Here is a 288,358-nt window from a genome sequence, read left to right as displayed (position 1 = left end):
ACTGCTCCACCAGCAGTGGCGTCTGCACTACTCTCTACTCCCCCAGCAGTGATGTCTGCACTCCTCTCTACTCCCCCAGCAGTGATGTCTGCACTCCTCTCTACTCCCCCAGCAGTGATGTCTGCACTACTCTCTGCTCCACCAGCAGCCATGTCTGCACTACTCTCTGCTCCACCAGCAGTGATGTCTGCACTACTCTCTGCTCCACCAGCAGTAGCGTCTGCACTACTCTCTGCTCCACCAGCAGGGGCGTCTGCACTACTCTATGCTCCACCAGCAGGGGCGTCTGCACTACTCTATGCTCCACCAGCAGGGGCGTCTGCACTACTCTCTGCTCCACCAGCAGTGGCGTCTGCACTACTCTCTGCTCCACCAGCAGTGGCGTCTGCACTACTCTCTGCTCTAATGGCAATGATGTATGCATTACTCTCTACTCCCCCAGCAGCGATATCTGCAATACTCTCTACTCCACTAACAGTACTGTCTGCACTACTCTCTAATCCAGCAGCAGCCATGTCTGCACTACTGTCTGATTCAGCGGCAGTGAGGTCTGCACTACTCTCAACTTCCCCAGCAGTGATGTCTGCACTACTCTCTACTCCACCAGCAGTGATTTCTGCTCTCCTCTCTACTCCCCCAGCAGTGATGTCTGCACTCCTCTCTACTCCCCCAGCAGTGATGTCTGCACTCCTCTCTACTCCCCCAGCAGTGATGTCTGCACTCCTCTCTACTCCCCCAGCAGTGATGTCTGCACTCCTCTCTACTCCCCCAGCAGTGATGTCTGCACTCCTCTCTACTCCCCCAGCAGTGATGTCTGCACTCCTCTCTACTCCCCCAGCAGTGATGTCTGCACTCCTCTCTACTCCCCCAGCAGTGATGTCTGCACTCCACTCTGCTCCACCAGCAGTGATGTCTGCACTCTTCTCTACTCCACCAGCAGTGATGTCTACACTACTCTCTGCTCCAGCAGCAGCAGCAGCCATGTCTGCACTACTGTCTGATTTAGCAGCAGTGATGTATGCACTACTCTCTACTTCCCCAGCAGTTATGTCTGCACTACTCTCTGCTCCCCCAGCAGTGATGTCTGCACTCCTCTCTACTCCCCCAGCAGTGATGTCTGCACTCCTCTCTACTCCCCCAGCAGTGGTGTCTGCACTACTCTCCTCTCCCCCAGCATTGATGTCTGCACTACTCTTTACTCTACCAGCAGTGATGTCTACACTACTCTCTACTCCAACAGAAGCAGCAATGTCTGCACTACTCTCTGCTCCACCAGCAGTGATGTCTGCACTCCTCTCTACTCCCCCAGCAGTGATGTCTGCACTCCTCTCTACTCCCCCAGCAGTGATGTCTGCACGACTCTCCTCTCCCCCAGCATTGATGTCTGCACTACTCTCTACTCTACCAGCAGTGATGCCTACACTACTCTCTACTCCAACAGAAGCAGCAATGTCTGCACTACGAACTGCTGCACCAGCATTGATGTCTGCACTACCCTCTACTCCACCAGCAGCAATGTATGCACTACTTTCTGCCCCACCAGCAGTAGTGTTTGCACTACTCTCTAGTCCCACACTAGTGATGTCTGCACAACTCTCTATTCCACCAGCAGTGTTTCTGCATTACTCTCTACTCCCCCAGCATCGATATCTGCACTGCTCCCTAATCCAACAGCAGCAATGTCTGCACTACTCTTTGCTCCAGCAGCAGCTATGTCTGCACTACTCTCTGCTCCACCAAAACAGATCTCTGCACTACTCTCTATTCCAGTAGAAGTGATTTCTGCACTTTGCCCTTCTTCACCAGTAGCGATGTCTGCACTATTCTCTGCTCCCCAATCAGTGATATCTGCAATACTCTCTACTCCGCCAGCATTTATGTCTGCACTCATCTCTGCCCAACCAGCAGTGATATCTGCACTACTCTCTAGTCCACCAGCAGTGGCGTCTGCACTGCTCTCTACTCCACCAGCAGTGATGTCTGCACTACTCTCTAATCCAACAGCAGCGATGTCTGCACTACTCTGTGCTCCAGCCGCAGCCATGTCTGCACTACTCTCTGCTCCACCTGCACTGATGTCTGCGCTAATAACTGCTCCACCGGCATTGATGTCTGTACTACTCTCTATTCCAGCAGCAGTAATGTCTGCACTCCTCTCTTCTCCACAGGCAGTGATGTCTGCACTCCTCTCTGCTCCACCAGCGGTGTTGTTTGCACTACTCTCTACTTGACCAGCAGTGATATCTGCCCTACTCTCTACCCCAACCAGCAGTGGTGTTTGCACGACTCTCTGCTCCACCAGCAGTGATGTCTGCACTACTCTCTACTCCCCCAGCAGGGATGTCTGCACTCCTCTCTACTTCACCAGCTGTGATATCTGCAGTACTCTCTATTCCATCAGCAGTGATGTCTGCACTACTCTCTTCTCCACCAGCAGTGATGTCTGCACTACTCGCTGCTCCACCAGCAGTGGTGTCTGCACTTCTTTCTACTCCCCGAGAAGCGATATCTGCACTTCTCTCTGCTCCACCAATAGTGATGTCTGCACTACTCTATGCTCCAGCTGCAGCCATATCTGCCCTACTTTCTACTCCACTAGTAGTGATGTCTACACTACTCTCTACTCCACTAGCAGTGATGTCTCCACTACTCTCTACTCCACCAGCAGTGATGTTTGCACTACTCGCTCTTCTCCCCGAGCAGTGATATCTGCACTCCCCTCTGCTCCACCAGCAGTGATGTTCGCACTCCTCTCTGCCTCCACCAGCAGTGGTATCTGCACCCCTCTCTGCCTCCACCGGCATTGGTGTCTGCACTCCTCTCTGTCTCCCCCGGCAGTGGTGTCTGCACTCCTCTCTGCCTCCGCGCGGCAGTGGTGTCTGCACTCCTCTCTGCCTCCGCGCGGCAGTGGTGTCTGCACTCCTCTCTGTCTCCCCCGGCAGTGGTGTCTGCACTCCTCTCTGCCTCCCCCGGCAGTGGTGTCTGCACTCCTCTCTGTCTCCCCCGGTAGTGGTGTCTGCACTCCTCTCTGTCTCCCCCGGCAGTGGTGTCTGCACTCCTCTCTGTCTCCCCCGGTAGTGGTGTCTGCACTCCTCTCTGCCTCAGAAATGATGATTAGTTAGCATAAAATGTCTATTGATTTGTATAAAGTAGATGGATTACGCAGCTGTAGTGTTTTAACTCTGTGGAGGCTTATAGCACATAATTTCATTATGGTAATTGCTGGACAATGGCATGGTGAAAGATGTGTGCTATAACATTATCCCAATGTAAAGTTCTAGTTCAGCCTCTTAAAGGTTAAATCACACTGCTATACTGTAGGTATATCCATCTTGGGCATCTCCTCATTCGCCCTTTCCCCCTCAACTTCTGAGACAAAGAAGCTGGTCTTTGTCTGACCACATGTTGAAGAGACAAAGACTGGCTTGTACACTGGACCTGAGAGGGGTGTGGGGGAAGGGAGGGGATTCTTTATGGCTCAACGAATGAAAATATATATGTACTACTGATATCATATGTTATGCACCCATAAAGGGCAGGTATTATGTGTGTTAATAAATTGGGGGTCTAGGCATTTTACCATCCAGACCCAGTTGAGATTCGAGACTAGCAGCTTGTGTCTGACTGGTTATTACAACGCGTGCGCATGCCATACTATATAATTAGGAAGCTACATAATATCCCATAACCTGCTGGAGAAATTGGTGTCCAGATCAGTGGCGTCCCTGGGTGGGCGAGTAGACTGATCAGTCGCAGTCTGGAAAATACAGAGATTGGCAGATAACACGCAGAACTCAGGGTCCCGAAAATCTACAGAACACGGTAAAATTGCTTTACGTTAATCTACCTGTGTGAACTGACTTCTAATTGTTCATCTGCCTATCCCTAACCCAGAGTGCAGACAATCACTGAAAGACAGGTAATAGTTTTAGTTCTGTCTACTTGAAATTTCCACTGTGTGACCTGTCTAGGGGTATTCTGTATGCTATGAATGTTGTGTTTGAGATGGTTAAAGACTGTGTACACAAGACGAAGAGACAGATTTTGTGAGGGTTAATTTGTAGTATTGCGGACTTGGGGTGTATAGCAGGACACAGTGTGTTCCTTTACGCTTTGAGGGAGCACGCCCGGGGCATTCTCTCATACATAATAGTGCATGGTTTGCCCTAATACACTTGGAGAGCAGGGCCAGGAAAATTTAAAATACGCATATTCACTTGTATGATCGAGCACGGTATATGCTCTTATACATAAGGAAGGATACACAGGGATTATAGCCATGGTGTGTGACAGCTGGATACTCCAAATACTGTTGAGGTCTTGGTCACTGAATATAATTGTCAGTCTTTGTGTATAGCCAAATGTCATGCCCAAACTGTGTGCAGGGTGTTCTACTGGGGATTAGAAATAGAGGGTGGGCTGTTGCAAAGGTGACATATACCTTAAGCTGCTCTGGGTATTCTCCAGTAATCCCGTCTGTCCCTTTTGTTCGGTGGTATAGAGTTAATGTGCATTGTGATTTGTGGGGAAAGGAGGGGTTATACTGGAAGGATTTGAAGAAGGCAGCTTTTGTAAGTGGAGCACTACTGTGTCCAGAAATTTTGGACAGGATAGAATTGGTAGGCAGAATATAGTTGGGCAGATTGAGAACATTGGGCATAGATCTAGGTTGTTCAGGAATTCCAGAGAATGGGGAACACAGTGAGCCAAGTTAAGGGGCATAGAGCATGTGATTTAGTTGCTGAGAGAGAGGGAGCAGAGTTTGCTGAACAATGGGAAAGCTGCAGGATGGGGGAAGGTTAGGGGCAGGAGACTACAGCCAGAACAATGGAGGAAAGTTTTGAGTGATAAGAAGGGGGCCCTGGCTCACAGGGGGTACTGTAGGCTGCTGAGGGGTGCTATAGAGTAGCAAAAGGGATTCACGAGCAGAATTGGGTGGACGAGGAAGTGAAAGAGGGGGGGATGTGTATTACTTGTATCATGGACAATGTAATGCCTTTGTATTAACTACACCCCCTCCCTATGATGTTCAAAATCCCACATGGTGTGACGCCAGCAGTAATTGTAGGGTGCCCGCCCCTACACTGATGTCAATTCCTCCCTTGTGCCCACTTCCGGTGTATGTGACATCACTTCCGGTCCATCCCCATCCGAGACAGGACCAAGCCCCACCCCTTCCTCCTCCGACGGCCACCTTGCCTCACCTGGAAGCCCTGCCGGACGCATATTTAGGATTTCAGCCGCAGTTCAGCAGTGCTGCTGATTTGAGCCACCTGATTGGCTCTTCAGCACCACGTGACTACACAGCGTGCACGCGGATTGCCTTCAGCAGCCATGCACTACACACTAAAGTTAAGCAGCCGTGCACTACACACTACACTTAAGCAGCACGGGGTTAGGGTTTAGGGTTAGGGTTTAGTGTTAGGTTTAGGGTTAGGGTTTAGGGTTAGGTTTAGGTAACCCTAACCCTAAACCTAAACCTAGCCCTAAACCCAAACCCCGTGCTGCTTAAGTGTAGTGTGTAGTGCATGGCTGCTTAACTGTAGTGTGTAGTGCACGGCTGCTGAAGGCAATCCACGTGCACGCTGTGTAGTCACGTGGTGCCGAAGAGCCAATCAGGTGGCTCAAATCAACAGCGCTGCTGAACTGCAGCTGAAGTCCTAAATATGCCTGCCGGACCAAGCTCTGCGCCTTCTCCCAGCAGCCATCTTGCCTCACCTGGAAGCCCTGCTGCCCTAGGCCCCGCCCCTTCCTCCTCCAGTGGCCATCGTGCCTCACCTGGAAGCCCTGCCGCCCCAAGCCCTGCCCCTTTTCTGGTGGTCATCTTGCCCCACCTGGAAGCTTTGCCGCCCCAAGCCCTGCCCCTTCCTCCTTCGGCAGCCGTCTTGCTACACCCAGTAAGCCTAATTCTCCGACACCCCCGTATCCAGTACTGCGTGCGGATGGCTTTTTCCATGTGCCATCCAACACTGTGCCTCTGTCCCTAGAAGGCACTGTAGAGACAGATAACCAGTCCAATGTCGGCAGCTTTACCCTGATGATTTTAGGGAAAGATGGTTCCCCCAGCCTGGCCCCTGGCCACAGATTCCACCCATGGGCAGACCCACCCCCCTCTAGTGCTAATCTGACCCATAGCCTCATGGGGCAATTCCAAGGAGTACAGAGAGACATCCGAAGTGTCCAGAATCGCTATGGAACATTTTATTAACACAACTGGTGACCAGCGGGCCCGGATGCCAGGGCCCTCATGCTTAGCCGATAGACAACAGCCCCTCATATCCGCAGGAGTCCAACCTCCAGATGATGCTCCTGTGTTGTATGTTTCCTTCACCCCTACTCAAGCGCCCTGCCTCCATACCAGTCTCCCTGACCCGGAGAAGTAGCCGATGCCCTTTTATCAGAGACTGGTGCAAATTCAGAAGAATTTCAGTGCCACCTGGACGGACCTCCAGGCCCTTACTGAAGTTAAAGCAGGAGACACCTACTGGCCAGTTATTGAGAAGCAGCTGGACCCACATAAGATGGAGAGCAACATCACTTATGAATCTGGTGTCCAGTTCTGCGAACAGATCAAGGTATGGGCCCAGGATCGTCTTGCAGATCAACCTACCACCATCGAAGACGTCACCTAGGATAAAGGTGAATCCGTGTAGAAGTACCACACTCGTCTGATCCAGTTGTTTAATGACCTAGGCTTCTCCACGCAAACCAAAGCACATTCCCAGATGCTTTCATCTGCCTTTGTATCGGGACTTCATGGACCTATACAGAAAGGTCTCATCACGTCTCGTCCGGAGTACAAGACTTTGTCCATGGACACACTGCTACTGGTAGCGAAAGGACTAGAAGGAAAAGGACACTCACTGGTTATGCTGGCAGAGGACCCATCCCTGCAGAGGTTCGGGATACCACAGCCTGGACAATCAGACATGTGCACGTGTTTAAACTGTGGTCGCCCTGGACATTTCTGCAGTGACTGCCGCGCCCCAAGGAAGCGACGCTCCGGCCCAGGCATTAGAGAGCAACTTCCTCCCCCACCTCCTCCAGCCACGGACCTTCTCCAATAGGACATTGGCAAGCCTGCGTCCACCATGGTCATGTCTCAGCGGGGTACCAACATCGATCTGCCGGGTCCAGAAGCCCAGGTTACCCTCTCTGTTGCAGGCCGTCCCACTACCTTCCTCCTGGACACAGGTGCAGCCAGGTGTGATTTAACCCTTTGCAATCCAATTTTGGATTCAGGGTTTTCTAGGGGTTTTTCTCTTTCTGCCATTATACAATGGTGCCGTCTGCAAGCTAGAGCCAGTACTGTGGTATGGAACATGCTGGGGAGGCCCCCAACAACAGTAATAGAGTAACTTACAGTAAAACCCTGCTGGACGTCTTCCGACATCAGAGCTGTATAGCCTTCAATCTGAATGTCTTCAGACGTCAGACAGTGGATTGGAAAGGGTTAAGGAAGCGGATTTCCCTTTCAAGACCCTGCTGGACATTGTCGAAATCTTGACCATGGGCATAGAACGACATCCCACCTCTCACCGTCTTTCAAAACCCCTGCAGATCGGTTCTCTCCCTAATGTGTTAGCATGGTTTGTGATTCACAAGACATCCCCGCTGAACCTGCTGGGAGCAGACCAATCTGCAAGCCACCATCACCTACACCAAGGATGGAGGAATAAAGGTGTCATCGCCTTTGTCAGAGGAAGATGATGATTCTGGCATCAGAACCTTTTCTCCTTGCAGTCAGCACAGAAAACCCTGTAGCAAAAAAGGTGGCAGCATATAATGATGCAAGATGAACTCCTTGTCTAAAGGAACATGCTTTATTGTTTCATAGTTTAAAATTTAGGCGACGTTTTGACCTACAAAAGGTCTTTTTCAAGCCAAAAAACTGATAAAACACGGTGTGGAATTTCATACGGAACATGGATTCCACACTGTGTTTCATCTTGCATCATTATATGCTGCCACCTTTTTTGCTACATGTGTTTCCCTAAGGGGCTTATGTCCATAGCCCTGTTGGTGGCTTTGCATCAATCCAAAAAAAAATTGTTTCGCTACTGATAACAAGAAAATCCTTTATTAATAAACTTTTTATTTTTTTTCTAAATTTGCCCCCCCCCCAGAATATCTTTTTCCAGTGGGTTTTGAGTGAGTGCCGTGGTTTTCTGTTTACTATTTTGAAGCACAGAAAACCCTAATACAATGCCGGCCCATGTCCTCCAACGAATTCCAGATAAACTATGGTCCAAGGGCCTGGAAGACATCGGTAAACTCTGAGTTCCACCCGTGGCAGTTAAATTGAAACCTGTGTCCAACCTTCGACGTCGGGCGCAGTACCCACTCAAGCTTGCCATTTCACAGGCCATTCCAGGCACTCCTGGAAAATGGGGCACTCATACCCTTCAAATCTCCCTGCAATACCCTGTTGTTTCCGGTAAAGAAGAAGACACCCAAGAGGATGCCAGTGAAATACCGTATGGTGCAGGAACTCAGAGCAGTGAACGAGGCCACCATTTTGGACACACCCCTTGTGCCTAATCCACACACCCAGTTGGCGGGGGTTCCGCCCACCGCCACATACTTCACAGTCGTGGATCTTGCAAATGCCTTCTTCAGCATTCCGTTGGACCCTTCCTGTCAATTTCTCTTCGCCTTCACCCATGATGGCCAACAATATACGTGGACCGTGATGCCTTAGGGGGCTCAGAATTCTCCCAACCAGTTCGCCAAAGCCATAGCGTCCATCCTCGCACCATGGCAATCCGAACACACTATGGTGGTTCTCCTACAATATGTTGATGACCTCTTACTGTGCGCTGACGACCTCCCAACAGCTGAGGCGGCGTCTGAAAGCTTACTTCACTTCCTGGCTGACCAAGGTTGCAAAGCATCTCTATCCAAGCTCCAGTGGTGCTCCATTTCGGTGGTTTTCATTGGTCACTGCATCACGCAAGGGGCTAGGCACCTCACCCATGATTGGATACTGGCAGTCCAGAGGATACAAGTGCCAAACTCCATGCGGGCGTTACAGGCTTTCCTTGGCCTGATTTCCCACTGCAGATTATGGATCCTAGAAGCCTCTCTACTGATGCAACCTCTGTATGATGCTTTAACCCCTTAACGACGGCCCCATCGGGAAACTACGTCCTCAGAAAGTGGGCCTTAATCCTAGAGGACGTAGTTTTATGCATCCTCTTTGGATTGATGCCCACTGGCCTGAGGACGTGACAGCTCCATGCTGTCGGTGCCCGCAGGTAGCCGACAGCATGGAGCTGTCATCCCAGGATGCGGGCAGCCCCCCCCGGCATTGCGATCGGCGCTATAAAATGAATAGCGCCGATCGCAAAAAAGTAGTAATTCAGCTGCTATGATGGATCGGATCCATCACGGCAGCTGAAAATACTCACACGGCTTGTCGGCGGTGTCCCCCGGAGATCTGGTCCTCCCGGACCCGCCGGCGGCCTTCTGCGCATGCGCGCCTGACGATGACGTCACGCGCAGAAGCCCGGGTGTCCCCGGCAAATTTAAAATCTCCTGGCTCCCGGCTCCTGAAGGTAGCCGGGAACCAGGAGGTGTTACCGGGGACCACTGTGAGCGGTCCCCGGGCCCGCGATCACCGCTATCCATTGCGATAGCGGTGATCGCTAAAAAGTTTAAAAAGTAAAACAAAAGTAAAGTTTCACCTCCCCTCATGGATCGGATCCATGAGGGGAGGTGAAGATACTCACCCCCGGTCCTCTGCGATGTCCCGATGTCCCGGGACCCGAAATCCCCGTCTGCGCATGCGCGCCCGATGATTGACATCGGGCGCGTGCACAGAGGGGCTCGAGCCCCGGGAAATTCAAAATTGCTCTGCTCCTGGCTGCCATGTGTAGCCAAGAGCAGAGGGATGTCACCAGGGACATGATCACTGTCATCCAATGGATGACAGTGATCATGTAAAGTAAAAAAAAAAGTGCAAAAAGTAAAAAAATAAAAATAAAAAAAGGGGTAAAAGGTAAAAAAAAAAAAGTGCAAAAAGTAAAAAAACAAAGTTTTAAAAAGTTAAAAAAAAGCTTGCGTTTCATCTCCCCCCACGGATCATATCCGTGAGGGAGGATGAAATGACGTACCTAAGGCCTGCGGATTTATCCGCGGACCTCACTCCAGCTTCTGCGCACGCGCCCATCGCCAATGTGGCAGGCGCATGCGCAAAAGCCGTGGTTTTTTAAAATCTCCCTGCTCCTGGCTACAAAACTTAGCCGAGAGCCTGGAGATTTCACGGAGGGCCGCGGTGAGCAGTTCCTGGTCATGTGTTTGCCGTTATCCAAAGAATAATGGCGATCACGTAAAAGTAAAAAAAAGGTGAAGCTTCATCTCCCCTCACTGATGCGATCGGTGAGAGGAGATAAAATTTTTTACCGGAGGCCTCCATATTTGCACCCCGACACAATCTTCTTCCGTGAACTTTCCCGTATTCTGCGCATGCGACCGCTGGCAAAACACCGGACACATGCGCAGGAGTCGTGGAGCACAGGAAACTTAATATCTCCTTGCTCTCGGCGACCAACGGTCGCCGAGAGCCTGGAGCAGTGACGGGTGGCCTCGTTGAGCGGTCCCCGGTCACGTGAAAAAATGGTAGCGATCTACCTTTGGCCGGTCTCACATGACCGGATAGGAATTACGGATTCCGCATGCGTTTGATTAGCGGTAATACGCAGATCAATCGCATTGGATTACACAATTCCGCTCACATTAGCGGGTTGGAATTGCGTAATCCGCTCGCAGAAAAGAGAACGCAGCAGGTTCTATTTTACCGCGGATATCCGCAACATTGAGCCCATTGTGCTCCATGGTCGTGGATATACCCGCTGCCCATACGCAACTATGTTGTATACGGGCTGCTGGTACCTGCATCATCGCTAAGCGACTGTGCGGGAAATACAAACAACAAAAAAAAAAAGTGTACTGCGCATGACCGCCCGTGTAAGTACGCAGTTATGCGCAGTACATTACGCGGCCGTACGCAGGATCACAGCCGGGCTCACAGCCGGGATCCACCTACGGCTGTGTGAGCCCGGCGTTATTCAGACCGCTACCTGTAATACGCAATTTACAAGAAGCCCCGGGAACGCTCGCCTTCCTGCAGTTCCAGGAGCAGCTTGTTGAGCGCCTTCTGTGTGAGACCGCCGCACCTCATCAAGCTTACGGAGTCTCACAGAGCGCCACTTTTTACACCCCATCCCCGCCACTGAGGTCAAAAAATGACTCCCAAAAAGCATGAGAGGAGGGGGGATACCCGGTTTTATTGCCCCATGTGCCCATCCCAACCAGCCTCCATAATTACCCGTCTTTGGAAATACTACACAGTTCACATTATTACTTTTATCTAAGATTTGGGGAACGCCAAAAAGGGCGTGGAGGGGGGGGGGGGGGATTTTAGGGAGTCAATTTTTATTCCGTACAAATGAGCAATGGGGCCTGGAATTTATTCAGTTATGCCCTGCAATCCAACTGGTGTTCCCTCCATTACAGGCCTTGCCATATTTCCTGTAAGTAGATTAGGGCCACAATGGGTATGTTTCTGAACTCGGGACAAACGGGGGTATCCATTTGGGGTGAACGTCTTCATTCCGATGTACACTGTACAAAAAAAAAAGTTTTTAAATTGACAAAATTGCCAAAAAAATGAAAATTGTAATTTTTTTCTTCTGCTTTGCTGAAATTTATTCAAATACTTTGTGGTCAAAATACGCAGTACACCCCTAGATGAATTCGTTAAGGGGTCTAGTTTTTAAAATGGGGATATTTGTGGGGGTCTTTATAGTTTTGGACGCTCAGTGACTCTATAAGTGGGCAATGGGGCCTGGAATTTATTCCGTTGTACCCTAAAATCCAACGGGTGCTCCTTCCATTATAGGCCTAGCCATGCGTCCTTTAAGTAGATTAGGGCCACAAGGGGTATGGTTCTGAACACGGGACAAACAGGGGTATCCATTTTGGGGTGAAAGTCTTCATTCCTATGTGTGCTGTACAAAAAAAACAGTTTTTAAATTGATACAACTGCCAAAAAAATGAAAATTGTAATTTTTTCCCACTGCTTTGCTTAGATTTATTCAAAAATTGTAGGGTAAAAATACACAGTACACCCCTAGATAAATTCGTTAGGGGGTCTAGTTTTCCAAATCGGATAATTTGTGGGGGTTCTCTGTCGTTTTGGCCGCTCAAGGGCTCTACAAGTGGGCAATGGGGCCTAAATCACCTTCATGCTAAATTTCTGTTCTGAAAGCCACCGACTACTCCTTTCATTTTGGGCCCCGTTGTGCATCCAGACAAAAGATTAGGGCCACAATGGGTATGTCTCTGAACACAGGACAAACAGGGGTATCCACTTTGGGGTGCAAGTCTTCATTCATGTGTGTGCTGTACCAAAAAAGCAGTTTTTAAAACGACAGAATTGCCAAAAAAACGAAAATCACAATTTTTTCCTTTTGCTTTGCTTCAATTCATTCAAAAACTGTGGGCTCAAAATGGGCAGTACACCCCTAGATAAATTCATTAAGGGGTCTAGTTTTCAAAATGGGGTCACTTGTGGGGGTTCTCTTTGATTTGGGCCGCTCAAGAGCTCTACAAAAGTGCTATGGGCCTAAAACTCCTTCAAGGAAAATCTATGTTCTTAAAGCCACCGACTACTCCTTTCGTTTTGGGCCCCATTGTGCATCCAGACATAAGATTAGGGCCACAATGGGTATGTCTCTGAACACGGGAGAAACAGGGGTATCCATTTTGGGATGAAAGGCTTCATTCATGCGTGTGCTGTACAAAAAAGCTGTTTTTAAAATGACAGAATTGACAAAAAAATGAAAATCACAATTTTTTCCTTTTGCTTGGCTTGAATTCATTCAAAAGCTGTGGGGTCAAAATGGTCAGTACACCCCTAGATAAATTCGTTAAGGGGTCTAGTTTTCAAAATGGGGTCACTTGTGGGGGTTCTCTTTGGTTTTGGCCACTCAAGAGCTCTACAAAAGTGCTATGGGGCCTAAAACGCCTTCAGGCAAAATTTATGTTCTGAAAGACACCGACTACTCCTTTCATTTTGGCTCCCGTTATGCATCCAGACATAAGATTAGGGCCACAATGGGTATGTTTATGAACACGGGAGAAACGGGGGTATCCATTTTGGTGTGTAAATCCTCATTTTCATGGGCTCTATAGGAAAAAAATATGTCTTTAAAATGACATATTTGCAAAAATATGAAATTTTATTTTTTGTCCCCTAAATTGAACTAATTCCTGAAAAGAACTGGTGGGGTCAAAATACTCATGACACCCCTCAGTGAATACACTAAGGGGTGTAGTTTTTAAAATGGGGTCATTTGTGGGTGTATCTATTATTCTGACACTTATGAGCCTCTGCAAACTTGGCTTGGTGCAGGAAAACAAAGTGCTCCTCAAAATGCTGAAAAGTAATGTTAAATTTGTACGTCCTCTAAATGGTTAAAAAAAAAACACAAAAGTTTTTCAAGTGTGCATTCAGAATAAAGTAAACAGATGGAAATACATATCTTATCAAAAATTTGTACAGTATGTTTGGACATATTTGAGATATTACGGTTGAAAATGTGAAAAAATGACAATTTTTTCAAAATTTTTCCAATATTGGTACTTTTAATAAATATACACAAATTATATCGGTCTCTTTTTACAATCTAAATGAAGTACAACATGTGTCGAAAAAACAATGTCAGAATCACTGGGATATGTAAAGCCTTTACGGAGTTATGCCACGTTGAACGACGCATGTCAGATTTCCAAAATTTGGCTCCGTCACTAAGGCGCAAACAGGCTTTGTCACTAAGGGGTTAAAGATGAATCCATTTCTTCTAGGACCCACGGCGCTGGAAAATTTCTATCTAAAAACAGCCATCTTCCCGCCTCCTGCATTGGGCCTGCTGGACTACAACAAGGACTTCCACCTTTTTGTCAGCGAACGGCAGGGAAATGAGACTGGTGTCCTTGCCCAATCTCACGGCCCCAGAATGAGGCCAGTTGGCTACTACTCCTCTCAGCTAGACACAGTAGCCCGCGGAGGGCCCTCCTGCCTATGGGCTGTTTTTGCTGCTCAGGTCCTGTTGGACAAAACTTCGGACCTCGCTTTGGGACACCCACTGATTGTCCAAGCTCCCCATGACATTACGGCCATTCTCAATCAAACGCAACCAAAACATCTTTCTGCAGCAAGACACCTCAGACTGCATTGTTCACTCCTCCTGCCGGATAATGTAACTCTACACCGATGCCATAATCTCAACCCCTCCACTCTTTTTCCACTTCCTGAGGGGGTGTAGAGTCAGAAGAAGTAACAAATAATTCAGGGGTGCCCGAGCCTCATTGCTTTGAACTCATGAAACAACAAACCTCACAGCTACCTACTGTCCTGGATACCCCTCTGCAGAATCCTGAACTTACATTTTTTGTTGTTACAGGTGCGTGGACAGCAAAGGGAGGTTTCACATGGTGTATGCAATCACTACGGAAGACACCATCCTCCAAGCTCAGAGACTGCCTCCGACGATGTCTGCACAAGAAGCAGAACTACAAGTCCTGATATCAGCCTGTAAATTGGCTGAAAGGAAGACTGCAAATATCCACACGGACTCCAGGTATGCTCTTGGAGTGGCCCATGACTAATATGAAAAACCAGGGTATTCCTGATGACAGCTGGTACTCCAGTGAAACATCATAAGGCAATTAGAGATCTGATGGATGATCTACTCCTACCTACCCAAATGGCTGTGCTTAAGGTCAAGTCTCACGGAAAGTTAAACACAGCAGAGCTAGAGGGAACCACCTAGCTGACATGGCAGCTAAAGAAGCAGCAGCAGGTCCAGAGAGAGGAAGTGGGACTCAAATGGAGGACCAGCGAATGTAAATGGTTGCCCAGATGGGACCAGAGGTACCTACCGCCCCAGATGTAAGAAGCCTCTCAGAAGCACAGGCAGGAGTTACACCAGAAGTGCTGAAAACCTGGGAAGATAAGGGGGCTACAAAAGACAGAAGAAGACTGTATCAAATCTCAAGGAAACCCTGTCTTCCAAGATCTTTGTACCCAGCTGTGGTACAATGGGCTCATGGACCCACACACCTATCCAAAATGCTAATGAATGCCCTCATTCCGAAGTACTACGTGGCCCCTGGTATCTCAGTTCCTGACTGACCGATACTGTAAGTCGTGCACAACTTGTGTGGAATGTAACCCAGGGCATATGGAGAAGGTTCCCGCAAAACACCTCGCCGGACCCGTGCACCCCTTTCAACGGATCCAGATTGACCACATCCAGATGCCAAAGAGCAGGAGATACAAATACGCCCTAGTAGTGGTAGATGTCTTCTCTGGCTGGCCAGAAGCATACGCAGTGAGCAACATGACTGCAAGAACTACTGCCAAGAAGCTACTCTCAGAACTCATCTGCTGGTTCGGGGTCCCAAAGGTCATCGAAAGTGACCAAGGCCCATCATTCACTGCCAACGTCCCCAAAGAAATTTGGCAGGCCCTCGGTAGCAGTCTGTTTTTTACACCCCTTACCACCCCCAGAGTAGTGGAAAGGTAGAGAGACTTAATGGCACGCTAAAGAGCAAGATGCTTAAAATGATGCAGGAAGCAGGGCTACCCTGGACAGACTGTCTCCTGTTGGGGATAGTAGCAACCTAGCCTTGGGGCTGACCCAAACAGTTACAATTGCAATCTGATGTGTTGACCAAGTATGTGACTTCCTTTGCCAAAGAACTAACCAAAGTCCATGCACAGGTGTTCTCTTCCATTCCAGATCCAGAGACAGACACCGGAACACATACACCCAATCCCCAGGCTGCAAGGTATGTCAAGAAGTTCCTCAGGAAGCACCCTCTTGAGCCTCGATTAGATGGTCCCTACCAGGTGCTTTTCCCTACTGCCACAGCTGTGAAACTAGCCAGAAGACCCACTTAGATCCACGCTTCGTACTGTAAGAAAGCCTCAGATCCGGGAGACCAGGCCTAGTCATGCTGTGGACATTACTCTTGTTGGCGCTAGTTAGAGGGGGAGGCGGATCCTGAGCAGTAATCATGAGAGAGGAGGGTGGCAACTGGAATCCTTGTGAGAAGTGGAAAAAGGAATACCCCATAATCACCCAAGTGCCTCACCCCGGGGAAAGCATTACAATCTACCCCGGAAACTACACCTGGTATGCAAACAGACAGAGTCAAGGGAGATTTTTGGGGAACTTCACCAATGGGTATTGCTCCTCCTACAGTACGCTAGGAGGGGAATGGACGCAGAACCAGGTCCAGTCCTTAGGAGCCGTTTACTCGCATTGTGGGGACATGAGGTTGAGGACCCATCTGGGAGGTAATTGGACAGGGGAGTGTGCTTCAGCAAAAGTCCTTATGCTCCTCCACATCCTGTCAGACAACGTTGAGGATAATGAGTTTACTCCTAATAGTTACCATAGAGTGAGAAGAGAGGTTCCTGGCGGTAGTTTGATTTACACGTGTACAATGATGCCATAGGACAGCCAAGGGGGGTACCTGACGAGTTTAAAGCAGGAGACCAAGTTAAAGCTGGATTCAAATCCATTTTCCAATCATTACGGTAAATAAAAAAGTTGACTGGATTAATTATATTTATTACTAGCTTACCCGTCGTGCGTTGCTGCGAAGACAGACAGACATACATACATTCGTTTTTATATATCTAGATAACAACCAATCACAGCGCAGCTTTTAAGTTACCTCAGCGGTATAATATATAACAACCAATCACAGCGCAGCTTTCATGTTACCTCAGTGGTATAATATATAACAACCAATCGCAGCGCAGCTTTCATGTAGCCTCAGTAGTATAATATATAGCAACCAATCACAGCACAGCTTTCATGTTACCTCAGCAGTATAATATATAGCAACCAATCACAGCACAGCTTTCATGTAACCTGAGTAGTATAAGTAGCAACCAATCACAGCACAGCTTTCATGTTGCATCAGCAGTATAATATATAGAAACCATTCACAGCACAGCTTTCATGTTACCTCAGCAGTATAAGAAATAGCAACCAATCACAGCACAGCTTTCATGTTACCTCAGCAGTATAAGAAATAGCAACCAATCACAGCACAGCTTTCTTTTTACCTCAGCATTATCAATATCCAGCAATTGTCTTGTGATACGTTCGGCGAATGCATCATTTTGTAGTTGAACACGCCTCCCGTTGCTCATAATGCCTTTTGCTTTCGTGCTTGAGATGGAAATCAAACGATCTTTGTCTGGGGGGTATAACTGTTGATTAAGGCTTGCACGCACCCCACCTATCGTAGGATAGTTGTACTATGCTAGTAATCTTCCCAGGAGTGTACTCAACAACTTCCCAAAGTTTCATGGTGATTGGATGAATGGTGTAGTAATGCATAAAGGACAGACAGAAAGACAGATATACATTCATTATATATATATATATATATATATATATATATATATATATATATATATATATATATAGATGACATCTGGAAGTAAGAGAATTAGATTCCGTACGTAAAATTTGGACGCTAATTTTTTTGCGCTTAGAATTGAATAATCGAGTTGGGACCCATTAACTTTTCCTATTTATGACCTAATCAATGCTCGTGCCAAATTTCAAGTTTCTATGACAACGGGAAGTGAGAAAATTAGATTCCGTACGTAAAATTTGGACGCTAATTCTTTGGTGCTTAGAATTGAATAATTGAGTTGGGACCCATTCGCTTTTCCAATTTATGACATAATCAATGCTCGTGCCTAATTTCAAGTTTCTATTACATTGGGAAGTGAGAGAGTTAGATTCCGTACGCAAAATTTGGATGCAAATTCTTTGGCGCTTAGAATTAAAGAATCGAGTTGGGACCTATTAGCTTTTCCTATTTGTGACATAATCAATGCTCGTGCCAAATTTCAAGTTTCTATGACATTGGGAAGTGAGAAAATAAGATTCCGTACGTAAAATTTGGACGCTAATTAGAGATGAGCGAACGTGTTCTTAACGAACACTTACGCACCCGAACACCGGCTTTTCCGAGGACTTCCGTGTTCGCGCGTAAGTATTCGGGGGGCGCCGGGGGGCGGGGAGAGGCGCGGCGGCGCGGGCGGCAGCAGCGGGGAACAGGGGGGAGCCCTCTCTCTCTCCCTCTCCCCCCCACTCCCCGCCGCAACCCCCCGCGCTGCCACGGCGACCCCCGAACTTTTTTCGCCCGAACACGGAATTCCTCGCGAAGTTCGGTGTCCGGGCGAAAAGGGGCGGAGCCGAACACGTTCGCTCATCTCTAACGCTAATTCTTTTGCGTTTAGAATTAAATAATCGAGTTGGGACCTTTTAACTTTTCCTACTTATGACATAATCAATGCTCATGTTAAATTTCATGTTTCTATGACATCGCGAAGTGAGAAAATTAGATTCCGTACGTAAAATTTGGACGCTAATTTTTCGGCGCTTAGAATTGAATAATTGTTATGGGACCCATTAACTTTTCCTATTTATGACATAATCAATGCTCATGTTAAATTTCATGTTTCTATGACATCGGGAAGTGAGAAAATTAGATTCCGTACGTAAAATTTGGACGCTAATTCTTTGGTGCTTAGAATTGAATAATTGAGTTGGGACCCATTAGCTTTTCCTATTTGTGACATAATCAATGCTCGTGCCAAATTTTAAGTTTCTGTTACATTGGGAAGTGAATTACATTCCGTACGTAAAATTTGGACGCTAATTCTTATGCGCTTAGAATTGAATAATTGAGTTGGGACCCATTAACTTTTCCTATTTATGACATAATCAATGCTCGTGCCAAATTTCATGTTTCTACGACATTGGGAAGTGAGAGAATTGGTGGCAATGATGGAAATCAAACGATCTTTGTCTGGGGGGGCATAACTGTCGATGATGCTCGCACGCGCGCCATTTATCGTAGGATAGGCGATCGGATGAATGGTGTAGTAATGCATAAAGGACAAACAGACAGACACACAGACAGACAGACACGCATACATTCAATTTTATATATATAGACTAGCTTACCCGTCGCGCGTTGCTGCGAAGACAGACAGACATACATTCATTCGTTTTTATATATCTAGATAACAACCAATCACAGCGCAGCTTTCATGTTACCTTAGCAGTAAGAGAAATAACAACCAATCACAGCACAGCTTTCATGTTACCTCAGCAGTATAATATATAACAACCAATCACAGCGCAGCTTTCATGTTACCTCAGTATAATATATAACAACTAGAGATGAGCGAACACCAAAATGTTCGGGTGTTCGTTATTCGGAACGAACTTCCCGTGATGCTCGAGGGTTCGTTTCGAACAACGAACCCCGTTGAAGTCAATGGGCGACCCGAGCATTTTTGTATTTCGCCGATGCTCACTAAGGTTTTCATGTGTGAAAATCTGGGCAATTCAGGAAAGTGATGGGAATGACACAGTGACGGATAGGGCAGGCGAGGGGCTACATGTTGGGCTGCATCTCAAGTTCACAGGTCCCACTATTAAGCCACAATAGCGGCAAGAGTGGGCCCCCCCCCCCCCCCAACAACTTTTACTTCTGAAAAGCCCTCATTAGCATGGCATACCTTAGCTAAGCACCACACTACCTCCAACAAAGCACAATCACCGCCTGCATGACACTCCACTGCCACTTCTCCTGTGTTACATGCTGCCCAACCGCACCCCCTCCCCCCCACAGCGCACACCAAACTGTCCCTGCGCAGCCTTCAGCTGCCCTCATGCCACACCACCCTCATGTCTATTTAGAAGTGCGTCTGCCACGACGAGGGACCGCAGGCACACACTGCACAGGGTTGGCACGGCTAGGCAGCGACCCTCTTTAAAAGGGGCGGGGCGATAGCCCACAATGCTGTACAGAAGCAATGAGAAATATAATCCTGTGCCACCGCCATCAGGAGCTGCACACGTGGGCATAGCAATGGGGAACCTATGTGCCACACACTATTCATTCTGTCAAGGTGTCTGCATGCCCCAGTCAGACTGGTTATATGCACCTTAACAGTAACCGCGTTGGTGGTAATGTGGTGGTGACTGCGGACCTAGTAGCACGGTTTTATTTTGTTGGTTTTCGGAATGTGGCCAGGATTAAGTGGGCCGTGGCGGGGGGATGGTGTGGGGGCTCTCTTGTTGTGTTGGTAAAGGTGAAATTCTTGGACTGCCACCAGACGAACCAATGCAAAGGCATTTGCCAACAATGTTTTCCCTGTTGGAGGAGGAGGGGGATGTTTTTGAGGCACTACGTGTCCTCTCCACGTGTCCGTGGTTATATGCACCTTAACAGTAACCGCGTTGGTGGTAATGTGGTGGTGACTGCGGACCTAGTACCACGGTTGTATTTTGTTGGTTTTCGGAATGTGGCCAGGATTAAGTGGGCCGTGGCGGGGGGATGGTGGGGGGGCTCTCTTGTAGTGTCGGTAAAGGTGAAATTCTTGGACTGCCACCAGACGAACCAATGCAAAGGCATTTGCCAACAATGTTTTCCCTGTTGGAGGAGGAGGGGGATGTTTTTGAGGCACTACGTGTCCTCTCCACGTGTCCGTTCCATGTAAGCAATAGTAGCACTCAAGACAGGCCCCAGTAACAATTCTGAAGCAGCAGTATAGCGGGAGCGCAGTCTTCGTTCCATGTAAGCAATAGTAGCACTCAAGACAGGCCCCAGTAACAATTCTGAAGCAGCAGTATAGCGGGAGCGCAGTCTTCGTTCCATGTAAGCAATAGTAGCACTCAAGACAGGCCCCAGTAACAATTCTGAAGCAGCAGTATAGCGGGAGCGCAGTCTTCGTTCCATGTAAGCAATAGTAGCACTCAAGACAGGCCCCAGTAACAATTCTGAAGCAGCAGTATAGCGGGAGCGCAGTCTTAGTTCCATTTCAGTAGCCTTAGTATAGCCAAGGCACAAGTGACATTTATGTAGCTAAAGTGTAGGCCAACCCCACACACCTTTCTGTACCATGAGTGCAGGCGAAGAACATAGAAATTACTATGATTACACTGTAGGTGAGGGCCCCAAAAAATTGGTGTACCAACAGTACTAATGTACCTCAGTAAAAATTGGCCATGCCCAACCAAGATGGCAGGTGAATCGCTTTGGTTAATGTGGCTTAAGTGGTAACTAGGCCTGGAGGCAGCCCAGTGTAACGAAAAATTGGTTCAAGTTAAAGTTCCAACGCTTTTAAGCTAATTGAAACTTATAAAAATTGTTCTGAAAAATTATTTGAGTGAGCCTTGTGGCCCTAAGAAAAATTGCCCGTTCAGCGTGATTACGTGAGGTTTCAGGAGGAGGAGCAGGAGGAGGAGGAGGAGGAATATTAGACACAGATTGATGAAGCAGAAATGTCCCCGTTTTGGATGGTGAGAGAGAACGTAGCTTCCATCCGCGGGTGCAGCCTACGTATTGCTTAGGTATCGCTGCTGTCCGCTGGTGGAGAACAGAAGTCTGGGGAAATCCAGCCTTTGTTCATCTTGATGAGTGTTAGCCTGTCGGCACTGTCGGTTGACAAGCGGCTACGCTTATCTGTGATGATTCCCCCAGCCGCACTAAACACCCTTTCCGACAAGACGCTAGCCGCAGGACAAGCAAGCACCTCAAGGGCATACAGGGCTAGTTCAGGCCACGTGTCCAGCTTCGACACCCAGTAGTTGTAGGGGGCAGAGGCGTCACCAAGGATGGTCGTGCGATCCGCTACGTACTCCCTCACCATCCTTTTGCAGTGCTCCCGCCGACTCAGCCGTGACTGGGGAGCGGTGACACAGTCTTGGTGGGGAGCCATAAAGCTGGCCAGGCCCTTAAAGACTGTTGCACTGCCTGGGCTGTACATGCTGCTCGATCTACGCACATCCCCTGCAACATGGCCCTCGGAACTGCGCCTTCTGCCACTAGCGCTGTCGGCTGGGAATTTTACCATCAGCTTGTCCGCAAGGGTCCTGTGGTATAGCAACACTCTCGAACCCCTTTCCTCTTCGGGAATCAGAGTGGGCAGGTTCTCCTTATACCGTGGATCGAGCAGTGTGTACACCCAGTAATCCGTCGTGGCCAGAATGCGTGCAACGCGAGGGTCACGAGAAAGGCATCCTAACATGAAGTCAGCCATGTGTGCCAGGGTACCTGTACGCAACACATGGCTGTCCTCACTCGGAAGATCACTTTCAGGATCCTCCTCCTCCTCCTCCTCCTCCTCAGGCCATACACGCTGAAAGGATGACAGGCAATCAGCCGGTGTACCGTCAGCAGCGGCCCAAGCTGTCTCTTCCCCCTCCTCCTCATCCTCCTCATGCTCCTCCTCCTCCTCCTGTACGCGCTGAGAAATAGACAGGAGGGTGCCCTGACTATCCAGCGGCATACTGTCTTCCCCCGCCCCCGTTTCCGAGCGCAAAGCAGCTGCCTTTATGGTTTGCAGGGAATTTCTCAAGATGCATAGCAGAGGAATGGTGACGCTAATGATTGTAGCATCGCCGCTCACCACCTGGGTAGACTCCTCAAAATTACCAAGGACATGGCAGATGTCTGCCAACCAGGCCCACTCTTCTGAAAGGAATTGAGGAGGCTGACTCCCACTGCGCCGCCCATGTTGGAGTTGGTATTCGACTATAGCTCTACGTTGTTCATAGAGCCTGGCCAACATGTGGAGCGTAGAGTTCCACCGTGTGGGCACGTCGCACAGCAGTCGGTGCACTGGCAGCTTAAAGTGATGTTGCAGGGTGCGCAGGGTGGCAGCGTCCGTGTGGGACTTGCGGAAATGTGCGCAGAGCCGGCGCGCCTTTACGAGCAGGTCTGACAAGCGTGGGTAGCTTTTCAGAAACCGCTGAACCACCAAATTAAAGACGTGGGCCAGGCATGGCACGTGCGTGAGGCTGCCAAGCTGCAGAGCCGCCACCAGGTTACGCCCGTTGTCACACACGACCATGCCCGGTTGGAGGCTCAGCGGCGCAAGCCAGCGGTCGGTCTGCTGTGTCAGACCCTGCAGCAGTTCGTGGGCCGTGTGCCTCTTATCGCCTAAGCTGAGTAGTTTCAGCACGGCCTGCTGACGCTTGCCCACCGCTGTGCTGCCACACCGCGCGACACCGACTGCTGGCGACATGCTGCTGCTAACACATCTTGATTGCGAGACAGAGGAGGAGGAGGAGGAGGAGGAGGGTGCTTTAGTGGAGGAAGCATACACCTCCGCAGATACCACCACCGAGCTGGGGCCCGCAATTCTGGGGGTGGGTAGGACGTGAGCGGTCCCAGGCTCTGACTCTGTCCCAGCCTCCACTAAATTCACCCAATGTGCCGTCAGGGAGATGTAGTGGCCCTGCCCGCCTGTGCTTGTCCACGTGTCCGTAGTTAAGTGGACCGTGGCAGTAACCGCGTTGGTGAGGGCGCGCACAATGTTGCGGGAGACGTGGTCGTGCAGGGCTGGGACGGCACATCGGGAAAAGTAGTGGCGACTGGGAACTGAGTAGCGCAGGGCCGCCGCCTCCATGATACTTTTGAAGGACTCAGTTTCCACAACCCTATACGGCAGCATCTCAAGGCTGATGAATTTTGCTATGCGGAAGGTTAACGTTTGAGCGTGCAGGTGCGTGGCGGCGTACTTGCGCTTGCGCTCGAACACTTGCGCAAGCGACGGCTGAACGGTGCGCTGAACTACACTGCTGGATGGGGCCGAGGACAGCGGAGATGAGGGTGTGGGTGCAGGCCATGAGGCGGTAGTGCCTGTGTCCTGAGAGGGGGGTTGCATCTCAGTGGCAGGTTGGGGCACAGGGGGAGAGGCAGGGGTGCAAACCGGAGGCGGTGAACGGCCTTCGTCCCACCTTGTGGGGTGCTTGGCCATCATATGTCTGCGCATGGTGGTGGTGGTGAGGCTGTTGGTGTTGGCTCCCCGGCTGAGCTTTGCGCAACAAAGGTTGCACACCACTGTTCGTCGGTCGTCAGGCGTCTCTGTGAAAAACTGCCAGACCTTAGAGCACCTCGGCCTCTGCAGGGTGGCATGGCGCGAGGGGGCGCTTTGGGAAACACTTGGTGGATTATTCGGTCTGGCCCTGCCTCTACCCCTGGACACCGCACTGCCTCTTGCAACCTGCCCTGCTGATGCCCTTGACTCCCCCTCTGAAGACCTGTCCTGAGTAAGCGTTGCACACCAGGTGGGGTCAGTCACCTCATCGTCCTGCTGCTCTTCCTCCGAATCCTCTGTGCGCTGCTCCCTTGGACTTACTGCCCTTACTACTACCTCACTGCAAGACAACTGTGTCTGATCGTCATCATCCTCCTCACCCACAGAAAGTTGTTGAGACAGTTGGCGGAAGTCCCCAGCCTCTTCCCTCGGACCCCGGGAACTTTCGAATGGTTGGGCATCAGTGACGATAAACTCCTCTGGTGGGAGAGGAACCGCTGCTGCCCAATCTAAGCAGGGGCCCGAGAACAGTTCCTGGGAGTGTTCCCGCTCCTGAGCAGGTGTCATTGTAGTGGAGTGAGGAGGCTGGGAGGAAGGAGGAGCAGCAGACAGAGGATTCGGATTTGCAGCAGTGGACGGCGCAGAACTGCGTGTTGACGATAGGTTGCTCGAAGCACTTTCTGCCATCCAGGACAGGACCTGCTCACACTGCTCATTTTCTAATAACCGTCTCCCGCGTGGACCCATTAATTGGGCGATGAATGTGGGGACGCCAGAAACGTGCCTCTCTCCTAATCGCGCAACACTCGGCTGCGACACACCGGGATCAGGAGCTCGGGCTGTGCCCACACCCTGACTTGGCCCTCCGCGTCCTCGGCCGCGTCCACGTCCTCTAGGCCTACCCCTACCCCTCAGCATGCTGTATTACCAGTGATTTGATTTAACAGGCAGGAAATAAATTGGCGCAAGACTGCAGGCCAAATATAATTTTTGCCCTTTTGGGAAAACGAAAGGCCCCACTGCCTCTAGTGAATGAATAATCTAAGTTTAATAACTGTGCTGTGTCCCTGCTAATGTGTCACAGAACGTGAGGGTAGCAGAGTTATTATAACTCTGGCAGAGCAGGTATTTTTTTTCCCAATTAAGGAAAGCAAATGGCGAAGCCAGCAGTAAAGCGTAGCTGGGTGCGTATGATTTAGCAATGTTTTTCACGCAGCTCACACGTGTCCACCGCCCGTAAGGACGGACAGAGGCTGGACAAATAGATTTGTTTTCAGTTTTTTCCCACCAAAAGGCAGCACTGCGTATATTCTATGAACATGAGAAGTGTAATAACTGTGCTGTGTCCCTGCTTATGTGTCACAGAACGTGAGGGTAGCAGAGTTATTATAACTCTGGCAGAGCAGGTATTTTTTTTCCCAATTAAGGAAAGCAAATGGCGAAGCCAGCAGTAAACCGTAGCTGGGTGCATATGATTTAGCAATGTTTTTCACGCAGCTCACACGTGTCCACCGCCCGTAAGGACGGACACAGGCTGGACAAATAGATTTGTTTCCACTTGTTTTTCCACCAAAAGGCAGCACTGCGTATATTCTATGAACATGAGAAGTTTAATAACTGTGCTGTGTCCCTGCTTATGTGTCACAGAACGTGAGGGTAGCAGAGTTATTATAGCTCTGGCAGAGCAGGTATTTTTTTTCCCAATTAAGGAAAGCAAATGGCGAAGCCAGCAGTAAAGCGTAGCTGGGTGCGTATGATTTAGCAATGTTTTTCACGCAGCTCACACGTGTCCACCGCCCGTAAGGACGGACACAGGCTGGACAAATAGATTTGTTTCCACTTGTTTTTCCACCAAAAGGCAGCACTGCGTATATTCTATGAACATGAGAAGTTTAATAACTGTGCTGTGTCCCTGCTTATGTGTCACAGAACGTGAGGGTAGCAGAGTTATTATAGCTCTGGCAGAGCAGGTATTTTTTTTCCCAATTAAGGAAAGCAAATGGCGAAGCCAGCAGTAAAGCGTAGCTGGGTGCGTATGATTTAGCAATGTTTTTCACGCAGCTCACACGTCTCCACAGGCGTAAGGACGGACAGAGGCTGGACAAATAGATTTGTTTCCACTTGTTTTTCCACCAAAAGGCAGCACTGCGTATATTCTATGAATAATAACTGTGTTGTGGCCCTGCCTATACAATTCTTTCCCTGCAGTATCAATGGAGGGTGGAATGCTCTGCAGAGGCGATTTTGAGAAGCCCAAAAAAAATGCAGCACAGCTAACAGCAGCCTGGACAGTACTGCACACGGATAAATATGGCCCTAGAAAGGACCGTTGAGGTTCTTGAAGGCTACACTCACTCCTAACACTCTCCCTGCCTATGCAGCACTTCTGTCCCTAATGCCAGGTGCAACGCTCTGCAGAGCCGATTTTGAGAAAAGAAAAAATCCCACTGCTAACAGCAGCCAACACACAGCTATCAGTGGCCCTAATAAGGACCTTTGGGGGGTCTTGAAGCCTACACTAACTACCAATTCTTTCCCTACAGCAGCTCCGGTACAAACAGCACTGTCCCTCATCTAACTCACACCGCATCTGAGGCGAGCCGCGGGAGGGGCCGACTTTTATATTAGGCGAACACCTGATCTCGCCAGCCACTCACAGCAGGGGGGTGGTATAGGGCTTAAACGTTGCAGGGGGAAGTTGTAATGCCTTCCCTGTCTTTCAATTGGCCAGAAAAGCGCGCTAACGTCTCAGGGAAGGAAGTGAAAGTAACCGGAACACCGCATGGTGTTCGTCACGAATAACGAACATCCCGAACACCCTAATATTCGCACGAATATCAAGCTCGGACGAACGCGTTCGCTCATCTCTAATAACAACCAATCACAGCACAGCTTTCATGTTACCTCAGTATAATATATAACAACCAATCACAGCACAGCTTTCATGTTACCTCAGTATAATATGTAACAACCAATCACAGCGCAGCTTTCATGTTACCTCTGCGGTATTATATATAGCAACCAATCACAGCGCAGCTTTCATGTTACCTCAGCAGTATAATTTATAACAACCAATCACAGCACAGCTTTCATTTTACCTCAGCATTCTCAATATCCAGCAATTGTCTTGTGATATGTTCGGCTGATGCATCATCTTGTAGTTGAACACGCCTCCCGTTGCTCGTAATGCCTTTTGCTTTCGTGCTTGAGATGGAAATCAAACGATCTTTGTCTGGGGGGCATAACTGTCGACGACGCTCGCACGGGCGCGGCACCTATCGTAGGATAGTTGTACTATGTCTATAATCTTCCCAGGAGTGTACTCAACAACTTCCCAAAGTCTCATGGCAATTGGATGAATGGTGTAGTAATGCATAAAGGACAGACAGACAGACATACATTCATTTATATATATCAGGAAGTGAGAAAATTACATTCCGTTCGTAAAATTTGGACGCTAATTCTTTTGCGCATAGAATTGAACAATCGAGTTGGGACCCATTAACTTTTCCTATTTATGGCATAATCAATGCCCGTGCCAAATTTCAAGTTTCTATGTGAGAAAATTACATTCTGTACGTAAAATTTGGATGCTAATTCTTTTGCGCATAGAATTGAATAATCGAGTTGGGACCCATTAGCTTTTCCTATTTATAACATATTGAATGCCCGTGCCAAATTTCAAGTTTCTATGACATTGCGAAGTGAGAGAATTAGATTCCGTATGCAAAATTTGGACGCTAATTCTTTGGCGCTTAGAATTGAATAATCGAGTTTGGACCCATTAGCTTTTCCTATTTATGACATAATCAATGCTCCTGCCAAATTTCAAGTTTCTATGTGAGAAAATTAGATTCCGTACGTAAAATTTGGACACTAATTCTTTTGCGCTTAGAATTGAATAATCAAGTCGGGACCCATTAGCTTTTCCTATTTATAACATAATCAATGCCTGTGCCAAATTTCAAGTTTCTATGACATTGGGAAGTGAGAGAATTAGATTCCGTATGTAAAATTTGGACGCTAATTCTTTGGCGCTTAGAATTGAATAATCGAGTTGGGACCCATTAGCTTTTCCTATTTATGACATAATCAATGCTCGTGCCAAATTTCAAGTTTCCATGACATCGCGAAGTGAGAGAATTAGTGGCAGTGATGGAAAGCAAACGATCTACTTGGGGGGGGGGGGGGCGCAACTGTCGACGACGCTCGCATGCACGCCATTTATCATAGGATAGTTGTACTATGCCTTCCCAAAGTTTCATGGCGATCGGATGAATGGTGTAGTAGCGCATAAAGGACAGACAGACAGACACACAGACAGACAGACAGACACAGACAGACAGACACACAGACAGACAGACAGACACAGACAGACAGACACACAGACAGACAGACAGACACACAGACAGACACGCATACATTCATTTTTATATATATAGATAATCAGCAGCGATTTATAAACTATATCAGACATGCCTTACAGGGATTAGCCGACCAATTAGGACCTGCCTCGACTAGGACTTTTCAAAATAGAATGGCCTTAGATATGATTTTAGCTGAAAAGGGAGGCGTCTATAAAATGATAGGGGAAACTTGTTGTACCTACATCCCAGACAACACGGGACCCACAGGTAAAGTCACAGTTGCCATCAAGAAGCTGACTGCACTATTGGAAGAACTAAAAAGAAACTCAGGGATAACTGACCCTTGGGACCAATACTTTTTATGGATGAGTGGGTGGCAAAGGATCCTGGTCCAGATAGGCCTTGCTGTTCTATGTGTACTGATTATCTTTTCTGTTCTAGTCTGCTGTGTTATCCCCTGTGTCAGGAAGACCAGTGAAACTGCCGCTGAAAAAGCAGCTCCCACAATGAGTTTGCTGGATGCATCCCCAGAAGGAGTGGACAAGTCCTACACCCACTTGAAGACCCTAAATCCAACCTACAACGCGCTCCAGTTATAGGGCCATACCACCCTCATTGGGATTACGAGTCGGTGACTACGGGGGACCCAGGCTAGCTGTGGTCCAGTCGCAAGGGCTGTGAAAACCTGTGGCTGCCTTAGAGAGCTTACCTTGGTTTGCTCGAAGGGCCTGTCTAGATTTGGGTTACTGAGGAGGGTCACCCAGAGAGGACTGTAAAAATTACCAGGGAAAGTTAGAGAATAGACATTTCAAGGGGGAATTGTAGTAGAAATGATGATTAGTTAGCGTAAAATGTCTATTGATTTGTATAAACTAGATGTATTATACTAATGGCCACATAATTTTATTATGGTAATTGCTGCATAATGGCATGGTGAAAGATGTGTGCTATAACATTATCCCTAAGTTCTAGAGCAGCCTCTTAAGGGTTAAATCACATTGCTATACTGTAAGACTGAAGGTATATCTATCTTGGGCGTCTCTCCTCCTCTCCCCCCCCCCGCTCTCAACTTCTGAGACAAACAAGCCGGTCTTTGTCTGAACACATGTTGAGGAGACAAAGGCTGGCTTGTACACTGGACCTGAGAGGGGCATGGGGAAGGGAGGGGATTCGATATGGCTCAACGAATGAAAATATATACATACTCCGCGGTTCTTTGAATCCACACTCTGAATCCTCAAACTCCCCGCCAGTCTCTGCATCCACATAACAACGCTGTTCTCTGAATCTGCACGACGCTGCCATTCTGTGAAGCCTCACAACACTGTTGTTCTCTGAATCCGCACACCGCAGCCATTTTCTGCATCCACATAACAATGCCGCTCTCTGAATCCTTACAATGCTGCTGTTCTCTAAATATGCACAGCAACGCCATTCTCTGAATTCACATGACGACTACGTACTCTGAATCCACACAACGCCGCCGTTCTCTGAATCCGCACGACAAAGCAGTATACACATGCCTTGCTGTTCTCTGAATCCACATGTCACTGCCGTTCTCTAAAATCCTCCCAACGCTGCCATTCTCTGAATCCCCATGCCGCTGCCGTTCTCTGAATCCACACACCTCGCCGTGCTCTGAATCAATGTCACCGCTGTTCTCTGAATCCTCACAATCGCAACTGTTCTCTGTATCCACCTGACGATACCATTTTCTGAAGCTGCACGATGCTGCTGTTCTCTGAATCATCACACTTCTCGACGTTTACGGGATCCTCACAATGCTGCCATTCTCTTAATCCACACAACGACGCTGTTCTCTGAATCCTCACACTCCCTGCCGTTCTCTGCATCCACATGACAACTCTGAATTAGCACACTGCAGCCGTTTGCTGAATCCACACGACATTGCCGTTTTCTGAATCCATACAACGACACAATTTTCTGAATCCTCACACTCACTGTCGTTCTCTGAATCCGCACGATGACGCGGTTCTTTGAATCCACATGCCACCGCCATTCTCTGAATCCGCACAGCGACTCCATTTTCTGCACCCACAGGCCTTGCCGTTCTCTGAATCCACATGCCACCGCTGTTGTCTGAATCCTCACAATGACACCATTCTCTGAATCCATACACCCCGCCATTCTCTGAATCTGCACAATGATGTAGTTTTCAGAATCCTCTCACTTGCCGACGTTCTCTGCATAAAGATGACAACGCTGTATTCTAAATCCACATGACGACAACATTCTCTGAATACCAACACTCCTCGTCATTCTCTGGATCCTCACGGCACTACCTTTCTCAGAATCCTCACAATGCTGACGTTTTCTGAATCCTCATGACGCTGTTCTCTGAATCCTCACACTCCCCTCCGTTCTCTGAATCTGCATGATAATGCCGTTCTCTGAATCCGCACAATGACGCCATTCTCTAAAACCACATGCCACCGCTGTTGTCTGAATCCACACGAAGCTGCCGTTCTTTGAATGCACACAATGATGACATTCTCTGAATCCACATGCCCTGCTGTTCTCGGAATACACATGCCACTAACGTTCTCTGAATCCTCATGACCCCGCCGTTTTCTGAATCCACATGTCGCCGTCCTCTGAATCCGCACGACACTGTTCTCTGAATCCTCACACTCACCGTCGTTCTCTGCATTCAACTGATGACACACTTCCCTGGTCCGTACGCAACATTCTCTGAACCCTCATGACACTGCTGTTCTCTGATTCCACATGACGATGACGTTCTCTGAATCCGCACACCGCTGCCATTCTCTGCATCAACATGATGACACCATTCTCTTAATCGACATGCCACAGCCGTTCTGATGATGCTGCCATTCTCTGAATCCACTTGACAACACTGGTCTCTAAATATGCACGACGACAGCATTCTCTAAATCCACACGACGATGTCATTCTCTGTATCCTCACAACACTGACTTTCTCTGAATCCTTACAATGCTACCGCTCTCTAAATCCACGTGACACCGCCATTCTCTGAATCTGCACACCCTTGCCGTTCTCTGAATTCTCATGACGCTGCCGTTCTCTAAATCCACTTGACACTGCCCTTTTTTAATCCTCATGATGCTGCCGTTTTCTGAATCCTCACAATGCTGCCATTCTCTGAATCCGCACGATGACGCCATTCTCTGAATCCACACACCCCGCCGTTCTCTGAATCCGCACAACGACGCAGTTCTCTGAATCCTCACACTCGCTGCCGTTTTCAGATGATAATGCTGCTCTCTGAATCTGCATACAGCTCTCATTCTCTGAATCCCTATCCTGCCGTTCTCTGAATCTGCACAATGTCGCCCTCCTCTGAATCCACATGCACTGCCGTTCTCTGAATCCACACGATGCTCCCGTTCTCTGAATCCGCATGACAACACTGTTCTCTCAATCCACATGGCACTGTCATTCTCTAAAATCTGCACACCCCTGCCGTTCTTTAAATCCTCATGACACTGCCTTTTTTGAATCCTCACTATGCTGCTGTTCTCTGAATTGTCACGACGCTGCCATTCTCTGAATCCATGTGACACCGCCGTTCTTTGAATCCTCATGACACTGCCTTTTTTGAATCCTCACGACGCTGCCTTTTCTGATTCCTCACACCCCGCTGTTCTCTGAATCCACACACCGCTGATGTTCTCTGAATCCACATGACTACGCCTTTCTCTGGATCCACACACTCCCCACTGTTCTCTGCATCCACGCGACAATGACGTTCTATGAATCCTCACACTCCTCGCTTTTCTTTGGATCCTCACAACACTGCCTTTCTCTGAATTCTCATGACTTGCCGTTCTCCGAATCCTCACAACGCTGCCGTTCTCCGAATCCTCACAACGCTGCCGTTCTCCGAATCCTCACAACGCTGCCGTTCTCCGAATCCTCACAACGCTGCCGTTCTCCGAATCCTCACAACGCTGCCGTTCTCCGAATCCTCACAACGCTGCCGTTCTCCGAATCCTCACAACGCTGCCGTTCTCCGAATCCTCACAACGCTGCCGTTCTCCGAATCCTCACAACGCTGCCGTTCTCCGAATCCTCACAACGCTGCCGTTCTCCGAATCCTCAAAACGCTGCTGTTCTCCGAATCCTCACGATGCTGCCGTACTCTAAATCCTCATGACACTGCCTTTTTTGAATCCTAACGACGCTGCTGTTCTCTGAATGCTCACACTCCCCACCATTCTCTGCATCCCCGCGACAACGACGATCTCTGACTCCATATGACACCACCGTTCTCTAAATCCACACACCACTGCTATTCTCTGAATTTCCATGATGATGACATTCTCTGAATTCACAAGGCTCAGAAACGCTATCTTTTCTGCTTAGGGAGAGCAACTATACTATAAACTAAGTGAGGAGACTCAAATGGCCATGCACACTCCGCTGGGTAATATGCAAATAAGGGAGGTGGCACTGTGGAGGATTTATTCCATCTCCCTTATTTGCATATTACCCAGAGGAGCGTGCATGGCCATTTGAGTCTCCTCACTTAGTTTATAGTATAGTTGCTCTCCCTAAGGAGAAAAGATAGCGTTTCTGACCCCCATCCCAGGCCTCTCACTAGCAAAGCCAGACTCCTATTGTACCATGATGAAGGGCAAAAACCCTGAAACAGCTGTATGCATATGGAGTCTGGCTCTGCTTTTGATTCCTGGTCATTGTAACAAGGCTTATATAAAAAGTCTGACTTTGGCTTGAAGGAATGCTGCCTTTAATAGGTGGCGCTGTGGAGGATTTATTCCATCTCCCTTATTTGCTGAATTCACAAGCCACTGCTGTTCTCTGAATCCGCACACTCGCTGCCGTTTTCTGCATCCAGATGATGATGCTGTTCTTTGAATCCTAACACTCCCCACCGTTCTCTGAATCTGCACAATGTCGCCTTCCTCTGAATCCACACGACAACACTGTTCTCCAAATCCACATGCCAGTGTCGTTATCTCAATCCACATGGCACTGTCATTCTCTGAATCCTCACGATGCTGCCGTTCTCTAAATCCACGTGACGCTGCCGTTCTTTGAATCCTCACGATGCTGCCATTCTCTGAATTCTCACGACGCTGCCATTCTCTGAATCCACGTGACACTGCCGTTCTTTAAATCCTCATGACACTGACTTTTTTGAATCCTCATGATGCTGCCGTTTTCTGAATCCTCACAAGGCTGCCATTCTCTGAATCCATACACCCCGCTGTTCTCTGAATCCACAGTGTTGCCGTTCTCTGATTCCTCATACACTGGAGTTCTCTAAATCCACACACCGTTGACGTTCTCTGAATCCACGTGACTACACGTTCTCTGGATCAACACACTCCCCACTATTCTCTACATCCACACAACAACGTTCTATGAATCCTTAACTTGCCACCGTTTTCTGAATCCGCACAACGATGACATTCTCTGAATCCTCACACTCCTCGCTGTTCTTTGAATCCTCACAATGCTGCCTTTCCCTGAATTCTCACGACGCTCCCGTTCTCTAAATGCTCATGACGCTGCCGTTCTCTGAATCCTCACAATCCTTGCTGTTCTCTAAATCCTCACACTCCTTGCTGTTCTCTAAATCCTCACAATGCTGCCGTTATCTAAATCCTGACGCCGCTGCCGTTATCCAAATCCTCATGACACTGCCTTTTTTGAATTCTCACGACACTGCCGTTTTCTGAATCCGCACGATGACGCCATTCTCTGAATTTACAAACCACTGCTATTCTCTGAATCCACACAAAGACGCAGTTCTCTGAATCCTCAAACTTGCCACCGTTTTCTGCATCCAGATGATGTTGCCGTTCTCTGAATCCACACAGCCTGCCGCTCTCTGAACCCGCATACAGCTCTCATTCTCTGAATCTTGACACTCCCCGCCGTTCTCTGAATCTGCACGATGTTGCCCTCCTCTAAATCCACATGACGCTGCCGTTCTTTAAATCCTCACAACGCTGCCGTTCTCTGAATCCTTAACTCGACACCGTTCTCTGGATCCTCACAATGCTGCCGTTCTCTAAATCCACATGCCACTGTCGTTCTCTAAATCTGCACACCCCTGCCATTTTTTGAATTCTCATGACGCCGCCGTTCTCTAAATCCACTTGACACTGCCCTTTTTTAATCCTCATGATGCTGCCGTTTTCTGAATCCTCACAATGCTGCCATTCTCTGAATCCGCACGATGATGCCATTCTCTGAATCCACATGCCACTGCCGATCTCTGAATCCACACACCCCGCCGTTCTCTGAATCCGCACAATGACGCAGTTCTCTGAATCCGCACACTCGCTGCCGTTTTCAGATGATGATGCTGCTCTCTGAATCTGCATACAGCTCTCATTCTCTGAATCCCCATCCTGCCGTTCTCTGAATCTGCACAATGTCGCCCTCCTCTGAATCCGCATGCACCGCCGTTCTCTGAATCCACACGATAACACTGTTCTCTAAATCCACATGCCACTGTCATTATCTCAATCCACATGGCACTGTCATTCTCTAAATCTGCACACCCCTGCCGTTCTTTAAATCCTCATGACACTGCCTTTTTTGAATCCTCACTATGCTGCTGTTCTCTGAATTCTCACGACACTGCCATTCTCTAAATCCATATGACACCGCCGTTCTTTGAATCCTCAAGAAGCTGCCGTTTTCTGATTCCTCACACCCCGCTGTTCTCTGAATCCACACAGCGTTGCCGTTCTCTGAATCCTCATATACTGGCGTTCTCTAAATCCACACACCGCTGATGTTCTCTGAATCCACATGACTACGCCTTTCTCTGGATCCTCACAACACTGCCTTTCTCTGAATTCTCACAACGCTGCCGTTCTCTGAATCCTCACAACGCTGCCGTTCTCTGAATCCTCACGACGCTGCCGTTCTCTGAATCCTCACGATGCTGCCGTTCTCTGAATCCTCACGATGCTGCCGTTCTCTGAATCCTCACGATGCTGCCGTTCTCTGAATCCTCACGATGCTGCCGTTCTCTAAATCCATGTGACACTGCCTTTTTTTTTAATCCTAACGACGCTGCCATTTTCTGAATCCTCACAATGCTGCCGTTCTCTGAATCCACACAGCCTGCCGCTCTCTAAATCCACATGTCACTGTCGTTATCTCAATCCACATGGCACGGTCATTCTCTGAATACTCACAATACCGCCGTTCTCTGAATCCTCACGACGCTGCCGTTCTCTGAATCCTCACGATGCTGCCGTTCTCCGAATCCTCACGATGCTGCCGTTCTCTGAATCCTCACGATGCTGCCGTTCTCTAAATCCATGTGACACTGCCTTTTTTTTAAATCCTAACGACGCTGCCATTTTCTGAATCCTCACAATGCTGCCGTTTTCTGAATCCACACACTCACTGCCGTTCTCTGCATCCAGATGATGCTGATCTCTGAATCCACACAGCCTGCCGCTCTCTAAATCCACATGTCACTGTCGTTATCTCAATCCACATGGCACGGTCATTCTCTGAATACTCACAATACCGCCGTTCTCTAAATCCACACACCACCGCTATTCTCTGAATTTGCATGATGATGACATTCTCTGAATTCACAAGGCTCAGAAACGCTATCTTTTCTCCTTAGGGAGAGCAACTATACTATAAACTAAGTGAGGAGACTCAAACGGCCATGCACGCTCCGCTGGGTAATATGCAAATAAGGGAGGTGGCACTGTGGAGGATTTATTCCATCTCCCTTATTTGCATATTACCCAGAGGAGCGTGCATGGCCATTTGAGTCTCCTCACTTAGTTTATAGTATAGTTGCTCTCCCTAAGGAGAAAAGATAGCGTTTCTGACCCCCATCCCAGGCCTCTCACTAGCAAATCCAGACTCCTATTGTACCATGATGAAGGGCAAAAACCCTGAAACAGCTGTATGTATATGGAGTCTGGCTTTGCTTTTAATTCCTGGTCATTGTAACAAGGCTTATATAAAATGTCTGACTTTGGCTTGAAGGAATGCTGCCTTTAATAGGTGGCGCTGTGGAGGATTTATTCCATCTCCCTTATTTGCTGAATTCACAAGCCACTGCTGTTCTCTGAATCCGCACACTCGCTGCCGTTTTCTGCATCCAGATGATGATGCTGTTCTTTGAGTCCTAACACTCCCCACCGTTTTCTGAATCTGCACAATGTCGCCTTCCTCTGAATCCACATGCCACTGCCGTTCTCTAAATCCACACGACAACACTGTTCTCCAAATCCACATGCCAGTGTCGTTATCTCAATCCACATGGCACTGTCATTCTCTGAATCCTCACGATGCTGCCGTTCTCTAAATCCACGTGACGCTGCCGTTCTTTGAATCCTCACAATGCTGCCGTTCTCTGAATTCTCACAATCCTTGCTGTTCTCTAAATCCTCCCACTCCTTGCTGTTCTCTGAATCCTCACAATGCTGCCGTTATCTGAATGCTGACGCTGCTGCCGTTATCTGAATCCTCACGACGCTGCCATTCTCTAAATCCATGTGACACTGCCATTCTCCAAATCCTCATGACACTGCCTTTTTTGAATTCTCACGACACTGCCGTTTTCTGAATCCGCACGATGACGCCATTCTCTGAATTCACAAACCACTGCTATTCTCTGAATCCACACAACGACGCAGTTCTCTGAATCCTCACACTCGCCACCGTTTTCTGCATCCAGATGATGATGCCGTTCTCTGAATCCACACAGCCTGCCGCTCTCTGAACCTGCATACAACTCTCATTCTCTGAATCTTGACACTCCCCGCCGTTCTCTGAATCTGCACGATGTTGCCCTCCTCTGAATCCACATGCCACTGCCGTTCTCTGAATCCACACGATGCTCCCCTTCTTTGAATCGGCATGACAACCCCATTCTCTAAATCCACATGCCACTGTCGTTCTCTAAATCCTTACGACGCTGCCATTTTTTGAATTTGCGTCAGCACCGTTCTCTGAATCCACACGCCCCACTGTTTTCTGAATCCACACACCGCTGACGTTCTCTGAATCCACATGACTACGCCGTTCTCTGAATCCACACACTCTACACCGTTCTCTGTATCCTTAACTCACCACCGTTCTCTGAATCCGCACAAAGATGGCATTCTTTGGATCCTCACAACACTGCCTTTCTCTGAGTTCTCACAACTTGCCGTTCTGAGTCCTCACAACGCTGCCGTTCTCTGAATCCGCACAACGCTGCCATTCTCTACATCCATGTGAAACCGCCGTTCTCCTAATCCTCGTGACACTGCCTTTTTTGACTCCTCACGAAGCTGCCATTCTCTGAATCCGCATGATGACGTAATTCTCTGAATTCACAAGCCACTGCCGTTCTCTGAATCCACATGACTACGCCATTCTCCGAATCTGCACAATGCTGCTGTTCTCTGAAACCTCACAACACTGTCATTTCTTAATCTGCACACTGCAGCAGTTCGCTGAATCCACATGACACCGCCGTTCTCTGAATCCTCACAATCCCCACCGTTCTCTGCATCTGCACAACAATGCTGTTCACCACATCCACACGACAACGATGCCGTTCTCTGAATCAGCACAATGATGCCGTTTTCGAATCCGCACAATGATGCCGTTTTCGAATCCACACAATGATGCCGTTTTCGAATCCACACAATGATGCCGTTTTCTGAATCCACACAATGATGCCGTTTTCTGAATCCACACAATGATGCCGTTTTCTGAATCCACACAATGATGCCGTTTTCTGAATCCACACAATGATGCCGTTTTCTGAATCCACACAATGATGCCGTTTTCTGAATCCACACAATGATGCCGTTCTCTGAATCCACATTCCACTGCCGTTCTCTGAATCCACATTCCACTGCCGTTCTCTGAATCCACATTCCACTGCCGTTCTCTGAATCCACATTCCACTGCCGTTCTCTGAATCCACATTCCACTGCAGTCCTCAGGGACCGCCAACAGGTCATGTTTTCAGGATTTCCCCAGAATTTCACAGTTGAGATATATATATATATATACACACACACACACACACACACACACACACACACACACACACACACATACATATCTACACATACACATCCCCTGATACATTACATTCACACATCACTGCACTAGTGCTATATGTACATATATATATACACACATCACTGCTCAAGTACTCATGTGAAGTCAGCCAGACACCGGAAGGCCCCGTGTGAAGTCAGGCGGACACCGGAAGGCCCCGTGTGAAGTCAGGCGGACACCGGAAGGCCCCGTGTGAAGTCAGGCGGACACCGGAAGGCCCCGTGTGAAGTCAGGCGGACACCGGAAGGCCCCGTGTGAAGTCAGGCGGACACCGGAAGGCCCCGTGTGAAGTCAGGCGGACACCGGAAGGCCCCGTGTGAAGTCAGGCGGACACCGGAAGGCCCCGTGTGAAGTCAGGCGGACACCGGAAGGCCCCGTGTGAAGTCAGGCGGACACCGGAAGGCCCCGTGTGAAGTCAGGCGGACACCGGAAGGCCCCGTGTGAAGTCAGGCGGACACCGGAAGGCCCCGTGTGAAGTCAGGCGGACACCGGAAGGCCCCGTGTGAAGTCAGGCGGACACCGGAAGGCCCCGTGTGAAGTCAGGCGGACACCGGAAGGCCCCGTGTGAAGTCAGGCGGACACCGGAAGGCCCCGTGTAAAGTCAGGCGGACACCGGAAGGCCCCGTGTGAAGTCAGGCGGACACCGGAAGGCCCCGTGTGAAGTCAGGCGGACACGGAAAGGTCCCGTGTGAAGTCAGGCGGACACGGAAAGGCCCCGTGTGAAGTCAGGCGGACACGGAAAGGGCCCGTGTGAAGTCAGGCAGACACGGAAAGGGCCCGTGTGAAGTCAGGCAGACACAGAAAGGGCCCGTGTGAAGTCAGGCAGACACAGAAAGGGCCCGTGTGAAGTCAGCCAGACACGGGAAGGTCCTGTGTGAAGTCAGGCAGACACGGGAAGGTCCCGTGTGAAGTCAGCCAGACACGGGAAGGGCCCGTGTGAAGTCAGGCAGACACGGAAAGGTCCCGTGTGAAGTCAGGCAGACACAGAATAGCCCATGTGAAGTCAGGCAGACACAGAATAGCCCATGTGAAGTCAGGCAGACACTGGAAGACCCAGGGTGAAGTCAGGAATAATAATAATAATAATCTTTATTTGTATAGCGCCAACTTATTCTGTAGCGCTTTCAGGCATGGATAAATGCAAAACAATACAACAATTACAATGTGAGGTACATTGGGTTAGACACAAATGGGTTGGGGGTGGTACAGGAGGTGCAGGGGGTGGGGAACACAGGCAATAGGAAATTAGATGTACAGATCATTTATTAGAAGGCAAACAGGGTGGGGCACCATAGGGAGGGGCAAGGGACTAGGTCAGGCGATTTGGTATGCTTCCCTGAAGAGGTGCGTTTTTAAGGCACATCTGAAATTTCGTGCATCGGGAATTGTCCGGATGCCTTGGGGTAGAGCATTCCAGAGGATGGGTGCTGCTCTGGTGAAGTCCTGTAGGCGAGCATGTGAGGTTTGTATTACAGGGGTGTTTAGTCTGAGGGTGTTAGCGGATCGGAGTGAGCGGGCTGGGTGGTGTACTGACAGTAGGGAGGCGATGTATGCTGGTGCAGCGCCATGCAGGGCTTTGTGAGTGAGGTAGAGGAGTTTAAATTTAGTTCTGCAGTGGATGGGCAGCCAATGCAGCGACTGGCATAATGCAGAGGCGTCTGAATAACGACTGGATAGAAAAATGAGTCTAGCTGCTGCATTTAGTATGGATTGGAGTGGAGCGAGTCTAGTGCGGGGGAGGCCATTTAGTAGCGAGTTGCAGTAGTCAAGCCGGGAGTGGATGAGGGCAACCACGAGCTTCTTTAGCGTATCCGTGGTTAGGAACGGACGTATTTTAGCAATATTTCTGAGGTGCAGGTGGCATGTTTGGGCCAGAGATTGGACATGGGGGGCAAAGGAGAGGTCAGAGTCCAGTGTGACCCCAAGGCATCGGGCATGCCGTCTGAGGGTTATGATGGTGCCAGACACTGGAATGGAGATGTTGAGGGGAGGTCGGTTAGAAGGTGGAAAGACAAGGAGGTCAGTTTTAGAGAGGTTTAGTTTGAGAAAGAGGGAGGACATAGTGTTAGAGACAGTGGACAGACAGTCGGTGATATTTTGGAGGAATGGTCCAGAGATCTCACGAGAGGAGGTTTATAGTTGGGTGTCGTCAGCGTAGAGATGGTATTGGAGGCCAAATTTGTGGATGGTTTGTCCAATTGGGGCAGTATAGATAGAGAAAAGAAGGGGACCAAGGACCGAGCCCTGGGGTACCCCAACAGCGAGAGGAAGTGGAGCAGAGATAGAACCAGCAAAGGAAACACTGAAAGAGCGGTCAGAGAGGTAGGAAGAGAACCAGGAGAGAGCAGTGTCCTTTAGACCAATAGAGTGCAGCATAGTGAGAAGGAGATTATGGTCGACAGTGTCAAATGCAGCAGACAGGTCAAGGAGGATTAGTAGGGAGTAATCACCTCTAGACTTTGCAGTCATCAGGTCATTTGTTACTTTTGTAAGGGCAGTTTCGGTTGAGTGTAGAGAGCAGAAACCAGACTGGAGGGGGTCGAGGAGCGAGTTGTCAGAGAAAGCGAGTAAGGCGGGAGTAGACCAGGCATTCCAGTAATTTGGAGATAAAGGGGAGGTTTGAGACGGGTCTGTAGTTGGCAGCATCAGTCGGGTCCAGGGTTGGTTTTTTAAGCAGAGGGGATATAATGGAGTGTTTGAATGAGGAGGGAAAAGTGCCAGAGGTTAGGTAGAGGTTGCAGATTGTAGTGAGGTGAGTAATGAGAGCTGGGGAAAGGGACCGGAGGAGGTGAGAGGGAGAGGGTCGCTAGCGCAGGTGGTGGGGCGGGCAACGAAAAGCAGCCTGGAGACTTCTTCCTCTGTCATTGGTTCTAGCATAGATAGTGAGTAGGTGCTGGGTGCAGTGCTGATGAAACTGGGATCAGGGCTAACCATGCAGCTTTTAGAGATTTCTTTTCGAATGTGGTCGATTTTTTCTTTGAAATAGTCAGCTAGTTCTCCAGCAGTCAGGTCTGGCGCAGGGGCCTGTTCTTTGGGGCTGAGGAAGGAGTGAAAGGTCTCAAAGAGTTGTTTAGGGTTGTGGGATAGTGAGGAGACAAGGGAGGTGAAATAAACTTGTTTGGCATGGTGAACATAGTAACATAGTATGTAAGGCCGAATGAAGACATTGTCCATCTAGTCCAGCCTGTCTAGTGAAGGGCTAGGTTATAGGTTTTAAGCATGAATTTGAAGTGGAGGAAGTCTGCCCGCAGCTTTGACTTTCTGCACAGCTGCTCGGCGCACCTAAAGCACCGCCGGATGAAGCGCGTTTGGGACGTGAGCCAGGGTTGCCGTGGTCTGCGTTTGACGGCTCGCGTCACGGGCGGTGCCACTTCATCCAGGGCACGGCTGAGGGTGGTGTGGTAGTATTCGGCTGCCAGGTTAGGGCAGGGGAGGCGAGAGATAGGCGATAGAGAGGACTCAACAGTTTCGGCAAACTGTTTAGTGCGGACAGACTGGAGGTTCCTAGAGGTGCGATAGATAGGAGGGTCAGGAGAGATGCTAGGGTGCCTGATGGAGAAAGAGAGAAGGTTGTGATCTGAGAGTGGAAGTGGGGAGTTAGTAAAGTGAGAAGCAGAGCAGAGACGGAGGAAAACTAAATCGAGAGTGTTACCATCTCTATGAGTGGGGGAGTCAGAGATTAGCGATAAGCCAAGGGAGGAGGTAAGTGTTAAAAGCCGGGAGGCAGATGAGGAGCTAGAGTCGTTAATAGGGATGTTGAAATCACCAAGGATGAGGGTTGGGATTTCACAGGATAGGAAGTGGGGGAGCCAGGCAGCAAAGTGGTCTAGGAACAGGCGGGTGGGACCTGGGGGGCGGTAAATAACTGCGACACGCAGAGGCAGTGGGCGGAAGAGTCGCAGGGTGTGGACTTCGAAGGAGTGGAAGGTAAGCGAAGGAGCTGAGGGAATGACCTGGAAGGTACAGTTTGGGGAGAGGATGATGCCTACTCCTCCGCCGCGTCTGTCATCCGATCTGGGGGTGTGGGAGAACTGCAGGCCATCATAGGACAATGCAGGGGGGGGGATGTAGAATCGGACTGCTGTATCCAGGTTTCCGTGAGGGCGAGCAAGTTCAAGTGTTTACTGGTGAAAAGGTCATGGATAGTTGGGAGTTTGTTACACGCAGATTGGGAGTTCCATAGGGCGCATTTGAATGGGGCAGGGGGGGCATTTTGGTAGAGAACAGTACGGGGTGGGCCTGGGTTGGGGGAGATGTCCCCTGCAGCTAGGAGTAGCAGGGTAGCAAGGGTGAGCGCATGGTTAGGGGATTTGTGTGGGTGGCTAAGGTGTTTCTTTGCAGTATTGGGGGGTTGAAGGCGTCTTAGGAAGTTGAGCAGTGCATGGGAGCCATACATAGGTGAGGAGAGGAGCGAGGGGCTGATGTGGATGGAGTGTGTTGGGGCCGGGTGTGGGAAGAAAGTGTGAAGGCTTGAAAAGAGGATAGCGAAGGAGATTAATGCAAAGAGCAGAATATTTCCCTCCAGGCTTTGGACAGTTGTGGATGTAACCTGTCTCCTGCTCTGTCGAACTGCGCTGTATTACTGCATCATTCAACAGCATCAAACACTTAGTGCTGGAGACATCAGGTGAGGCATGGAGGGTAGAACTGACTTTAAAGTTCTGGCTCCAGGACTTCAGCTGGGAGTGGCTTGTTACATTTCACTAGTCAACCAGCTGACCCACCTTTAGATGGCTAATGAACAAGATGGGGGGGGGGGGGGCGCTTTATTGCCCTCTTACAAAAACAAACTGTGTCCAGCAACACTAAGATGAGACGGGGAGAAAACTATTTGGGGGAGGTGATGAGGAAAATACATATAGTACAAATAGAGTCAATTCAATTTATATGAAGCAATGGGGCATACCACTGCGCACAGATTATGACAAATGTAAAGGTATCACAGCAGATTCAGTGGAAGGAAGGCGGAGGAAACGCAATTGTGTGAAGTCAGGCAGACACTGGAAGGCCCCGTGTGAAGTCAGCCAGACACTGGAAGGCCCCGTGTGAAGTCAGCCAGACACTGGAAGGCCCCGTGTGAAGTCAGCCAGACACTGGAAGGCCCCGTGTGAAGTCAGCCAGACACTGGAAGGCCCCGTGTGAAGTCAGCCAGACACTGGAAGGCCCCGTGTGAAGTCAGCCAGACACTGGAAGGCCCCGTGTGAAGTCAGCCAGACACTGGAAGGCCCCGTGTGAAGTCAGCCAGACACTGGAAGGCCCCGTGTGAAGTCAGGCAGACACTGGAAGGCCCCGTGTGAAGTCAGGCAGACACTGGAAGGCCCCGTGTGAAGTCAGGCAGACACTGGAAGGCCCCGTGTGAAGTCAGGCAGACACTGGAAGGCCCCGTGTGAAGTCAGGCAGACACTGGAAGGCCCCGTGTGAAGTCAGGCAGACACTGGAAGGCCCCGTGTGAAGTCAGGCAGACACTGGAAGGCCCCGTGTGAAGTCAGCCAGACACTGGAAGGCCCCGTGTGAAGTCAGCCAGACACTGGAAGGCCCCGTGTGAAGTCAGCCAGACACTGGAAGGCCCCGTGTGAAGTCAGGCAGACACTGGAAGGCCCCGTGTGAAGTCAGCCAGACACTGGAAGGCCCCGTGTGAAGTCAGCCAGACACTGGAAGGCCCCGTGTGAAGTCAGCCAGACACTGGAAGGCCCCGTGTGAAGTCAGCCAGACACTGGAAGGCCCCGTGTGAAGTCAGCCAGACACTGGAAGGCCCCGTGTGAAGTCAGCCAGACACTGGAAGGCCCCGTGTGAAGTCAGCCAGACACTGGAAGGCCCCGTGTGAAGTCAGCCAGACACTGGAAGGCCCCGTGTGAAGTCAGCCAGACACTGGAAGGCCCCGTGTGAAGTCAGCCAGACACTGGAAGGCCCCGTGTGAAGTCAGCCAGACACTGGAAGGCCCCGTGTGAAGTCAGCCAGACACTGGAAGGCCCCTTGTGAAGTCAGGCAGACACTGGAAGGCCCCTTGTGAAGTCAGGCAGACACTGGAAGGCCCCATGTGAAGTCAGGCAGACACTGGAAGGCCCCATGTGAAGTCAGGCAGACACTGGAAGGCCCCATGTGAAGTCAGGCAGACACTGGAAGGCCCCATGTGAAGTCAGGCAGACACTGGAAGGCCCCATGTGAAGTCAGCCAGACACTGGAAGGCCCCATGTGAAGTCAGCCAGACACTGGAAGGCCCCATGTGAAGTCAGCCAGACACTGGAAGGCCCCATGTGAAGTCAGCCAGACACTGGAAGGCCCCATGTGAAGTCAGCCAGACACTGGAAGGCCCCATGTGAAGTCAGCCAGACACTGGAAGGCCCCATGTGAAGTCAGCCAGACACTGGAAGGCCCCATGTGAAGTCAGCCAGACACTGGAAGGCCCCATGTGAAGTCAGCCAGACACTGGAAGGCCCCATGTGAAGTCAGCCAGACACTGGAAGGCCCCATGTGAAGTCAGCCAGACACTGGAAGGCCCCATGTGAAGTCAGCCAGACACTGGAAGGCCCCATGTGAAGTCAGCCAGACACTGGAAGGCCCCATGTGAAGTCAGCCAGACACTGGAAGGCCCCATGTGAAGTCAGCCAGACACTGGAAGGCCCCATGTGAAGTCAGCCAGACACTGGAAGGCCCCATGTGAAGTCAGCCAGACACTGGAAGGCCCCATGTGAAGTCAGCCAGACACTGAAAGGCCCCATGTGAAGTCAGCCAGACACTGAAAGGCCCCATGTGAAGTCAGACACTGGAAGGCCCCATGTGAAGTCAGACACTGGAAGACCCAGTGTGAAGTCAGACACTGGAAGACCCAGTGTGAAGTCAGCCAGACGCTGAAAGGCCCTGTGTGAAGTCAGGAAGACACTGGAAGGCCCTGTGTAAAGTTAGCCAATTAGCCCATTCGGTGGAAAATTCCTTCCAGACTCCAAAATGGCAGTCAGAATCAATTTTCCCTATTGAAATGCATTTAAAAGCCATTAATCCGTTCCAGATCGCAAAGCTCTCCCGCAAATTTCAATGGAGATGGCGTTGTCCCATTAAAAGCAATAGGACGCCAGCTTTCTGCAGTGTTTTTCGCTGAAGGGCCTTAAATATAAGCTCTTTCCTGAAAATTATGCCTAGCTGTAGTAAAAAAATAAAAAATATATATGCTCACCTGTCTATCGGGCTCAGGCGCGTCTAGCTGCTGCTTTTTTATTGCAGCAAGGGAAGATTTTCACAGCACAGCTTTCATTTTACCTCAGCGGTATAAGAAATAGCAGCCAATCACAGTGCAGATTTTATGTTACCTCAGCGGTATAAGAAATAGCAGCCAATCAAAGTGCAGCTATTATGTTACCTCAGCAGTAGAGATGAGCGAGCACACTCGTCCGAGCTTGATGCTCGTTCTAGTATTAGGGTACCCGAGATGCTCGTTACTCGAGTCGAACACCACGCAGTACTCGAGTCAATTCCATTTCCTTTCCTGCATGTTTAGCGCCATTTTCTAGCCAACAGACATGCAGGGAAGGCATTACCACAGCCTCCTGTGACGTGCCAGCCCTATCCCACCCCCCTGCAGTGAGTGGCTTGTGAGATCAAGTGACCGCCGAGTATTTAAAGCGGTCCCGCCCGCGGCTTGCCTCAGACACACGCTGGCAGAGGATAGGGAAAGTGCTGCTGCTTATTCAGGGATAGTGTTAGCGTAGGTCCTGTCTTCAAGAACCCCAACGGTCCTTTTTAGGGCTACATCTGACCGTGTGCATTACTGTTATGGCTGGCTGGGTGGAGTAGTGCACTATTTTTTTTATTTTTTCATCTCGGGCTGTGCAGGCTATTACAGCTATAGCTTTATCAGTCTGCAGTCTATTATACAGTGTATAGGGGAAGAGCTGCTGAGATAGGGAAAAACCCCAAAGCTCCTTTGTTGGGCTACATCTCACCGTGTGCATTTTACTTGAGGCCTGCTGTCAGTAGTAGTGCTTCCATTTTTCTATAACGCAGCTAGGCCTGTTTGCAGCCTTTCAGTTATACTTTTTTCTGGCTGCAGTACCGTATAATATCGCTCTCACCAGGAAACTGCACTTAAATTATTCCTAGCCTGCTGCAAACGACTTCAGTTATACCGCTCTTTGACTGCAGTGCATTAGACAGAGGTCTCACTGCTAAACAGCACTGTAATATTACCAGGGCCACTGCAAAGTATTTCAGCTCTGCTGCTGTGCAGAGCGTCTCACAATACCCTTTCCTTGGTGCGGTTGAGATAGTTGCAGTTACCAGCACTATCCACTGGCTTTAGAGTCTTCTCCCACTCCACACAGCCTCTCTTATCTACAAGTCTCTGCGAGTGGTAAATTACCCCTAGGTATCAGCGCAAGACAGCGGGTTACTATTTCCTAGTCACAGCATAGAGCCTCCGCTATCTACAAGTCTCTGTGTGCGGTGAATTAGCCACAGTTGTCAGCGCTGTACAGTGGGGTAATTTATTTGGGCCCTGCTCTATCCTTAGTCCTCCATGATGAGGAGTAGGGGTAAGGGTCGAGGATGCGGACGTCCAAGTGAGGGTGTGGGCACAGGCCGAGTTCCTGGTCCAGGCGAATCACAGCCGGCTGCTGCGGGATTAGGAGAGAGGCAAGTTTCTGGGGTCCCCAGCTTCATATCACAATTTATGGGTCCGCGTGGTAGACCTTTATTACATACAGAGCAGTTTGAGCAGGTCCTGTTGTGGATGGCAGAAAATGCGTCCAGCAATCTATCGACCACTCATTCTTCTACGCAGTCCACTACTCCCGGCCTAGGGACTGCAAATCTGAATCCTCTGGCTGCTCCTCCTTCCTCCCAGCCTCCTCACTCCATGAAAATGACATATTTTGAGCAGGCAGATTCCCAGAAACTGTTTTCGGGTCCCTGCCATGAGTGGGAAAAAAACGGGTTCCTCTCTCACCTGAGGAGTTTGTCGTGACCAATGCCCAACCTTTGGAAAGTTCCCGGGGTCCGGGGGATGAGGCTGGGGACTTCCGGCAACTGTCTCAAGAGCTTTCAGTGGGTGTGGAGGATGATGATGATGAGACACAGTTGTCTGTCAGTGAGGTAGTAGTAAGGGCAGTAAGTCCGGGGGAGGAGCGCACAGAAGATTCGGAGGAAGAGCAGCTGGACGATGAGGTGACTGACCCCACCTGGTTTACTAAGCCTACTGAGGACAGGTCTTCAGAGGGGGAGGCAAGTGCAGCAGCAGGACAGGTTGGAAGAGGCAGTGGAGTGGCCAGGGGTAGAGGCAGGGCCAGAGCGAATAATCCCCCGTTTCCCAAAGCACCCCCTCGCGGCAAGCCTCCGTGCAGAGGGCGAGGTGTTCAAAGGTGTGGATGTTTTTCAGTGAGCGCGGACGACCGAAGAACAGTGGTGAGCAACCTGTTTTGCACCAAGTTTAGCCGGGGAGCCACCACTACCAGCCTCACCACTACCAGCATGCGCAGGCATATAATGCTCAAGCACCCCACAAGGTGGGACGAAGGCCATTCACCGCCTCCAGGTCACACCACTGCCTCTTCCCCTGTGCCCCAACCTGCCACACAGATCCAATACCCCTCTCAGGATACAGGCACGAGCGCCTCCTGGCCTGCACCCACACTCTCACCTCCACCGTCCTCAACCCCATCCAGCAATGTCTCTCAGTGCAGCGTTTAGCTGTCGCTAACACAAGCGTTGGAGCGAAAGCGCAAATACGCCGCCATGCACCCACACGCACAAGCTTTAAACGTGCATATTGCCAAATTAATCAGCCTGGACATGCTGCCGTACAGGCTTGTGGAAACTCGGTCCCCAGTCGCCACTATTTTTCCCGGTGTGCCATTCCAGTCCTACACCAGCATGTCTCCCGAACATTATACGTGCCCTCACCAACGCGGTTACTGGGAAGGTCCACGTGCACAAGTACTGGCGGGCAGGGCCACTATATCTCCCTGACGGCACATCCTATGCAACCTCTACCTCTCAATTAAGAAGTGTGAGCAGCACGTCGCCAGCAGTCGGTATCACACGGCGCGGCAGCACAGTGGTGGGCAAGCGTCAGCAGGCCATGCTAAAACTAATCAGCTTAGGTGACAAGAGGCACACAGTCCCCGAACTGTTGCAGGGTCTGACAGAGCAGACCGACCTCTGGTTTTTGCCGCTGAGCCTCCAACCGGGCATGGTCGTGTGTGACAACGGCCATAACCTGGTGGCGGCTCTGCAGCTCGGCAGCCTCACACACGTGCCATGCCTGGCCCACGTCTTCAATCTGGTGGTTCAGCGGTTTCTGAAAAACTACCCGCACTTATCAGACCTCCTCGGCAAGGTGCGCTGCGTCTGCGCACATTTCCGCAAATACCCTGATGACCCTGCAACATCGGTTTAATCTGTCAGAGCACCGACTGCTGTGCGTCGTGCCTACACGGTGGAATTCTACTCTGCACATGTTGGCCAGGCTGTATGAGCAGCGTAGAGCAATAGTGGAATACCAACTCCAACATGAGCAGCGTGGTGGTAGTCAGCCTCCCCAATTCTTTACCGAGGAGTGGGCCTGGATGGTAGATATCTGCCAGGTCCTCTGAAACTTTGAGGAGTCTACCCAGATGGTGAGCGGCGATGCTGCAATCATTAGCGTAACCATCCCGCTGCTATGCCTGCTGAGAAGTTCGCTGCAAAGCATAAAGGCCGACGCTTTGCGGTTGGAACAGGAGACGGGGGAGGAGAGTATGTCGCTTGATAGCCAGACCACCCTCATGTCTATATCTCAGCGCGTTTCGGAGGAGGGGGAGGAGCAGGAGGAGGAGGGGGAAGAGACAGCTGGGCACACTGCAGAGGGTACCCATGCTGCTTGCCTCTCATTTGTTCAGCGTGTATGGCCTGTGGAGGAGGAGGAGGATCCTGAAAGTCATCTTCCTAGTGAGGACAGCCATGTCTTGCCTGCTGGTACCCTGGCACACATGGCTCACTTAATGTTGGGCTGCCTTTCTCGTGACCTTCGCGTTAGACCAACATGGATTACTGGGTGTACACCCTTCTTGACCCACGGTATAAGGAGAACCTTTCCACTCTCAATCCCGAAGAGGAAAGGGGTTCGAGAGTGATGCAATACCACAGGGCCCTAGTGGAAAAAGTGATGCTAAACTTCCCATCTGACAGCGCTAGTGGCAGAAGGCGCAGTTCCGGGGGCCAAGTAGCAGGGGAGGCGCGGAGATCAGGCAGCATGTCCAGCGCCGGCAGAGGAACACTCTCCAAGGCCTTTGCCATCTTTATGGCTCCCCAGCAAGACTGCGTCATCACTCCCCAGTCAAGGCTGAGTCGGAGGAAGCACTGTAAAAAGATGGTGAGGGAGTACGTAGCCGATCGTACCACCGTCCTCCGTGATGCCTCTACTGCATATAACTATTGGGTGTCAGAGCTGGACACGTGGCACAAACTTGCGCTGTACGCCCTGGAGGTGCTGGCTTGCCCTGCTGCTAGCGTCTTGTCAGAGAGGGTGTTTAGTGCAGCTGGGGGAATCATCACAGATAAGCGTACCCACCTGTCAATTGCCAGTGCCGACATGCTTACACTCATAAAGATGAACAAAGCCTGGATTTCCCCAAACTTCTCTTCTCCTCGGCGGAAAGCAGCGGAACCTAAAGATTTTTTTCACTGCAACCAGAGAAAAAAAGCATTCTCTATCACCGGAAAAAAAGGGGGAATTAGCTTTGTCAATCACTTCTACTTCTCCTTCTAAAACAGCATGTCATCACGCTGAACTGCCAATTTTTCTGCGTCCCAAAAGGCTCTGCTTACAATTTTTTTTACAACTTTTTAAAGTTTCAAAAGTATTGATACTTTAACAGAAACCAATTTTTTTCACAGGGCTGCCTCCAGGCTCTGTTACAAATTAAGCAACAGCGAGCTGTGTCTTTAAAAAATGTTTATGAGTTTCACCTGCCCTCTCGGTTGAGCAATTTTTCAGGGGTAGTCTTGTACTCTTGGTACACCAATTTTTCTGGCCCTCGCCTATACTGTTATCTAACTAATTTTTCCGGCCTTCGCCTACACTCTTGGTACACCAATGTTTCAAGGGTTCGCCTATAGTCTTGCTACCGAAATGTTACTGGGGTCCGCCTTTACTTTTGCTACAGAAATGTTACCGGGGTCTGCCCAAACCTTTACTACAGAAATGTTACAGGGGTCCGCCTATACTTCTGCTACAGAGATGTTACAGGAGTCTGCCTATACTTCTGCTACAGAGATGTTACAGGAGTCTGCCAATACTTCTGCTACAAAAATGTAACAGGGGTCTGCCTATACGTTTACTACAGAAATGTTACTGGGTCCGCCTCTACTTTCAGTACTGAAATGTTACTGGGGTCCGCCTCTACTTTCAGTACAGAAATGTTACTGGGGTCCGCCTCTACTTTTACTATAGAAATGTTACTGGGATCTGCCTATACCTTTGCTACAGAAATGTTACAGGGGTCTGCCTATACCTTTGCTACAGGAATGTTACTGTGGTCTGCCTATACTGTGGGTGCACAAAGACTTCCCCTTGCGGTGTTTTACCTGTCTGGCACAAATACACCGACTGACTTAGGTAGGGTGCAGAGTGCAATGGCTTTCCCCTTGCAGTGATGATTGAGCTATCTGACACCTACACACAATGAATTGTGTGAGGACACATGGATTTCCCATTGCTATGTAATTCAGGGCCCCTTGGGTCACACAAGGTGGAGGCTGGGACCGAGCCTGACCCAGGGCCCGCTCACATACTTCCCACACAGACTATAGCGGGTCCTGGTCATGGTTTCTTGGCTTTGTAATGCCACCTCCTCCTCCTGCTTGGGGTCAGGGGATCAGCACTGGGCAACATGTATTTTCTCTCGTGTTACCAGTTATCTGAGACACTAGTTTGGGCCAAACAAAAGGAGCGTTACTGCATTAATGAGACGTTCACTGCTGTACTAGCATCAGAGTCCGCTTTATGCCCACGATTGCTGAGGGTGTGGGCAGAGGCCTATGTCCTGGGGGAAATGCAACTGCACCAGATTGGGCCCGTGGAACTTGTTCCTGGTTAATCCTGGTAAAAGCAACTGCAACTAATTAAATGAGACGTTCACAGCTGTACTAGCATCAGAGTCAGCTTTATGCCCACCATTGCTGAGGGTGTGTGCAGAGGCCGAGGTCCTCGGCGGAGTGAAACTCTGCCATGTTTGGGCACTGTAATTGCTTCATGTTTCATGTTTCATACTTATCATGGGTGCCTTGGGCTCGCCTATGCTGTGGGTGCACACAGACTTCCCATAGCGGTGTTTTACCTGTCTGACACTAATACACTGACTGACTAGGGCAGAAAAGTAGGCCGAGGCCCTCCGCAGGGTAAAACTCTGCCATGTTTGGGCACTCTGTTTTCCTCATGTGTAATAGCATGTTTGAGTTCCTTGGGCTCGCCTATGCTGTGAGTGCACAAAGACTTCCCATTGCGTTGCTTTACCTGTCAGGCACAAATACACTGACTGACTAGGGTAGAATTGTGGGCCGAGGTCTTTGGCGGGGTGAAACTCTGCCCTGCTTTCATGCAACCTGAGCAATATAAGAAATAGCAACCAATCACAGCACAGCTTTCATTTTACCTCAGCTGTATAAGGTATAGCAACCAATCACAGCACAGCTTTCCTGTTACCTCAGCAGTATAATATATAACAGCCAATCACAGCGCAGCTTTCATGTTACCCCAGTATAATATATATAAACCAATCACAGCGCAGCTTTCATGTTACCTCAGTATAATATATAACAACCAATCATAGCGCAGCTTTCATTTTACCTCAGTATAATATATAACAACCAATCACAGCACAGTTTTCCTTTTACCTCAGTATAATATATAACAACCAATCACAGCACAGCTTTCATGTTACCTCAGTATAATATATAACAACCAATCACAGCGCAGCTTTCATGTTACCTCAGCAGTATAATATATAACAACCAATCACAACGCAGCTTTCCTTTTACCTCAGTATAATTTATAACAACCAATCACAGCGCAGCTTTCATGTTACCTCAGCAATATAAGAAATAGCAACCAATCACAGCACAGCTTTCATATTACCTCAGCAGTATAATATAAAACTACCAATCACAGCGCAGCTTTCATGTTACCTCAGCAGTATAATATATAACAACTAATCACAGCACAGCTTTCATCTTACCTAAGCAGTATAATATATAACAACCAATCACAGCACAACTTTTATGTTACCTCAGTATAATATATAACAACCAATCACAGCGCAGCTTTCATGTTACCTCAGCGGTATAATATATAACAACCAATCACAGCGCAGCTTTCCTTTTACCTCAGTATAATATATAACAACCAATCACAGAGCAGCTTTCATGTTACCTCAGCAGTATAATATATAACAACCAATCACAGCGCAGCTTTCATGTTACCTCAGTATAATATATAACAACCAATCACAGCACAGCTTTCATGTTACCTCAGTATATTATATAACAACCAATCACAGCGCAGCTTTCATGTTACCTCAGCAGTATTAGAAATAGCAACCAATCACAGCGCAGCTTTCATTTTACCTCAGTATAATATATAGCAACCAATCACAGCACAGCTTTCATGTTACCTCAGTATAATATATAACAACCAATCACAGCACAGCTTTCATGTTACCTCAGTATAATATATAACAACCAATCACAGCACAGCTTTCATGTTACCTCAGTATATTATATAACAACCAATCACAGCGCAGCTTTCATGTTACCTCAGCAGTATTAGAAATAGCAACCAATCACAGCGCAGCTTTCATTTTACCTCAGTATAATATATAGCAACCAATCACAGCACAGCTTTCATGTTACCTCAGTATAATATATAGCAACCAATCACAGCGCAGCTTTCATGTTACCTCAGCAGTATAATATATAACAACCAATCACAGCGCAGCTTTCATGTTACCTAAGCAGTATAATATATAACAACCAATCACAGAGCAGCTTTCATGTTACCTCAGCAGTATAATATATAGCAACCAATCACAGAGCAGCTTTCATGTTACCTCAGCAGTATAATATATAACAACCAATCACAGCGCAGCTTTCATGTTACCTAAGCAGTATAATATATAACAACCAATCACAGAGCAGCTTTCATGTTACCTCAGCAGTATAATATATAGCAACCAATCACAGCGCAGCTTTCATGTTACCTCAGCAGTATAATATATAACAACCAATCACAGCGCAGCTTTCATGTTACCTAAGCAGTATAATATATAACAACCAATCACAGCGCAGCTTTCATGTTACCTCAGTATAATATATAACAACCAATCACAGAGCAGCTTTCATGTTACCTCAGCAGTATAATATATAACAACCAATCACAGCACAGCTTTCATGTTACCTCAGTATAATATATAACAACCAATCACAGCGCAGCTTTCATGTTACCTCAGTATAATATATAGCAACCAATCACAGCGCAGCTTTCATGTTACCTCAGTATAATATATAACAACCAATCACAGAGCAGCTTTCATGTTACCTCAGCAGTATAATATATAGCAACCAATCACAGCGCAGCTTTCATGTTACCTCAGTATAATATATAACAACCAATCACAGAGCAGCTTTCATGTTACCTCAGCAGTATAATATATAGCAACCAATCACAGCGCAGCTTTCGTGTTACCTTAGCAGTATAATGTATAACAGCCAATCACAGCACAGCTTTCATGTTACCTCAGTATATTATATAACAACCAATCACAGCGCAGCTTTCATGTTACCTCAGCAGTATTAGAAATAGCAACCAATCATAGCGCAGCTTTCATTTTACCTCAGTATAATATATAACAACCAATCACAGCGCAGCTTTCATGTTACCTAAGCAGTATAATACATAACAACCAATCACAGCCCAGCTTTCATGTTACCTCAGTATAATATATAACAACCAATCACAGCGCAGCTTTCATGTTACCTCAGTATAATATATAACAACCAATCACAGCGCAGCTTTCATGTTACCTCAGTATAATATATAACAACCAATCACAGAGCAGCTTTCATGTTACCTCAGCAGTATAATATATAGCAACCAATCACAGCGCAGCTTTCATGTTACCTCAGCAGTATAATATATAACAACCAATCACAGCGCAGCTTTCATGTTACCTAAGCAGTATAATATATAACAACCAATCACAGCGCAGCTTTCATGTTACCTCAGTATAATATATAACAACCAATTACAGCGCAGCTTTCATGTTACCTCAGTATAATATATAACAACCAATCACAGAGCAGCTTTTATGTTACCTCAGCAGTATAATATAGAGCAACCAATCACAGTGCAGCTTTCATGTTACCTCAGCAGAATAAGAAATAGCAACTCACTCACTGACTCACTCACTGACTCGCCAAAAGTTCTCCAACTTCCCGATGTCGTAGAAACATGAAATTTGGCGCAAGCATAGATTATCTCCAAAATAGGAAAAGAAATTGGGTCCCAACTCCATTATTCAATTCTAGCGCAAAAGAATTGGCGTCGAAATTTTACGTGCGGAATGTAATTTTCTCACTTTCCGGTGTCATAGAAACAGGAAGTTTGGCACAAGCAGTGATTATGTCATAAATAGTAAAAGCTAATGGGTCCCAACTCCATTATTCAATTCTATGCGCAAAAGCATTAGCGTCCAAATTTTACGTGCGGAATGTAATTTTCTCACTTTCCGGTGTCATAGAAACGGGAAATTTGGCACGAGCATTGATTATGTCATAAATAGGAAAACTTAATAGGTCCCAACTCCATTATTCAATTCTAAGTGCAAAATAATTAGTGTCCAAATTTTATGTACGTAATCTAATTCTCTCACTTCCTGATGTCATTTTATATAAAGGAAACATCGCATGGTTACCTCCACGTGGTGTTTCCTGGGTAACGCAGAGAACTATGCAAAATGGTGAGCAGCTAGTTCCGCTATATATGTAAAGCTGAAAGCCCTCACTGACTGACTGGCCAAAAGTTCTCCAACTTCCCGATGTCGTAGAAACATGAATTTTGGCACGAGCATAGATTATCTCCAAAATAGGAAAAGAAATTATGTCCCAACTCGATTATTCAATTCTAGCGCAAAAGAATTGGCGTCGAAATTTTACATACATAATCTAAATCTGTCACTTCCCAATGTCATAGAAACTTAAAACTTGGCACGAGCATTGATTATGTCATAAATAGAAAAAGTTAGTGGGTCCCAACTCGATTATTCAATTCTAGTGCAAAGGAATTAGCGTCCAAATTTTACGTACGGAATCTAATTTTCTCACTTTCCGGTGTCATAGAAACAGGAAATTTGGCACGAACATTGATTATGTCATAAATAGGAAAAGCTTATGGGTCCCAACTTGATTGTTCAATTCTATGCGCAAAAGAATTGGCGTCCAAATTGTACGTACGGAATCTAATTTTCTGGTGTCATAGAAACGGGAAATTTGGCACGAGCATTGATTATGACATAAATAGGTAAAGCTAATGGGTCCCAACTCGATTGTTCAATTCTATGCGCAAAAGAATTAGCGTCCAAATTTTACGTGCGTAATGTAATTTTCTCACTTTCCGGTGTCATAGAAACGGGAAATTTGGCACGAGCATTGATTATGTCATAAATAGGAAAAGCTAATAGGTCCCAACTCCATTATTGAAGTCTATGCGCAAAAGAATTAGCGTCCAAGTTTTATGTACATAATCCAAATCTCTCACTTTCCAATGTCAAAGAAACATGAAATTTGGCACAAGCATTGATTGTGTCATAAATATGAAAAGTTAATGGGTCCCAACTCGATTATTCAATTGTAAGCGCAAAAGAATGTGTCCAAATTTTATGTACGTAATCTAATTCTCTCACTTCCTGATGTCATTTTATATGAAGGAAACGTCGCATGGTTACCTCCACGTGGTATTTCCTGGGTAACGCAGAGAACTATGCAAAATGGTGAACATATGTTTTTCCTCAGTATCTCTAAAGTAACCACGACTTCATAAGATTTTCCGTGTGAACACCAGATAAACACCAGTACCAAATTAACTCGGGCGAAGCCGGGTATATCAGCTAATATATAGACACATACTCAGATATATTACGAAAGCAGTGATATGTATATATATATATACTGTATCAGGTTGTATATATATATATATATATATATATATACACACACACACACACACACATATACAGTTTAGAGCAGTGATGTGTTCAATTCTAAGCGCAAAAGAATTAGCGTCCAAATTTTATGTACCGAGTGTAATTTTCTCACTTTCCGGTGTCATAGAAATGTGAAATTTGGTACGAGCATTGATTATGTCATAAATAGGAAAAGCTAATGCGTCCCAACTCGATTATTCAATTCTATTCAATTCAATTTTACGTACGGAATCTAATTCTCTCACTTCCCGATGTCATCTATATATATATATAAAAATGAATGTCTGTCTGTTTGTCCTTTATGCGCTGCTACACCATTCATCCAATCACCATGAAACTTTGGGAAGTTGCTGAGTACACTCCTGGGAAGATTATAGGCATAGTACATCTATCCTATGATAGGTGGCGCGCGTGCGAGCATCGTCGACAGTTATGCCCCCCCCCCAGACAAAGATTGTTTGATTTCCATCTCAAGCACAAAAGCAAAAGGCATTACGAGCAACGGGAGGCGTGTTCAACTACAAAATGATGCATCCGCCGAACGTTTCACAAGACAATTGCTGCATATTGAAATTGCTGAGGTAAAATGAAAGCTGCGCTGTGATTGGTTGCTATATATTATACCGCTGAGGCAACATGAAAGCTGTGCTGTGATTGGTTGCTATATATTATACCGCTGAGGTTAAATGAATGCTGCGCTGTGATTGGTTGCTATTTTTTATATTGCTGAGGTAGAATAAAGGTTGCACGGTGACTGGTTGTTATTTCTCTTTCTGCTGAGGTAACATGAAAGCTGCGCTGTGATTGGTTGTTATATATTATACTGCTGAGGTAACATGATTGGGTGTTATATATGATAAAGCTGAGGTAACATGTAAGCGCAAAAGAATTAGCGTCCAAATTTTACGTACGTAATCTAATTCTCTCACTTTCTCATGTAATTTTATATAAAGGAAACGTCGCATGGTTGCCTCCACGTGTTGTTTCCTGGGTAACGCAAAGAACCATGCAAAATGGTGAACATATGTTTTTCCGGTATCTCTAAAGTAGCCACGACTTCATAAGATTTTCCGTGTGAACACCAGATAAACACCAGTACCAAATTAACTCGGGCGAAGCCGGGTATATCAGCTAGTATCTATATAAAGACGAAAGCCCTCACTGACTCACTGTCTGACTGACTGGCCACTAATTCTCCAACTTTCCAATGTCATAGAAACATGAAATTTGGTAAGAGCATAGATTATGTCCAAAATAGGAAAAGTAAAGAGGTCCCAACTCTATTATTTTATTCTAGCGCAAAAGAATGTCATAAAAACTTGAAATTTGGCACGAGCATTGATTATATTATGAACTAGCTTACCCGTCGCGCGTTGCTGCGAAGACAGACATACATACATACTTCGTTTTTATATATCTAGATGACGGCAGCAGCGACCACTGAGGTTTTGTAGGCCGCTGCTTCCCCCTTCCAGGCTGAATAAAATAGCCGTTGTGTGAGAATCGCTGGGGGGGGAGACATTCTTACTGCTGGGAGAATTGCAGGGGGGGGGGGGGAGACATTCTTACTGCTGGGAGAATTGCTGGGGGGGGATGGGAGACATTCTGACTGCTGGGAGAATCGCTGGGGGGGGGGATGGGAGACATTCTGACTGCTGGGAGAATCGCTGGGGGGGGGGGATGGGAGACATTCTGACTGCTGGGAGAATCGCTGGGGGGGGGGGATGGGAGACATTCTGACTGCTGGGAGAATCGCTGGGGGGGGGGATGGGAGACATTCTGACTGCTGGGAGAATCGCTGGGGGGGGGGATGGGAGACATTCTGACTGCTGGGAGAATCGCTGGGGGGGGATGGGAGACATTCTGACTGCTGGGAGAATCGCTGGCGGGGGAGCGGAGGCATGACTGCTGGGAGAATCGTTGGGGGAAGGGGGGCATGATGACTGCCAGGAGAACCACTGGGGGGGAGCCATTATGACTGCTGGGGGAACCACTTGGGGGGAGGGGGGCATTATTATTGCTGGCGGACAGCTGGGGGTGGCATTGTGACTGCTGGTGGACCACTGGGGGGGGGTATTATGACTGCTGGGGGAACCGCTGGGGGGGGGGGGGGAGCGGGCATTATTACTGCTGGGGGACCGCTGGGGTATGTCACTCTTATTACTAATGGGGGGAGTGTCACTATTATTACTGCTGTGGGATGTCACTATTATCGCTGGGGTGAAGGTGTCACTATTACCGCTGGGGTATGTGTACATGTGGCAGAAATGGGCAGGGCTCTTTCAGAATAGACCGGGTGCAGATTTTGACTGCTTTTTAGATGCGGAAATGCTGCAGAATTTTCCACAGAAATCTCCGCTGAGGACATTCTGCAGTATTTCCGCGTCCAAAAAGCAGTCAGAATCTGCACCTGGTCTATTCTGAAACAGCCTTGTCCTTTTTAGAACGACGGGGGTAAAATCATACGTTGTGATAAGCCCCGCCCCCTGACGTGTTGGCACTTTGCGATACATAAGTGGGTTTTGGGTTGTAGTTTGGGCACTCGGTCCCTAAAAGGTTCGCCATCACTGGCCTAGTACATGTTTGCCCACTTCCAACTCCAATGGAGACTGACTGTAAATAGCTGGCGTGCGCTAGTATTTATGGTTCCAAGCTGTACGTGTCATTGCATACAGTCTATCTATCTATCTATCTATCTATCAGGGTTATTGCATACAGTCTATCTATCTATCTATCTATCTATCTATCAGGGTTATTGCATACAGTCTATCTATCTATCTATCTATCTATCTATCTATCTATCTATCTATCTATGACATCAGGAAATGAGAGAATTAGATTTTGTAGGCCGCTGCTTCCCCCTTGCGGGCTGAATAAAATAGCCGTTGGGTGAAACATACAATTTATCCGGCTGCTGTGGCTTCTTAGGAAGATATCCTAGTACTTGTTTACCCACTTCCAACTCCAATGGTAATTGGCTGGCGTGCTCTAGTGGTTCCAAGCTGTACGTGTCATAATAGAGCCTTAATGACATCACAATGCAGCTTTATAGAACATGTTGGGGCATGTTCAAGGGCGTCCGATGTTGATGACATCAGTAATGACATCACAATAGCAGGTGGCTTACTTATTCGATCTACGTGGGGGGGGGGGCGTAACTTTCGACGACGCTCGCGCGCCATTTATCATAGGATATTTGTACTATGCCTATAATCTTCCCAGGAGTGTACTTAACAACTTCCCAAAGTTTCATGGCGATCGGATGAATGGTGTAGTAGCGCATAAAGGACAAACAGACACACACGCAGACACGCACGCAGACAGACATACATTCAATTTTATATATATAGATAGGAAAAGTTAATGGGTCACAACTCGATTGTTCAATTCTAAGCGCAAAAGAATTAGCATCCACATTTTACGTACGGAATCTAATTCTCTCACTTCCTGATGTCATTTTATATAAAGCAAACGTCGCATGGTTGCCTCCACGTGGTGTTTCCTGGGTAATGCAGAGAACTATGCAAAATGGTGAACATGTTTTTCCCGGTATCTCTAAAGTAACCACGACTTCATAAGATTTTCCGTGTGAACACCAGATAAACACCAGTACCAAATTAACTCGGGCGAAGCCGGATATATAAGCTAGTATATTATATATATATACACTGCGAGAGCAGTGATATGTATATATACTGTATCAGGTTGTGTATGTATATACGTACATATACACTTAAGAGCAGTGATGTGTATACATACTGTATCAGGTTGTGTGTATATATACGTACTGTTAGACAGTGACCGGCAAAGTGCTGGAGGGCAGATGTATTTCGCCTAGGATGCTCTCCTATGCGGCTTTAGGGAGCACTTGGGCAGATATGTGCCACCAAGCAGCCTGGGCTCGGTGGAGGAAGCCGGCAGTCGGGTGTCAGTAACATTAAGTTACTGACACGTTGTAGTATGTAAGTGGCTCCAAGCCGCATAATCTGGGCCGGCTTTTCCTGGAGTGGTCAAAGCGAAGGGTGGGATGGCCACTCCCACGTACCAGGTGAGGCTGGTACCAGGCCTTATAAAGCCTGGGCCTACAGGTCCTGGAGGAGGAGAGCTGAGACCTCTACAGGTCTGAGAGCCAGGCTGGCTGTGCGCAGCAAGCGTTTGTTTTGCAAGTGAGTAGACAGGGTCGGTCTATGTCTAGTAAGTGCTCAGATGAGCAGGAGTTACTTTATGTTGGCCTGATGTTAAAGGGGTTCTGTCATTACAATCTGTATTTTTTTTTCTCCAGTAAATCCGCCCTGCCGGCACAGGCTGTGGTAAATAACACATACAAAACGTTTTTTTCAGAAGTAGCACTTACCTAGGCTCCATTTTTCACCTCCATGGTCTGTTTACATGTTCAGCCCCTCCTGCTAGGTCATTTCCCAGCACCCCTTGCTGTGCTGACCACTTCCGCCCTCACAAAGCTACTTCCGCCCATCCAGTGCAGTGATTGGAGCTGTGCAGCCCTGCCTGCAGTCCACCAAAATCTGATAGTGTTTCTCCCTTCCTCTGTCCCTGAACACCCAACACTTCCCAAGGGCCTCCAGATCTTCCTTACAATCTTTGGCTGATTTTATATAAGTGAGCACTATTTCAGTCCAAGTAACTCAGACCAACTTTTCACAAGGCAAATATGCAAGTGCATATATACAAACACACATACATACATACATATATACACTCACACACACATATATGTATGTATATGCTTGTATATACACAAGCAGAGAGATGGGTAGCCGCAGAGACGCATATAGAGATACACACACACACTAGATATTTATAAAACACACATATATATATATATATATATATATATATATACACACATACATACATATATGCTGTCCTTGTCTGCAGGGGGGGAGAATGGAAGAGCCAGGAGCAGGAACTGAGCTGCCGCCCCCTCACCACTATTTGCAATGGGAGGGGAGGAGCGGGGGCGGAACTAAGTGGCGAGACTTAGCTCCGCCCCCGTCTCACCCCCTCCTATTGCAAATAGTACAGAGGGGCGGAGAGGAGGCAGAGAGGGGGCGGGAGCTCAGTTCCTGCTCCTGGCTCTTCCACCCCCCCCCCCCTGCAGACAAGGATCTGCCCTGCTGATGCTCTGCTCTCCGTCCCCTGTTGTCACGCTCCCCTGCGGTGCTGTAGCCTCCGCTATTGGTCCACTGCTCCGGCTGTGTCGTTCCCCCGCTGTGAGCCTCCGCTGTTGTACCGCTGCTCTGCCTTCTCCCCTGATGCTCTGGCGCTGAAGGACCCCCACTCTGAAGCTCCTGTGTCGCAGGAGCCTTTGCTGCTGGCCCGCTGTTCTGCCTTGTCCCTTGATGCTCCTCTGCGCTTCTGCTGCTGTGCCTTCTCCCCTGTGCCTTCCGGTACCCCCCTATCAATGTGCCCAGCCAATGAGGAAGTGGGGGCGTCACCTGGCTGTCAAGCAGCCCAACAGTGGTGTACACCCACCACTTCCCTGCCTGGGCAATGAACGCTACGTCACTAGTGACGTATGCGTACATTGACCTGCAGGAAGCAGAATGTAGCGCAATGTACGTTACATCACCGGATCCAGCTAAATCCGGTAGCTGCAGGTCACGTGACACAGGCTGCTAGACGATTCAGGAGAAGATTTGGGAGGAGAAGAGGAGAGGTAAGGTTGCCTGGGGAGCAATAGGTAAGTATATAATTTTTTGTTTTTAATGACAGAACCCCTTTAAGGCCTGTGTTTTTGCTTTGCTTGTACTGAAATAAACCCAGGCGAAGCCTGGACTACAGACTGTATCCCGTGTGTCACTGTCTGACTGCTTATGTTCAGGTTGCTACCGATCCTAACGCTAATCCCTCACACATGGTGGAGGATGCGGGCAGCGGTCTTAAAGAGACACACACCTATTAATGGACGTACTGCTACGGCAGCTGGAGAACCATTGCTAAGGTCAACCGCCCAAGGGATTGACGGGAGAGTGCTGTAACCCAATGTCCTGGGTGAAGGCTGCAACGGTGCAGCAACCTGATACGGCCAAGATGGAGGACCTGATGAAACAGTTGACGCTGATGACGGCGACAGAGCAAAACGTCCATGAGGAGGCCATGAGAGCTCAGGACTAATGCTCTCCTGGCGGAAGCCAATCGTTTAGCCTTGCAAAAGCAACAGCGGGTTAACCAGCAGCTGCAAGAACAAGTCCTGGGGGTGGCGCAAAGTGTGCAGAGGTAGTCTGATTCCCTCCCCAACACCCGTACCGCGGTACAGGCGGCCCTACAAAAGATGACGGCCACCGATGACATTGAGGCCTATCTCGCGGTCTTTGAAAGAGTGGCACAAAGGGAGAAATTACCGGCGCCTCAGTGGGCTGAGGTAGTAGCGCATTTCCTGACGGGAGAACCCCAAAAGGCCTATTTTGACTTCGGTGAGCAGGATGCCAAGGACTATAATAAGCTCAAAGGTGAGATTCTGGCGCGCTTGAGCGTGGACGCCCATGTGCGGGCCCAACGTGTACATGCCTGGACTTTCGCGGACGACCTGCAAGCTCGATCCCAGATGTACGACCTGTTCCACCTGGTGAGAAAGTGTCTGCAGCCGGAGGAGTCGTCCCTGGCAGAGATTGTACAGAAAGTGGTTCTGGACAAGTTTATCCGCTTGTTGCCCCCCGCAATCCAGCGCTGGGTGGGACAAGAGGGTCCCCAGGACCTGGAACAACTTGTGAGCCTCGTCGAGAGGTATAAAGCCACGGAGGACTTATTGCAAGGCATGCCTCCGGGACGCCCCAACCCCGGGAACAGCAAGTCGACCGGAGCACGTGGTAAGACTATTCTGTATGTAAGGGGTGTCAAAAGTGTCCCAAAGGGAGGTGGCTCAGAGGGGGATTGTTTGGGACAGAGGAGGAGCCCCAAATGGTCAGTCCAGTCCCGGGTAGAACCCCAAGGAGACCGGGCCCCCATACGATGTTGGTGCTGTCATGAGCCCGGGCATCTTGTTGCCAACTGTCTCCTCACTGTGGAGCCCATGGACTGTGACTCTGCCCAGCGGAGGTCAATGTTCGCTCGGCCAGTATACTCTGCCAAACCGGTGTCAGAAACTGATCGCCCCTTATGCCACATAAAGGTGAACAATTTTGCGGTGACAGCTCTACTGGACCCGGGGAGTTTGGTTACGCTGGTGAACTCCAGCTTGGTCGACCCCACAACAGTCACCGGCTGTCGCATGGGCGTTGTGTGTGTGTGCATGGAGACACCAAGGAGTATCCTATTGCCCCGGTGAGAATTGAGACTCCGTGTGGACTTGCCACTCATGAGGTGGGTGTCGTAAAGTCCTTAATGCACACTGTGATCCTCGGGAGAGACTTTCCCCTATTTTGGGACTTGTGGCGAAACAGAGGGTCGTCTGCAAATAAGGTTGATGATGATGCCAATATGTATGATGTATGCCCTGAACTGTTTGACCCTGAGGGTACGGTTCCGGCCGTAGGGGTGACCCAAGAGAATGGGGATAACTTTCCCTTAACGGTACTGGCAGGTGAGACAGAGGTGCAGGACGAAGTGGTTGCTATGCCTGACTTAGAGGTCTCACGTGCCAATTTCGGAACTGAGCAGCTCCGAGACCCCACCTTAGTAAAAGCCAGGGAAAATGTTAAAGTGATAAATGGGGAGCCTCAATTCCCAGGGGCTGATACTGTTTCCACACCTGGCAGTCAACCAAGAATTGGTGTATCAGGTTGACAAGGTCCGTGGGGAGGTTGTGGAACAGCTGGTGGTACCTAAGCCTTATCGTGGGATGGTCTTAGATCTGGCACACAAGCATGTGCTAGGAGGTCATCTCGGGAGTGAAAAAACTAGGGAACGCGTTCTTCAGCAGTTTTTTTGGCCAGGGTACATGGTGATGTAAAATGTTACTGCGAGTCATGCCCAGAGTGCCAAATAACCGCTCCTATGCCCCATTACCGGAGTCCCTTAGTGCCCTTGCCCATTATAGAGGTGCCGTTTGAGCGGATCGCTATGGACCTAGTCGGACCCTTGGTAAAGTCTGCCCGGGGTCACCAACATATATTAGTGGTTGTAGACTACGCCACCCCGAAGCTGTTCCTTTGCGCAATACTTCATCAAAGGGTATTGCAAAGGAACTACTTCATATGTTCTCCAGCACGGGCATACCAAAAGAGATCCTGATGGACCAAGGAACCCCCTTTATGTCAAAGGTCATGAAGTAACTGTGTAAGCTGCTGAATATTAAGCACTTACGGACGTCTGTGTACCACCCACAGACGGATGGTCTTATTGAAAGATTCAACAACACCCTAAAAAGCATGGTAAAAAGATTAGCCAATAAGGATGGAAAGGATTGGGACTGTCTGCTGCCATATTTAATGTTCTCAATCCATGAAGTCCCACAATCCTCCACTGGGTTCACTCCATTTGAGTTAGTTTATGGTAGACGTCCACGGGGGGCTCCTTAATATAGCCAAGGAGACCTGGGAGCATGAGTCCACCCCCTACAGGAGTGTTATTGAACACATCTTCCTCATGCAAGACCGAGTTGCTGCAGTTATGCCCATTGTTAGGGAACATTTACAGCAGGCCCAAGAAGCCCAAAGCCAGGTATATAACAGGTCCGCCAAGGTGAGAAGCTTCAACCCTGGGGATCGGGTACTAGTGTTGGTGCCCACCCTAGAAAGTGAATTCCTAGCAAAATGGCAAGGGCCTTATGAAATATCGAGAAAGTTGGGTAGGCGGAAGCCAGAACAGTTGTACCATGTAAACCTAATTAAGCCATGGAAGGACAGAGAAGCCCTGACTGCAGTGAGCACCCCCCATGGTGGGGTCCCAGAGGTGTGTGTATCAGGGTCCCTGTCCAAATCCCAACAGCAAGAGTCTAGGGAATTTATACGACGTAATTCAGATGTGTTCTCCGATATACCAGGGCGTACTTGTGTCATAAAACACGACATCATAACTGAGCCAGGGGTAAAGGTGTAGTTAAAACCGTACAGGGTTCCAGAAGCCCGCAGACGAGCCATCTCGGAGGAGGTCAAGAAAATGCTAGACCTCGGAGTAATTGAGGAGTCGAAAAGCGAATGGTCCAGCCCTATCGAGCTGATACCAAAACCTGATGGCTCTCTGCACTTCTGTAACGACTTCCGGAAGCTAAATGACGTGTCAAAATTTGACGCATACCCAATGCCGAGAGTGGACGAGTTAATTGAGAGACTGGGTCATGCCAGGTACTTTTCCACTCTCGACCTTACTAAAGGCTACTGGCAGGTTCCCCTTACAGAGAGCGCGAAAGAAAAGACGGCGTTTGCCACACCAGAAGGGTTGTTTCAGTAGATCTGCCTACCCTACAGTTTGCATGGAGCTCCAGCCACCTTCCAAAGATTGATGGATATCATACTCAAACCCCATCGTCAATATGCGTCAGCATATTTAGATGATATCATCATCTTTAGCGAAGACTGGGACAGCCATCTACCCAAGGTACAGGCAGTACTGAACTCCCTTAGAAAAGCGGGGCTCACAGCAAACCCAAGGAAGTGCGCCATAGGCCTCGAAGAAGCTAGTATACATACATTTATATATATATATACTGCGAGAGCAGTGATATGTATATACTGTATCAGGTTGCTCATATATATACGTACATATACACTTTAGAGCAGTGATGTGTATACATACTGTATCAGGTTGTGTGTGTATATATATATATATATATACACACATATACACACACACACACATACACTTTAGTACAGTCATATGAATATATACTGTATCAGGGTGTGTGTGTGTGTGTGTGTATATATATATATATATATATATATATATATACACACACACACACACTATACTGTATCAGGTTGTATATACATACTGTATCAGGGTGTGTGCACACACACACATTTCAGAGCAGTGATGTGTATATATACTGTATCAGGTTGTGTATATATACGTACATATACACTTCAGAGCAGTGATGTGTGTACATACTGTATCAGGTGCTCTCCGGATACAATGTATCAGCCTTATGGTAGAACGTGCCCTGCCAGCCAATCATATTTGTCCCCGCCCCGGTGACATCATGCGGCTGCAGAGGAGGGCGGGGCCGCTGGGCTCCGGATAGAACAATGAGGCCGCCGGGAGGAGGATACGGGGGTCCCGGGGCTGCGGCTGTTCTCCTGCCGCTCATCACCGCCGCCTGCCTGGCTGCTGCAGCAGGTCACCCAGTCATTACTACTATACATGTATGCAGAGTCACTTCCATCATCATCCGTGTAGAGGGACTACTGGGAGTCACCCCTGTTATTATAGAGGGGGTCATCATTATTATAGGGGGGTGGTCTACAATAGCATTATACAAGAGGACTACTTCCATCATCATCATCATCTGTGTAGAGGGACTACTGGGAGTCACCCCTGTTATTATAGGGGGGTCATCATTATTATAGGGGGGTGGTCTACAATAGCATTATACAAGAGGACTACTTCCATCATCATCTGTGTAGAGGGACTTCTGGAAGTCACCCCTGTTATTATAGGGGGTCATCATTATTATAGGGGGGTGCTCTACAATAGCATTATACAGGAGGACTACTTCCATCATCATCATCATCTGTGTAGAGGGCCTACTGGGAGTCACCCCTGTTATTATAGGGGGTCATCATTATTATAGGGGGGTGGTCTACAATAGCATTATACAAGAGGACTACTTCCATCATCATCATCATCCGTGTAGAGGGACTACTGGGAGTTACCCCTGTTATTATAGGGGGGGGGGGGTCATAATTATTATAGGGGGGTGGTCTACAATAGCATTATATAAGAGGACTACTTCCATCATCATCATCATCATCATCTGTGTAGAGGGACTACTGGGAGTCACCCCTGTTATTATAGGGGGTCATCATTATTATAGGGGGGTGGTCTACAATAGCATTATACAGGCGGACTACTCCCATCATCATCATCTGTGTAGAGGGCCTAGTGGGAGTCACCCCTGTTATTATAGGGGGTCATTATTATAGGGGGTGGTCTACAGTAGCATTATACAGGAGGACTACTCCCATCATCATCTGTGTAGAGGGCCTACTGGGAGTCACCTCTGTTATTATAGGGGGTCATCATTATTATAGGGGGGTGGTCTACAATAGCATTATATAAGAGGACTACTTCCATCATCATCATCATCATCATCATCATCTGTGTAGAGGGACTACTGGGAGTCACCCCTGTTATTATAGGGGGTCATCATTATTATAGGGGGGTGGTCTACAATAGCATTATACAGGCGGACTACTCCCATCATCATCATCTGTGTAGAGGGCCTACTGGGAGTCACCCCTGTTATTATAGGGGGTCATAATTATTATAGGGGGGTGGTCTACAATAGCATTATACAGGAGGACTACTCCCATCATCATCTGTGTAGAGGGCCTACTGGGAGTCACCCCTGTTATTATAGGGGGTCATCATTATTATAGGGGGGTGGTCTACAATAGCATTATACAGGAGGACTACTCCCATCATCATCTGTGTAGAGGGCCTACTGGGAGTCACCCCTGTTATTATAGGGGGTCATCTACAATAGCATTATACAAGAGGACTACTCCCATCATCATCATCATCTGTGTAGAGGGCCTACTGGGAGACACCCCTGTTATTATAGGGGGGGTCATCATTATTTTAGGGGGTGGTCTACAATAACATTATTCGGGAGGACTACTATCATCATCATCCGTGTAGAGGGCCTACTGGGAGTCACCCCTGTTATTATTTGGGGGAGGGGGTCATCATTATTTTATGGTTGGTCTATAATATTACACGGGAGGACTGCTCCCATTATAATCATCATCATCATCATCATCTGTATAGTGGGGCTGCTTGGAGTCACCCCTGTTGTTTTAGGGAGTCATTATTATAGGGGGTGATCTAAAATAACATACGGGAGGACTACTCTCATCATCATCCGTGTAGAGGGCCTACTGGGAGTCACCCTTGTTATTATAGGTGGTCATTATTATTATAGGGAGTGGACTTTAATATATGGTAGGACTACTTTTTTATTCATCATCCATGTAGAGGGGCTGCTGGGAGTCACCCCTGTTATTATAGGTGGTCATCATTATTATAGGGGTGGACTATAATATACGGGAGGACTACTCCCATCATCATCATTTGTGTACTGGGGCGACTCAGCCCCTGTTATTATAGGCGGTCATCATTATTATAAGGGGTGATCTATTATAACATTATACAGGAGGACTTCCCCCCACCATCATCCTCCGTGTAGTGGGGCTGCTGAGAGTCACCCTCGGTATTATAGGTGGTCATTATTATAGGGGGAGGACTATAATATACGGGAGGACTACTCCTATCATCATCATCATCTGTGTAGCGGTGCTGCTGGGAGTCACTCCTGGTATTATTAGGGGTCATCATTCTTATAGGGGTGGTCTATAATAACATTATTCAGGAGGACTACTCCCATCATCATCATTATCCGTGTAGTGGGGCGGCTGAGAGTCACCCCTGTTATTATAAGGGTCATCATTATTATAGGGGGTTGTCTGTAATAACATTATGCAGGAGGACTACTCCGATCATCATCATCCGTGTAGTGGGGCTGCAGAGTCACCCTAGTTATTATAGGTGGTCATTATTATTATAGGGGGTGGACTATAATATACGGAGGACTACTCCCATAATCATCATCCATGTAGAGGGGCTGCTGGGAGTCACCCCTGTTATTATGGGGGGTCATCATTATTATAGGGGGTGGACTATAATATACGGGAGGACTACTCCGATCTTTATCATCTGTGTAGTGGGGCTGCTGAGAATCACTCCTGTTATTATGGGGGGGGGGGGGGGGGGGGGGGGGGGTCATCATTATTATAGGGGGTGGACTATAATATATGGGAGGACTACTCCCATCATTATCATCCGTGTAGTGGTGCTGCTGGGAGTTACCCCTGGTATTATAAGGGTCATCATTCTTATAGGGATAGTCTGCAATAACATTATACGGGAGGACTACTCCCATCATCATCATCATCTGTGTAGCAGGGCTGCTGAAAGTCACCCCTGTTATAGGTGGTCATCATTATAGGGGGTTGTTTGTAATAACATTATGCAGGAGGACTACTCATCATTTTCCGTGTAGCGGGGCTACTGGAAGTCACTCCTGGTATTATTAGGGGTCATCATTATTGTAGGGGGTGGTCTAATAATAACATTATACAGGAGGACTACTCCCATCATCATCCGTGTAGAGGGTCTGCTGGGTGTCACCCCGTTATTACATTATAGGGGGTCATCATTCTTATAGGGGTGGTCTAAATTAACATTATACTTGAGGACTGATCGCATCATCATCATCATCATCATCATCTGTGTAGAGGGTCTTCTTGGAGTCACCCCTGTTATTATAGGGGGTCACCATTATTATAAGGGTGGTCTGTAATAACATGAAGAAGGAATACTCCCATCATCAGTGTAAAGGGTTAGGAGGAGGGAGAAGCTGATCTGTGTTTGCCATCTATTGAATTCTTTGGAAGAGTGTACTGGGCTTGATCGGTGAATTATGCAGGGAGCGGCGCGGGGGGAGCTGTGACTTCTAAGTATTTGGCTTTATGTGAAAGTGTTTTGAACCTGATCTGTAACCTGTACAGATAACATTGTATAATTTTAGGGAGCAGGAAAGCTGTGACATCATGTATTATGTATGGCGGATCCAATGTTATCTATATATAGGTGTCCCCTATCAGTGTAAACCTGTCTGTGCAGGGAGGGAAGGAGGTGAGCTGTGACTATTGTGAATGGTGGATCCTGTGTTATCTATATATAGGTGTCACCTATCAGTGTAATCCTGTCTGTACAGGGAGGGGAGGAGGTGAGCTGTGACTATTGTGAATGGTGGATCCTGTGATATCTATATATAGGTGTCACCTATCAGTGTAAACCTGTCTGTACAGGGAGGGGGAGGAGGTGAGCCGTGACTATTGTGAATGGCGGATCCTGTATCTATCTATCTATCGTGTCGCCTCAGTGTAATCCTGCCTGTGATGATAATGTGAAGACAGCTGAGAAATTTTCTCTATAGAGCGTCAGTCTATTCGGCTTAAGGCCCATTTAGACACAATGATTATCCCTACAAATTCGTTAAAAAGACGTCTTTTGAGCGATAATCATTGTGTCTAACTGCACGGACATCCTGCCGTCGCTCATCATTGTCTTTCAGTGTGCTGATGATCAGCCTTATCAGGGATTCACAGCGGGATACAGCTGATACTATTGTTTCAGCTGTATCCAGCTCCCTGATGACAGGTGGGGTATGAAGAACACAGCGGTCCCACTCTGTTCTCTATACCCTGCTGGGAGCGCTCGGCTGTATAACAGCCGGGCGCTCCGAGCGGGGAACAGCTGGATGCAGAAGACAAGCGGGGACACCCTTGCGCTGTAAATGACACGATTATCTCTCAAAAGACATCTTTTGAGCGATAATCGTTGTGTCTAAATGGGCCTTTAGTGGTCAGTATACAGAGAGGGGAGGAGGTGACCTGTGACATCAGACTATTAGTCCTTGTGGTCAGAGTGAGAACTGCAGGATTTTAGAATCTTTTAGAAATATAATGTACATTGTGAATACAAACTAAAAATAAAATCAGCAAAAATGATTAAAAAATATGTTTAATGCAAAAACATGATTTATACTACAGGGTGCTTTCTGGAGCCACATTGCCTTTAACTAGAGCAATCCTCATTCCTGAGGGCTGTGCTATCAACTGTTGATATTAACCCCTTAACGTTAGAGGATGTACCTTTATGCCCTGGAGGTTCGGGGTATGTATGAAGAGGATTGGGGGTAAATCCCGCTACAAACAATGTGGGTGTTGGCCGTTTCTTACAGCCAACACCTGCCCGCAACAGCCCCGATAAGCAGCGCCGCTGATCACCACTGTTAACCCGGCATTTAAATGTCCCGATTGCAGTTTGGGAGTCCCAAACAGCCAACTATGAGATCTCAGGGTGCCATGTGGTTGACATGACAACAGGGGGCATCATACTGCAGGCGTGGTCAAACCATCACAACTTCGTGTCCCCTATGGGGGCTAACAAATGAAAAAAATAGTTTTAAAAAGTTCAATTAATGTAAAATATGTAAAAGGTAATAAAAGTTAAAAAAAAACAACACATTTTGCCATAAAAGTAAAACATATTTGGCATCGCCGCGTCCATAAAAGTCCAATTTTTTTTTAAAGCAACAAATTTACCGAAAACGATAAATGTCACAAAAAAAATAAACGCCAGAATTGCACGTTTTTTGTTCTCCCTGTCTCCAAGAAAAAATGTAATGAAAAGCGATCACTAAGCTGTATGTACTCCATAATCGTACCAATATAAACTACAGGATGGCACACAACTATGTGGACGGGAAAATAAAAAAGTTATGTCAGTCAGAAAAATTAAAGCAAAAAATTATCGTAGTATGAAAGGCCGAAAAAGGACATCCATCCATTCAGTTCAGCCTATCCCCCCATCCCGCAATGTTCATCCAGGGGGCGCTGTAATCACTATCGCTGGGGGTAACAGAAGTGTCGTCATTGTGTAGCGTAGGTATCTGACACTTACATGGTGATTGCATTATTTAGGCCCCCGTCCATCCAGTCTCGCCTATTACCCCTTAATGTTCATCCAGAGGAGGACTAAAACACCCAATGGGGTAGAAGACAAGGGAAAAAAATCCTTTCTGACTCCAATCTGGTAATCGAAATAATCTCAGGATCACCGACCCTTCTCTGTAATCAGTAATATAACATCCAGAACCTCTTATACTCTTATATCGTATCACCTCGTCTTCAGGAGAGAGTTCCATAGTCTCACTGCTCTTACAGTAAAGAACCCCTTCTATGTTGTAGAAACCTTCTTCCTTGTCAGGCATATCGGGGATACAAGATACAGTGGGTAGTAACTGCCACTAGGAGGCGACATAAAGATGTTGACTACCCCTATCTGCCATACCCCTTACTGCCTGCTGGGGAAGGTCAGTTTTAGCTTGATGTCAAAAGAAGGTCAGACATCCCATGTCTGGGAGAAGAATTTTTTTATTTCACCAAGAGAAACAGGATTTGTGGGTTTAGGTCTTCCTATCCTTCTCCCCTTCTCTTCCCATCATGTCCTCCTCTCCATTCCCTCCTCCTGTAACAAATATAAAGGTTTCCATCATGTCCTCCACTCCCTTCTCTCCTCCTGTAACATATATTAAGGTTTCCATCATGTCCCCCTCTCCCTTCTCTCCTCCTGTAACATATATAAAGGTTTCCATCATGTCCTCCTCTTCCTTCTCTCCTCCACTAACATATATATAAAGGTTTCCATCATGTCCTCCTCTTCCTTCTCTCCTCCTGTAACATATATAAAGGTTTCCATCATGTCCTCCTCTCCCTTCTCTCCTCCTGTAATATATAAAGGTTTCCATCATGTCCTCCTCTCCCTTCGCTCCTCCTGTAACATATATAAAGGTTTCCATCATGTCCTCCTCTCTCTTCTTTCCTCCTGTAACATATATAAAGGTTCCCTTCATGTCCCCCTCTCCCTTTTCTCCTCCACTAACATATATAAAGGTTTCCATCATGTCCTCCTCTCCCTTCTCTTCTCCTGTAATATACAAAGGTTTCCATCATGTCGCCCCTCTCCCTTCTCTCCTCCTGTAACATGTATAAAGGTTTCAATCATGTCCTCCCCTTCCTTCTAACCCTCCTGTAACATATATAAAGGTTTCCATCCTGTCCTCCTCTCCCTTGTCTCCTCCTGTAACATATATAAAGGTTTCCATCATATTCCTCCTCTCCCTTCTCTCCTCCTGTAACATATATAAAGGTTTCCATCATGTCCTCCTCTCCTCCTGTAACATATGTAAAGGTTTCCATCATGTCCTCCTATCCTTCCTCTCCTCCTGTAACATATATAAAGGTTTCCATCATGTCCTCCTCTCCCTTCTCTCATCCTGTAACATATATAATAGTTTCCATCATGTCCCCCTCTCCCTTCTCTCCTCCTGTAGTATATAAAAAAGGTTTCCATCATGTCCTTCTCTCCTCTTGTAACATATATAAAGGTTTCCATCATGTCCTCCTCTCTCTTCTCTCCTCCTGTAACATATATAAAGGTTTCCATCATGTCCTCCTCTCCTTTCTCTTCTCCTGTAATATACAAAGGTTTCCATCATGTCGCCCCTCTCCCTTCTCTCCTCCTGTAACATGTATAAAGGTTTCCATCATGTCGCCCCTCTCCCTTCTCTCCTCCTGTAACATATATAAAGGTTTCCATCATGTCCTTCTCTCCTCCTGTAACATATATAAAGGTTTCAATCATGTCCTCCCCTTCCTTCTAACCCTCCTGTAACATATATAAAGGTTTCCATCATGTCCTCCTCTCCCTTCTCTCCTCCTGTAACATATGTAAAGGTTTCCATCATGTCCTCCTATCCTTCCTCTCCTCCTGTAACATATATAAAGGTTTCCATCATGTCCCTCCTCTCCCTTCTCTCATCCTGTAACATATATAATAGTTTCCATCATGTCCCCCTCTCCCTTCTCTCCTCCTGTAGTATATAAAAAAGGTTTCCATCATGTCCTCCTCTCCCTTCTCTTCTCCTGTAACATATATAAAAGGTTTCCACCACGTCCTCCCCTCCCTTCTCTCCTCCTGTGATAGATATATATATATATATATATAGATAGAGATAGATATATATATATATATATATATATAAAGGTTTCCATTATGTCCTCTGCTCCATTCTCTCCTCCTGTAACATGTATAAAGGTTTCCATCATGTCCTCCTCTCCGTTCTCTCCTCCTGTAACATGTATAAAGGTTTCCATCAAGTCCTCTCTCTTCCTGTGATATATATATATATATATATATATATATATATGTTTTCATCATGTCCTCCTCTCCCTTCTTTTCTCCTGTAACATATATAAAGGTTTCCATCATGTCCTCCTCTCCGTTCTCTCCTCCTGTGATATATATATATATATATATATATATATAGGTTTCCATCATGTCCTCCATCTCCCTTTTCTCCTCCTGTAACATATATAAAGGTTTCCATCATGTCCTCCCTCTCCCTTTTCTCCTCCTGTAACATATATAAAGGTTTCCATCATGTCCTCCCATTCCCTTTTCTCCTCCTGTAACATATATAAAGGTTTCCATCATGTCCTCCTCTCCGTTCTCTCCTCCTGTGATATATATATATATATAGGTTTCCATCATGTCCTCCATCTCCCTTTTCTCCTCCTGTAACATATATAAAGGTTTCCATCATGTCCTCCTCGCCCTCCTCTCCTCCTTGTTGCGTTCAATAACGTGCAACCACAATAGCATAAATCACAGGCACAACTGTGCAAAAATGAAAACCAAAAACTAAAGGGGAATGCTCTCCCTATCGTCCCCTAACCCGGGAGGGGACCCTGCCTACTCGGCAGACTAACCGCGCTGAAAAGTGCGAGCCCACACTCGAACCTGGGCCACTGACCAGTCCCTAACTGGGAGGCCTTTTTTTTTACAAGGGCAGTAAAGTCCAAGTTCAGACTACAAGAGGTTTACTGCAAGGACCTTTTAAGCTAGTAGATTTAAAATATAATTTTTATTAAGTAACTAAATTTAAAAAGAAGAACAAAAACACACATATGTAGACGATTAGATGAGGAATTATGATGCAAAGGTCACCTCTATATGGTGACCAATGAAGTTTGAGTCAAACAATGAGGCTCAACTTATAATACAAGGAATACCTGCCACTTATGTGTTATGACCAATAAGGTTTGAGTCATGCGGAATGGCTCAATTGATGTTAATATTGGTCGACTAACACAAAAAAGGAAATTTATAATCCAATATGAGTCAGATCATGAGATTAGTCTGACAACTAAGCGTGTATTTTTGTGATGGAAAAAACTAACACGCCATGATTTTACTCAAAGAAAAAGCGCGTTACCCTACGCGTTTCCCCCACCTAGTGGGTTCTTCAGGGGTCTCAATACGCTAGTCCCAATTGATGTATTGGGTAGTGGCTAAGAGATTAATTATCAATAAGATCTATTGCATGTCCTGGATTGATAGACCTGGACTTAGCAGTCTCCAAAGTTAAATCTGTCAGAGAATAAGGCAGACAGAAAGTGCAGTCAATTAGCTGCACTATCTTCTCGGACAGATGACAAAAATGACCCAGGGCATAATAGCAACTATGGTCGTTTAGAGAACATCACTATCCTCCAAGTACAAGATTGGGGCTGAATAATAAGCCCCAAAACAGAAAAGCCGTGCGATGTAATCAAGATATGCAGTCCCTAGAGTCCTGAAGATTTTTTGGCCAGCTACCTAGCAAATAAATGCCATTACGGATAGGCAGGTTAGCAGATAAATGCTACCTAAGAAGATTGCTTTAAGGGAGCTGACCCCTATATAAGGACAAAGAACTGAAATCAAATAAAAGAAAAAAACGGCGGCATGTCAGTCCTAGTGGTGGACTGACAGCATGTCTTGATTACATCGCACGGCTTTTCTGTTTTGGGGCTTATTATTCAGCCCCAATCTTGTACTTGGAGGATAGTGATGTTTTCTAAACGACCATAGTTGCTATTATGCCCTGGGTCATTTTTGTCATCTGTCCGAGAAGATAGTGCAGCTAATTGACTGCACTTTCTGTCTGCCTTATTCTCTGACAGATTTAACTTTGGAGACTGCTAAGTCCAGGTCTATCAATCCAGGACATGCAATAGATCTTATTGATAATTAATCTCTTAGCCACTACCCAATACATCAATTGGGACTAGCGTATTGAGACCCCTGAAGAACCCACTAGGTGGGGGAAACGCGTAGGGTAACGCGCTTTTTCTTTATGAGTAAAATCATGGCGTGTTAGTTTTTTCCATCACAAAAATACAAGCTTAGTTGTCAGACTAATCTCATGATCTGACTCATATTGGATTATAAATTTCCTTTTTTGTGTTAGTCGACCAATATTAACATCAATTGAGCCATTTCGCATGACTCAAACCTTATTGGTCATAACACATAAGTGGCAGGTATTCCTTGTATTATAAGTTGAGCCTCATTGTTTGACTCAAACTTCATTGGTCAACATATAGAGGTGACCTTTGCATCATAATTCCTCATCTAATCGTCTATATGTGTGTTTTGTTCTTTTTAAATTTAGTTACTTAATAAAAATTATATTTTAAATCTACTAGCTTAAAAGGTCCTTGCAGTAAACCTAACTGGGAGGCCTAGCGGAAAACAAAAGGAGAACAAAACCAAACAAAACAGCAAAGAACTTAGCTTAGCCAGCAGAGCTTCCACCACAGTGTGTTGCTCCGTCGCTGTCCAACATGGAACTGCAGAGAATCATTGACCAGCACAGGAGTAACAGTTAGCCCTGCTTAAATAGCAGCAGAGCTACTTAACTCCAGGTGCTGACTGACATTAATCTTGTCACTACCACACCTCTCAGCTCCAGGAGAGGTAGGAATGCTACTAAACCCTGGTGGGCCTGACAGCAAGGTGGGAACCTCAGTACGGCTGCAACAGTACCTCCCCTTCTAGGAGGGGCCCCAGGACCCTCAAGATCAGGACGACCAGGGTTTGATCTGTGAAATTTTTTGACTCGGCGGGAGTCCAAAATGTGACTTATTACCAACTGCTCCTCCCCATACGTTAGCACAGGAGCCGGGGTTGGAGGGTCATTCCCAGGATCGATGAATCTTTTGAGCAGAGATTTGTGGAAAACATTGTTAATTTTCATCGCCCTGGGAACTTCTAACAGGAAGGCCACCGCGTTAGTCTTCTCAATTATTTTAAACGGACCGATAAATCGCGGGCCCAGTTTAGCGGATGGTTGTTTGGGTTTTATATTTCTGGTAGACAACCAAACCAAGTCTCCAACACGGAATTCCGGCCCCGTGACTGTTAGCAACTCGCTCTCTCCGCTGAACTGCTCGCCGTAACTCTCTCTGGACCTCGGCCATAATAGGCCCAGAAGAATCCGGCTGCCCCAGTGCCGGAACCGTAGCCACATGCTTCTTCCGTTTCTGAACCCTCTCAGGATCCATCTTAAAACCCTCTTGGGTATAAGCTTTGAGCGTCAGTCTCTCAGGAGGGGGTATGCGGCTCCTGGGGAACTCGTAGTCAGGGAGAAGTTTAATAGCACAATCTCCCTGACTGTGCAGTGGTAATTTGCCTGCCCCCACTGGGGAATACACATCAGAGAGGTCGGCGATGACTTCTGGCAGCTCTTCTGCCTGAATAGAAGCTCGATCGACCGAAATGCAACCAGACAAACACCTAGGGCTCCATTTAACAATGCCCCCCTTCTCCCAGTCTACTACCGGGTTGTGTAGACGTAGCCAAGGCAGCCCCAAGACTACTTGCGAAGGGAGGGATTCTATGACATATAATGTTATAATCTCCATGTGGAACAGCCCAATTTTTAAACGGACGTTAGGCACACAAAACCTCAGGCTTCTCTGCGATAGTGGAGCGGCATCAATGGCGGATACGGGAATGGGAGAATCCAGAGCCTTCATCTCTAAGCCTAAACGTCTGACCGTCTCCCGATGTATTAAATTAATACTAGCTCCACAATCCAGATGGACTCTTATGGGGTTGCCCACCCTATCAGACAGGATCTCAGCAGGAAGCACCAGTCTGGAGGGTGATATCCAGGCTATTTGATGGCCTAGAGGGGCCCCCCCTCAGTAATCTCCCGGTCATCAAGTCCTGGCTGGCAATTATGACGGGGACAACACTGAGCCATGCGACCAATGCGGTTACAGGAAAAGCATCAACCTTTACACTGTACTTTGTTCCCACTCCTAGCCCTGGCAGCCAGAGACCCCAACTGCATGGGCTCCTCCACATCTGCTGATAAGAAGCCAGAAACTGTGGAGAATTCCTGATGTCTCTCCCTGATCCGTCTCCCAGCTTTGATAGCCAGAGACATGGCCTCATCAAGGCTGCGGGGTACTGGATAACGCACCAGTACATTCTTGATTTTATTGGATAGACCCCGATGGAACTGGCTCTTTAAAGCAGGGTCATTCCACTGGGTTTCTGCTGCCCAGCGTCGAAACCCAGCACAATAATCTTCGACAGAGGAGGCTCCCTGTCGTAAACATCTGATATTCCCTTCAGCCACCGATATCTTGTCTGGGTCGTCATAGATTAGACCCAGTGCAGCAAAAAAGTCATCCACCAAGTCCAAGGCCTCAGACGTTGGGGGTAATGAAAAAGCCCATGCCTGCGGCGCCCCCTGCAGTCTGGACATGACAATGCCTACCTTCTGGGCGTTGTCCCCTGAAGACACCGGACGCAGTCTAAAGTAGAGCTTACAGGCATCCCTAAAGGATCCGAATTTCTGCCTGTCCCCAGAAAAACGGTCGGGTAGCTCAATTTTTGGTTCCTTGCTGGGAACCTGCAGCGCAGTTTGTCGCTGTTTTATCTCAGCGAGATCCGCAGCCAGCGTGCCAAGCTGGTGCGACAAAACCTCAAGGGGATTCATAGTAACAGCACAGAATCTCCCTGAGTAGGTAAGGGCTGGTCAATCTGTTGCGTTCAATAACGTGCAACCACAATAACATAAATCGCAGGCACAACTGTGCAAAAAGGAAAACAAAAACTAAAGGGGAATGCTCTCCCTATCGTTCCCTAACCCAGGAGGGGACCCTGCCTACTCAGCAGACTAACTGCGCTGAAAAGTGCGAGCCCACACTCGAACCTGGGCCACTGACCAGTTCCTAACTGGGAGCCCTAGCGCAAAACAAAAGGAGAACAAAACCAAACAAAACAGCAAAGAACTTAGCTTATCCAGCAGAGCTTCCACCACAGTGTGTTGCTCCGTCGCTGTCCAACATGGAACTGCAGAGAATCATTGACCAGCACAGGAGTAACAGTTAGCCCTGCTTAAATAGCAGCAGAGCTACTTAACTCCAGGTGCTGACTGACATTAATCTTGTCACTACCACACCTTTCAGCTCCAGGAGAGGTAGGAATGCTACTAAACCCTGGTGGGCCTGACAGCAAGGTGGGAACCTCAGGACGGCTGCAACACTCCTGTAACATATATAAAGGTTTCCATCATGTCCCTCCTCTCCCTTCTCTCCTCCTGTAACATATATAAAGGTTTCCATCATGCCCTCCTCTCCCTTCTCTCCTCCTGTAACATATATAAAGGTTTCCATCATGTCCCTCCTCTCCCTTCTCTCCTCCTGTAATATATATAATGGTTTCCATCATGTCCTCCTCTCCCTTCTCTCCTCCTGTAATATATATAAAGGTTTCCATCATGCCCTCTGCTCCCTTCTCTCCTCCTGTAACATATATAAAGGTTTCCATCAGGTTTCTTCTCTCCCTTCTCTCCTCCTGTAACACATTTAAGGGTGTCTATCATGTGTTGCCTTTTCATAAATGTGTGGCCTATACTTATTGACCTCTGTCACCCTTATTTTGAGTTTGATAGTCTCCTTGGCCTTCTGATTCTGATGTTTGTTTTTTCTTCCCCTTTGAGCCATGAGCCATTTTCTTCTACACAACCTCTCAAGTCTGCTGTACTCTCTTTACAGATAGTCTCTTTGTGACGGATTACTTTACTCGAACCCCCCGGAAATTGAACCCTTTCCGCTCTGTTGGTAGCGTTGAGCTTTTCCACTTCCACATCCCAGAAGACACAGTCATTGCTGTTTGGAATCTCATTACCTTCAAGGAGCAGGGGGGAACGTTTGGTGACAACTGTCCTGACCGCAGCATCACTGTGTAAGTGACGGTAGATGACATTCTGTAGTACTACTAGATCAGTGAGCAGTGCCCCAGACACGTTGACCATCAGTTGCATAGTCTTCCCAAAACAATGTGGACTATTTCCTGGATACAACTTGGAATGGTTCTTGCCCTGCTGAGTTTTGGAGTATTGTTTTTAGGAATACATTGTTCTCTATTGCATGTAACACCAAGAAAGGGGCAATTACAAGTAGAACTGCTATGAGAGCTCGACTCTGTGATTCTCGAAAACAACTGTCTCTAAAGCTCGGTGTTAACCTTGGCGGTGAGTTTGGTAACCGGGCTCCGATGGTTCTCGAGCTTCTATGAGATCCCCCACTTCACCGCTCGGCTGCTCCTTGGTGCACACTATTGGCTCATACGGGGGTGTGGGTAACTTCAGCAGGGGACATTGCCAGGGTAATGGAGGCAGATCCCCTGGCCATCGTCCTGCTGTCTGCCTGCAGAGGTGCTGTGTACGAGTTATGGATGGATTGGCTGACTGGTTACATTGACTGTTAGATGTTTTTTATGTGAACCCCTTAAGTCTTATATGTCCTTTTTTTATGTTTACAGTTACTTTCGACCTGGAGCTCCCCCTGTGATTAACCCCCTAAGTGCCCACTTTCCTGGAGAGACAGCCGTTCCGGGGTCATTTACTCTTACTCTTACCTGGACTCTTCCAAACCGAACCACAGGGGTATTCAACATCACCAGTCCTCTCCCAGGAGACTGGTTCCTGGCCGCGCACCTTCCAAAGGACGAAGGAAAGATAACAATCAAGGTGCCGTGTGTCTTCTTGGCTCCTCTAGAAATGACATACTGTAGTGTCCCGTCACACATTATATGGTTTCGGTCAGCACCACGAACGTTTCTTTCATCTTGTCTGGACGTCCTTGCCTATTTAGGGTTTTCTTTTCCATTAGAGGGTCGCCACTTTGTCCCGGGCGATCCTGTAGTTATGTGTCCAGGTGACCTGGGATAAGGAATGCTAAGAGCACTGCCATCTACTATCAGAGTCTTGTAGTCCCGAAGTGCACAGACGCTCTGCTATGGAAGCGGCTGCCGAGTCCTGTCTCACAATCTGGTTGCTAGTAACCAGATGGGGCATTGTTTGTCCATGTATGTGTCTGTATTCTTTCTGGTGGATGACGTCCATTTTTCTGTCTCTTTCAGGGGCTTCACGATGAGTGTCAGTATCTGTTCCAGCCACAGCTCATTGTGCAGAGGGCAGTCGCGGTGCCCGTCTTATACCCGGGATACATCACAGAGCAGATGCTGCCGGCTCACAATCGCTTGGCGCTCTACAAGTAAGTGCCACTGTCGTGTGTAGCGGGAGTGGTTGTGAGCTAGCGAAGCTGTCACCCAACAGAGCGTCATCTCCAAGAACCTGTCCGTGCGCTCGGTGCCGGTGTGCAACCAAATCCTCATGCACCGTAAGGTTACAGTCACACATAGAGGAATCCACACCTAAATCCGTGTCCATTCCGCATCAAAACCTGCCATAAAATCCGCATAAATGGACTCAGCTGTGGGTCTGCAGATGATTTCACCCTGCTCACCACCAGCATCAAGAGCGCAGCGCACACCGTCATCCGGCAACCGCTACTGAGCACCAGCATCTCTCCCCTGGTGACAGCAGCTCACCTGCACAAAACCTGACCAACGGCGCTCAGTAGTGAATGCTGGATAGCGGGGTGGGCTCTTGGTGCTGGCAGTGAGTGATCCGGATTTGGAGGTGAGAGCACCGCCATTGTGCATGGGCTAAAATAATCTGCGGATCTGCAGCTGGGTCCAAGCCATAATCCATGCCAACAATGCAGAATTGGTGCAGATTTTCTGCTTCAGAGAATTTGCACCAATTCTGCTACAAGTGAATCCACCCTAAAAGGAACACCGGTAGCAAGAACCATCTCGGCATGCCGGTAGCGGACAGGAGAGTCATGGGTGTATAATTGGAGGGTTAGTGATGAGCGTGCGGTGGCAGAGGGCAGCTGAGATCTGCCCACATCCTGTCCTCATGCAAGAATGGGGGATGGCAGATATTAAAGGTATGCCTCTTATTGCAGGGTCTTCGTTCCTCAGTTTACCTCGGGGCTGAGGGTCCGGCTCCTCGGCTGTCGCATCGGTCAGCGATCTGTTGAGAATTGTCCTCTTCTGCTGAGGCTCCGTGCCAAAGCTCCCCCCTTGCACAACTCTTCCAGCCAGGACTGCGCTACGCCGCCGATGTGCCAGCTGCTTCAGGCTCTGCCCTTGTGGCAGCACTGGTATTACGTGCTGGTAGAGAGGACCACTGTCTCTGGTGCCGCCGTTTACTTCCAGCTGACTACACAGCTACAAGGTGGGTGCCGGTGAGTGGTATGCAGGAGGGTTGTTTCATGTCAGTCTCGCTTTAACCCCTTAGGGACTAAGCACAGTAAATATATGGCGCTTGGTCCTGGGCTTTAATCCCGGCCGATCGTAAAAAAAATGGTGCAGGATTTTCACTCCTGCTCCTACAATGCAGCTGGAGTTGGTTGGGTGCTCAGCTGTTAGTCACTGCCAAGGACCCGGAGGAGAAGGTAGAAGCAGTTTATAAACACTTCTGCTTTCTCCTTTCCAGGCTACATAATGCTCAGTGAGTGGGGAAGTTACATTCCCTCTCGTCTCTACGACGGCACCAGCTGAGATGATCTTCACTGATAGGACAGGAACACACCAAGGGGTTTAACGCTCCCCCTTCCTCAGTATTTCCTGTCGTCCGTTAGGTTCTGGGTGCTCTCTGGGGTTCCCATCATTAAGTTGTGCTGGATCGGAGTGGCTGGGAAGAGATCAGCTCTCCCTTCCTGGATCGTCTCCTCCGGCCAGACACGGTAAGATGGTAGCCCTCACAGGCCGGTCTGCTTCCCACCACGGACCCTCGTGTAAGAGGGGCTAAGTGTGGCGCTGCGCCTGTGGTCTCCCCTCCCGCTCACTTTGTGTCCCGGGTCTCGGCGGTGTGTGGTGTCCGGCCCGACCTGTGTCCATCGTAGGGTTGCCACCCACCCGGTGCCGGTAATTTTTTTTCCGGACCCATTAAAGGCCAGTATTTTTCAATCCTTTCCGGAAGTGGGGCTTGAATTCCCTGCCTCCAGCAAAAATAAGGCTCTGATTGGCTAGCCTGTGCTGGCTTCAGCCAATTAGAAGCCAGCACTTGGTTAACCAATCGCAGCCATTTAATGATGTCATTGAATGGCTGTGATTGGTTAACCCAGCGCCAGCTTCATTGGCTGACGCCGGCGCTGGCTGGCCAATCATCCACAGCCTGGCCCTGCACTGTGCACTGGGAATCCTCCTCTTCATGGCTCCATGGCCGAGGACTCCCTGGTAAATTGCTGCCAGCCGCTGCTGCCATCATCCCTGCGTAACTGCTGCGTCTAGTGCCAGAGGCAGGCTGTATGCCCCCCTATAGCGATGATGTATAGGTGCTGTGCTACTGAGTGTCGGTGCTCCATTGTAATAGACAACAGCTGCCGTGCAGCACAGTCACAGCCATTGCTGGATGGAACAAGGTAGTCATTAATTAGCCCTGCACAGAGCCCCTGTGTAGATCCCCAGCCGTGTGCACCGGTCAGCAGCAGCCCATGCACATCCGCAGCGCATGTCCCCATCCATCACTCGGACATCAGAAGGCACAGCACTTCTGCCGGTACATCATTGGCTTTTTTATCAGTATGGCCTCCTGCAGACCGCTGGGTCGGATCCCACTGTGAGAATTCTCGCAGCCGGATCCGAACCGCACCCCTGCAGTGACAAGTGCGGCTCACCTTCTTCCACGTCTGCTCTGCTCTGTGATGTGACGGCTGCCGCCCAGAAATGCGCGGAGCACAGCCGGAGCGGCAGGAGTGACATTTCTATGCGGGCCTCAGCGAGACCTGCGCAGAAATAGAACATGCCGGGATTTGTTTGTTGTGTGTATTTTCACGTGGGCAAATCGCGTCCGTCTGCATAGGATTGCGTTTTGTAATGCCATCCTATGCAGGCGGGCATGGGCGGAAATTCTGCGGGAAATCCGCCCGCGTGCAGCGAGCCTATGGCAGATGATGCCATGCATTGAAGGTGGTTATTGGTGATGGCGGAGAGCAGATCTTGACCTTGTATTTGCCTTGTTCCGGTACATGCAGGGTTTGCATTACAGATTTGCATAGTAGGGCTGGGTTCCCTCATGGCGTATTCTGGGAGGAAATCTTGTGGTTTGGCCGCAGCGAAAAACCGCAAGATTTTTGCCGGGAAAGCACTGCTTCAAAACCTGCGGCACTTAGCTAGTCAGTCTCTTAGTCAGTCCTTTAGTCAGTCTGTCCCTCATTTAGTCAGTCCTTTAGTCCGTCTGTCCCTCATTTAGTCAGTCAGTCCTTTAGTCACGCTCGCCAATGTGTAATCCTTTATGGCCCCCTGTCCACAGCCGTCACGCATCCGCAGAATGAAATTTCGGTCCTGCGATGAGCAACGCCCCCGAGACATGCCCTTTTTACCATGGCCGGTATTTTTTCATGACAAAGGTGGCAACCCTAGTCCGTCGGCCGGTTCGTGTCATCACGCGGCTACATCGGGGGGGTGGATTGGGCACGTGGGTGATGTGCTGATGTCACAGCGATGCGGCAGCGCCGTCAGGAAAGGCACGGGATAGTGACAGATTCAGAAAGGGACCAAGAGAAGACAGAAGTCAGTGCTGTAACCTCAGGACTGCGGCAGATTGTCCAATCCTTGTGAGAAGGCGGCCTGTGGCGCTGCCTTACTAAGAGGAGTCTAGTGACTGAAGCCCCCCCCGTACTGGCTGCGACTGCTGAGTGACTGACCTCTCCACATCTACTACTACCTGGTAGCAGAGACTCTGAGGAAGGTGTCTGGTTGTTGTTCATAGGAACATACAAAAGATCAGGAGAGAGTAGAATCGACCCAACATGGGGGCAGCTATACAGCTATGGCGGCGCTGTTTGTACAGATTGGGATACCGTGTCCAAGGTGGACATGCAGGTGGCCAAGGTATCTAGACCCGTCCCTGACATTAAGCCTCCTTCTGAAGACCCAAGAGGCAGCGGCAGCTCTGCTCAGGGCCGGTGTTGCAGCCATGTGTGTGACCACAACCCAGCATGTTTGGCTCGGTCAGCTGGTCAAAACGCTGCGGGAACAGATATTAGATCTGTTGCCGATACTTAAAATGGTAACAAGCTTTCTGGCGGACTCTGCCGCTCAGACCATGAAGCTGGCAGCGAGGTCCACCCCTTATCCAATCCTGCCAGAAGAGTGCTCTGGCTAAAAACAAGGTCTGGGGACGCAGCCTTTTAAGGGCGAGTTACGTTCTCTGCCATTTCATGGTCGGTTCCTCTAGGATTTTAGAGAAGGCTGCGGATAAAGAATGGGGGGTTTCTGGAAGGAAAACTGCACAGGAAGAAAGCACTTTTTGTGGCCCAAGACAAGAGACTTATGGGTGTAAAGGTAAGACAGGCCACTGGAGCGTCCGAAGGGAGGTCAGGGGAAGAACTTCCTCATTAACCCCAACCAATCTTATCTTCAGGGCCGCGGACAATGACGCCCGTCATTGCTAATGCATCACTGCAAAGCATCATATTTGGTCAATATCAGCAACCCAGCTGAGGGGTGCTCAAAACATTGCGGCGGATTTCTTCAGTCGCCAACGTCTAGATCCAGGAGAATGGTCCCTTTCGCAAAAAAATCTTCCAGGATATAGTGCTCAGGTGGGGGGTTCCCCAGATAGATCATGTTGCCACCAGGAAGAATCTGAGTAAAAATCCTCTTTTCCCTCAGCCCAGGAGACCATCCGGTGGCCATAGATGCTGTAGTACAGAATTGGGGTCAGGGTGAGCGATCCTATACTCCTACCATCCCGCAAAGATCTCCTGACACAAGGTCCCCTAAGGCACCAGAATGTAGCAGTCCTGCATCTGTCGGCCCGGCTGTTGAAAAGTCCATCTTACTAGGCAAGGGTTATTCAGTCAAGGTGGTGGATACGGTATTATCTGGTAGGAAGGATTCAGCTAATAACATCTAGTTAAAGGTATGGAAGATTCTATGCTTCCTGGTGTGAGAAGAGACGTCTGCGCTTTTCATCTCCAGATATGGCGGTAATCCTGGAGTTCTTACAAGAAGGGTTGGATCTGGGTCTCTCGCCCAGCACATTATGGGTACAGGTGGCAGCCCTTAGAGCTTTCTATAATACTAGGTTATCAGAGGTGAATTGGGTCTCTAGATTTCTAGATAGACTAAAGCCTCTAATCTCCTTGGAACCTAAACTGGGTTCTTTCAGCACTTTCAGGTCCTCCTTTTGAACCTCTAGATTTAATATCAATAAAGTATTTAACTCTTGAAACCATCTTTCTGGTAGCCATCACTACAGCTTGTAGGGTTGGTGAACTCCAGGCCTTGTCAGTCTAACCTCTGTGTTCAGATTAGACCCCTCCTTCTTACCAAAGAGGGTATCACAATTCCACAAATCCCAGGATATAGTAGTTCCTTCATTCTGTGGTAATCCAAAGAATGACAAGGAGCGGACCTCCCATTGCCTGGATGTCAGAAAGTCTGTCTTACAGTATATTAATTCCACAAGGCAGTAGAAAAAAAGATAAGGGGGGCATGGCCTGGCACCCGAGAGAAGAAGACGCACGCTGCAGAGCTCCGCCATTAAGCCTTTTTTTTTTTTTTCAATCAAATTCTGTGCCCTCCGGACACACTATTGTGCCTCTGGGGAGGCCCGCAGGGAATCCACTCCACTGCAGCATGGGTGATTGGTTTGTGGCCTAGTCCGGCCTGTTCATCGTCCCTCATTCCATGGCTGGAAGTACCTAGCGCATCCATCTCACGCTACCAGGACAGCGCAGCGGTGCCGCATGGTAATCCCACTGCCTCTGAGAGAGCAGATCATGGTGCTGTGTGAGCTGCATCTCCCGTCATACCCGCCGCCGCCGGCAGTCTGCAGTCCGGTGCGTCTCTCCACAAGGGATCTGGTCCCTGCATCATTGGACCTCTGGGCCCTTCTGCCCTCTGGAACCAGTGGCTGCAAGGTGCCATACTCTGTGCACTTCTCTGAGCCAGCAACAAACTGCACTTTCCCAAAGGGCAGCCGCCATCTTGATGTCCTGGAGGACAGGGCCCGAAGGTGTGGAAGAAGAAAGGGGATAAGGGGTTCAGTCAAAGCACCTCCGTCCAGGGATTAGGTGGCAGAGTGAGGGAAGCTGCTGCAGCACCTCTGGCATCACACAGCAGCCTTCTGTTGGGGTGCTCATCAGAGGGACCCAGACAGGAAGTGCATGATCTAAAAGAGCCCCCACTGGAGCCCTTAGCCCTGCTGCTCAGTGCTATCCATATACAGAGACCCAGCTGGGAATGTTAGGGCATGTAGGAAGGGGCTAGCAACCTACAGGCAGGAAGCCATGTCCTCACTGTTGGAGCTGGCAGCTTCAGAAGCCACTTAAGACCACCATGTTGCGATCACCCAGTACATCCCAGCAGCAGCACATTACATTGGGGAGACAGCGCCCCTGCATCTTATAAAGCCTGATACCTGTCAGACAGAAGGGCCTGAACTCTACTGCTCAGCGTCACTTCAGAACATACTCAACAAACTCAACACTGCTAGGCACAAACTCCATATTGTTGACTATCACCACCTAGTGGCGAAAACAATATTTACAGTAATTCACTACGTATTGATTCTCTAAAGCATTTCTACATATTTAATTTAACTTTCTAAAAAGAAAATTTCCACACCTACAAGCAAGACGAAATTCTCAACCAATAACACTAAAAGTATCAACCTCCCAGCCCATCATATACAATTTGCTCTGCTATGACCTTGCTAAACTCCGAAAAACAACCATAAGATAACTTACTAATGTGAACAAATAAGATCTACCTCTCCCGCAGCCTAGTGACATCCGAAAACAGCGGAATGTGGGAAATACTAGAACTGCCAATCGTGAAGCAAACAAAAATACTAAAACGCCAACAGATTTCTGGAAAATGAAAAACTCATCAAAAACTCACGTGAAAATCCGAAACCCATGAGAACAAGGAACATAGAAGAAGAAGACAAATCCACATCTCTACTAGCGCGACCTCTGACTCAGATAGCGATCTTGAAGAAGAGGCTCAAGCACAAGACTACTCTGGAATAAGAGATTCCATTAAGGCCTCGCCAACCAAAGATTGTGTAAGACTTATTCAAAGAATTCACACAATCAAAGAGGAGCTGAGAAAAGATGTCAAACAAATATATACAAGAGTGCAAACCCTGGAGGACAGGTATACTCGGGTGGTCAACCACTCCAAGAGAGTGACAGAGATCTTCATCGATTATCACGGAGTCCTACTTCCATAAATTACAAATGGCTCAAGAAGAAACCACATCTAAGTTAGAGGAGTTCCGGAAGCTGTCCTAGATAAAGACATACCAGGGGTTCTAACTGCCATCTTCAACGAGCTTTTGGGCAAATCCCATAACCATTACCTGGACTTAGAAAGAGCTGACTGAGTGTTCAGGCCAAGATCAATCCATGCAGATAAACCAAGAGACATTTTATGCTGCCTTCAGAGCTTTAAAGTCAAGGAGGAGATTCTCTACAACGCCGGATTGGCTAAAAATATGCTGAGAGAGCGATCTTAATATCCCAAGATCTATCCAAATTGACCGCTGAATTAGGAGGACAGCTTCAACCCCTTACTGGAGCTCTGAGGAGAAAGCTATACCCTACAAATGGATGTTCCTCTTCAGCTTGACGACATCTGGTCGCAACAAAACCTGGACCATCAGAACCCCAGAAGATCTTCCTCATGTCTTAGCTAAATTAGACTTAGGCCATATTCAAATCCCCAACTGGACCACAGCTAAGGACCTGCTAAATATACCCGCCCTTTCAACTTGTGAGACCTGGTCATCGTTAACACTGTGCAAAACTAACACATCTCATACCCTCATCACGGATACAAACACTTAGAAGAAGGTTCCCTAGTGATTTAGGCTTGCTGTGTGGCATTGTTCGGCAGAATCACTCATCTTCAATTCCATTGTTATACCGTGTTTCCACGAAAATGAGACAGTGTCTTATTTTTGGGGGGTCTTATACTTACCTGGTCTGTGGCGTCCCGATGGTCTCCAGTGGCGCTGCGGCAAGTGTCCTCCCTGTCTGCCTGCTCAACTTCTTTCTGGCGACGGGGCTTTGAATACCCCGCCTCTAGCAAAACGAGCGCTGTGATTGGCTAATCACAGCACCACCAGCAAATTACAGCCGGCACTCGATGAGCCAATCACAGCCATTCAGTAATGTCATCCACTGAATGGCTGTGATTGCCTCATGAAGTGCCGGCTGTGATTGGCAGATGGCGCTGCGATTAGCCAATCACAGGGCTCGCTCTGCTGAAGGCGGGGTATTCAAAGCACCGTCACCAGCAGAAACTGAGCAGACAAACGGGAGGACTCAGCCGCTTGCCGCAGCGCCGCCACAGCCACAGACCATCGAGGCTCCGCGGACCAGGTGAGTATCGACTTTTGTAATTTTTGGGGCACCTGAGCTTGGTCCTATTTTTGGGGGAGGCCTTATATTTCAAAAAACAGATAGGTCTTACTATCGGGGTAGGACCTATTTCCCGGGAAACATGGTATGTTTATCCGCGTCTGCTTTCTACTAATTATTCCCTTGCAGGCAGCAGGCTATGCTGGGAGACCTGGATTCATCCTGCCGTTCCACGTCCCCTCGAGCTTCTAATCCCCGCTCTATAATCTGGCAGCAGATAGGACTCCGTCCCTAAAATCTGGTCCAGCAGTAAAAGTTTGTAATATATCTGTTTAACGTCGGGCCAGCAACGGCCGGTTGTTATAGTTTTGCGTTTTTCCCGTGTTTTGTTTTGGACCGGTTCTGATGATGCCGTACTCCCCATAATCTTACATATGGCTGACCTGCACTTAGCCTCATTCAATGTGAAGGGTATTAATATACCACAAAAAGAGACAAACATTACATTACTTAGAGAAACAAGGTGTGGATATTCTCTTCTTCCAAAAAGAATTACACCCCTATTACTAAAAATAAATCCTTCCCCCAATTGTTCAACACCTCCACGCCACTGAAAAGACAAAGAGGTGTAGCCATAGCCTTACCTAAAAATCGCTAAATACCAATGTGGTCCCAGAGGGCAGGTATATTTTTGTCAAGGGTACAATCTGTGACAAGATTTTTACCTTGGCTAATAGCTACGCCCCCAACGCCTACTAAGACTCCTTCTTCACTAAAGTCGTTCACCAATTGCACAGGTTTTTGGAGGGCTATCTCATCCAAGGCGGAGATTTCAACACTCCGCTCAACCCCACCTTAGATACATCCAATGTCTCTTCAGCCGTCCTCTTCACCAAATTGAAAAAAAGGAAGAAATTGTTTTGCGACCTCCACTTTGTGGACCCATGGAGAGCGCGCAATCCAGACATGAATGGATTATATGTACATCACGCACTCACTGCTGGATACCATCACCAAAACACCCTACGACCCTACTCTTCACTCAGACACCGACGCGATTTTCCTGAGATTGTCTATCTCTCCCAAGTGGAGGTCAGCATGCAAATGGGTATTTAATGATAATTTAATGAAAAACAAAGATGATATTGATTGTATTCACAGGGGCCTATAGCGTTATTTTAGGGAGAACGCTCTGGAGCCATCAAACCCCCTATACTATGGGAGGCCCATAAGGCTGTAATAAGAGGTGTATTCATTGAACTGGGCGCAAGGAAGAAAAGAGAGAAATAGAGGGAAATTGCATCTCTCCTCGAACAGATTAAACTTATAGAAACCTCCAACAAAAAGCCTTATTCACAACAACATAAAAATAACCTTTCCAGCTTGTGTATTAACCCTTTCCAATCCAATTTGTATCCTGGTTTTCCTAGGGGGCTTACTCTTTTTCTGCTGTTATACAACGGCGCTATCTGCTGGCTAAAGCCAGTACTGCATGAGGTGACACGTTGGATAGGCTTCCGACAGCAGAGAGGCTGGTAATATACAGTAAGAGAACCCCGACGGACGTGTTCCAACATCAGAGCTGTACAGCCTTAAATCATAATGTCTTCAGACGTCAGACAGTGGATTGGAAAGGGTTAAATTAAAAGAGCTCCTCAACCAAAAAGCTGAAAATTACCTCCTCTTCACAAGATATCTATGACCGATAACTATGCTTTCTCTGACAAATGTAGTAAAAAAACTTGCATCCTTAATTACAAATCATAATGCTAAAGTGTTTATTCCCAGAATCAAAGATAAAAATGCTAAGCTACATTATAAAACATTGGCTATATCTGTGTATTATACCTGTTTATATAATATCCAAAGCCCCATAGAGTCATTAGCAGATAAACCCCAGAGAATCCATGACTTCCTGGACTCGGTAATCTTCCCCGTATGCCCACAAATCAATTACAGCTATTCCATAAACCAATTACTCTTCAGGAGGTGGAGGAAGGTATTCAGGCAACGCCGAACGGGAAAACCCTGGGCCCAGATAGTTTTGGGTCCCTATAATATAAAACCTTCAAAGAAACCCTTTCTCCTCATCTAGCACAATACTTTAATTCCATTGGCAATGGAAAGTCTTTCCGAAAAGAAGCGCTGGCAGCTCACATAACGCTAATCCCCGAAGAGGGAAAAGACGGCACCTTATGCAATAGTTACAGGCCCATTTCATTAATTAACAATGATGTTAAACTTCCTGAAGATTTTAGCCAACAGAATGAAATCCATCCTGCCCAGTCTAATCCACCCAGGACAAGCTGACGTCCTACCAACTAGAGAAGCAGAATGTAACCCCTCCACATTACTCAATCTGAAACATTTAGCACATTATAGCAAATCACCGATGGGGTAAAGGCTTATGATGGGGTAGACTGGTCATTCCTCAAAATGTTTCTTCAAAAATTTGGCTTCCCAGACATTTTTATCGATAAGATCATGGCATTGTAGACCCCTCCCTCTGCCAAAATTAAAATAAACGCTGAACTCTCCACTGCAGTCCAGATCAAAAGCAGAACTAGACAGGGATGCCCTTCGTCCCCTCTTTTGTTTGTACTCGGTATGGAGACACTTGAAAGAAATCAGACATAACAACAAAATTAAGGCCCCCTGTTCACAGGCGTTGCGGTATCCCACAGTGGAGCTCCTCCACGGGAGCCACTGACAAATCTCCGCCAGTCAGCCTAATCTGATAGATAGGCTGACCGCGGAAATCGGGGCAATTCGCAGCATGCTGCAAATTGCCGTCTGCGAGCAGAGAATCGCAATGATTCTCCGCCCATGGACAGGGGGCCAGCGCTTTCCATAGCAATGCTATGGAAAGCTTCAGACGGTGTGATTCAGAGAGCACAAAACGGCCTCCTACGCCAATGATATGCTGCTTTTCCTCACAGATCCTAAGGCTGCCTGTCCACAGGCGTTATTAAATTGCGTTCTCTGCGGCGATAATCCTGGCCGCGGGGAACGCAATGCACGATTTCCATAACGCTGCTATGGAAAGCGCCGCACCCCTGTCCACAAGCAGAGAATCATTGTGATTCTCTGCTCGTGGCCGGCAATTCGCAGCATGCTGCGAATTGCTGTGATTCTCCGCGGTTAGCCTATCTGTCAGATAGGCTGACCGTGGAGATCCGTCTGCCGGCTCCCGTGATGGAGATTCACGGCTGGATAACGCAACACCCATGGACAGGCAGCCTAAAACCTCAATCCCTTCCATTTTACAAGAGTTTAAAAAATTGGCCAAATTTCCAATTTTAAATTAAACCTCTCCAAGTCAGAATTGCTAAACATAAATATAGACTCGGGTTCTTGGACAGGAATTTCCAAAATTTCCCCTTTTTAAAAATGCAAGTAAACAAATTAGTTATCTAGTTGTAAGGAAATCTCAGAATCTCACATATATCTTTTCAACTTAAATTTTGTACCCCTGCTGGGAAAAATTGAGAAAGATCTAATCTCTGAATTCCCTGATGATCTTCTGGTTGGCAGGAAGAATCTAATTTAAATGATCTGCTTGACAAAATTTTATGCTTCAAACCCGATAGAGATCCCACATAAGTTCTTCACCAAATTAAAACACCTTGTAGCAAAATTCATATGGCAGGGGAAGGGCCATAGAGTTAAATATGCAGCACTTAGAACAGCGAAAAGATTTGGTGGCATTGGCCTTCCAGACTTTGAAACCTATAGAACTGCTTCACATCCGAACCCTCTGGTTGATTTGACCTGCCAAGCAAGCCCCAAACTTTGGGTGGAGCTGGAACTCCTCTCTTTACATGATAATTGGGAATTTCTACTGTGGTCCACTCCATACAATAAAGTCAAACTCAAAGAGATCCAAAATCCTTTTACCCAGCTAACCTTCAATATGTGGCACAAAAAGCAAAAAATACAGACATACTTTGGATAAACGGATTTACTCCATTCCTCCTACTAATCCCTAATAAATTTAGAGCACTCAAACGAAAAATTACACAAGACACTAATCTTGCGTCCTTACAATACCATTGTCTCATAATTAATAACTCTATACCCCTAGTTCATAAACCACCTGGGGAAGACCACTTTCAAAGATGAAAATCTACGCATTATTAGGCACTCAAACTTGATCTACCCTTCAGCTATTATTGACACAGACCAGAACTTGCTTTTCCACAAACTATTCGGGAACTCCCAATCTGTTAAAAATGTAATTTCTAGGCCCAAGAACCCCCCATTGGGCAGAGATCGAGGCTTCCCTGGTGTTCCTGGTGGACCTGAGGTTATCTTTTGGGATAAAAAAGCTCCTCGATAGTACAGCACCTCTTGCCTCTCACTTTCGACCTCCTTACAATATGGAAATGTAATAGATTTAGGTATTCCTTAAGCTCTAATCACTCTCTACTATACCCTGTCCTCCCCAACCAAGCTTGTTCCCCCAACAAGCTAACAGATGGCTAAACTTATGACTACACAGCAAATTAAAGAAAAATACTCCTGTGGCTGGAGGCTCACCAGATACATAGCTTCCTGTAATCCACCCTCTCCCAACCGCACTCCCAAATATCCAATACTCAGTTTGAGAGACTGTGTGTCAGGTCACCCCTTCAGTCGGGAACGATTTCTCTCCTCTATAATAAGCTAAATCAATCCTCACATGATGATAAACTCCCGTTGATGAGGTGCTGGGAGGAGGATCTGAACATATCTCTTTCAACTGCGAGACGGCACCACTGCTGTGCATTTATTGCCAAGGAAAGCCACCAGGTGACTTTGGCCGACACATCTTATAAGATATTGCACAGGACTCACCACGTCCCAATTCACAGGCTCTCCCCCACCACCTCCCCAACTGCTTTAAAGGCTGCGGAGCATTGGGTTTCGTTTTGCACACATTGGCGAGACCTCCTATGGAGATTAGTCAGCCTGGTATCAAGAGTTCTGGGCAAGATATTCCCTCTCACCCCCTCGATGTGCCTGCTGGCAGACAGACCAACCAGTTTTAACAAACTTCCCCAATTTACCTGTATGGTGGCCAGGATTTATATATCATCTCAATGGTTGAAGCCCTCCCTTGATCTAAACCCCATCATGGCTAGATATTCCAAAATGATCATAAGTGAGGGATGACCTCGTAGGAGAAATTTCCTTGAGACACATCAGACGGTGGTGATATTAACACCTGTAATAGAAACAAGATCTATTCCATTGCAACTATAATAATGAGTGGGAAACCTTTTGTTCTCTTATGTGTCATGTTTATTTGTTCTAAGGATTGTTTAACAAAAGCTGTCGGTTATATGACTTTTCTCTAAAGAACCCCCTGTGAGGGTTATTATGAAACTAAAAGATGTAATTTTTAGACTATATAATGCCCTGACACTGAATGACCAATGACCCACATTTATCCACCGCTGGGAGATAAGAGTTAAGCATCACTTTCACTGTAGACGAGGTAAAGAAAATCTTACGTAACTCGACATCAACTTCCTCTAGGTTCCAAGAACTAAGCTATAAAATTGTATCTATGTGGTACAAACAAAATTATCCAGATTATTCCCCCCTCTGTAGGAGAGGCTTCAATAATATAGGCTTGTATGCACATATTTGGTTCTCTTGGCCACTTTTACACCCTTTCTGGGAGGAGATACAAAGAATACTTTGTCTTATTTTCAGAATTAATGTTTCTCTCTCCCCTGAGATCATCCTTGTAAACTTGGATACAGTGGGCTCCCTAATCAGGAACAATTCAATTCTTTCGTTCCTTATAAATGCAGCTAAAATTCTGATCCCCAGATATTGGAGAGACCGTAAACCCCTCGGCTCTAGAATGGTATAACGAGGTGAATGCTATCTGCTCCTTTGAAAAGATCAGAAACAGACGAGGAGACATTCAGAAGTACCAGAATTTGCGGAGTACATGGCTTTCAGCCCTTCACTAAAAAGTACCAATCCCCCCCCCCCCCCCCCATGCCACTGGATTACTTTCACCCCACCACTTTATTTTACCCTACCAATGTGTAAATCTATATTTCATGTGATACGGCATACTGTGCATATCTCAACAGAGCAGTCATTGGTTTCTTTTGTCTTTTGATGGTTTGATTGTTTTCCACGGTAATTACTCCTCTTCCATGTTCCCATCTTGATGTATCCCCTCCTCATACCCCTAATGGATAAATAAAGAATAAAAAATATATATATAAGAATTTGTTTCCTCATTTCCTGGGTGGTAACAAGGGGAAAAAAGCGCCAAAGAGCGCTATATCTAGGTGGATCCGTTTAGCCATCATGGAGGCTTATAAAGCTCTTAACAAGCCAGCCCCCAGGGCCTCAGAGCCCACTCCACCAAGGCAATGTCTGTTCCTTGGGCAGAGCAGGCTGCTGCATCCATAGACCAAATATGTATGGCTGCAGTGTGGAAAAGACCACATGCCTTTATTAAACATTCTAGGTTGGATGTTCAGACAGATGAGGACTTAGCCTTTGGTCGGAAGGTCCTGTCTGCGGTAGTCCCGCCCTAATTTTTTGTTTCACTGGTATGTCTCAGCTGGTGCTGTATTGGAGATGACAGGGAAAAGTTAGAATGGACGTACAAGTAATCCTTTTTTCGAGAAGTCTCCACGAAAGCACCCATATGTTTCATCCCGTATTTCATTTTTTCGCTTTTTTATAGCTAATTAAGGATAGTTATTTGGTTTTAAATTAAGTTCCTTCCTCCTACCGATTTGTTTTAATTACTGAGGAAGGTTGGGAAGGAGAAGTTTTAAACCCCTCGGTGTGTTCCTGTCCTATCGGGGAAGATCACCTTCCCAGAATGTCTAATCTAACTTTTCACTATGCGTGTCAGCGATGATGTGACTGCTGGGTGTCCCCTAGAACAGCAGAGCTGCAGGGTCCTAGCAGAGCCAGATTAGCTCTGTTAGTCATTAATGTCACTACAGGAGGCTAGCCCTACATATCACAGAAAAAAAACGCAGCAAAAATAATTTTGGTAGCTGAAGATTAAAAAAAATAGGACAGTAGAACCACCACATGGGAAAAATCCCTAAAACCTTAAGCGGTTAATATAGTTTCTTTATGTCCTCAGATTGTTCCCGACCTGGACTGACTCGATCGTCTTCAGGCCCCAGCTCTTCTCTTAATATGCCTCAGTCGTTTGGCAGTGCCGGAGGCCTGTCCTCCTTGGAGGGGCTTCCAGACTCTGGGTTTTCCATCTCTGCTGCTAACACATCCTGGGGGGACTCTTCCACGCTGCAGCCCAGCTGCTGGCCTATACGTCCTACCCTGAGGAATGAGCTGGACACCTTCTCTGTGCATTTCTACATATTCTTTGGACCTAATGTGGCGGTTCCACCTGATCGACCGGCGCTCTTTAGCATCAATCTGCTGCCAGTGCTGGACAGTGGTGGAGTGCTGAACCTCGAGCTTCGACTTAATATGGTGAGTAATGCTTGGAAGAGTTGGGCAGAGTCATGTAGGTGAGATGGAAAGTGTGAGGAAGTTGCATGTGTGACAGCCTGGCCAGGTACTCTGGGTGAGAGGAGGGATGGACGTGTGATCAGGATGAGTGGAGGACCGGCTGTGTGATCAGAGTGGATGGAGGCACATTCATGTACTGAGGGGGAGGGGAGGGATGGTTGTGTAATTGGAATAGATGGAGGCACAGCTAGCCATGTGCCTGCAAGTGAGTAGAGGCACAGCTGTATGATCAGAGTGAGTGGAGGGATGGCCAGCTGTGTGCTCAGGGCCTCCTGTTCCCTGACTGGTGGCCTTTTCTCCTGCAAACCCTAGCCTAATGCCTTGATCCTGTTAGCTCAGTTCTGAACTCTGAACCTGTCCTTGCCCCGCCCTGCTTCTAACTAGGACTTCCTATAAAAGCCTGGCCCTTCCCCAGCTCCTTGTGAAATTCTTGTGTTCTATTGCCTTGATCAAGCTTCATCTCAAGTCTGTTCCTCTCCTGCTAACCGTGACTACTCATTACCAACTTCTGGCTTCCCTCCTGACTACGTTACCCACTTCATCCATTGTACTTCAAACTGAGACTTCCCTTTGCTGACTCCTAGCTTCCCACCTGACTATTCTGCAGACCTGCGGTTGCTACACCTGAGGCTTCATCTTAGTGCCTGAATCGCTACAGGGTGAGTGGAGGGATGGCCGTGTGCCCGGAGTAGATAGAGAGACAACTGTGTGCCTGGGGGTGAGTGGAGGGATAGGGATGTGCCCGGAATGAGTGAAGTGTCAAGCATGTGCCTGGGGGTGGGAAGGGGGTCAGCTGTGCACCCAAGGATAAGTGGAGGGACGGCCGTGTGCCCAGAGTGGATTGAGGCACATTTGTGTGCCCAGGGGTGAGTGGAAGCACAGCTGTATGATCAGGGTGAGTAGAGGGATGGGGGTGGGCCTGGGAGTGAGTGAAGGAATGGCTGTGTGCCCAGTGATGGGTAGAGGGACGACCATGTGCCCGAGTTGAGTGGATGGATGACCGTGTGCCCGGTGGTGAGTGGAGCGGCGATTGTGTTAGCGCAAAATTCGCTATTTCAGATATACTGTGCGTTCCAAATTTGATAATATGTGCAGGCCTGGAGAGCCTTTCAAAGATCACAAGCGTACATCATGTGTCCCCAAAAGAGTCTCTCTCTTTATTAAGCGCGGGTAAAACTTAAATAAGTTTCAACACAGGAAGTGAAGTAATTTAGGAATACAGTTACAGTATTTAGCGAACCGATTGGTCGTTCATAGAGGGAGGTATTTGTGAGGTAGCTTGTGATGTCATCCATCTGGGAGGAACTTCGGTGAGCACGCTCAGTTCATTCTTGAATTTGGTCTCATGAGAAGAACATCCTGTTTCTCCTCTCTGCTTGACCAAGACAAAGATATTCCTAGATAGGTTTCTGCCAGTTAGAACCGGTTTGACCAGTTCTTGGACACACAGCACTGCTTCTCCAATTCTTGTGGAGGTGGTGGGGGGGCGATGTGCCCTTCCCCCAAATGATTAGACCATACACAAAATACAGTATATTCACAGTTGACAACAGAACATACATACAAAAGGGTGAACATATTGGATATCTCCCACAATTGTGTGCCTGGTGATGGATCGAGGGACGGTCGTGTGCCCTGTGATTGGTGAAGGAATGGCCATGTGCCCGAGGGTGAGTGGAGGGACGTCTGTGTGCCCGGGGGAGGGATTACATGATTATGTCACTCTTGTGTCTTTAAGTCCTCTGTGCAGGGTGAGAATCTGACAGTTTTCGGGTGTCTGAACTATGGAGTCCCACTGATTTCCGGAGATAATGTATCCTTCAGCTGCCAGACAGGTCAGTTCCTACAATAATCCCACAGTCCCCAAACCTTTCTATCGCTCTACTGCAAAACTGCCACCAGTGGCCACTGCACTTGGGGTCCTCAGTTGTTACCGGAGCTGGTCCTATGTCTTCCATGTAGTGTGGGGTTGCAGACAGCAGCTGAACATGGCTCATGTATGTTGCTGTCCATGTGACATTATGTTTTTTTTTTCTCTCCAGAATCACTTTTTGGCTTTTCTTTGTCGGTAAATACAACAAATGGCATCAGCCGCCTGCGAATCCCATACCCTCAGACTGGCACCTGGTATCTCAACTTGCGCTCCCTCTGCAGCTCTGAGCATGGGTGAGGACTCCAGACATTCATACCTACACATTTATAAATAACATGCTTATATATATGTGCACATACTAAGACACCCATACACATACATAGCTACATATCCATACATGCATACACAGACACAACCACTAACCCATAAATATATGTACACATGACTACATACCTATACATGTATTTATGCTTAACACACACAAATAACTACATGCCCATAAATATACACATATATGCATACACTTGCATGATCCTCTGCATCCCGAACCCCTTCTTACTATGTCCACATGCATGAGACCATACCTAAGGAATGGTGGCGTTGGAAGGGATCTCCGGGGTCATCGGGTCCAACCCCCTGCTCAGTGCAGGATCACAAAATCATCCCAGACAGATGTCTGTCCGGCCTCTGACCACTTCCATTGAAGGAGAACTCCCCACCTCCTGTGGCAACCTGTTCCATTCACTGATATCCCTCACTGTCTAATATCTAATCTGTGTCTCCTCCCTTTCAGTTTCATCCCATTGCTTCTAGTCTTTCCTTGTGCAAATGAGAATAGGGCTGATCCCCCTGCACTGTGACGTTGCTTCTAGTCTCTCCCTGTGACCCCTCCGGTACTTGTACCAATTAAGTCTCCCTTTCCCACTATGGATGGTGTAAGATACATTGTATGCTCCGCATTTCCCCCATCAGCTCAGTCAGTCATTCTGATATATTTTTAGACCCCCTCTACCCTTCTTGTGTTTCTGCTGTTAGATGGCGGCAGTGCAACAACATCAGCGCAGAGCTCAACCTGCGCACTTTCCTGTCTCCGTGTATCAATGAATGTGGCACCTACGGACAGTGCAAGCTGCTGCGGACCAACAACTACTTGTACGCCGCTTGCGAGTGCCGAGCAGGTAATGAAGACATTAACACAGGAGCTTATAAAATACCGTAAACCAGTGATGGCGAACCTGTTCGAGACCGAGAGCCCAAAACCCATTCATTACTCGCAGTGTGCCAACACGGTCGTGTAACCTGGACACTGAGGTTTATATATATTTATATATGTAGTGACTAGAAGTAGTGTGTGTATATGAGTGTATATATAATCAGTAGCTTATATACCCATCTGGCTTTGCCCGATTTAATTTGATACAGGTGTTAACCGGAAAATGTTATGAAGTCACAGTTACTTCAGAGGAACCGAGGAATAAAATATGTCTACACATGGAGGAGCGTTTGATCCTCCTCAGGCTGCTTGTACCGATGTCCCTCTGCAGAATGTGCTGCCCCACCCACTCTCCTCACTTTATACCCTCAACCCCTTCCCGCTCCAGGACGTAAGGGTACGTCATGGAGCGTCGGGGTATGTATGAAGAGAGGTCGCGGGATAACCTCTCTTCATACAGCGCGGGCATCAGCTGTTTATTACAGCTGACACCCGCGGGCAATAGCTGCTATCGGCCGTGCGGTTGATCACGTCTATTAACCCTTTAAACGCCGCTGTCAATTCTGACAGCCGCATTTAAATCCCCCAAACTATGTTTGGGGGTCCTCTTGCCCCCCCCCTTCCCCTCCCCGCGGTGAGATCGAGGGAGTTGTGCAGGTGTCATGGCTGCCGGGGGCCTTCTGAAAGGCCCCAGGGCTGCCTTGAGAGACTGCCTATCAAGCCATCCCTGTGGGGTGGCTTGATAGGCTGCTTGTCAGAATGCAGTATGACGTAATGCTATAGGATTACGTCATACTGCAGGAGCGATCAAAGCATCACTGGTTGTGGTCCCCCAGGGGGACTTTAAAGTACAGTTAAAAAAAAAAAAATTATTACAGTTTAATTGTGAAAAAAAAAAAATCGAAATCATAAAATTTAAATATGTATTTGGTATCGCCGCGTCCGTAAAAGTCCGATCTATCAAAGTAGCGCATTATTTTTCCTGCACGGTGAGCGTCGTCCGAAAAAAAAATAAAGAACGCCAGAAATGCACTTTTTTTAGTTACCATGTCCCCCAGAAAAAACGCAATAAAAGCAATCAAAAAGTCATATATATTCCGAATTGGTACTATCGTAAACTACAGGACATCCCGCAAAAAATGAGCCCTCGCTCAACTACATTAATGGAAAAATAAAAAAGTTATTGCGCGCACAAAATGACCGCAGAAAAAAATTGAAAAAAAAATTAAATGTTTTTGAAAAAAAAAAAAAAAAGTAGTACTGTAAAACAACAAGAAGCCTCATACAGCAATGGATAAATAAAGGAGTTATGATTTTTTTTGAAGGGGGGGGGGGAGGAAAAAACGAAAATGGAAAAAGAAAAAGGGGCCGCGTCATTAAGGGGTTAAAGATAATGCCCATTTTTATTGAAATTTACCCCCAAACTGGAGGTTGCAACCCCTTTTCAGTCTTAAAGGCTCCATCCCTGCAGTCCATGGCTGCTTTCTTCTGCTTAGTAAATAGTTTGTCTGTCTCTGGGGTGTGATGTAGGTAGTCTGCCTATGTCTGGGGTGTCACGTGCAGGCTGTCCGGCTGTCTCTGTGGTGTATTGCATGCAGAACAGCTGTTTGTGGGGCTACCTCATGAGCTGCCAATATTTATTTGTAGAGAGCCATCTTATTCTGCAGCACTTTCAAGCATGGGATAAATGCAAACAATACAACAATTACAATGTGAGGTACAATCAGGTACAAGGGGGGGGGGGGGGCGAGGCATAGGGGAACACAGGCAGTTGGGGATTTCATGTGGAAATCCGTTATTAGAAAGCAAACAGGGTGGAGCGGTAAGGAGGTGCAGGGGTAGAGGTCATATGTGATAGGCAGGGTGAAAGGAGTGGGAAGCCATTGGGAGGGGTAGGGGACTAGGCCAGGAGATTTGGTACACCTCCATGAAGAGGTGCATTTTTAAGGCGCGCCTGAAATTCTTCAGATGCCTTGGGGTAGAGCGTTCAAGAGGATGGGTGCTGCTCTGGTGAAGTCCTGTGAGGTTCATATTAGAGGGGTGTTTAGTCTGAGTGCGTTAGCCGATCGGAGTGAGCGGGCTGGGTGGTGTACTGACAGTAGGGAGGCGATGTATGGTGGTGTACTGACAGCAGGGAGGCGATGTATGGTGGTGTACTGACAGGAGGGAGGCGATGTATGGTGGTGTACTGACAGGAGGGAGGCGATGTATGGTGGTGTACTGACAGTAGAGAGGCGATGTATAGTGGTGTACTGACAGGAGGGAGGCAATGTACGGTGGCGCGGCGCCATGCAGAGCTTTGTGGGTGAGGTTGAGTTTAAATTTAGTTCTGCAGTGGATGGGCAGCCAATGCAGCGACTGGCATAGTGCAGAGGCGTCTGAGTAATGGCTGGATAGAAAAGTGAGCCTAGCTGCCGCATTTAGTATGGATTGGAGTGAAGCGAGTCTAGTGCGGGGGAGGCCGAGGAGTAGCGAGTTGCAGTAGTTGAGTCGGGAGCGGATGACGGTGACGACGAGTGTTTTTAGCGTATCCGTGGTTAGGAAAGGCTGTGTTTTAGCAATATTTCTGAGGTACTTGTCGCTTGTTTGGGTCAGAGATTGGATGTGGGGGGTAAAGGAGAGGTCAGAGTCTAGTGTGACCCCAAGGCTGCGGGCATGCCGTCTGGGGGTTATGATGGTGCCAGACACTGGAATGGAGATGTTGGTTGGAAGGCAGAAAGATGACAAGGTCAGTTTTAGAGAGGTTTAGTTTGAGAAAGAGGGAGGACATAGTGTTAGAGACAGCGGACAGACAGTCGGTGATATTTTGGAGGAATGATTCAGAGATCTCACGGCAAGAGGTGTATAGTTGGGTGTCGTCAGTGTAGAGATGGTGTTGGAGGCCGAATTTGTGGATGGTTTGTCCATTTGGGGCAGTATAGATAGAGAAGGGGACCAAGGACCGAGCCATGGGGTACCCCAACAGTGAGAGGAGGGGGCCGAGGAGTGAGCCCTAGGGTACCCCAACAGCGAGAGGAAGTGGGTCAGAGTTGTAGGAGGAGAACCAGGGGAGAGGAGTGTCCTTTAGACCAATAGAGCGGAGCATAGCAAGGAGGAAGTTATGGTCGACAGTGTCAAATGCAGCAGAGAGGTCAAGGAAGATTAGTAGGGAGTAGTCGCCCCTCGACTTTGCCGTCATCAAGTAATTTGATACTTCTGTGAGGGCGGTTTCAATCGAGTGTAGAGAGCAGAAACCAGACTGGAGGGGGGGGTCGACGAGTGAATTGTCAGAGAGAAAGCATGTGAGGCGGGAGTAGACCAGGCATTCTAGCAATTTGGAGATGAAGGGGAGGTTTGAGACAGGTCGGTAGTTGGCAGCGTCGGTCTGGTCAAGGGTTGGTTTTTTTAAGCAATGGGGATAAGATGGACTGTTTAAATGAGGAGGGGAAGGTGCCAGAGGTTAGGTAGAGGTTGCAGATTGTGGTGATGTTGAACTGGATCATATTTTCCTCCAGCAGGTTTCAGGGTTGCAGGGCTGGGGAAACATCCAAGATGAACACAAGCAATATATATAGAACTGTGATTTAACTCTTTCCTTATGCAGCAGAACTCCACATTTGGCTGAAGTCACAAAACACACATCTTTGACCATGCTATTGTCCAGCAATTACCCTAATGAAATTATGCAGTCATTAGCCTCTATAGAGTCAAATCACTACAGCTGCGTAATACTTCCAGTTCATTACAAATCAATAGACATTTTACGCTGACTAATCATCATGTCTACTATAATCCCCCCTTAAAATGTCTATCCTCTAATTCTCCATCTAATTTTCACAGTTCTCTGTGCGTGAGCCTTTAACTGGAGCGCGTTGAAGGTTGGATTTAGGTTCTTCAAGGGGGTGTAGGACTTGTCCACTCCTTCTGGGGATGCATCCAACGAACTCATTGTGGGAGCGGCTTTTCCAGCATCAGTTTCACAGGTCTCTCTGACGCGGGATAACACAGCAGAAGTATGAAGTGTGGATCCATTTAAGTCTTTCGGCTAGTTTCACAGCTGTAGCAGTAGTCAGAAGCACCTGGTAGGGACCATCAAATCGGGGCTCAAGAGGGTGCTTCCTGAGGAACGTCTTAACACACACCCAATCCCCAGGCTGCAAGATGTGTGTCCCAGTGTCTGCCTCTGAGTCTGGAAGAGAACACCTGTGCATAGGCTTTGGTTAGTTCTTTAACAACGGAAATCACATACTTAGCCAACACATCAGATTGTAATTGTAACTACTGAGGATAGTAGCAACCTAGCCTTGGGGCTAGCCCAAACAATCTCGTAGGGAGATAGATATGAACCCAGGGGGATCATGCATTAACACTAAATAGGGCTATTGGATGACAGTCTTTCCAAAGTGGCGTCATTTTTAAGTATCTTACTTTTTAGCGTGCCACTATGTCTCTCCGCCTTTCCACTACTGTAAAGGTGGTAGAGTATGTAAAAGGCCTGGGATACACCCAGAGCAGACATGACATGTTACATTCACCTGCGAAGTTTGTACCTCTGTCTGACTCTGAATCACTTCTGGTACCCCATATTCACAGTTTACCTCGTTCATGAGCTTCTTTGCAGGTTGGAGGCCGACCCTGTTACCAAGGCAAACAAGTAGGTAACCGCAAAGACATCATCATCAACAAGCACATATTCATACTTCCCAACAAGTGGGAGCTGAATGTAGTCAATTTGCAATCCCTGAAATGGGTAGAGTGGTCCCGGCAAGTGTGATGTGGCAAATTTACTTTTGCCCTGACTCACCTATGGCATAGATCATGCTAAACTGGACAAATGATGCAGCAGCTACAGAGAACCCAGAAGTCGCCCGTCCTCTTTCAAGCGTCGACGTCATTGCTGCTTTACTAGGTGGGTCTTTTCGTGCGTCAGCTGGGCCATCATGGGATACAGGAACTGTGGTAAGCAAGTGCTGTTGACTGTTCACCATACACGGTCCTGTTTCTGCTGCTCCCATTTTAGTCCATTTATTCTTTCCTTCCTTGCTGGCTTGTAACTGTAAAATCTTTAGCAAATTAAAGTCCAAATTTTGTCAATGTCCAAAGTTTTTACCACTGACTCATGCTGTCAGTATCTTTTCTTCTTTCTTCTACGGCTTGAGGGCCGCTGCCTTTGCTGTGCTGTCGGCGAGGGTGTCGTCTTTTGCTTCTCCAGTGTAGGAATCGGTATGAACGCTCAACTTTGTCAGGTGGAAGTAGGGCCTCCATGAGACTCTGCACCGCTGCACCATTCTCAATTGGTTGTCCTGCTAAGGTAAAAAACTGTCTGGCCTACCATATTGGGCCGTAATCATGAGCTATGCCAAATGCATACCAGGAGTCAGTGTAAAGGGTTGCCGTCTTACCTTCTACCACTCTACTCGCCTCAGTGAGGGCCTTCAGTTCCGCTTCTTGTGCTGAGACATGCGGAGGCAGAGCTTCTGCTTCTAGGACATCTTGTTGTGTGACTACTGCATATCCGATGTGGATTCATCCATCCTCACCCTGGTACCATCTGCAAAAAGCTCAACATATACATTGTCAACAGAGGTTCCAGTAACTGTTTGCATACCTGCAGTTTCTTACTGTATTAGTACTAAATAATCATGTTGATGTTCTATTTCACATGGATCAGAATCTCATAGCACAAAATCTTTTATTTCCTTTTTATCTTATTTCATTTATTTATTTATTAAAAAAAAAAAAACAATAGCTGATCTACAACACCTAGATCACCTATGCCTCCCCCCTTTTGAACCGGAATACTCAATGGAAAAAAGAGTAATTGCGTTCAAACTAGTACAACGTTTAAAAAGGAAACCAAGAGGCACAAAAACAAGCACTTTGTAGGTCAAGGTGACATTGTATGCAGCAAAGTCTGAGCAAAAATATCCTTTAGATTTTTTTTCTTTTTTTTCAGGTCGCAGTTAGCATTTTTAACACAAGGGGGCACAACACAAGCAAAATTTACAGTCACCCAGTGTAATAGTATTTCAGGGAATTTCAATGTTTAACTTTCACTCTCCTGTCAGAATATAATTATAGCCTCAGTGTAGACTGACACTAGAATATACAAAAGACTTAAGGAAAAAACTAAAGAATACGGATAAATTGACATCCTTCTCTGAGCAATTCAGTCCCTCTTTCTCACATAAAAACTATAATTACTTCATCAAATTGCGTGAAAAAGTTTGCTGGGTGACTATAGGGAAATTATTCCTTCTGTAGGAGCCTTCCTTAACATCATCTGTCTGAACATCCATTGGAGAAGCAGGCAGTGGAAAACAGAGCCCCTGGGAACACACCATGAGAGGGCGTCCCCTGCTCATGGGTCCCTGGCCTCTGTCCCCCCATGCATCAACTCCAATCTTCTATACACTATAAACCAGCTTAGTCATCTACTATGTCCCAAGCTGCATCTTCACAAAGAACAAAGGTTTGTTTCCCTGAACTTATCACACATCCATGGCCACATTTTGAAGTGTAACAAAGTCTGGTCAAACAAGACCTTCAGACAATCATGATGTTAGCACTGGATACAGTGGCATTGGGGAATGTAGGCCTCCCGAGTGCAGCAAGATAGCCGCCAGAGGCAGAAAGGGGCGGGGTTACAAATCTCCCAGGTGAGGCAAGATGGCTGCTAGAGGAGGAAGGGGTGGGGCTTAGTCCTATCCCGGATTGGAATGGCCGGAAGTAACATCACAGACCCTGAAAGTGAGCACATGGGGGCAAGTAATTTCAGGATGGGGGCAGGGTTCACCACACTTGCTGCAGAGTCACACTATGTGGGGGTTTTAAAACATTGCAAGTGTGGCCGCCATTATAGGGATGGGCTATAGTCAACACAAAAGCATTACATTGTTCATGATACAGGCAATACACATCCCCCCACTACACTCTTTCCTCCTCCCCTCACCCAATTCTGCTCTTGAATCCCTTTCCTATATTACACAACCTCCTAGCAATCTAAAGCACCTTTTCTTTCTGCTGGGCCTCCTGCTTATCTTTCTAACACATTCTTTCGGTCTATCTAAAGCCCGACATTCATTTCTGTCAGCAACTTTCCTGATCTTTTTCTTTGTAAAACATTTCTACATGTTTTGCATATTCCAAAACATCCTGCACTGATCCCGTATTCTATTCTGCCTGCTTATTCTATCCTATTTGAAACTTCTGGACACAGTAAAACTCCTTTACCAAATTGCACCCATCTCTTCTTATATCCCTCGCAAATCACAATGCACATTAATTCTATAACACCGAACAGATGGGACAGACGGGATTACTGGAGAATACCCACAACGGCTCAAGGTATATATCTCACCTACCTTTGCAACAGCCCACCCTCTACTAGTAATCCCCAACAGCACTCCCTGCACACAATTTGGACATGACATTTAGCTATACACAGAGACTGACGATTATATTCAGTGACAAAGACCTCAACAATATCCGGAGACTTCAGCCGTCACACCACAGCTATAATTCCCGCGTATCTTTTTTCACATATGAGAACATAACACGCTCGATCATACCGGTGAATACGCGTGCGCCCTCAAAGCGTCTAAGAACGCAGACTATGTCCTGCTATACACTCAAGTCCGCCTGTCTACGCACATTAACCCTCACAGAATTTGTCTCTTGGTCTTGTATACACAATCTTTAACCATCTCAGACACAACATACACAGCATGCAGAATACTCCTAGGCAGGTTACACGGTGGTTTTTTTCCGAGTAGAAAGGACTATATTACCTGCCTTTCATTGATTTATCACTCTGGATCAGATATGGGCAGATTAACAGTTAGAAGTCAGCTCACATCGGTAGATTTACATAAAGCAATCTTACCTTGTTCTGTAGATTTTCGGGCCCCTGAGTTCTGTGTGTTATCTGTCGATCTCTGTCTTGTTCCAGAATGAAAAAAATCACAAATCCATTCGGCCCACCCAGGGACGCCAATTGAACTGGATCATATTTTCCTCCAGCAGGTTTCAGGGTATTCTGTAGCTTCCAAATTGTATAGTGTGCACACATAATGAAAGAAACCAGTCAGATACAAGTCATCAGCCTTGAATCTCAACCAGCTCTCTCGAGAGTTACAGAGCCTCGGGTCTTTATTGTAACACATGATACCTGCCCTTTATGGGCGTGCAACAGATTACATCAGGAACATATACATATTCTTATTCGCTGGATCATAAATAATCCCCTGCCTCCCTGCCCACCTTCTCTCAAGTCCAGTGTAGTGTGGACTTTGTCCTCTTAGCATGCAGTCTAGCTGAAGGAATTTCCGTGTACGTGACAAGTCATTGTTTAAGTAGTTTCTGTGTTATTTAAGAAGTTTCTGTGTGGGGGCAGGGCTAGGGAAACATCCAAGATGAACACAAGCAATACATATAGCACTGTGATTTAACTCTTTCCTTATGTAGCAGAACCCCACATTTGGCTGAAGTCACAAAAAACACATCTTTGACCATGCCATTGTCCAGCAACTACCATAATGAAATTATGCAGTCATTAGCCTCTATAGAGTCAAATCACTACAGCTGTGTAATACTTCCAGTTCATTACAAATCAATAGACATTTTACACTGACTAATCATCATGTCTACCACAATGTGAGTAATGAAAGCTGGGGAAAGGGACCCAGGGGAGGTGAGAGGGGAGAGGGTCGCTAGCAAGGTTGGTGGGACGGACAGCAGAAAGCAACCTTGAGACTTCTTCCTCTGTCGTTGGTTCTAACATAGGTGCTGGATGGCCCAGTGTAGTGTCAGTAGGTGCTGGATGCAGTGCAGAGGAGACTGGGATCAGGGCTAGCCATGCAGTTTTTGGAGACTTCTTTTCTGATGTTGTCGATTTTTTTTATTTATTTATTTTTTTTTCTTCGAAATAGGCAGCTAGTTCTCCAACACTGAGATCTCTCGCAGGGGCCTGTTCTTTTGGGGCTGAGGAGGGAGTGGAAGGTCTCGAAGAGTCGTTTGGGGTTGTAGGATAGTGAGGAGACAAGGGAGGTGAAATAAACGTTTTGGCATGGTGAAGGGCGTGGTTATAAGTTTTAAGCATGAATCTGAAGTGGAGGAGGTCTACGGGCAGCTTCGTGCCAGATGAAGCACGTTGAGGACGTGAGCCAAGGTTTCCGTGGTCTGTGGTTGATGGCACAGGTCATGTGTGGTGCTGCTTCATCCAGGACATGGCTGAGGGTGGTGTGGTAGTGTTCGGCTGCCAGATTAGGGCAGGGGAGGAGAGAGATGGGGGACAGGGAGGTCTGAATGGTCTCGGTGAACTGTTGGATGTGGACAGACTGGCGGTTTCTAGAGGTGGGATAGATAGGAGGGTCGCAGGAGATGCTGGGGTGCCTGATAGAGAAAGAGAGGAGGTTGTCATCTGAGAGTCGAAAGGGGGAGTTAGTAAAGTGAGAGGCAGGGCAGAGATGGAAGAAGATTAAATCGAGAGTGTGGCTATACTGAAGTCTATACTGTAATTTACCCCAATACCTTCTTTATGTATATACACTGTATATTCTCATTTTCAAACTGAATATAGCTGTTGTGCAAGTGTGGGGTTGCTATAGCAACCTGACTCTGACACTTTGGTAGTTGACTACAGTTGTCGTCATGTTGTTGCAGGGTTGCTGTAGTACTGGAAGAAAGATGGATCTAGTTACTAGATGCTGTAACTAACGCAGTGCTGCCATTAAATTATGGATGTTTCTTCCTCATGCATGCGCCCGCACTGACGCGGTCCTTGCTTGATGCGATCACGTGACCGCTGATGTATTGATGACGCTGCTGCTAGGGGCTGCGGTCACACGATCGGTATGACGATTCCCGGGTTCCGGCCATGCACAGTAACTACCTTGACCGCTGATGGTGTTTAACACATGAAGGACCATATTGATGTGCGGTCTATGCCTGGAGCCCAACTATACCCCATATATAGGCAATGATGGTGTTAGTACTGCCTATGTCTGATTGTGTATGTATGGAACGACTGTTTTGTTACACCTGTTGTTGATTTGTCATCACTCCAATTAGTATATATATATATATATGTCTATGTTCAGTCTCATGGGGCAGCTTAAAAAAGACCTATTTTCTTGGTCGAAACTTTGCTACTTGTGATTTTATGGAGGAATAACGTTTTTTTGTTTTAAATTTTTTGCATCTTTTATTGCTGCTATACTCCAACTATTTAGACATGTAGTTTGGTTGTCTCGAGTGTCACTAGGGTTCCACCCGGCCGGTATTTTGCCCGCCAGGCTGGTGCTGGTATTTTTTTTTTTTTTTTTACCAGCCATATTAAAGGCTGGTATTTTTTAATTCTTTATGGAAGCGGGGCTTGAATTCACTGCCTCCAGCAAAGATAATGCTCTGATTGGCTAGCCAGTGTCAGCCAATTAGAAGCTGGTGCTGGGTTAACCAATCACAGCCATTCAATGACGTCCTTGAATGGCTGTGATTGGTTAATCCAGTGTCGGCTTTCATTGGCTGACGCCAGCGCTGGCTAGCCAATCAGAGCATTATCTTTGCTGGAGACGGGGAATTCAAGCTCCACTTCCAGAAAGAAATACTCTGCCAGGACGGAGGACATCGTGGCAGCCTGCAGGAGCGACGGAGACCCGCAAGTACACCAGAACACCGGTGGTAGAGGAGTATTGCTGTTTGGCCAGCCTGTGGGGTGTCACTATTACTACAGGGGCCGCTCTGGGTCATGTCACTATTACCGCTGGGGTCAATCTAGGGGAATGCCACTACTAGCGCTGGGGCCGCTCTGGGGGATGTCACTATTACCACTTGGACCGCTCTGTGGGGTATCACTATTATACTGGGGCCGCTCTGTGGGGTATCACTATTATACTGGGGCCGCTCTGTGGGGTGTCACTGTTACCGCTGGGGCCGCTCCGTGGGAGGTCACTGTTACCGCTGGGGCCGCTCCGTGGGAGGTCACTGTTACCGCTGGGGCCGCTCCGTGGGAGGTCACTGTTACCGCTGGGGCCGCTCCGTGGGAGGTCACTGTTACCGCTGGGGCCGCTCCGTGGGAGGTCACTGTTACCGCTGGGGCCGCTCCGTGGGAGGTCACTGTTACCGCTGGGGCCGCTCCGTGGGAGGTCACTGTTACCGCTGGGGCCGCTCCGTGGGAGGTCACTGTTACCGCTGGGGCCGCTCCGTGGGAGGTCACTGTTACCGCTGGGGCCGCTCCGTGGGAGGTCACTGTTACCGCTGGGGCCGCTCCGTGGGATGTCACTGTTATCGCTGGGTGGTCCGGCCTTCGGGGTGGCGTGGGGGGCGGTCCTAATGTATGTCTCTTGCAGGCTGGAGCGGTTGGGGCTGCACGGATAACACTCTCGCCTTCACGTACGGCTTCCAGCTCCTCTCTACTCTTCTGCTCTGTCTCAGTAACCTGATGTTCCTGCCGGCAGTTCTGATCGCACTGCGCGGCCGCTACCTGCTGGAGGCCTCCGTCTACATATTCACCATGTTCTTCTCCACGGTGAGTGTGGTGTGAGCGGCTTCCGTGTGTGCGACGGGTGATCCCTGTGTGTCATGTGGTCAGCGCTCTCCTCCTTCCTTGTGCAGTTCTATCACGCCTGTGACCAGCCCGGCATCGTGGTATTCTGCATCATGGAGTACGACGTCCTGCAGTTTTGTGATTTCCTCGGCTCCCTCATGTCCGTGTGGGTGACGGTGATCAGTATGGCGAGGCTCCAACCAATCATCAAGCAGGTGGAGTATGTGTGTCTGGGTATAGTGAGTGTGCCAGTATGTAGTGGGTGGCCATATATGCCCCCTTAAGTCTTACTGGAGGGCCCTGGGGCTGTCATTGCTATTGGGTCTCCTCCTGTCACCCTCACTGGGAGGAGCGCTGCGGATATTATTGCGCGTTGCTGCTGTCGTTCGGAGGCACGCTGCGACTGTTGTACGGAGGCGCGTTGCGGCTGTCGCTGTTGTACGGAGGCGCGTTGCGGCTGTCGCTGTTGTACGGAGGCGCGTTGCGGCTGTCGCTGTTGTACGGAGGCGCGTTGCGGCTGTCGCTGTTGAGAAACGCACTTCGGGTGCCCCCGTTACTAGGAGGATGGTATTGGGAGGTGCACTGCGGTTGCAGTGGGGGAGTGCCGTGGCTGTTACTGGGAGAAGTGCTGTCGCTGTTCAGATGTGCGCTGTGGCTGTCTTGGAAAGGCGCCCTGCGGCTGTCGCCGTTACTGGGAATAGCATTGCGGCTGCTGTTTGGCGGCATGAAGCGGCTGTCGTGGGGAGGCGCGCTGTTACTGGGCGGTGCTGCGGGATATTATCACTGTTTAGAGCAGGAACTATAAGAAGCAGAACTGACCGCCTCTTCTTCTGCTCCAGGTTTTGTATCTCCTGGGAGCCATGTTGCTGTCCATGGCGCTGCAGCTGGATCGGCACGGCTTGTGGAACCTCCTGGGCCCCAGTCTGTTTGCTGTGGGCATCATGGCCATCGCTTGGGTGAGTGACCCCTGATTCTTGGTGATGCGAGAGTAGCGGAATGTCGACATGGGGCACATTTGTCATGTCACTCATCGTCATAATATTCCCCACATCAAGGCAGAAGCAGCACAATGTTTACATCATGAACTGCGTCCACTAAAAAGCCTCCCAATATGCTGACTGGGGGACAGAAGATGAGAAATCTACCCCGAGGTCTAAGAGGTGCCGCAGCAGACTCCTCTAAAGCTGCCCTGTAGCGAGGCTCTAACCATGTGAGATCCTCACTGAAGACTATATAGGGAGCACCAACCACGGTCGCAGATATGCAACACAGTCGTCTAAGGTGTATTTATGCCTTCTCTCAACATGGCTGAAGTGAGAGCATGCCGCAGGTTACATTATTGATGTAATGTCAAAAACCAGGACTGTACGCTTAGACAGGAGGAAGACCAGAAGATCTGGGAGAGTGGAGCTGGGCACTCTGCGTATGCTTATAGACAGAGAGCAATACCAGGTGGAGATCAATCAGAGCGGAGCTGGACACTGCGCGCATGCTTATAGACAGCGTAGAATACCAGAAGATCAACCAGAGCGAAGCCGGACACTACACGTATACTTGTAGACTGTGGGGAAACCGGCAAGAGATCAATGAGAGCAGAGCCGGACACTGTACGTATGCATATAGACAGCGCCAGATACCAGGAGGAGATCAACCAGAGAGAAGCCAGATACTACACGTATGCTTGTAGACTGTGGGGAAACCGGCAAGAGATCAATGAGAGCAGAGCCGGACACTGTACGTATGCATATAGACAGCGCCGGATACCAGGAGGAGATCAACCAGAGAGAAGCCAGATACTACACGTATGCTTGTAGACTGCAGAGAAACCAGCAAGAGATCAATGAGAGCGGAGCCTGACACTGTACGTATGCTTATAGACAGCGGGGGATACCAGGGAGCTCAACCAGAGTGAAGCCAGATACTACACGTATGCTTATAGACTGCGGAGAAACCAGCAAGAGTTCAATGAGAGTGGAGCCTGACACTGTACGTATGCTTATAGACAGTGGGGGATACCAGGAGGAGATCAACCAGAGCGAAGCCAGATACTACATGTTTCCTTTTAGACTGTGGAGAAACCGGCAAGAGATTAATGAGAGCGGAGCCTGACACTGTACGTATGCTTATAGACAGCGGGGGATACCAGGGGAGATCAGAGAGGAACTAGATCCTATATGTATGCTTATAGACTGCAGAGAAACCGGCAAGAGATCAATGAGAGCGGAGCCTAACACTGCGTGCGTGCTTATAGACAGCGAGGGATACCAGGAGAAGGTCAATCAGAGTGGAGCCGGTTACTACACGTATGCTTATAGACTACGGAGAAACCGGCAAGAGATCTGAGAGCGGAGCCAGATACTTGACGTATGCTCATAGATAGTGGGGGATACCAGCAGGAGATCAACCAGAGCGGAGCCAGATACTACACGTATGCTTATAGACTGCAGAGAAACCGGCAAGAGATGAATGAGAGCAGAGCTAGACACTGCAAGTATGCTTATAGACAGCAGGGGAGGGGGGGGGGGGGGGGTCCAGGAGGAGATCAACCAGAGCGGAGCCGGGCACTACACGTATGCTTAGAGACAGCGGGGGATACCAGGAGGAGATCAACCAGAGCAGAGCTGGACACTACACGTATGCTTATAGACAGCGAGGGATACTAGGAGATCAACCAGAGTGGCACTGGCCACTGCACGTACGCTTATAGACAGCATGGAATACCAAGAGAGCAACAAGAGCGGAGCTGGACACTGCGTGCATGCTTATAGACAGCGAGGAATACTAGGAGATCAACCAGAGCGGAGCCGGACACTACACGTATGCTTATAGACAGCATAGAATACCAGGAGGAGATCAACCAGAGCGGAGCTGGACACTACACGTATGCTTATAGACGTGGGGGATACCAGGAGGAGAGCAACCAGAGAAAAGCTGGACACTGCACGTATGCTTATAGACCGCGGGGAAAGCGGCAAGACATCAATGAGAGCAGATTCGCACACTACTTGTAGACAGTGGGGGAACATCTTACCTTAGTGTCCTAAACCTACAGCGGTGAGGATGAGGGGAGGGGTAGATCCCTCCGAGTACCAGATCACCCCATCTCAGCACACTCATGCTGATGCGCCCATTGATGTTAGGCGAGTAGAATGTGCATGCCACTTCATAAAAGGATTGTTGTGGGTCTTGGCGACGTCAGAAGCCCAAATTCTATGTGTGAGATGCAAGCAGTGACATGTATGTAATGCAGTTTTCTCTTCCAGACTTTCCGCACCATTCGGAGACGTCACTGTTACCCTCCAACCTGGAAGCGTTGGCTCTTCTATCTGTGCCCGGGAACCCTCATTGCCAGCTCAGCGGTAGCACTCTACGCGTTTGTGGAGACCGAGGAGAACTATTTCTACATCCACAGTATCTGGCACATGCTGATTGCCGGCAGCGTGGGCTTTCTTCTTCCACCACGTGCCAAGTCTGACGGGAGGGTCACACCGCTGGCACGTAGGAAGGGTTGTGGGTATCAGCTGTGTGTTAATGAGCAGGAGGAACTGGGCTTGGTGGATCCGGGCTCTGTCTCTATTAACAGCATCTGCACCAGTTGACACATAAGCCAAATCAGAGGACGGACATTAATGAATGTGCGGGTCAGCGGTGGCAAGAGACTGATGTTTAGTGCCAGAGAGCGCCTGCGCAGGACAATAACTGGTACGATCAGTATTACCTCATTCAGGACGTGCCTGTTCTTTGATAGTCCCTGGTGTGCTGGAGGGCACTTGGAGAACTGGTTCTGTGACTATTTACATACATAATAGACCGAAGTGTGCAGAGGCGTACTTTTCATTGGTTCCAGACCAGCCCCTCCTCCTCCCTATTCTCCGCAGACCAGGGTAGAGGCACATTCCCATCACCCCCACATCCCACAGACCAGGGGAAGAGGCACATTCCCATCACCCCCACAGACCAGGGGAAGAGGCACACTCCCATCGCCACCCTACAGACCGGAGGTGAAGGCACACTCCCATCAGCTCTCCACATCCCTCAGACAGTGGGTGGAGGAACACTCCTGTCATGCCCCCCTCAATCTGGCAGACGAGGGCAAAAACACACACACACGCACACACGCACACGCGCACACACGCACGCAGACCAGGGGCCGAGGCACAGTCCCATCACGCCCACATCCCGCAGACCAGGGGCGGAGGCACATTCCCATCACCCCCACATCCCGCAGACCAGGGGCGGAGGCACATTCCCATCACCCCCACATCCCGCAGACCAGGGGCGGAGGCACATTCCCATCACCCCCACATCCCGCAGACCAGGGGCAGAGGCACATTCCCATCACCCCCACATCCCGCAGACCAGGGGCAGAGGCACATTCCCATCACCCCCACATCCCGCAGACCAGGGGCGGAGGCACATTCCCATCACCCCCACATCCCGCAGACCAGGGGCAGAGGCACATTCCCATCACCCCCACATCCCGCAGACCAGGGGCAGAGGCACATTCCCATCGCCACCCTACAGACCAGGGCAAAGGCACACTCCCATCACCCCCACCCTCTACACACTCCCATCACCCCCCACATCGTGCAGACCGGGGCGGAGGCACAATCCCGTCACCACTCCATCCACCACAACACACCCACCCTGCAGACCGGGAAGCACAGCCACACACACCCACTGACTGGGGTGGAGACGCCCATCCCGCAGACCAGGGCGGAGGCACACTCCCGTCCACCCCCCTCCTCCCCAAACCAGCTCACTTGATTTCTTCCAGAGTTACTTGAATAGAAGCTCCTGTGGACTCTTGGCACAAAGACTGTTCCTCCATCTTCATATTACGCACAGAGCCATCCGGCATCAGGAGAATTGTGCACCAGTACGCTGCAGCGCAGGCGGCGTGTCCCTTTGGCGCAACATATGGTCTTACAGAGACACTTGTACAAGGAGCATGCTGGACAAATGTTTACATTTTACAATAAAACAAGACAAAGTATAATCCAATGGCCGGTAATCTGCTAGGGCGACCCTCTCCACTACCTTTACTAGAGTGGAGAGAAGCTGCAGGGTAAAACAGCGGGCTGCAGCACAATCCAGACGCCACTTACAGCAGCTGGAGAAGAGGCGAGGAAAAAGGGAGGACTCCCACAAGGGGGTAGGTCTTGAGGGGCTAGAGGAGGGGGGCTCCCGCGAGGGGGTAGGTCGTGAGGCGCTAGGAGCTAGAGGAGGGGGGCTCCCACGAGGGGGTGGGCGTGAGGTGCTAGGAGCAGGGGGGGGGGGGGAAGGGCGTGAGGCGCTAGGAGCAGGGGGGGGGGAAGGGCGTGAGGCGCTAGGAGCAGGGGGGGGGGGAAGGGCGTGAGGCGCTAGGAGCAGGGGGGCTCCCGCAAGGAGGGCAGGGCGCTAGGAGCAGGAGCAGGGGGGCTCCCGCAAGGGGGGCAGGGCGCTAGGAGCTGGAGGATGCGAGGCGCTAGGAGCTGGAGGATGCGAGGCGCTAGGAGCTGGAGGATGCGAGGCGCTAGGAGCTGGAGGATGCGAGGCGCTAGGAGCTGGAGGATGCGAGGCGCTAGGAGCTGGAGGATGCGAGGCGCTAGGAGGAGGGGGCAGGGCGCGAGGCGCTAGGAGCTGGAGGGGGCGGGGCGCTAGGAGCTGGAGGATGCGGGGCGCTAGGAGCTGGGGGAGTGCGCGAGGCGCTAGGAGCTGGGGGAGTGCGCGAGGCGCTAGGAGCTGGGGGAGTGCGCGAGGCGCTAGGAGCTGGGGGAGTGCGCGAGGCGCTAGGAGCTGGGGGAGTGCGCGAGGCGCTAGGAGCTGGGGGAGTGCGCGAGGCGCTAGGAGCTGGGGGAGTGCGCGAGGCGCGAGGAGCTGGGGGAGTGCGCGAGGCGCGAGGAGCTGGGGGAGTGCGCGAGGACGCGAGGAGCTGGGGGAGGACGCGAGGAGCTGGGGGAGTGCGCGAGGACGCGAGGAGGGAGGACGTGAGGTGCTAGGAGCTGGAGGAGGGGGCAGGGTGTGAGGCGCTAGAAGCTGGAGGAGGGGGGGGGCTCCCGCGAGGCGCTAGAAGCTGGAGGAGGGGGGGGGCTCCCGCGAGGGGGGGAGAGTGTGAGGCACTAGGAGCTGGAGAAGGGGGGCTCCCACGATGGGGGAGAGCGCGAGGTGCTAGGAGCTGGAGGGGGGGGAGGGAGGAGGGGCGTGAGGCGCTGAGAGCTGGAGGAAGGGTGCTCCCGCGTGGGAGGGCGCTGGGTATCAGAGAACTCCAGCGAGGGGAGGCACGAGGCGCTAGGAGCAGGGGGCTCCAGTGCGGGAGGGCAGTGGATCCTGCAGGAGTGGGTAGTTATAATTATGCCCAAAAGAACACCTGACTCAGGCAGCACTTGACACTTTTTCTATACTCCTATTACAGTATAACAACCCGTTTTGAGTTAGGGGGCCCTAGAACAACACCCTGCCCCAGGATTAAGTGCAGCTCTGACCAGCATCCAAACAGTATAGCTTTCCCTTACTGTGTGACTCAACTATATGCATTAACCACAAGGCTTCTGAACAGCAAGACCCTCCTGAGTTACCCTACCAGGACAATGACTTCTAGAAGCCTCAGTATGGGGACAGCAGCGCGGAGCAATGAGGAGACCATACATGGCCACCACAGACCACTTACATCCCTGGCACAGGGGTCTTAATAAGATTCACTACCGAAGCAATGATGGAGAGTGATTGTAGTGATGAAGCTGCACAATCAGTGAGGACAAGGCAGGGTTCACCCTCACAGTAGCTTTATGTATGACTGTGGAGGACACTTGGGAAGGCTCCAGGTCTATTGTTACCCAATATTCCATCTGATCACTGTTAAAGTCCTGCAGGATGACACGAACAATTCTGTGATGTTACCACATGTACATGCTCTGCTCGTACTTCTACTGCCATGACAGTCTCATGTTCACTGCTCTGTAAACCAAAGTACTTAAGCCAGGGGTCAGTATCTCCAGGCCACAGGTCAGTCAAGGTTCCATTGATAGACTCAGTCAGCTCCCTCTGCAGCAGGATATGACTTAACAGAACATGAGCCAAGGTGAAAGGCAGAGCACTTCCTCCACGGCCTGTGAGGCCTACTACATCATTATAGTCTCCAAATGAAAGTAGTGATGGACAGGCCCAAAACGAGAGAGGAGCATATGCCGCAGAAGATGCCCCCCCAACAAAGTCACTGAGGAGGATTCCTGTGGAGGGAGACACAAATCCTGAGCCAAACGTGCTGTTCATTGTGAGGGCAATCAGCAGCACATCTCCATCTGCATCCGCAACTAGAACATTGCTTCCTACAAGTGCCAAGTGCGGCTGCATCTGTGGACCACCCGAGCGGTTTCCTGGAGGCCATGCATGGCCCATGCTGTACATAGTCTTAGAGACATTGATGAGAAGCTTGGAGATGGTGGATGACACATTGATCCTTCCATTCTGATACACTTCCTGTACAGAGGTGGTGAGAATTCTCCCTGCTGTGGGAGCAGATGAGCTGTACAGTGTCAGTCCATCAAGCTGAATCTGTACAGGATCCTCACCTTTAAGGTGCACTTCAGAGAGCGCCTCGCGGAACTTCTCCCGATCTGCCGACTGAATGTCACTCAACAGATTCTGGATGAGCACGTCTGGGAGAGCAGAATCACTCATGGCTTTAGCAATCTCCAGTACATTTCCCAGTTGCACATTTACTACTGAAGCTCCCATCCTCTTGAGGATCTTTTGATCATAGAAGAGACCTTGCAGACCCTCAGAGGACCTGGCTTTGTCCTGGTTCTTCTCTAGAGCTGCATGCAGGCTACTGTCCACCAAGAACCCCCGATTGGCCAGATCGATGGCTGGGCTGAACAAGTCTGCCCATGGCTTCCTGCCATGTTTCTGATGGAGCAACCACAGTCCTTGGAGAAGAGCAGGAATCCCATATGAAATGGGAGATGCTTTGCTGGGAACTGCATTCAGCACAGATGCATTCTGGGTTTTCCCAATAATATAGATGGAGGAGAAAATTCCACCTATAAATGACACACAGAAGAAATGAGGAATCACAATCACATATATTGCGGACTGCAGCTCAGGGAGCCAACACAGGCTTAACTAGATGGACATTGTCTACATACTATGTTATTGTGTAACACCATCTAAGGAACCAAACCTTCAGGAAGATGGAGAGGATTTTCTGCATTCTGCAGCATAAGTCGCAGTAAATTCCACACGGCTCCATGTGGATTTTGATACGGAATGAAAATGGCTTAAATTAAAATCTGCAGTTGGCACTGTACACCAATCACGTCCCCATCCTAAATACCCCCGCCGCCCCTTGGCATCTGCACATCACTTTACCATTAGAAACAACCTTGCCCTATAGTATTCATCCATCACCTTACTATCCTTATACTCCTGACCTTCCACAAACGTTAATCCATTCAATAGCCCTCGTGTACCAGTAGCCACCACAATGTAAATTATAATACAATATTTACAACATACCTAAACTTACGGCGTGTGGATGTACAACAGCAAGACACAGGACAGCAGCAATGCCAGCATCGAACACAGAGCCATCAGCCTGGAGAACATCCCGAGCCACTCTGGAACAAGACTCTATGAGCAAAGAAGATCAGAGGAGACATAACCACACAGAAAGAACAAGCCCTGACCCACCCTAGAGCAGCGGGCAACGAAGAAAAGAGAACAACAAGCCTTGACCAAACCCAGAGCTCAGGGAGGAGGAAGGGAACGAGCTCCAACTGAACCCTGGGCCCTCAGAGAACAAGCCCTGACCCAACCCAGAGCGGACGAGGACGAGCCCCGAGCCAACCCAGAGCCCAACAGGGTACTGAAAAAGAAATCACTCATTAGTTGCTTCGTCAGCTCACTGAAAGAGTGACTTGTGAGCGACTTCTTGCTCAGTATAAACAGGATTCATAGAATGCTAGAGTTGGAAGGAACCTCCAGGGGTCATCGGGTCCTCCAGGGTCATTGGGTCCAACCCCCTGCTCAGTGCAGGATCACTAAATCATCCCAGACTGATGTCTGAAGACTTCCATTGAAGGAGAACTCCCCACCTCCCATGGCAACCTGTTCCACTCATTGATCCCCCTCACTGTCTAATATATAATCTGTGTCTCCTCCCTTTCAGTTTCATCCCATTGCTTCTAGTCTTTCCTTGTACAGATGAGAATAGGGCTGATCCCTCTGCAATGTAACAGCCCTTCAGATATTTGTAGACAGCCATTAAGTCTCCTCTCAGCCTTCTCTTCTGCTAAACATTCCCAGATCCTTTACCCATTCCTCATAGGACATGATTTGCAGACCGCTCACCATCTTGGTAACTCTTCTCTGAACTCGCTCCATTTTGTCTATGTCTTTTTTAAAGTGGGGTGCCAGAACTGGACCCAGTATTCCAGATGAGGTCTGACTAAGGAAGAGTAGAGGAGGATAATGACCTCACATGATCTAGACTCTATGCTTCTCTTTAATACATCCCAGAATTGCCTTTGCCTTTTTGGCTGCTACATCACATTGTTGACTCATGTTCAGTCTGTGACCTATTAGTATACCCAAGTCTTTTTCACATGTGCTGCTTGGCCCAATTTCTCCCATTCTGTATGTGCTTTCTTCATTTTTCTTGCCCAGATGTAGGACTTTGCATTTCTCCTTGTTAAATACCATTCTGTTAGTCGCTGCCCACTGTGCAAGCTTTTCTAGATCTTTTTGAATTCATGCATATTCTCTCTCTCTCTCTCTCTCTCTCCCCCCTAGTGTTAGCCATCCCTCCTAGCTTAGTGTCATCGCCAAATTTGATCAGTTTCCCACAATTCCCTCCTCCAGATCATTTATAACAATGTTGACCAACACTGGGCCCAGGACAGAGCCTTGTGGTCCCCACTTGATACATCCTTCCACTTGGATGTGCAGCCATTTATGACCACTCTGAGTACGATCACCCAGCCAGTTGTGAATCCACCTAACAGTTGCCTTGTCGATCCCAGATTTGGTCATTTTTTTCAATACGTATTGTATGAGATACTTTGTCAGATGCTTTACTAAAGTCAAGATATACTATATCCACCACATTTCACTGTTCAATCCAGTCGATGATTCTGTCATAGAAGGAAATTACATTAATCTGGCATGACTTGTTTGTCACAAACCCATGCTGGCTCTGGTTAATTACTCCATTCTCATCCAAGTACTTGCATACAAGCTGTTTAATAATCTGTTCAGAGGTCTTTCCCGGTATAGAAGTCAGGCTCACAGGCCTGTAGTTTCCTGGATCAACCTTCTTCCCTTTTTTGAAGGCAGGCACAACATTTGTCCTTTTCCAGTCTTCTGGGACTTCTCCTGTTCTCCAGAAATTGTCACATATTATGGCAAGTGATTCAGCAATTACCTCCGCTGCTTCCTTTAGTATCCTAGGATGTAATTCATCTGGACCTTGAGACTTGAATTAATTTTAAGTTAGCTAAGTGTTCCCTCACCATCTCTCTGCTTACAGATAGCCTGCATTCTTTTATTCTCCCAGTAGCACAGGGAAGATCAGTTGATGTTACATCTACTTTCTGAGAGAAAACAGATACAAAATAGGAATTTTTAAAGTTCAGCCTTCTCACCATAATTCTTAACCAATTCACCATTTTCATCTTGTAAGCATCCAATGGCATCTTTGAATTTTCTTTTGCTTTTGACCCCCAAATCCTTTTTTATTGCTTTTGGCCTCTGTTGCAAACCTCAATTCATTATCAGCTTTAGCTTTTCTGATGCTTGCCCTACAGTTTCTGCAGACCGCATTATATTCTTTAGATATTCCCCCCCTCTTTCCATTTGGTAAACATATTTTCTTCCTTTTTAACATATGTGCAAGTTCTGTGTTCATCCATCCTGGTCTCTTTAAATGCTTCCCATTCTTCCTTCTTTTAGGGATTGGTAACGATTGTGCTTTGAGAATCTCATTTCACAATATTTCCCAACCTCCTTGGACATTTCTGTCCTTAACATCCAGCCATTGGATTCTTCCTCCCCTCTTTCTGAGTTCATTAAAATCTGCCTTTCTGAAATCCAACCTTGAGGTCTGAGTCTTCTAAGGTCTTCCTCCCCTTGTTATCCAACATCCAAGGATCTCATGATCACTGTCTCCTAAGGTCCCAGCCACCCTTAATTCCCCAACCATTCCCTCCCTGTTGGTAAGAATTAGGTCCAAGATAGCGGATCCCCTTGTTTTCTCTTCTATCTTCTGGAAGATAAAGTTGTCAGCAAGAGCGGATAAGAATCTGTTGGATCCATTACTTTTACCTGAGAGAGATTCCCAAAAATGACTAATTTAATCTTTGACCAACTGCCTGTTCACAGTGAAGAGAGTCGGCCTCCCGGAAGAGATCGTGCACGCTCCACCTCCATTTACTGAGCAGCCATTGCTTCTGTGTGAAATCACAGCAGCAGTAGTAGTTGGACGATAAGGCCCAACCATCATCCCATGTAAGGCTACCCCAAGAGTCTTGACCATTGGAGCTTACAATCTAAATGATTATAGGATGGACATGAAGTGGCGGAGAGCTTACTGAAGTGGAAGCTACAACTTATGAAATGCTGAAAAGATGCAGCCATGACAGAACTAGAGTGTGTGCAGTCAGAATTGCAGGGTACCCCCCCCCCCATCAGACAGCAGCTGTTTGGTTGATGCCGGTACCAGCCACTGCCTCTACTGGACCTTACTGCATGCTATGGCTGATGCAGTCTAAGTAGTGGGTGGGGCAGTGCTGGATGAATCTCCATGGTCCATGTTATGGGGGTACTCACCAGAATCTGTGAGAGTGGCAGCATGGTGGTATGTGCCTGCAGAGTGACTGTGGCTGGGAGGAAGGCTCCCGATTTGCTCATCACCTCCATGCTGATGGCCCTCATGTTCCTTTTCAGAATGGTGATGGACATCATGATGGTCGATTTCCAAGGTGCTTATGTTCCAGGGTGGGTCCAGGTGGTCATGAAAGCTCTGCTTGGCCGAGGGCGATTCTGGACGTCCATATTCTAGTTCATACAAAACAAAGCCAATAGCTACAGCCAGCAGGAGCAGTGAGGAGCAGATCCGAACCGCAGCATGTCTGCGGCGCGCCTGGACCACAGGGCGAGACGATTGGCTGCAAGAAAAAAAAAAAAAAAGTGTGATGTTCTAGAGCCATGAATGAGGGAGCGTCAGATTCCTCTGGCCACCCTCCTTACACATCTCATACTTGTACTCCACATCTAGTGACAATTCTGGAGCACCAGGCGGATTCTGTTACTCCTCCTGGAAGTTACCATTGCCAGCCGGTGTAGAGACGAGGACTACAACATCCAGAAGGAGTAAAAGAGGAATTGTATAACAGAGTTCTTAGACAGATGCTCCAGCAGCCACTTCATGGGATATGCAGAGGTTTAAAGGAGAAGGGATGCTGCATGGAGGCCCATACGCACGCCAGAGGTGAGGGTCACGTTTTCCCTTTGTCAGAGGACCAGATGACTGGATTATTCGTTTCTTATAACCGCTGTGGGGGCTACACCTGGCATGCACCTACAACCCCTTAGCTGAGCCCACACGGGTGTCTCCTCCACCTCTGACATAACTGATACAACAGGCAGTGCATTATTACTTCTAGGATAGTCTTTGGGACCGTTCACACGGGCAGACGTAATCCACCACAAAACGCAGGTTAGGCTACCACTGCGGATTTTCATTTGGAATTGTAGGCAGACTTAAGTCGTTCTCAAGTCTACTTCAAAATCCAGAGGTAGCCTGCAGCTTGTGGTGTGGGATTCACTGTGTGTTGTAGTGCATCTTGGGGGCTAATTATTGCCATGTGCAAGGTCCCTTTAAGTGCCAACCAAAGCTGAAGCTTCACTGCAAGAGATGGCTTCTGGCCGCAGTCAGTATTGGAGTCCAGGGACAATGAAAGTCAAACCAGTTGCAGAAGTTATCGTTCTATGACCACAGAGTGCACTATAGACAAGCTGATGCAAATCTACAATATAAGTCATACACGCCGATCCGGATCCAGACACAGAAGATCCACAACGCAGAAATCCCAAAGAGATAGATGGGCAGCACCAGGGAATCACAGTTACGATGCGCACAGATCACTTGTTTTTCATCTATTTGCCCAAAGTCTTCAGCATGTTCAGCAGCGCCGTTTCCACAGCATAACTGCGGTCTTTGTCATTAAATAGTGTAAGACACACCCATATAATAAACTGTGATGTAGCTCACCTGTATCCTAGGGGATGCGTCCCAGACATGGCTCTCGCTTCACCCATCGGCGTCTGCCAGGCTCACCTACGCATGACCGGAAATACGTCATGCCCATACAATCCCAAAGAGGGGAGACGCTTCAGAGATGGTGACCGCGCATGTGCAGGCCGCTGTTCCACACATGAGTACTGAGCGGAACTGCACACGTCCGGACCTACATGCTTTTATGTGCTTTAACTGTTGTTAATTTATTTTGGCTTTCTTGTAGATGTCCGTGGGGATGTATGTTCCGCATGGCTCCCTCTCACCTTACGAGAAAACCCTTTGCGCATTTATTTTTCCTTTTTCCAGGGCATATCTTACCTGTTTGTTTGAGTTTGTGCACTGAATAAATGGGGTACTCTTACACATTGGCATTGTACCCCTTGGGGTCTTCCCCCATTAATAAACGTACTGTTACCTTTGGATTGATTTTCTACTATGGGTTTTCCTTTGTGGAGTAGGTAAGTCCAGCTGCAGTATACAATGCTGACACGGATGTGCTATGTGGACCTCTGACCTACATGGTAATATACGTTGTGGCTGTTCATGGGTTCTTATTGGTGATTTGTAAGCCTCACCCGTTAATTTATCCATCCATCAGGTATCGACTTGTCATTTGGCATAGGTATTTTTGGTAGCCTCCGATGTGCACCTTACCTATACCCAAGTGGGTGCCATCTATAGACTCGATGAGCGTTTACTAATAGGGCGGGCCTTGTACTATCCTAGCTATTTTATTGGTGGTATGATTTGTATTAGCGCTCACGCTGAGTGTGGGTGCCTGCGCATGCACGTTGTTATTGCTGATGGAGTTGTGACAGTGTGGGCGGACATGCGCAGTTCCGCTCACTACTCCTGTTTGGAACGGCGGCGTGCGCGGTCACCATCTGTGAAACGTCTCCCCTCTTTGGGATTGTATGGGCATGAAGTATTTCTGGTCATGCGCAGGTGAGCCTGGCAGACGCCGATGGGTGAAGCGAGAGCCATGTCTGGGACGCATCCCCTAGGATACAGGTGAGCTACATCACAGTTTATTATATGGGTGTGTCTTACATTATTTAATGACAAAGACCGCAGTTATGCTGTGGAAACGGCGCTGCTGAACATGCTGAAGACTTTGGGCAAATAGATGAAAAACAAGTGATCTGTGCGCATCGTATCTATGTGATTCCCTGGTGCTGCCCATCCCATCTCTTTGGAAGCTCATGCAAATCTAGCCATGCAGAGCGAGTATGCACGACCTAACCATGCTGGAAAACCACAGCACCAACGTACATGACTCAACCGTGTCGTACAGTCACAGAGGATGCACACAACCAAAACTGCATCACACAATCGCAGGGAGAACATGCCAAACCCAACCGCACTGTACAATCCATGTGAGAGCACAACCCCAACGCAGCAATCAGTGCAAGAACCTACACAATGCAATCATACAAGAAGGGGCATGAGCCAGCTTCCCCATATGATCAGCACAAGGCGATATATCACCCTGAGAACATACATGATCCAAGTACATCATACAGTCACAGCCAGAACATGCAATCAGTGGGACAAAGCGTACAACCAATAGGACAGCATAGATGGATTGTGCAATCAGTCAGAGACCGGGCATGATCCAGCGCACCAAGAACATGCATGACTCAACGACACTGATACAGTGAAGCACGGCTCATTACAACCCATTTATAATAACCCAGCCCCCACCCAACGTGATGTGTGCATGAAGGCGCTGTATGCAGGAGGAGCTGCATTGTATGAACGTAGTCCATCTAGAACATAACAGGTGACTTTATAAAGCTGTGGTGGGCAGAGCAGAACAACCAGAACACCTCCTGAAGGGACTGCAGGTACATAATCTAAACTCAGCAAACAGGACAGGTGAGCCGCAGACACACCTATTATAATGATAGATTACCAACACAGAGACTGATCAAGCCACACAAACCACCTGTACAGACACCTCACACGTCTCCTCCATGCCCACCTGTGCAGACCCCTCACCCGTCACCTCCATGCCAATCTCCACCTGTGCAGACCCCTCACCTCCATGCCCACCTGTGCAGGCCCCTCACCTGCCTGTATAGTCACCCGTCTCCTCTATGCCCACCTGTGCAGACCCCTCACCCGTCACCTCCATGCCCGTCTCCACCTGTGCAGACCCCTCACCTTCATGCCCGTCTCCACCTGTGCAGACCACTCACCTCCATGCCCACCTGTACAGTCCCCCGTCTCCTCCATGCCCACCGGTGCAGACCCCGCCCCTGCCTGTACAGTCCCCCGTCTCCTCCATGCCCACCGGTGCAGACCCCGCCCCTGCCTGTACAGTCCCCCGTCTCCTCCATGCCCACCGGTGCAGACCCCGCCCCTGCCTGTACAGTCCCCCGTCTCCTCCATGCCCACCGGTGCAGACCCCGCCCCTGCCTGTACAGTCCCCCGTCTCCTCCATGCCCACCGGTGCAGACCCCGCCCCTGCCTGTACAGTCCCCCGTCTCCTCCATGCCCACCGGTGCAGACCCCTCCCCTGCCTGTACAGTCCCCCGTCTCCTCCATGCCCACCGGTGCAGACCCTTCCCCTGCCTGTACAGTCCCCCGTCTCCTCCATGCCCACCTGTGCAGACCGCTCCCCTGTCTGTATAGTCACCTGCCTCTTCTATGGACACCTGTGCCAAACCCTAACCTTTACATTTCTGTCTTGTCACCCAAGTCCTGTACATTCTTCTCCTGAACAGCCCCTCACCTGTTTGCTATATAGTCACCTGTCTACTGAGCAGCTGTCCCACCAATCTCCCGGCCTTCCTCTGCCTCACCTGTACAGGTGTACGGTCACCTCCTCCTGCTCGTCGTTCTCCTCCCCCTGCAGGCGGTGGTACCGGACCTCCTGCCGCACTGAAGTCATGCCGATGCGTCCCGGTATGACGGTGTGTTGGGCTATCAGCACCCGGCAACGGCCGCACAAGAAGCACCTGCTGGACCACGCCCTCACCTGCATCACGAGGCCTCTCAGGTGTAGCAGCAGTTGACAGACAGGACTTCCAGCTTAACCCTTGATGGTCCTTAACTAAGCGAGATATCACTAGGAAGGGGGTTATATGAGTATCATTATAATAGGGTCCTGTGGAGAACGCTGTTACGGGGGCCACTGAGACTATCGCTGTTACGGGGTCCCTGTGACTATTGCTGTTATGGGGTCCCTGCGCCTATCGCTGTTACGGGGGTCCTTGTGCCTATCGCTGTTACGGGAGTCCCTGCGCCTATCGCTGTTACGGGGGTCCCTGCGCCTATCGCAGTTACGGGGGTCCCTATGACTATCGCTGTTACGGGGGTCCCTGCGCCTAACGCAGTTACGGAGGGGTCCCTGTGACTATCGCTGTTACGGAGGTCCCTGTGACTATCGCTGTTATGGGGTCCCTGTGACTATTGCTGTTATGGGGTCCCTGTGGGTATCGCTGTTATGGGGTCCCTGTGACTATCGCTGTTACGGGGGTCCCTATGACAATTGTTGCTACGGGGCTGCATATGACTATAGCTGTTATTGGGGTCCATGTGACCATCACTCTAATGGGGGTCCCTATGACTATTGCTGTTATGGGGGTCCCTGTGACTATTGCTGTTACGGAGGGGTCCCTGTGACTATCGCTGTTACGCGGGTGCATATGACTATCGCTGTTATGGGGGTCCCTGTGACAATTGTTTCTACGGGGGTGCATATGACTATCGCTGTTACGGGGGTCCATATGACTATCGCTATTATATGGGTCCCTGTGACCATCGCTCTAATGGGGGTCCCTATGACTATTGATGTTAGGGGGTGCATATGACTCGCTGTTACGGGGGTCCCTGTGACTAATGCTGTTACGGGGGTGCATATGACTATTGCTGTTATGGGGGTCCCTGTAACCATCGCTCTAATGGGGGTGCATATGACTATCGCTGTTACGGGGGTCCATATGACTATCACTGTTATATGGGTCCCTGTGACAATCGCTCTTATTGGGGTCCCTGTGACTATTGCTGTTATGGGGGTCCCTATACCTATTTCTGTTATTGGGGTCCCTGTGGCTATTGCTGTTATTGGGGTCCTTGTGACTATTGCTGTTATGGGGGTCGCTGTGACTATTCCTTTTATGGGGTCCCTGTGACTATTGCTTTTAAGGGGGTCCCTGTGACTATTCCTTTTATGGGGGTCCCTGTGACTATCGCTGTTATGGGGGTCCCTATGACAAATATTGCTACTGGGGGCCATATGACTATAACTGTTATGGGGGTCCCTGTGACAATCGCTCTTATTGGAGTCCCTGTGACTATTGCTGTTATGGGGGTCCCTGTGACTATTGCTGTAAAGGGGGTCCCAGTGACTATTGCTTTTAACGGGGTCTCAGTAACTATTGCTTTTAAGGGGGTCCCTGTGACTATTGCTGTTATGGGGTCCCTGTGACTATTGCTGTTATGGGGTCCCTGTGACTATTGCTGTTATTGGGGTCTCTGTGACTATTGCTGTTATTGGGGTCTCTGTGACTATTGCTGTTATGGGGTCCCTGTGACTATTGCTGTTACGGGGTCCCTGTGACTAATGCTGTTATGGGGTCCCTGTGACTATTGCTGTTATGGGGGCCCCTGTGACTATGGCTGTTACGGGGGTGCATATGACTATCACTGTTATGGGGGTCCCTGTGACTATCGCTGTTACGGGGGTGCATATGACTCGCTGTTATGGGGGTCCCTATGACTATTGCTGTTATGGGGGTCCCTGTGACTATTGCTGTAATGGGGGTCCCTGTGACTATTCCTTTTATGGGGGTCCCTGTGACTATTGCTGTTATGGGGGTCCCTATGACTATTGCTGTTATGGGGGTCCCTGTGACTATTGCTGTAATGGGGGTCCCTGTGACTATTGCTTTTATGGGGGTCCCTGTGACTATTGTTGTTATGGGGGTCCCTGTGACTATTGCTGTTATGGGGGTCCCTGTGACTATTGCTGTTACGGAGGGGTCCCTGTGACTATATCTGTTATGGGGGTCCCTGTGACTAATGCTGTTAAGGGGGTGCATATGACTATCGCTGTTATGGGGGTCCCTGTGACTAATGCTGTTACGGGGGTGCATATGACTATCGCTGTTCCGGGGGCCCCTGTGACTACTGCTGTTCCGGGGGCCCCTGTGACTATTGCTGTAGCGGGGGCCCCTTTGACTATTGCTGTTATTGGGGTCCCTTTGACTATTGTTGTTATGGGGGTCACTGTGACTATTGCTGTTACGGAGGGGTCCCTGTGACTATATCTGTTATGGGGGTCCCTGTGACTAATGCTGTTAGGGGGGTGCATATGACTCGCTGTTATGGGGGTCCATGTGACTATTGCTGTTATGGGGGTCCCTGTGAACATCACTCTAATGGGGGTCCCTATGACTATTGATTGTCCTATGCATATCACAGTTATGAGGGACCCTGTGACTATATCTGTTATGGGGGTCCCTGTGACTATTGCTGTTATGGGGTCCCTGTGACTATTGCTGTTATGGGGTCCCTGTGACTATTGCTGTTATGGGGGTCCCTGTGACTATATCTGTTATGGGGGTACCTGTGGGTATTGCTGTTATTGGGGTCCCTGTGACTATTGCTGTTATGGGGTCCCTCTGACTATTCCTTTTATGGGGGTCCCTGTGACTATCACTGTTATGGGGGTCCCTATGACTATCGCTGTTATGGGGTCCCTGTGACTATTGCTGTTATGGGGGTCCCTGTGGGTATTGCTGTTATGGGGTCCCTGTGGGTATTGCTGTTATGGGGGTCCCTGTGACTATTGCTGTTAAGGGGTTTCCTGTGATTTTGCTGTTACGGGGGTCCCTGCGCCTATCGCTGTTACGGGGGGTCCCTGCGCCTATCGCTCTTACGGGGGTCCCTGCGCCTATCGCTGTTACAAGGGTCCCTGTGACTATCGCTGTTATGGAGGTCCCTGTGACTATCGCTGTTATGGGGTCCCTGTTACTATTGCTGTTATGGGGTCCCTGTGACTATTACTGTTATGGGGGTCCCTGTGACTAATGCTGTCACGGGGGTGCATATGACTATCGCTGTTACGGGGGTCCCTGCGCCTATCGCTGTTACGGGGGTGCATATGACTCGCTGTTATGGGGGTCCCTGTGACTAATGCTGTTATGGGGGTCCCTGTGACTAATGCTGTTATGGGGGTCCCTGTGACTATTGCTGTTATGGGGGTCCCTGTGACTAATGCTGTTACGGGGGTGCATATGACAATTGTTTCTACGGGGGTCCATATGACTATAGCTGTTATTGGGGTCCCTGTGACCATCACTCTAATGGGGGTCCCTGTGACTATTGCTGTTATGGGGGTCCCTGTGACTATTGTTGTTATGGGGTCCCTGTGACTATTGCTGTTATGGAGTCCCTGTGACTATTGCTGATATGGTGGTCCCTGTGACTATTGTTGTTATGGGGTCCCTGTGACTATTGCTGTTATGGGGGTCCCTATGACAATTGTTTCTACGGGGGTCCATATGACTATTGCTGTTATGGGGGTCCCTGTGACTATTGCTTTTAAGGGGGTCCCTGTGACTATTGCTGTTATGGGGTTACCTGTGACTATTGCTGTTTCGGTGGCCCCTGTGACTATTGCTGTTTTGGGGGTCCCTGTGACTATTGCTGTCATGGTGGTCCCTGTGACTATTGCTGTTATGGGGTCCCTGTGACTATTGCTGTCATGGTGGTCCCTGTGACTATTGCTGTCATGGTGGTCCCTGTGACTATCGCTGTTATGGGGTCCCTGTGACTATCGCTGTTATGGGGTCCCTGTGACTATCGCTGTTATGGGCTCCCTGTGACTATTGCTATTATGGGGGTCCCTGTGACTTGATATTAGGGGGGTCCCTGCGACTATTGCTGTTATGGGGTCCCTGGGACTATTGCTGTTATGGAGTCCCTGTGACTATTGCTGTTATGGGGGTCCCTGCGACTGTTGCTGTTATGGGTTCCCTGGGACTATTGCTGTTATGGGGGTCCCTGTGACTATTGCTGTTATGGGGTCCCTGGGACTATCGCTGTTATGGGGTCCCTGTGACTATCGCTGTTATGGGGTCCCTGTGACTATCGCTGTTATGGGGATCCTGTGACTATTGCTGTTTTGGGGGTCCCTGTGACTATTGCTGTTATGGGGGTCCCTGTGACTTTTGCTGTTGAGGGGTTCCCTGTGACTATTGCTGTTATGGGGTCCCTGTGACTATCGCTGTTATGGGGGTCCCTGTGACTATTGCTGTTATGGGGTCCCTGTGACTATTGCTGTTACGGGGGTCCCTGTGACTTGATATTAGGGGGGTCCCTGCGACTATTGCTGTTATGGGGTCCCTGGGACTTTTGCTGTTATGGAGTCCCTGGGACTATCGCTGTTATGGGGGTCCCTGTGACTATTGCTGTTATGGGGGTCCCTGTTACTATTGCATTTATGGGGGTCCCTGGGACTATTGCTGTTATGGGGTCCCTGTGACTATTGCTGTTACGGGGGTCCCTGTGACTTGATATTAGGGGGGTCCCTGTGACTATTGTTGTTATGGGGGTCCCTGTGACTATTGCTGTTATGGGGTCCCTGTGACTATTGCTGTTATGGGGTCCCTGTGACTATTGCTGTTACGGGGGTCCCTGTGACTTGATATTAGGGGGGTCCCTGTGACTATTGCTGTTATGGGGTCCCTGGGACTATTGCTATTATGGGGTCCCTGTGACTATTGCTGTTATGGGGTCTCTGTGACTATTGCTGTTATGGGGTCCCTGTGACTATTGCTGTTATGGGGGTCCCTGTGACTATTGCTGTTATGGGGTCTCTGTGACTATTGCTGTTATGGGGGTCCCTGTGACTATTGCTGTTATGGGGGTCCCTGTGACTATTGCTGTTACGGGGGTCCCTGTGACTTGATATTAGGGGGGTCCCTGTGACTATCGCTGTTATGGGGGTCCCTGTGACTATTGCTGTTATGGGGTCCCTGTGACTATTGCTGTTATGGGGGTCCCTGTGACTATTGCTGTTATGGGGTCCCTGTGACTATTGCTGTTATGGGGTCTCTGTGACTATTGCTGTTATGGGGTCCCTGTGACTATTGCTGTTATGGGGGTCCCTGTGACTATTGCTGTTATAGGGTCTCTGTGACTATTGCTGTTATGGGGGTCCCTGTGACTATTGCTGTTATGGGGTCCCTGTGACTATTGCTGTTATGGGGTCCCTGTGACTATTGCTGTTATGGGGTCTCTGTGACTATTGCTGTTACGGGGGTCCCTGTGACTTGATATTAGGGGGGTCCCTGTGACTATCGCTGTTATGGGGGTCCCTGTGACTATTGCTGTTATGGGGTCCCTGTGACTATTGCTGTTACGGGGGTCCCTGTGACTTGATATTAGGGGGTTCTGTGACTATTGCTGTTATGGGGGTCCCTGTGACTTGATATTAGGGGGGTCCCTGTGACGATTGCTGTTATGGGGGTCCCTGTGACTATTGCTGTTATGGAGTCCCTGTGACTATTGCTGTAATGGGCTCCCTGTGACTATTGCTGTTATGGGGGTCCCTGTGACTATTGCTGTTATGGGGTCCCTGTGACTATTGCTGTTACGGGGGTCCCTGTGACTTGATATTAGGGGGGTCCCTGCGACTATTGCTGTTATGGGGTCCCTGGGACTTTTGCTGTTATGGAGTCCCTGGGACTATCGCTGTTATGGGGGTCCCTGTGACTATTGCTGTTATGGGGGTCCCTGTTACTATTGCATTTATGGGGGTCCCTGGGACTATTGCTGTTATGGGGTCCCTGTGACTATTGCTGTTACGGGGGTCCCTGTGACTTGATATTAGGGGGGTCCCTGTGACTATTGTTGTTATGGGGGTCCCTGTGACTATTGCTGTTATGGGGTCCCTGTGACTATTGCTGTTATGGGGTCCCTGTGACTATTGCTGTTACGGGGGTCCCTGTGACTTGATATTAGGGGGGTCCCTGTGACTATTGCTGTTATGGGGTCCCTGGGACTATTGCTATTATGGGGTCCCTGTGACTATTGCTGTTATGGGGTCTCTGTGACTATTGCTGTTATGGGGTCCCTGTGACTATTGCTGTTATGGGGGTCCCTGTGACTATTGCTGTTATGGGGTCTCTGTGACTATTGCTGTTATGGGGGTCCCTGTGACTATTGCTGTTATGGGGGTCCCTGTGACTATTGCTGTTATGGGGTCTCTGTGACTATTGCTGTTATGGGGGTCCCTGTGACTATTGCTGTTATGGGGGTCCCTGTGACTATTGCTGTTACGGGGGTCCCTGTGACTTGATATTAGGGGGGTCCCTGTGACTATCGCTGTTATGGGGGTCCCTGTGACTATTGCTGTTATGGGGTCCCTGTGACTATTGCTGTTATGGGGGTCCCTGTGACTATTGCTGTTATGGGGTCCCTGTGACTATTGCTGTTATGGGGTCTCTGTGACTATTGCTGTTATGGGGTCCCCTTTGACTATTGCTGTTATGGGGGTCCCTGTGACTATTGCTGTTATAGGGTCTCTGTGACTATTGCTGTTATGGGGGTCCCTGTGACTATTGCTGTTATGGGGTCCCTGTGACTATTGCTGTTATGGAGTCCCTGTGACTATTGCTGTTATGGGGTCCCTGTGACTATTGCTGTTATGGGGTCTCTGTGACTATTGCTGTTACGGGGGTCCCTGTGACTTGATATTAGGGGGGTCCCTGTGACTATCGCTGTTATGGGGGTCCCTGTGACTATTGCTGTTATGGGGTCCCTGTGACTATTGCTGTTACGGGGGTCCCTGTGACTTGATATTAGGGGGTTCTGTGACTATTGCTGTTATGGGGGTCCCTGTGACTTGATATTAGGGGGGTCCCTGTGACGATTGCTGTTATGGGGGTCCCTGTGACTATTGCTGTTATGGAGTCCCTGTGACTATTGCTGTAATGGGCTCCCTGTGACTATTGCTGTTATGGGGGTCCCTGTGACTATTGCTGTTATGGGGTCCCTGTGACTATTGCTGTTACGGGGGTCCCTGTGACTTGATATTAGGGGGTTCTGTGACTATTGCTGTTATGGGGGTCCCTGTGACTTGATATTAGGGGGGTCCCTGTGACGATTGCTGTTATGGGGGTCCCTGTGACTATTGCTGATATGGGGTCCCTGTGACTATTGCTGTAATGGGCTCCCTGTGACTATTGCTGTTACGGTGGTCCCTGTGACTTGATATTAGGGGGGTCCCTGTGACTATCACTGTTATGGGGTCCCTGTGACTATTGCTGTTATGGGGTCCCTGTGACTATTGCGGTTATGGGGTCCCTGGGACTATTGCTATTATGGAGTCCCTGTGACTATTGCTATTATGGGGTCCCTGTGACTATTGCTGTTATGGGGTCCCTGTGACTATTGCTGTTATGGGGTCCCTGTGACTATTGCTGTTACGGGGGTCCCTGTAACTTGATATTAGGGGGGTCCCTGTGACTATTTCTGTTATGGGGTCCCTGTGACTATTGCTGTTATGGGGGTCCCTGTGACTATTGCTATTATGGAGTCCCTGTAACTATTGCTGTTATGGGGTCCCTGTGACTATTGCTGTTATGGGGTCCCTGTGACTGTTGCTGTTATGGGGTCCCTGTGACTGTTGCTGTTAAGGGGTTCCCTGTGACTATTGCTGTTATGGGGTCCCTGTGACTATCGCTGTTATGGGGGTCCCTGTGACTATTGCTGTTATGGGGTCCCTGTGACTATTGCTGTTATGGGGGTCCCTGTGACTATCGCTGTTATGGGGTCCCTGTGACTATTGCTGTTACGGGGGTCCCTGTGACTTGATATTAGGGGGGTCCCTGTGACTATTGCTATTATGGAGTCCCTGTGACTATTGCTGTTATGGGGTCCCTGTGACTATTGCTGTTATGGGGTCCCTGTGACTATCGCTGTTATGGGGTCCCTGTGACTATCGCTGTTATGGGGTCCCTGCGACTATTGCTGTTATGGGGTCCCTGTGACTATTGCTGTTATGGGGTCCCTGTGACTATTGCTGATATGGGGTCCCTGTGACTATTGCTGATATGGTGGTCCCTGTGACTATCGCTGTTATGGGGTTCCCTGTGAGTATTGTTGTTATGGGGGTCCCTGCGCCTAACGCTGTTATGGGGGTCCCTGTGACTATCGCTGTTACGGGGGTCCCTGCGACTATTGCTGTTATGGGGTCCCTGTGACTATTGCTGTTATGGGGTCCCTGTGACTATCGCTGTTATGGGGTCCCTGTGACTATTGCTGTTTTGGGGGTCCCTGTGACTATCGCTGTTACGGGGGTCCCTGTGACTATCGCTGTTATGGGGTCCCTGTGGGTATTGCTGTTATGGGGGTCCCTGTGACTATTGCTGTTATGGTGGCCCCTGTGACTATTGCTGTTATGGGGGTCCCTGTGACTATTGCTGTTATGGGGTCCCAGTGACTATTGCTGTTATGGAGTCCCTGTGACTATTGCTGTTATGGGTTCCCTGTGACTATTGCTGTTATGGGGGTCTCTGTGACTATTGCTGTTATGGGGTTCCTGTGACTATTGCTGTTATGGGGGTCCCTGTGACTATTGCTTTTAAGGAGGTCCCTGTGACTATTGCTATTATGAGGGTCCCTGTGACTTTTGCTGATATGTTGGTCCCTGTGACTTTTGCTGATATGGTGGTCCATGTGACTATTGCTGTTATGGGGGTCCCTGTGACTATTGCTGTTATTGGGGTCCCTGTGACTATTGCTTTTAAGGGGGTCCCTGTGACTATTGCTTTTAAGGAGGTCCCTGTGACTATTGCTATTATGAGGGTCCCTGTGACTTTTGCTGATATGTTGGTCCATGTGACTATTGCTGTTATGGGGGTCCCTGTGACTTTTGCTGATATGGTGGTCCATGTGACTATTGCTGTTATGGGGGTCCCTGTGACTATTGCTGTTATTGGGGTCCCTGCGACTATTGCTTTTAAGGGGGTCCCTGCGACTATTGCTTTTAAGGAGGTCCCTGTGACTATTGCTGATATGGTGGTCCCTGTGACTATTGCTGTTATGGGGGTCCCTGTGACTATTGCTGTTATGGGGTCCCTGTGACTTTTGCTGATATGGTGGTCCCTGTGACTATTGCTGTTATGGGGGTCCCTGTGACTATTGCTGATATGTTGGTCCCTGTGACTTTTGCTGATATGGTGGTCCCTGTGACTATTGCTGTTATGGGGGTCCCTGTGACTATTGCTGTTATGGGTGTCCCTGTGACTATTGCTGTTATGGGGGTACCTGTTACTATTGCTGTTATGGGGGTCCCTGTGACTATTGCTATTATGGGGGTCCCTGTGACTATTGCTGTTATGGGGTCCCTGCGACTATTTCTTTTAAGGGGGTCTTTGTGACTATTGCTTTAAAGGGTGTCCCTGTGACTATTGCTGTTACGGGGGTCCCTGCGCCTGTCGCTGTTACGGGGGTCCCTGCGCCTGTCGCTGTTACAGGGGTCCCTGCGCCTGTCGCTGTTGCGGGGGTCCCTGCGCCTGTTGCTGTTACGGGGGTCCCTGCGCCTATCGCTGTTACGGGGGTCCCTGCGCCTATCACTGTTACGGGGGTCCCTGCGCCTATCGCTGTTACGGGGGTCCCTGCGCCAATCGCAGTTACAGAGGGGTCCCTGTGACTATTGCTGTTATGGGGTCCCTGTGACTATTGCTGCTATGGGGGTCCCTGTGAATATCGCAGTTATGGGGGTCCCTGTGACTATTGCTGTTATGGGGGTCCCTGTGACTATTGCTGTTATGGGGTCCCAGTGAATATTGCTGTTATGGGGTCCCAGTGACTATTGCTGTTATGGGGTCCCAGTGAATATTGCTGTTATGGGGTCCCTTTGGCTATTGCTGTTATGGGGGTCCCTGTGACTATTGCTGTTATGGGGGTCCCTGTGACTATTGCTGTTATGGGGTCCCTGTGACTATTCCTTTTATGGGGTCCCTGTGACTATCGCTGTTATGGGGGTCACTGTGACTATTGCTGTTATGGGGGTCCCTGTGACTATTGCTGTTATGGTGGCCCCTGTGACTATTGCTGTTATGGGGTCCCTGTGACTATCGCTGTTATGGGGTTCCTGTGACTATTGCTGTTATGGGGTCCCTTTGACTATCGCTGTTATGGGGTTCCTGTGACTATTGCTGTTATGGGGTCCCTGTGACTATCGCTGTTATGGGGTCCCTGTGACTATCGCTGTTATGGGGTCCCTGTGACTATCGCTGTTATGGGGGTCCCTGTGACTATTGCTGTTATGGGGTCTCTGTGACTATCGCTGTTATGGGGTCCCTGTGACTATTGCTGTTAGGGGGGTCCCTGTGACTTGATATTAGGGGGGTCCCTGTGATTATTGCTGTTATGGGGGTCCCTGTGACTATCGCTGTTATGGGGTCCCTGTGACTATTGCTGTTATGGGGTTTCTGTGACTATTGCTGTTACGGGGGTCCCTGTGACTATCGCTGTTATGGGGTCCCTGTGACTATTGCTGTTATGGGGTCTCTGTGACTATTGCTGTTATGGGGTCCCTGTGACTTTATATTAGGGGGGTCCCTGTGACTATCGCTGTTATGGGGGTCCCTGTGACTATTGCTGTTATGGGGTCCCTGTGACTATTGCTGTTACGGGGGTCCCTGTGACTTGATATTAGGGGGGTCCCTGTGACTATTGCTGTTATGGAGTCCCTGTGACTATTGCTGTTATGGGGGTCCCTGTGACTATTGCTGTTATGGGGTCCCTGGGACTATTGGTATTATGGAGTCCCTGTGACTATTGCTGTTATGGGGGTCCCTGTGACTATTGCTGTTATGGGGTCCCTGTGACTATTGCTGTTACGGGGGTCCCTGTAACTTGATATTAGGGGGGGTCCCTGTGACTATTGCTGTTATGGGGTCCCTGGGACTATTGTTATTATGGAGTCCCTGTGACTATTGCTGTTATGGGGGTCCCTGTGACTATTGCTGTTATGGGGGTCCCTGTGACTATTGCTGCTATGGGGTCTCTGTGACTATTGCTGTTACGGGGGTCCCTGTGACTTGATATTAGGGGGGTCCCTGTGACTATCGCTGTTATGGGGTCCCTGTGACTACTGCTGTTATGGAGTCCCTGTGACTATTGCTGTTATGGGGTCCCTGTGACTATTGCTGTTTTGGGGGTGCCTGTGACTATTGCTGTTATGGGGTCCCTGTGACTATTGCTGTTATGGGGTCCCTGCGACTATTGCTGTTACGGGGGTTCCTGTGACTTGATATTAGGGGGGTCCCTGTGACTATTGCTGTTATGGGGTCCCTGGGACTATTGCTATTATGGGGTCTCTGTGACTATTGCTGTTACGGGGGTCCCTGTGACTTGATATTAGGGGGGTCCCTGTGACTATCGCTGTTATGGGGGTCCCTGTGACTATTGCTGTTATGGGGTCCCTGTGACTATTGCTGTTATGGGGTCCCTGTGACTATTGCTGTTATGGGGTCCCTGTGACTATTGCTGTTACGGGTGTCCCTGTGACTTGATATTAGGGGGGTCCCTGTGACTATTGCTGTTATGGGGGGTCCCTGGGACTATTGCTGTTATGGAGTCCCTGTGACTATTGCTGTTATGGGGGTCCCTGTGACTATTGCTTTTATGGGGTCCCTGTGACTATTGTTGTTATGGGGGTCCCTGTGACTATTGCTGTGATGGGGTCCCTGTGACTATCGCTGTTATGGGCTCCCTGTGACTATTGCTATTATGGGGGTCCCTGTGACTTGATATTAGGGGGGTCCCTGCGACTATTGCTGTTATGGGGTCCCTGGGACTATTGCTGTTATGGAGTCCCTGTGACTATTGCTGTTATGGGGGTCCCTGCGACTATTGCTGTTATGGGGGTCCCTGTGACTATCGCTGTTATGGGGGTCCCTGTGACTATTGCTGTTATGGGGTCCCTGTGACTATTGCTGTTATGGGGTCCCTGTGACTATTGCTGTTATGGGGTCCCTGTGACTATCGCTGTTATGGGGTCCCTGTGACTATCGCTGTTATGGGGTCCCTGTGACTATCTCTGTTATGGGGTCCCTGTGACTATTGCTGTTAGGGGGTCCCTGGGACTATTGCATTTATGGGGGTCCCTGGGACTATTGCTGTTAAGGGGATCCTGTGACTACTGCTGTTTTGGGGGTCCCTGTGACTATAGCTGTTATTGGGGTCCCTGTGACTATTGCTGTTAAGGGGATCCTGTGACTATTGCTGTTTTGGGGGTCCCTGTGACTATTGCTGTTATGGGGTCCCTGTGACTATTGCTGTTATGGGGGTCCCTGTGACTTTTGCTGTTATGGGGTCCCTGTGACTATTGCTGTTATGGGGTCCCTGTGACTATTGCTGTTATGGGGGTCCCTGTGACTTTTGCTGTTGAGGGGTTCCCTGTGACTATTGCTGTTATGGGGTCCCTGTGACTATTGCTGTTATGGGGGTCCCTGTGACTTGATATTAGGGGGGTCCCTGCGACTATTGCTGTTATGGGGTCCCTGGGACTATTGCTGTTATGGAGTCCCTGTGACTATTGCTGTTATGGGGTCCCTGTGACTATTGCTGTTATGGGGGTCCCTGTGACTTGATATTAGGGGGGTCCCTGCGACTATTGCTGTTATGGGGTCCCTGGGACTATTGCTGTTATGGAGTCCCTGTGACTATTGCTGTTATGGGGGTCCCTGTGACTATTGCTGTTATGGGGGTCCCTGTGACTATTGCTGTTATGGGGGTCCCTGTTACTATTGCATTTATGGGGGTCCCTGGGACTATTGCTGTTATGGGGTCCCTGTGACTATTGCTGTTACGGGGGTCCCTGTGACTATTGCTGTTATGGGGTCCCTGTGACTATTGCTGCTATGGGGTCCCTGTGACTATTGCTGTTATGGGGGCCTTGGGACTATTGCTATTATGGAGTCCCTGTGACTATTGCTGTTATGGGGGGTCCCTGTGACTATTGCTGTTATGGGGTCCCTGTGACTATTGCTGTTATGGAGTCCCTGTGACTATTGCTGTTATGGGGTCCCTGTGACTATTGCTGTTACGAGGGTCCCTGTGACTATTGCTGTTATGGGGTCCCTGTGACTATTGCTGTTATGGGGTCCCTGTGACTATTGCTGTTATGGGGGTCCCTGTAACTTGATATTAGGGGGGTCCCTGTGACTATTGCTGTTATGGGGGGTCCCTGGGACTATTGCTGTTATGGAGTCCCTGTGACTATTGCTGTTATGGGGGTCCCTGTGACTATTGCTGTTATGGGGGTCCCTGTGACTATTGCTGTTAAGGGGATCCTGTGACTATTGCTGTTTTGGGGGTCCCTGTGACTATTGCTGTTATGGGGTCCCTGTGACTATTGCTGTTATGGAGTCCCTGTGACTATTGCTGTTATGGGGTCCCTGTGACTATTGCTGTTACGAGGGTCCCTGTGACTATTGCTGTTATGGGGTCCCTGTGACTATTGCTGTTATGGGGTCCCTGTGACTATTGCTGTTATGGGGGTCCCTGTAACTTGATATTAGGGGGGTCCCTGTGACTATTGCTGTTATGGGGGGTCCCTGGGACTATTGCTGTTATGGAGTCCCTGTGACTATTGCTGTTATGGGGGTCCCTGTGACTATTGCTGTGATGGGGTCCCTGTGACTATTGCTATTATGGGCGTCCCTGTGACTTGATATTAGGGGGGTCCCTGCGACTATTGCTGTTATGGGGTCCCTGGGACTATTGCTGTTATGGAGTCCCTGTGACTATTGCTGTTATGGGGGTCCCTGCGACTATTGCTGTTATGGGGGTCCCTGTGACTATTGCTGTTATGGCGGTCCCTGTGACTATTGCTGTTATGGGGGTCCCTGGGACTATTGCTGTTATGGGGGTCCCTGTGACTATTGCTGTTATGGCGGTCCCTGTGACTATTGCTGTTATGGGGGTCCCTGCGACTATTGCTGTTATGGGGGTCCCTGTGACTATTGCTGTTATGGGGGTCCCTGGGACTATTGCTGTTATGGGGGTCCCTGGGACTATTGCTGTTATGGGGGTCCCTGGGACTATTGCTGTTATGGGGGTCCCTGTGACTATTGCTGTTATGGCGGTCCCTGTGACTATTGCTGTTATGGGGTCCCTGTGACTATCGCTGTTATGGGGTCCCTGTGACTATCTCTGTTATGGGGTCCCTGTGACCATTGCTGTTAGGGGGGTCCCTGGGACTATTGCATTTATGGGGGTCCCTGTGACTATTGCTGTTAAGGGGATCCTGTGACTATTGCTGTTTTGGGGGTCCCTGTGACTATAGCTGTTATGGGGGTCCCTGTGACTTGAAATTAGGGGGGTCCCTGCGACTATTGCTGTTATGGGGTCCCTGGGACTTTTGCTGTTATGGAGTCCCTGTGACTATTGCTGTTATGGGGGTCCCTGTGACTATTGCTGTTATGGGGGTCCCTGTGACTATTGCTGTTATGGGGGTCCCTGTTACTATTGCATTTATGGGGGTCCCTGGGAGTATTGCTGTTATGGGGTCTTTGTGACTATTGCTGTTACGGGGGTCCCTGTGACTTGATATTAGGGGGGTCCCTGTGACTATTGCTGTTATGGGGTCCTTGGGACTATTGCTATTATGGAGTCCCTGTGACTATTGCTGTTATGGGGGTCCCTGTGACTATTGCTGTTAAGGGAATCCTGTGACTATTGCTGTTTAGGGGGTCCCTGTGACTATTGCTGTTATGGGGGTCCCTGTGACTATTGCTGTTACGGGGGTCCCTGTAACTTGATATTAGGGGGGTCCCTGTGACTATTGTTGTTATGGGGTCCCTGTGACTATTGCTGTTATGGGGGTCCCTGTGACTTTTGCTGTTAAGGGGTTCCCTGTGACTATTGCTGTTATGGGGTCTCTGTGACTATTGCTGTTACGGGGGTCCCTGTGACTTGATATTAGGGGGGTCCCTGTGACTATCGCTGTTATGGGGGTCCCTGTGACTATTGCTGTTATGGGGTCCCTGTGACTATTGCTGTTACGGGGGTCCCTGTGACTTGATATTAGGGGGGTCCCTGTGACTATTGCTGTTATGGGGTCCCTGGGACTATTGCTATTATGGAGTCCCTGTGACTATTGCTGTTATGGGGTCCCTGTGACTATTGCTGTTATGGGGGTCCCTGTGACTATTGCTGTTATGGAGTCCCTGTGACTATTGCTGTTATGGGGTTCCCTGTGACTATTGCTGTTATGGGGTCCCTGTGACTATTGCTGTTACGGGGGTCCCTGTGACTTGATATTAGGGGGGTCCCTGTGACTATTGCTGTTATGGGGTCCCTGGGACTATTGCTATTATGGGGTCCCTGTGACTATTGCTGTTATGGGGTCCCTGTGACTATTGCTGTTATGGGGTCCCTGTGACTATTGCTGTTACGGGGGTCCCTGTAACTTGATATTAGGGGGGTCCCTGTGACTATTGCTGTTATGGGGTCCCTGTGACTATTGCTGTTATGGGGGTCCCTGTGACTTTTGCTGTTAAGGGGTTCCCTGTGACTATTGCTGTTATGGGGGTCCCTGTGACTATTGCTGTTATGGGGGTCTCTGTGACTATTGCTGTTACGGGGGTCCCTGTGACTTGATATTAGGGGGGTCCCTGTGACTATTGCTGTTATGGGGTCCCTGTGACTATTGCTGTTACGGGGGTCCCTGTGACTTGATATTAGGGGGGTCCCTGTGACTATTGCTGTTATGGGGTCCCTGGGACTATTGCTATTATGGAGTCCCTGTGACTATTGCTGTTATGGGGTCCCTGTGACTATTGCTGTTATGGGGTCCCTGTGACTATCGCTGTTATGGGGTCCCTGTGACTATCGCTGTTATGGGGTCCCTGTGACTATTGCTGTTATGGAGGTCCCTGTGACTATTGCTGTTATGGGGGTCCCTGTGACTATTGCTGTTATGGGGGTCCCTGGGACTATTGCTGTTATGGGGTCCCTGTGACTATCGCTGTTATGGGGTCCCTGTGACTATTGCTGTTATGGAGGTCCCTGTGACTATTGCTGTTATGGGGGTCCCTGTGACTATTGCTGTGATGGGGTCCCTGTGACTATCGCTGTTATGGGGTCCCTGTGACTATCGCTGTTATGGGCTCCCTGTGACTATCGCTGTTATGGGGTCCCTGTGATCATTGCTGTAACGGGGGTCCCTGTGACTTGATATTAGGGAGGTCCCTGTGACTATTGCTATTATGGGGGTCCCTATGACTATTGCTGTTATGGGGTCCCTGTGACTATTGCTGTTATGGGGTCCCTGCGACTATTGCTGTTATGGGGTCCCTGCGACTATTGCTGTTATGGGGTCCCTGGGACTATTGCTGTTATGGGGGTCCCTGTGACTATTGCTGTTATGGGGTCTCTGTGACTATTGCTGTTATGGGGTCCCTGTGACTATTGCTGTTATGGGGTCTCTGTGACTATTGCTGTTATGCGGTCCCTGGGACTATTGCTATTATGGGGTCCCTGTGACTATCGCTGTTATGGGGGTCCCTGTGACTATTGCTGTTATGGGGTCCCTGTGACTATTGCTGTTACGGGGGTCCCTGTGACTTGATATTAGGGGGGTCCCTGTGACTATTGCTGTTATGGGGGTCCCTGTGACTATTGCTGTTATGGGGTCTCTGTGACTATTGCTGTTATGGGGTCCCTGTGACTATTGCTGTTATGGGGTCTCTGTGACTATTGCTGTTATGCGGTCCCTGGGACTATTGCTATTATGGGGTCCCTGTGACTATCGCTGTTATGGGGGTCCCTGTGACTATTGCTGTTATGGGGTCCCTGTGACTATTGCTGTTACGGGGGTCCCTGTGACTTGATATTAGGGGGGTCCCTGTGACTATTGCTGTTATGGGGTCCCTGTGACTATCGCTGTTATGGGGTCCCTGCGACTATTGCTGTTATGGGGTCCCTGCGACTATTGCTGTTATGGGGTCCCTGCGACTATTGCTGTTATGGGGTCCCTGTGACTATCGCTGTTATGGGGTCCCTGTGACTATTGCTGTTATGGGGTCCCTGTGACTATTGCTGTTATGGGGTCCCTTTGGCTATTGCTGTTATGGGGGTCCCTGTGACTATTGCTGTTATGGGGGTCCCTGTGACTATTGCTGTGATGGGGTCCCTGTGACTATCGCTGTTATGGGGTCCCTGTGACTATCGCTGTTATGGGCTCCCTGTGACTATTGCTATTATGGGGTCCCTGTGATCATTGCTGTAACGGGGGTCCCTGTGACTTGATATTAGGGGGGTCCCTGTGACTATTGCTGTTATGGGGGTCCCTATGACTATTGCTGTTATGGGGTCCCTGTGACTATTGCTGTTATGGGGGTCCCTGTGACTATTGCTGTTATGGGGGTCCCTGTGACTATTGCTGTTATGGGGGTCCCTGCGACTATTGCTGTTATGGGGTCCCTGGGACTATTGCTATTATGGGGTCCCTGTGACTATCGCTGTTATGGGGGTCCCTGTGACTATTGCTGTTATGGGGTCCCTGTGACTATTGCTGTTACGGGGGTCCCTGTGACTTGATATTAGGGGGGTCCCTGTGACTATTGCTGTTATGGGGTCCCTGCGACTATTGCTGTTATGGGGTCCCTGCGACTATTGCTGTTATGGGGTCCCTGCGACTATTGCTGTTATGGGGTCCCTGTGACTATCGCTGTTATGGGGTCCCTGTGACTATTGCTGTTATGGGGTCCCTGTGACTATTGCTGTTATGGGGTCCCTTTGGCTATTGCTGTTATGGGGGTCCCTGTGACTATTGCTGTTATGGGGGTCCCTGTGACTATTGCTGTTATGGGGTCCCTGTGACTATTCCTTTTATGGGGTCCCTGTGACTATTGCTGTTATGGGGTCCCTGTGACTATCGCTGTTATGGGGGTCACTGTGACTATTGCTGTTATGGGGGTCCCTGTGACTATTGCTGTTATGGTGGCCCCTGTGACTATTGCTGTTATGGGGTCCCTGTGACTATCGCTGTTATGGGGTTCCTGTGACTATTGCTGTTATGGGGTCCCTTTGACTATCGCTGTTATGGGGTTCCTGTGACTATTGCTGTTATGGGGTCCCTGTGACTATCGCTGTTATGGGGTCCCTGTGACTATCGCTGTTATGGGGTCCCTGTGACTATCGCTGTTATGGGGGTCCCTGTGACTATTGCTGTTATGGGGTCTCTGTGACTATCGCTGTTATGGGGTCCCTGTGACTATTGCTGTTAGGGGGGTCCCTGTGACTTGATATTAGGGGGGTCCCTGTGATTATTGCTGTTATGGGGGTCCCTGTGACTATCGCTGTTATGGGGTCCCTGTGACTATTGCTGTTATGGGGTTTCTGTGACTATTGCTGTTACGGGGGTCCCTGTGACTATCGCTGTTATGGGGTCCCTGTGACTATTGCTGTTATGGGGTATCTGTGACTATTGCTGTTATGGGGTCCCTGTGACTTGATATTAGGGGGGTCCCTGTGACTATCGCTGTTATGGGGGTCCCTGTGACTATTGCTGTTATGGGGTCCCTGTGACTATTGCTGTTACGGGGGTCCCTGTGACTTGATATTAGGGGGGTCCCTGTGACTATTGCTGTTATGGGGTCCCTGGGACTATTGCTATTATGGAGTCCCTGTGACTATTGCTGTTATGGGGTCCCTGTGACTATTGCTGTTATGGGGGTCCCTGTGACTATTGCTGTTATGGGGTCCCTGGGACTATTGGTATTATGGAGTCCCTGTGACTATTGCTGTTATGGGGGTCCCTGTGACTATTGCTGTTATGGGGTCTCTGTGACTATTGCTGTTACGGGGGTCCCTGTGACTTGATATTAGGGGGGTCCCTGTGACTATCGCTGTTATGGGGTCCCTGTGACTACTGCTGTTATGGAGTCCCTGTGACTATTGCTGTTATGGAGTCCCTGTGACTATTGCTGTTTTGGGGGTGCCTGTGACTATTGCTGTTATGGGGTCCCTGTGACTATTGCTGTTATGGGGTCCCTGCGACTATTGCTGTTACGGGGGTTCCTGTGACTTGATATTAGGGGGGTCCCTGTGACTATTGCTGTTATGGGGGTCCCTGTGACTTGATATTAGGGGGGTCCCTGCGACTATTGCTGTTATGGGGTCCCTGGGACTATTGCTGTTATGGAGTCCCTGTGACTATTGCTGTTATGGGGGTCCCTGTTACTATTGCATTTATGGGGGTCCCTGGGACTATTGCTGTTATGGGGTCCCTGTGACTATTGCTGTTACGGGGGTCCCTGTGACTTGATATTAGGGGGGTCCCTGTGACTATTGCTGTTATGGGGTCCTTGGGACTATTGCTATTATGGAGTCCCTGTGACTATTGCTGTTATGGGGGGTCCCTGTGACTATTGCTGTTATGGGGTCCCTTGGACTATTGCTATTATGGAGTCCCTGTGACTATTGCTGTTATGGGGGTCCCTGTGACTATTGCTGTTATGGGGGGTCCCTGTGACTATTGCTGTTATGGGGTCCCTTGGACTATTGCTATTATGGAGTCCCTGTGACTATTGCTGTTATGGGGGTCCCTGTGACTATTGCTGTTAAGGGGATCCTGTGACTATTGCTGTTATGGGGGTCCCTGTGACTATTGCTGTTATGGGGGGTCCCTGTGACTATTGCTGTTATGGGGTCCCTTGGACTATTGCTATTATGGAGTCCCTGTGACTATTGCTGTTATGGGGGGTCCCTGTGACTATTGCTGTTATGGGGTCCCTTGGACTATTGCTATTATGGAGTCCCTGTGACTATTGCTGTTATGGGGTCCCTGGGACTATTGCTGTTATGGAGTCCCTGTGACTATTGCTGTTATGGGGGTCCCTGTTACTATTGCATTTATGGGGGTCCCTGGGACTATTGCTGTTATGGGGTCCCTGTGACTATTGCTGTTACGGGGGTCCCTGTGACTTGATATTAGGGGGGTCCCTGTGACTATTGCTGTTATGGGGTCCTTGGGACTATTGCTATTATGGAGTCCCTGTGACTATTGCTGTTATGGGGGGTCCCTGTGACTATTGCTGTTATGGGGTCCCTTGGACTATTGCTATTATGGAGTCCCTGTGACTATTGCTGTTATGGGGGTCCCTGTGACTATTGCTGTTATGGGGGGTCCCTGTGACTATTGCTGTTATGGGGTCCCTTGGACTATTGCTATTATGGAGTCCCTGTGACTATTGCTGTTATGGGGTCCCTGTGACTATTGCTGTTATGGGGTCCCTGTGACTATTGCTGTTATGGGGGTCCCTGTGACTATTGCTGTTATGGGGTCCCTGTGACTATTGCTGTTACGGGGGTCCCTGTAACTTGATATTAGGGGGGTCCCTGTGACTATTGCTGTTATGGGGGTCCCTGTGACTATTGCTGTTATGGAGTCCCTGTGACTATTGCTGTTATGGGGGTCCCTGTGACTATTGCTGTTATGGGGTCCCTGTGACTATTGCTGTTACGGGGGTCCCTGTAACTTGATATTAGGGGGGTCCTTGTGACTATTTCTGTTATGGGGTCCCTGGGACTATTGCTATTATGGAGTCCCTGTGACTATTGCTGTTATGGGGTCCCTGTGACTATTGCTGTTACGGGGGTCCCTGTGACTTGATATTAGGGGGGTCCCTGTGACTATTGCTGTTATGGGGTCCCTGGGACTATTGCTATTATGGAGTCCCTGTGACTATTGCTGTTATGGGGTCCCTGTGACTATTGCTGTTATGGGGGTCCCTGTGACTATTGCTGTTATGGAGTCCCTGTGACTATTGCTGTTATGGGGTTCCCTGTGACTGTTGCTGTTATGGGGTCCCTGTGACTATTGCTGTTACGGGAGTCCCTGTGACTTGATATTAGGGGGGTCCCTGTGACTATTGCTGTTATGGGGTCCCTGGGACTATTGCTATTATGGAGTCCCTGTGACTATTGCTGTTATGGGGTCCCTGTGACTATTGCTGTTATGGGGTCCCTGGGACTATTGGTATTATGGAGTCCCTGTGACTATTGCTGTTATGGGGGTCCCTGTGATAATTGCTGTTATGGGGTCCCTGTGACTATTGCTGTTACGGGGGTCCCTGTAACTTGATATTAGGGGGGTCCCTGTGACTACTGCTGTTATGGGGTCCCTGGGACTATTGCTATTATGGAGTCCCTGTGACTATTGCTGTTATGGGGGTCCCTGTGACTTTTGCTGTTAAGGGGTTCCCTGTGACTATTGCTGTTATGGGGGTCCCTGTGACTATTGCTGTTATGGGGTCTCTGTGACTATTGCTGTTACGGGGGTCCCTGTGACTTGATATTAGGGGGGTCCCTGTGACTATCGCTGTTATGGGGGTCCCTGTGACTATTGCTGTTATGGGGTCCCTGTGACTATTGCTGTTATGGAGTCCCTGTGACTACTGCTGTTATGGGGGTCCCTGTGACTATTGCTGTTATGGCGGTCCCTGTGACTATTGCTGTTATGGGGGTCCCTGCGACTATTGCTGTTATGGGGGTCCCTGTGACTATTGCTGTTATGGCGGTCCCTGTGACTATTGCTGTTATGGGGGTCCCTGGGACTATTGCTGTTATGGGGGTCCCTGCGACTATTGCTGTTATGGGGGTCCCTGGGACTATTGCTGTTATGGGGGTCCCTGGGACTATTGCTGTTATGGGGGTCCCTGTGACTATTGCTGTTATGGCGGTCCCTGTGACAATTGCTGTTATGGGGTCCCTGTGACTATCGCTGTTATGGGGTCCCTGTGACTATCTCTGTTATGGGGTCCCTGTGACCATTGCTGTTAGGGGGGTCCCTGGGACTATTGCATTTATGGGGGTCCCTGTGACTATTGCTGTTAAGGGGATCCTGTGACTAGTGCTGTTTTGGGGGTCCCTGTGACTATAGCTGTTATTGGGGTCCCTGTGACTATTGCTGTTAAGGGGATCCTGTGACTATTGCTGTTTTGGGGGTCCCTGTGACTATTGCTGTTATGGGGTCCCTGTGACTATTGCTGTTATGGGGGTCCCTGTGACTTTTGCTGTTGAGGGGTTCCCTGTGACTATTGCTGTTATGGGGGTCCCTGTGACTATTGCTGTTATGGGGTCCCTGTGACTATTGCTGTTATGGGGGTCCCTGTGACTTGATATTAGGGGGGTCCCTGCGACTATTGCTGTTATGGGGTCCCTGGGACTTTTGCTGTTATGGAGTCCCTGTGACTATTGCTGTTATGGGGGTCCCTGTGACTATTGCTGTTATGGGGGTCCCTGTTACTATTGCATTTATGGGGGTCCCTGGGAGTATTGCTGTTATGGGGTCTCTGTGACTATTGCTGTTACGGGGGTCCCTGTGACTTGATATTAGGGGGGTCCCTGTGACTATTGCTGTTATGGGGTCCTTGGGACTATTGCTATTATGGAGTCCCTGTGACTATTGCTGTTAAGGGAATCCTGTGACTATTGCTGTTTAGGGGGTCCCTGTGACTATTGCTGTTATGGGGGTCCCTGTGACTATTGCTGTTATGGGGGTCCCTGTGACTATTGCTGTTACGGGGGTCCCTGTAACTTGATATTAGGGGGGTCCCTGTGACTATTGCTGTTATGGGGGTCCCTGTGACTTTTGCTGTTAAGGGGTTCCCTGTGACTATTGCTGTTATGGGGTCTCTGTGACTATTGCTGTTACGGGGGTCCCTGTGACTTGATATTAGGGGGGTCCCTGTGACTATCGCTGTTATGGGGGTCCCTGTGACTATTGCTGTTATGGGGTCCCTGTGACTATTGCTGTTACGGGGGTCCCTGTGACTTGATATTAGGGGGGTCCCTGTGACTATTGCTGTTATGGGGTCCCTGGGACTATTGCTGTTATGGGGTCCCTGTGACTATTGCTGTTATGGGGTCCCTGTGACTATTGCTGTTATGGGGTCCCTGTGACTATTGCTGTTATGGGGGTCCCTGTAACTTGATATTAGGGGGGTCCCTGTGACTATTGCTGTTATGGGGGGTCCCTGGGACTATTGCTGTTATGGAGTCCCTGTGACTATTGCTGTTATGGGGGTCCCTGTGACTATTGCTGTGATGGGGTCCCTGTGACTATTGCTATTATGGGCGTCCCTGTGACTTGATATTAGGGGGGTCCCTGCGACTATTGCTGTTATGGGGTCCCTGGGACTATTGCTGTTATGGAGTCCCTGTGACTATTGCTGTTATGGGGGTCCCTGCGACTATTGCTGTTATGGGGGTCCCTGTGACTATTGCTGTTATGGCGGTCCCTGTGACTATTGCTGTTATGGGGGTCCCTGGGACTATTGCTGTTATGGGGGTCCCTGTGACTATTGCTGTTATGGCGGTCCCTGTGACTATTGCTGTTATGGGGGTCCCTGCGACTATTGCTGTTATGGGGGTCCCTGTGACTATTGCTGTTATGGGGGTCCCTGGGACTATTGCTGTTATGGGGGTCCCTGGGACTATTGCTGTTATGGGGGTCCCTGGGACTATTGCTGTTATGGGGGTCCCTGTGACTATTGCTGTTATGGCGGTCCCTGTGACTATTGCTGTTATGGGGTCCCTGTGACTATCGCTGTTATGGGGTCCCTGTGACTATCTCTGTTATGGGGTCCCTGTGACCATTGCTGTTAGGGGGGTCCCTGGGACTATTGCATTTATGGGGGTCCCTGTGACTATTGCTGTTAAGGGGATCCTGTGACTATTGCTGTTTTGGGGGTCCCTGTGACTATAGCTGTTATGGGGGTCCCTGTGACTTGAAATTAGGGGGGTCCCTGCGACTATTGCTGTTATGGGGTCCCTGGGACTTTTGCTGTTATGGAGTCCCTGTGACTATTGCTGTTATGGGGGTCCCTGTGACTATTGCTGTTATGGGGGTCCCTGTGACTATTGCTGTTATGGGGGTCCCTGTTACTATTGCATTTATGGGGGTCCCTGGGAGTATTGCTGTTATGGGGTCTTTGTGACTATTGCTGTTACGGGGGTCCCTGTGACTTGATATTAGGGGGGTCCCTGTGACTATTGCTGTTATGGGGTCCTTGGGACTATTGCTATTATGGAGTCCCTGTGACTATTGCTGTTATGGGGGTCCCTGTGACTATTGCTGTTAAGGGAATCCTGTGACTATTGCTGTTTAGGGGGTCCCTGTGACTATTGCTGTTATGGGGGTCCCTGTGACTATTGCTGTTACGGGGGTCCCTGTAACTTGATATTAGGGGGGTCCCTGTGACTATTGTTGTTATGGGGTCCCTGTGACTATTGCTGTTATGGGGGTCCCTGTGACTTTTGCTGTTAAGGGGTTCCCTGTGACTATTGCTGTTATGGGGTCTCTGTGACTATTGCTGTTACGGGGGTCCCTGTGACTTGATATTAGGGGGGTCCCTGTGACTATCGCTGTTATGGGGGTCCCTGTGACTATTGCTGTTATGGGGGTCCCTGTGACTATTGCTGTTATGGCGGTCCCTGTGACAATTGCTGTTATGGGGTCCCTGTGACTATCGCTGTTATGGGGTCCCTGTGACTATCTCTGTTATGGGGTCCCTGTGACCATTGCTGTTAGGGGGGTCCCTGGGACTATTGCATTTATGGGGGTCCCTGTGACTATTGCTGTTAAGGGGATCCTGTGACTAGTGCTGTTTTGGGGGTCCCTGTGACTATAGCTGTTATTGGGGTCCCTGTGACTATTGCTGTTAAGGGGATCCTGTGACTATTGCTGTTTTGGGGGTCCCTGTGACTATTGCTGTTATGGGGTCCCTGTGACTATTGCTGTTATGGGGGTCCCTGTGACTTTTGCTGTTGAGGGGTTCCCTGTGACTATTGCTGTTATGGGGGTCCCTGTGACTATTGCTGTTATGGGGTCCCTGTGACTATTGCTGTTATGGGGGTCCCTGTGACTTGATATTAGGGGGGTCCCTGCGACTATTGCTGTTATGGGGTCCCTGGGACTTTTGCTGTTATGGAGTCCCTGTGACTATTGCTGTTATGGGGGTCCCTGTGACTATTGCTGTTATGGGGGTCCCTGTTACTATTGCATTTATGGGGGTCCCTGGGAGTATTGCTGTTATGGGGTCTCTGTGACTATTGCTGTTACGGGGGTCCCTGTGACTTGATATTAGGGGGGTCCCTGTGACTATTGCTGTTATGGGGTCCTTGGGACTATTGCTATTATGGAGTCCCTGTGACTATTGCTGTTATGGGGTCCCTGGGACTATTGCTGTTAAGGGAATCCTGTGACTATTGCTGTTTAGGGGGTCCCTGTGACTATTGCTGTTATGGGGGTCCCTGTGACTATTGCTGTTATGGGGGTCCCTGTGACTATTGCTGTTACGGGGGTCCCTGTAACTTGATATTAGGGGGGTCCCTGTGACTATTGCTGTTATGGGGGTCCCTGTGACTTTTGCTGTTAAGGGGTTCCCTGTGACTATTGCTGTTATGGGGTCTCTGTGACTATTGCTGTTACGGGGGTCCCTGTGACTTGATATTAGGGGGGTCCCTGTGACTATCGCTGTTATGGGGGTCCCTGTGACTATTGCTGTTATGGGGTCCCTGTGACTATTGCTGTTACGGGGGTCCCTGTGACTTGATATTAGGGGGGTCCCTGTGACTATTGCTGTTATGGGGTCCCTGGGACTATTGCTGTTATGGGGTCCCTGTGACTATTGCTGTTATGGGGTCCCTGTGACTATTGCTGTTATGGGGTCCCTGTGACTATTGCTGTTATGGAGTCCCTGTGACTATTGCTGTTATGGAGTCCCTGTGACTATTGCTGTTATGGAGTCCCTGTGACTATTGCTGTTATGGGGGTCCCTGTGACTATTGCTGTTATGGAGTCCCTGTGACTATTGCTGTTATGGAGTCCCTGTGACTATTGCTGTTATGGGGGTCCCTGTGACTTGATATTAGGGGGGTCCCTGCGACTATTGCTGTTATGGGGTCCCTGGGACTTTTGCTGTTATGGAGTCCCTGTGACTATTGCTGTTATGGGGGTCCCTGTGACTATTGCTGTTATAGGGGTCCCTGTGACTATTGCTGTTATGGGGGTCCCTGTTACTATTGCATTTATGGGGGTCCCTGGGAGTATTGCTGTTATGGGGTCTTTGTGACTATTGCTGTTACGGGGGTCCCTGTGACTTGATATTAGGGGGGTCCCTGTGACTATTGCTGTTATGGGGTCCTTGGGACTATTGCTATTATGGAGTCCCTGTGACTATTGCTGTTATGGGGTCCCTGGGACTATTGCTATTATGGAGTCCCTGTGACTATTGCTGTTATGGGGGTCCCTGTGACTATTGCTGTTAAGGGAATCCTGTGACTATTGCTGTTTAGGGGGTCCCTGTGACTATTGCTGTTATGGGGGTCCCTGTGACTATTGCTGTTATGGGGGTCCCTGTGACTATTGCTGTTACGGGGGTCCCTGTAACTTGATATTAGGGGGTTCCCTGTGACTATTGCTGTTATGGGGGTCCCTGTGACTTTTGCTGTTAAGGGGTTCCCTGTGACTATTGCTGTTATGGGGTCTCTGTGACTATTGCTGTTACGGGGGTCCCTGTGACTTGATATTAGGGGGGTCCCTGTGACTATCGCTGTTATGGGGGTCCCTGTGACTATTGCTGTTATGGGGTCCCTGTGACTATTGCTGTTATGGAGGTCCCTGTGACTATTGCTGTTATGGGGGTCCCTGTGACTATTGCTGTTATGGGGTCCCTGTGACTATCGCTGTTATGGGGTCCCTGTGACTATTGCTGTTATGGGGGTCCCTGGGACTATTGCTGTTATGGGGTCCCTGTGACTATCGCTGTTATGGGGTCCCTGTGACTATTGCTGTTATGGAGGTCCCTGTGACTATTGCTGTTATGGGGGTCCCTGTGACTATTGCTGTGATGGGGTCCCTGTGACTATCGCTGTTATGGGGTCCCTGTGACTATCGCTGTTATGGGCTCCCTGTGACTATTGCTATTATGGGGTCCCTGTGACTATTGCTGTTATGGGGGTCCCTGTGACTATTGCTGTTATGGAGTCCCTGTGACTATTGCTGTTATGGGGTTCCCTGTGACTATTGCTGTTATGGGGTCCCTGTGACTATTGCTGTTACGGGGGTCCCTGTGACTTGATATTAGGGGGGTCCCTGTGACTATTGCTGTTATGGGGTCCCTGGGACTATTGCTATTATGGGGTCCCTGTGACTATTGCTGTTATGGGGTCCCTGTGACTATTGCTGTTATGGGGTCCCTGTGACTATTGCTGTAACGGGGGTCCCTGTGACTTGATATTAGGGGGGTCCCTGTGACTATTGCTGTTATGGGGGTCCCTGTGACTATTGCTGTTATGGGGTCCCTGTGACTATTGCTGTTATGGGGTCCCTGTGACTATTGCTGTTATGGGGTCCCTGCGACTATTGCTGTTATGGGGTCCCTGGGACTATTGCTGTTATGGGGGTCCCTGTGACTATTGCTGTTATGGGGGTCCCTGTGACTATTGCTGTTATGGGGTCTCTGTGACTATTGCTGTTATGGGGTCCCTGTGACTATTGCTGTTATGGGGTCTCTGTGACTATTGCTGTTATGCGGTCCCTGGGACTATTGCTATTATGGGGTCCCTGTGACTATCGCTGTTATGGGGGTCCCTGTGACTATTGCTGTTATGGGGTCCCTGTGACTATTGCTGTTACGGGGGTCCCTGTGACTTGATATTAGGGGGGTCCCTGTGACTATTGCTGTTATGGGGTCCCTGGGACTATTGCTATTATGGAGTCCCTGTGACTATTGCTGTTATGGGGTCCCTGTGACTATCGCTGTTATGGGGTCCCTGCGACTATTGCTGTTATGGGGTCCCTGCGACTATTGCTGTTATGGGGTCCCTGCGACTATTGCTGTTATGGGGTCCCTGTGACTATCGCTGTTATGGGGTCCCTGTGACTATTGCTGTTATGGGGTCCCTGTGACTATTGCTGTTATGGGGTCCCTTTGGCTATTGCTGTTATGGGGGTCCCTGTGACTATTGCTGTTATGGGGGTCCCTGTGACTATTGCTGTTATGGGGTCCCTGTGACTATTCCTTTTATGGGGTCCCTGTGACTATTGCTGTTATGGGGTCCCTGTGACTATCGCTGTTATGGGGGTCACTGTGACTATTGCTGTTATGGGGTCCCTGTGACTATCGCTGTTATGGGGGTCCCTGTGACTATTGCTGTTATGGGGGTCACTGTGACTATTGCTGTTATGGGGGTCCCTGTGACTATTGCTGTTATGGGGTCCCTGTGACTATCGCTGTTATGGGGTTCCTGTGACTATTGCTGTTATCGGGTCCCTTTGACTATCGCTGTTATGGGGTTCCTGTGACTATTGCTGTTATGGGGTCCCTGTGACTATCGCTGTTATGGGGTCCCTGTGACTATCGCTGTTATGGGGTCCCTGTGACTATCGCTGTTATGGGGGTCCCTGTGACTATTGCTGTTATGGGGTCTCTGTGACTATCGCTGTTATGGGGTCCCTGTGACTATTGCTGTTAGGGGGGTCCCTGTGACTTGATATTAGGGGGGTCCCTGTGATTATTGCTGTTATGGGGGTCCCTGTGACTATCGCTGTTATGGGGTCCCTGTGACTATTGCTGTTATGGGGTTTCTGTGACTATTGCTGTTACGGGGGTCCCTGTGACTATCGCTGTTATGGGGTCCCTGTGACTATTGCTGTTATGGGGTCTCTGTGACTATTGCTGTTATGGGGTCCCTGTGACTTGATATTAGGGGGGTCCCTGTGACTATCGCTGTTATGGGGGTCCCTGTGACTATTGCTGTTATGGGGTCCCTGTGACTATTGCTGTTACGGGGGTCCCTGTGACTTGATATTAGGGGGGTCCCTGTGACTATTGCTGTTATGGGGTCCCTGGGACTATTGCTATTATGGAGTCCCTGTGACTATTGCTGTTATGGGGTCCCTGTGACTATTGCTGTTATGGGGGTCCCTGTGACTATTGCTGTTATGGGGTCCCTGGGACTATTGGTATTATGGAGTCCCTGTGACTATTGCTGTTATGGGGGTCCCTGTGACTATTGCTGTTATGGGGTCCCTGTGACTATTGCTGTTACGGGGGTCCCTGTAACTTGATATTAGGGGGGGTCCCTGTGACTATTGCTGTTATGGGGTCCCTGGGACTATTGTTATTATGGAGTCCCTGTGACTATTGCTGTTATGGGGGTCCCTGTGACTATTGCTGTTATGGGGTCCCTGGGACTATTGCTATTATGGGGTCTCTGTGACTATTGCTGTTACGGGGGTCCCTGTGACTTGATATTAGGGGGGTCCCTGTGACTATCGCTGTTATGGGGGTCCCTGTGACTATTGCTGTTATGGGGTCCCTGTGACTATTGCTGTTATGGGGTCCCTGTGACTATTGCTGTTACGGGTGTCCCTGTGACTTGATATTAGGGGGGTCCCTGTGACTATTGCTGTTATGGGGGGTCCCTGGGACTATTGCTGTTATGGAGTCCCTGTGACTATTGCTGTTATGGGGGTCCCTGTGACTATTGCTTTTATGGGGTCCCTGTGACTATTGTTGTTATGGGGGTCCCTGTGACTATTGCTGTGATGGGGTCCCTGTGACTATCGCTGTTATGGGCTCCCTGTGACTATTGCTATTATGGGGGTCCCTGTGACTTGATATTAGGGGGGTCCCTGTGACTATTGCTGTTATGGAGTCCCTGTGACTATTGCTGTTATGGGGGTCCCTGCGACTATTGCTGTTATGGGGGTCCCTGTGACTATTGCTGTTATGGCGGTCCCTGTGACTATTGCTGTTATGGGGTCCCTGTGACTATCGCTGTTATGGGGTCCCTGTGACTATCGCTGTTATGGGGTCCCTGTGACTATCTGTGTTATGGGGTCCCTGTGACTATTGCTGTTAGGGGGTCCCTGGGACTATTGCATTTATGGGGGTCCCTGGGACTATTGCTGTTTTGGGGGTCCCTGTGACTATAGCTGTTATTGGGGTCCCTGTGACTATTGCTGTTAAGGGGATCCTGTGACTATTGCTGTTTTGGGGGTCCCTGTGACTATTGCTATTATGGGGTCCCTGTGACTATCGCTGTTATGGGGTCCCTGTGACTATAGCTGTTATTGGGGTCCCTGTGACTATTGCTGTTAAGGGGATCCTGTGACTATTGCTGTTATGGGGGTCCCTGTGACTTTTGCTGTTGAGGGGTTCCCTGTGACTATTGCTGTTATGGGGTCCCTGTGACTATCGCTGTTATGGGGGTCCCTGTGACTATTGCTGTTATGGGGTCCCTGTGACTATTGCTGTTATGGGGGTCCCTGTGACTTGATATTAGGGGGGTCCCTGCGACTATTGCTGTTATGGGGTCCCTGCGACCATTGCTGTTATGGAGTCCCTGTGACTATTGCTGTTATGGGGGTCCCTGTGACTATTGCTGTTATGGGGGTCCCTGTTACTATTGCATTTATGGGGGTCCCTGGGACTATTGCTGTTATGGGGTCCCTGTGACTATTGCTGTTACGGGGGTCCCTGTGACTTGATATTAGGGGGGTCCCTGTGACTATTGCTGTTATGGGGTCCTTGGGACTATTGCTATTATGGAGTCCCTGTGACTATTGCTGTTATGGGGGGTCCCTGTGACTATTGCTGTTATGGGGTCCCTTGGACTATTGCTATTATGGAGTCCCTGTGACTATTGCTGTTATGGGGGTCCCTGTGACTTTTGCTGTTAAGGGGTTCCCTGTGACTATTGCTGTTATGGGGTCTCTGTGACTATTGCTGTTACGGGGGTCCCTGTGACTTGATATTAGGGGGGTCCCTGTGACTATCGCTGTTATGGGGTCCCTGGGACTATTGCTATTATGGAGTCCCTGTGACTATTGCTGTTATGGGGTCCCTGTGACTATTGCTGTTACGGGGGTCCCTGTGACTTGATATTAGGGGGGTCCCTGTGACTATTGCTGTTATGGGGTCCCTGGGACTATTGCTATTATGGAGTCCCTGTGACTATTGCTGTTATGGGGTCCCTGTGACTATTGCTGTTATGGGGGTCCCTGTGACTATTGCTGTTATGGAGTCCCTGTGACTATTGCTGTTATGGGGTTCCCTGTGACTGTTGCTGTTATGGGGTCCCTGTGACTATTGCTGTTACGGGGGTCCCTGTGACTTGATATTAGGGGGGTCCCTGTGACTATTGCTGTTATGGGGTCCCTGGGACTATTGCTATTATGGAGTCCCTGTGACTATTGCTGTTATGGGGTCCCTGTGACTATTGCTGTTATGGGGTCCCTGGGACTATTGGTATTATGGAGTCCCTGTGACTATTGCTGTTATGGGGGTCCCTGTGACAATTGCTGTTACGGGGGTCCCTGTAACTTGATATTAGGGGGGTCCCTGTGACTACTGCTGTTATGGGGTCCCTGGGACTATTGCTATTATGGAGTCCCTGTGACTATTGCTGTTATGGGGGTCCCTGTGACTTTTGCTGTTAAGGGGTTCCCTGTGACTATTGCTGTTATGGGGGTCCCTGTGACTATTGCTGTTATGGGGTCTCTGTGACTATTGCTGTTACGGGGGTCCCTGTGACTTGATATTAGGGGGGTCCCTGTGACTATCGCTGTTATGGGGGTCCCTGTGACTATTGCTGTTATGGGGTCCCTGTGACTATTGCTGTTATGGAGTCCCTGTGACTATTGCTGTTATGGGGTCCCTGTGACTATTGCTGTTTTGGGGGTCCCTGTGACTATTGCTGTTTTGGGGTCCCTGTGACTATTGCTGTTATGGAGTCCCTGTGACTATTGCTGTTATGGGGTCCCTGGGACTATTGCTATTATGGAGTCCCTGTGACTATTGCTGTTATGGGGGTCCCTGTGACTATTGCTGTAATGGGGGTCCCTGTGACTATTGCTGTTATGGGGTCCCTGTGACTATTGCTGTTACGGGGGTCCCTGTGACTTGATATTAGGGGGGTCCCTGTGACTATTGCTGTTATGGGGTCCCTGGAACTATTGCTATTATGGAGTCCCTGTGACTATTGCTGTTATGGGGGTCCCTGTGACTATTGCTGTTATGGGGGTCCCTGTGACTATTGCTGTTAAGGGGATCCTGTGACTATTACTGTTTTGGGGGTCCCTGTGACTATTGCTGTTATGGAGTCCCTGTGACTATTGCTGTTATGGGGTCCCTGTGACTATTGCTGTTACGAGGGTCCCTGTGACTATTGCTGTTATGGGGGTCCCTGTGACTATTGCTGTTAAGGGGATCCTGTGACTATTGCTGTTATGGGGTCCCTGTGACTATTGCTGTTATGGAGTCCCTGTGACTATTGCTGTTATGGGGGTCCCTGTGACTATTGCTGTTATGGGGTCCCTGTGACTATTGCTGTTACGGGGGTCCCTGTGACTATTGCTGTTACGAGGGTCCCTGTGACTATTGCTGTTATGGGGTCCCTGTGACTATTGCTGTTATGGAGTCCCTGTGACTATTGCTGTTATGGGGTCCCTGTGACTATTGCTGTTATGGGGTCCCTGTGACTATTGCTGTTATGGGGGTCCCTGTAACTTGATATTAGGGGGGTCCCTGTGACTATTGCTGTTATGGGGGGTCCCTGGGACTATTGCTGTTATGGAGTCCCTGTGACTATTGCTGTTATGGGGGTCCCTGTGACTATTGCTTTTATGGGGTCCCTGTGACTATTGTTGTTATGGGGGTCCCTGTGACTATTGCTGTGATGGGGTCCCTGTGACTATCGCTGTTATGGGCTCCCTGTGACTATTGCTATTATGGGCGTCCCTGTGACTTGATATTAGGGGGGTCCCTGTGACTATTGCTGTTATGGGGTCCCTGTGACTATTGCTGTTATGGGGGTCCCTGTGACTTGATATTAGGGGGGTCCCTGCGACTATTGCTGTTATGGGGTCCCTGGGACTTTTGCTGTTATGGAGTCCCTGTGACTATTGCTGTTATGGGGGTCCCTGTGACTATTGCTGTTATGGGGGTCCCTGTTACTATTGCATTTATGGGGGTCCCTGGGAGTATTGCTGTTATGGGGTCTCTGTGACTATTGCTGTTACGGGGGTCCCTGTGACTTGATATTAGGGGGGTCCCTGTGACTATTGCTGTTATGGGGTCCTTGGGACTATTGCTATTATGGAGTCCCTGTGACTATTGCTGTTATGGGGTCCCTGGGACTATTGCTGTTAAGGGAATCCTGTGACTATTGCTGTTTAGGGGGTCCCTGTGACTATTGCTGTTATGGGGGTCCCTGTGACTATTGCTGTTATGGGGGTCCCTGTGACTATTGCTGTTACGGGGGTCCCTGTAACTTGATATTAGGGGGGTCCCTGTGACTATTGCTGTTATGGGGGTCCCTGTGACTTTTGCTGTTAAGGGGTTCCCTGTGACTATTGCTGTTATGGGGTCTCTGTGACTATTGCTGTTACGGGGGTCCCTGTGACTTGATATTAGGGGGGTCCCTGTGACTATCGCTGTTATGGGGGTCCCTGTGACTATTGCTGTTATGGGGTCCCTGTGACTATTGCTGTTACGGGGGTCCCTGTGACTTGATATTAGGGGGGTCCCTGTGACTATTGCTGTTATGGGGTCCCTGGGACTATTGCTGTTATGGGGTCCCTGTGACTATTGCTGTTATGGGGTCCCTGTGACTATTGCTGTTATGGGGTCCCTGTGACTATTGCTGTTATGGAGTCCCTGTGACTATTGCTGTTATGGAGTCCCTGTGACTATTGCTGTTATGGAGTCCCTGTGACTATTGCTGTTATGGGGGTCCCTGTGACTATTGCTGTTATGGAGTCCCTGTGACTATTGCTGTTATGGAGTCCCTGTGACTATTGCTGTTATGGGGGTCCCTGTGACTTGATATTAGGGGGGTCCCTGCGACTATTGCTGTTATGGGGTCCCTGGGACTTTTGCTGTTATGGAGTCCCTGTGACTATTGCTGTTATGGGGGTCCCTGTGACTATTGCTGTTATGGGGGTCCCTGTGACTATTGCTGTTATGGGGGTCCCTGTTACTATTGCATTTATGGGGGTCCCTGGGAGTATTGCTGTTATGGGGTCTTTGTGACTATTGCTGTTACGGGGGTCCCTGTGACTTGATATTAGGGGGGTCCCTGTGACTATTGCTGTTATGGGGTCCTTGGGACTATTGCTATTATGGAGTCCCTGTGACTATTGCTGTTATGGGGTCCCTGGGACTATTGCTATTATGGAGTCCCTGTGACTATTGCTGTTATGGGGGTCCCTGTGACTATTGCTGTTAAGGGAATCCTGTGACTATTGCTGTTTAGGGGGTCCCTGTGACTATTGCTGTTATGGGGGTCCCTGTGACTATTGCTGTTATGGGGGTCCCTGTGACTATTGCTGTTACGGGGGTCCCTGTAACTTGATATTAGGGGGTTCCCTGTGACTATTGCTGTTATGGGGGTCCCTGTGACTTTTGCTGTTAAGGGGTTCCCTGTGACTATTGCTGTTATGGGGTCTCTGTGACTATTGCTGTTACGGGGGTCCCTGTGACTTGATATTAGGGGGGTCCCTGTGACTATCGCTGTTATGGGGGTCCCTGTGACTATTGCTGTTATGGGGTCCCTGTGACTATTGCTGTTATGGAGGTCCCTGTGACTATTGCTGTTATGGGGGTCCCTGTGACTATTGCTGTTATGGGGTCCCTGTGACTATCGCTGTTATGGGGTCCCTGTGACTATTGCTGTTATGGGGGTCCCTGGGACTATTGCTGTTATGGGGTCCCTGTGACTATCGCTGTTATGGGGTCCCTGTGACTATTGCTGTTATGGAGGTCCCTGTGACTATTGCTGTTATGGGGGTCCCTGTGACTATTGCTGTGATGGGGTCCCTGTGACTATCGCTGTTATGGGGTCCCTGTGACTATCGCTGTTATGGGCTCCCTGTGACTATTGCTATTATGGGGTCCCTGTGACTATTGCTGTTATGGGGGTCCCTGTGACTATTGCTGTTATGGAGTCCCTGTGACTATTGCTGTTATGGGGTTCCCTGTGACTATTGCTGTTATGGGGTCCCTGTGACTATTGCTGTTACGGGGGTCCCTGTGACTTGATATTAGGGGGGTCCCTGTGACTATTGCTGTTATGGGGTCCCTGGGACTATTGCTATTATGGGGTCCCTGTGACTATTGCTGTTATGGGGTCCCTGTGACTATTGCTGTTATGGGGTCCCTGTGACTATTGCTGTAACGGGGGTCCCTGTGACTTGATATTAGGGGGGTCCCTGTGACTATTGCTGTTATGGGGGTCCCTGTGACTATTGCTGTTATGGGGTCCCTGTGACTATTGCTGTTATGGGGTCCCTGTGACTATTGCTGTTATGGGGTCCCTGCGACTATTGCTGTTATGGGGTCCCTGGGACTATTGCTGTTATGGGGGTCCCTGTGACTATTGCTGTTATGGGGGTCCCTGTGACTATTGCTGTTATGGGGTCTCTGTGACTATTGCTGTTATGGGGTCCCTGTGACTATTGCTGTTATGGGGTCTCTGTGACTATTGCTGTTATGCGGTCCCTGGGACTATTGCTATTATGGGGTCCCTGTGACTATCGCTGTTATGGGGGTCCCTGTGACTATTGCTGTTATGGGGTCCCTGTGACTATTGCTGTTACGGGGGTCCCTGTGACTTGATATTAGGGGGGTCCCTGTGACTATTGCTGTTATGGGGTCCCTGGGACTATTGCTATTATGGAGTCCCTGTGACTATTGCTGTTATGGGGTCCCTGTGACTATCGCTGTTATGGGGTCCCTGCGACTATTGCTGTTATGGGGTCCCTGCGACTATTGCTGTTATGGGGTCCCTGCGACTATTGCTGTTATGGGGTCCCTGTGACTATTCCTTTTATGGGGTCCCTGTGACTATTGCTGTTATGGGGTCCCTGTGACTATCGCTGTTATGGGGGTCACTGTGACTATTGCTGTTATGGGGTCCCTGTGACTATCGCTGTTATGGGGGTCCCTGTGACTATTGCTGTTATGGGGGTCACTGTGACTATTGCTGTTATGGGGGTCCCTGTGACTATTGCTGTTATGGGGTCCCTGTGACTATCGCTGTTATGGGGTTCCTGTGACTATTGCTGTTATCGGGTCCCTTTGACTATCGCTGTTATGGGGTTCCTGTGACTATTGCTGTTATGGGGTCCCTGTGACTATCGCTGTTATGGGGTCCCTGTGACTATCGCTGTTATGGGGTCCCTGTGACTATCGCTGTTATGGGGGTCCCTGTGACTATTGCTGTTATGGGGTCTCTGTGACTATCGCTGTTATGGGGTCCCTGTGACTATTGCTGTTAGGGGGGTCCCTGTGACTTGATATTAGGGGGGTCCCTGTGATTATTGCTGTTATGGGGGTCCCTGTGACTATCGCTGTTATGGGGTCCCTGTGACTATTGCTGTTATGGGGTTTCTGTGACTATTGCTGTTACGGGGGTCCCTGTGACTATCGCTGTTATGGGGTCCCTGTGACTATTGCTGTTATGGGGTCTCTGTGACTATTGCTGTTATGGGGTCCCTGTGACTTGATATTAGGGGGGTCCCTGTGACTATCGCTGTTATGGGGGTCCCTGTGACTATTGCTGTTATGGGGTCCCTGTGACTATTGCTGTTACGGGGGTCCCTGTGACTTGATATTAGGGGGGTCCCTGTGACTATTGCTGTTATGGGGTCCCTGGGACTATTGCTATTATGGAGTCCCTGTGACTATTGCTGTTATGGGGTCCCTGTGACTATTGCTGTTATGGGGGTCCCTGTGACTATTGCTGTTATGGGGTCCCTGGGACTATTGGTATTATGGAGTCCCTGTGACTATTGCTGTTATGGGGGTCCCTGTGACTATTGCTGTTATGGGGTCCCTGTGACTATTGCTGTTACGGGGGTCCCTGTAACTTGATATTAGGGGGGGTCCCTGTGACTATTGCTGTTATGGGGTCCCTGGGACTATTGTTATTATGGAGTCCCTGTGACTATTGCTGTTATGGGGGTCCCTGTGACTATTGCTGTTATGGGGTCCCTGGGACTATTGCTATTATGGGGTCTCTGTGACTATTGCTGTTACGGGGGTCCCTGTGACTTGATATTAGGGGGGTCCCTGTGACTATCGCTGTTATGGGGGTCCCTGTGACTATTGCTGTTATGGGGTCCCTGTGACTATTGCTGTTATGGGGTCCCTGTGACTATTGCTGTTACGGGTGTCCCTGTGACTTGATATTAGGGGGGTCCCTGTGACTATTGCTGTTATGGGGGGTCCCTGGGACTATTGCTGTTATGGAGTCCCTGTGACTATTGCTGTTATGGGGGTCCCTGTGACTATTGCTTTTATGGGGTCCCTGTGACTATTGTTGTTATGGGGGTCCCTGTGACTATTGCTGTGATGGGGTCCCTGTGACTATCGCTGTTATGGGCTCCCTGTGACTATTGCTATTATGGGGGTCCCTGTGACTTGATATTAGGGGGGTCCCTGTGACTATTGCTGTTATGGAGTCCCTGTGACTATTGCTGTTATGGGGGTCCCTGCGACTATTGCTGTTATGGGGGTCCCTGTGACTATTGCTGTTATGGCGGTCCCTGTGACTATTGCTGTTATGGGGTCCCTGTGACTATCGCTGTTATGGGGTCCCTGTGACTATCGCTGTTATGGGGTCCCTGTGACTATCTGTGTTATGGGGTCCCTGTGACTATTGCTGTTAGGGGGTCCCTGGGACTATTGCATTTATGGGGGTCCCTGGGACTATTGCTGTTTTGGGGGTCCCTGTGACTATAGCTGTTATTGGGGTCCCTGTGACTATTGCTGTTAAGGGGATCCTGTGACTATTGCTGTTTTGGGGGTCCCTGTGACTATTGCTATTATGGGGTCCCTGTGACTATCGCTGTTATGGGGTCCCTGTGACTATAGCTGTTATTGGGGTCCCTGTGACTATTGCTGTTAAGGGGATCCTGTGACTATTGCTGTTATGGGGGTCCCTGTGACTTTTGCTGTTGAGGGGTTCCCTGTGACTATTGCTGTTATGGGGTCCCTGTGACTATCGCTGTTATGGGGGTCCCTGTGACTATTGCTGTTATGGGGTCCCTGTGACTATTGCTGTTATGGGGGTCCCTGTGACTTGATATTAGGGGGGTCCCTGCGACTATTGCTGTTATGGGGTCCCTGGGACTATTGCTGTTATGGAGTCCCTGTGACTATTGCTGTTATGGGGGTCCCTGTGACTATTGCTGTTATGGGGGTCCCTGTTACTATTGCATTTATGGGGGTCCCTGGGACTATTGCTGTTATGGGGGTCCCTGTTACTATTGCATTTATGGGGGTCCCTGGGACTATTGCTGTTATGGGGTCCCTGTGACTATTGCTGTTACGGGGGTCCCTGTGACTTGATATTAGGGGGGTCCCTGTGACTATTGCTGTTATGGGGTCCTTGGGACTATTGCTATTATGGAGTCCCTGTGACTATTGCTGTTATGGGGGGTCCCTGTGACTATTGCTGTTATGGGGTCCCTTGGACTATTGCTATTATGGAGTCCCTGTGACTTTTGCTGTTAAGGGGTTCCCTGTGACTATTGCTGTTATGGGGTCTCTGTGACTATTGCTGTTACGGGGGTCCCTGTGACTTGATATTAGGGGGGTCCCTGTGACTATCGCTGTTATGGGGTCCCTGGGACTATTGCTATTATGGAGTCCCTGTGACTATTGCTGTTATGGGGTCCCTGTGACTATTGCTGTTACGGGGGTCCCTGTGACTTGATATTAGGGGGGTCCCTGTGACTATTGCTGTTATGGGGTCCCTGGGACTATTGCTATTATGGAGTCCCTGTGACTATTGCTGTTATGGGGTCCCTGTGACTATTGCTGTTATGGGGGTCCCTGTGACTATTGCTGTTATGGAGTCCCTGTGACTATTGCTGTTATGGGGTTCCCTGTGACTGTTGCTGTTATGGGGTCCCTGTGACTATTGCTGTTACGGGGGTCCCTGTGACTTGATATTAGGGGGGTCCCTGTGACTATTGCTGTTATGGGGTCCCTGGGACTATTGCTATTATGGAGTCCCTGTGACTATTGCTGTTATGGGGTCCCTGTGACTATTGCTGTTATGGGGTCCCTGGGACTATTGGTATTATGGAGTCCCTGTGACTATTGCTGTTATGGGGGTCCCTGTGACAATTGCTGTTACGGGGGTCCCTGTAACTTGATATTAGGGGGGTCCCTGTGACTACTGCTGTTATGGGGTCCCTGGGACTATTGCTATTATGGAGTCCCTGTGACTATTGCTGTTATGGGGGTCCCTGTGACTATTGCTGTTATGGGGTCTCTGTGACTATTGCTGTTACGGGGGTCCCTGTGACTTGATATTAGGGGGGTCCCTGTGACTATCGCTGTTATGGGGGTCCCTGTGACTATTGCTGTTATGGGGTCCCTGTGACTATTGCTGTTATGGAGTCCCTGTGACTATTGCTGTTATGGGGTCCCTGTGACTATTGCTGTTTTGGGGGTCCCTGTGACTATTGCTGTTTTGGGGTCCCTGTGACTATTGCTGTTATGGAGTCCCTGTGACTATTGCTGTTATGGGGTCCCTGGGACTATTGCTATTATGGAGTCCCTGTGACTATTGCTGTTATGGGGGTCCCTGTGACTATTGCTGTAATGGGGGTCCCTGTGACTATTGCTGTTATGGGGTCCCTGTGACTATTGCTGTTACGGGGGTCCCTGTGACTTGATATTAGGGGGGTCCCTGTGACTATTGCTGTTATGGGGTCCCTGGAACTATTGCTATTATGGAGTCCCTGTGACTATTGCTGTTATGGGGGTCCCTGTGACTATTGCTGTTATGGGGGTCCCTGTGACTATTGCTGTTAAGGGGATCCTGTGACTATTACTGTTTTGGGGGTCCCTGTGACTATTGCTGTTATGGAGTCCCTGTGACTATTGCTGTTATGGGGTCCCTGTGACTATTGCTGTTACGAGGGTCCCTGTGACTATTGCTGTTATGGGGGTCCCTGTGACTATTGCTGTTAAGGGGATCCTGTGACTATTGCTGTTATGGGGTCCCTGTGACTATTGCTGTTATGGAGTCCCTGTGACTATTGCTGTTATGGGGGTCCCTGTGACTATTGCTGTTATGGGGTCCCTGTGACTATTGCTGTTACGGGGGTCCCTGTGACTATTGCTGTTACGAGGGTCCCTGTGACTATTGCTGTTATGGGGTCCCTGTGACTATTGCTGTTATGGAGTCCCTGTGACTATTGCTGTTATGGGGTCCCTGTGACTATTGCTGTTATGGGGTCCCTGTGACTATTGCTGTTATGGGGGTCCCTGTAACTTGATATTAGGGGGGTCCCTGTGACTATTGCTGTTATGGGGGGTCCCTGGGACTATTGCTGTTATGGAGTCCCTGTGACTATTGCTGTTATGGGGGTCCCTGTGACTATTGCTTTTATGGGGTCCCTGTGACTATTGTTGTTATGGGGGTCCCTGTGACTATTGCTGTGATGGGGTCCCTGTGACTATCGCTGTTATGGGCTCCCTGTGACTATTGCTATTATGGGCGTCCCTGTGACTTGATATTAGGGGGGTCCCTGCGACTATTGCTGTTATGGGGTCCCTGGGACTATTGCTGTTATGGAGTCCCTGTGACTATTGCTGTTATGGGGGTCCCTGCGACTATTGCTGTTATGGGGGTCCCTGTGACTATTGCTGTTATGGCGGTCCCTGTGACTATTGCTGTTATGGGGGTCCCTGGGACTATTGCTGTTATGGGGGTCCCTGTGACTATTGCTGTTATGGCGGTCCCTGTGACTATTGCTGTTATGGGGGTCCCTGCGACTATTGCTGTTATGGGGTTCCCTGTGACTATTGCTGTTATGGGGTCCCTGTGACTATTGCTGTTACGGGGGTCCCTGTGACTTGATATTAGGGGGGTCCCTGTGACTATTGCTGTTATGGGGTCCCTGGGACTATTGCTATTATGGAGTCCCTGTGACTATTGCTGTTATGGGGTCCCTGTGACTATTGCTGTTATGGGGTCCCTGTGACTATCGCTGTTATGGGGTCCCTGTGACTATTGCTGTTATGGAGGTCCCTGTGACTATTGCTGTTATGGGGGTCCCTGTGACTATTGCTGTTATGGGGGTCCCTGGGACTATTGCTGTTATGGGGTCCCTGTGACTATCGCTGTTATGGGGTCCCTGTGACTATTGCTGTTATGGAGGTCCCTGTGACTATTGCTGTTATGGGGGTCCCTGTGACTATCGCTGTTATGGGCTCCCTGTGACTATTGCTATTATGGGGTCCCTGTGATCATTGCTGTAACGGGGGTCCCTGTGACTTGATATTAGGGGGGTCCCTGTGACTATTGCTGTTATGGGGGTCCCTGTGACTATTGCTGTTATGGGGTCCCTGTGACTATTGCTGTTATGGGGTCCCTGCGACTATTGCTGTTATGGGGTCCCTGCGACTATTGCTGTTATGGGGTCCCTGGGACTATTGCTGTTATGGGGGTCCCTGTGACTATTGCTGTTATGGGGGTCCCTGTGACTATTGCTGTTATGGGGTCTCTGTGACTATTGCTGTTATGGGGTCCCTGTGACTATTGCTGTTATGGGGTCTCTGTGACTATTGCTGTTATGCGGTCCCTGGGACTATTGCTATTATGGGGTCCCTGTGACTATCGCTGTTATGGGGGTCCCTGTGACTATTGCTGTTATGGGGTCCCTGTGACTATTGCTGTTACGGGGGTCCCTGTGACTTGATATTAGGGGGGTCCCTGTGACTATTGCTGTTATGGGGTCCCTGGGACTATTGCTATTATGGAGTCCCTGTGACTATTGCTGTTATGGGGTCCCTGTGACTATCGCTGTTATGGGGTCCCTGCGACTATTGCTGTTATGGGGTCCCTGCGACTATTGCTGTTATGGGGTCCCTGCGACTATTGCTGTTATGGGGTCCCTGTGACTATCGCTGTTATGGGGTCCCTGTGACTATTGCTGTTATGGGGTCCCTGTGACTATTGCTGTTATGGGGTCCCAGTGACTATTTCTGTTATGGGGTCCCTGGGACTATTGCTGTTATGGGGGTCCCTGTAACTTTTGCTGTTAAGGGGGTCCCTGTGACTATCGCTGTTATGGGGTCTCTGTGACTATTGCTGTTACGGGGGTCCCTGTGACTTGATATTAGGGGGGTCCCTGTGACTATCGCTGTTATGGGGGTCCCTGTGACTATTGCTGTTATGGGGTCCCTGTGACTATTGCTGTTACGGGGGTCCCTGTGACTTGATATTAGGGGGGTCCCTGTGACTATTGCTGTTATGGGGTCCCTGTGACTATTGCTGTTATGGGGTCCCTGTGACAATTGCTGTTATGGGGGTCCCTGTGACTATTGCTGTTATGGGGTCCCTGGGACTATTGGTATTATGGAGTCCCTGTGACTATTGCTGTTATGGGGGTCCCTGTGACTATTGCTGTTATGGGGTCCCTGTGACTATTGCTGTGATGGGGTCCCTGTGACTATCGCTGTTATGGGGTCCCTGTGACTATCGCTGTTATGGGGTCCCTGTGACTATCGCTGTTATGGGCTCCCTGTGACTATTGCTATTATGGGGGTCCCTGTGACTTGATATTAGGGGGGTCCCTGCGACTATTGCTGTTATGGGGTCCCTGTGACTATTGCTGTTATGGGGTCCCTGGGACTATTGCTGTTATGGAGTCCCTGGGACTATTGCTGTTATGGGGGTCCCTGTGACTATTGCTGTTATGGGGGTCCCTGCGACTATTGCTGTTATGGGTTCCCTGGGACTATTGCTGTTATGGGGGTCCCTGGGACTATTGCTGTTATGGGGGTCCCTGTGACTATTGCTGTTATGGGGTCCCTGTGACTATCGCTGTTATGGGGTCCCTGTGACTATCGCTGTTATGGGGTCCCTGTGACTATCGCTGTTATGGGGTCCCTGTGACTATCGCTGTTAAGGGGATCCTGTGACTATTGCTGTTATGGGGGTCCCTGTGACTATTGCTGTTAAGGGGATCCTGTGACTATTGCTGTTTTGGGGGTCCCTGTGACTATTGCTGTTATGGGGTCCCTGTGACTATTGCTGTTATGGGGTCCCTGGGACTATTGCTGTTATGGGGTCCCTGTGACTTTTGCTGTTGAGGGGTTCCCAGTGACTATTGCTGTTATGGGGGTCCCTGTGATTATTGCTGTTATGGGGTCCCTGTGACTATTGCTGTTACGGGGGTCCCTGTGACTTGATATTAGGGGGGTCCCTGCGACTATTGCTGTTATGGGGTCCCTGGGACTTTTGCTGTTATGGAGTCCCTGTGACTATTGCTGTTATGGGGGTCCCTGTGACTATTGCTGTTATGGGGGTCCCTGTGACTATTGCTGTTATGGGGGTCCCTGTGACTATTGCTGTTATGGGGGTCCCTGTTACTATTGCATTTATGGGGGTCCCTGGGACTATTGCTGTTATGGGGTCCCTGTGACTATTGCTGTTATGGAGTCCCTGTGACTATTGCTGTTATGGGGTCCCTGTGACTATTGCTGTTACGAGGGTCCCTGTGACTATTGCTGTTATGGGGTCCCTGTGACTATTGCTGTTATGGAGTCCCTGTGACTATTGCTGTTATGGGGTCCCTGTGACTATTGCTGTTATGGGGTCCCTGTGACTATTGCTGTTATGGGGGTCCCTGTAACTTGATATTAGGGGGGTCCCTGTGACTATTGCTGTTATGGGGGGTCCCTGGGACTATTGCTGTTATGGAGTCCCTGTGACTATTGCTGTTATGGGGGTCCCTGTGACTATTGCTTTTATGGGGTCCCTGTGACTATTGTTGTTATGGGGGTCCCTGTGACTATTGCTGTGATGGGGTCCCTGTGACTATCGCTGTTATGGGCTCCCTGTGACTATTGCTATTATGGGCGTCCCTGTGACTTGATATTAGGGGGGTCCCTGCGACTATTGCTGTTATGGGGTCCCTGGGACTATTGCTGTTATGGAGTCCCTGTGACTATTGCTGTTATGGGGGTCCCTGCGACTATTGCTGTTATGGGGGTCCCTGTGACTATTGCTGTTATGGCGGTCCCTGTGACTATTGCTGTTATGGCGGTCCCTGTGACTATTGCTGTTATGGGGGTCCCTGGGACTATTGCTGTTATGGGGGTCCCTGTGACTATTGCTGTTATGGCGGTCCCTGTGACTATTGCTGTTATGGGGGTCCCTGCGACTATTGCTGTTATGGGGTTCCCTGAGACTATTGCTGTTATGGGGTCCCTGTGACTATTGCTGTTACGGGGGTCCCTGTGACTTGATATTAGGGGGGTCCCTGTGACTATTGCTGTTATGGGGTCCCTGGGACTATTGCTATTATGGGGTCCCTGTGACTATTGCTGTTATGGGGTCCCTGTGACTATTGCTGTTATGGGGTCCCTGTGACTATTGCTGTTATGGGGTCCCTGTAACTTGATATTAGGGGGGTCCCTGTGACTATTGCTGTTATGGGGTCCCTGTGACTATTGCTGTTATGGGGGTCCCTGTGACTTTTGCTGTTAAGGGGTTCCCTGTGACTATTGCTGTTATGGGGGTCCCTGTGACTATTGCTGTTATGGGGGTCCCTGTGACTATTGCTGTTATGGGGGTCCCTGTGACTATTGCTGTTACGGGGGTCCCTGTGACTTGATATTAGGGGGGTCCCTGTGACTATTGCTGTTATGGGGTCCCTGTGACTTGATATTAGGGGGGTCCCTGTGACTATTGCTGTTATGGGGTCCCTGGGACTATTGCTATTATGGAGTCCCTGTGACTATTGCTATTATGGAGTCCCTGTGACTATTGCTGTTATGGGGTCCCTGTGACTATTGCTGTTATGGGGTCCCTGTGACTATCGCTGTTATGGGGTCCCTGTGACTATTGCTGTTATGGAGGTCCCTGTGACTATTGCTGTTATGGGGGTCCCTGTGACTTGATATTAGGGGGGTCCCTGTGACTATTGCTGTTATGGGGTCCCTGGGACTATTGCTGTTATGGGGGTCCCTGTGACTATTGCTGTTATGGGGGTCCCTGGGACTATTGCTGTTATGGGGTCCCTGTGACTATCGCTGTTATGGGGTCCCTGTGACTATTGCTGTTATGGAGGTCCCTGTGACTATTGCTGTTATGGGGGTCCCTGTGACTATTGCTGTTATGGGGGTCCCTGGGACTATTGCTGTTATGGGGTCCCTGTGACTATCGCTGTTATGGGGTCCCTGTGACTATTGCTGTTATGGGGGTCCCTGTGACTATCGCTGTTATGGGGTCCCTGTGACTATCGCTGTTATGGGCTCCCTGTGACTATTGCTATTATGGGGTCCCTGTGATCATTGCTGTAACGGGGGTCCCTGTGACTTGATATTAGGGGGGTCCCTGTGACTATTGCTGTTATGGGGGTCCCTGTGACTATTGCTGTTATGGGGTCCCTGTGACTATTGCTGTTATGGGGTCCCTGCGACTATTGCTGTTATGGGGTCCCTGCGACTATTGCTGTTATGGGGTCCCTGGGACTATTGCTGTTATGGGGGTCCCTGTGACTATTGCTGTTATGGGGGTCCCTGTGACTATTGCTGTTATGGGGTCCCTGTGACTATTGCTGTTATGGGGTCTCTGTGACTATTGCTGTTATGCGGTCCCTGGGACTATTGCTATTATGGGGTCCCTGTGACTATCGCTGTTATGGGGGTCCCTGTGACTATTGCTGTTATGGGGTCCCTGTGACTATTGCTGTTACGGGGGTCCCTGTGACTTGATATTAGGGGGGTCCCTGTGACTATTGCTGTTATGGGGTCCCTGGGACTATTGCTATTATGGAGTCCCTGTGACTATTGCTGTTATGGGGTCCCTGTGACTATCGCTGTTATGGGGTCCCTGCGACTATTGCTGTTATGGGGTCCCTGCGACTATTGCTGTTATGGGGTCCCTGCGACTATTGCTGTTATGGGGTCCCTGTGACTATCGCTGTTATGGGGTCCCTGTGACTATTGCTGTTATGGGGTCCCTGTGACTATTGCTGTTATGGGGTCCCAGTGACTATTTCTGTTATGGGGTCCCTGGGACTATTGCTGTTATGGGGGTCCCTGTAACTTTTGCTGTTAAGGGGGTCCCTGTGACTATCGCTGTTATGGGGTCTCTGTGACTATTGCTGTTACGGGGGTCCCTGTGACTTGATATTAGGGGGGTCCCTGTGACTATCGCTGTTATGGGGGTCCCTGTGACTATTGCTGTTATGGGGTCCCTGTGACTATTGCTGTTACGGGGGTCCCTGTGACTTGATATTAGGGGGGTCCCTGTGACTATTGCTGTTATGGGGTCCCTGTGACTATTGCTGTTATGGGGTCCCTGTGACTATTGCTGTTATGGGGGTCCCTGTGACTATTGCTGTTATGGGGTCCCTGGGACTATTGGTATTATGGAGTCCCTGTGACTATTGCTGTTATGGGGGTCCCTGTGACTATTGCTGTTATGGGGTCCCTGTGACTATTGCTGTGATGGGGTCCCTGTGACTATCGCTGTTATGGGGTCCCTGTGACTATCGCTGTTATGGGGTCCCTGTGACTATCGCTGTTATGGGCTCCCTGTGACTATTGCTATTATGGGGGTCCCTGTGACTTGATATTAGGGGGGTCCCTGCGACTATTGCTGTTATGGGGTCCCTGTGACTATTGCTGTTATGGGGTCCCTGGGACTATTGCTGTTATGGGGGTCCCTGCGACTATTGCTGTTATGGGGGTCGCTGTGACTATTGCTGTTATGGGGGTCCCTGCGACTATTGCTGTTATGGGTTCCCTGGGACTATTGCTGTTATGGGGGTCCCTGGGACTATTGCTGTTATGGGGGTCCCTGTGACTATTGCTGTTATGGGGTCCCTGTGACTATCGCTGTTATGGGGTCCCTGTGACTATCGCTGTTATGGGGTCCCTGTGACTATCGCTGTTATGGGGTCCCTGTGACTATCGCTGTTAAGGGGATCCTGTGACTATTGCTGTTATGGGGGTCCCTGTGACTATTGCTGTTAAGGGGATCCTGTGACTATTGCTGTTTTGGGGGTCCCTGTGACTATTGCTGTTATGGGGTCCCTGTGACTATTGCTGTTATGGGGTCCCTGGGACTATTGCTGTTATGGGGTCCCTGTGACTTTTGCTGTTGAGGGGTTCCCAGTGACTATTGCTGTTATGGGGGTCCCTGTGATTATTGCTGTTATGGGGTCCCTGTGACTATTGCTGTTACGGGGGTCCCTGTGACTTGATATTAGGGGGGTCCCTGCGACTATTGCTGTTATGGGGTCCCTGGGACTTTTGCTGTTATGGAGTCCCTGTGACTATTGCTGTTATGGGGGTCCCTGTGACTATTGCTGTTATGGGGGTCCCTGTGACTATTGCTGTTATGGGGGTCCCTGTGACTATTGCTGTTATGGGGGTCCCTGTTACTATTGCATTTATGGGGGTCCCTGGGACTATTGCTGTTATGGGGTCCCTGTGACTGTTGCTGTTATGGGGGTCCCTGTGACTATTGCTGTTATGGGGGTCCCTGTTACTATTGCTGTTATGGGGTCCCTGTGACTATTGCTGTTACGGGGGTCCCTGTGACTTGATATTAGGGGGGTCCCTGTGACTATTGCTGTTATGGGGGTCCCTGTGACTATTGCTGTTATGGGGGTCCCTGTGACTATTGCTGTTATGGGGGTCCCTGTTACTATTGCTGTTATGGGGTCCCTGTGACTATTGCTGTTACGGGGGTCCCTGTGACTTGATATTAGGGGGGTCCCTGTGACTATTGCTGTTATGGGGTCCCTGGGACTATTGCTATTATGGAGTCCCTGTGACTATTGCTGTTATGGGGTCCCTGTGACTATTGCTGTTAAGGGGATCCTGTGACTATTGCTGTTATGGGGGTCCCTGTGACTATTGCTGTTATGGGGTCCCTGTGACTATTGCTGTTATGGGGTCCCTGTGACTATTGCTGTTATGGGGTCCCTGTGACTATTGCTGTTATGGGGTCCCTGTGACTATTGCTGTTATGGGGTCCCTGTGACTATTGCTGTTAAGGGGATCCTGTGACTATTGCTGTTATGGGGGTCCCTGTGACTATTGCTGTTATGGGGTCCCTGTGACTATTGCTGTTACGGGGGTCCCTGTGACTATTGCTGTTATGAGGTCCCTGTGACTATTGCTGTTATGGGGTCCCTGTGACTATTGCTGTTACGGGGGTCCCTGTAACTTGATATTAGGGGGGTCCCTGTGACTATTGCTGTTATGGGGGTCCCTGTGACTATTGCGGTTATGGGGTCTCTGTGACTATTGCTGTTATGGGGTCCCTGTGACTATTGCTGTTATGGGGTCTCTGTGACTATTGCTGTTACGGGGGTCCCTGTGACTATTGCTGTTACGGGGGTCCCTGTGACTATTGCTGTTATGGGGTCCCTGTGACTATTGCTGTTATGGGGGTCCCTGTGACTTGATATTAGGGGGGTCCCTGTGACTATTGCTGTTATGGGGTCCCTGTGACTATTGCTGTTATGGGGTCCCTGTGACTATTGCTGTTATGGGGTCCCTGTGACTTGATATTAGGGGGGTCCCTGTGACTATTGCTGTTATGGGGTCCCTGTGACTATTGCTGTTATGGGGTCCCTGTGACTATTGCTGTTATGGGGTCCCAGTGACTATTTCTGTTATGGGGTCCCTGGGACTATTGCTATTATGGAGTCCCTGTGACTATTGCTGTTAAGGGGGTCCCTGTGACTATCTCTGTTATGGGGTCTCTGTGACTATTGCTGTTACGGGGGTCCCTGTGACTTGATATTAGGGGGGTCCCTGTGACTATCGCTGTTATGGGGGTCCCTGTGACTATTGCTGTTATGGGGGTCCCTGTGACTTGATATTAGGGGGGTCCCTGCGACTATTGCTGTTATGGGGTCCCTGTGACTATTGCTGTTATGGGGTCCCTGGGACTATTGCTGTTATGGAGTCCCTGTGACTATGGCTGTTATGGGGGTCCCTGGGACTATTGCTGTTCTGGGGGTCCCTGTGACTATTGCTGTTATGGGGTCCCTGTGACTATCGCTGTTATGGGGTCCCTGTGACTATCGCTGTTATGGGGTCCCTGTGACTATCGCTGTTATGGGGTCCCTGTGACTATCGCTGTTATGGGGTCCCTGTGACTATCGCTGTTATGGGGTCTCTGTGACTATTGCTGTTATGGAGTCCCTGTGACTATTGCTGTTTTGGGGGTCCCTGTGACTATCGCTGTTATGGGGTCCCTGCGACTATTGCTGTTATGGGGTCCCTGCGACTATTGCTGTTATGGGGTCCCTGCGACTATTGCTGTTATGGGGTCCCTGTGACTATCGCTGTTATGGGGTCCCTGGGACTATTGCTGTTATGGGGTCCCTGGGACTATTGCTGTTATGGGGGTCCCTGTAACTTTTGCTGTTAAGGGGGTCCCTGTGACTATCGCTGTTATGGGGTCTCTGTGACTATTGCTGTTACGGGGGTCCCTGTGACTTGATATTAGGGGGGTCCCTGTGACTATCGCTGTTATGGGGGTCCCTGTGACTATTGCTGTTATGGGGTCCCTGTGACTATTGCTGTTACGGGGGTCCCTGTGACTATTGCTGTTATGGGGGTCCCTGTGACTATTGCTGTTATGGGGTCCCTGTGACTATTGCTGTTATGGGGTCCCTGTGACTATTGCTGTTATGGGGGTCCCTGTGACTATTGCTGTTATGGGGTCCCTGGGACTATTGGTATTATGGAGTCCCTGTGACTATTGCTGTTATGGGGGTCCCTGTGACTATTGCTGTTATGGGGTCCCTGTGACTATTGCTGTGATGGGGTCCCTGTGACTATCGCTGTTATGGGGTCCCTGTGACTATCGCTGTTATGGGGTCCCTGTGACTATCGCTGTTATGGGCTCCCTGTGACTATTGCTATTATGGGGGTCCCTGTGACTTGATATTAGGGGGGTCCCTGCGACTATTGCTGTTATGGGGTCCCTGTGACTATTGCTGTTATGGGGTCCCTGGGACTATTGCTGTTATGGAGTCCCTGGGACTATTGCTGTTATGGAGTCCCTGGGACTATTGCTGTTATGGGGGTCCCTGTGACTATTGCTGTTATGGGGGTCCCTGCGACTATTGCTGTTATGGGTTCCCTGTGACTATTGCTGTTATGGGGGTCCCTGGGACTATTGCTGTTATGGGGGTCCCTGTGACTATTGCTGTTATGGGGTCCCTGTGACTATCGCTGTTATGGGGTCCCTGTGACTATCGCTGTTATGGGGTCCCTGTGACTATCGCTGTTATGGGGTCCCTGTGACTATCGCTGTTATGGGGTCCCTGTGACTATTGCTGTTAAGGGGATCCTGTGACTATTGCTGTTATGGGGTCCCTGGGACTATTGCATTTATGGGGGTCCCTGTGACTATTGCTGTTAAGGGGATCCTGTGACTATTGCTGTTTTGGGGGTCCCTGTGACTATTGCTGTTATGGGGTCCCTGTGACTATTGCTGTTATGGGGTCCCTGGGACTATTGCTGTTATGGGGTCCCTGTGACTTTTGCTGTTGAGGGGTTCCCAGTGACTATTGCTGTTATGGGGGTCCCTGTGATTATTGCTGTTATGGGGTCCCTGTGACTATTGCTGTTACGGGGGTCCCTGTGACTTGATATTAGGGGGGTCCCTGCGACTATTGCTGTTATGGGGTCCCTGGGACTTTTGCTGTTATGGAGTCCCTGTGACTATTGCTGTTATGGGGGTCCCTGTGACTATTGCTGTTATGGGGGTCCCTGTGACTATTGCTGTTATGGGGGTCCCTGTTACTATTGCATTTATGGGGGTCCCTGGGACTATTGCTGTTATGGGGTCCCTGTGACTATTGCTGTTATGGACTCCCTGTGACTATTGCTGTTATGGGGGTCCCTGTGACTATTGCTGTTATGGGGGTCCCTGTTACTATTGCTGTTATGGGGGTCCCTGTTACTATTGCTGTTATGGGGTCCCTGTGACTATTGCTGTTACGGGGGTCCCTGTGACTTGATATTAGGGGGGTCCCTGTGACTATTGCTGTTATGGGGTCCCTGGGACTATTGCTATTATGGGGTCCCTGTGACTATTGCTGTTATGGGGTCCCTGTGACTATTGCTGTTAAGGGGATCCTGTGACTATTGCTGTTATGGGGGTCCCTGTGACTATCGCTGTTATGGGGTCCCTGTGACTATTGCTGTTATGGGGGTCCCTGTGACTATTGCTGTTATGGGGTCCCTGTGACTATTGCTGTTATGGGGTCCCTGTGACTATTGCTGTTATGGGGTCCCTGTGACTATTGCTGTTATGGGGTTTCTGTGACTATTGCTGTTACGGGGGTCCCTGTGACTATTGCTGTTATGGACTCCCTGTGACTATTGCTGTTATGGGGGTCCCTGTTACTATTGCTGTTATGGGGGTCCCTGTTACTTTTGCTGTTATGGGGTCCCTGTGACTATTGCTGTTACGGGGGTCCCTGTGACTTGATATTAGGGGGGTCCCTGGGACTATTGCTATTATGGAGTCCCTGTGACTATTGCTGTTATGGGGTCCGTGTGACTATTGCTGTTAAGGGGATCCTGTGACTATTGCTGTTATGGGGGTCCCTGTGACTATTGCTGTTATGGGGTCCCTGTGACTATTGCTGTTACGGGGGTCCCTGTGACTATTGCTGTTATGAGGTCCCTGTGACTATTGCTGTTATGGGGTCCCTGTGACTATTGCTGTTACGGGGGTCCCTGTAACTTGATATTAGGGGGGTCCCTGTGACTATTGCTGTTATGGGGTCCCTGGGACTATTGCTATTATGGAGTCCCTGTGACTATTGCTGTTATGGGGGTCCCTGTGACTTTTGCTGTTATGGGGGTCCCTGTGACTTTTGCTGTTAAGGGGTTCCCTGTGACTATTGCTGTTATGGGGGTCCCTGTGACTATTGCTGTTATGGGGTCTCTGTGACTATTGCTGTTACGGGGGTCCCTGTGACTTGATATTAGGGGGGTCCCTGTGACTATCGCTGTTATTGGGGTCCCTGTGACTATTGCTCTTATGGGGTCCCTGTGACCATTGCTGTTACGGGGGTCCCTGTGACTTGATATTAGGGGGGTCCCTGTGACTATTGCTGTTATGGGGGTCCCTGTGACTATTGCTGTTATGGGGTCCCTGTGACTATTGCTGTTATGGGGTCCCTGCGACTATTGCTGTTATGGGGTCCCTGCGACTATTGCTGTTATGGGGTCCCTGGGACTATTGCTGTTATGGGGGTCCCTGTGACTATTGCTGTTATGGGGGTCCCTGTGACTATTGCTGTTATGGGGTCTCTGTAACTATTGCTGTTATGGGGTCCCTGTGACTATTGCTGTTATGGGGTCTCTGTGACTATTGCTGTTACGGGGGTCCCTGTGACTTGATATTAGGGGGGTCCCTGTGACTATCGCTGTTATGGGGGTCCCTGTGACTATTGCTGTTATGGGGTCCCTGTGACTATTGCTGTTACGGGGGTCCCTGTGACTTGATATTAGGGGGGTCCCTGTGACTATTGCTGTTATGGGGTCCCTGGGACTATTGCTGTTATGGAGTCCCTGTGACTATTGCTGATATGGTGGTCCCTGTGACTATTGCTGTTATGCGGTCCCTGGGACTATTGCTATTATGGGGTCCCTGTGACTATCGCTGTTATGGGGGTCCCTGTGACTATTGCTGTTATGGGGTCCCTGTGACTATTGCTGTTACGGGGGTCCCTGTGACTTGATATTAGGGGGGTCCCTGTGACTATCGCTGTTATGGGGGTCCCTGTGACTATTGCTGTTATGGGGTCCCTGGGACTATTGCTATTATGGAGTCCCTGTGACTATTGCTGTTATGGGGTCTCTGTGACTATCGCTGTTATGGGGTCCCTGCGACTATTGCTGTTATGGGGTCCCTGCGACTATTGCTGTTATGGGGTCCCTGCGACTATTGCTGTTATGGGGTCCCTGTGACTATCGCTGTTATGGGGTCCCTGTGACTATTGCTGTTATGGGGTCCCTGTGACTATTGCTGTTATGGGGTCCCAGTGACTATTTCTGTTATGGGGTCCCTGGGACTATTGCTATTATGGAGTCCCTGTGACTATTGCTGTTATGGGGGTCCCTGTGACTTTTGCTGTTAAGGGGGTCCCTGTGACTATCGCTGTTATGTTGTCTCTGTGACTATTGCTGTTACGGGGGTCCCTGTGACTTGATATTAGGGGGGTCCCTGTGACTATCGCTGTTATGGGGGTCCCTGTGACTATTGCTGTTATGGGGTCCCTGTGACTATTGCTGTTACGGGGGTCCCTGTGACTTGATATTAGGGGGGTCCCTGTGACTATTGCTGTTATGGGGTCCCTGTGACTATTGCTGTTATGGGGTCCCTGTGACTATTGCTGTTATGGGGGTCCCTGTGACTATTGCTGTTATGGGGTCCCTGGGACTATTGGTATTATGGAGTCCCTGTGACTATTGCTGTTCTGGGGGTCCCTGTGACTATTGCTGTTATGGGGTCCCTGAGACTATTGCTGTTACGGGGGTCCCTGTAACTTGATATTAGGGGGGTCCCTGTGACTATTGCTGTTATGGGGTCCCTGGGACTATTGCTATTATGGAGTCCCTGTGACTATCGCTGTTATGGGGGTCCCTGTGACTATTGCTGTTATGGGGTCCCTGTGACTATTGCTGTTACGGGGGTCCCTGTGACTTGATATTAGGGGGTTCCCTGTGACTATTGCTGTTATGGGGTCCCTGTGACTATTGCTGTTATGGGGTCCCTGTGACTATTGCTGTTATGGGGGTCCCTGTGACTATTGCTGTTATGGGGTCCCTGGGACTATTGGTATTATGGAGTCCCTGTGACTATTGCTGTTATGGGGGTCCCTGTGACTATTGCTGTTATGGGGTCCCTGTGACTATTGCTGTTACGGGGGTCCCTGTAACTTGATATTAGGGGGGTCCCTGTGACTATTGCTGTTATGGGGTCCCTGGGACTATTGCTATTATGGAGTCCCTGTGACTATTGCTGTTATGGGGGTCCCTGTGACTATTGCTGTTATGGGGTCTCTGTGACTATTGCTGTTACGGGGGTCCCTGTGACTTGATATTAGGGGGGTCCCTGTGACTATCGCTGTTATGGGGGTCCCTGTGACTATTGCTGTTATGGGGTCCCTGTGACTATTGCTGTTACGGGGGTCCCTGTGACTTGATATTAGGGGGGTCCCTGTGACTATTGCTGTTATAGGGTCCCTGTGACTATTGCTGTTATGGGGTCCCTGTGACTATCGCTGTTATGGGGTCCCTGTGACTATTGCTGTTATTGGGTCCCTGTGACTATCGCTGTTATTGGGTCCCTGTGAATATCGCTGTTATGGGGGTCCCTGTGACTATTGCTGTTATGGGGTTTCTGTGACTATTGCTGTTACGGGGGTCCCTGTGACTTGATATTAGGGGGGTCCCTGTGACTATTGCTGTTATGGGGTCCCTGTGACTATTGCTGTTATGGGGTCCCTGTGACTATTGCTGATACGGGGTCCCTGTGACTATTGCTATTATGGAGTCCCTGTGACTATTGCTGATATGGTGGTCCCTGTGACTATTGCCGTTATGGGGGTCCCTGTGACTTGATATTAGGGGGGTCCCTGTGACTATTGCTGTTACGGGGGTCCCTGTGACTTGATATTAGGGGGGTCCCTGTGACTATTGCTGTTATGGGGTCCCTGTGACTATTGCTGTTATGGGGTCCCTGCGACTATTGCTGTTATGGGGTCCCTGTGACTATTGCTGTTAAGGGGATCCTGTGACTATTGCTGTTATGGGGTCCCTGTGACTATTGCTGTTATGGGGGTCCCTGTGACTATTGTTGTTATGGGGTCCCTGTGACTATTGCTGTTATGGGGGTCCCTGTGACTATTGCTGTTATGGGGTCCCTGGGACTATTGGTATTATGGAGTCCCTGTGACTATTGCTGTTATGGGGGTCCCTGTGACTATTGCTGTGATGGGGTCCCTGTGACTATTGCTGTGATGGGGTCCCTGTGACTATCGCTGTTATGGGGTCCCTGTGACTATCGCTGTTATGGGCTCCCTGTGACTATTGCTATTATGGGGGTCCCTGTGACTTGATATTAGGGGGGTCCCTGCGACTATTGCTGTTATGGGGTCCCTGTGACTATTGCTGTTATGGGGTCCCAGGGACTATTGCTGTTATGGAGTCCCTGGGACTATTGCTGTTATGGGGGTCCCTGTGACTATTGCTGTTATGGAGTCCCTGTGACTATTGCTGTTATGGGGGTCCCTGTGACTATTGCTGTTATGGGGGTCCCTGGGACTATTGCTGTTATGGGGGTCCCTGGGACTATTGCTGTTATGGGGGTCCCTGTGACTATTGCTGTTATGGGGTCCCTGTGACTATCGCTGTTATGGGGTCCCTGTGACTATCGCTGTTATGGGGTCCCTGTGACTATCGCTGTTATGGGGTCCCTGTGACTATCGCTGTTATGGGGTCCCTGTGACTATTGCTGTTAAGGGGATCCTGTGACTATTGCTGTTATGGGGTCCCTGGGACTATTTCATTTATGGGGGTCCCTGTGACTATTGCTGTTAAGGGGATCCTGTGACTAGTGCTGTTTTGGGGGTCCCTGTGACTATTGCTGCTATGGGGGTCCCTGTGATTATTGCTGTTATGGGGTCCCTGTGACTATTGCTGTTACGGGGGTCCCTGTGACTTGCTATTAGGGGGGTCCCTGCGACTATTGCTGTTATGGGGTCCCTGGGACTTTTGCTGTTATGGAGTCCCTGTGACTATTGCTGTTATGGGGGTCCCTGTGACTATTGCTGTTATGGGGGTCCCTGTGACTATTGCTGTTATGGGGGTCCCTGTGACTATTGCTGTTATGGGGGTCCCTGTTACTATTGCATTTATGGAGGTCCCTGGGACTATTGCTGTTATGGGGTCCCTGTGACTATTGCTGTTATGGGGGTCCCTGTGACTATTGCTGTTATGGACTCCCTGTGACTATTGCTGTTATGGGGGTCCCTGTGACTATTGCTGTTATGGGGGTCCCTGTTACTATTGCTGTTATGGGGGTCCCTGTGACTATTGCTGTTATGGACTCCCTGTGACTATTGCTGTTATGGGGGTCCCTGTGACTATTGCTGTTATGGGGGTCCCTGTTACTATTGCTGTTATGGGGGTCCCTGTTACTATTGCTGTTATGGGGTCCCTGTGACTATTGCTGTTACGGGGGTCCCTGTGACTTGATATTAGGGGGGTCCCTGTGACTATTGCTGTTATGGGGTCCCTGGGACTATTGCTATTATGGAGTCCCTGTGACTATTGCTGTTATGGGGTCCCTGTGACTATTGCTGTTAAGGGGATCCTGTGACTATTGCTGTTACGGGGGTCCCTGTGACTATTGCTGTTATGGACTCCCTGTGACTATTGCTGTTATGGGGGTCCCTGTGACTATTGCTGTTATGGGGGTCCCTGTTACTATTGCTGTTATGGGGGTCCCTGTTACTATTGCTGTTATGGGGTCCCTGTGACTATTGCTGTTACGGGGGTCCCTGTGACTTGATATTAGGGGGGTCCCTGTGACTATTGCTGTTATGGGGTCCCTGGGACTATTGCTATTATGGAGTCCCTGTGACTATTGCTGTTATGGGGTCCCTGTGACTATTGCTGTTAAGGGGATCCTGTGACTATTGCTGTTATGGGGGTCCCTGTGACTATTGCTGTTATGGGGTCCCTGTGACTATTGCTGTTATGGGGTCCCTGTGACTATTGCTGTTAAGGGGATCCTGTGACTATTGCTGTTATGGGGTCCCTGTGACTATTGCTGTTATGGGGGTCCCTGTGATTATTGCTGTTATAGGGTCCCTGTGACTATTGCTGTTACGGGGGTCCCTGTGACTTGATATTAGGGGGGTCCCTGCGACTATTGCTGTTATGGGGTCCCTGTGACTTTTGCTGTTATGGAGTCCCTGTGACTATTGCTGTTATGGGGGTCCCTGTGACTATTGCTGTTATGGGGGTCCCTGTGACTATTGCTGTTATGGGGGTCCCTGTGACTATTGCTGTTATGGGGGTCCCTGTTACTATTGCATTTATGGGGGTCCCTGGGACTATTGCTGTTATGGGGTCCCTGTGACTATTGCTGTTATGGGGTTTCTGTGACTATTGCTGTTACGGGGGTCCCTGTGACTATTGCTGTTATGGACTCCCTGTGACTATTGCTGTTATGGGGGTCCCTGTGACTATTGCTGTTATGGGGGTCCCTGTTACTATTGCTGTTATGGGGGTCCCTGTTACTTTTGCTGTTATGGGGTCCCTGTGACTATTGCTGTTACGGGGGTCCCTGTGACTTGATATTAGGGGGGTCCCTGTGACTATTGCTGTTATGGGGTCCCTGGGACTATTGCTATTATGGAGTCCCTGTGACTATTGCTGTTATGGGGTCCCTGTGACTATTGCTGTTAAGGGGATCCTGTGACTATTGCTGTTATGGGGGTCCCTGTGACTATTGCTGTTATGGGGTCCCTGTGACTATTGCTGTTATGGGGTCCCTGTGACTATTGCTGTTATGGGGTCCCTGTGACTATTGCTGTTATGGGGTCCCTGTGACTATTGCTGTTAAGGGGATCCGGTGACTATTGCTGTTATGGGGGTCCCTGTGACTATTGCTGTTATGGGGTCCCTGTGACTATTGCTGTTACGGGGGTCCCTGTGACTATTGCTGTTATGGGGTCCCTGTGACTATTGCTGTTATGGGGTCCCTGTGACTATTGCTGTTACGGGGGTCCCTGTAACTTGATATTAGGGGGGTCCCTGTGACTATTGCTGTTATGGGGTCCCTGGGACTATTGCTATTATGGAGTCCCTGTGACTATTGCTGTTATGGGGGTCCCTGTGACTTTTGCTGTTATGGGGGTCCCTGTGACTTTTGCTGTTAAGGGGTTCCCTCTGACTATTGCTGTTATGGGGGTCCCTGTGACTATTGCTGTTATGGGGTCTCTGTGACTATTGCTGTTACGGGGGTCCCTGTGACTTGATATTAGGGGGGTCCCTGTGACTATCGCTGTTATTGGGGTCCCTGTGACTATTGCTCTTATGGGGTCCCTGTGACCATTGCTGTTACGGGGGTCCCTGTGACTTGATATTAGGGGGGTCCCTGTGACTATTGCTGTTATGGGGGTCCCTGTGACTATTGCTGTTATGGGGTCCCTGTGACTATTGCTGTTATGGGGTCCCTGCGACTATTGCTGTTATGGGGTCCCTGCGACTATTGCTGTTATGGGGTCCCTGGGACTATTGCTGTTATGGGGGTCCCTGTGACTATTGCTGTTATGGGGGTCCCTGTGACTATTGCTGTTATGGCGTCCCTGTGACTATTGCTGTTATGGGGTCTCTGTGACTATTGCTGTTACGGGGGTCCCTGTGACTTGATATTAGGGGGGTCCCTGTGACTATCGCTGTTATGGGGGTCCCTGTGACTATTGCTGTTATGGGGTCCCTGTGACTATTGCTGTTACGGGGGTCCCTGTGACTTGATATTAGGGGGGTCCCTGTGACTATTGCTGTTATGGGGTCCCTGGGACTATTGCTGTTATGGAGTCCCTGTGACTATTGCTGATATGGTGGTCCCTGTGACTATTGCTGTTATGCGGTCCCTGGGACTATTGCTATTATGGGGTCCCTGTGACTATCGCTGTTATGGGGGTCCCTGTGACTATTGCTGTTATGGGGTCCCTGTGACTATTGCTGTTACGGGGGTCCCTGTGACTTGATATTAGGGGGGTCCCTGTGACTATCGCTGTTATGGGGGTCCCTGTGACTATTGCTGTTATGGGGTCCCTGTGACTATTGCTGTTATGGGGTCTCTGTGACTATCGCTGTTATGGGGTCCCTGCGACTATTGCTGTTATGGGGTCCCTGCGACTATTGCTGTTATGGGGTCCCTGCGACTATTGCTGTTATGGGGTCCCTGTGACTATCGCTGTTATGGGGTCCCTGTGACTATTGCTGTTATGGGGTCCCTGTGACTATTGCTGTTATGGGGTCCCAGTGACTATTTCTGTTATGGGGTCCCTGGGACTATTGCTATTATGGAGTCCCTGTGACTATTGCTGTTATGGGGGTCCCTGTGACTTTTGCTGTTAAGGGGGTCCCTGTGACTATCGCTGTTATGTTGTCTCTGTGACTATTGCTGTTACGGGGGTCCCTGTGACTTGATATTAGGGGGGTCCCTGTGACTATCGCTGTTATGGGGGTCCCTGTGACTATTGCTGTTATGGGGTCCCTGTGACTATTGCTGTTACGGGGGTCCCTGTGACTTGATATTAGGGGGGTCCCTGTGACTATGGCTGTTATGGGGTCCCTGTGACTATTGCTGTTATGGGGTCCCTGTGACTATTGCTGTTATGGGGTCCCTGTGACTATTGCTGTTATGGGGGTCCCTGTGACTATTGCTGTTATGGGGTCCCTGTGACTATTGCTGTTATGGGGGTCCCTGTGACTATTGCTGTTATGGGGTCCCTGTGACTATTGCTGTTATGGGGGTCCCTGTGACTATTGCTGTTATGAGGTCCCTGTGACTATCGCTGTTATGGGGTCCCTGTGACTATTGCTGTTATGGGGGTCCCTGTGACTATTGTTGTTATGGGGTCCCTGTGACTATTGCTGTTATGGGGGTCCCTGTGACTATTGCTGTTATGGGGTCCCTGAGACTATTGCTGTTACGGGGGTCCCTGTAACTTGATATTAGGGGGGTCCCTGTGACTATTGCTGTTATGGGGTCCCTGGGACTATTGCTATTATGGAGTCCCTGTGACTATTGCTGTTACGGGGGTCCCTGTGACTTGATATTAGGGGGGTCCCTGTGACTATCGCTGTTATGGGGGTCCCTGTGACTATTGCTGTTATGGGGTCCCTGTGACTATTGCTGTTACGGGGGTCCCTGTGACTTGATATTAGGGGGGTCCCTGGGACTATTGCTGTTATGGGGTCCCTGTGACTATTGCTGTTATGGGGTCCCTGTGACTATTGCTGTTATGGGGGTCCCTGTGACTATTGCTGTTATGGGGTCCCTGGGACTATTGGTATTATGGAGTCCCTGTGACTATTGCTGTTATGGGGGTCCCTGTGACTATTGCTGTTATGGGGTCCCTGTGACTATTGCTGTTACGGGGGTCCCTGTAACTTGATATTAGGGGGGTCCCTGTGACTATTGCTGTTATGGGGTCCCTGGGACTATTGCTATTATGGAGTCCCTGTGACTATTGCTGTTATGGGGGTCCCTGTGACTATTGCTGTTATGGGGTCTCTGTGACTATTGCTGTTACGGGGGTCCCTGTGACTTGATATTAGGGGGGTCCCTGTGACTATCGCTGTTATGGGGGTCCCTGTGACTATTGCTGTTATGGGGTCCCTGTGACTATTGCTGTTACGGGGGTCCCTGTGACTTGATATTAGGGGGGTCCCTGTGACTATTGCTGTTATGGGGTCCCTGTGACTATTGCTGTTATGGGGTCCCTGTGACTATCGCTGTTATGGGGTCCCTGTGACTATTGCTGTTATTGGGTCCCTGTGACTATCGCTGTTATTGGGTCCCTGTGACTATTGCTGTTATTGGGTCCCTGTGACTATCGCTGTTATTGGGTCCCTGTGAATATCGCTGTTATGGGGGTCCCTGTGACTATTGCTGTTATGGGGTTTCTGTGACTATTGCTGTTACGGGGGTCCCTGTGACTTGATATTAGGGGGGTCCCTGTGACTATCGCTGTTATGGGGTCCCTGTGACTATCGCTGTTATGGGGTCCCTGTGACTATCGCTGTTATGGGGTCCCTGTGACTATTGCTGTTATGGGGGTCCCTGTGACTATTGCTGTTATGGGGTCCCTGTGACTATTGCTGTTATGGGGTCCCTGTGACTATTGCTGATACGGGGTCCCTGTGACTATTGCTGATACGGGGTCCCTGTGACTATTGCTATTATGGAGTCCCTGTGACTATTGCTGATATGGTGGTCCCTGTGACTATTGCCGTTATGGGGGTCCCTGTGACTTGATATTAGGGGGGTCCCTGTGACTATTGCTGTTACGGGGGTCCCTGTGACTTGATATTAGGGGGGTCCCTGTGACTATTGCTGTTATGGGGTCCCTGTGACTATTGCTGTTATGGGGTCCCTGCGACTATCGCTGTTATGGGGGTCCCTGTGACTATTGCTGTTATGGGGTCCCTGTGACTATTGCTGTTATGGGGTCCCTGCGACTATTGCTGTTATGGGGGTCCCTGTGACTATTGTTGTTATGGGGTCCCTGTGACTATTGCTGTTATGGGGGTCCCTGTGACTATTGCTGTTATGGGGTCCCTGTGACTATTGCTGTTACGGGGGATCCTGTGACTATTGCTGTTATGGGGTCCCTGTGACTATTGCTGTTATGGGGGTCCCTGTGACTATTGTTGTTATGGGGTCCCTGTGACTATTGCTGTTATGGGGGTCCCTGTGACTATTGCTGTTATGGGGTCCCTGTGACTATTGCTGTTATGGGGTCCCTGTGACTATTGCTGTTATGGGGTCCCTGTGACTATTGCTGTTATGGGGTCCCTGTGACTATTGCTGTTATGGGGGTCCCTGTGACTATTGCTGTTATGGGGGTCCCTGTGACTATTGCTGTTATGGGGTCCCTGTGACTATTGCTGTTATGGGGTCCCTGTGACTATTGCTGTTATGGGGTCCCTGGGACTATTGCTGTTATGGGGTTTCTGTGACTATTGCTGTTACGGGGGTCCCTGTGACTTGATATTAGGGGGGTCCCTGTGACTATCGCTGTTATGGGGGTCCCTGTGACTATTGCTGTTATGGGGGTCCCTGTGACTATTGCTGTTATGGGGTCCCTGTGACTATTGCTGTTACGGGTGTCCCTGTGACTTGATATTAGGGGGGTCCCTGTGACTATCGCTGTTATGGGGGTCCCTGTGACTATTGCTGTTATGGGGTACCTGTGACTATTGCTGTTACGGGTGTCCCTGTGACTTGATATTAGGGGGGTCCCTGGGACTATTGCTGTTATGGAGTCCCTGTGACTATTGTTGTTATGGGGGTCCCTGTGACTATCGCTGTTATGGGGTCCCTGTTACTATCGCTGTTATGGGGTCCCTGTGACTATCGCTGTTATGGTCTCCCTGTGACTATTGCTATTATGGGGGTCCCTGTGACTTGATATTAGGGGGGTCCCTGCGACTATTGCTGTTATGGGGTCCCTGTGACTATTGCTATTATGGGGTCCCTGGGACTATTGCTGTTATGGAGTCCCTGTGACTATTGCTGTTATGGGGGTCCCTGGGACTATTGCTGTTATGGGGGTCCCTGTGACTATTGCTGTTATGGGGTCCCTGTGACTATCGCTGTTATGGGGTCCCTGTGACTATCGCTGTTATGGGGTCCCTGTGACTATCGCTGTTATGGGGTCCCTGTGACTATCGCTGTTATGGGGTCCCTGTGACTATTGCTGTTAGGGGGGTCCCTGGGACTATTGCATTTATGGGGGTCCCTGTGACTATTGCTGTTAAGGGGATCCTGTGACTATTGCTGTTTTGGGGGTCCCTGTGACTATAGCTGTTATTGGGGTCCCTGTGACTATTGCTGTTAAGGGGATCCTGTGACTATTGCTGTTTTGGGGGTCCCTGTGACTATTGCTGTTATGGGGTCCCTGGGACTATTGCTGTTATGGGGTCCCTGTGACTATTGCTGTTATGGGGGTCCCTGTGACTTTTGCTGTTATGGGGTCCCTGTGACTATTGCTGTTACGGGGGTCCCTGTGACTTGATATTAGGGGGGTCCCTGCGACTATTGCTGTTATGGGGTCCCTGTGACTATTGCTGTTACGGGGGTCTCTGTGACTTGATATTAGGGGGGTCCCTGCGACTATTGCTGTTATGGGGGTCCCTGTGACTATCGCTGTTATGGGGGTCCCTGTGACTATTGCTGTTATGGGGGTCCCTGTGACTATTGCTGTTATGGGGGTCCCTGTTACTATTGCATTTATGGGGGTCCCTGGGACTATTGCTGTTATGGGGTCCCTGTGACTATTGCTGTTTTGGGGTCCCTGTGACTATTGCTGTTATGGGGTCCCTGGGACTATTGCTATTATGGAGTCCCTGTGACTATTGCTGTTATGGGGTCCCTGTGACTATTGCTGTTAAGGGGATCCTGTGACTATTGCTGTTATGGGGGTCCCTGTGACTATTGCTGTTATGGGGTCCCTGTGACTATTGCTGTTACGGGGGTCCCTGTGACTATTGCTGTTATGGGGTCCCTGTGACTATTGCTGTTATGGGGTCCCTGTGACTATTGCTGTTATGGGGTCCCTGTGACTATTGCTGTTATGGGGTCCCTGTGACTATTGCTGTTAAGGGGATCCTGTGACTATTGCTGTTACGGGGGTCCCTGTGACTATTGCTGTTATGGGGTCCCTGTGACTATCGCTGTTATGGGGTCCCTGTGACTATTGCTGTTATGGAGTCCCTGTGACTATCGCTGTTATGGGGTCCCTGTGACTATCGCTGGTATGGGGCCCCTGTGACTATCGCTGTTATGGGGTCCCTGTGACTATCGCTGTTATGGAGTCCCTGTGACTATTGCTGTTATGGGGGTCCCTGGGACTATTGCTGTTATGGGGTCCCTGTGACTATTGCTGTTACGGGGGTCCCTGTGACTTGATATTAGGGGGGTCCCTGTGACTATTGCTGTTATGGGGTCCCTGTGACTATTGCTGTTATGGGGTCCCTGTGACTATCGCTGTTATGGGGTCCCTGTGACTATTGCTGTTATTGGGTCCCTGTGACTATCGCTGTTATTGGGTCCCTGTGAATATCGCTGTTATGGGGGTCCCTGTGACTATTGCTGTTATGGGGTTTCTGTGACTATTGCTGTTACGGGGGTCCCTGTGACTTGATATTAGGGGGGTCCCTGTGACTATCGCTGTTATGGGGTCCCTGTGACTATCGCTGTTATGGGGTCCCTGTGACTATTGCTGTTATGGGGGTCCCTGTGACTATTGCTGTTATGGGGTCCCTGTGACTATTGCTGTTATGGGGTCCCTGTGACTATTGCTGATACGGGGTCCCTGTGACTATTGCTGATACGGGGTCCCTGTGACTATTGCTATTATGGAGTCCCTGTGACTATTGCTGATATGGTGGTCCCTGTGACTATTGCCGTTATGGGGGTCCCTGTGACTTGATATTAGGGGGGTCCCTGTGACTATTGCTGTTACGGGGGTCCCTGTGACTTGATATTAGGGGGGTCCCTGTGACTATTGCTGTTATGGGGTCCCTGTGACTATTGCTGTTATGGGGTCCCTGCGACTATCGCTGTTATGGGGGTCCCTGTGACTATTGCTGTTATGGGGTCCCTGTGACTATTGCTGTTATGGGGTCCCTGCGACTATTGCTGTTAAGGGGATCCTGTGACTATTGCTGTTATGGGGTCCCTGTGACTATTGCTGTTATGGGGGTCCCTGTGACTATTGTTGTTATGGGGTCCCTGTGACTATTGCTGTTATGGGGGTCCCTGTGACTATTGCTGTTATGGGGTCCCTGTGACTATTGCTGTTACGGGGGATCCTGTGACTATTGCTGTTATGGGGTCCCTGTGACTATTGCTGTTATGGGGGTCCCTGTGACTATTGTTGTTATGGGGTCCCTGTGACTATTGCTGTTATGGGGGTCCCTGTGACTATTGCTGTTATGGGGTCCCTGTGACTATTGCTGTTATGGGGTCCCTGTGACTATTGCTGTTATGGGGTCCCTGTGACTATTGCTGTTATGGGGTCCCTGTGACTATTGCTGTTATGGGGTTTCTGTGACTATTGCTGTTACGGGGGTCCCTGTGACTTGATATTAGGGGGGTCCCTGTGACTATCGCTGTTATGGGGGTCCCTGTGACTATTGCTGTTATGGGGGTCCCTGTGACTATTGCTGTTATGGGGTCCCTGTGACTATTGCTGTTACGGGTGTCCCTGTGACTTGATATTAGGGGGGTCCCTGTGACTATCGCTGTTATGGGGGTTCCTGTGACTATTGCTGTTATGGGGTACCTGTGACTATTGCTGTTACGGGTGTCCCTGTGACTTGATATTAGGGGGGTCCCTGTGACTATTTCTGTTATGGGGTCCCTGGGACTATTGCTGTTATGGAGTCCCTGTGACTATTGTTGTTATGGGGGTCCCTGTGACTATCGCTGTTATGGGGTCCCTGTGACTATCGCTGTTATGGGGTCCCTGTGACTATCGCTGTTATGGTCTCCCTGTGACTATTGCTATTATGGGGGTCCCTGTGACTTGATATTAGGGGGGTCCCTGCGACTATTGCTGTTATGGGGTCCCTGTGACTATTGCTATTATGGGGTCCCTGGGACTATTGCTGTTATGGAGTCCCTGTGACTATTGCTGTTATGGGGGTCCCTGGGACTATTGCTGTTATGGGGGTCCCTGTGACTATTGCTGTTATGGGGTCCCTGTGACTATCGCTGTTATGGGGTCCCTGTGACTATCGCTGTTATGGGGTCCCTGTGACTATCGCTGTTATGGGGTCCCTGTGACTATCGCTGTTATGGGGTCCCTGTGACTATCGCTGTTATGGGGTCCCTGTGACTATTGCTGTTAGGGGGGTCCCTGGGACTATTGCATTTATGGGGGTCCCTGTGACTATTGCTGTTAAGGGGATCCTGTGACTATTGCTGTTTTGGGGGTCCCTGTGACTATAGCTGTTATTGGGGTCCCTGTGACTATTGCTGTTAAGGGGATCCTGTGACTATTGCTGTTTTGGGGGTCCCTGTGACTATTGCTGTTATGGGGTCCCTGGGACTATTGCTGTTATGGGGTCCCTGTGACTATTGCTGTTATGGGGGTCCCTGTGACTATTGCTGTTATGGGGGTCCCTGTGACTTTTGCTGTTACGGGGGTCCCTGTGACTTGATATTAGGGGGGTCCCTGCGACTATTGCTGTTATGGGGTCCCTGTGACTATTGCTGTTACGGGGGTCCCTGTGACTTGATATTAGGGGGGTCCCTGCGACTATTGCTGTTATGGGGGTCCCTGTGACTATCGCTGTTATGGGGGTCCCTGTGACTATTGCTGTTATGGGGGTCCCTGTGACTATTGCATTTATGGGGGTCCCTGGGACTATTGCTGTTATGGGGTCCCTGTGACTATTGCTGTTTTGGGGTCCCTGTGACTATTGCTGTTATGGGGTCCCTGTGACTATTGCTGTTATGGACTCCCTGTGACTTGATATTAGGGGGGTCCCTGTGACTATTGCTGTTATGGGGTCCCTGGGACTATTGCTATTATGGAGTCCCTGTGACTATTGCTGTTATGGGGTCCCTGTGACTATTGCTGTTAAGGGGATCCTGTGACTATTGCTGTTATGGGGGTCCCTGTGACTATTGCTGTTATGGGGTCCCTGTGACTATTGCTGTTACGGGGGTCCCTGTGACTATTGCTGTTATGGGGTCCCTGTGACTATTGCTGTTATGGGGTCCCTGTGACTATTGCTGTTATGGGGTCCCTGTGACTATTGCTGTTAAGGGGATCCTGTGACTATTGCTGTTACGGGGGTCCCTGTGACTATTGCTGTTATGGGGTCCCTGTGACTATCGCTGGTATGGGGCCCCTGTGACTATTGCTGTTATGGGGGTCCCTGTGACTTGATATTAGGGGGGTCCCTGTGACTATCGCTGTTATGGGGGTCCCTGTGACTATTGCTGTTATGGGGGTCCCTGTGACTATTGCTGTTATGGGGTCCCTGTGACTATTGCTGTTACGGGTGTCCCTGTGACTTGATATTAGGGGGGTCCCTGTGACTATCGCTGTTATGGGGGTTCCTGTGACTATTGCTGTTATGGGGTACCTGTGACTATTGCTGTTACGGGTGTCCCTGTGACTTGATATTAGGGGGGTCCCTGTGACTATTTCTGTTATGGGGTCCCTGGGACTATTGCTGTTATGGAGTCCCTGTGACTATTGTTGTTATGGGGGTCCCTGTGACTATCGCTGTTATGGGGTCCCTGTGACTATCGCTGTTATGGGGTCCCTGTGACTATCGCTGTTATGGTCTCCCTGTGACTATTGCTATTATGGGGGTCCCTGTGACTTGATATTAGGGGGGTCCCTGCGACTATTGCTGTTATGGGGTCCCTGTGACTATTGCTATTATGGGGTCCCTGGGACTATTGCTGTTATGGAGTCCCTGTGACTATTGCTGTTATGGGGGTCCCTGGGACTATTGCTGTTATGGGGGTCCCTGTGACTATTGCTGTTATGGGGTCCCTGTGACTATCGCTGTTATGGGGTCCCTGTGACTATCGCTGTTATGGGGTCCCTGTGACTATCGCTGTTATGGGGTCCCTGTGACTATCGCTGTTATGGGGTCCCTGTGACTATCGCTGTTATGGGGTCCCTGTGACTATTGCTGTTAGGGGGGTCCCTGGGACTATTGCATTTATGGGGGTCCCTGTGACTATTGCTGTTAAGGGGATCCTGTGACTATTGCTGTTTTGGGGGTCCCTGTGACTATAGCTGTTATTGGGGTCCCTGTGACTATTGCTGTTAAGGGGATCCTGTGACTATTGCTGTTTTGGGGGTCCCTGTGACTATTGCTGTTATGGGGTCCCTGGGACTATTGCTGTTATGGGGTCCCTGTGACTATTGCTGTTATGGGGGTCCCTGTGACTATTGCTGTTATGGGGGTCCCTGTGACTTTTGCTGTTACGGGGGTCCCTGTGACTTGATATTAGGGGGGTCCCTGCGACTATTGCTGTTATGGGGTCCCTGTGACTATTGCTGTTACGGGGGTCCCTGTGACTTGATATTAGGGGGGTCCCTGCGACTATTGCTGTTATGGGGGTCCCTGTGACTATCGCTGTTATGGGGGTCCCTGTGACTATTGCTGTTATGGGGGTCCCTGTGACTATTGCATTTATGGGGGTCCCTGGGACTATTGCTGTTATGGGGTCCCTGTGACTATTGCTGTTTTGGGGTCCCTGTGACTATTGCTGTTATGGGGTCCCTGTGACTATTGCTGTTATGGACTCCCTGTGACTTGATATTAGGGGGGTCCCTGTGACTATTGCTGTTATGGGGTCCCTGGGACTATTGCTATTATGGAGTCCCTGTGACTATTGCTGTTATGGGGTCCCTGTGACTATTGCTGTTAAGGGGATCCTGTGACTATTGCTGTTATGGGGGTCCCTGTGACTATTGCTGTTATGGGGTCCCTGTGACTATTGCTGTTACGGGGGTCCCTGTGACTATTGCTGTTATGGGGTCCCTGTGACTATTGCTGTTATGGGGTCCCTGTGACTATTGCTGTTATGGGGTCCCTGTGACTATTGCTGTTAAGGGGATCCTGTGACTATTGCTGTTACGGGGGTCCCTGTGACTATTGCTGTTATGGGGTCCCTGTGACTATCGCTGGTATGGGGCCCCTGTGACTATCGCTGTTATGGGGTCCCTGTGACTATCGCTGTTATGGAGTCCCTGTTACTATTGCATTTATGGGGGTCCCTGGGACTATTGCTGTTATGGGGTCCCTGTGACTATTGCTGTTTTGGGGTCCCTGTGACTATTGCTGTTATGGGGTCCCTGTGACTATTGCTGTTATGGGGGTCCCTGTTACTATTGCATTTATGGGGGTCCCTGGGACTATTGCTGTTATGGGGTCCCTGTGACTATTGCTGTTTTGGGGTCCCTGTGACTATTGCTGTTAAGGGGTCCCTGTGACTATTGCTGTTATGGGGTCCCTGTGACTATTGCTGTTATGGGGGTCCCTGTTACTATTGCATTTATGGGGGTCCCTGGGACTATTGCTGTTATGGGGTCCCTGTGACTATTGCTGTTATGGACTCCCTGTGACTATTGCTGTTATGGGGTCCCTGTGACTATTGCTGTTACGGGGGTCCCTGTGACTTGATATTAGGGGGGTCCCTGTGACTATTGCTGTTATGGGGTCCCTGGGACTATTGCTATTATGGAGTCCCTGTGACTATTGCTGTTATGGGGTCCCTGTGACTATTGCTGTTAATGGGATCCTGTGACTATTGCTGTTATGGGGGTCCCTGTGACTATTGCTGTTATGGGGTCCCTGTGACTATTGCTGTTACGGGGGTCCCTGTGACTATTGCTGTTATGGGGTCCCTGTGACTATTGCTGTTATGGGGTCCCTGTGACTATTGCTGTTAAGGGGATCCTGTGACTATTGCTGTTATGGGGGTCCCTGTGACTATTCCTGTTATGGGGTCCCTGTGACTATTGCTGTTACGGGGGTCCCTGTGACTATTGCTGTTATGGGGTCCCTGTGACTATCGCTGTTATGGGGTCCCTGTGACTATTGCTGTTATGGAGTCCCTGTGACTATCGCTGTTATGGGGTCCCTGTGACTATCGCTGTTATGGGGCCCCTGTGACTATCGCTGTTATGGGGTCCCTGTGACTATCGCTGTTATGGGGGTCCCTGTGACTATTGCTGTTACGGGTGTCCCTGTGACTTGATATTAGGGGGGTCCCTGTGACTATTGCTGTTATGGGGTCCCTGGGACTATTGCTGTTATGGAGTCCCTGTGACTATTGTTGTTATGGGGGTCCCTGTGACTATCGCTGTTATGGGGTCCCTGTGACTATCGCTGTTATGGTCTCCCTGTGACTATTGCTATTATGGGGGTCCCTGTGACTTGATATTAGGGGGGTCCCTGCGACTATTGCTGTTATGGGGTCCCTGTGACTATTGCTGTTATGGGGTCCCTGGGACTATTGCTGTTATGGAGTCCCTGTGACTATTGCTGTTATGGGGGTCCCTGGGACTATTGCTGTTATGGGGGTCCCTGGGACTATTGCTGTTATGGGGTCCCTGTGACTATCGCTGTTATGGGGTCCCTGTGACTATCGCTGTTATGGGGTCCCTGTGACTATCGCTGTTATGGGGTCCCTGTGACTATCGCTGTTATGGGGTCCCTGTGACTATTGCTGTTAGGGGGGTCCTTGGGACTATTGCATTTATGGGGGTCCCTGTGACTATTGCTGTTAAGGGGATTCTGTGACTATTGCTGTTTTGGGGGTCCCTGTGACTATTGCTGTTATGGGGGTCCCTGTGACTATCGCTGTTATTGGGGTCCCTGTGACTATTGCTGTTAAGGGGATCCTGTGACTATTGCTGTTTTGGGGGTCCCTGTGACTATTGCATTTATGGGGGTCCCTGTGACTATTGCTGTTAAGGGGATCCTGTGACTATTGCTGTTTTGGGGGTCCCTGTGACTATTGCTGTTATGGGGTCTCTGTGACTATCGCTGTTATTGGGGTCCCTGTGACTTTTGCTGTTGAGGGGTTCCCTGTGACTGTTGCTGTTATGGGGTCCCTGTGACTATCGCTGTTATGGGGGTCCCTGTGACTATTGCTGTTATGGGGTCCCTGTGACTATTGCTGTTACGGGGGTCCCTGTGACTTGATATTAGGGGGGTCCCTGCGACTATTGCTGTTATGGGGTCCCTGGGACTTTTGCTGTTATGGAGTCCCTGTGACTATTGCTGTTATGGGGGTCCCTGTGACTATTGCTGTTATGGGGGTCCCTGTGACTATTGCTGTTATGGGGGTCCCTGTTACTATTGCATTTATGGGGGTCCCTGGGACTATTGCTGTTATGGGGTCCCTGTGACTATTGCTGTTTTGGGGTCCCTGTGACTATTGCTGTTACGGGGGTCCCTGTGACTATTGCTGTTATGGACTCCCTGTGACTATTGCTGTTATGGGGTCCCTGTGACTATTGCTGTTACGGGGGTCCCTGTGACTTGATATTAGGGGGGTCCCTGTGACTATTGCTGTTATGGGGTCCCTGGGACTATTGCTATTATGGAGTCCCTGTGACTATTGCTGTTATGGGGTCCCTGTGACTATTGCTGTTAAGGGGATCCTGTGACTATTGCTGTTACGGGGGTCCCTGTGACTATCTCTGTTATGGGGGTCCCTGTGACTATTGCTGTTATGGGGTCCCTGTGACTATTGCTGTTACGGGGGTCCCTGTGACTATTGCTGTTATGGGGTCCCTGTGACTATTGCTGTTATGGGGTCCCTGTGACTATTGCTGTTATGGGGGTTCCTGTGACTATTGCTGTTATGGGGTCCCTGTGACTATTGCTGTTACGGGGGTCCCTGTGACTATTGCTGGTATTGGGGATCCTGTGACTATTGCTGTTATGGGGGTCCCTGTGACTATTGCTGTTATGGGGTCCCTGTGACTATTGCTGTTATTGGGGTCCCTGTGACTATTGCTGTTATGGGGTCCCTGTGACTATTGCTGTTACGGGGGTCTCTGTGACTATCGCTGTTATGGGGTCCCTGTGACTATTGCTGTTATGGGGTCCCTGTGACTATTGCTGTTATGGGGTCCCTGTGACTATCGCTGTTATGGGGTCCCTGTGACTATTGCTGTTATGGAGTCCCTGTGACTATCGCTGTTATGGGGTCCCTGTGACTATCGCTGTTATGGGGCCCCTGTGACTATCGCTGTTATGGGGTCCCTGTGACTATCGCTATTATGGGGGTCCCAGTGACTATTTCTGTTATGGGGTCCCTGTGACTATTGCTGTTATGGGGTCCCTGTGAATATTGCTGTTACGGGGGTCCCTGTAACTTGATATTAGGGGTGTCCCTGTGACTATTGCTGTTATGGGGTCCCTGGGACTATTGCTATTATGGAGTCCCTGTGACTATTGCTGTTATGGGGGTCCCTGTGACTTTTGCTGTTATGGGGGTCCCTGTGACTTTTGCTGTTAAGGGGTCCCTGTGACTATTGCTGTTATGGGGTCCCTGTGACTATTGCTGTTATGGGGGTCCCTGTGACTATTGCTCTTATGGGGTCCCTGTGACTATTGCTGTTACGGGGGTCCCTATGACTTGATATTAGGGGGGTCCCTGGGACTATTGCTATTATGGAGTCCCTGTGACTATTGCTATTATGGGGTCCCTGTGACTATCGCTGTTATGGGGGTCCCTGTGACTATTGCTGTTATGGGGTCCCTGTGACTATTGCTGTTACGGGGGTCCCTGTGACTTGATATTAGGGGGGTCCCTGTGACTATTGCTGTTATGGGGTCCCTGGGACTATTGCTATTATGGAGTCCCTGTGACTATTGCTGTTATGGAGTCCCTGTGACTATTGCTGTTACGGGTGTCCCTGTGACTTGATATTAGGGGGGTCCCTGTGACTATCGCTGTTATGGGGGTCCCTGTGACTATTGCTGTTATGGGGTCCCTGTGACTATTGCTGTTACGGGTGTCCCTGTGACTTGATATTAGGGGGGTCCCTGGGACTATTGCTGTTATGGAGTCCCTGTGACTATTGTTGTTATGGGGGTCCCTGTGACTATCGCTGTTATGGGGTCCCTGTGACTATCGCTGTTATGGGGTCCCTGTGACTATCGCTGTTATGGTCTCCCTGTGACTATTGCTATTATGGGGGTCCCTGTGACTTGATATTAGGGGGGTCCCTGCGACTATTGCTGTTAAGGGGATCCTGTGACTATTGCTGTTTTGGGGGTCCCTGTGACTATTGCTGTTATGGGGTCCCTGGGACTATTGCTGTTATGGGGTCCCTGTGACTATTGCTGTTATGGGGGTCCCTGTGACTTTTGCTGTTATGGGGTCCCTGTGACTATTGCTGTTACGGGGGTCCCTGTGACTTGATATTAGGGGGGTCCCTGCGACTATTGCTGTTATGGGGTCCCTGTGACTATTGCTGTTACGGGGGTCCCTGTGACTTGATATTAGGGGGGTCCCTGCGACTATTGCTGTTATGGGGGTCCCTGTGACTATCGCTGTTATGGGGGTCCCTGTGACTATTGCTGTTACGGGGGTCCCTATGACTTGATATTAGGGGGGTCCCTGGGACTATTGCTATTATGGAGTCCCTGTGACTATTGCTATTATGGGGTCCCTGTGACTATCGCTGTTATGGGGGTCCCTGTGACTATTGCTGTTATGGGGTCCCTGTGACTATTGCTGTTACGGGGGTCCCTGTGACTTGATATTAGGGGGGTCCCTGTGACTATTGCTGTTATGGGGTCCCTGGGACTATTGCTATTATGGAGTCCCTGTGACTATTGCTGTTATGGAGTCCCTGTGACTATTGCTGTTACGGGTGTCCCTGTGACTTGATATTAGGGGGGTCCCTGTGACTATCGCTGTTATGGGGGTCCCTGTGACTATTGCTGTTATGGGGTCCCTGTGACTATTGCTGTTACGGGTGTCCCTGTGACTTGATATTAGGGGGGTCCCTGGGACTATTGCTGTTATGGAGTCCCTGTGACTATTGTTGTTATGGGGGTCCCTGTGACTATCGCTGTTATGGGGTCCCTGTGACTATCGCTGTTATGGGGTCCCTGTGACTATCGCTGTTATGGTCTCCCTGTGACTATTGCTATTATGGGGGTCCCTGTGACTTGATATTAGGGGGGTCCCTGCGACTATTGCTGTTATGGGGTCCCTGTGACTATTGCTATTATGGGGTCCCTGGGACTATTGCTGTTATGGAGTCCCTGTGACTATTGCTGTTATGGGGGTCCCTGGGACTATTGCTGTTATGGGGGTCCCTGTGACTATTGCTGTTATGGGGTCCCTGTGACTATCGCTGTTATGGGGTCCCTGTGACTATCGCTGTTATGGGGTCCCTGTGACTATCGCTGTTATGGGGTCCCTGTGACTATCGCTGTTATGGGGTCCCTGTGACTATTGCTGTTAGGGGGGTCCCTGGGACTATTGCATTTATGGGGGTCCCTGTGACTATTGCTGTTAAGGGGATCCTGTGACTATTGCTGTTTTGGGGGTCCCTGTGACTATAGCTGTTATTGGGGTCCCTGTGACTATTGCTGTTAAGGGGATCCTGTGACTATTGCTGTTTTGGGGGTCCCTGTGACTATTGCTGTTATGGGGTCCCTGGGACTATTGCTGTTATGGGGTCCCTGTGACTATTGCTGTTATGGGGGTCCCTGTGACTTTTGCTGTTATGGGGTCCCTGTGACTATTGCTGTTACGGGGGTCCCTGTGACTTGATATTAGGGGGGTCCCTGCGACTATTGCTGTTATGGGGTCCCTGTGACTATTGCTGTTACGGGGGTCCCTGTGACTTGATATTAGGGGGGTCCCTGCGACTATTGCTGTTATGGGGGTCCCTGTGACTATCGCTGTTATGGGGGTCCCTGTGACTATTGCTGTTATGGGGGTCCCTGTGACTATTGCTGTTATGGGGGTCCCTGTTACTATTGCATTTATGGGGGTCCCTGGGACTATTGCTGTTATGGGGTCCCTGTGACTATTGCTGTTTTGGGGTCCCTGTGACTATTGCTGTTATGGGGTCCCTGTGACTATTGCTGTTATGGACTCCCTGTGACTTGATATTAGGGGGGTCCCTGTGACTATTGCTGTTATGGGGTCCCTGGGACTATTGCTATTATGGAGTCCCTGTGACTATTGCTGTTAAGGGGATCCTGTGACTATTGCTGTTATGGGGGTCCCTGTGACTATTGCTGTTATGGGGTCCCTGTGACTATTGCTGTTACGGGGGTCCCTGTGACTATTGCTGTTATGGGGTCCCTGTGACTATTGCTGTTATGGGGTCCCTGTGACTATTGCTGTTATGGGGTCCCTGTGACTATTGCTGTTATGGGGTCCCTGTGACTATTGCTGTTAAGGGGATCCTGTGACTATTGCTGTTACGGGGGTCCCTGTGACTATTGCTGTTATGGGGTCCCTGTGACTATCGCTGTTATGGGGTCCCTGTGACTATTGCTGTTATGGAGTCCCTGTGACTATCGCTGTTATGGGGTCCCTGTGACTATCGCTGGTATGGGGCCCCTGTGACTATCGCTGTTATGGGGTCCCTGTGACTATCGCTGTTATGGGGGTCCCTGTTACTATTGCATTTATGGGGGTCCCTGGGACTATTGCTGTTATGGGGTCCCTGTGACTATTGCTGTTTTGGGGTCCCTGTGACTATTGCTGTTATGGGGTCCCTGTGACTATTGCTGTTATGGGGGTCCCTGTTACTATTGCATTTATGGGGGTCCCTGGGACTATTGCTGTTATGGGGTCCCTGTGACTATTGCTGTTTTGGGGTCCCTGTGACTATTGCTGTTAAGGGGTCCCTGTGACTATTGCTGTTATGGGGTCCCTGTGACTATTGCTGTTATGGGGGTCCCTGTTACTATTGCATTTATGGGGGTCCCTGGGACTATTGCTGTTATGGGGTCCCTGTGACTATTGCTGTTATGGGGTCCCTGTGACTATTGCTGTTATGGGGTCCCTGTGACTATTGCTGTTATGGACTCCCTGTGACTATTGCTGTTATGGGGTCCCTGTGACTATTGCTGTTACGGGGGTCCCTGTGACTTGATATTAGGGGGGTCCCTGTGACTATTGCTGTTATGGGGTCCCTGGGACTATTGCTATTATGGAGTCCCTGTGACTATTGCTGTTATGGGGTCCCTGTGACTATTGCTGTTAATGGGATCCTGTGACTATTGCTGTTATGGGGGTCCCTGTGACTATTGCTGTTATGGGGTCCCTGTGACTATTGCTGTTACGGGGGTCCCTGTGACTATTGCTGTTATGGGGTCCCTGTGACTATTGCTGTTATGGGGTCCCTGTGACTATTGCTGTTAAGGGGATCCTGTGACTATTGCTGTTATGGGGGTCCCTGTGACTATTCCTGTTATGGGGTCCCTGTGACTATTGCTGTTACGGGGGTCCCTGTGACTATTGCTGTTACGGGGTCCCTGTGACTATCGCTGTTATGGGGTCCCTGTGACTATTGCTGTTATGGAGTCCCTGTGACTATCGCTGTTATGGGGTCCCTGTGACTATCGCTGTTATGGGGCCCCTGTGACTATCGCTGTTATGGGGTCCCTGTGACTATCGCTGTTATGGGGGTCCCTGTGACTATTGCTGTTATGGGGTCCCTGTGACTATTGCTGTTACGGGTGTCCCTGTGACTATTGCTGTTACGGGGGTACCTGTGACTTGATATTAGGGGGGTCCCTGTGACTATTGCTGTTATGGGGTCCCTGGGACTATTGCTGTTATGGAGTCCCTGTGACTATTGTTGTTATGGGGGTCCCTGTGACTATCGCTGTTATGGGGTCCCTGTGACTATCGCTGTTATGGTCTCCCTGTGACTATTGCTATTATGGGGGTCCCTGTGACTTGATATTAGGGGGGTCCCTGCGACTATTGCTGTTATGGGGTCCCTGTGACTATTGCTGTTATGGGGTCCCTGGGACTATTGCTGTTATGGAGTCCCTGTGACTATTGCTGTTATGGGGGTCCCTGGGACTATTGCTGTTATGGGGGTCCCTGTGACTATTGCTGTTATGGGGTCCCTGTGACTATCGCTGTTATGGGGTCCCTGTGACTATCGCTGTTATGGGGTCCCTGTGACTATCGCTGTTATGGGGTCCCTGTGACTATCGCTGTTATGGGGTCCCTGTGACTATTGCTGTTAGGGGGGTCCCTGGGACTATTGCATTTATGGGGGTCCCTGTGACTATTGCTGTTAAGGGGATTCTGTGACTATTGCTGTTTTGGGGGTCCCTGTGACTATTGCTGTTATGGGGGTCCCTGTGACTATCGCTGTTATTGGGGTCCCTGTGACTATTGCTGTTAAGGGGATCCTGTGACTATTGCTGTTTTGGGGGTCCCTGTGACTATTGCATTTATGGGGGTCCCTGTGACTATTGCTGTTAAGGGGATCCTGTGACTATTGCTGTTTTGGGGGTCCCTGTGACTATTGCATTTATGGGGGTCCCTGTGACTATCGCTGTTATGGGGTCTCTGTGACTATCGCTGTTATTGGGGTCCCTGTGACTTTTGCTGTTGAGGGGTTCCCTGTGACTGTTGCTGTTATGGGGTCCCTGTGACTATCGCTGTTATGGGGTCCCTGTGACTATTGCTGTTACGGGGGTCCCTGTGACTTGATATTAGGGGGGTCCCTGCGACTATTGCTGTTATGGGGTCCCTGGGACTTTTGCTGTTATGGAGTCCCTGTGACTATTGCTGTTATGGGGGTCCCTGTGACTATTGCTGTTATGGGGGTCCCTGTGACTATTGCTGTTATGGGGGTCCCTGTTACTATTGCATTTATGGGGGTCCCTGGGACTATTGCTGTTATGGGGTCCCTGTGACTATTGCTGTTTTGGGGTCCCTGTGACTATTGCTGTTACGGGGGTCCCTGTGACTATTGCTGTTATGGACTCCCTGTGACTATTGCTGTTATGGGGTCCCTGTGACTATTGCTGTTACGGGGGTCCCTGTGACTTGATATTAGGGGGGTCCCTGTGACTATTGCTGTTATGGGGGTCCCTGTGACTATTGCTGTTATGGGGTCCCTGTGACTATCGCTGTTATGGGGCCCCTGTGACTATCGCTGTTATGGGGTCCCTGTGACTATCGCTGTTATGGGGGTCCCTGTGACTATTGCTGTTATGGGGTCCCTGTGACTATTGCTGTTACGGGTGTCCCTGTGACTTGATATTAGGGGGGTCCCTGTGACTATTGCTGTTATGGGGTCCCTGGGACTATTGCTGTTATGGAGTCCCTGTGACTATTGTTGTTATGGGGGTCCCTGTGACTATCGCTGTTATGGGGTCCCTGTGACTATCGCTGTTATGGTCTCCCTGTGACTATTGCTATTATGGGGGTCCCTGTGACTTGATATTAGGGGGGTCCCTGCGACTATTGCTGTTATGGGGTCCCTGTGACTATTGCTGTTATGGGGTCCCTGGGACTATTGCTGTTATGGAGTCCCTGTGACTATTGCTGTTATGGGGGTCCCTGGGACTATTGCTGTTATGGGGGTCCCTGTGACTATTGCTGTTATGGGGTCCCTGTGACTATCGCTGTTATGGGGTCCCTGTGACTATCGCTGTTATGGGGTCCCTGTGACTATCGCTGTTATGGGGTCCCTGTGACTATCGCTGTTATGGGGTCCCTGTGACTATTGCTGTTAGGGGGGTCCCTGGGACTATTGCATTTATGGGGGTCCCTGTGACTATTGCTGTTAAGGGGATTCTGTGACTATTGCTGTTTTGGGGGTCCCTGTGACTATTGCTGTTATGGGGGTCCCTGTGACTATCGCTGTTATTGGGGTCCCTGTGACTATTGCTGTTAAGGGGATCCTGTGACTATTGCTGTTTTGGGGGTCCCTGTGACTATTGCATTTATGGGGGTCCCTGTGACTATTGCTGTTAAGGGGATCCTGTGACTATTGCTTTTTGGGGGTCACTGTGACTATCGCTGTTATGGGGTCTCTGTGACTATCGCTGTTATTGGGGTCCCTGTGACTTTTGCTGTTGAGGGGTTCCCTGTGACTGTTGCTGTTATGGGGTCCCTGTGACTATCGCTGTTATGGGGTCCCTGTGACTATTGCTGTTACGGGGGTCCCTGTGACTTGATATTAGGGGGGTCCCTGCGACTATTGCTGTTATGGGGTCCCTGGGACTTTTGCTGTTATGGAGTCCCTGTGACTATTGCTGTTATGGGGGTCCCTGTGACTATTGCTGTTATGGGGGTCCCTGTGACTATTGCTGTTATGGGGGTCCCTGTTACTATTGCATTTATGGGGGTCCCTGGGACTATTGCTGTTATGGGGTCCCTGTGACTATTGCTGTTTTGGGGTCCCTGTGACTATTGCTGTTACGGGGGTCCCTGTGACTATTGCTGTTATGGACTCCCTGTGACTATTGCTGTTATGGGGTCCCTGTGACTATTGCTGTTACGGGGGTCCCTGTGACTTGATATTAGGGGGGTCCCTGTGACTATTGCTGTTATGGGGTCCCTGGGACTATTGCTATTATGGAGTCCCTGTGACTATTGCTGTTAAGGGGATCCTGTGACTATTGCTGTTACGGGGGTCCCTGTGACTATCTCTGTTATGGGGGTCCCTGTGACTATTGCTGTTATGGGGTCCCTGTGACTATTGCTGTTACGGGGGTCCCTGTGACTATTGCTGTTATGGGGTCCCTGTGACTATTGCTGTTATGGGGTCCCTGTGACTATTGCTGTTATGGGGGTTCCTGTGACTATTGCTGTTATGGGGTCCCTGTGACTATTGCTGTTACGGGGGTCCCTGTGACTATTGCTGGTATTGGGGATCCTGTGACTATTGCTGTTATGGGGGTCCCTGTGACTATTGCTGTTATGGGGTCCCTGTGACTATTGCTGTTATGGGGGTCCCTGTGACTATTGCTGTTATGGGGTCCCTGTGACTATTGCTGTTACGGGGGTCTCTGTGACTATCGCTGTTATGGGGTCCCTGTGACTATTGCTGTTATGGGGTCCCTGTGACTATTGCTGTTATGGGGTCCCTGTGACTATCGCTGTTATGGGGTCCCTGTGACTATTGCTGTTATGGAGTCCCTGTGACTATCGCTGTTATGGGGTCCCTGTGACTATCGCTGTTATGGGGCCCCTGTGACTATCGCTGTTATGGGGTCCCTGTGACTATCGCTGTTATGGGGGTCCCTGTGACTATTGCTGTTATGGGGTCCCTGTGACTATTGCTGTTACGGGGGTCCCTGTGACTTGATATTAGGGGGGTCCCTGCGACTATTGCTGTTATGGGGTCCCTGGGACTTTTGCTGTTATGGAGTCCCTGTGACTATTGCTGTTATGGGGGTCCCTGTGACTATTGCTGTTATGGGGGTCCCTGGGACTATTGCTGTTATGGGGTCCCTGTGACTATTGCTGTTTTGGGGTCCCTGTGACTATTGCTGTTACGGGGGTCCCTGTGACTATTGCTGTTATGGGGTCCCTGTGACTATTGCTGTTATGGGGTCCCTGTGACTATTGCTGTTACGGGGGTCCCTGTGACTTGATATTAGGGGGGTCCCTGTGACTATTGCTGTTATGGGGTCCCTGGGACTATTGCTGTTACGGGGGTCCCTGTGACTTGATATTAGGGGGGTCCCTGTGACTATTGCTGTTACGGGGGTCCCTGTGACTATCTCTGTTATGGGGGTCCCTGTGACTATTGCTGTTATGGGGTCCCTGTGACTATTGCTGTTACGGGGGTCCCTGTGACTATTGCTGTTATGGGGTCCCTGTGACTATTGCTGTTATGGGGTCCCTATGACTATTGCTGTTATGGGGGTTCCTGTGACTATTGCTGTTATGGGGTCCCTGTGACTATTGCTGTTACGGGGGTCCCTGTGACTATTGCTGGTATTGGGGATCCTGTGACTATTGCTGTTATGGGGGTCCCTGTGACTATTGCTGTTATGGGGTCCCTGTGACTATTGCTGTTATGGGGGTCCCTGTGACTATTGCTGTTATGGGGTCCCTGTGACTATTGCTGTTACGGGGGTCTCTGTGACTATCGCTGTTATGGGGTCCCTGTGACTATTGCTGTTATGGGGTCCCTGTGACTATCGCTGTTATGGGGTCCCTGTGACTATTGCTGTTATGGGGTCCCTGTGACTATCGCTGTTATGGGGTCCCTGTGACTATCGCTGTTATGGGGCCCCTGTGACTATCGCTGTTATGGGGTCCCTGTGACTATCGCTATTATGGGGGTCCCAGTGACTATTTCTGTTATGGGGTCCCTGTGACTATTGCTGTTATGGGGTCCCTGTGAATATTGCTGTTACGGGGGTCCCTGTAACTTGATATTAGGGGGGTCCCTGTGACTATTGCTGTTATGGGGTCCCTGGGACTATTGCTATTATGGAGTCCCTGTGACTATTGCTGTTATGGGGGTCCCTGTGACTTTTGCTGTTATGGGGGTCCCTGTGACTTTTGCTGTTAAGGGGTCCCTGTGACTATTGCTGTTATGGGGTCCCTGTGACTATTGCTGTTATGGGGGTCCCTGTGACTATTGCTCTTATGGGGTCCCTGTGACTATTGCTGTTACGGGGGTCCCTATGACTTGATATTAGGGGGGTCCCTGGGACTATTGCTATTATGGAGTCCCTGTGACTATTGCTATTATGGGGTCCCTGTGACTATCGCTGTTATGGGGGTCCCTGTGACTATTGCTGTTATGGGGTCCCTGTGACTATTGCTGTTACGGGGGTCCCTGTGACTTGATATTAGGGGGGTCCCTGTGACTATTGCTGTTATGGAGTCCCTGTGACTATTGCTGTTATGGGGGTTCCTGTGACTATCGCTGTTCTGGGGTCCCTGCGACTATTGCTGTTATGGGGTCCCTGCGACTATTGCTGTTATGGGGTCCCTGCGACTATTGCTGTTATGGGGTCCCTGGGACTATATCTGTTATGGGGGTCCCTGTGACTATCGCTGTTATGGGGTCCCTGTGACTATCGCTGTTATGGGGTCCCTGTGACTATTGCTGTTATGGCGTCCCTGTGACTATCGCTGTTTTGGGGGTCCCTGTGACTAATGCTGTTATGGGGGTCCCTGTGACTATTGCTGTTATGGGGGTCCCTGTGACTAATGCTGTTATGGGGGTCCCTGTGACTATTGCTGTTATGGGGTCCCTGTGACTATTGCTGTTATGGGGTCCCAGTGACTATTTCTGTTATGGGGTCCCTGTGACTACTGCTGTTATGGGGGTCCCTGTGACTAATGCTGTTATGGGGGTCCCTGTGACTATTGCTGTTATGGGGTCCCTGTGACTATTGCTGTTATGGGGGTCCCTTTGACTATTGCTGTTATGGGGTCCCTGTGACTATTGCTGTTATGGGGTTCCTTTGACTATTGCTGTTATGGGGTCCCTGTGACTATCGCTGTTATGGGGTTCCTTTGACTATTGCTGTTATGGGGTCCCTGTGACTATCGCTGTTATGGGGTCCCTGTGACTATCGCTGTTATGGGGGTCCCTGTGACTATTGCTGTTATGGGGTCTCTGTGACTATTGCTGTTATGGGGTCCCTGTGACTATTGCTGTTAAGGGGGTCCCTGTGACAATTGCTGTTATGGGGGTCCCTGTGACAATTGCTGTTATGGGGGTCCCTGTGACTATTGCTGTTATGGGGTCCCTGTGACTATTGCTGTTACGGGGGTCCCTGTGACTTGATATTAGGGGGGTCCCTGCGACTATTGCTGTTATGGGGTCCCTGGGACTATTGCTGTTATGGAGTCCCTGTGACTATTGCTGTTATGGGGGTCTTTATGACAATTGTTGCTACGGGGGTGCATATGACTCGCTGTTATGGGGGTCCCTGTGACTATTGCTGTTAAGGGGGTCCCTGTGACTATTGCTGTTAAGGGGGTCCCTGTGACAATTGCTGTTATGGGGGTCCCTGTGACAATTGCTGTTATGGGGGTCCCTGTGACTATTGCTGTTATGGGGTCCCTGTGACTATTGCTGTTACGGGGGTCCCTGTGACTTGATATTAGGGGGGTCCCTGCGACTATTGCTGTTATGGGGTCCCTGGGACTATTGCTGTTATGGAGTCCCTGTGACTATTGCTGTTATGGGGTCCCTGCGACTATTGCTGTTATGGGGTCCCTGTGACTATCGCTGTTATGGGGTCCCTGTGACTATCGCTGTTATGGGGTCCCTGTGACTATTGCTGTTATGGCGTCCCTGTGACTATCGCTGTTTTGGGGGTCCCTGTGACTAATGCTGTTATGGGGGTCCCTGTGACTATTGCTGTTATGGGGGTCCCTGTGACTAATGCTGTTATGGGGGTCCCTGTGACTATTGCTGTTATGGGGTCCCTGTGACTATTGCTGTTATGGGGTCCCAGTGACTATTTCTGTTATGGGGTCCCTGTGACTACTGCTGTTATGGGGGTCCCTGTGACTAATGCTGTTATGGGGGTCCCTGTGACTATTGCTGTTATGGGGTCCCTGTGACTATCGCTGTTATGGGGTTCCTTTGACTATTGCTGTTATGGGGTCCCTGTGACTATCGCTGTTATGGGGTCCCTGTGACTATCGCTGTTATGGGGGTCCCTGTGACTATTGCTGTTATGGGGTCTCTGTGACTATTGCTGTTATGGGGTCCCTGTGACTATTGCTGTTAAGGGGGTCCCTGTGACAATTGCTGTTATGGGGGTCCCTGTGACAATTGCTGTTATGGGGGTCCCTGTGACAATTGCTGTTATGGGGGTCCCTGTGACTATTGCTGTTATGGGGTCCCTGTGACTATTGCTGTTACGGGGGTCCCTGTGACTTGATATTAGGGGGGTCCCTGCGACTATTGCTGTTATGGGGTCCCTGGGACTATTGCTGTTATGGAGTCCCTGTGACTATTGCTGTTATGGGGGTCTTTATGACAATTGTTGCTACGGGGGTGCATATGACTCGCTGTTATGGGGGTCCCTGTGACTATTGCTGTTAAGGGGGTCCCTGTGACTATTGCTGTTAAGGGGGTCCCTGTGACAATTGCTGTTATGGGGGTCCCTGTGACAATTGCTGTTATGGGGGTCCCTGTGACTATTGCTGTTATGGGGTCCCTGTGACTATTGCTGTTATGGAGTCCCTGTGACTATCGCTGTTATGGGGTCCCTGTGACTATTGCTATTATGGGGGTCCCTGTGACTTGATATTAGGGGGGTCCCTGCGACTATTGCTGTTATGGGGTCCCTGGGACTATTGCTGTTATGGAGTCCCTGTGACTATTGCTGTTATGGGGGTCCCTGTGACTATTGCTGTTATGGGGGTCCCTGTGACTATTGCTGTTATGGGGTCCCTGTGACTATCGCTGTTATGGGGTCCCTGTGACTATTGCTATTATGGGGGTCCCTGTGACTTGATATTAGGGGGGTCCCTGCGACTATTGCTGTTATGGGGTCCCTGGGACTATTGCTGTTATGGAGTCCCTGTGACTATTGCTGTTATGGGGTCCCTGGGACTATTGCTGTTATGGGGTCCCTGTGACTATTGCTGTTATGGAGTCCCTGTGACTATCGCTGTTATGGGGTCCCTGTAAATTATCGCTGTTATGGGGTCCCTGTGACTATCGCTTTTATGGGGTCCCTGTGACTATCGCTTTTATGGGGTCCCTGTGACTATTGCTGTTATGGGGGTCCCTGTGACTATTGCTGTTATGGGGTCCCTGTGGGTATTGCTGTTATGGGGTCCCTGTGACTATCGCTGTTATGGGGTCCCTGTAAATTATCGCTGTTATGGGGTCCCTGTGACTATTGCTGTTATGGGGTTCCTGTGACTATTGCTGTTATGGGGTCCCTGTGACTATTGCTGTTATGGGGGTCCCTGTGACTATTGCTGTTATGGGGTCCCTGTGACTATTGCTGTTATGGGGTCCCTGTGACTATCGCTGTTATGGGGTCCCTGTGACTATTGCTGTTAGGGGGGCCCTGGGACTATTGCATTTATGGGGGTCCCTGTGACTATTGCTGTTAAGGGGATCCTGTGACTATAGCTGTTATTGGGGTCCCTGTGACTATATCTGTTAGTGGGGTCCCTGTGACTATTGCTGTTTTGGGGGTCCCTATGACTATTGCTGTTATGGGGTCCCTGTGACTATTGCTGTTATGGGGTCCCTGTGACTATCTCTGTTATGGGGTTCCCTGTGACTATTGCTGTTATGGGGTCCCTGTGACTATTGCTGTTATGGGGGTCCCAGTGACTATTTCTGTTATGGGGTCCCTGTGACTATCGCTGTTATGGGGTCCCTGTGACTATTGCTGTTATGGGGGTCCCAGTGACTATTTCTGTTATGGGGTCCCTGTGACTATTGCTGTTATGGGGGTCCCTGTGACTATTGCTGTTATGGGGGTCCCTGTGACTAATGCTATTATGGGGGTCCCTGTGACTATTCCTTTTATGGGGTCCCTGTGACTATTGCTGTTATGGGGGTCCCAGTGACTATTGCTGTTATGGGGTCCCTGTGACTATCGCTGTTATGGGGTTCCTGTGACTATCGCTGTTATGGGGTCCCTGTGACTATCGCTGTGATGGGGTCCCTGTGACTATCGCTGTTATGGGGTCCCTGTGACTATTGCTGTTATGGGGTTCCTGTGACTATCGCTGTTATGGGGTCCCTGTGACTATCGCTGTTATGGGGTCCCTGTGACTATTGCTGTTATGGGGTCTCTGTGACTATCGCTGTTATGGGGTCCCTGTGACTATCGCTGTTATGGGGGTCCCTGTGACTATTGCTGTTATGGGGGTCCCTGTGACTATTGCTGTTATGGGGGTCCCAGTGACTATTGCTGTTATGGGGTCCCTGTGACTATCGCTGTTATGGGGTTCCTGTGACTATCGCTGTTATGGGGTCCCTGTGACTATCGCTGTTATGGGGTCCCTGTGACTATCGCTGTTATGGGGTCCCTGTGACTATTGCTGTTATGGGGTTCCTGTGACTATCGCTGTTATGGGGTCCCTGTGACTATCGCTGTTATGGGGTCCCTGTGACTATTGCTGTTATGGGGTCCCTGTGACTATCGCTGTTATGGGGTCCCTGTGACTATCGCTGTTATGGGGTCCCTGCGACTATCGCTGTTATGGGGTCCCTGTGACTATTGCTGTTACGGGGGTCCCTGTGACTATCGCTGTTATGGGGTCCCTGTGACTATTGCTGTTATGGGGTCCCTGTGACTATTGCTGTTTTGGGGGTCCCTGTGACTATTGCTGTTATGGGGTCCCTGTGACTATTGCTGTTATGGGGGTCCCTGTGACTATCGCTGTTATGGGGTCCCTGTGACTATCGCTGTTATGGGGGTCCCAGTGATTATCGCTGTTATGGGGGCCCCTGTGACTATTGTTGTTATGGGGTCCCTGTGACTATTGCTGTTACGGGGGTCCCTGTGATTATCGCTGTTACGGGGGTCCCTGTGATTATCGCTGTTATGGGGTCCCTGTGGGTATTGCTGTTATGGGGTCCCTGTGGGTATTGCTGTTATGGGGGTCCCTGTGACTATTGCTGTTATGGGGTCCCTGTGACTATTGCTGTTATGGGGTCCCTGCGACTATCGCTGTTATGGGGTCCCTGTGACTATTGCTGTTATGGGGTCCCTGTGACTATTGCTGTTATGGGGTCCCTGTGACTATCGCTGTTACGGGGGTCCCTGTGACTATCGCTGTTATGGGGTCCCTGTGACTATCGCTGTTATGGGGTCCCTGCGACTATCGCTGTTATGGGGTCCCTGGGACTATTGCTGTTATGGGGTCCCTGTGACTATCGCTGTTATGGGGGTCCCTGTGACTATTGCTGTCATGGGGGTCCCTGTGACTAATGCTGTCATGGGGTCCCTGTGACTATCGCTGTTATGGGGGTCCCTGTGACTATCGCTGTTATGGGGTCCCTGTGACTATTGCTGTTATGGGGGTCTTTATGACAATTGTTGCTACGGGGGTGCATATGACTCGCTGTTATGGGGGTCCCTGTGACTAATGCTGTGACGGGGGTGCATATGACAATCGCTGTTATGGTGGTCCCTGTGACTATTGCTGTTAAGGGGGTCCCTGTGACTATTGCTGTTAAGGGGGTCCCTGTGACTATTGCTGTTAAGGGGGTCCCTGTGACAATTGCTGTTATGGGGGTCCCTGTGACAATTGCTGTTATGGGGGTCCCTGTGACTATTGCTGTTATGGGGTCCCTGTGACTATTGCTGTTACGGGGGTCCCTGTGACTTGATATTAGGGGGGTCCCTGCGACTATTGCTGTTATGGGGTCCCTGGGACTATTGCTGTTATGGAGTCCCTATGACTATTGCTGTTATGGGGGTCCCTGTGACTATTGCTGTTATGGGGTCCCTGTGACTATTGTTGTTATGGGGGTCCCTGTGACTATTGTTGTTATGGGGGTCCCTGTGACTATTGCTGTTATGGAGTCCCTGTGACTATTGCTGTTATGGGGGTCCCTGTGACTATTGCTGTTATGGGGGTCCCTGTGACTATTGCTGTTATGGGGGTCCCTGTGACTATTGTTGTTATGGGGGTCCCTGTGACTATTGTTGTTATGCGGGTCCCTGTGACTATCGCTGTTATGGAGTCCCTGTGACTATCACTGTTATGGGGTCCCTGTGACTATTGCTGTTATGGGGTCCCTGGGACTATCGTTGTTATGGGGGTCCCTGTGACTATCTCTGTTATGGGGTCCCTGTGACTATTGCTGTTATGGGGGTCCCTGTGACTATTGCTGTTACGGGGGTCCCTGTGACTATCGCTGTTATGGGGTCCCTGTGACTATTGCTGTTATGGGGTCCCTGTGACTATTGCTGTTTTGGGGGTCCCTGTGACTATTGCTGTTATGGGGTCCCTGTGACTATTGCTGTTACGGGGGTCCCTGTGATTATCGCTGTTACGGGGGTCCCTGTGATTATCGCTGTTACGGGGGCCCCTGTGACTATTGCTGTTATGGGGGTCCCTGTGGGTATTGCTGTTATGGGGTCCCTGTGACTATTGCTGTTACGGGGGTCCCTGTGATTATCGCTGTTACGGGGGTCCCTGTGATTATCGCTGTTATGGGGTCCCTGTGGGTATTGCTGTTATGGGGTCCCTGTGACTATTGCTGTTATGGGGGTCCCTGTGACTATTGCTGTTATGGGGTCCCTGTGACTATTGCTGTTATGGGGTCCCTGCGACTATCGCTGTTATGGGGTCCCTGTGACTATTGCTGTTATGGGGTCCCTGTGACTATTGCTGTTATGGGGTCCCTGTGACTATCGCTGTTACGGGGGTCCCTGTGACTATCGCTGTTATGGGGTCCCTGTGGGTATTGCTGTTATGGGGGTCCCTGTGACTATTGTTGTTATGGGGGTCCCTGTGGCTATTGTTGTTATGGGGGTCCCTGTGACTATCGCTGTTATGGAGTCCCTGTGACTATCACTGTTATGGGGTCCCTGTGACTATTGCTGTTATGGGGTCCCTGTGACTATCGTTGTTATGGGGGTCCCTGTGACTATCTCTGTTATGGGGTCCCTGTGACTATTGCTGTTATGGGGGTCCCTGTGACTATTGCTGTTATGGGGTCCCTGGGACTATCGTTGTTATGGGGGTCCCTGTGACTATCTCTGTTATGGGGTCCCTGTGACTATCGCTGTTATGGGGTCCCTGGGACTATTGCTGTTATGGGGTCCCTGTGACTATCGCTGTTATGGGGTCCCTGTGACTATTGCTATTATGGGGGTCCCTGTGACTTGATAATAGGGGGGTCCCAGCGACTATTGCTGTTATGGGTTCCCTGGGACTATTGCTGTTATGGAGTCCCTGTGACTATCGCTGTTATGGGGTCCCTGTGACTATCGCTGTTATGGGGTCCCTGTAAATTATCGCTGTTATGGGGTCCCTGTGACTATCGCTTTTATGGGGTCCCTGTGACTATCGCTATTATGGGGTCCCTGTGACTATCGCTGTTATGGGGTCCCTGTGACTATTGCTGTTAGGGGGGGCCCTGGGACTATTGCATTTATGGGGGTCCCTGTGACTATTGCTGTTAAGGGGATCCTGTGACTATTGCTGTTTTGGGGGTCCCTGTGACTATAGCTGTTATTGGGGTCCCTGTGACTATATCTGTTAGTGGGGTCCCTGTGACTATTGCTGTTATGGGGGTCCCTGTGACTATTGCTGTTTTGGGGGTCCCTATGACTATTGCTGTTATGGGGTCCCTGGGACTATTGCTGTTACGGTGGCCCCTGTGACTATTGCTGTTATGGAGTCCCTGTGACTATTGCTGTTATGGGGTCCCTGTGACTATTGCTGTTATGGGGTCCCTGTGACTATTGCTGTTATGGGGGTCCCTGTGACTATTGCTGTTATGGGGTCCCTGTGACTATTGCTGTTATGGGGTCCCTGCGACTATTGCTGTTATGGGGGTCCCTGTGACTATCGCTGTTATGGGGTCCCTGTGACTATTGCTGTTATGGGGGTCCCTGTGACTATTGCTGTTTTGGGGGTCCCTGTGACTATTGCTATTATGGAGTCCCTGTGACTATTGCTGTTATGGGGGTCCCTGTGACTATTGCTGTTATGGGGTCCCTGGGACTATTGCTATTATGGAGTCCCTGTGACTATTGCTGTTATGGGGTCCCTGGGACTATTGCTGTTATGGGGGTCCCTGTGACTATTGCTGTTATGGGGTCCCTGTGAATATCGCTGTTATGGGGGTCCCTGTGACTATTGCTGTTATGGGGTCCCTGGGACTATTGCTATTATGGGGTCCCTGTTACTATTGCTGTTATGGGGTCCCTGGGACTATTGCTATTATGGAGTCCCTGTGACTATTGCTGTTATGGGGGTCCCTGTGACTATTGCTGTTATGGGGTCCCTGGGACTATTGCTATTATGGAGTCCCTGTGACTATTGCTGTTATGGGGTCCCTGGGACTATTGCTGTTATGGGGGTCCCTGTGACTATTGCTGTTATGGGGTCCCTGTGAATATCGCTGTTATGGGGGTCCCTGTGACTATTGCTGTTATGGGGTCCCTGTGACTATTGCTGTTATGGGGGTCCCTGTGACTATTGCTGTTATGGGGTCCCTGGGACTATTGCTGTTATGGAGTCCCTGTGACTATTGCTGTTATGGGGGTCCCTGTGACTATTGCTGTTATGGAGTCCCTGTGACTATTGCTGTTATGGGGTCCCTGTGGGTATTGCTGTTATGGGGTCCCTGTGACTATCGCTGTTATGGGGTCCCTGTAAATTATCGCTGTTATGGGGTCCCTGTGACTATCGCTTTTATGGGGTCCCTGTGACTATCGCTATTATGGGGTCCCTGTGACTATCGCTGTTATGGGGTCCCTGTGACTATCGCTGTTATGGGGTCCCTGTGACTATTGCTGTTAGGGGGGGCCCTGGGACTATTGCTGTTAAGGGGATCCTGTGACTATTGCTGTTTTGGGGGTCCCTGTGACTATAGCTGTTATTGGGGTCCCTGTGACTATATCTGTTAGTGGGGTCCCTGTGACTATTGCTGTTTTGGGGGTCCCTATGACTATTGCTGTTATGGGGTCCCTGTGACTATTGCTGTTATGGGGTCCCTGTGACTATCTCTGTTATGGGGGTCCCTTTGACTATTGCTGTTATGGGGTCCCTGTGACTATTGCTGTTACGGGGGTTCCTGTGACTTTATATTAGGGGGGTCCCTGCGACTATTGCTGTTATGGGGTCCCTGGGACTATTGCTGTTACGGTGGCCCCTGTGACTATTGCTGTTATGGGGGGTCCCTGTGACTATTGCTGTTATGGGGGTCCCTGTGACTATTGCTGTTATGGGGGTCCCTGTGACTATTGCATTTATGGGGGTCCTTGGGACTATTGCTGTTAAGGGGGTCCGTGTGACTATTGCTGTTATGGGGGTCCCTGTGACTATTGCTGTTATGGGGGTCCCTGTGACTATTGCTGTTATGGGGGTCCCTGTGACTATTGCTGTTATGGGGGTCCCTGTGACTATTGCATTTATGGGGGTCCTTGGGACTATCGCTGTTAAGGGGATCCTGTGACTATTGCTGTTTTGGGTGTCCCTGTGACTATTGCTGTTACGGGGGTACCTGTGACTTGATATTAGGGGGGTCCCTGGGACTATTGCTATTATGGAGTCCCTGTGACTATTGCTGTTATGGGGTCCCTGTGACTATTGCTATTATGGGGTCCCTGCGACTATCGCTGCTATGGGGTCCCTGTGACTATTGCTGTTACGGGGGTCCCTGTGACTATCGCTGTTATGGGGGTCCCTGTGACTATTGCTGTTATGGGGTCCCTGTGACTATTGCTGTTAAGGGGATCCTGTGACTATTGCTGTTACGGGGGTCCCTGTGACTATCGCTGTTATGGGGGTCCCTGTGACTATTGCTGTTATGGGGTCCCTGTGACTATCGCTGTTATGGGGTCCCTGTGACTATTGCTGTTATGGGGGTCCCAGTGACTAATGCTGTTATGGGGGTCCCTGTGACTAATGCTGTTATGGGGGTCCCTGTGACTATTGCATTTATGGGGGTCCTTGGGACTATTGCTGTTAAGGGGGTCCGTGTGACTATTGCTGTTATGGGGGTCCCTGTGACTATTGCTGTTATGGGGGTCCCTGTGACTATTGCATTTATGGGGGTCCTTGGGACTATCGCTGTTAAGGGGATCCTGTGACTATTGCTGTTTTGGGTGTCCCTGTGACTATTGCTGTTACGGGGGTACCTGTGACTTGATATTAGGGGGGTCCCTGGGACTATTGCTGTTATGGGGTCCCTGGGACTATTGCTATTATGGAGTCCCTGTGACTATTGCTGTTATGGGGTCCCTGTGACTATTGCTATTATGGAGTCCCTGTGACTATTGCTGTTATGGAGTCCCTGTGACTATTTCTGTTATGGGGTCCCTGTGACTATTGCTGTTATGGGGGTCCCTGTGACTAATGCTATTATGGGGGTCCCTGTGACTATTCCTTTTATGGGGTCCCTGTGACTATTGCTGTTATGGGGGTCCCAGTGACTATTGCTGTTTTGGGGGTCCCTGTGACTATTGCTGTTATGGGGGTCCCTGTGACTATATCTGTTATGGGGGTCCCTGTGACTATTGCTGTTATGGGGGTCCCTGTGACTATTGCTGTTTTGGGGGTCCCTATGACTATTGCTGTTATGGGGTCCCTGTGACTATTGCTGTTATGGGGTCCCTGTGACTATCTCTGTTATGGGGGTCCCTGTGACTATTGCTGTTATGGGGTCCCTGTGACTATTGCTGTTACGGGGGTTCCTGTGACTTTATATTAGGGGGGTCCCTGCGACTATTGCTGTTATGGGGTCCCTGGGACTATTGCTATTATGGAGTCCCTGTGACTATTGCTGTTACGGTGGCCCCTGTGACTATTGCTGTTATGGGGGGTCCCTGTGACTATTGTTGTTACGGGGGTACCTGTGACTTGATATTAGGGGGGTCCCTGGGACTATTGCTGTTATGGGGTCCCTGGGACTATTGCTATTATGGAGTCCCTGTGACTATTGCTATTATGGAGTCCCTGTGACTATTACTGTTATGGGGTCCCTGGGACTATTGCTATTATGGAGTCCCTGTGACTATTGCTGTTATGGGGGTCCCTGTGACTATTGCTGTTATGGGGTCCCTGTTACTATTGCTGTTATGGGGTCCCTGTGAATATCGCTGTTATGGGGGTCCCTGTGACTATTGCTGTTATTGGGTCCTTGTGACTATTGCTGTTACGGGGGTCCCTGTGACTATTGCTGTTACGGGGTCCCTGGGACTATTGCTGTTATGGAGTCCCTGTGACTATTGCTGTTATGGGGGTCCCTGTGACTATTGCTGTTATGGGGTCCCTGTGAATATCGCTGTTATGGGGGTCCCTGTGACTATTGCTGTTATGGGGTCCCTGTGACTATTGCTGTTACGGGGGTCCCTGTGACTATTGCTGTTATGGGGTCCCTGGGACTATTGCTGTTATGGAGTCCCTGTGACTATTGCTGTTATGGGGGTCCCTGTGACTATTGCTGTTATGGGGGTCCCTGTGACTATTGTTGTTATGGGGGTCCCTGTGACTATCGCTGTTATGGGGTCCCTGTGACTATCACTGTTATGGGGTCCCTGTGACTATTGCTGTTATAGGGTCCCTGGGACTATCGCTGTTATGGGGGTCCCTGTGACTATTGCTGTTATGAGGGTCCCTGTGACTATTGCTGTTACGGGGGTCCCTGTGACTATTGCTATTATGGGGGTCCCTGTGACTTGATAATAGGGGGGTCCCTGCGACTATTGCTGTTATGGGGTCCCTGGGACTATTGCTGTTATGGAGTCCCTGTGACTATTGCTGTTATGGGGTCCCTGTGGGTATTGCTGTTATGGGGTCCCTGTGACTATCGCTGTTATGGGGTCCCTGTAAATTATCGCTGTTATGGGGTCCCTGTGACTATCGCTATTATGGGGTCCCTGTGACTATCGCTGTTATGGGGTCCCTGTGACTATTGCTGTTAGGGGGGGCCCTGGGACTATTGCATTTATGGGGGTCCCTGTGACTATTGCTGTTATGGGGTCCCTGTGACTATTGCTGTTATGGGGGTCCCAGTGACTATTGCTGTTTTGGGTGTCCCTGTGACTATAGCTGTTATGGGGTCCCTGTGACTATTGCTGTTAGGGGGGGCCCTGGGACTATTGCATTTATGGGGGTCCCTGTGACTATTGCTGTTATGGGGTCCCTGTGACTATTGCTGTTATGGGGTCCCTGGGACTATTGCTATTATGGAGTCCCTGTGACTATTGCTGTTATGGGGTCCCTGTGACTATTGCTATTATGGGGTCCCTGTGACTATCGCTGTTATGGGGTCCCGGTGACTATTGCTGTTATGGGGGTCCCAGTGACTATTTCTGTTATGGGGTCCCTGTGACTATTGCTGTTATGGGGGTCCCTGTGACTATTGCTGTTATGGGGGTCCCTGTGACTATTGCATTTATGGGGGTCCTTGGGACTATCGCTGTTAAGGGGATCCTGTGACTATTGCTGTTTTGGGTGTCCCTGTGACTATTGCTGTTACGGGGGTACCTGTGACTTGATATTAGGGGGGTCCCTGGGACTATTGCTGTTATGGGGTCCCTGGGACTATTGCTATTATGGAGTCCCTGGGACTATTGCTGTTATGGGGGTCCCTGTGACTATCGCTGTTATGGGGTCCCTGTGACTATCGCTGTTATGGGGTCCCTGTGACGATTGCTGTTACGGGGGTCCCTGTGACTATTGCTGTTATGGGGTCCCTGTGACTATTGCTGTTATGGGGTCCCTGTGACTATTGCTGTTATGGGGTCCCTGTGACTATTGCTGTTATGGGGTCCCTGTGACTATTGCTGTTATGGGGTCCCTGTGACTATTGCTGTTATGGGGGTCCCTGTGACTATTGCTGTTATGGGGTCCCTGTGACTATTGCTGTTATGGGGTCCCTGCGACTATCGCTGTTATGGGGTCCCTGTGACTATTGCTGTTATGGGGTCCCTGTGACTATTGCTGTTATGGGGTCCCTGTGACTATTGCTGTTACGGGGGTCCCTGTGACTATCGCTGTTATGGGGGTCCCTGTGACTATTGCTGTCATGGGGGTCCCTGTGACTAATGCTGTTATGGGGTCCCTGTGACTATCGCTGTTATGGGGTCCCTGTGACTATTGCTGTTATGGGGTCCCTGTGACTATTGCTGTTATGGGGTCCCTGTGACTATTGCTGTTATGGGGTCCCTGTGACTATCGCTGTTATGGGGGTCCCTGTGACTATTGCTGTCATGGGGGTCCCTGTGACTAATGCTGTTATGGGGTCCCTGTGACTATCGCTGTTATGGGGTTCCTGTGACTATTGCTGTTATGGGGTCCCTGTGACTATCGCTGTTATGGGGTCCCTGTGACTATCGCTGTTATGGGGTCCCTGTGACTATCGCTGTTATGGGGGTCCCTGTGACTATTGCTGTTATGGGGTCCTTTGACTATTGCTGTTATGGGGGTCTTTATGACAATTGTTGCTACGGGGGTGCATATGACTCGCTGTTATGGGGGTCCCTGTGACTAATGCTGTGACGGGGGTGCATATGACAATCGCTGTTATGGTGGTCCCTGTGACTATTGCTGTTAAGGGGGTCCCTGTGACTATTGCTGTTAAGGGGGTCCCTGTGACAATTGCTGTTATGGGGGTCCCTGTGACTATTGCTGTTATGGGGTCCCTGTGACTATTGCTGTTACGGGGGTCCCTGTGACTTGATATTAGGGGGGTCCCTGTGACTATTGCTGTTATGGGGTCCCTGGGACTATTGCTGTTATGGGGTCCCTGTGACTATTGTTGTTATGGGGGTCCCTGTGACTATTGCTGTTATGGGGTCCCTGTGACTATCGCTGTTATGGGGTCCCTGTGACTATTGCTATTATGGGGGTCCCTGTGACTTGATATTAGGGGGGTCCCTGCGACTATTGCTGTTATGGGGTCCCTGGGACTATTGCTGTTATGGGGGTCCATGTGACTATTGCTGTTATGGGGTCCCTGTGAATATCGCTGTTATGGGGGTCCCTGTGACTATTGCTGTTATGGGGTCCCTGTGACTATTGCTGTTACGGGGGTCCCTGTGACTATTGCTGTTATGGGGTCCCTGGGACTATTGCTGTTATGGAGTCCCTGTGACTATCGCTGTTATGGGGTCCCTGTGACTATTGCTGTTATGGGGTCCCTGTGACTATTGCTGTTATGGGGTCCCTGTGAATATTGCTGTTATGGGGTCCCTGTGAATATCGCTGTTATGGGGGTCCCTGTGACTATTGCTGTTTTGGGGTCCCTGTGACTATTGCTGTTACGGGGGTCCCTGTGACTATTGCTGTTATGGGGTCCCTGGGACTATTGCTGTTATGGAGTCCCTGTGACTATTGCTGTTATGGGGGTCCCTGTGACTATTGCTGTTATGGGGGTCCCTGTGACTATTGCTGTTATGGGGGTCCCTGTGACTATTGTTGTTATGGGGGTCCCTGTGACTATTGCTGTTATGGGGGTCCCTGTGGGTATTGCTGTTATGGGGTCCTGTGACTATCGCTGTTATGGGGGTCCCTGTGACTATTGCTGTTATGGGGTCCCTGTGACTATTGCTGTTATGGAGTCCCTGTGACTATTGTTGTTATGGGGGTCCCTGTGACTATCGCTGTTATGGGGTCCCTGTGACTATCACTGTAATGGGGTCCCTGGGACTATTGCTGTTATGGGGTTCCTGGGACTATCGCTGTTATGGGGGTCCCTGTGACTATCGCTGTTATGGGGTTCCTGTGACTATTGCTGTTATGGGGGTCCCTGTGACTATTGCTGTTATGGGGTCCCTCTGACTTTCGCTGTTATGGGGTCCCTGTGACTATTGCTATTATGGGGGTCCCTGTGACTTGATAATAGGGGGGTCCCTGTGACTATTGCTGTTATGGGGTCCCTGGGACTATTGCTGTTATGGTGGTCCCTGTGACTATCGCTGTTATGGGGTCCCTGTAAATTATCGCTGTTATGGGGTTCCTGTGACTATCGCTTTTATGGGGTCCCTGTGACTATCGCTGTTATGGGGTCCCTGCGACTATCGCTGTTATGGGGTCCCTGTGACTATTGCTGTTATGGGGGTCCCTGTGACTATTGCTGTTATGGGGTCCCTGTGACTATTGTTTTTATGGGGGTCCCTGTGACTATTGCTGTTATGGGGGTCCCTGTGACTATTGCTGTTATGGGGTCCCTGTGACTATTGCTGTTATGGGGGTCCCTGTGACTATTGCTGTTATGGGGTCCCTGTGACTATTGTTTTTATGGGGGTCCCTGTGACTATCGCTGTTATGGGGGTCCCTGTGACTATCGCTGTTATGGGGTCCCTGTAAATTATCGCTGTTATGGGGTCCCTGTGACTATCGCTTTTATGGGGTCCCTGTGACTATCGCTATTATGGGGTCCCTGTGACTATCGCTGTTATGGGGTCCCTGTGACTATTGCTGTTAGGGGGGGCCCTGGGACTATTGCATTTATGGGGGTCCCTGTGACTATTGCTGTTAAGGGGATCCTGTGACTATTGCTGTTTTGGGGGTCCCTGTGACTATAGCTGTTATTGGGGTCCCTGTGACTATATCTGTTAGTGGGGTCCCTGTGACTATTGCTGTTATGGGGGTCCCTGTGACTATTGCTGTTTTGGGGGTCCCTATGACTATTGCTGTTTTGGGGGTCCCTATGACTATTGCTGTTATGGGGTCCCTGTGACTATTGCTGTTATGGGGTCCCTGTGACTATTGCTGTTATGGGGTCCCTGTGACTATCACTGTAATGGGGTCCCTGGGACTATTGCTGTTATGGGGTCCCTGGGACTATCGCTGTTATGGGGGTCCCTGTGACTATCGCTGTTATGGGGTTCCTGTGACTATTGCTGTTATGGGGGTCCCTGTGACTATTGCTGTTATGGGGTCCCTCTGACTTTCGCTGTTATGGGGTCCCTGTGACTATTGCTATTATGGGGGTCCCTGTGACTTGATAATAGGGGGGTCCCTGTGACTATTGCTGTTATGGGGTCCCTGGGACTATTGCTGTTATGGGGTCCCTGTGACTATTGCTGTTATGGGGTCCCTGTGACTATTGCTGTTTTGGGGGTCCCTGTGACTATTGCTGTTATGGGGTCCCTGTGACTATTGCTGTTATGGGGTCCCTGTGACTATTGCTGTTATGGGGGTCCCTGTGACTATCGCTGTTATGGGGTCCCTGTGACTATCGCTGTTATGGGGTCCCTGTGATGATTGCTGTTACGGGGGTCCCTGTGATTATCGCTGTTATGGGGTCCCTGTGGGTATTGCTGTTATGGGGTCCCTGTGACTATTGCTGTTATGGGGGTCCCTGTGACTATTGCTGTTATGGGGTCCCTGTGACTATTGCTGTTATGGGGTCCCTGCGACTATCGCTGTTATGGGGTCCCTGTGACTATTGCTGTTATGGGGTCCCTGTGACTATTGCTGTTATGGGGTCCCTGTGACTATTGCTGTTACGGGGGTCCCTGTGACTATCGCTGTTATGGGGTCCCTGCGACTATCGCTGTTATGGGGTCCCTGGGACTATTGCTGTTATGGGGTCCCTGTGACTATCGCTGTTATGGGGGTCCCTGTGACTATTGCTGTCATGGGGGTCCCTGTGACTAATGCTGTCATGGGGTCCCTGTGACTATCGCTGTTATGGGGTCCCTGTGACTATTGCTGTTATGGGGTCCCTGTGACTATCGCTGTTATGGGGTCCCTGTGACTAATGCTGTGACGGGGGTGCATATGACAATCGCTGTTATGGTGGTCCCTGTGACTATTGCTGTTAAGGGGGTCCCTGTGACTATTGCTGTTATGGGGTCCCTGTGACTATTGCTGTTATGGGGTCCCTGTGACTATTGCTGTTACGGGGGTCCCTGTGACTATTGCTGTTATGGGGTCCCTGTGACTATTGCTGTTTTGGGGGTCCCTGTGACTATCGCTGTTATGGGGGTCCCTGTGACTATCGCTGTTATGGGGTCCCTGTGACTATCGCTGTTATGGGGTCCCTGTGATGATTGCTGTTACGGGGGTCCCTGTGATTATCGCTGTTATGGGGTCCCTGTGGGTATTGCTGTTATGGGGTCCCTGTGACTATCGTTGTTATGGGGTCCCTGTGACTATCGCTGTTATGGGGTCCCTGTGACTATTGCTGTTATGGGGTCCCTGTGACTATTGCTGTTATGGGGTCCCTGTGACTATTGCTGTTACGGGGGTCCCTGTGACTATTGCTGTTACGGGGGTCCCTGTGACTATCGCTGTTATGGGGTCCCTGCGACTATCGCTGTTATGGGGTCCCTGGGACTATTGCTGTTATGGGGTCCCTGTGACTATCGCTGTTATGGGGGTCCCTGTGACTATTGCTGTCATGGGGGTCCCTGTGACTATTGCTGTCATGGGGGTCCCTGTGACTATTGCTGTTATGGGGTCCCTGTGACTATTGCTGTTACGGGGGTCCCTGTGACTTGATATTAGGGGGGTCCCTGTGACTATTGCTGTTACGGGGGTCCCTGTGACTTGATATTAGGGGGGTCCCTGTGACTATTGCTGTTATGGGGGTCCCTGTGACTATTGCTGTTATGGGGTCCCTGTGAATATCGCTGTTATGGGGGTCCCTGTGACTATTGCTGTTTTGGGGTCCCTGTGACTATTGCTGTTACGGGGGTTCCTGTGACTATTGCTGTTATGGGGTCCCTGGGACTATTGCTGTTAAGGAGTCCCTGTGACTATTGCTGTTATGGGGGTCCCTGTGACTATTGCTGTTATGGGGGTCCCTGTGACTATCGCTGTTATGGGGTCCCTGTGACTATCGCTGTTATGGGGTCCCTGTGACGATTGCTGTTACGGGGTCCCTGTGACTATCACTGTTATGGGGTCCCTGTGACTATTGCTGTTATGGGGTCCCTGGGACTATCGCTGTTATGGGGGTCCCTGTGACTATCGCTGTTATGGGGGTCCCTGTGACTATCGCTGTTATGGGGGTCCCTGTGACTATTGCTGTTATGGGGTCCCTGTGACTATTGCTGTTACGGGGGTCCCTGTGACTATTGCTGTTATGGAGTCCCTGTGACTATTGCTGTTATGGGGGTCCCTGTGACTATTGCTGTTATGGGGTCCCTGTGACTATTGCTGTTACGGGGGTCCCTGTGATTTGATATTAGGGGGGTCCCTGTGACTATTGCTGTTATGGGGGTCCCTGTGACTATTGCTGTTATGGGGTCCCTGTGAATATCGCTGTTATGGGGGTCCCTGTGACTATTGCTGTTTTGGGGTCCCTGTGACTATTGCTGTTACGGGGGTTCCTGTGACTATTGCTGTTATGGGGTCCCTGGGACTATTGCTGTTATGGAGTCCCTGTGACTATTGCTGTTATGGGGGTCCCTGTGACTATTGCTGTTATGGGGGTCCCTGTGACTATTGTTGTTATGGGGGTCCCTGTGACTATTGTTGTTATGGGGGTCCCTGTGACTATTGTTGTTATGGGGGTCCCTGTGACTATCGCTGTTATGGGGTCCCTGTGACTATCACTGTTATGGGGTCCCTGTGACTATCACTGTTATGGGGTCCCTGTGACTATTGCTGTTATGGGGTCCCTGGGACTATCGCTGTTATGGGGGTCCCTGTGACTATCGCTGTTATGGGGTCCCTGTGACTATCGCTGTTATGGCGGTCCCTGTGACTATCGCTGTTATGGGGTCCCTGTGACTATCGCTGTTATGGGGGTCCCTGTGACTATCGCTGTTATGGGGTCCCTGTGACTATCGCTGTTATGGGGTCCCTGTGACTATTGCTGTTATGGGTTCCCTGTGACTATTGCTGTTATGGGGTCCCTGTGACTATTGCTATTATGGGGGTCCCTGTGACTTGATAATAGGGGGGTCCCTGCGACTATTGCTGTTATGGGGTCCCTGTGACTATCGCTTTTATGGGGTCCCTGTGACTATCGCTATTATGGGGTCCCTGTGACTATCGCTGTTATGGGGTCCCTGTGACTATTGCTGTTAGGGGGGGCCCTGGGACTATTGCTGTTAGGGGGGTCACTGTGACTATTGCTGTTAAGGGGGTCCCTGTGACTATTGCTGTTATGGGGTCCCTGTGACTATTGCTGTTATGGGGTCCCTGTGACTATTGCTGTTACGGGGGTTCCTGTGACTTTATATTAGGGGGGTCCCTGCGACTATTGCTGTTATGGGGGTCCCTGTGACTATTGCTGTTATGGGGGTCCTTGGGACTATTGCTGTTAAGGGGGTCCGTGTGACTATTGCTGTTATGGGGGTCCCTGTGACTATTTCTGTTATGGGGTCCCTGTGACTATCGCTGTTATGGGGTCCCTTTCACTATCGCTGTTATGGGGTCCCTGTGACTATTGCTGTTATGGGGTCCCTGTGACTATTGCTGTTACGGGGGTCCCTGTGACTATCGCTGTTATGGGGTCCCTGTGACTATTGCTGTTATGGGGTCCCTGTGACTATTGCTGTTACGGGGGTCCCTGTGACTATCGCTGTTATGGGGTCCCTGTGACTATTGCTGTTATGGGGGTCCCTGTGACTATTGCTGTTATGGGGGTCCCTGTGACTATTGCTGTTATGGGGGTCCCTGTGACTATTGCTGTTATGGGGTCCCTGTGACTATTGCTGTTATGGGGTCCCTGCGACTATCGCTGTTATGGGGTCCCTGCGACTATCGCTGTTATGGGGTCCCTGTGACTATTGCTGTTATGGGGTCCCTGTGACTATTGCTGTTACGGGGGTCCCTGTGACTATCGCTGTTATGGGGTCCCTGTGACTATCGCTGTTATGGGGTCCCTGCGACTATCGCTGTTATGGGGTCCCTGGGACTATTGCTGTTATGGGGTCCCTGTGACTATCGCTGTTATGGGGGTCCCTGTGACTATTGCTGTCATGGGGGTCCCTGTGGGTATTGCTGTTATGGGGTCCCTGTGACTATTGCTGTTATGGGGTCCCTGTGACTATTGCTGTTATGGGGTCCCTGTGACTATTGCTGTTATAGGGTCCCTGTGACTATTGCTGTTATGGGGGTCCCTGTGACTATTGCTGTTATGGGGGCCCTGTGACTATTGCTGTTATGGGGGCCCCAGTGACTATTGCTGTTATGGGGTCCCTGTGACTATTGCTGTTATGGGGTCCCTGTGACTATTGCTGTTATGGGGGTCCCTGTGACTATTGCTGTTATGGGGTCCCTGTGACTATTGCTGTTATGGGGGTCCCTGTGACTATTGCTGTTATGGGGTCCCTGTGACTATTGCTGTTATGGGGGCCCCAGTGACTATTGCTGTTATGGGGTCTCTGTGACTATTGCTGTTATGGGGGTCCCTGTGACTATCGCTGTTATGGGGTCCCTGCGACTATCGCTGCTATGGGGTCCCAGTGACTATTGCTGTTATGGGGTCCCTGTGACTATTGCTGTTATGGGGGGGCCCTGTGACTATTGCTGTTATGGGGTCCCTGTGACTATTGCTGTTATGGGGGGTCCCTGTGACTATTGCTGTTATGGGGTCCCTGTGACTATTGCTGTTATGGGGGCCCCAGTGACTATTGCTGTTATGGGGTCCCTGTGACTATTGCTGTTATGGGGGTCCCTGTGACTATTGCTGTTATGGGGGCCCCAGTGACTATTGCTGTTATGGGGTCCCTGTGACTATTGCTGTTATGGGGTCCCTGTGACTATTGCTGTTATGGGGGTCCCTGTGACTATTGCTGTTATGGGGGTCCCTGTGACTATTGCTGTTATGGGGGTCCCTGTGACTATTGCTGTTATGGGGTCCCTGTGACTATTGCTGTTATGGGGGCCCCAGTGACTATTGCTGTTATGGGGTCTCTGTGACTATTGCTGTTATGGGGGTCCCTGTGACTATCGCTGTTATGGGGTCCCTGCGACTATCGCTGCTATGGGGTCCCAGTGACTATTGCTGTTATGGGGTCCCTGTGACTATTGCTGTTATGGGGGGTCCCTGTGACTATTGCTGTTATGGGGTCCCTGTGACTATTGCTGTTATGGGGGGTCCCTGTGACTATTGCTGTTATGGGGTCCCTGTGACTATTGCTGTTATGGGGGCCCCAGTGACTATTGCTGTTATGGGGTCCCTGTGACTATTGCTGTTATGGGGTCCCTGTGACTATCGCTGTTATGGGGTCCCTGTGACTATTGCTGTTATGGGGTCCCTGTGACTATTGCTGTTATGGGGTCCCTGTGACTATTGCTGTTATGGGGTCCCTGCGACTATTGCTGTTATGGGGGTCCCTGTGACTATTGCTGTCATGGGGGTCCCTGTGGGTATTGCTCTTATGGGGGTCCCTGTGACTATTGCTGTTATGGAGTCCCTGTGACTATCGCTGTTATGGGGTCCCTGCGACTATCGCTGCTATGGGGTCCCAGTGACTATTGCTGTTATTGGGGGTCCCTGTGACTACTGCTGTTATGAGGTCCCTGTGACTATTGCTGTTATGGGGGGTCCCTGTGACTATTGCTGTTATGGGGGGTCCCTGTGACTATTGCTGTCATGGGGGTCCCTGTGGGTATTGCTGTTATGGGGTCCCTGTGACTATCGCTGTTATGGGGTCCCTGTGACTATTGCTGTTATGGGGTCCCTGCGACTATTGCTGTTATGGGGGTCCCTGTGACTATTGCTGTCATGGGGGTCCCTGTGGGTATTGCTCTTATGGGGGTCCCTGTGACTATTGCTGTTATGGAGTCCCTGTGACTATCGCTGTTATGGGGTCCCTGCGACTATTGCTGTTATGGGGGGTCCCTGTGACTATTGCTGTTACGGGGGTACCTGTGACTTGATATTAGGCGGGTCCCTGGGACTATTGCTGTTATGGAGTCCCTGTGACTATTGCTGTTATGGGGGTCCCTGTGACTATTGCTGTTATGGGGTCCCTGTGACTATTGCTGTTATGGGGTCCCTGGGACTATTGCTGTTATGGGGGTCCCTGGGACTATTGCTGTTATGGGGGTCCCTGTGACTATTGTTGTTATGGGGGTCCCTGTGACTATTGTTGTTATGGGGGTCCCTGTGACTATCGCTGTTATGGGGTCCCTGTGACTATCGCTGTTATGGGGTCCCTGTGACTATTGCTGTTATGGGGTCCGTGGGACTATCGCTGTTATGGGGGTCCCTGTGACTATTGCTGTTATGGGGTCCGTGGGACTATCGCTGTTATGGGGGTCCCTGTGACTATTGCTGTTATGGGGGTCCCTGTGACTATTGCTGTTATGGGGTCCCTGTGACTATCGCTGTTATGGGGTCCCTGTGACTATTGCTATTATGGGGGTCCCTGTGACTTGATAATAGGGGGGTCCCTGCGTCTATTGCTGTTATGGGGTCCCTGGGACTATTGCTGTTATGGAGTCCCTGTGACTATTGCTGTTATGGGGGTCCCTGTGACTATTGCTGTTATGGGGTCCCTGGGACTATTGCTGTTATGGGGTCCCTGGGACTATTGCTGTTATGGAGTCCCTGTGACTATTGCTGTTTTGGGGGTCCCTGTGACTATAGCTGTTATTGGGGTCCCTGTGACTAGAGCTGTTATTGGGGTCCCTGTGACTATATCTGTTAGTGGGGTCCCTGTGACTATTGCTGTTATGGGGGTCCCTGTGACTATTGCTGTTTTGGGGGTCCCTGTGACTATTGCTGTTATGGGGTCCCTGGGACTATTGCTGTTATGGGGTCCCTGTGACTATTGCTGTTATGGGGGTCCCTGTGACTTTTGCTGTTGAGGGGTTCCCTGTGACTATTGCTGTTATGGGGTCCCTGTGACTATCGCTGTTATGGGGGTCCCTGTGACTATTGCTGTTATGGGGTCCCTGTGACTATTGCTGTTATGGGGGTCCCTGTGACTATTGTTGTTATGGGGGTCCCCGCGACTATTGCTGTTATGGGGTCCCTGGGACTATTGCTGTTATGGGGGTCCCTGTGACTATTGCTGTTATGGGGGTCCCTGTGACTATTGCTGTTATGGGGGTCCTTGGGACTATTGCTGTTAAGGGGGTCCGTGTGACCATTGCTGTTATGGGGGTCCCTGTGACTATTGCTGTTATGGGGGTCCCTGTGACTATTGCTGTTATGGGGGTCCCTGTGACTATTGCATTTATGGGGGTCCTTGGGACTATCGCTGTTAAGGGGATCCTGTGACTATTGCTGTTATGGGGTCCCTGTGACTATTGCTGTTACGGGGGTCCCTGTGACTTGATATTAGGGGGGTCCCTGTGACTATCGCTGTTATGGGGGTCCCTGTGACTATTGCTGTTATGGGGTCCCTGGGACTATTGCTGTTATGGAGTCCCTGTGACTATTGCTGTTACGGGGGTCCCTGTGACTATCGCTGTTATGGGGGTCCCTGTGACTATTGCTATTATGGAGTCCCTGTGACTATTGCTGTTATGGGGGTCCCTGTGACTATCGCTGTTATGGGGTCCCTGTGACTATCGCTGTTATGGGGTCCCTGTGACTATCGCTGTTATGGGGTCCCTGTGACTATCGCTGTCATGGTGGTCCCTGTGACTATTGCTGTTATGGAGTCCCTGTGACTATCGCTGTTATGGGGGTCCCTGTGACTATTGCTATTATGGAGTCCCTGTGACTATTGCTGTTATGGAGTCCCTGTGACTATTGCTATTATGGAGTCCCTGGGACTATTGCTGTTATGGGGGCCCCAGTGACTATTGCTGTTATGGAGTCCCTGTGACTATTGCTGTTATGGGGTCTCTGTGACTATCGCTGTTATGGGGTCCCTGTGACTATCGCTGTTATGGGGTCCCTGTGACTATCGCTGTTATGGGGTCCCTGCGACTATTGCTGTTATGGGGTCCCTGTGACTATTGCTGTTATGGGGTCCCTGTGACTATTGCTGTTATGGGGGTCCCTGTGACTTGATATTAGGGGGGTCCCTGTGACTATTTCTGTTATGGGGTCCCTGTGACTATTGCTGTTATGGGTGTCCCTGTGACTATCGCTGTTATGGGGTCCCTGTGACTATTCCTTTTATGGGGTCCCTGTGACTATTCCTTTTATGGGGTTCCTGTGACTATTGCTGTTATGGGGTCCCTGGGACTATTGCTGTTATGGGGTCCCTGGGACTATTGCTGTTATGGGGTTCCTGTGACTATCGCTGTTATGGGGTTCCTGTGACTATCGCTGTTATGGGGTCCCTGTGACTATTGCTGTTATGGGGTCCCTGTGACTATTGCTGTTATGGGTGTCCCTGTGACTATCGCTGTTATGGGGTTCCTGTGACTATCGCTGTTATGGGGTCCCTGTGACTATTGCTGTTATGGGTGTCCCTGTGACTATCGCTGTTATGGGGTCCCTGTGACTATTCCTTTTATGGGGTCCCTGTGACTATTCCTTTTATGGGGTTCCTGTGACTATTGCTGTTATGGGGTCCCTGGGACTATCGCTGTTATGGGGTCCCTGTGACTATCGCTGTTAGGGGGTCTCTGTGACTATCGCTGTTATGGGGTCCCTGTGACTATCGCTGTTATGGGGTGCCTGTGACTATTGCTGTTATGGGGTCCCTGTGGGTATTGCTGTTATGGGGTCCCTGTGACTATCGCTGTTATGGGGTCCCTGTGACTATTGCTGTTATGGGGTCCCTGTGGGTATTGCTGTTATGGGGTCCCTGTGACTATCGCTGTTATGGGGTCCCTGTGACTATCGCTGTTATGGGGTCCCTGCGACTATCGCTGTTATGGGGTCCCTGTGACTATTGCTGTTACGGGGGTCCCTGTGACTATAGCTGTTATGGGGTCCCTGTGACTATTGCTATTATGGGGGTCCCTGTGACTATTGCTGTTATGGGGTCTCTGTGACTATTGCTGTTATGGGGGTCCCTGTGACTATTGCTGTTATGGGGGTCCCAGTGACTATTGCTGTTATGGGGGTCCCTGTGACTATTGCTGTTATGGGGGTCCCTGTGACTATCGCTGTTATGGGGTCCCTGTGACAATATCTGTTATGGGGTCCCTGTGACTATTGCTGTTATGGGGTCCCTGTGACTATTGCTGTTATGGGGTCCCTGTGACTATTGCTGTTATGGGGTCCCTGTGACTATTCCTTTTATGGGGGTCCCAGTGACTATTGCTGTTATGGGGGTCCCTGTGACTATTGCTGTTATGGGGGTCCCTGTGACTATTGCTGTTATGGGGTCCCTGCGACTTACGCTGTTATGGGGTCCCTGTGACTATTGCTGTTATGGGGTCCCTGTGACTATTGCTGTTATGGTGGCCCCTGTGACTATTGCTGTTATGGGGGTCCCTGTGACTATTGCTGTTATGGGGGTCCCTGTGACTATTGCTGTTATGGGGGTCCCTGTGACTATTGCATTTATGGGGGTCCTTGGGACTATTGCTGTTAAGGGGGTCCGTGTGACCATTGCTGTTATGGGGGTCCCTGTGACTATTGCTGTTATGGGGGTCCCTGTGACTATTGCTGTTATGGGGGTCCCTGTGACTATTGCATTTATGGGGGTCCTTGGGACTATCGCTGTTAAGGGGTCCCTGTGACTATTGCTGTTATGGGGTCCCTGTGACTATTGCTGTTATGGGGGTCCCTGTGACTATCGCTGTTATGGGGTCCCTGTGACTATTTCTGTTATGGGGTCCCTGTGACTATCGCTGTTATGGGGGTCCCTGTGACTATTGCTGTTATTGGGGTCCCTGTGACTATTGCTGTTATGGGGGTCCCTGTGACTATCGCTGTTATGGGGTCCCTGTGACTATTGCTGTTACGGGGGTCCCTGTGACTTGATATTAGGGGGGTCCCTGTGACTATTGCTATTATGGAGTCCCTGTGACTATTGCTGTTATGGGGTCCCTGTGACTATTGCTGTTATGGGGTCCCTGCGACTATTGCTGTTATGGGGTCCCTGTGACTATTGCTGTTATGGGGTCCCTGCGACTATTGCTGTTATGGGGTCCCTGTGACTATCGCTGTTATGGGGTCCCTGTGACTATTGCTTTTATGGGGGTCCCTGTGACTATTGCTGTTCCGGGGGCCCCTGTGTCTATTGCTGTTATGGGGTCCCTGTGACTATCGCTGTTATGGGGTCCCTGTGACTATTGCTGTTATGGGGTCTCTGTGACTATCGCTGTTATGGGGTCCCTGCGACTATTGCTGTTCCGGGGGCCCCTGTGTCTATTGCTGTTATGGGGTCCCTGTGACTATTGCTGTTATGGGGTCCCTGTGACTATTGCTGTTATGGGGTCCCTGTGACTATCGCTGTTATGGGGTCCCTGTGACTATTGCTGTTATGGGGTCCCAGTGACTATTTCTGTTAAGGGGTCCCTGTGACTATTGCTGTTATGGGTGTCCCTGTGACTAATGCTGTTATGGGGTCCCTGTGACTATTCCTTTTATGGGGTCCCTGTGACTATTGCTGTTATGGGGGTCCCAGTGACTATTGCTGTTATGGGGTCCCTGCGACTATTGCTGTTCCGGGGGCCCCTGTGTCTATTGCTGTTATGGGGTCCCTGTGACTATTGCTGTTATGGGGTCCCTGTGACTATTGCTGTTATGGGGTCCCTGTGACTATCGCTGTTATGGGGTCCCTGTGACTATTGCTGTTATGGGGTCCCTGTGACTATCGCTGTTATGGGGGTCCCTGTGACTATTGCTGTTATGGGGGTCCCTGTGACTATCGCTGTTATGGGGTCCCTGTGACTATTGCTGTTATGGGGTTCCTGTGACTATTGCTGTTATGGGGGTCCCTGTGACTATTGCTGTTATGGGGTCTCTGTGACTATCGCTGTTATGGGTTCCCTGTGACTATTGCTGTTATGGGGTCCCTGTGACTATTGCTGTTATGGGGTCCCTGTGACTATTGCTGTTATGGGTTCCCTGTGACTATTGCTGTTATGGGGGTCCCTGTGACTATTGCTGTTATGGGGTCCCTGTGGGTATTGCTGTTATGGGGTCTCTGTGACTATCGCTGTTATGGGGTCCCTGTGACTATCGCTGTTATGGGGTCCCTGCGACTATCGCTGTTATGGGGTCCCTGTGACTATTGCTGTTATGGGGTCCCTGTGACTATTGCTGTTATGGGGTCCCTGTGACTATTGCTGTTATGGGGGTCCCTGTGACTATTGCTGTTATGGGGGTCCCTGTGACTATCGCTGTTATGGGGTCCCTGTGACTATCGCTGTTAGGGGGTCTCTGTGACTATCGCTGTTATGGGGTCCCTGTGACTATCGCTGTTATGGGGTGCCTGTGACTATTGCTGTTATGGGGTCCCTGTGGGTATTGCTGTTATGGGGTCCCTGTGACTATCGCTGTTATGGGGTCCCTGTGACTATTGCTGTTATGGGGTCCCTGTGGGTATTGCTGTTATGGGGTCCCTGTGACTATCGCTGTTATGGGGTCCCTGTGACTATCGCTGTTATGGGGTCCCTGCGACTATCGCTGTTATGGGGTCCCTGTGACTATTGCTGTTACGGGGGTCCCTGTGACTATAGCTGTTATGGGGTCCCTGTGACTATTGCTGTTATGGGGGTCCCTGTGACTATTGCTGTTATGGGGTCTCTGTGACTATTGCTGTTATGGGGGTCCCTGTGACTATTGCTGTTATGGGGGTCCCAGTGACTATTGCTGTTATGGGGGTCCCTGTGACTATTGCTGTTATGGGGGTCCCTGTGACTATCGCTGTTATGGGGTCCCTGTGACAATATCTGTTATGGGGTCCCTGTGACTATTGCTGTTATGGGGTCCCTGTGACTATTGCTGTTATGGGGTCCCTGTGACTATTGCTGTTATGGGGTCCCTGTGACTATTCCTTTTATGGGGGTCCCAGTGACTATTGCTGTTATGGGGGTCCCTGTGACTATTGCTGTTATGGGGGTCCCTGTGACTATTGCTGTTATGGGGTCCCTGCGACTTACGCTGTTATGGGGTCCCTGTGACTATTGCTGTTATGGGGTCCCTGTGACTATTGCTGTTATGGTGGCCCCTGTGACTATTGCTGTTATGGGGGTCCCTGTGACTATTGCTGTTATGGGGGTCCCTGTGACTATTGCTGTTATGGGGGTCCCTGTGACTATTGCATTTATGGGGGTCCTTGGGACTATTGCTGTTAAGGGGGTCCGTGTGACCATTGCTGTTATGGGGGTCCCTGTGACTATTGCTGTTATGGGGGTCCCTGTGACTATTGCTGTTATGGGGGTCCCTGTGACTATTGCATTTATGGGGGTCCTTGGGACTATCGCTGTTAAGGGGTCCCTGTGACTATTGCTGTTATGGGGTCCCTGTGACTATTGCTGTTATGGGGGTCCCTGTGACTATCGCTGTTATGGGGTCCCTGTGACTATTTCTGTTATGGGGTCCCTGTGACTATCGCTGTTATGGGGGTCCCTGTGACTATTGCTGTTATTGGGGTCCCTGTGACTATTGCTGTTATGGGGGTCCCTGTGACTATCGCTGTTATGGGGTCCCTGTGACTATTGCTGTTACGGGGGTCCCTGTGACTTGATATTAGGGGGGTCCCTGTGACTATTGCTATTATGGAGTCCCTGTGACTATTGCTGTTATGGGGTCCCTGTGACTATTGCTGTTATGGGGTCCCTGCGACTATTGCTGTTATGGGGTCCCTGTGACTATTGCTGTTATGGGGTCCCTGCGACTATTGCTGTTATGGGGTCCCTGTGACTATCGCTGTTATGGGGTCCCTGTGACTATTGCTTTTATGGGGGTCCCTGTGACTATTGCTGTTCCGGGGGCCCCTGTGTCTATTGCTGTTATGGGGTCCCTGTGACTATCGCTGTTATGGGGTCCCTGTGACTTGATATTAGGGGGGTCCCTGTGACTATTGCTGTTATGGGGTCTCTGTGACTATCGCTGTTATGGGGTCCCTGCAACTATTGCTGTTCCGGGGGCCCCTGTGTCTATTGCTGTTATGGGGTCCCTGTGACTATTGCTGTTATGGGGTCCCTGTGACTATTGCTGTTATGGGGTCCCTGTGACTATCGCTGTTATGGGGTCCCTGTGACTATTGCTGTTATGGGGTCCCAGTGACTATTTCTGTTAAGGGGTCCCTGTGACTATTGCTGTTATGGGTGTCCCTGTGACTAATGCTGTTATGGGGTCCCTGTGACTATTCCTTTTATGGGGTCCCTGTGACTATTGCTGTTATGGGGGTCCCAGTGACTATTGCTGTTATGGGGTCCCTGCGACTATTGCTGTTCCGGGGGCCCCTGTGACTATTGCTGTTATGGGGTCCCTGTGACTATTGCTGTTATGGGGTCCCTGTGACTATCGCTGTTATGGGGTCCCTGTGACTATTGCTGTTATGGGGGTCCCTGTGACTATCGCTGTTATGGGGTCCCTGTGACTATTGCTGTTATGGGGTTCCTGTGACTATTGCTGTTATGGGGGTCCCTGTGACTATTGCTGTTATGGGGTCTCTGTGACTATCGCTGTTATGGGTTCCCTGTGACTATTGCTGTTATGGGGTCCCTGTGACTATTGCTGTTATGGGGTCCCTGTGACTATTGCTGTTATGGGTTCCCTGTGACTATTGCTGTTATGGGGGTCCCTGTGACTATTGCTGTTATGGGGTCTCTGTGACTATCGCTGTTATGGGGTCCCTGTGACTATCGCTGTTATGGGGTCCCTGCGACTATCGCTGTTATGGGGTCCCTGTGACTATTGCTGTTATGGGGTCCCTGTGACTATTGCTGTTATGGAGTCCCTGTGACTATTGCTGTTATGGGGTCCCTGGGACTATTGCTGTTATGGGGTCTCTGTGACTATTGCTGTTATGGGGGTCCCTGTGACTATTGCTGTTATGGGGGTCCCAGTGACTATTGCTGTTATGGGGGTCCCTGTGACTATTGCTGTTATGGGGGTCCCAGTGACTATAGCTGTTATGGGGGTCCCTGTGACTATTGCTGTTATGGGGGTCCCTGTGACTATCGCTGTTATGGGGTCCCTGCGACTATCGCTGTTCTGGGGTCCCTGTGACTATCGCTGTTATGGGGTCCCTGTGACTATTGCTGTTATGGGGGTCCCTGTGACAATATCTGTTATGGGGTCCCTGTGACTATTGCTGTTATGGGGTCCCTGTGACTATTGCTGTTATGGGGTCCCTGTGACTATTCCTTTTATGGGGGTCCCAGTGACTATTGCTGTTATGGGGGTCCCTGTGACTATTGCTGTTATGGGGGTCCCTGTGACTATTGCTGTTATGGGGTCCCTGCGACTATTGCTGTTATGGGGTCCCTGTGACTATTGCTGTTATGGGGTCCCTGTGACTATTGCTGTTATGGGGTCCCTGTGACTATTGCTGTTATGGGGTCCGTGTGACTATTCCTCTTATGGGGGTCCCAGTGACTATTGCTGTTATGGGGTCCCTGTGACTATTGCTGTTATGGGGTCCCTGTGGGTATTGCTGTTATGGGGGTCCCTGTGACTATTGCTGTTATGGGGTCCCTGATACTATTGCTGTTATGGGGTCCCTGTGACTATCGCTGTTATGGGGGTCCCTGTGACTATCGCTGTTATGGGGTCCCTGTGACTATCGCTGTTATGGGGTCCCTGTGACTATCGCTGTTATGGGGGTCCCTGTGACTATTGCTGTTAAGGTGATCCTGTGACTATCGCTGTTATGGGGGTCCCTGTGACTATTGCTGTTATGGGGTCCCTGTGACTATCGCTGTTATGGGGGTCCCTGTGACTATTGCTGTTATGAGGGTCCCTGTGACTATTGCTGTTATGAGGGTCCCTGTGACTATTGCTGTTATGGGGGTCCCTGTGACTATTGCTGTTATGGGGGCCCCAGTGACTATCGCTGTTATGGGGGTCCCTGTGACTATTGCTGTTATGGGGGTCCCTGTGACTATTGCTGTTATGGGGGCCCCAGTGACTATCGCTGTTATGGGGTCCCTGTGACTATTGCTGTTAAGGTGATCCTGTGACTATTGCTGTTATGGGGTCCCTGTGACTATTGCTGTTAAGGTGATCCTGTGACTATCGCTGTTATGGGGGTCCCTGTGGGTATTGCTGTTATGGGGGTTCCTGTGGGTATTGCTGTTATGGGGGTTCCTGTGGGTATTGCTGTTATGGGGGTCCCTGTGACTATCGCTGTTATGGGGGTCCCTGTGACTATTGCTGTTATGGAGTCCCTGTGACTATCGCTGTTATGGGGTCCCTGTGACTATTGCTGTTATGGGGTCTCTGTGACTATCGCTGTTATGGGGTCCCTGCGACTATTGCTGTTCCGGGGGCCCCTGTGTCTATTGCTGTTATGGGGTCCCTGTGACTATTGCTGTTATGGGGTCCCTGTGACTATTGCTGTTATGGGGTCCCTGTGACTATCGCTGTTATGGGGTCCCTGTGACTATTGCTGTTATGGGGTCCCAGTGACTATTTCTGTTAAGGGGTCCCTGTGACTATTGCTGTTATGGGTGTCCCTGTGACTAATGCTGTTATGGGGTCCCTGTGACTATTCCTTTTATGGGGTCCCTGTGACTATTGCTGTTATGGGGGTCCCAGTGACTATTGCTGTTATGGGGTCCCTGTGACTATCGCTGTTATGGGGTCCCTGTGACTATTGCTGTTATGGGGTTCCTGTGACTATTGCTGTTATGGGGGTCCCTGTGACTATTGCTGTTATGGGGTCCCTGTGACTATCGCTGTTATGGCGGTCCCTGTGACTATTGCTGTTATGGGGTCCCTGTGACTATTGCTGTTATGGGGGTCCCTGTGACTATCGCTGTTATGGGGGTCCCTGTGACTATTGCTGTTAAGGTGATCCTGTGACTATCGCTGTTATGGGGGTCCCTGTGACTATTGCTGTTATGGGGTCCCTGTGACTATCGCTGTTATGGGGGTCCCTGTGACTATTGCTGTTATGGGGTCCCTGTGACTATCGCTGTTATGGGGGTCCCTGTGACTATTGCTGTTATGAGGGTCCCTGTGACTATTGCTGTTATGAGGGTCCCTGTGACTATTGCTGTTATGGGGGTCCCTGTGACTATTGCTGTTATGGGGGCCCCAGTGACTATCGCTGTTATGGGGGTCCCTGTGACTATTGCTGTTATGGGGGTCCCTGTGACTATTGCTGTTATGGGGGCCCCAGTGACTATCGCTGTTATGGGGTCCCTGTGACTATTGCTGTTAAGGTGATCCTGTGACTATTGCTGTTATGGGGTCCCTGTGACTATTGCTGTTAAGGTGATCCTGTGACTATCGCTGTTATGGGGTCCCTGTGACTATCGCTGTTATGGGGGTCCCTGTGGGTATTGCTGTTATGGGGGTTCCTGTGGGTATTGCTGTTATGGGGGTTCCTGTGGGTATTGCTGTTATGGGGGTCCCTGTGACTATCGCTGTTATGGGGGTCCCTGTGACTATTGCTTTTATGGGGGTCCCTGTGACTATTGCTGTTCCGGGGGCCCCTGTGTCTATTGCTGTTATGGGGTCCCTGTGACTATCGCTGTTATGGGGTCCCTGTGACTATTGCTGTTATGGGGTCTCTGTGACTATCGCTGTTATGGGGTCCCTGCGACTATTGCTGTTCCGGGGGCCCCTGTGTCTATTGCTGTTATGGGGTCCCTGTGACTATTGCTGTTATGGGGTCCCTGTGACTATTGCTGTTATGGGGTCCCTGTGACTATCGCTGTTATGGGGTCCCTGTGACTATTGCTGTTATGGGGTCCCAGTGACTATTTCTGTTAAGGGGTCCCTGTGACTATCGCTGTTATGGGGTCCCTGTGACTATCGCTGTTATGGGGGTCCCTGTGGGTATTGCTGTTATGGGGGTTCCTGTGGGTATTGCTGTTATGGGGGTTCCTGTGGGTATTGCTGTTATGGGGGTCCCTGTGACTATCGCTGTTATGGGGGTCCCTGTGGGTATTGCTGTTATGGGGGTCCCTGTGACTATTGCTGTTATGGGGGTCCCTGTGGGTATTGCTGTTATGGGGGTCCCTGTGACTATTGCTTTTATGGGGTCCCTGTGACTATTGTTGTTATGGGGGTCCCTGTGACTATTGCTGTTAGGGGGGTCCCTGTGACTATCGCTGTTATGGGGTCCCTGTGACTATTGCTGTTAAGGTGATCCTGTGACTATTGCTGTTATGGGGTCCCTGTGACTATCGCTGTTATGGGGGTCCCTGTGACTATTGCTGTTAAGGTGATCCTGTGACTATCGCTGTTATGGGGGTCCCTGTGACTATAGCTGTTATGGGGGTCCCTGTGACTATCGCTGTTATGGGGGTTCCTGTGACTATTGCTGTTATGGGGGTCCCTGTGACTATCGCTGTTATGGGGGTCCCTGTGGGTATTGCTGTTATGGGGGTCCCTGTGACTGTTGCTGTTATGGGGTCCCTGTGACTATTGCTGTTATGGGGGTCCCTGTGACTATCGCTGTTATGGGGTTCCTGTGACTATTGCTGTTATGGGGGTCCCTGTGACTATTGCTGTTATGGGGGTCCCTGTGGGTATTGCTGTTATGGGGGTCCCTGTGACTATTGCTGTTATGGGGTCCCTGTGACTATTGCTGTTATGGGGGTCCCTGTGACTATCGCTGTTATGGGGGTCCCTGTGGGTATTGCTGTTATGGGGGTCCCTGTGGGTATTGCTGTTATGGGGGTCCCTGTGACTGTTGCTGTTATGGGGTCCCTGTGACTATTGCTGTTATGGGGTCCCTGTGACTATTGCTGTTATGGGGTCCCTGTGACTATTGCTGTTATGGGGTCCCTGTGACTATTGCTATTATGGAGTCCCTGTGACTATTGCTGTTACGGGGGTCCCTGTGACTATTGCTGTTATGGGGTCCCTGTGACTATTGCTGTTATGGGGTCCCTGTGACTATCGCTGTTATGGGGGTCCCTGTGATTCTAATAATAACAGTTTCAGTCTACATTTCATGGTGGAATTTGCTCCGGTAACCATAAAGTTTCTGGCTTTCCGCATGTCCCGATCAGAGGTTGGTCTACTGCAAGCGACAACATACCTGCTACATATATGACTAAAGCCCCCCACACGGGAGCGGGCTGCATGTGAGGGAGGCGGCTCACATCAGGACCTGGTCGGAGAACCATTCACCACCAATCTTGTTCACCTCTCTAATGCATCTTGTCCACTTCCTATGGAAACACTCTAATTAAAGTCCACCGGATGTTTAACCCTTTAATGTTAATCATGGCTGAAGCGACATCCTTCCCTTCAAGTGAACTGCAGCCAACACCCCACCCTGTAATAATGGGGTGATGTCAGGCGAGGCATTCATAGAAGCACAGAGTAGACATCTGTTTATCTGCATCACCCCAAATGCAAAATGAGCAATTAATTACAGAAACCGACCAAATCATGAAGTCCTCACGCACTTTCCACAATGTTCTTGTTCCTAATAGATTGTTGCCAGCGCAGCCGGTATATAAGTGTGTTTATGTAAATAATGGGTTCTATTATTAATAGTTCTGTTTATGCACATAATATACATAGCAATAAATAACCATTCCATGAAATAAAGGATTTTATAAGCAGCCATAATGTCACCATGAAACCTCTTTATAAGAATCTCATAGACCTAAGCAAACTCTAAAAAAAACACCCGGCTATTGTAGCCATATGTAAAGGGGCTGTCCCGTAGTGACAAGTGCATGTCTGCACCTCTGTAAGGGTACTACAGCGTACTTTGTAATATACATTGTGCATTGTACATGAGCCCTACAGAAGTTATATACCTACCTACAGGGGTGCCCCCCACCTCCCGTCCCCGGTGTGCCCCCTATTCCTCCCTGTGTTGACGATCCCATTGTCCTTTGATCAAATTCTTTCAGCCGGCTTCCCCACTCGGGTATGCGCAGTAGAGCTTCTCGGCCCGTGGACGAGCCTGGTGTAGTTCGTGCATGCGCAGTATCCTGGACAGCCGGTGACTCCAGCAGGAGATGGTAACTATGTACTTGCGGGGGGGGGGGGGGGGGGGCTGCCAATGTTCTTGCGGGAAAGGGCCCGCCCCACCCCTCTGCAGTTACATTGACAGCACCCCTGTAGGTAGGTATTAGTGATGAGCGAGCATACTCATCCGAGCTTGATGCTCACTCGAGTATTAGGGTACTCAAGATGCTCGTTACGCGAGCCAAGCACCACACGGTATTCGAGTCAATTCCATTTCCTTCCCTGCATGTTTAGCGCCATTTTCTGGCCAATAGACATGCAGGGAAGGCATTACAACTTCCTCCTGTGACGTGCCAGCCCTATCCCACCCCCCTGCAGTGAGTGGCTGGTGAGATCAAGTGACAGCTGAGAATATAAAGTGGGCCCGCCCGCGGCTCGCCTCAGAAACACGCTGGCAGAGATTAGGGAGAGTGCTACTGGTGCTATAGGGAGAGTGTTAGCGTCTTCAAGAACCCCAACGCTCCTTCTTAGGGCTACCTGTGACTGTGTGCATTTTACTGGGTGGCTGCTGGGAGTTGTAGTGCTTCAGTATTTCACAGCTAGGCCTGTTTGCAGCCTTCCGTATAATTTTTTTTTTTCCTGGAGTTTGCATTACAATAACGCTCTTAGCGACAAAGTGTACGCAAACCATTCCATAATTATTTACACCGGTCTGTGTCCGCAGTGAATTTAGGACGCACAGCATACGGCCTACGCAGCCACTTATAGAGGGAAAGTGATATACACACTATATAGCCTGTATTCTATTAAAGAAAAAAATAAAGCCCCTTTTTTGGGCTCCCTTTCACCATTTAAATTTCACTGGGTGTCTGATGGGAGTTGTAGTCCATCACTATTGCACTTAGGCCTGTTTGCAGCCTTCCTTACTATTTTTTTCTGCCTGGAGTTTGCCTTACCGTACCGCTCTCAGCGAAGCAGTGTACGCAAACAATTCCATGAGTATTTACACCGGTCTGTGTCTGCAGTGAATTTGACGCTCATCGTACTGCCAACACAGCCACTTATAGAGGGAAAATGATATACACACTATGTAGAATTCTATGCGCCACATGTTGGCCAAGCTGTATGAGCAGCGTAGAGCAATAGTGGAATACCAACTCCAACATGGGCGGCGTAGTGGGAGTCAGCCTCCTCAATTCTCTACCGAGGAGTGGGCCTGGATGGCAGATATCTGCCAGGTCCTTGCAAACTTTGAGGAGTCTACCCAGATGGTGAGCGGCAATGCTGCAATCATTCTTCTGCTATGCCTGCTGAGAAGTTTGCTGCAAAGCATAAAGGCTGACGCTTTGCGGTTGGAACAGGAGACGGGGGAAGAGAGTATGTCGCTTGATAGTCAGAGTACCGTGATGTCTATATCTCAGCGAGTTTTGGAGGAGGAGGGGGAGGAGCAGGAGGAGGGGGGGAAGAGACATCTGGGCCCACTGTAGAGGGTACCTATGCTGCTTGCCTTTCATCTTTTCAGCGTGTATGGGCTGTGGAGGAGGAGGATCCTGAAAGTGATCTTCCTAGTGAGGACAGCGATGTGTTGCGTACTGGTACCCTGGCACACATGGCTGTCTTCATGTTAGGCTGCCTTTCTCGTGACCCTCGCGTTAGACGCATTCTGGCCACTACAGATTACTGGGTGCACACCCTGCTCGACCCACGGTATAAGCAGAACCTTTCCACTCTCATTCCCGAAGAGGAAAGGGGTTCGAGAGTGATGGAATACCACAGGGCCCTGGTGGACAAACTGATGGTAAACTTCCCATCTGACAGCGCTAGTGGCAGAAGGCGCAGTTCCGAGGGCCAAGTAGCAGGGGAGGCGCGAAGATCAGGCAGCATGTTCAGTGCAGGCAGGGGAACACTCTCCAAGGCCTTTGCCAGCTTTATGGCTCCCCAGCAAGACTGTGTCACCTCTCCCCAGTCAAGGCTGAGTCGGAGGGAGCACTGTAAAAAGATGGTGAGGGAGTACATAGCCGATCATACCACCATCCTCCGTCATGCTTCTGCTCTATACAACTACTGGGTGTCAAAGCTGGACACGTGGAACGAACTTGCACTGTACGCCCTGGAGGTGCTGGCCTGCCCTGCCGCTAGCATCTTGTCAGAGAGGGTGTTTAGTGCAGCTGGGGGAATCATCACGGATAAGCGTACCCGCCTGTCAACTGCCAGTGCCGACATGTTTACACTCATAAAGATGAACAAAGCCTGGATTTCCCTAGACTTCTCTTCTTCTCCACCGGCGGAGAGCAGCGGAACCGAAAAAGTCTTTTCGCTGCAACCGCAGATACAAGCATTCTTCTCTATCACCAGAAAAAAAGGGACTAATATCATGCTTGAAAAAGGCTTAGTACAAGCCGAAACGCGTCGCAGCACCACTAACCTGTTCTATATGTAATAAATTGACCTACAAGGAATACACCTCTCTATTGGAGTTTCTGCTCTCTTGGATGTTAGGGGTGCCAGGAGTCCAGGCACCCCCCAACAAGTAAGATTCCTATATATATTTGATAAAGTTTGACGGAGCGCAAAAGTGAGTTTTTTCCTTTATCTTGACCATATATCTTTTCCTCCTAAACACATTTGTTTTGCAGTTGCTCGCTGCTGCTCTCCCTCTGGGATGTCCTAGGACCGCCAACTTCTATCTCATTAAATTTTGGTTTGAGAGGCTCACGTTGATCAACGAACTGACCGGTTCCTAAAACGTAGGACCGGCTCAGTTGCGGTGAGTCTCCTTTTATACCAACCCTGTTTCTCTTATATTTCTATACACCATTGGAGCGCCGCTTCTGATCTATATTGCTTTGTAAAATATTAATGGGTTTCACCTGCTCTCTCGATTGAGGAATTTTTCAGGGGTACATTTGTACTCTTGGTACACTAATTTTTCGGGCTCTCGCCTATACTGTAATCCAAGTAATTTTTCTGGCCTTCGCCTAGACTCATGGTACACCAATGTGTCAGGGGTTGGTCTACACTCTTGCTACAGAAATGTAACTCGGGTCTGCCTGCCTATACTTCTGCCACAGTAATGTTACAGCGGTCTACCTATACGTCTGCAACAGAAATGTTACTTCGGTCTGCCTATACCTCTGCTACTGAAATGCTACTGGGGTTTGCCTATACTTCTGCCACGTAAATGTTACAGGGGTCTGCCTATACTTCTGCAACATAAATGTTACAGGGTTCTGCGTATACTTCTGCTACAAAAATGTTATAGCTCTCTGCCTATACGTCTGCTACAGAAATGCTACATGGGTCTGCCTATACTGCTGCTACAGAAATGTTTCTGGGGTCTGCCTATACTTCTACTACACAAATGGTACTGGGGTCTGCCTATACTGCTGCTACAAAAATGGTACTGGGGTCTGCCTATGCTTCTGCCACATAAATGTTACAGGGGTCTGCTTATACTGCTGCTACAGAAATGTTACCGGGGTCTGCCTATACTGCTGCCACGTAAATGTTACAGGGGTCTGCCTATACTTCTGCCACATAAATGTTACTGGGGTCTGCCTATACTTCTACAGAAATGGTAATGGGGTCTGCCTATACTGCACCTACATAGATGTTACAGGGGCCTGCCTATACTGCTGCTACAGAAATGTTAGAGGGGTCTGTGTATAAACAATAAAAACATTGAACAGTATTTAAAAACATACTAATGAAAAAATATAGAAACGATCTTTAAAAATGTACGCATGTAAATTTTAAATGGGTGCCTTTCGGCAAAAGGAAAACAACTGTTAGAATCAAGAACTTTGGATTATTATTATTCCTTTTTTTAACACTGTAGATATGAATGCCCTTCACTAAGAACATAACGGTACAATTATTTTGGTTTTTGAACGCATAAGGGTTAAAAGCAGATGGATTATAAATGGTCGATGGATCAAACATGGCAGCTGGGTTATGGTCATAAGAGGCTGGAGCCAGAAAACTAGGTTGCAAAGGATATGATGGCCAAACTGGGGGTGTTCCTTGTATGGGGTTTGGCTGGTTAGCTGGGGGCACACTATGAAAATTATTGTTGTTCTGGATTGCAATCTCCTGCAGGTTATTTGACAGTAAACAGAAGGTTTATCAGCTCTGGCATACCCACTTCTGCCACCCCAGTGCTCTGCTGCCCTACAGCTGGAAGCCCTTGTTCTGCCATCAGGTTCTCCTCTCTTTGGACATCTTCTAATATAGATAAGAATATGTTATCGGGAACATCCAGCTCCTTCTGTCTTTGTATCTTGCGGACTTTTCTGGGACAAGAAGACCAACATGGATGGTTTGGAAGAAGTAGGACCAATAAAATATTAGGATGATCATCATCAAGAGCTGGCCCCCCTAAGGGTTGAAGTTTGGAAGGTAATGTTTGGCATGCTGCCAGAGGAATAATGAAGGCTTCCATCTTGTTGGTACTGATAATTACATATTTTAGTTTATAGCCGAGGTCGGAATAGAGCCGACTATAGAACACAGCATCCCTAGAGGTCTGGGGGCAGAGTTTCAGCAGGCACATATCCTTGGTGGAAGCAGGCCAGATGAGATCCACATACTCGCAGACTGATTCTGGACTGATGAAGCCTTTACTTGTGATCATCTTTGGTAATTCCTGACAAAGATGAGTGGTATAGCCAGAAACTTGCATTGCAAACACTTTGAAATGCTTAATAGACAACATATGTGTCACGTACCGGACACAGAAGAGGGAGAGGGGGGACCATACCTATCGATCCCACCTCAGTCCTCAATCACTCTAGCGGTATTGTAAGCGTGGAGTCGTTAGAATTCAGGCTGATTTGTACCTGGCTTTCTCAGGGCTTCTGCACGCTTGCGAAGCGAAAGCTCAAATCACGCCTGATCCGTTCCAACACACTCCAGAGCTGTACAATACCCATACACAGCTGCCACCACCACCAATGTTCACGGGCATTGGACCCGATCTATAGATTATTAACACAATCTTCGGAGTATTATGGTTCGTTGTAAAAACGGACAAGGCTTGAACTGATAAATTGTAGTTTTATTCTAGAAAAGGTCTAGCTGTGCAATACATACAGAATGTACAAAGGTATACAAAGAAAAAGGTTGTTACATGGGAGAATAAGGAATACAGTATGAACACATACAACAGGAGAAATTAAAAGAAAGTTACCAGATTTTGGGATACACGGCCCAGAGGGGTCTGGGCGGCGGAGAGCCAGAACATAGGAAAGTCCATATACCGCAGTATAGCTCCGTGGATCGACAAATGGGACCTGAGGGGGCCCACATTTTAAAGGGTCCCTAGTACACACCTCCTCTCCGCTCCTTCTGAGGTCATATAGAGAATGGAGGGTGGGTCTTGTAGGAGCTCTGGGGAATCATATTTATTTATGTTTGGTCATATCTCGGCGGGAGAGCCTCCAATCGTGAGGATATGCCCGCCATCTTTCCGTTTATGATTTTAGCTATGTGTGAGTACCACATGGGCAGGCGCAATCCCAACCAGTGATGGGGTTACGTAATTTGAAAGGGTTCCTGAGCACTTAACGCACCGTGAGCGGATGCGTTTTGGCCGTCTGGGACACACGATTTTTAAAATCTAAATCTACCTGACTCACTAATAAAATCCCCAAGCCCAACTGCTAGCCCATGTGTACCCTCCCCTGACTCCTTTAAATGTGCGCTCTGGAACTGCCAGTCAGCATGTAATAAACTCCCCACCATCCACTATTTTTTTACTGCTAAATCTTTAACCCTTTCCAATCCAATGTCGGGCCTGCCCGGACATCATAATTTCCCTCCACAGCTCCGATGTCGGGACAGGCCCGACACTGCAGTGCAGGAGTGCATCTGCACCCGATTGTCAGACACATCGGGTGCAGATGCACTCCTGCACTGGTCCTCATCGAGGACCCCCGAGGAAAAGGCAAAAAGGGGTTTTAACCCTTTCTGCCTTGTCCTTTACACATTACATAGCGCTCAATTAGTGCTATGTAATGCAGAGATTCCGGCCAGAGATCATGTGACCGCCGGTGTTACTTGACCCCCGGCTGTCAAATGAACGCCGAGCCGGGAGCCTGCACCGTGGGAGGACCTGCTTACCTGACCGACATCTTGCGCATTCTCCTTCTGTCTCCCGCCCCAGCAATCATGTGACTGCCAGGTGCCACCTGACCCCAGCGGTCGCATGATCGCCGAGTCGGGAGGCAGAAGGAGAATGCGGAAGACGCCGGACAGGTAAGCAGGTCCCTCCCTGCACCCCCCTGAACTCTGTCAGTTCAGGAGGGTGCATGGAAAATGTATTTTTTCTCACCCATTCTCCCCAGCTCCAATTTATTTGAAGCTGGGGAGAATGGGTGAGAAAAAAATAAATGGATTGGAAAGGGTTAAATCTGCTCGCTCTCACAGAGACGTGGATACAGCAGTCTGACATGGCCTCCCCTGCTGCACTGTCTTACAATGGCCTGCAGTTGTCTCATACCCCGAGACCAGATGACAGGCGTGGTGGAAGAGTAGGTGCTCTTCTCTCCCCGAAATGTACCTACCAGGTCATCCCCCCTGTACCCTCACTCACTTTTCCATCATTTGAGGTACATATGCTACGGCTTTTCCATCCGTTGTCCATGCGAGTAGCAGTTATCTTCCGCCCCCCAGGTGCTGCTCGCCTGTTTTTGGACCACTTAGCTGCCTGGCTCCCCCACTTCCTATCCTGTGAAATTTCAACCCTCATCTTAGGTGATTTTAACATCCCCACTAATGACCCCAACTCCCCATCTGCCTCTCAGCTTCTTTCGCTCACCTCCTCCCTTGTTCTCTCTCAACTCACAGCCTCTCCCACTCACAGGGATGGAAACACTCTTGATCTAGTCTTCCTCCGGCTCTGCTCTGCTTCCAACTTCACTAACTCTCCTCTCCCGCTCTCAGATCATAACCTCCTCTCCTTCTCTGTCACGCTCCCTAACATCTTTCCAGACCCACCTACCTACCGTACCTACAGGAACCTTAAGGCCATTCACACCCAGGACTTTGCTGAATCCCTACAGTCCTCTCTGTCCCTTATCTCTCTCCTTGCCTGCCCCAACCTGGCTGCCGCTCACTACAACACCGATCTCAAACATGCCCTGGATGAAGCGGCGCCCCCCACGACCCAAGCCATCCGATGTAGAACGCGGCAACCCTGTCTCACGCCTCAAACACGCTTCATCCGGCGATGCTCTAGAAGTGCTGAACGGCTGTGGAGGAAATCGCAAACATCTGCAGACTTTCTCCACTACAAATTCATGCTCAGAACCTACAACTTCGCCCTCCACCAAGCCAAACAATTCTATTTCACCTCTCTAGTCTCCTCACTATCTCACAACCCTAAACGGCTCTTTGATACTTTTCACTCCCTTCTCAGCACTAAACCACAGCCCCCGGTGACGGATCTCAGTGCTGAAGAGCTGGCTGCTTACTTCAAAAAGAAAATTGATAACTTCCCAATCCCAGACTAGCCCTGACCCTAGTCTTGTCAGCACTGCATCTAGCTCCTGCTCACTGTCTGTACTCAGACCAGTGACAGAGGAAGAAGTCTCCAAATTGCTATTCTCTGCTCGCCCCACCACCTGCGCTAGCGACCCCCTCCCCTCACACCTCCTCCGTTCCTTCTTCCCAGTGGTCATCTCCCATCTTACCACTATATTCAACCTCTCTCTGACCTCTGGCATCTTGCCCTCTTCTTTCAAACAAGCCATCATATCCCCGCTACAAAAGAAGCCGACTCTGGACGCAACTGATGCTGCCTACTACCGACCCATCTCAAACCTCCCCTTCATCTCCAAACTACTAGAACGCCTGGTTTACTCCCGCCTTGTAAGCTACCTATCAGAGCACTCTCTCCTAGACCCCCTACAGTCTGGCTTTCGACCTCAACACTTGACAGAAACTGCCCTTACAAGGGTATCCAATGACCTACTGACAGCCAAATCGAGGGGCGATTACTCCCTACTGATCCTCCTCAACCTTTCCGCAGCATTGACACTGTTGACCACAAACTTCTCCTCAGTATTCTACGCTCAATTGGTCTAAAGGACACTGCTCTCTCCTGGTTCTCCTCCTACCTATCTGACCGCTCTTTCAGTGTCTCCTTTGCTGGCTCTACCTCTCCTCCTCTTCCCCTTGCTGTTGGGGTCCTCCAGGGCTCGGTCTTCGGCCCCCTCCTCTTCCCCTTGCTGTTGGGGTCCCCCAGGGCTCGGTTTTTGGCCCCCTCCTCTTCCTGTTGGGATCCCCCAGGGCTCGGTCCTCGGCCCCCTTCTTTTCTCTATCTACACAGCCCCTATTGGACAAACCATCAGGAGATTTGGCCTCCAATACCACCTCTATGCTGACGACACCCAGCTATACACCTCTTCACGTGATATCTCTGCACCTTTACTTCAAAACATCACCGACTGTCTGTCCGCTGTCTCTAACACTATGTCCTCTCTCTACCTAAAACTAAACCTCTCTAAAACTGACTTACTGGTATTTCCACCCTCCACTAACCGACCTCCTCCTAACATCTCCATCTCAGTGTGTGGCGCCACCATAACTCCTAGACAACACGCCCGCTGCCTTGGAGTCATATTTGATTCTGATCTCTCTTTTACCCCCTACATCCAATCTCTGGCCCGAACATGTCAGCTGCACCTCAAGAACATCGCAAGAATCCGCTCTTTTCTCACAATGGACACATTAAAAACGCTCACTGTCGCCCTCATCCACTCCCGGCTCGATTATTACAACTCGTTGCTGATCGGCCTCCCCTACACCAGACTCTACCCTCTCCAATCCATCCTGAATGCGGCAGCCAGGCTCATCTTCCTGTCCAGCTGCTACTCGGACGCCTCTGCCCTGTGCCGGTCACTGCACTGGCTGCCCGTTAAATACAGAATTCAATATAAACTCACCACCTTCACCCACAAAGCCCTCCACAGTACAGCGCCACCCTATATCGCCTCCCTCATCTCAATCCATCAACCAGCTCGGGCTCTTCGCTCTAACAAAACCAGACTGAGCGCCCCTTTCATTCGAACTTCTCATTCCCGCCTCCAAGACTTCTCCAGAGCAGCACCGATCCTCTGGAACGCACTACCAAAGGCTACCCGAGCAATCCAGGACTCGCAGAACTTCAGGCGTGCTCTAAAAGCGCACCTCTTCAGGAAGGCATACCGCATTCCCTAAACAAACCCCTCTGTAGCCCCCTGATAACATGCTCCCTGACCTACTGACTGCAATCCCTGCTAGCCATCATAAACCGCTCCCGCTGTCATACTGTTTCTGCCGTCACACGGCTAAATGTCTGACCATTGTCTATGTGTATAGCATCCCTCACTCTCCACCTCCCCATACTGTGCACATCTCCAGCCCCTTTACCTTCTGTATCACCCCACTATTCGTAGTATGTAAGCTCGTTGGAGCAGGACCCGCACCCCTATTGTTTCCATCAGCTGATTACTGTGTAACTGTGGTTCTGTAATGTTTGTACTTTTGTCTTTCTGTATCCCCCCCGTCTATGTAAGCGCTGCGGGATATGTTGGCGCTATACAAATAAAGTTTATTATTATTATTATTATTATTATATGCGGCTGGGACCTTCACATGACCAAATGTTCTTATTAAAGATTTCCACAATATGGATTCTTTCGGCCCCGTCTAGTCTAGAAGAGGAAATTTATACAAGAAGGGTTTTCCTAAACTTAATTAACACCTGCAGGGTCAGCATCCTCATGCTAATACCACCCAACACATACAGGTGGGAGAGAGAGAATGGGGGGTCATTGGCATCACAGCGCAGCTCTTGTCCAGGCAGGTGAGACAAGGCTTTTCCTACATGCACATATTGACAGGCTGGGGAAAAGCTGCTAAACCTGTTGCTCCTTTCCACCTATTTAGGGATTATCTAGTAGATACAAAATGGATTGCTGAATATAAGGCAAGGTACATAGAACAAAATGGCTGACGACTAGAGATGAGCGAACGTACTCGTCCGAGCTTGATATTCGTGCGAATATTACGGTGTTCGGGATGCTCGTTACTCGTAACGAGTACCACGCGGTGTTCTGGTTACTTTCAGTTTCCTCTCTGAGACGTTAGCGCGCTTTTCTGGCCAATTGAAAGACAGGGAAGGCATTACAACTTTCCCCTGTGACGTTCAAGCCCTATACCACCCCCCTGCTGTGAGTGGCTGGGGCGATCAGATGTCACCCGAGTATAAAAGTCGGCCCCTCCCGCGGCTCGCCACACATGCCTTGTGAGATAGCTGAGGGACAGTGCTGCTGGTGCCTGAGCTGCTGTAGGGAGAGTGTTAGTAGTGAGTGTAGGCTTCAAGAACCCCAAAGGTCCTTCTTAGGGCCACATCTACCTGTGTGCAGGCTGCTGCTAGCAGTGGGTTTTTTTTTCTTCTCAAAATCGGCAGTGCAGAGCATTGCACCCGGCATTAGGGACAGAAGTGGTGCTTAGGCAGGGAGAGTGTTAGGAGTGAGTGTAGCCTTCAAGAACCTCAACGGTCCATTCTAGGGCCAAATTTAAGCGTGTGCAGTACTGTGCTGGCTGACAGTACAAAAATCAGACACAACCAGCTACGGTTTACTGCAGGCTTGCGCCATTGTCTTTCCTGACTGGCAAATACCTGCTCTGCCAGAGTTAATAACTCTGCTACACTAAAGTTGTGTGACACTTTTTCAGGGCCACACCACAGTTATTAAACGTATTGTTCATTGAATATACGCAGTGTGGCTTGTCCTTTGCAAAAAAGGGAAAAAATTATATTTGACCTGCAGTCTTGCGCCAATTTATTTCCTGCCTGTGAAATCAAATCACTGGTAATACAGCATGCTGAGGGGTAGGGGTAGGCCTAGAGGACGTGGACGCGGCCGAGGACGCGGAGGCCCAAGTGAGGGTGTGGGCACAGGCCGAGCTCCTGATCCAGGTGTGCCGCAGCCAACTGCTGCGCGATTAGGAGAGAGGCACGTTTCTGGCGTCCCCACATTCATCGCCTAATTAATGGGTCCACGCGGGAGACCTTTATTAGAAAATGAGCAGTGTGAGCAGGTCCTGTCCTGGATGGCAGAAAGTGCTTCGAGCAACCTATCGTCCAGCCACAGTTCTGCGCCGTCCACTGCTGCAAATCCGAATCCTCTGTCTGCTGCTCCTCCTTCCTCCCAGCCTCCTCACTCCACTACAATGACACATGCTTAGGAGCGGGAAGACTCCCAGGAACTGTTCTCGGGCCCCTGCTCAGATTGGGCAGCAGTGGTTCCTCTCCCACCAGAGGAGTTTATCGTCACTGATGCCCAACCATTGGAAAGTTCCCGGGGTCCGGGGGATGAGGCTGGGGACTTCCGCCAACTGTCTCAAGAACTTTCTGTGGGTGAGGAGGACGATGACGATGAGACACAGTTGTCTTGCAGTGAGGTACTAGTAAGGGCAGTAAGTCCGAGGGAGGAGCGCACAGAGGATTCGGAGGAAGAGCAGCAGGACGATGAGGTGACTGACCCCACCTGGTGTGCAACGCCTACACAGGACAGGTCTTCAGAGGGGGAGGCACCGGCAGCAGCAGGGCAGGTTGCAAGAGGCAGTGCGGTGGCCAGGGGTAGAGGCAGGGCCAGACCGAATAATCCACCAACTGTTTCCCAAAGCGCACCCTCGCGCCATGCCACCCTGCAGAAGCCGAGGTGCTCTACGGTCTGGCAGTTTTTCACAGAGACGCCTGACGACCGACGAACAGTGGTGTGCAACCTTTGTCGCGCCAAGATCAGCCGGGGAGCCACCACCAACAGCCTCACCACCACCAGCATGCGCAGACATATGATGGCCAAGCACCCCACAAGGTGGGACGAAGGCCGTTCACCGCCTCCGGTTTGCACCGCTGCCTCTCCCCCTGTGCCCCAACCTGCCACTGAGATCCAACCCCCCTCTCAGGACACAGGCACTACCGTCTCATGGCCTGCACCCACACCCTCACCTCCGCTGTCCTCGGCCCCATCCACCAATGTCTCGCACTGCACAGTCCAGCCGTCGCTAGCGCAAGTGTTGGAGTGCAAGCGCAAGTACGCCGCCACGCACCCGCACGCTCAATCGTTAACCGTCCACATAGCCAAATTTATCAGCCTTGAGATGCTGCCGTATAGGGTTGTGGAAACGGAGTCCTTCAAAGCTATGATGGCGGCGGCGGCCCCGCGCTACTCAGTTCCCAGTCCCCACTACTTTTCCCGATGTGCCGTCCCAGCCCTGCACGACCACGTCTCCCGCAACATTGTACGCGCCCTCACCAATGCGGTTACTGCCACGGTCCACTTAACAACACGACACGTGGACAAGCACAGGCGGGCAGGGCCACTATATCTCCCTGACGGCACATTGGGTGAATTTAGTGGAGGCTGGGACAGAGTCAGAGCCTGGGACCGCTCACGTCCTACCCACCCCCAGAATTGCGGGCCCCAGCTCGGTGGTGGTATGTTCGGCGGTGTATGCTTCTTCCACTAAAGCACCCTCCTCCTCCTCCTCCTCCTCAACCTCTGTCTCGCAATCTAGATGTGTCAGCAGCAGCAGGACGTCGCCAGCAGTCGGTGTCGCGCGGCGTGGCAGCACAGCGGTGGGCAAGCGTCAGCAGGCCGTGCTGAAACTACTCAGCTTAGGAGATAGGAGGCACACGGCCCACGAACTGCTGCAGGGTCTGACAGAGCAGACCGACCGTTGGCTTGCGCCGCTGAGCCTCCAACCGGGCATGGTCGTGTGTGACAACGGCCGTAACCTGGTGGTGGCTCTGCAGCTCGGCAGCCTCACGCACGTGCCATGCCTGGCCCACGTCTTTAATTTGGTGGTTCAGCGCTTTCTGAAAAGCTACCCACGCTTGTCAGACCTGCTCGTAAAGGTGCGCCGGCTCTGCGCACATTTCCGCAAGTCCCACATGGACGCTGCCACCCTGCGCACCCTGCAACATCGGTTTAATCTGCCAGTGCACCGACTGCTGTGCGACGTGCCCACACAGTGGAACTCTACACTCCACATGTTGGCCAGGCTCTATGAGCAGCGTAGAGCTATAGTGGAATACCAACTCCAACATGGGCGGCGCAGTGGGAGTCAGCCTCCTCAATTATTTACAGAAGAGTGGGCCTGGTTGGCAGACATCTGCCAGGTCCTTCGAAACTTTGAGCAGTCTGCTCAGGTGGTGAGCGGCGATGCTGCAATCATTAGCGTCACCATTCCTCTGCTATGCATCTTGAGAAGTTCCCTGCAAACCATAAAGGCAGGCGCTTTGCGCTCGGAAACCGAGCCGGGGGAAGACAGTATGTCGCTGGATAGTCAGAGCACCCTCCTGTCTATATCTCAGCGCGTTCAGGAGGAGGAGGAGGAGCATGAGGAGGATGAGGAGGAGGGGGAAGAGACAGCTTGGCCCACTGCTGACGGTACCCATGCTGCTTGCCTGTCATCATTTCAGCGTGTATGGCCGGAGGAGGAGGAGGAGGAGGAGGATCCTGAAAGTGATCTTCCTAGTGCGGACAGCCATGTGTTGCGTACAGGTACCCTGGCACACATGGCTGACTTCATGTTAGGATGCCTTTCTTGTGACCCTCGCGTTGCACGCATTCTGGCCACTACGGATTACTGGGTGTACACACTGCTCGACCCACGCTATAAGGAGAACCTTCCCACTCTCATTCCCGAAGAGGAAAGGGGTTCGAGAGTGTTGCTATACCACAGGACCCTGGCGGACAAGCTGATGGTAAAATTCCCATCCGACAGCGGTAGTGGCAGAAGGCGCAGTTCCGAGGGCCAGGTAGCAGGGGAGGTGCGTAGATCGAGCAGCATGTACAGCCCAGGCAGTGCAACAGTCTCTGGGCCTGGCCAGCTTTATGGCTCCCCAGCAAGACTGTGTCACCGCTCCCCAGTCAAGGCTGAGTCGGCAGGAGCACTGTAAAAGGATGGTGAGGGAGTACATAGCCGATCGCACGACCGTCCTCCGTGACGCCTCTGCCCCCTACAACTACTGGGTGTCGAAGCTGGACACGTGGCCTGAACTAGCGCTGTATGCCCTGGAGGTGCTTGCTTGTCCTGCAGCTAGCGTCTTGTCGGAAAGGGTGTTTAGTGCGGCTGGGGGAATCATCACAGATAAGCGTACCCGCCTGTCAACCGACAATGCCGACAGGCTAACACTCATCAAGATGAACAAAGCCTGGATTTCCCCAGACTTCTCTTCTCCACCAGCGGACAGCAGCGATACCTAAGCAATACGTAGGCTGCACCCGCGGATGGAAGCTACGTTCTCTCTCACCATCCAAAACGGGGACATTTCTGCTTCATCAATCTGTGTCTAATATTCCTCCTCCTCCTCCTCCTGCTCCTCCTCCTGAAACCTCACGTAATCACGCTGAACGGGCAATTTTTCTTAGGGCCACAAGGCTCACTCATAATTTTTCTAAACAATTTTTATATGTTTCAATGCTCTTAAAAGCGTTGAAACTTTAACTTGAACCAATTTTTCGTTAAACTGGGCTGCCTCCAGGCCTAGTTACCACTTAAGCCACATTAACCAAAGCGATTAATAGGTTTCACCTGCCATCTTGGTTGGGCATGGCCAATTTTTTTGATGTACATTAGTACTGTTGATACAGCAATTTTTGTGGACCCTCGCCTACAGTGTAATCAAATTAATTTTTAGCCCACCTGCATTACAGCTGACGTTACATCCGCTGTGTTGGGCAATGCAATGGGATATTTCTGTGTACCGCCGGTGGCTTCCTGGCACCCACCCATGCTGTGGGTCCACAGGGAATTATAAATGCATCTGATTCCACTTGTAAAGAATCCCAGTCTGACTGGGGCATGCAGTGTGGGCCGAAGCCCACCTGTATTAAGCACGACATTACTACCTCAGCTGTGTTGGGCAATGCAATGGGATATTTCTATGTACCGCCGGTGGCTTCCTGGCACCCACCCATGCTGTAGGTGCACACGGACTTTTTACTACATCTGTACACTTATAAAGAACCCCAGTCAGACTGGGGCATGCAGTGTGGGCCGAAGCCCACCTGCATTAAGCACGACATTACTACCTCAGCTGTGTTGGGCAATGGGATATTTTTGTGTATCGCCGGTGGGTTCCAGGGAGCCACCCATGCTGTCGGTCGACAGGGACTTCACAATAGGGAGTTGTACCTGCCTGTGTCTATGAATTAAAAAGCCCGGTCTGACTGGGGCATGCAGAGACACCTTGACAGAATGAATAGTGTGTGGCACATAGGTTCCCCATTGCTATGCCCACATGTGCAGCTCCTGATGGCGGTGGCACAGGATTCTATTTCTCATTGCTTCTGTACAGCATTGTGGGCTATCGCCCCGCCCCTTTTAAAGAGGGTCGCTGCCTAGCCGTGCCAACCCTCTGCAGTGTGTGCCTGCGGTTTCTCGTCATGGCAGACGCACTTCTAAATAGACATGAGGGTGGTGTGGCATGAGGGCAGCTGAAGGCTGCGCAGGGACACTTTGGTGTGCGCTGTGGGGGGGAGGGGGGGGCGGTTGGGCAGCATGTAACCCAGGAGAAGTGGCAGCAGAGTGTCATGCAGGCAGTGATTGTGCTTTGTTGGAGGTAGTGTGGTGCTTAGCAAAGGTATGCCATGCTAATGAGGGCTTTTCAGAAGTAAAAGTTTTTGGGAGGGGGGGGGCCCACTCTTGCCGCTATTGTGGCTTAATAGTGGGACCTGGGAACTTGAGATGCAGCCCAACATGTAGCCCCTCGCCTGCCCTATCCGTTGCTGTGTCGTTCCCATCACTTTCTTGAATTGCCCAGATTTTCACACAAGGAAACCTTAGCGAGCATCGGCGAAATACAAAAATGCTCGGGTCGCCCATTGACTTCAATGGGGTTCGTTACTCAAACGAACCCTCGAGCATCGCGAAAAGTTTGTCCCGAGTAACGAGCACCCGAGCATTTTGGTGCTCGCTCATCTCTACTGACGACCTAACCACTCTGGGTACAAAATCTGATACCTCATCACACCTCCCCTTTTTAGATGGGCCACGGTAGTTGATCTTTACAGATCACTTCCTGAGCCCGTCTGTCACTTCATCTAGACGGGACAGTCCGTCCGCGTTGCCATGTTCACTTCCCTTCTTCTGCTGGATAGTGAAGTCGTAGGACTGCAGTGCCAGGCTCCAGCAGAGGAGCTTACCATTTTCTCTGGCCACACGGTTCAACCAGCTGAGTGGATTGTGATCCGTGATTACCGTGAAGTTACGCTCGTACAGATATGGTTGTAGGCCCAGACGATGGCTAAACAATCCTTCTCGACTGTGGCATATGCCACCTGTCTAGGCTGGAGCTTACGGCTGAGGTAAAGCACAGGGTGTTCTTCTCCCTGAGCATTGACTTGGCTGAGGACAGCCCCAAGGCCATAAACGCTGGCATCACTTTGCACCACAAACCTCCGGGTGAAGTCTGGGGCCTGCAGGACCGGAGAGCTGGACAGAGCAGTATTTAGGGATGCAAACGACCATATTTCAGATTGAGATGAGGAGGAGTTCTGACTTTTAGTACCTAGAATATCCTTCTCATTGCTATCAAATGCCCCTCTTGTCTCAGAAAATACTAGCTTTTCCACATAGCTGTTGTCACTTCCACTTTTGTTCTTTGGCTTTACTTTTGTCCACTGGCTCATATTCGTATCTGAAGGTTTGATTTTGCCAATGGAGGCAAAATTCAAGATCGAGGCGCGGAACCAAGCCGTACCAAGGGCCTGCTCACATGCTTCCCACACAGACTATAGCGGGTCCTGGTCATGGTGTCTTGGACTTGTAAGGCCACCTCCTCTTCCTGCTTGGGGTCAGGGGATCAGCACTGGGCATCATGTATTTTCTCCCGTGTTACCACAGTTATCTGAGACACTGGTTTGGGCCAAAGAAGAGGTGCGTTACTGCATTGATGAGACCTTCACAGCTGTACTAGCATCGGAGTCTGCTCTATGCCCACGATTGCTGAGGGTGTGTGCAAAGGCCTATATCCTCGGCACAGTGAAAGTCTGGCATGTTTGGGCACTATCATTTCTTCATGTTTATTACTGTCTTTGGGTTCCTTCGGCTCGCCTACGCTGTGGGGGCACAAAGAATTCCCATAGCGGTGATTTACCTGTCCGGCACAAAATCGCTGACTGACTTGGGTAGGGTGCATAGCGCAGATGGCTTTCCCCTTGCGATGGACTTCCCATTGCTATGTCAGTTACGGCACCTTGGGTCTCACAAGGTGTTTGCTGGGACTGAGTCTGGCCAAGGGCCCGCTCACATCCTTCCCACACAGGCTACAGCGGGCCCTGGTCATGGTTTCTTGGCCTTGTAAGGCCACCTCCTCCTCCTGCTCGGGGTCAGGGGATCAGCAATGCGCATCATGTATTTTCTCTTGTGTTAGCACAGTTATCTGAGAAACTCGTTTGGGCCAAAGGAGAGGAGCGTAACTGCATTAATGTTACAGAGGTCTGCCTATACTTCAGCTGCAGAAATGTTACAGAGGTCTGCCTATACTTCAGCTGCAGAAATGTTACTGGGGTCTGCCTATACTGCTGCTACATAAATGTTACAGGGGTCTGCCTATACTGCTGCTACACAAATGTTACTGGGGTCTGCCTATACTGTTACTACAAAAATGTTACTGGGGTCTGCCTATACTGTTACTACTAAAATGTTACTAATACTGGGCTCTGCCTATACTGCTGCTACTGAAATGTTACAGGGGTCTGCCTATACTGCTGCTACTGAAATGTTACAGGGGTCTGCCTATACTTCTGCTACAGAAATGTTACAGGGGTCTGCCCATACTGCTGCTACATAAATGTTACTGGGGTCTGTGTATACTTCTGCTACTAAAATGTTACTGGGGTCTGCCTATACTTCTGCCACGTAAATGTTACAGGGGGCTGCCTATACTTCTGCCACGTAAATGTTACAGGAGGCTGCCTATACTTCTGCTACTGAAATGTTACTGGGGTCTGTCTATACTGTTACTACAGAAATGTTACTGGGGTCACCCTAGACTTCTGCAACATAACTGTTACTGGGGTCAGCTTATACCTTTGCTACAGGAATATTACAGGGGTCTGTGCATTCTATGGGTGCTCTAAGCTTTGCCATTGCGGTGTTCTACCTATCTGGCCCCCCAAAAAACCCAGACTGACTAGGGCATGGAGTGTGGGTTGAAGCCAACATGTATTTTCTCTCACGTTATCTCAGCTACCCGGGGCACTGTAATGGGATTTCTTTATGTACCGTCGGTGGGTTCCTCGGAGCCACCCATGCTGTGGGTGCACACAGACTTCCCATAGCGGAGTTGTACCTGCCTGGCACTAGGAAAAAAACCCAGACTGACTAGGGCATAGAGTGTGGGCCGAAGCCAACATGTATTTTCTCTCACGTTACCACAGCTATCCGGGGCACTGCAATGGGATTTTGTTATGTACCGTCGGTGGGTTCCTGGGAGCCACCCATGCTGTGGGTGTTAGAGGTGGTTTACCTGTCTGTCCCCAAAACACTGACAGACTTGGGTAGGGTGCAGAGTGCAGATGGTTTACACCTTGCGTTGTCGATGAGGTATCCGACACCCAAACAGTATGAGTAGTGTGTGGACACATGGAGTCCCCAATGCTATGTCACTCGCAGCACCTTGGGCCACACAAGGTGTTTGCTGGGACCGAGCCTGGCCAAGGGCCCACTCACATACTGCCCACACTGAGTATTGCTGCATTGTGGAGATGTGTAGAAGTGCTGGGCTGGCAGCGAGTCCCCTATATGCCCACATTTGCAGCTCCTGACAGAGGTGGCAAAGGATTGAAATGAAGATCGAACATCAATTTCTCATCAATTCTCAACAACAGCATTGTGGGCTATCGCCCACCCCTTTCGCAGAGGGTCGCTGCCTGGCCCTGCCAACCCTCTGCAGTGTGTGCCTCCGGTTCCTCCTCATCGCAGATGCACTTATAAATAGACATGAGGGTTGTGTGGCTCTGAGGCCAGCGTATGGCATGAGGGCAGCTAAAGGCTGCGCAGGGACACTTTGGTGTGCGCTGTGGACACTGGGTCGTGCGGGGGGGGGGGGGGTGTTGGGCAGCATGTAACCCAGGAGAAGAGGCAGCGGTGTGTCCCGCAGGCAGTGATTGTGCTTGGTTGGAGGTAGTGGGTGCTTAGCTAAGGTATGCCATGCTAATGAGGGTTTGTCCGAAGTAAAAAATTGTTGGGGGGGGGGGGGCACTCTTGCCGCTATTGTGGCTTAATAGTGGGACCTGGGAACCTGAGATGCAGCCCAGCATGTTGCCCCTCGCCTGCCCTATCCGTTTCTGTGGCGTTTCCATCACTTTCGTAGGTTTTCCAGATTTTCACAAATGAAAACCTTAGCGGAGCACCGGTCATATACAAAAATGCTTGAGTCGCCCATTGACTTCTATGGGGTTCGTTACTCGATAGAACTCTCGAGCATCGCAGAAAGTTCGACTCAAGCAACGAGCACCCGAGCATTTGGGTGCTCGCTCATCTCTAATGACAAACTGTATGAAATGTAACACTGTAAAAAAAAAAAAAAAGTCCCAGTCACTTTAGACATGCCAAGTTACCTACAGGTTGAGCCTTTTCTCACGAGAATATTGCATGTCATTTGTATATTGTTGGTGCCAATGTATACCTTCATTAATGTCTCCATGTATGGGATGTTTTGGGCACGCCAGAAAGAGTCTTGACGAAACTCTTAGCTTAACTACGCTACAAGCAGAAGTAATAATAATGTAATCTGTTATTTTACTTTGTGGTAACTTTCTTTTATTTACTTTTTTGAGTGTCTGCAACCTTTGGATGTTTTGTGGAGTACAAAGACAAGCAAACTACCTGGAGTCCCTCCCGCTGTGATATAGTTGAAACAGTCACTTGTAAAGAGCCATGATGAATCCAGCATACAAAATCCGGTTCGGGTGGAATAGAACCCTTGAACGTACCACAGATATGGACTCTTTCTTATGAACTGTTTCAAAATGAGGGATGTTGTGAGAACTGCCCTTAAAGATGGACTACAAAGACTCAATTTTGTCTCTTTGCTTGTTTGTTATAATACTAAGCTATATATATATATATATATATATATATATATATATATATACATATATATATTTGTATGGTTTCCAACCTTCACTTAGAAATATGATAAATTTCACCTTGACTAATGTAGCTGGAAAGATTAATTGGGACCAGCACAAAGTTTCCTATACTCTTATCTTAAGATATTTCCTGCCAAAACTCACTAATGAGCATCAGAGGATGTATCTCAAGGCTGCACATCTGGGGAGAGAAGGCCACTTTTGATAAGAAACTGATGTATTTAGATACCAATATTAATTGTATTTGGCATAAAGCCACTCGCTTTGTAAAATCCTATAAAGATTGAGTACATTGTACAATCAACCAGAATGCTACACAGATACCACCATCTCTGTGTGTCCCTGCGTTCTCATGACCAGTCATATCACTATAAATTGGAGCCCATCAGCATACCAAGATGTATTTGAAATTTCCCTAACAGCCACTCTACCCATTTCAGAGATTGCAAATTGACTACATTCAGCTCCCACATGTTGGGAAGTATGAATATGTGCTTGGTGTAGTCATCTTTTCAGGTTGGAGGCTTACCCTGTTACCAAGGTAAACGAGCAGGTAACGGCAAAGAAGCTCATGAAGAAGGTAATTTGCAGGTACAGGGTACCGGAAGTGATTGAGTCAGATAGAGGTACACATTTCACAGGTGAAATCATGCAACATCATGTCTGCTCTGGGTGTATCTCAGGCTTTTCACACACCTTATCATCCGCATAATAGCGGAAAAGTAGAAAGGATGAATGGTACCCTAAAATTAAAAATACAAAAAGCAATGCAGGAAACGGGCAAACCATTGACTGAGTGCCTTCTATTAGCCCTTTTCTCAGTAAGATATGTACCTAGCAGAAAGATGGGGTTATCACCATATGATATTTTGTTTGGGTGTGCACCAAGACTGGGCCTGTATTTTCCACAGCAGTTGCAGGCCCAGTATGGTGCGCTAATGACTATGTTATGACACATAAGGAGGGCTTTGGAGCCCAGGTTTGCTGGTCTGTATCAGGTGCTATTGACAACAAGCACTTCTGTCAAATTGGAAGGCAAAACTAACTGGGTACACGCCTCTCATTGTAAGAAAGTGCAAAACTCAGAGGAAAAATGAGGTGGTTGGCTTGTGTGTTATCAGGTATACTAATACTGTACAGAAGAGTCTATGCGGTAACCCCTGGAGGACTGTTAAGAATAGTAAAGAGGGCAGAGGAAGATGGGCAGATGACTCGTAGTTGGGGATGGAAGTCTCACACAGAAATAGGTACACAGGATAACTTTATGTGTGCAGCTAACTCCCAATGTGCGTTTGCAAATTGTACCATAAAAAGGGGATTAGAGCACTATATAGCCCCACAGTAGGGTTTACAGGACGATCCTACTATCAAACTGTAGAAGGGAGAGACATGAGTTTACATGCACACAGTTTGGTAAAAATAGAATGTTTTTCCCTAGATCAAGGATACATGGCTGAATTAGATCATCAATATGATTATTATACAGTAATGAGGTCACTAGAATGTAAAAGAAACATAACAGGCGCCAGTGGCATTAATTTCACCCTAAACTGGGTCTCTTCGGTTTTGTGTAGGCTATCGGAAGTTAAATGCCTGCACCATGAGAGATTCTTACCCCGGATTGAGGAGTCCCTCTCGGTGCTAGGGAGAGCTCGGTACTTCTCCTCACTAGATCTGACTAGTGGGTATTGGCAGGTGCCGATAACTGAGAAGGACAAGGAGAAGATAGCTTTCATCTTGCCCATGGGACTATATGAATTTAGCCGGATGCCCTTCGGGCTGACAAATGCACCCGAAACGTTTCAGAGATTGATGGAGAAATGTCTCGGTGACTTCAACTTTGAGTTCCCTCTCATCTACTTGGATGACATTATAGTGTATTCTGCAACCTTTGAAGACCATCTCTACCAACTGGGTCAAGTATTTCGACGATTGCGGGAACACGGGCTCAAATTAAAACCCAGTAAATGCCGGTTGTTCCAATCTGAAATTGATTACTTACGTCATCGCATATCAGGAGAAGGGGTGAGACCGTCGAGGGACAAGATAACGGCTATTCAAGATTGGCCGACACCAACTACCCTGCGAGAAGTGAGGGCGTTTCTTGGAGTAGCCGGTTACTATCGACGGTTTATTAAAGATTTTGCCAGGGTAGCAGCACCACTAAATGCTCTCCTATGGGGCACATTCGGTGGTCCAAAGAACTGGCCTGTGAAATGGGGAACTGAACAGGAACAAGCCTTCCGGGAATTGAAGGACGCTCTGACAACTGCCCCAATTTTGGCGTACGCTGATTACCACTTACCATTCCAGCTATATACAGATGCAAGCCTGTATGGTCTCGGAGCAGTGCTTTCCCAGGTTCAGGATGGCCAGGAGCGGGTTATAGCATACGCCAGGCGGTCTTTGCGGGATTCTGAAAGAAATCCCAAGAATTATAGTTTATTTAAGTTGGAGCTGTTGGCACTAGTATGGGCCATGACTGAGAAATTCTCTGAATATTTGACTGGGGCTGAAGTTTTAGTACTGACTGACAACAACCCATTAGCTCACCTGGAAAATGCCAAGCTTGGGGCTTTAGAGCAGAGGTGAATAGCCCAAATGTCTAAGTTCAATTATCACATTAAGTATCGGTCCAAGACAGAGAACCAGAATGCTGACGGACTTTCTAGGGTAACTACCCAGACCCCCACAGGAGATGTGGATCACGAGTTAGAGCATGTGGAGGTGCCTGACTTCAGCAGATTTTCACAGGCCTTGGCCACCGCTAATCAGTGTGAAATGGAAGGGACTGAAGTGGCTCCTTTCTTTGGTCCCTCAAGACAGGAATCGGCACAGATGCAGCAGGCCCATGAGGGGCTGGCACGGATGATCAAGTTTGTTGAGAAAGGCAAGAAGCCCTGTAGAGAGGAAAGAGAACGACTGACACGGGAGATATTATCGGTTCTGAGTCAGTGGGAGAAGTGGAGATGAAAAATGGAGTTCTATGTCAAAAGGTTTATCTACCTTCTGAAATCAACATTCGATACCAAATTGTGGTGCCTAGTGAATTGGTTCGCTCATTGGCGATGGAGGCTCATAGCAAGAATGGTCACTTTGGTCACGAGAAGACTTTTAGTTGGTTACAGCGTCTGATTTACTGCCATGGTCTCCGTCAAATGGTTGAAGAAGTACGCCGCAGCTGTCGAACTTGTGAGATCCATAAGGCAATAGAACAGAGAGCTCCCCTGCAAACCATAGTGACTCAGGAACCTTTGGAAATCATCATGATAGACTATCTAATGGTGGGCCCATCCAATAGCGGGCATCAGTATTGCCTCGTAATAGTGGACCACTTCACCAAATTTGCAGTGGTAACCGCCACCAAGGACCAGACAGCTGGAGTCAGCAGCTCGGGCTCTGTGTCAAGGTTTTATTCGAGTGTATGGGTGTCCTCAACGCATCCACTCCGACCAGGGAGCCTGCTTTGAGGGCCATGTAATGAAGAAAGTTCAACGTATCTATGGGATAAAGAAGTTGCACACGACTCCATACCATCCGCAGAGGAAACGGGGCCTGTGAAAGATTCAACAGAACTCTGCTACAGATGCTGCGGACTCTGGAGGAAGACAAGAAGTTACAATGGCCTCAGTTCTTGTCTGAGATGGTGTGGGCCTATAATAATCAGGTCCATTCTACAACGGGGTACTCCCCTTATACTCTCCTCTTTGGGTGGTCTGGGTGAAGTATGGGAGAATTACAGCTAACTGATGTGGATGGGTTCCCTCCAAGGGATCCAAACTCCTGGGTACGAGCACATCGGCAGAGACTTGAGACGATCCATTGATTGGTGCGGCAGCTCCTACGAGAACATTCTCCTTCTGATAAGACCCCAGCGCAAGAAGCACCATTGCAGCCAGGCAACCTGGTTCTGGTGTGTGTCAAGAAGCCCCAAGGGAAACTGGAAAGCAGATGGGAGGCTGTGCCATATCGTGTTGTTAGCCACAAGTATGCCAATGGGCCAGTGTACCAAGTCCAGAAAGAAGGAGCTGATTGTGTTCGAGTACTTCACAGAAATATGTTGCGCCTATGTTATTCTGAAGAATCAAATTGTACCAAAACTGCCAACATCAACGAGCTCCCACAGTCAGAGACTGGTGGTGTGGACTGGGCCTACGACGATGAGGATGATTGCTGGCCGATCCTTTCTCCTGAGGATGTTCCACTGGTGACTACTGAGCCTCCAGCTTGTGCCCCCACTGGTGCGGAGTCTGCTAGTACTTCTCAGCCCATGTCTGAAGTGCCCCACAGTATTTCACAGGTCCACAGACGGAAAACTAGGACAAATGCTGGCATCGCCCCTGTTCTGTATTTGCAGGATGAATTTGTTTGGCCTGCCATACAACAGTACACTACCACTCTGCGCGCATAAAAGTACAATGCTCTGGATATTCAATCATTGGCAGGGACTGCCAATCTTAAAGTGTGTGTGTGTGGGGGGGGGGGATATGTAATATACAGCCCAATGATGTGCCAAGTTTCATTTGTTTAAACTGTGTTAAAGTTGAGTGTATATGTGTTTCTGTGATTCTGGTCCTTTAAGACAGCAGCCCCTGCAATGGAAATGTGATGCTGGGTGGACACACCCCTATGAGGTCAGCCTGCCTGTCTGCAGACCCAGTATGGCCGCCTGCAGACGAGCGGGTCGAATCCGGCAGCGAGAATTCTCGCCGCGTGATCCGACCCGAGCGCCTGCAGGGACGAGCGCGTACTCACCCGCGCCTGGCGGCCCCGGCTCTTTCATGTGCCGGCTGCCGCGCAGCCGGCGCTTGCGCAGACCGGAGCCGGCGGCTGGGTGAGTGCGTGCCCCGCAGAAAATTAGGACATGCCGCGGTTTGTTTGCCGCGCGAGATTTCGCGCGGCCAAACCGCGGCCGTCTGCATAGGAGTGCGTATTGTAATGCCCTCCTATGCAAACTTTCAGCGGCGGAAATCCCGCGGGAAATCCCGCAGCGGGATTTCCGCTCGTGTGCAGGCGGCCTATGAGAAGGAAGCAGGATGTGACGACACAGAGAGAGCAGCAGCCATCTTTGCAGAGAGAGAACCAAGTGTCTGTGCTGCATGGAGAGTGTGTGGAGATCTTAGAGGACTGTCCTGTGCAGCTAACCTGTGTAATTCAGTCCAGAGGCAGACAGAGTGTAAAGAGACAGAATGTTCAGTGGAGCCATGCTGAAAGGACTGTGCCCAGTGGCTAACCAGTAATACTGACATTGTGGCTGTGGACATTGCCACCAAAGCTAAAGACTGGCAGTGCTGTTGAGTACCGGACGGTAACTGCATAACCCTGGCTTATATCACACCGGGGTGTATGGATTCTGCAGGACTGTCAGTGTGCTGAGCTACTTGCTGTTGGATTTCATTTCATCCATTTGGTTTTCCTGCCTGCTGAGAAGAATCTTATTGCCTCGGATGTTGTGATAACCGTGAGGAGAGGACGCTTCGCTATACAAGGAAGGAACGACATTGGGCCCCAACGCGCGCTTCTACAAACTAAGTAGTCCACCCGGACCACTGGTAAGAGGGGTGCGCACCCAAATGTGAAGTTAGGGTCAGTTAGGGATAGTTTTGGGAATATTGTTTTTTCAGTGTCCGTGCTGTGGAGGTGGACATAGTAAACGTGGAATCCAACCTGAATTGTTCCCCCTATACTGTGTATTTCGCTTGTCCTTATTCCTGTTTTTTTACCATTAACTTGCCTTTATTAACCTGTAGTAAATACGTTTTGCTTAACTTGACCCCCCCCCCCCCCCCTTCCGCGTGCGTCCTTTCTGGTTGCGGAGCCCAAACAACCTGCCTTGCTCTCGGTTCACATTGCCAATTACTTATCACATGATGATAGAAATAGGGCCACAATATATTTGTATGGTAACACCACCTCCATGTACAATATGACCACACCCTTCCCGGGATGTTTACACAATGTGTCCCTGTTATACTGGTTTGCAGAAGTTTATACTTTCCTCCCTGATACTGAAATACTGTTAATATATTATTGGCATCCAGACGTATTACTGATGTCTAATATAACAATGTCACTTCAGAAGGTAATTAACGTTATGAGAAGCACTGAGCACATGAAGAAGCATTTAGAAGTCATTAATCTGACATTGGTAGATTTGGAGAAACAGATGGTTTGGGTGGCAGATGAACTTATCAGCACAGGTACAAAGATACAGGTGGATACAGGGCACCATTGGTATGATGTATTCACAGGTTGGTCGCCCACAGCAGGATAAGTTATGAATAGAGATGAGCGAACGTACTCGTTCGAGTATTAGCGTGTTCGAGATGCTCGTTACTAGAGGCGAGCACCACACGGTGTTCGGGTTACTTTCACTTTCATCTCTGAGACGTTAGCGCGCTTTTCTGGCCAATTGAAAGACAGGGAAGGCATTACAACTTCCCCCTGCGACATTCAAGCCCTATACCACCCCCCTGCAGTGAGTGGCTGGGGCGATCAGGTGTCCGCCTAATATAAAAGTCGGCCCCTCCCGCGGCTCGCCACACATACATTCTGACATAGCTCAGGAAAAGTGCTATCTTGTTGGAGCTGCTATAGGGAGAGCGTTAGGAGTTAGTGTAGGCTTCAAGAACCCCAACTGTCCTTCTTAGGGCCACATCTAACCGTGTGCAGTAGTGTGGAGGCTGCTTTTTGCAGTGTTGCACATTTTTTTTTGGTATATCGGCCGTGCAGAGCATTGCACCCTGCAGTAATACTCCAGGGCCAGAAGCGCTTAGGCAGGGACAGAAGACATATTATTGATTGAATATAGGCAGTGGGCCTTTGCAAAAAAATTTGTGGAAAAAAATCTATTTGGGCTTCCTGTGAGTGTCCTCAGTGTTCTGGGTCTGTGCTGGGTGTAGTGGTTCTCCAAATTCATACGCAGCCAGCTAAGTGTTATAGCAGGCTTGCGCAAAATTATTTCCTGGCGTTCCGTAAGCGAAGTCAGCCTCCAACCACAGGCCAATAAGCGGCACATTTAATTACAGCGTTCTGTTTCTGCACTACTGCTAATACACCATGCTGAGGGGTAGGGGTAGGCCTATAGGACGTGGACGCAGGCGAGGACGTGGAGGCCCAAGTCAGGGTGTGGGCACAGGCTAAGCCAGTGCGGTGGCCAGGGGTAGAGGCAGGGCCAGACCGAATAATCCACCAACTGTTTCCCAAAGCGCCCGCTCGCGCCATGCCACCCTGCAGAGGTCAAGGTGCTCTACGGTGTGGCAGTTTTTCACAGAGACGCCTGACGACCGACGAACAGTGGTGTGCAACCTTTGTCGCGCCAAGATCAGCTGGGGAGGCACCACCACCAGCATGCGCAGGCATATGGTGGCCAAGCACCCCACAAGGTTTGACGAAGGCCGTTCACCGCCTCCGGTTTGCACCACTGCCTCTCCCCCTGTGCCCCAACCTGCCATTGAGATCCAACCCCCCTCTGAGGACACAGGCACTACCGTCTCCTGGCCTGCACCCACACCCTCACCTCCGCTGTCCTCGGCCCCATCCAGCTATGTCTCTCAGCGCAGCGTCCAGACGTCGTTAGCGCCACTGTTTGAGCGCAAGCGCAAGTACGCCGCCACGCACCCGCACGCTCAAGCGTTAAACGTGCACGTAGCCAAATTCATCAGCCTTGAGATGCTGCCGTATAGGCTTGTGGAAACGGACGCTTTCAAAAGCATGATGGCGGCGGCGGCCCAGCGCTACTCGGTTCCCAGTCGCCACTACTTTTCCCGATGTGCCGTCCCAGGCCTGCACGACCACGTCTCACGCAACATTGTACGCGCCCTCACCAACGCGGTTACTGCCAAGGTCCACTTAACAACAGACACGTGGACAAGCACAGGCGGGCAGGGCCACTATATCTCCCTGACGGCACATTGGGTGAATTTAGTGGAGGCTGGGACAGAGTCAGAGCCTGGGACCGCTCACGTCCTACCCACCCCCCGAATTGCGTGCCCCAGCTCTGTGGTGGTATCTGCGGCGGTGTATGCTTCCTCTACTAAACCACCCTCCTCCTCCTCGTACGCAACCTCTGTCTCGCAATCAAGATGTGTCAGCAGCAGCACGTCGCCAGCAGTCGGTGTCGCGCGGTGTGGCAGCACAGCGGTGGGCAAGCGTCAGCAGGCCGTGCTGAAACTACTCAGCTTAGGAGAGAAGAGTCAGACGGCCCACGAACTGCTACAGGGTCTGACAGAGCAGACCGACCGCTGGCTTGCGCCGCTGAGCCTCCAACCGGGCATGGTCGTGTGTGACAACGGACGTAACCTGGTGGCGGCTCTGCAGCTCGGCAGCCTCACGCACGTGCCATGCCTGGCCCATGTCTTTAATTTGGTGGTTCAGCGCTTTCTGAAAAGCTACCCACACTTGTCATGCCTGCTCGGAAAGGTGCGCCGGGTCAGCGCACATTTCCGCAACTCTAAGACGGACGCTGCCACCCTGCGGACCCTGCAACATCGGTTTAATCTGCCAGTGCACCGATTGCTGTGCGACGTGCCCACACAGTGGAACTCTACGCTCCACATGTTGGCCAGGCTCCATGAGCAGCGTAGAGCTATTGCGGAATACCAACTCCAACATGGGCGGCGTAGTGGGAGTCAGCCTCCTCAATTATTTACAGAAGAGTGGGCCTGGTTGGCAGCCATCTGCCAGGTCCTTGGAAACTTTGAGGAGTCTACCCAGATGCTGAGCGGGGATGCTGCAATCATTAGAGTCACCATTCCTCTGCTATGCCTCTTAAGAAGTTCCCTGCAAAGCATAAAGGCAGACGCTTTGCACTCGGAAACGGAGGCGGGGGAAGACAGTATGTCGCTGGATAGTCAGAGCACCCTCATTTCTATATCTCAGCGTGTTGAGGAGGAGGAGGGGGGGGGGAGCATGAGGAGGAGGGGGAAGAGACAGCTTGGCCCACTGCTGAGGGTACACATGCTGCTTGCCTGTCATCCTTTCAGCGTGTATGGCCAGAGGAGGAGGAGGAGGAGGATCCTGAAAGTGATCTTCCGAGTGAGGACAGCCATGTGTTGCGTACAGGTACCCTGGCACACATGGCTGACTTCATGTTAGGATGTCTTTCTCGTGACCCTCACGTTACACACATTCTGGCCACTACGGATTACTGGGTGTACACACTGCTCGACCCACGGTATAAGGAGAGCCTTTCCACTCTCATTCCCGAAGAGGAAAGGGGTTCGAGAATGATGCTATACCACAGGGCGCTGTGGACAAACTGATGGTAAACTTCCCATCCGACAGCGTTAGTGGCCGAAGGCGCATTTCCGCGGCCCAGGTAGCAGGGGAGGCGCAGAGATCAGGCAGCATGTACAGCCCAGGCAGGGGACCATTATTCAAGGCCTTTGCCAGCTTTCTGGCTCCCCAGCAAGACTGTGTCACCGGTCCCCAGTCAAGGCTGAGTCGGCGGGAGCACTGTAAAAGGATGGTGAGGGAGTACGTAGCCGATCGCATGACCGTCCTCGGTGACGCCTCTGCCCCCTACAACTACTGGGTGTGGAAGCTGGACACGTGGCCTGAACTCGCGCTGTATGCTCTGGAGGTGCTTTCTTGTCCTGCGGCTAGCGTTTTGTCAGAGAGTGTGTTTAGTGTGGCTGATGGAATCATCACAGATAAGCGTACCCGCCTGTCAACCGACAGTGCCGACAGGCTAACACTCATCAAGATGAACAAAGCCTGGATTTCCCCAGACTTCTCTTCTCCACCAGCGGACAGCAGCGATACCTAAGCAATACGTAGGCTGCACCCGCGGATGGAAGCATTGTTCTCTATCACCATCCAAAACGGGGACCTTTTAGCTTCATCAATCTGTGTATAATATTCCTCCTCCTCCTCCTCCTCCTCCTGCTCCTCCTCCTGAAACCTCACGTAATCACGCCGAACGGGCAATTTTTCTTAGGCCCACAAGGCTCAGTCATATAATTTTTCTAAACAATTTTTATACGTTTCAATGCTCATTAAAGCATTGAAACTTTCACCTCAACCAATTTTTCGTTACACTGGGCTGCCTCCAGGCCTAGTTACCAATTAAGCCACATTAACCAAAGCCATTAATGGGTTTCACCTGCCCTCTTGGTTGGGCATGGGCAATTTTTCTCAGGTACATTAGTACTGTTGGTACAGCAATTTTTGGGGGCCCTCGCCTACAGTATAATCCAATTAATTTTTAGCCCACCTGCATTACAGCTGACGTTACATCAGCTGTGTTGGGCAATGCAATGGGATATATTTATGTACCGTCGGTGGGTTCCAGGGAGCCACCCATGCTGTGGGTCCACAGGGAGTTGTAACTGCATGTGTCCACTTCTAAAGAACCCCGGTCTGACTGGGGCATGCAGTGTGGGCCGAAGCCCACTTGCATTAAACATGACATTACTACCTCAGCTGTGATGGGCAATGCAATGGGATATATTTATGTACCGCCGGTGGCTTCCTGGCACCCACCCATGCTGTCGGTCGACAGGGACTTCACAATAGGGAGTTGTACCTGCCTGTGTCTATGAATTAAAAACCCCGGTCAGGTTGGGGCATGCAGTGTGGGCCGAAGCCCACCTGCATTTAATCTGACGTTAGCTCTGCTGTCCAGGGCACTGCAATGGGATACATTTATGTACAGCTGGTGGGTTCCAGGGAGCCACCCATGCTGTGGGTGCACACGGAATTCCCATTGCGGAGTTGTACCTGCCTGTGACTATTTATAAAAATCCACGGTCTGACTGGGGCATGCAGACACCTTGACAGAATGAATAGTGTGTGGCACATAGGTTCCCCATTGCTATGCCCACGTGTGCAGCTCCAGATGGAGGTGGCACAGGATTGGATTTCTCATTGCTTCTGTACAGCATTGTGGACTATCGCCCCACCCCTTTTAAAGAGGGTCGCTGCCTAGCCGTGCCAACCCTCTGCAGTGTGTGCCTGCGGTACCTCTGGCAGACGCACTTATAAATAGACATGAGGGTGGCGTGGCATGAGGGCAGCTGAAGGCTGGGCAAGGACAGTTTGGTGTGCGCTGTGGACACTGGGTCGTGGGGGGGGGGTTGGGCAGCATGTTACCCAGGAGAAGTGGCAGCGGAGTGTCATGCAGGCAGTGATTGTGCTTTGTTGGAGGTAGTGTGGTGCTTAGCTAAGGTGTGCCTTGCTAATGAGGGCTTTTTTCAGAAGTAAAAGTTGTTAGGAGGGGGGGGGGGGCACTCTTGCCGCTATTGTGGCTTAATAGTGGGACCTGGGAACTTGAGATGCAGCCCAACATGTAGCCCCTCGCCTGCCCTATCCGTTGCTGTGTCGTTTCCATCACTTTCTTGAATTGCCCAGATTTTCACAAACGAAAACCTTAGCGAGCATCGGCGAAATACAAAAATGCTCGGGTCGCCCATTGACTTCAATAGGGTTCGTTATTCGAAACGAACCCTCGAGCATCCCGGGAAGTTCGTCTCGAGTAACGAGCACCCGAGCATTTTGGTGCTCGCTCATCTCTAGTTATGAATTTTGTATTGCATCCTTTATTATTACTTTTTACTCTGTTTGTTATTTTGAGTGTTTGCCATTTCTGGATGTTCAATATGAGAAGACAAGCCAATAATTTGGAGATGCTGCCCCTATGATATTAAAACAGCCATCTTAAAAAGCCTTTTTGATGTTAATCCGCCAAGAAGAGTTGAAGAATATAATGGATAAGTTCGGCACAGGTGGAATAGAACCCTAGAATGTACCATCATCTTATGGACTCTCTCGATGGACAATATCAAATGGGGGATTTGTGAAGATCTCAGGCCTGAATATGATTGTCTTGTCTACCACTTCTTGACACAGCTAAACAGGATTTTCTGGGCATATGGCGGGCAGTACAACTCAGCAAAATGTACTAATCGCATATCCTGTTTAGCTGGAACCAACAACATAATGTAACATCGGAATGTGAAAACACAAGTTACTGTTCATTCTAAGGGTGCATTCACATGAACGTATATCGGCTCGGTTTTCACGCCGAGCCGATATACGTCCTCCTCATCTGCAGCGGGGGGAGCCTGGAAGAGCCAGAAGCAGGAACTGAGGCTCCCGCCCCCTCTCTGCCCCATTTTCAATGAGAGGAGGTGGGACGGGGGAGGGGTTAAGGTCCGGGAATTAGCCCCGCCCCCACCCCGCCTCTCCCCATTGAAAATAGTGCGGAGAGGTGGAGAGGAGGCAGAGAGGGGGCGGGAGCTCAGTTCCTGCTCCTGGGCTCTTCCAGCCTCCCCCCCCTGCACATGAGGACAACGTATATCGGCTCCGCGTGAAAACCGAGCCGATATACGTTCGTGTGAATGCACCCTAAGAGTAACATTCATTGTTGGTTAGAGATGTTATGTAAAAACAAGCTCATCAGGCATAAAGCCCATCCTGCGTCATATTACTATATAAGTTGTGACATATGTAATAAAGGTAGATTGCTTTGCACATAGACCTGTCTGTGTCACTGCTTTCTCACGGCGGCCGCCATAACCACCTCTGATTTGGAGCCTCACAGCATATTAACGGAATGATTGAATTTCCCTAACACACTAATACATTATACAAAGCTCAGGCGTTCCTGCAAGCTCCGGATTTGGTGGACTGGAAGGACTTAGTTCCGTTCTCCTGCAGAGTCAGGTCACCTTCGGTGGTAATAAACCAGTAAATGGGGAAGTTTGGGAGGAGATCAACAGCAACTAAATGTTTGTGTTTTTTCTAACAATAAATTTATAAAAAAGGTGATAAAACGAGAACACAAGAGGCCAAAAATCAGAGACTAAACAAGAGACTACAGAGTACTTCTAATGGAGCAGAGTCTTGGGGAATACATTGTGGTATTGATACAACCACGAAGCTCCGGCTCACCGGGAATCAAAGCACTTCAGACACCCGAGGTTTTCACAGATGTCCAGCATGTTATATGAAGACGTGCAGTAAAAACATGCAGTCACACTGCTGGCCACATGGGCTCAAGTCTAGGTACATTCATACAAATACCGTGAATTCTACATGTATGATGCAAAAACACACATGAAGGTTCTAATGTTGTCAAAAACGCATATAGAGACCTGTGTTCTGAAGTGTACAAATACAACCGACTCCTGACAAATCACTACAGTAACACATGGCCTGATTGGTGCACCTGAAGCACTGCCTCTGGGCCCCTTGATTTCCAATACTCAAGGGGGCCACCAGCTCCCCGCTCTCCGGCAGGCCCCCAAACACTGGTCGACTTTTTTTGTGTTTTTAGTGTGAGGTTTAGCTCAGAATTTCCTTTAATAGGTTCAAGGGACATGTATTACTTTCATGCAACATGAAGCCAAGCAGCAAGGAATTGGTTTCAGTTGACACATGGTCAGGTTTATTAAGCTTGCAATCAATAGGAATACTAATAAAGGTTATGTTTTATAACTAGTGGTTCCTCTCAGTGATATATTGGATAGAAGGAAAGAAGCAGCAAGACACAATAATGGCACGTAGACAGATAGATGGATAGTATTGCATATCATAGCATATCATATACAGTGGATACAGCTTGTGGTCTCCAGCGCCAGCGGATCTTTAGCTGTAAGTTATCTTGCAGCACTGGGCTGATGTCCAGTCAATGTTGGCACACTGACAGTGGCAGGACCTCTGACCCTGGATATCCCATGAGCCGCAGGCCATCCCGCAGGAGCAAGAGACAGGGCTGTAATCTGCAAGGGATGGCAAACATATTGGTCCTCTTTATTATAACATGGAAAGCTTAAACATGGTCTACAGTAGAGAAGTCACTAATTATATACCTGGTGATCTACAGCAGTGAAGGCGTTACTAGCTATATACCTGGTGATCTACAGCAGTGAAGGGGTTACTAGCTATATAACTGGTGGTCCACAGCAGTGAAGGGGTCACTAGCTATATAACTGGTGGTCTACAGCAGTGAAGGGGTCACTAGCTATATATCTGGTGGTCTACAGCAGTGAAGGGGTCACTAGCTATATATCTGGTGGTCTACAGCAGTGAAGATGTCACTAATTATATAACTGATATTCTACAGCAGTGAAGGGGTTACTAGTTATATACCTTGTGGTCTACAGCAGTGAACAAGTTACTAGCTATATACCTGGTGATCTACAGCAGTGAAGGGGTCACTAATTACTAGAGATGAGCGAGCGTACTCGGAAAAGCACTACTCGCTCGAGTAATTTGCTTTATCCGAGTATCGCTGTGCTCGGGTCTGAAGATTCGGGTGCCGCTGCGGCTGACAGGTGAGTCGCAGCGGGGAGCAGGGGAGAGCGGGCGGGAGAGAGGGAGAGAAAGATCTTACCTCTGTTCCTCCCCGCTCTCCCCTGCAGCTCCCCGCTCTGTGCCGGCACCCGAATCTACAGGGACGACCACTGCGATACTCAGATAAAGCAAATTACTCGAGCGAGTAGTGCTTTTCCGAGTACGCTCACTCATCTCTACTAATTATATAACTGGTGGTCTACAGCAGTGAAAGGGGTTACTAGTTATATACCTGTTATTCTACAGTAGAGAAGAAGTCACTAATTACATACCTAGTGGTCTACAGCAGTGAAGTCACTAGCTATACACCTGGTATTCTACAGCAGTAAAGAAGTCATTAATTATATATCTGGTGTTCTACAGCAGTAAAAGGGTCACTAGCTATATACCTGGTGGTCTACAGCAGTGAAGAAGTCACTAGTTATATATCTGGTGTTCTACAGCAGTAAAAGGGTCACTAGCTATATACCTGGTGGTCTACAGCAGTGAAGGGGTCACTAGTTATATACCTGGTGGTCTACAGCAGTGAAGGGGTCACTAGCTATATACCTGGTGGTCTACAGCAGTAAAGAAGTCATTAATTATATATCTGGTGTTCTACAGCAGTAAAAGGGTCACTAGCTATATACCTGGTGGTCTACAGCAGTGAAGAAGTCACTAGTTATATACCTGGTGGTCTACAGCAGTGAAGAAGTCACTAGTTATATACCTGGTGGTCTACAGCAGTGAAGAAGTCACTAGTTATATACCTGGTGGTCTACAGCAGTGAAGAAGTCACTAGTTATATACCTGGTGGTCTACAGCAGTGAACGGGGGGGGGGGGGGGGGGGTACTAGCTATAAACCTGTTATTCTACAGCAGTGAAGAAGTCACAAATTATATAACTGGTAGTCTGCAGCAGTGAAGGGGTTTCTAGCTACTACATACCTGTTGGTCTACAGCAGTGAAGAAGTCACTAGCTATATACCTGGTGGTCTACAGCAGTGAAGAAGTCACTAGCTATACACCTGGTGGTCTACAGCAGTGAAGAAGTCACTAGCTATATACCTGGTGGTCCACAGCAGTGAAGAAGTCACTAGCTATATACCTGGTGGTCTACAGCAGTGAAGAAGTCACTAGCTATACACCTGGTGGTCTACAGCAGTGAAGAAGTCACTAGCTATATACCTGGTGGTCCACAGCAGTGAAGAAGTCACTAGCTATATACCTGGTGGTCCACAGCAGTGAAGAAGTCACTAGCTATATACCTGGTGGTCCACAGCAGTGAAGGACTCACTAGTAGAGATGAGCGAGTATACTCACTAAGGCACATTACTCAAGCGAGTAGTGCCTTAGCCGAGTATCTCCCCGCTCGTCTCTAAAGATTCAGGGGCCGGCACCGGTGACAGGTGAGTTGCGGCGGGGAGCAGGGGGGGGGGGGGGGAGTGGGGGAAGAGAGAGATCTCCCCTCAGTTCCTCACCGCTCTCCCCCGCCGCTCCACGCCCCCGAATCTTTAGCAACAAGCGGGGAGATACTCGGCTAGGCACTACTTGCTCGAGTAATGTGCCTCAGCGAGTATACTCGCTCATCTCTAGTCACTAGCTATATACCTGGTGGTCTACAGCAGTGAAGGGGTCACTAGCTATATACCTGGTGGTCTACAGCAGTGAAGGGGTCACTAGCTATATACCTGGTGGTCTACAGCAGTGAAGGGGTCACTAGCTATATACCTGGTGGTCTACAGCAGTGAAGGGGTCACTAGCTATATACCTGGTGGTCTACAGCAGTGAAGGGGTCACTAGCTATATACCTGGTGGTCTACAGCAGTGAAGGGGTCACTAGCTATATACCTGGTGGTCTACAGCAGTAAAGGGGTCACTAGCTATATACCTGGTGGTCTACAGCAGTGAAGGGGTCACTAGCTATATACCTGGTGGTCCAGAGAAGTGAGGGGTCACTAGCTATATACCTGGTGATCCACAGCAGTGAAGAAGTCACTAGCTATATACCTGGTATTCTACAGCAATGAGGAAGTCATTAATTATATAGCTGATATTCTACAGCAGTGAAGGGGTTACAAGCTATGTACCTGGTGGTTTACTTCACTGCCATAAACCACCAGGGATTTAACCCTTTCAATGCCCCAATATATCTTCTGGAATACTATCTGCACTACGAGCCTCAGCAGAAAGGCAGCAGGATCTTAGGGAGGTAAACAAGTGGCCCCGGGATGACATAGTATTCGAGACAGCGGACAGACAGTCGGTGATATTTTGAAGGATTTGTTCAGAGATCTCACGAGAGGAGGTGTATAGTTGGATGTCGACAGCGTAGAGATGGTATTGGAGGCCAGATTTGTGGATGGTTTGTCCAATTGGGGCAGTATAGATAGAGAAGAGAAGGGGACCAAAAACTGAGACCTGTGGGACCCTGACAGCGAGAGTAAGTGGAGAGGAGATGGTGCCAGTGAAGGAGGCACTGAAAGAGCGGTCAAAGAGGTAGGAGGAGAACCAGGATAGACCAGTGTCCTTTAGACCAATAGAGCAGAGCATAGTGAGAAGGAGGTCATGGTCAACAGTGTCAAATGCAGCAGACAGGTCAAGGAGGATTTGCCGTCATCAGGTCATTTGATACTTTTTTGGGGCCAGTTTTGGTCGAGTGTAGAGAGCGGAAACCAGACTAGAGGGGGTGGGGGCTTGAGGAGTGAGTTGTCAGAGAGAAAGCGTGTGAGGCAGGAGTAAACCAGGTGGTAAATAACTGCGACATGCAGTGGCAGTGGGCAGAAGGGTCGCAGGGTGTGGACTTCGAATGACTGGAAGATAAGCGAGGGAGCTGAGGGAATGACCTGGAAGGTACAGTTACGCGAGAGGATGACGCCTACTCCTCCGCCACACCTGTTGTCCAATCTGGAGGTGTCGGAGAACTGCAGGCCATCATAGGACAATACAGCGGACCGCTGTATCCAGGTTTTGGTTAGGGTGAGCAGGTTGAAATGTTTGGTGGTGAAGAGGTCATGGATAGTTGGCAGTTTGTTGCATGCAGATTGGGAATTCCATAGGGCGCGTTTGATTGGGGCAGGGGGGAAATTTTGGTAGATATCAGTATAGTGTGGACCTGGTTTGGGGATGTCCCCTGCAGCTAGGAATAGCAGGGTAGCGAGGGTGAGCAGGTGGGTAGGGGATTTGTGTTGGTGGCTGAGGTGTTCTTGGTGGAATGGGGGGAGGGGGGGTGATGGTTGGAGGCATCTGAGGAAGTTGAAGAGTGTGTGGGAGCTGTGCATGGGTGGGGAGAGCAGTAAGGGGCTGATATGGATGGAGTGTGTTGGGGTTGGGCATTGGAAGAAAGTGTTAAGGCTTGAAAGGAAGCTAGCGGTGGAGATCAGTGCAAAGAGGAAAGTATTTTCCTCCAGGCTTTGGACGGTTGGGGATTTTAATTCCTCTCCTGCTCTGTCGAGCTGCGCTGTAAAACTGCATCATTTGACTGCATCATAAGTTTCTGGACATGCCATGTGAGACAGCTACATGCTAACTGGCTCAATTATCATACTCAAAGAGTGGTCATAAATGGCTGTACATATAAGTCGAAGAATGTATTAAAGGGGTTCTGACATGAAAAAAAAAAAAATTGTACTCACCTTGGCTGGCCTGGCCCGATCGCCAGGCATGTCCCCTCCAGCCGGCATCTTCTTCTGTGCCTTTAAAGCAGAGCAGGAGCGGTCAAAAAGACCGCTTCCTGCTCTGGTCCGTCCGTCAGGCACTTCCGAGGTCAACGGACGGACCGCACAGTGCTTGCTGTGGGCGGCCCGTCCGTCCTGCTGAACTCCGGAGTGCTGAGCATGCGCAGTGGAGACGCGGCCCGTCCTGACTCCTGTCAGAGGGCACCTCTCCACTGCGCATGCGCGCGATCCCGGAGCGGCGCGGCTGCTGGAGGAAGAAGACTGCCTGCCGGGAGGCATACTAGCACTTTCTGCTTAGGTTAAGCAGCGCTGCTGATTAGAGCCATCTGATTGGCTCTTCGGCACCACGTGACTGCACAGCGTGCACCAATCAGGTGGCTCTAGTCAGGCTGCTTAACCTAAGCAGAAAGTGCTAATATGCTGCCGGGAGATGACCCCCCGATGTCAACAACAACAGGAGAACAGGTAAGTATAAGATTTTTATGCTTTAGCAGCCATTAACCCATGGGTTCCCTGGGTCCATTAGGCAGACCAGGGAACAATGGCTGCTAAAGCATAAAAACATCATTCATGTCAGAACCCCTTTAAGTGGGGCCCACAAGGCTCTGTCCTAGGCCCAGTGTTGGTCAACATTGTTATAAATGACCTGCAGGAGGGAATTGATCGGAAACAAAGCTAGGAGGGATAGCTAACACTTGGGAAGAAAGAGAGAGGGTACTCAACAAGATCTAGAAGAGCTTGAACAGTGGGCAGAGACTAACAGAATGGTATTTACAAGGAGAAATGTAAACTCCTAAATCTGGGCAAGAAAAATGAAAAAAGCATATAGAAAGGGAAGAATTAGGCCGCCTGCAGACAAGCGGGTCGGATCCGGCAGCGAGAATTCTCACCGTGCGATCCGACCCGAGCGCCTGCAGGGACGAGCGCGTACTCACTCGCGCCTGGCGGCCCCAGCTCTTTCATGTGCCGGCTGCCGCACAGCCGGCGCATGTGCACACCGGAGCCGGCGGCCGGGTGAGTGCGTGCCCCGCAGAAAATTAGGACATGCCGCGGTTTGTTTGCCGCGCGAGATTTCGTGCGGCCAAACCGTGGCCGTCTGCATAGGAGTGCGTATTTTAATGCACTCCTATGCAAACTTTCAGCGGCGGAAATCCCGCGGGAAATCCCGCGGCGGGATTTCCGCTCGTGTGCAGGCGGCCTTAGGCTAAGCAGCAGCTCATGTGAAAAAGACTTGGGTATACTAATAGATCATAAACTGAGTCAACAATGTGATGCAGCAGCCAAAAAGGCAAACACAATTCTGCGATGTATTAAGAGAAGCATAGAGTCTAGATCACGTGAGGTCATTATCACCCTCTACTCATCCTTAGTCAGACCTCATCTGGAATACTAGGTCCTGTTCTGGGCACCACACTTTTAAAAAAAAGACATAGACAAACTGGAGTAAGTTCAGAGAAGAGTTAGCAAGATGATGAGCGGTCTGCAAATCATGTCCTATGAGGAACGGGTAAAGGATCTGGGAGTGTTTAGCAGAAGAGAAGGCTGAGAGGAGACTTAATAGCTGTCTACAGATATCTGAAGGGCTGTCAAAGTGCAGAGGGATTAGCCCTATTCTCATCTGTACAAGGAAAGACTAGAAGCAATGGGGTGAAACTGAAAGGGAGGAGACACAGATTAGATATTAGACAGTGAGGGGATCAATGAGTGGAACAGGTTGCCACGGGAGGTGGGGAGTTCTCCTTCAATGGAGGTGTTAAAACAAAGGCTGGACAAATATCTGTCTGGGATGATTTAGTGATCCTGCACTGAGCAGGGGGTTGGACCCGATGACCCTGGAGGACGCTTCCAACTCTATCATTCTGCGATAAAGGTTTCCTTAAAGGGGTTGTCCCGCGCCGAAACGTTTTTTTAACCCCCCCCCCCCCCCGTTCGGCGCGAGACAACCCCTATGCAGGGGTTAAAAAAACAACCCGCACAGCGCTTACCTGAATCCCGGCGGTCCGGCGTCTTCATACTTACCTGCTGAAGATGGCCGCCGGGATCCTCTGTCTCCGTGGACCGCTGGGCTTCTGTGCGGTCCATTGCCGATTCCAGCCTCCTGATTGGCTGGAATCGGCACGTGACGGGGCGGAGCTACACGGAGCCGGCATTCTACACGAGCGGCCCCATAGAAGACTGCAGAAGACCCGGACTGCGCAAGCGCGGCTAATTTGGCCATCGGAGGGCGAAAATTAGTCGGCTCCATGGGAACGAGGACGCCAGCAACGGAGCAGGTAAGTATAAAACTTTTTATAACTTCTGTATGGCTCATAATTAATGCACAATGTACATTACAAAGTGCATTATTATGGCCATACAGAAGTGTATAGACCCACTTGCTGCCGCGGGACAACCCCTTTAATGTCATTATCTTCTCCTGTTAATATATATTAGGGTTTCAATGTTCCTCCTCCCCTCCTGTATCATGTCCCCCTCTCTCTTCTCCTCTAACACATAAAGGTTTCCATCCTGTTCCTCCTCATTAAATATAATATATAATTTTCCATCATGTCTGTCCTCTACCCTCTCTTCTCCTGTAATATACATACAGGTGTCCATCATGTCCTCCTGTCCCGATAGAGATAGAATCTCCATCATACCGCCCACTCTTTTCTTCCTAACACACACACACACACACACTAGGGGTTGCTACGTTTACCATTGGGGTGTCTTGCTCCATCACCTCATCTCTACCCTTGACACATATAGGAGACTCTGAATATTGCTTCATTACTCTGTACAGTACCTGTTGGACATGAGACCAAGGCTCCTTTCTGATTAACATCAATGCACGTAATCTTACTTTTCTGCATGATGGTCGTAACTGAAAAAAGATGAAGAAAACCAGAATGAGGGTCCCAAGAGTTATGGAAATAAGGAACCTGCAGACCCCACAGGTGACCTGGAGGGCTTGTAATTTCTGTCCATAAATATGGAAGGTATGAACTTACTGACCCATTGACTGAAGGAGACTGGTGAGAGAGAGGACGTCATTGAGGCAGCATTGTCCTGTACTTGTGCTCTTGTCTGAGAAGGCTGCCACGGCCATCACAGACAGGATGATGAGGGACAGCCACTGCTTCATCGTGATGCGCACGGTTCCAGCAAGAGACAGAAGACTCTGGAGGCGTCCTGTGAATGATAAACCCTGGGACATGACATAATGTGACTAGAGATCCCTACTGCACACAAAATTAGCTGTGTAGTATTGCCACCTATAAAGTGTTTTAGCATAGTGGCTCAGACCTAAAGGCTCAGCGGCCAGAGTGCAAAAACTCAGCCTGTGGACCCCCCTCTCCCGACCACATACATTATTAAGAAGCTGCATGCACTATTAAAAAAAACCCGCGTGTTTTTGATGCATTTTATAATTGTGTGTAAAGTGTGAAATTCTATACAGTATATAGAGAGATGTGTAACTTATACTAGCTGTAGACAGAGAGATACCGTGTTTCCCCCAAAATAAGACACTGTCTTATATTAATTTTTGCCTCAAAAGGGGCACAGTGTCTTATTTTCAGGGGGTGCCTTAAAATACTCACCTAGCAGACAGCATTCAGGTCCCTCACACTGGTCTCAGTCGCTGCTACAGGCTCCCGCGTTCTCCTTCACATCGACATAGCAGTTCCTCCTGGAGGCGGGGCTTGAATACCTCGCCTTCAGCAAGCTAATGCTCTGATTGGCTGATGTGGTGTGACATTAACCAATCAGAGTTGGCGCTGGATTAACCAGTCACAGCCATTCATTGAATGACATCATTGAATGGCTGTGATTGGTTAATCCAGTGCCGGCTCTCGTTGGCTGATGTGGCACCGGATTAACCAATCAGAGTATTAGCTTGCTAGAAGTGGGGTATTCAAGCCCCACCTCCAGGAAGAACTGCTTGGTATTAGTGTATCTTGACACCACCAGGAAGTCCTGGTGAAGTCAAGATTGCCAGCTGGTGACGCCACCTGATGCTGATTGGCTGCACTGCAGGCTGCCAGAACAAGTTTGGGGAAAATACAGACAGCAACCAGTGCTACAAAGGGCAAGCCACAGCTGCAACGGCCTTTATCGCAAACAAGGCACACAGTGGATCAGTGTTGTAGCATTGAGGGAAAATCATCCTGAAACGGCTTTTCCAGGGCCATCGGCGACAGGGCTTGGTAGAGAGAAAGTCATATGTGACGGCCACAGAGTGCAGCAGCAGACGGCGGCAGACTTCCCCCAGCTGATTCGGCTTTTCCGATGCCGGAGCACATGTGCTGACGGCAGCACCTGTCACCGGGGGGAGCGGGCGGCAGGCATATGACAGTCCCGCGGCCAGACCAGAAGGCGTGAGCGCGGCATCAGTCAGCGGTGGAGCGGTGTGCAGGGACCTGACAGTGCTGGCCGCGGAGCACAGCCACTGACAGCGGCAGCTGTGAGCGGGGGGACCTTAGGGTGAGGGTAATATTTATTCTTAGGCTTACATTATTAAATGTTCATGCTGGCATGTTACAGTGGTAACATGCCAGTATTTACAGCTAATATTATAAGCGTACTAGGGCTTTGCAGCCTTGAACCTATCAGGAGCTGGGGGTGTAACAGGGGCGTTCCTCCTGCCAAACCCCTAGCTTCCTGGTGGCGTCAAGATACACTAATACCGAACTGCTCTGTCTGCATAAGGGAAGACATGGCAGCCTGCAGCAGCGCTGCAGCCCAGGGCGAGGGACCCGAACTCAGGGTGCTAGGTGAGTGTGTGGTAATATTTATAACACACACACCGCCTCCGGGCGGCTCGGCGGCTCAGTGAAGAGCACTGTTCTATGTTCTAATCTGACCAAGAGCAACCTCCCCATGTGGTTTGTATTTTCTCCTGCTGTTAGGTAGATTTTCTTACACAATTATATATATAGCTAAAAGCCCTCACTGACTCACTCACTGACTCACTCACTCACTGACTCACTCGCTGACTCTCCAAAAGTTCTCCAACTTCCCGATGTCGTAGAAACATGAAATTTGGCGCAAGCATAGATTATCTCCAAAATAGGAAAAGAAATTGGGTCCCAACTCGATTATTCAGTTCTAGCGCAAAAGAATTGGCAGCAAAATTTTACGTACATAATCTAAATCTCTCACTTCCCAATGTCATAGAAACGTGAAATTTGGCAGGAGCATTGATTATGTCATAAAAAGGAAAAGCTAATGGGTCCCAACTCAATTATTCAATTCTATGCGCAAAAGAATTAGCGTCCAAATTTTACGTGCGGAATGTAATTTTCTCACTTTCCGGTGTCATAGAAACGTGAAATTTGACACGAGCATTGGTTATGTCATAAATAGGAAAAGCAAATGGGTCCCAACTCCATTATTCAATTCTAGCGCAAAAGAATTAGCGTCCAAATTTTACGTGCGGAATGTAATTTTCTCACTTGCCGGTGTCATAGAAACGGGAAATTTGGCATGAGCATTGATTATGTCATAAATAGGAAAAGCGAATGGGTCCCAACTCGATTATTCAATTCTATGCACAAAAGAATTAGCGTCCAAATTTTACGTGCGGAATGTAATTTTTTCACTTTCCGGTGTCACAGAAACAGGAAATTTGGCACGTGTATTGATTATGTCATAAATAGTAAAAGCTAATGGGTCCCAACTCCATTATTCAATTCTATGCGCAAAAGAATTAGCGTCCAAATTTTACGTACATAATCCAAATCTCTCACTTCCCAATGTCATAGAAACATGAAATTTGGCACAAGCATTGATTGTGTCATAAATATGAAAAGTTAATAGGTCCCAACTCGATTATTCAATTCTAAGCGCAAAAGAATTAGTGTCCAAATTTTATGTACGTAATCTAATTCACTTCCTGATGTCATTTTATATGAAGGAAACAATGGTTACCCCCACGTGGTGTTTCCTGGGTAATTCAGAGAACTATGCAAAATGGTGAACATATGTTTTTCCTCAGTATCTCTAAACTAACGAAAGCACTCACTCACTCACTGACGCCAAAAGTTCTCCAACTTCCCGATATCGCAGAAACATGAAATTTGGCACAAGCAT

The 288,358-nt window shown here is 49.7% G+C and overlaps 3 protein-coding genes and 1 long non-coding RNA gene across 5 annotated transcripts; 2 read left to right on the top strand and 2 right to left on the bottom strand.

The window, feature by feature from the left end:
- The first annotated feature begins 66,725 nt into the window (after positions 1-66,725).
- TMEM8B (transmembrane protein 8B) lies at positions 66,726-117,041 on the top strand. Of its 2 annotated transcripts, XR_010792761.1 has the most exons (14): positions 66,726-66,839; positions 80,249-80,438; positions 81,018-81,225; positions 81,618-81,751; positions 82,511-82,782; positions 97,041-97,393; positions 99,171-99,267; positions 99,475-99,598; positions 100,341-100,483; positions 111,846-112,024; positions 112,111-112,257; positions 112,882-112,998; positions 115,306-115,975; positions 116,012-117,041. XR_010792761.1 is itself a non-coding variant. In XM_066602175.1 (13 exons), exons 1-13 carry the CDS (start codon positions 66,749-66,751, stop codon positions 115,639-115,641), a joined length of 2,391 nt encoding a protein of 796 aa, XP_066458272.1. In that variant the 5' UTR covers positions 66,726-66,748; the 3' UTR covers positions 115,642-117,041. The 2 variants fall into 2 exon arrangements, 1 of the variants encoding a protein (XP_066458272.1); XM_066602175.1 differs by having other exon boundaries at positions 115,306-117,041.
- A 1,748-nt stretch (positions 117,042-118,789) lies between these two features.
- Positions 118,790-128,297, bottom strand: GGT6 (gamma-glutamyltransferase 6). The gene is made up of 4 exons (XM_066602176.1): positions 128,126-128,297; positions 123,848-124,185; positions 120,539-120,652; positions 118,790-120,063 (listed from the first exon to the last, which is right to left on the bottom strand). Exons 1-4 carry the CDS (start codon positions 128,212-128,214, stop codon positions 118,880-118,882), a joined length of 1,725 nt encoding a protein of 574 aa, XP_066458273.1. The 5' UTR covers positions 128,215-128,297; the 3' UTR covers positions 118,790-118,879.
- Positions 127,080-264,640, top strand: LOC136627248 (uncharacterized). The gene is made up of 4 exons (XR_010792762.1): positions 127,080-127,196; positions 246,810-246,940; positions 248,272-248,571; positions 264,018-264,640. It is a non-coding gene; the product is annotated as an uncharacterized lncRNA (long non-coding RNA).
- A 13,055-nt stretch (positions 264,641-277,695) lies between these two features.
- LOC136627244 (resistin-like) lies at positions 277,696-285,494 on the bottom strand. Its single transcript, XM_066602174.1, has 3 exons — positions 285,281-285,494; positions 285,072-285,149; positions 277,696-278,056 (listed from the first exon to the last, which is right to left on the bottom strand). Exons 1-3 carry the CDS (start codon positions 285,480-285,482, stop codon positions 277,923-277,925), a joined length of 414 nt encoding a protein of 137 aa, XP_066458271.1. The 5' UTR covers positions 285,483-285,494; the 3' UTR covers positions 277,696-277,922.
- Positions 285,495-288,358: the final 2,864 nt, after the last annotated feature.

This window comes from Eleutherodactylus coqui, chromosome 5 (assembly GCF_035609145.1).
Source record: "Eleutherodactylus coqui strain aEleCoq1 chromosome 5, aEleCoq1.hap1, whole genome shotgun sequence".
Classification (NCBI taxonomy): domain Eukaryota; kingdom Metazoa; phylum Chordata; class Amphibia; order Anura; family Eleutherodactylidae; genus Eleutherodactylus; species Eleutherodactylus coqui.
This window is presented reverse-complemented; position numbering and strand designations above follow the sequence as displayed.

What these genes read in the sequence shown, in the direction of transcription:
- GGT6 (XM_066602176.1), bottom strand. Translation starts at nt 128,214, where the DNA reads ATGACTTCAGTGCGGCAGGAGGTCCGGTACCACCGCCTGCAGGGGGAG. An exon ending in TGCCACTCTCACAGATTCTG is followed by an intron (nt 120,653 to 123,847) that starts GTGAGTACCCCC and finishes CTTTGCTCATAG; the next exon opens with AGTCTTGTTCCAGAGTGGCT. An exon ending in TCCACACGCCGTAAGTTTAG is followed by an intron (nt 120,064 to 120,538) that starts GTATGTTGTAAA and finishes TGTCATTTATAG; the next exon opens with GTGGAATTTTCTCCTCCATC.
- TMEM8B (XM_066602175.1), top strand. Translation starts at nt 66,749, where the DNA reads ATGAGGCCGCCGGGAGGAGGATACGGGGGTCCCGGGGCTGCGGCTGTT. An exon ending in TCACCATGTTCTTCTCCACG is followed by an intron (nt 112,025 to 112,110) that starts GTGAGTGTGGTG and finishes TTCCTTGTGCAG; the next exon opens with TTCTATCACGCCTGTGACCA. An exon ending in TCCAACCAATCATCAAGCAG is followed by an intron (nt 112,258 to 112,881) that starts GTGGAGTATGTG and finishes CTTCTGCTCCAG; the next exon opens with GTTTTGTATCTCCTGGGAGC.
- LOC136627244 (XM_066602174.1), bottom strand. Translation starts at nt 285,482, where the DNA reads ATGTCCCAGGGTTTATCATTCACAGGACGCCTCCAGAGTCTTCTGTCT. An exon ending in CAGTCTCCTTCAGTCAATGG is followed by an intron (nt 285,150 to 285,280) that starts GTCAGTAAGTTC and finishes ATCTTTTTTCAG; the next exon opens with TTACGACCATCATGCAGAAA. An exon ending in CTTGGTCTCATGTCCAACAG is followed by an intron (nt 278,057 to 285,071) that starts GTACTGTACAGA and finishes CATCCCTTGCAG; the next exon opens with ATTACAGCCCTGTCTCTTGC.